We start from the raw sequence: 279,281 nt of genomic DNA, 5'->3' as shown, positions 1-279,281 counted from the left end.
CACATTCCAATTCATATCCCCCATTTGCTAACATGGCGCGCATGCTCCATTACTGGGAATTACTCATTACCTAAACCAAATAAGGTTTTTGTTGATAACCTTGGATAGTTAGATAACCAAGGTTATCAACAATAATCTTGAACCAAACGCACCCTAAAAGCCTAGAGAAACTACCCCACAGATCCCTCTTTGTCAAACCATAGTCCCTTCCATAAAACATCCAGAAGTCCAAACTTCCATCCCCTTATCCTTTTCAACCCCAAACTTTTTGTTCATGACTACATCTAAAAAGCATATGATTCAAGCTATCCACCTTCTCGCCACAATTAAAACAACAATATATAGGACAACCAACCTAACAATCGGAACCTTATCCCCAGCAAACTTTCAGTCTATAAATTCAATCTATAACAATAGTGGAACATGCAATCTATAAATTCAAAGTTTCAACTATGAATCAGTAAAAGCTAAAAATAATCAATCAATTATATCGTAGTCCGCCCACAAGGAAATACAAGAAAAAAGATTAGGCAATGATACTTCAAACAACATACACTGTGTGTGCACGTGTGGAAAATATTCACAAAATATTGTAATGCCCAAGATTATTTAGCTATTAAAGCTAATGGTTGGACAACAGCCTGATGGATTTTAATAATTAATAGCAGAGGACTTAGAGCAGACAACCAAAAATCATCAAAAGAGGATGTTCACGTAATCAGAATTGAACATACCAAATTCATCTTCTACTGCTTCCTTCTCAATTGTAGAGGGTGCAGAAACAGATTTATCCATGGCAGGCACGTGGTCTTTTTTCCTTGGCATCAAAATGTACGTTGGTTTGTCTTTAAGTCCTCCTTTTTTCATGCTATCCCTTAGCACATACTGCAAAGATTATAAAAGACATGAGAAATGATTAAATAGAAAATGATCATAGGCTTCAGGAGGATGAATGGAAGGGAGTGCCAGATTAAGGATATTGATGAATGTTCAGAAGCATTTTTTGCAACTATAAAAATAAATGCAAAACAAAAAGAAAGAAGACCACCAAACAAGAAATAAAGAAAAATGTTCATGTTGCAGAAAGAGAGCATTAGGTATAAAGCAGACATTAAAACATACACTGATGCAGTACCATCACGTGCTGAATGGTCAAGTATGGTAGAATTCTTAAGTTGCATAATCAAAAGCAACAGAATGACATATGGTTACTTTACAAAAACGTTCAAGAAGCCAGACTATGACATGTCTTATTTGTCTAACAATGACTTTCAAATGATGCAGGAGAAAGAAATATTGCCAACCAGGTCAGCATTAACCCACTAGAGTACCTATTCATCACCGAGGATCACATCAAATATGATGAGATAAATTATCGCCACACATCTATTTGAAGAGCTTCTCTAAAAAGGGCATCCAAATGTATAGGGGAAAAATATTGACCTTCTCCTCCATTCAACACACTCTCTTCAAAGATGACACAAAAAAAAAAAACACACAATCCAACCATTCAGTCGATCTTCACAGCCTGTTACCAGGTCCAGCCAATCTTGAAGACCTAGATCATGCCTAGGAAGCTAAGTAGGTACCTCAGGTCTACTTTTTCTCTTAAATAGCAATTTTTTCAGATAATATTGGTGCTTCTATAAATGTTGGTCCTTTCACCAAACTCCGTATAGGCCATGACCAACCATACCAAGGGACTTGATAATTTGGGTACAAGTGTAATATGCTAATGACATCAAGGACCAGGTTCCTGTACTGAACGGGCAAAGTAACCAGAAACAAAATGCCTCACAATCATGCCCAAGAACTTGAAGGACATAAAATCAAGTTCAAACTGAAAAAGAAGACACAAATAAAGAATGCATACAGTTGAAGTTGCAGCTTTACGCCTCTCAGAACCTCTTTTTGCAGAGGAATTTGAAGTGCTAGCAGAACCTCCTGAAGTTCGTTTACTAACTTTACCGCTACCAGATAATTTCTGCAGAAATAAAAATAAGCAGCAAAAAAAAGTGTAGTCAGTTTGAAATCCAAACAATTATATGTATCCAAATAACAGAACTATAAGAGTGTGTATGAAATGAAATCTAATTCAATATTTATTGAAAAGCATCTTAAAAGTAATAGAATAGATATGCAGCATCAGGATTTATTGAAGTGGGCAAAGTGATTTCTTGATCAATTTGTTAATAAATAAGCATAATAAATAGATTCCTTTGATATCTTTCATAATAGAAATCATTGTTATATTCACATTCATAAAATAATAATCCCCATCAACCATAGAGAACCCAACCGTCAAACTTAAGCCACTCAGAAAGCACCCTCACGAAGTGTCTAAATGGCTAGTCAGCCTCACAATACAAATACCCAGTCATCTTGCCAAGGGTAATAGGCAGCCCCAGAATCTAAAAAGGTTGCCATTGACAAGAATTCTGAAGTTTACCTGATGAGTTTAAATGACAATGACAGATGGCTACATTAAACACCATAAACTTGATACAACATAAATTAGTGACTTTGGAGATAATATGATACCTGAGAACCATTTTTAGCTGCTCTTTTACGTCGAACAAAATCCATTAATGGCGTTACTATGGGTCCGTCCTTTGTAGCACCTATGTAAAAGAAATGGATGGAATATAAAAAAAAAAAGATTTTCACTTAGTTAAGCAACATGATTTGGACAACTACTTTCTCAGCAGTATCTAACTAAGATGGTAGTGATTGCAGCTACATTTAGCCACTGACCCGCTCTTTCAGCTTCTTTCCTCTCTAACTGAATTTCTGCACTAGGAAGATGTTCTACTGGCTTTGATACAAGTTCAAGAAACTCAATGTATTCAGGATCTGGAAATTCACAGGAAAACAGCTAATTAGTAAGAATGGCAAGGTGGCCAGCACAAATCTAATAAAGTATGACAATATGCACCAAAGTTGAAAATAGATTACCCTTAGATATAGTCCCTTCACGGCCATCTTTCTTTAACCATAGCTTTGGAATTTGTTGAGATGGTGCATACTCTACAAGAGCCTTATACTGAGCACCTGGCATGAAATATTTCAAGAGCACATCATGCAAAAACACACCTTGAAAGTAATCGAGTTTTAATGGTTTGTTGCAACCAAATAGACATAATTATACAGAGGAAATCTTACAAGTTAATCATTAGGGAAGATGTAACAACAGAGTAGGTCAAACAGAGAAAAGCAGAGAGAATGAAATGAAGTGAAATACCCTTCTCATTGACAAATATGTGCCCATCAAAATACTCAGCAAATTCAGCCACATCTTCTGGTTTTCTAAAGTTAATGTATGCCCGAGAATGTCTTTGGTCCTTTTGGCTGCAGAAATTCAGTAAATTTGGATATTAAAGCTAAATCCACAAACTAAAAGTAGGATCTTCCACAAACTTAAAGTAGGAACTTATCAAACAAAAGAGACAGAAAGTTAGTTTATCATGGTAATATTCACAAGAATAAAACATGACCATAAAAAGGATAATTTCATAATTTATATTTAAAAAATACATATTAGTATATTCTTCAACTAAGTGCTACAAAGTATAAATGAATCGACTTTGGCCTAAAAATAGTCCAAGTGAGCGAAAGAGAAAGAGAGGGGACATCAAAAGATTTAAGGAAAAAGGAATTCACAGACACCAACAATCAACATTGACAAGAGATGTACAGAATTGTTCATATATTGAGATATAAACAATTTTCCTCCAAATGATAGGTGAAAAACCATGAACATGTCATAAAAATTACAGTCGCACGAAAGGCTTGGAATCAGGTAAAAAATGACTTAAAAATAAATAATGGAAAAGGATATTACCATAATATAAAAATATCAGGTATTTTTAAAGAAAAAAATTCACAATATTTGTAAAAGTAAAACAAGCTTATTTTTAACTTTATGCTAATTTTATTTTGGATTGCAAATACAGAAAAAAATGTTTTACATACAATCTTAGTTGTAGGGGTGTCAAAAATGGACCCGGCCCACCAACTTGACCCGACCCAACCTGAAAAAATCAGATTAGGGTTGAGGGTTTTCGGGTTCGGGTCGGGTTCGGGTTGGGAGCTTTGGATTCGATTAAATTCAGGTCGGGTTCGGTTTGGGTTGACCCAGCTTGACCTAGATTTAGGTTTAGGGGATTTTTAGGGGTTAAATCAAATTTTATTTTGAAAATTAAGATGTTTTATGTAATATTAGTATGATAATGAAAAATATTGAGATAAAAATGAAGAATTATCAGGAAAAATAGCAAAAAAAAAAGTTTTTTCCCGGGTTGGTCAGGTTATACGGGTTCAGGTTCAGATTTAGGGTTTCAGGTTGAAGTCGGATTTGAGTTGGGATTTTTTAATAATATTTTATTTCAATCTAACCCAAACCCATCCAATCCACCAAAACTGACACCCCTACTTAGTTGTGATAATTTTGCTAATTTGTATAACAATTAAACATTTCATAATATTATTTGCCTAGAGTTTTAAAGTATGTCAGCTATACAATTTTTTTATAAATTCAATAGGTGGATGAATTATTTGATCATTTCAATAATTTAAAAAAATAGCCTTCTTCAGTTTTAATGCATTTGTATGTTGTGTTTATGTATCTAAGATTTTCCTATAGGTAGATGAAATATCTCATTATTTCCATTAGTAAAACAGTTGTATATTGCTTTTATGTATCTAAGATTTACATTCATGAAGATGTCATAAATTGAAAATCATGGAAGAACAATCCTTCCAATCATCACCATCTCATAATCATCATCAAGCCATTTTTGTCCCAACACTCAGCTACAATTTCAATGACTAGACAGAAGCCTTGTCAGGCCAGGTGGGCCTTTTATGTGCTGGAAAGAAACAAACACTAGTTAAGTTTATTTGATAATCAAAACTTAGCAATGACTTTTGTGATGATTTCTTTCCACTAGAAAAGACTAATTCTTGTAATTGTTAAAATCTAAACTAAGTTTTAATGTGGTAGAACACCTTGTAACTGTTAAACATTTGTTTTAAAATGATAAACATTTTAGATATCAATTATATGTATGTTATGGTATATATGACATTCTACATTGCCAAATTATGTGTTTTTATGCATATTTGCTCCTATGTGCAATTATGAATTGGCCACAACAATGGATAAAAATGACCAACATATATCCCACAGTATGCCCTTGCCTAGCTCATATGCACTATGCAGTGAATCAACTGCCTGAAAATGTCTTTCAAACCCTCAATCAAGACATCCAGTCCCATTTTTGGAAAAATTGGTTGGGAGTTGAGACAAATTGTATTCCAACAAATTGGCATTTAACAACAAAGGCAGAGATGGTTAAGTTCCAACTCTCCTTTCACCATTGCAATTTCAAAATACACATTCAAGTTTATCAAACATGGATAGAATAAAATATTACAACCAGCTGAGAACATAAGAGCTGATTAATACATCCTCATGAAGCTGGATAAGATTTTCAACATTCTCCGTCGAACATATTTATCACCTGTCTAGGCATGGTTTTACAGATTTTATTTGTCACAGACTAATACTCACAAAATCAGGAAAGATCGTCTCAGTGTTGATCATATCCAACTCAGCCCATTTCAGTGGATTGGCTGGGTTCACAAACTATTGTCCAAGCACTAAATAACAAGAAAATATTTCCTAGCTTGGCTGAGTTCACAAATTATAATGCAAACTCTCTCTCTCTCTCTCTCTCTCTCTCTCTCTCTCAACTAAATTTGCAAATTATGATCAAATAGCAGCTCTGCCATTGGGGTGACGAAATGTCAAATGAGTAACAACTATCAACTTCTCAAACTACTACTTTTGTCCAATTTTTCATCGTTGTGTGGCTCCGATTAAAAATGTTGATCATATCCCTACAAGAATACAAACTTGCCAGTTGGAGCATTGCCGCCACTGGCAGTGATTGAAGCATGTTCATGCAAGGGAGGGCTTCGGATTAAATGCTAACCATTCAACTGATTTGATTTGTTTTTTTACCTCATTTCATTCAGATCTCCCTCAATTTCAATTTTCAGATAATATTATCATTGCATTGCACATAGCAGGCCTTGATGGATAAGCAACATGGATGGAGCCTATTCAAGATGGCCTCAACCATTTCAAGTAGTGATATATTAGGATGCTAATAAGAATTTGAGACTAGAGAGAGATTGTACTTGGTGATGAGATTTTGAAACATGATGTACGCCATTTAGCACCAACTGAAAAAACACAATGTGCTTGAACAATCTATTTTTTTATATGATTAATAAATTTTACCTAACCATTTATCATGAGTTAAATCAGATCAGCCACTAAATTTTGAACCCAAAAAATTGTAAACAGTAGTTTTATAGGTCAATTAAGTGAAAAATACAGAAACCGGTTTATTGCAAAAACATTAACATTATCCTACTGAAATTTTAATAGAAAAAATAAAAAAATTTAGTACATTAACTAAATTAATTCAGCTGTATCAATGAAAAGGAAAGAGAAGAATAAATTTAAGCAACAAAATACTTCAAATTTGCAAATTCAAACAACAAAAGTTAGAAGGCAATTGAATTCTTACGAAAAAAAGATACAGACATGAAGATCAAAACCAATTTGTTCCAGTGCGACTAGATCTAGATCCGTATATAACTTGAACATAGTGCCAAAACAATGGCCACGAAATTAAGCCTAAATGAATTCCTCCGTGTCACACAGTGCAACCCGATGCCGCCTGCAACCTAACCACGATCCCCACGTTGGATTATGGCGTTAAATGGTCCCTACAAAACCCTATCGAACTCACGGCTTTCATAACACCAAAGACCAACCCAACTTCGTCCAACAGGGACACAAAAAAGACGTTTTAATTTTTTTTTTTTTTAAAAAAAGGCATGATAAGTTCCCTTACCTGTTCTTCCCAGGGCGAAAGCAGAACCAATCGTAGCGACCCGCGAACCTGCCGTCGATCTGCTCCACCAGCGTCGTCTGCGACATGGACGGCGGCAAGCGCCGAACCACGACCTTCGTCCTGTCCGTAGGATCCTTCATGTGCTCGATCCTAGAAAACCCTCCAATTCGACTGAAAATTGACACTCCCGCTCCAAGATCTCGCTGTTCCCGCTGCGGTAACCCTCCCAAGGGATCGATTGGGACGCCAGGAAGCCCTTGGATCACTGCTAGGGTTTTTCCCCAAAATCGGGTTCCAATCCGACGAAAGCCGAAAGGAATCGAACACGAATCGGTATTAAGGTCGCCAGCGACTACTCGTCAGGGAGACAGATGTTTTATATGTTCCCTACAAATATTGAATTTTAGTAAATTACGTATTTAGCCAGTGCAAAACGGGCCGCCTCGCGGGCCGGGCCTGAATCGGGCTCTGCCTGGTCCGGCATGGTCCTTTTATTTATAAATTAATAATAATATTTAAAAATTTTAAAATAATTTTTAATAGAAATATCAAAACAACTTTCATATAATTGAAATTTAAATATTTTCGAATTATTAAAATCATTTTTCATAAAAAAGAGAGAATTAACACGCAAGAATAATTAGCTCTGTGATGAATTCAAGTTTAAGTTTGGAGTGTTATAAACCTTAATTTAAAAAATGATAAATCCCAGTCAGTCTCATAGACTCAATCCCTGAGGGTGATCAGTTCGGTCCCACGAAAATTTCCCATCGACCACCAGGATAAATCAGGTTATAAACCTTAATTTATGTTCATATATTGAGTATCTTACTAGCATGACCACAACGTAATGTATTTGTCTAAAAAGTAAAATACTTTTCCTAAGCAATCAAGATTCAAAACATTTATACTAGTAAGAGGCTTAACGATCCATCGAAAATACCTCTCGAGCCAAAAATCTAATAAATAAGAGGCTTAATGATCCACACCTTGACACAGCAAGCAAAACAAGTAACATAACTTGGTGTTCGATCGATCAAAACAAATGCCAGAGGCAATGAACAGAAAGACTTGAAAGAAATTAATGATGCAGCAGGAATATACAGTAGAAACGAGCTGCAGCTTAGCACAAAACCCTTCTCGAGTGATTAATGATGCTTATCATCACCCAGCGTGCAAGTTGAAACGTATGAACTGCAGCTTAACCCAAATTCCTTCAGTAGTAATGCAAGTTCAAGTACCAGATTTGTAAACAGAACTGGTTTGAATAGGCAAGATGTCAAAGCACGGGCAAGCGTGAAGCAATCTTGCACTGCACGAACTTCACTTTCCAAGCAACAAAGAGAGTCAAAAGCCCCCAATCGCAGACAGTCTTGCGACCCCCTAACTATATTAGCTTCATTAACACAGATGCCTAATAATGAACTCAAGTAGTGGATCAATGCATTATTTCTTAAAGTTCAACAAACCTAAACCTCGAACTATTGCTAGTAAAAAACCAGTGACGGATGTATCATTTAACCTGTAAAGCAGGTGTCTCAGCATTGAATCTTAATGGTAAAAGGTAACAACGTTTAGTTTGTCTTTTTGTTGCCTCCAGACACTTCATCATCCTGAGCAGTCGCAGCGCCAGTAGAAGTTAAGCTCTGGGTTTCGTCTTCACCACCAAAGCCAAATTCATTAAGGCGTTTCTTATCCACAGGGTACATCCATCTCTGATACAGGTAAATGAGGAAAATAATATCTGCAAAGCCACCACAAAAGAGCTCAATGAAAAAATAAATAAATAAATAAAAGTACGATGGTAGCAGTAGCTGAACCAAATCACAGTAATGGCAAATATCATAGGAAAGTTCCAAGGAGAACACACCATCTCGGAAAACAGATAGACGATGCAGCATTGGCATTTTGATGACGAATGCAAAAAGATCATCAATGATAGTATTGAGGAATTTGTAGGTCATTTGACGCCAAGGGAGATGAGCCACAGATTGGAGCTTATAGTTAATAAAAAGCTGTGGGCACATCATAATAAACCCTGAAAGCAGAAAATCTTAATTAAAAAAATAGTATAAAAAAACTATAATCAACTATATCATCACAAAAATAGTATCATTATGTAGCCTACAAGTTCCCAAGAGAACAGTCTATTAATGTGAGCCAGAAAAAAAAAACTGTATAGAAAGTTACAAACAATGATCACGCCAGACTGAACAAAAGACCATCATATATCTCAGCTGGCAATCAGATAAGAAATTCCTTCTAATGTTACATTTGATACAGTCGAATGGAGCTAAAATTAAATTGTCACCCCTGCTTTAATTTAACTCCTGTTGGTTGAACTAATCTAGTCTGAAGGTTAGTCTGAATGGTAGAAAATTTTGGTCTCTGAGATCAAACCTCGGGGATGAGCATTCCACGTTGCATCTTAAGAGGTTCCTTATACTATCAGATCACATATGGCAACGACTTGGTGCTTCTGTAGAATCTAGGTGATGCAAAGATTAAAAAAAAAGACTACCCTAAGGAATAAACTCTTCACCAAGCGGTCAAAGATCCTGCTTCAAAACAATTTCCTAGTAGCAACTTACCACCACTTGGGCCTCTCTTCAAGAGTAATGCAAAAAATGCATTGCTCCCTCCTTCCCATCAAGTGTTATCCACCATAAAAAAACCTAGAAACCAAAGAGAAACAAATACTTTATTTTCAAGAGGACAATCCTATCCAGAGAAAGTGTGACGTATTCTGGACAAATGTCGCAACCTTGTGACTTTTTGTGCTCTGACTCATTCTTCAATATTCCATTTTCTACCAAGTCAACAGTTCTCCTTCAGTTTCTCAGTATTTTTTTTCCCTTCTCTTTTTGTCTATATGACTAAATTTTAACTACAAAACATCATATCTAACAAATCAGGCCATCTGATATAGTCACAAAAGATAACGAAGCAGAAAAGCCAGGCAATTTATCAGTCAAGATGGAGTTGGTGACCAGTAGACTACCAATAGAAATAATGTTTTTTTGAATCATAAGACTTATTTCATGTGGATTCCCCACATTACCACTTTTCTATAAAAAAAATGCTATACAATTTTGCCATTTACTTGGTCACACTAGTGAGGAATCATATTACCTTGAGTTTCAGTAATTTATCAGAACGATACATTTCAACCGTGCCACCGGCATGATACAAGATTTCAAACCATGGGTATTATAATGATTAGAAGTTTATGTTTGGGTTAAGTTCATTTATACAAGTTTAAGGGATATACAACACCGGCATGATACAAGATTTCAAACCATGGGTATTCTAATGATTAGAAGTTTATGTTTGGGTTAAGTTCATTTATACAAGTTTAAGGGATAATCTTTGTTAATAACGTTGACATAGAGGCAATACTTAGGCTATGACTCGGCCTGACATGGGACTTGCATAGCCTGATAAAATTTGGATCATGTCGAGCCCAAATTGGTCCATAGTTGGACCTGGTGAAGGCAGCTTAGCCCACGGGCAAGGTTGGGCACAACCCACAAGCTAAACCCAACCTAATTACTTATAATATTAAAAAATTTAAAAATATAACAATATTTTTATTTTATAAAAAAATTTCTATTATTTGTTCTATTCTTATTTTATATATTTTCATTATTTTATTTTTTTAAAAAAATCAAACAGGCGTCAACCCAGTTTAACAAGACACTTGGACACAAGCTTGTCAGCCCATTTTGACACCTCTAGGTTGACACTTCGGATTGTCATTAAATTTAATATGTGCACTTTATGGTCTTCTGGCAATATCATCAAATGAATGGTGAAGAAAGTTATTCCAAATAATGAAATTAATTTACACACATGCATCATAATGAAAGTGGAAGTCTGAAACAATGTGTAATCAATCTGTGGGAACAATCTATAAAGATCCAAAGGCATGTGTTACAAAGTACACATGGGTAAAAATGAAGTCATAGAACCTGTACAAAATTAATGTGAAGATGCTAACTATATTAAAAGAAATAAAGAAGAAAATTAACTATATGAGAGTGAAAGTAATTGCAATGTTAGATAAACACTATAAGAGCATGAGAAAAATGCATCATGTTTAGTTTCTAACTGAAAATGGAACAGTAGACTTACCAAACATGTATACACAACTAGTGAGAGAAGAAAGTATCCAAGAATACCAGCTTTTATGTTGCTCGTACATGAGTGAATATATGGAGAAGCAAATTGTAAGGAAGAAAAGAATATATGAGAGATACTTCATGGCAAGATCATCATACTCCTTTGTTTTGTTCTTAACATACGACTCACGGTCTCGAAGCTTCAACATGGGTATCCTGCCACTTCTGTCAATCTGTTCATTTCATTAAAAAAAATATGTGATGGATTTGACTAGATGCTAACACGATAAAGTTCAACTATTTGCTCATTTTGTATTGCCCTATTTGATCATCAATATGGTAAATAGTCACCAATTTTGTTGATCTACTACAGACTGTTTCAGATTCACATATGCTCATGCTAAATGAAGGTAATAAGCAAAGATCAAATAATAGCATTGATAACTAAATTATAAAATTGACCATGAGATCTTGGATAAGTTGGAATCTCTGCTATATAAAGTAACATCACAAAACAATAATGCATCTATATACCACATGCAAATATGTTGAATGATGGATGAAATTTTACGGTTCGGCCTTTGGATGAGATAGATGATAACACAATAAAGTTCAACTATTTGCCAATTTTTTATTGCCCTGTTTGATCATCAATATGGTAAATAATTAGTCACCGATTTTGTTGATCTACTACAGACTGTTTCAAATTCACATATGTTCATGCTAAATGCAGGTAATAAACAAAGATTGAATAATAACATTGATGACTAAATTAAAAAATTGACCATGAGACTTCTAAGAACTGGAATCACTACTCTATAAAGTAAGAGCACAAGCCAATTATGCAGCTATATAAGGAACCACATGCAAATATGTTGAATGACAGATGCAATTTTTTCTATTGATTGCTTAGGTTGTTAATTTGATATATTAAGGATTGATTGTTGCAAAACTACACAAGTTTTGACGTGATGTTAGATTGTCTATATACTATTACCAAAAGAAACAAGAGTGAAAAACAGAGTGTACCTCAATGTGCATGGCTTTCCCGATTTTCCAAAACTCGATGCAGCACCCAATGCCAGAGCTAGCAAGTATCATCCATGAAGTTTCATTGTCAAAGAGGTAAAGGAAAACAATAAGTTGGCAAATGAAATTCAATATGACTGATTTTGCAGACAATCCTTCCATGGACTTGTTCTTATTCCAAAACTGAATATCTGAAAGATAAACAGAGATATATAATTTTGCAGTACTCATGAATCTTTATCTTCACACTAGTAGAAAAATGGGAAGCATGATTTTACATGTCTCTGAGTTGTAATTTTGACATACCATTCTTGAAGGCCAAGATATCAAACAAAGAATGTAGAACCGATACAATCATTGTTAATGCCAATAGATATGGGTTCCCTTCCAAGAATACTCGCTGTAAGAAACATAAATTTAAGCACCATCAGCAAGTCATTACTCGAGTAGATATACCAAAGTTCAAAAAAAACTAGAGTTAATGTAGGAATAGAGAAACATACCTAACTAGATATTTCTTCCGTTATGTTAGTGTCAGATTTTTATGTAAATGTATGTATGGGTTTATAATGATTTTCATTTAACAACTATGATATAGTTTTCTCTCAATGTGATAGCACAGGACGATCTCTTCTAGGCTCAAGACTTGTCTTCTTTTCAATCTTTTTAGTGTGAGGCAGCATATCTGAAGTGGTGCAACCTCCATCCTCTAGTTGATATGCAATAAACGTGCAACCTCTCCCCGCACAATTATGTTAATCCCCTCTTATAATCAACCACATTGTCCATCCCCCCCCCCCCCCCCCCCCCCCTCTTCTCTAAGCTGAAAACACCCTCTCTCTCTCAAGGTTTAAAATATTAACCTGTATCGAGGTTTTGGTACCAAACCGGAAAGATACAATTTCAATATCATATCATGTCATGACGATATAGTTTCGTTATTTTTTTAAATATAAAATTTATTAGCTAAAAATAAAAAAAATTAATCTAAATATTTAAAAATAAAAATAAAATAATTTTTTTAAAAAAATATATAGGATAATTTTATTAGGCTTTAATTAAGCATATCTAAATTATCTCAATTATAGCTACGACTTGATTAAAATTATTAACTAAAGTTATGTAATTAAATCTAAATTAAAAACCTTCACTCCCACCTCCTGTTCTGTGTGAAGTGTTTGCGGTGGCCTCCACACCAGCGCGATGTGTCACCGAGCGAGCACAACATATCCGAACACATCACCAGGCTCACTCAAAGTGTCCGCTCGGCCTCGAAGTGTGCCAATACCGGAGGCGTGCTTGTGCCATGTCGCTCGGCCTGCATGACGCATCCATTGGGCCTCAGAGCGCGCCGCCACCGGAGGCATGCCTGTGTCGTGTCATTAGGCCTGCATGACACGTCCGAGGGGCCTCGGGGCGCGCTGGCACCAAAGGGGTGCTAGTTCGCGGACGAAACGAAATATTTTACCTATATCAGGTGAAATAGCATGAGATTTTAAACCTTGCCCTCTCATCTTCTCGTCACCCTCCACATGTGTGTATGATTGAAACCACCACCACTCAGAATGCAAGATGTCTTGTTACAAAACACTATGATCGTCATCAGAACAATATTTTAAACGCTGCCTAAGACTTCATATAATGAGGATTTAAATATGTTTCTAACAGCGCATCTAACTGAATAACAATGGCAATATCAACTAGATTAAAATATTTAGTTGTAGATTTTTAATTAAAAGAGAGTAAAGAGAGTTGATCCACTATAGACTAACGATTAGGAATGATTCACTTTATAGGAAGTGGCTCAAATAAGGAGTCTTTGTAGATCAAGTTAATAAGAGCTAACCAAGTCTATAGAGGTTAAAGAATAATAATCTATAAAACCCATATGTGAGTGTGTAATGTTTTTATAAAACTAAGCAAGTAAGTTCAATCCCAAAGTCCAAACACAATGATTCTCCTTTGTCCTCTTCCGAGAAGATCTGGCCTTTGTTTTCTCAATGAACTCACCCATGGAGCGTATGGATTCTCTCTTCCACCAATGATCGCTGGTTATCCTCACCCATAGTAACTAATCAAGTGCATTGACCACTACAGTTGTTTTCCAATGACTTGAAACAATGCTAGAGTTTCAAGTTGCAAAAGTAGAAGCGATATCTTGTCTAAATTTTCACATGAAAGATGAAAGACAGAAAATACCAATATGGTCTATCAGTAATACAAAGTGCCGTGTAAGTGCAGATTGAATCTGTCTAAAGGCAAAATAGGAGGGGGGAAAGTGGCCTAAGAAGATAAGTCTGCATGTTTTGATCAATTAAGCAGGTTCCAAACGCTTACTAAAGTTAACATGTAACCCAATTGGAATCGAGATATTGAAAATCCCCCTCAATTGATGACTGCATTTGCCCAACGCCATATATTCATTCTGTTGAATCTAATGAATCAGCTGCTACTTGCTTCCTGATCAATTCTCCTTGTGATTTTGACTGTGTTGGATTGAAGTGATTTGAATAATGTACCTACTGTTTCTCCAGATATCCTCAATTTGCTTTGACGGATAGGTTCATTAGTTTGTAGATAATAAAAATTCATTTATGGCCAGGTTTCAATTTGTGTAAAGAAATTGGTTATGGTATAACCCTTGGATGGTATTTTGGAAAATATCTCAGCAGTTCATTTCTTCATTCCACAAGATAAATTTTACATAATTGAAAAATATCATTCATGCCAATTCAACAATGAGCATATAGCTTATTCAGAGTTCGACCATGACAGTAACATATTAGACATTTGTTATTTCTTGTGAAAAATGATAGGAACAATAGAAATATTGTTACAATTCCACCTGTAATATCAGATAAAGAATTTTCCATATTATGTATCCTGCTACTTGTGCACGTCATATTGTTCCCTAACCCAGTAAAGGTTTTGATTAGCCATGAACCTATAAGGACTACAAACAGTGATATGATGATTCAATAAATCAGGGAACGGGTAGAACCAAACATGCTAATATGAAAACTTGTATTCAAAACCAATCAAACCATAGTAATTTCATGTAATCCACTAATATAGTAGCAATTCAATACATATAACCAAATGGATAATCAAATACAAGGAGAAAGAATGAACAAACTATGCTGGATGGTAAATTATAATTGCCTGTCTACATTTAAAAACCCAAAAGTATTAAGGCAGAACGGTTATAATACAGTTAATGTACCTTAACTTCATCAGACTCGCCTTCAAGCATGCTACCATAACTACGCTGAACCTGAAATGCCTGCTCAATTTGCAAAAAGAATTGCCACTTAGTCAAGCTGATGACTGCCAGTTCCAAATTAAGTGGCACTTCTATCACAGTGTCATTTAGCGGGATCAGTTTATCCCTCAATAGCCAAAATTCATTGAAGAAAATAGTGGGATAGTAATTCCCTGTGGTTGGCTCGACATTTATATCTGAAATTTAAAGTCAAGGAACAATATAAACCTATTTAACAGGGCATACAGAGCATGTTTATGAATTTACAAACACACAAATAGAAATCAAGGGGGTAGTGTTTCAGTTATTTAGCAACAAAGAACTTGTTTGCGGCTAATCACACAGTCAAGGAGTAAATTTTAGGTCCTATTCTCTTGACATCAAACAACTTCATGCAATGTGAGAACAAGATCAAGGATGAGAGTTGATGCATGAAGAATGCCGAGAGATAAGCATAGAAAAGCAGCTATTTAAGACAGTTATGTTAAGGAAATTCAGTTAGTGTAAGCATTTCAAGTATACAACTCGATAACAACGTGATTTCTATGATATGCGCATGAACTAATTTAACTCATAATATGTTCAGGAAAAATATGAAGCTGACATGTTCCTGATGCATGTTTCTTATGCAAAATTGCACTATTATGACAATGGGCAGGTACCCTGCACTGCTAAGAAAATTGGATTTCAAAAGGTATGTCACCTATTATTGAATTAAGTGGTCTCACAATCAAAGTGAGAGGAAGATAGAGAAAACATATAATGCCCAATGATTAGAATGCTGAACTTATCAGTAAGTGGTTTGTCAAGAATCATAATTAATAAGAGAACCGATTATAAAAGGAATTTGACTGCATAGCAAAGAAAGGCCAACAAGTGATTTTCTTGGAAAAAACAAACACTGGGTTGTAACAAGGATTGCCAATGGTTAATAAGTGTTCTGTACGCTCCAATTATCTACCTATATCCAGCAAGATTCACAGCCAAGTTTGTATCTTTTGGAATATACTAGATAAGGAGAAAGATAATACATCTATTTCAAATTTCACATTTAATTCAATAAAACAGAAACAAATGAGAAGAAAAGAGAACCCTTGACTAAAATATGTGGTACATATAAAAGAGCATTATGGGATGCAATGTGATCTGTGATCTCTCACTGCATAAACCTATGCAGTCACATAATTGAGATTATGGATTTAAAACAATGTGTACAAACTTTTTAGATTTTTGCTAACCAGAAAGAAGCACACTGGACTTCTGTAATAAGTAGTGTATGATTGTCTTTTTTCATACCTCCAAAATGTTATGTTCTTTCTGTGACGGCACCATATGTCCTCTCAATTAAAATAAAAAGAAATGCACAATTGCAAAAGCAAAAATTCATAATATTAGTTTATGGATAACTCTGAACAAAACAATTCATAAACCTTATGAACCCCTTTGAGTAGTACTTCTGAATGTTTTCTAATGAATACATTTACTCTGATAGTTGGATTAGATATATTTTAAGAACCAAGTAAAAGGTAAGTGGGAATGCAAAATAATTCTCAGAGCCCAATCAGTTCATACGTAATTTCACAAGGAAATCCAGATTTCATAAACACAAGTTACTAACAAAGGTAATAATTGCAGTGCCACATATAATACTCAGAATATACAACAATGCATCACTTAAAGTTGGCAAGAAACATCTCTTGTATCTAGGAAATCAAACGTCAGAAAACTGTTTGGATACAGCCAGCAATATGTGGTGGGATCTGGTTATGTGAGTATCTGCACAGTTGACAAAAAAATGACAAGGAAATTAGAACACCAGAATGGGTGACAATAAAATAATGGAGGGACCAAAATAAGTTTAATCACTGTCCACAGAAGATATCTAGGGACTAATAGTCTGAAACTATTTTGTTAGGTTTTGAGGAACAGTGTACAATAACTGCAAAATGATAAAGTCTTGTCACAAAATCAATCTTCAATACATAAGTTCGAAAGAACTATTTAAACCAGTGTCATAAATATTTTAAAGCAAAGGTTGTTGGGATCTACAGAAAAATGATTCTAGCGGATGGCATGTAAAGAACAGTGGAAAAAATAACTTATTTGCACAATAGCCTGAACTAGATGCGTCATGTGATTGATTCTTCTGGCTTGACAAGTTATCCATGAAGATGTCATTAGAGAAGTAAATACTTATGAATAGCAATCCTTTGTGGTGATAAGTGTTAATAAACAAAGATTAGAAGTAACTTATTTTGGGTAAAGCCAACATATCTGCAAAGATGCATCAGAAAAAAACTGCAAACTAATTCATGATTGCCAATTTTAATTGGAAGAGAATGATCTGAAATAAAATTTAAATAACGGTAATCCAATAGGAAGAGAGAAGCCTATAAGTTAATATTCCCATAATATATTGTACTATGAGTATATAAATTGAAAATATACATATAATATATAATCTATAAATTTCAGTGCTGGAACATGATCTGACAAAACAAATTGCAAAGTTTATTATGGAACCATAATCCATACTTTGATCTGAGTTATTAACACTCCAAAAAACCTGAGAGATGCAAAACTTATCTAGTTTATATACCCAATGCATCCTACTATAACAAAATTGAATTTTTGAGAAATGCATGAAAGTCACTAGACAATGTATGTTAAAGTCTAAGAATAAATAAGAAAATAATAGTAATATTCAGAAAAAGCCCATCACATATAAAATTCAGCATTCAAACATTGAAAACTCATTTAATGTTAGTTCACTTGGTTTGAGAACAAGATTCTATGCCTATTTTTAATTGAAAAAAGTATACATCCACAATATGAGGCAAGCACATAGTTGTCAATCAGTTGCCTTTTGATAGGGGGTGTTACCTTGTGAAATCATCAACAAGATCAATGGTGACATTTGGTTTCCAATATGAAATCCATTCATCATGACTCTCATCATTTATTTCATCTTGCTTGTCATCCTTTGCCTGAGATAATAATAAGAAAGTTCTGGTAAAAAAGCAAGAAGTATGAAAAGAAATAGGCATGCAAGGAATCTAATAAAATATATACCAGGAAGACAAGAAAAGGAATAAGATCAGAATAAAATGAACTGAGGCATTTAACAAGACAAATTGGTAGCAGAACAATAGTGATAACTTATATGAAAGGGCATGAGAAGCAATGAAATAGATTAGTAGAACCTGAAATGCTGATTCTTCCTCTTCGGAACCCTTGGAACTTCCAAGCAAACTCTTCTTTTTACCAGATTTTGGCTTGGGCAAGAAGGTAGCAATGGCTAATAAAAAAAAAGAATGCACAATTCAGAGCAATATTATACAAGCAACCTGAAAAAATGTAAAAACTGCAATACTCACCATGGGTTCTTCCAAAGGTAGATAGTGGTTCATACTCAGGATCATTAGGATCTGGAGGGTAACCCGAACGAGCAAAGAAAACATGAGCATACAGGCTTCCATTGTTCTTTACAACCTAAGATAAACAAGTCAATGTTACATAATTCAATAGCAGCAAAGTTTAACCGTAAACTAGAAACTCAAGCTTATATCTTCAAAAACCATGTGGCACCACCTCTGATGGGTAATACTTCAAAGATAAGGATCTGAAACTACTTGGTCCCCAAACTGCGTAAGGTATATTTGTCTCATGCCAAACTAGGGCATCCTCTTTGCCAAAGTCCTTAAACTTCTCATTCTCAGAGAGATAGACCCACATGTCCTGGATGAGGGGAAAAAATGAGAGAGAACAACTATGCATCACATACAAATATAGAAGACTTTTATTGTGCATTTAGAGAAAAAAGAAGTGCAGCTGTTGCTCATAGTTCCTAAATAGGATGAAAATGGTGCAATAGTATAAATCAGATTGACCATCAGCTAGCTTGTGAGTGATAAAAAACAGAGCAATCCATGATGAAGGCTTATATTTCTATCTTTATCATGTGAAGAGAGTGGTGGCCCAACCAAGAATTTGCAATTCTCATAAAAGTTACAAATATCTGTCTATAACTAATTCAACAGACTTCTTAGGCTGCATAAGAAATTTTGCATATTTAACCTATGGACTCATTCCCTGATGTAGATCCAAAAGGCATATATTGTGCCTTAAAACGGAACAAGACATTTACATCCAATCATGAATTGTCCTGAGTTTCCATTGACATAGTAACAATCAAGCATAAAGTTTGCAAAAGTGAAGTTGACTGATATTTCGAGTATAATTAACTTGTAGTGGAGCAAATCATTCACAAATTAAGCCATGTCCTTCTTAGAGGCATTCTTTTATTTGCAGATGAAAACAATTAGACAAATATAAATCAGAGTAAAATTTTAAATAAGTCGAACATGCTGGCTTGATGAAATAAAATTTGAAGTAAGATATCAATGGGAGTAGCTGGTTAAGCTAACAATCAATCTTTCAAAAATGAAATCGGTTTGAGGAACATCCCCGGTTAAAATTCCAACCCCAGATCATAAATTGATATAGCTACTCCATCCGCATGCTTTCGAGCAACTATAGATTCTTCAAAGAAAACATATTTAATTCGCGTGGATCGAACACCGCAAAAAACTTTTTGCCGTTCTAGAGATCCTACGGAAAGCTTCTAAAAGCGCTAGGGTACGAAGGAGAAAGATGGCACGGACCAATGGTTCTCCCCTAGTGAACATATTTGACATGAGCTGAGAGGGCTCTGCGGGCTTCTTGGGGCCGAAAAACTTCATGGCGAAGTACCAGAACACGGCCATCCGCACGATCCCCGCCACCGTTTGGCCGAACCCTTGCTGCTGCTGTTGGCCAGGCCGCCCCTGCCTCGTCGCTTCTCCCGCCACCACCGGCCGCCCTTCTGGTTGCGCCATCTCCGGCCGCCAAAGAATCCCGATCTGCCGACGAAGCGCAATAGAGAAGCAGTAGGGTACGGAGTTTTACAACAGTTAAAAAACTTTAATACCCTTCCGTATCACTCCATACTATTGAACTGCTGTGTGGGTCCCCCTGTATCGTTTTCATCTAGCGCCAGTCAAAAGGCAGGTACGACAAGCGCAAACCAGTAGCAGAAGGATTCGTGTCACCTCACTGGGCAACAACAGAAGTACCGCCGCTTTCATTTACTAATGGCATTTTTCTTTTAAATCAAAACATGGGGATAACACCGGACTCAGCCCTAGTGCGGTCAAACGCATCAAATGGATAAATTAATTCATCAAAAATTCATCCATCTCATTATTTTAATAGATTAAAAAAATTTTAATTTTTGGAATTCACCGCCCTTGTAGTTTCATACCGTCAGTCTCACAATCATAGAAGGTAAATCGACAAGGATACGTTTGGTTGGGGGTCATCCGTGATTACTTTGATGATCCATCCAAAGTTATCAATCAAAAATTTGTTTAGTTTAGGTAATCGACGATTCCCAAATAATATTTCATGTCCAACATATTAACATACGTAGCAAAAGAGGCATCTAGCCCAGAATTGAAAATTTTAGTTTTTCTTGATTCCGGAATTAAGCTAATTTTCTTTACAAAATTACCCTTGCCTATGACGAAATCCTCCGCAAGCGAAACCCGACTCCCGTCCGTCGTGATGTCGCCCTCATCTACCTCTCCCTCGGCCTCCTCATCTCCGCCTCCAACCTCATGTACTCCTATGCCCTCCTCTACCTCCCCATCTCCACCTTCTCCCCCCTCTGCGCCTCCCAACTGGCCTTCAACGTCGTCTTCTCCTACTTCCTCAACGCCCATAGGTTCACCTCGCCCGTCCTCAACTCTGTTGCGCTGCTCACCTTTTACGCTCGTTGATTACCCTCTTCTGCAACTTTGTTTCGTCATAACTAACTCAGCTATGTCATGAGGATAAAAAAATAAAATAAAATAAAAAATTTCTAATTCAATCTAACTCATAAGCTAGATTAAACAAGTCAATTGAACTTATTAAAAATAAAATATATATATATATGTGATTAAATTTTTATATTTGAATTCCAAATTAGGTTAGTTAAATTCATGCGTTGATAAAAAATAATATATATATATATATAATATTAAAAATTTTAAAATTGATTGAGTATTAGATGGATTAAGCTTATCAACCTATTAAAATTTTTATTTTATTTTTAAATTTTAAAAGAAAAAAAAATTGCTAATCAATCCAAATCTATTAGAGGTCAACTCGTGCTAGTTATAACCTCAGGTAGTCCAACCCATCTAGACCCATAGATTAATAAAAATATCAATCTAATTTATTTAAATTAATTGATGAGATAAATATCAATAGTCTAATCTAAATTAACGATTTAGCTTGATCGTTCATATTATTAAACTAATATAATTTTCTAAAATTAAAAATAATTTATTTTTTTCTATAATACTTTTTAATTTTAAATAGTCGAGTCAAACTCAATATGCTTGGCTCACCATAATCTAGAATAGAGTTCTATTTGAGTTAATCATATTTCACTAAGTATGACTCTATGAACCATCCAAAATTATGTAGAAAATTTAATTTGTGGTAAAAATCTAATTTCAAAATTGGACTTTCTCTTCACGTGGAAAATAAAGTTATCAAAAACAAATATATATATATATATATATATATATATATAATAAATTAAAATTATAAAAAATAATTATAAATATTTGTTTATTTATCCTGACTTTTTCGTTTTATTTTTTTAAAAAATAAAAGGGGACAATTTCCCTACCCAGGAGGCTATTTCGAACCGATCGGCACTCGTCTTGAGGCGTAAACCCTAGCTTGTTGCTTCGCAGGATCGAGAGTACGACGAGGCGACGCAGGGAGCAGGAAGGCGTGGCAGTGCTCCCTTTTCCGCCTTTCAGGCTTGGTTGTTCCTCTATCCGGAATAACCTGGAAACGAGGAACCTTCACTTCGAACTTTTTTGATCTCTGGCACAGCCGGACGTCTAAGATTTCCGGTTGAAGCAATCTGGCACCGACTTGATCGTGGCAAAGATTGGATTTTTATATATCTTCATGGCGGTTATCCTGATGATACTTGAGGTTTCTCGCTTGTTCTGAATATCCGGTATGAAGCTTTTTCGAGTACGAATTATTAGTGCGCTCATGCAGTGAATTCATAAGTTTTTTTTTTTTTTTGCATTTGTATATAAAACAGGAGGAAGACCGTGCTGTAAATCCATTCGTGACATTGCTATCAGTACAAAGATCGTTTTTTTCCTAGCTAAATAACAATAAAGATCAACCTCGATCCTCTTTGCTTTCGGCATACGTGGTTATGCAATGATTCGAAGAAGGTTTCTTTCCAGTGCATCCATTGATAAAGTTGGATCATACCCCGATTGGGTTTTCTCCGTCTTTCAAAAGCGCTGGATGGCGACGAACCGAAGGGTGCAGGATAGGAGCACGTTGAAGAAAATGCATGACCTTGAGTATGCCACAGAACGCTGGAAGGCCGTTTCAAAAATTTTAACCGTAATGGAAGCGCTGAAGAAAGAACCGGAGCAAGTAATTTCACTAAGACATTTGGAGAAGTATCGACAGCAAATCAATCTGAGCAAGCAGCATAAGCTCGAGGACTTCATCCGCAAGTCTCCTAAGCTGTTTGAGCTCTACAAGGACAAGAAAGGAGTGGTCTGGTGCGGATTCACAGAAAAAGCTGAGTATCTCCTTGAGAAACAGGCTAGGATTCTGGAACAGCATTCACAGAAGGCTGCCGAGTACGTCACGAGGCTTCTCATGATGTCTGTGGATAAAAGACTTCCTGTGGATAAGGTAATACACTTTAGAAGAGATATGGGTCTTCCTGATGATTTTAGGCGAAGGTGGATTCATATGTTTCCTGAACATTTCAAAGTTGTGAGAGTAGAAGATGATGAATACTTGCAATTGGTGTCATGGAACCCTTCATGGGCAGTTACAGAGTTAGAGAAGAAAGCTTTGGCTACAGGAGTTATCTCAGAGCTCCAACCTGAACCTGGAGTTCTTTCCCTTCCTTTTCCAATGAAATTTCCACGAGACTATAAGGTTTATAGACATGGTGGGCGGATCGAGCATTTTCAGAAGAGGAGTTATTTGTCCCCTTACGCTGATGCAAGAGGATTAATGCCTGGCTCACAGGAGTTTGATAAAAGGGCAGTGGCTATTATGCACGAGCTATTGAGTTTCACCACAGAAAAGAGACTTCTTGCCGATCATCTCACACACTTCAGGCGCGAATTCGTCATGCCTCAAAAACTAATGCGACTTTTGCTGAAGCATTTTGCGATATTTTATGTTTCAGAAAGGGGTAAGCGGTTTAGCGTCTTTCTGACAGAAGCTTATGATCGTATGGAATTGATAGACAAATGCCCTTTAGTGCTCTGGAAGGAGAAGATTCACAAACTTTCTGGATATAGAGGGAGAAGAAAAAGAATCAAGAATTACAACGAGTTGTCTGAATTTGACGATGATTTGATCGATACAAGTCATGAGAAGGAAATTTCATTGGTGGAAGTTGAAGACGACGAAACTCTTAGCGCAGATGAAGATGGTTCCATAGTGGATGATTCTGAAATGGACATTAGAGGAGTGAATGATGCATATGAAGATTGAACCTTTGAGGTATAATTTTCATGCTAAATTGTAGTTAGGAATTTTAGCTGTGAGCTTCATAAAACCATCATGGGTGGTTATGATGGTTTACATTGTTAATTGTGAGCTTCTATAACTTATTCATCTTCAACCACTGAAAGTTTTTAAACCACTGTTTTGAGTGGTTTTCTCAAGCTAAGGTTGGATCTCTATAGCCTTTGTAGTTCTCAATCTAAAAAAGGATATAATATATGACTTAATATTCCTTTGTCATTCCATCTAAATTGCTAAATGAAATATTTTGAAGGATTGGATCTGTTTTAGATTGTTTGCTTTTATTGAATGTCTGATCTAGCACAATCCTTAATCTGCCATAGTTTTTACCACAAATGTATTGTCAAACATGATCGAATACTAGAGTTAAATTTTCATCCACTGCCATAAGTAGCAGCCAAATAAGCAAGGGATCCAACAAGAGGAGCATTGATATAGGTGGCCGGCTCACACCGGCTGTAGTCACCCCTGTCATCGGAGAAGGCATCACTTTGGTCCGGTCCCCCAACGACGGCACCGGTCAAGATGTTAGGGTTCGGGCTGCTCGACGAGTAGTACTGGAACCCCGCTTGGCAACCAATGCGGCTAGGGTGAGTAGCCATGGAAGGCAACGAGGAGCCCCTGTGGTGGATCCTCCGGGGGAACCTCGCTCCAAAGCCGACCATGTAGGACAGATTTAGGGGGTTCTGCCCGAGAATGTAGTCGACCTGCCTCTTCGCAAGGGACCTGAGGGTGCTCGATTTCACCATGACTTCATTTCCACATGTGAAAGTGTGTTTTGAAGGAGCGATATACTTGGCGTAGGTGAAGAGCAAGAAAGAAATGGAGGTGACATATTGGAGATTGGCAGAGCTCTGCTTGAACATCAAACCCCCTGTTTGGAATTACAAATTGTAAGAGACTGATACAAGGAACTATGATCGTGAATTGTCTTGGTTAAAACCTGGAGTGTATTGGGTGGAGGAGGAAGAAGAACTGGGGAGTATTCTGCAGATGAAATCCTCAGCTTGATGCTGGAAATGTGCGAAAGAGCTGTCTTTGTCCACAAATGCTCTCTGCACAAGAAACATGAGTCAGACGACGACGATGAAGACGACGACGACTAACTGCTAGGTATTTTACCCTAGAAAGAAGCACCCTTGCTCCAGCAAACTTGTTGTCCCAGCTAAAGATATCAGTGTTGTCATTTGCAGCTAAAGATCTTGTGTAGTTTAGGTACAATGCATCGTTTGTTGCTCTGAAAAGCCATGCAGCACCCCACAGCAGTTCGTCCTGCGATCGAAAGAAGTCTCATCGTGAAATTTAGAGATCGGTAATTAAAGAATTGAACGTTTGCAATTTGTGTACTTCGAATCCGGAGTAGGAGCAGTAGAATGGGCACATCACTCCTCCAAGCGAGTCGCTGTAGCGCCCTTGGTGTTGCATCGCGAGCGCCATCACCGTCCTCGCCGCCGCCCGCAGCCGCCTCGAGTAGCTCCGGTCGGCCGCGCGGAAGACCACTGAGGCGGCCGCCAGCGCCGCTGCCGTCTCCCCCGCCACGTCCGACCCCGGGCTGCTCTGCGACACCCAGTACACCGTCCGGGGCGTGTCCATGTCCTCCGGCCGCTCCCAGCAGCGGTGGTCGGCGCTGGGGTCTCCGACTCCGACGTAGAGCCGGCCGGGGGACTGAGCGGCGCACTTGAGGAGGTAGTCTGCGGCCCAGCGGACGGCGGCGCGGGCGTTGCCGAGCTGCGGGCCCATGCGCTTGCCGTACTCGATCACGCTCCACGAGAGCATGGTCGCGGTGAAGGCCATTGGGAAGCCGAACTTAACGTTGTCACCGGCGTCGTAGTAGCCGCCGGTGAGGTCGACCTATACATCCATGAATGCGTAAAGATTTTCCTTCAAAAACCTCAAAAAATGCAATTCATTGTCAACCAACAATCAAAAATTCCAACTAAAATGCAATTACGTTTGCTGCAGAGCCATCGGAGAGCCCGGAGTTGGACCTCCAAGTGATCCTTTGGTCCGCGGGGAGTCTACCGGACCGTTGGCCCTGGAAAAACAAGATGGATTTGGCCAAAGCGTCGGCGTAATCTGGGTGTGCATGGACTTGCAGCCCTTGCAAGAAGCAACCGCCGGCGAAGAGGAAGAGGTAGAGCAGCAGCTTCCTCGACGCCATTTTTCTAGCCAAGTTCGTGTTGTTGCTGCAAAATTGCAATATTAATAGAGGCAAGAAGCATTGTCCTCTGTGAATTCTGCATCGGGATCTGCTGCTTAACTTCGTTTCTCGCGATTAAACAACAAAAACAGTAGTTTAAATCTTCTGAAGATTTGAACAGAGACGACGTCCACATGAACGGACCACCACCATTCTCCCTGCGTCTTCTTTAGGCATTGCACTAAACAACTTCTGCTCGAATCGAGATCAAGATCATATCAACCAGCATTCAATGAACAGTTTCCTTTACGTACTTATTACTCCCAGATTCGAATAATCTATTCGTTTTTGATGAATTATTCGCCTGTTTTTGATAAATTCCTTTACAAGTACCAACTGTTTTCAGATCTTAGCGCAGCTTTTGAGGCTTCCAAACTTTGGATTAAGTTCATGAGCTCCTTTAGGTATTTAGATATTGCAAAGTGGATAATGGTGATCGATCCAAAAAATATACGATGGCATTTAAATTGAGAGAAGAAATCTCTCCTTTGACTAGATATTTATTTTTATATTGACATGAAGTCGCCTTTCCGCTGGAACAACGTAGCATCTTTTTCTTCTTTATGAACTTCAATAATACAAACAATGTATAAGTAGTTACAGAGACATGTATTATGACTGAGATTAGTGAATTATCCAAGAAGAAGTGCATTAAGAAGGCTGTCGATGGTACAAAACTTTAGCCGAAAAACGATGTATTAGTAGTTGTCTGATAGGATGTGAAATTGAACAAGTCCAATGGATACAGATCCATCCCTAAAAGTAAACTTCAGTTGTTCAGGATGTGGTTTCCTTGAGGTAGGCAATCAGATCTGCACGCTCCTGGGGATTCTTCATACCAGGGAATTTCGCCTTTAGAGGAATGTACTGCAGCAAGGAAGAAGAAATTATCATATAGAATACTATCAGTGTTGATAAACTGGATATCGAACAGGGTGCCCTACAATCCAGACCCAGCTTTGAAGAAAGATTGTTTTAAGCTTCAACCTTCCTAAACATATTTCTTCTATTACCTAATCCCACCTGTGTTTGAGTGCAACTAAAAGATGTACCTTAATTATGCGATTTACTGAAACTAAACCATTTTTGTGTAGATATGAATTTATTGGCTCAATCAAGATCGCAATCTTTACCTCCTTTGGATTTAGCAAATAGTCGTATAAAGTTTTTTCTTCCCAGACAACATCTTTGTTCTTGCTTGCAGCAGAATAAGAAAAGCCAGGGGTGGTGCCATATTGCTTTCCGAAAAGGCCATGCAAATTTGGACCTATAATTGAGAAAACAAAAGGAGCAAGAGCAAAGTATAAATATGCTGTTTGAAATACTGCTACTTTCATTTGTGTAAAGGACAAGCTGAAACAAGAATTACAGGTTGGAAGTGTGGTTGTTAAGAAGAAAATAAGAGACCGCTAAAAGTATTGTTTAAATATCATAATTTCGATGAAAAAACTACATTTTCAACACATCAAAGCAACTTAATGACCCAATATTCTGTGTTGCATGATCTTTCCACAAGGAAAAGCAAGGTAAGCTAAATGATTTTCAAGGTGTAAATGTGCTTACAATTGAACTCTAAGTTAATTAATAACCATTTACTTGCCAATGCTTCATGAACAGAGCACCATTACACCATAAAACAGCAAGTAATCCAATTATGAAAAACAATCAGGTTTTAGGAATTCTGATAATCCAGTAGAACATGTTATCATTTGAAAGAATTTGGTATACATTCTGATTCTAATCAACAGTTTGTCTATAATAACCCAATGAGAAGTGGTTCATCTATCAATCATTATTTAAACATTTCATAAAAAGGCCTCCTATAATGCCATTCCTTCTAACCTAAGATTCTCTGTAAAAATTTCTAGATTAAAAGTTAATTTTGGTTGGTTCCTTGCTAATTCATTTGGCTTTAAAAAAAAATAAAATACAATAAAAATAATCAATTTTGACAACCAAAAATTGATACAGGTAACAACAATGAACATAGCAACTTATTTAATGAATGCAACTATTGGAGATCAACTACATTCTACATACACCTTGGCTCAATGTGAATTCTTTCCTTTTTCTTTTCCCTTTTGAAGGGGAGGAAAGAAACCTACCAATTTAATAAGGATAAAACATAGGCATATAAGAAAGCATATGAAAGTATAAGAAAATAACAACATAAAAAAGAGTAAAGAGCTGGACTTGGATGCTATCTGAGGAGATAGCCTGATATGCAAAGCTATCCATTGGAATCACAAACAAACATCCATCAAAAGCCAAAGAAACTGCGGCACCAATTTCGGTCACACATCAAAGAGAGGTTTAATTGGATTCAATGTAAAGGAGGCCTAAAAGAAACCCATTAGGATGGCCAAAAAGAACAACTTCCACAACGTAAGGGAGGGACACATACAAGAAATCAATTAATAGTGGATGCATGTCGATGGAGACTAAACCTTGAAGAAGCCATGGTTTGTGTTCAGAGGGGGTTCTGTGCATCAAGGCAACAAAGTGGCAAAGAACAAGATCTAGGCCCACAAAAGGTGACAGACCTTCAAGGAGTGGGGCAATTCTACAGGTCAGGTCAGAGTTAGTCCACTACGGAGAACATTTTGATCTCTTCTTACAACTACCAATAACCAATACTGGAGGGCCGAAAGAGTATCGACACTCTATATAAACAAGACTCGACTATAATCTGTTAAAGGCAAAAACTTTAGGGCGAAATCACATAATATAAGTGAAAGAAAAACTCATCAATCAGTAAAGGGCAGGGAAAATCGATGAGAGCGGCACGGTTCGGGAACAGGATCTACCATGCTTATGGCCGGCTCCTTTCTCAAGGGTGTGGCAGTGAGCGCACTTGGCCCTGAAGATCTTCTCCCCCGCCCTTGCATTCCCAGGAGGCACCTCCCCGAAGGTCGCCATCTCGCAAGCAAACACTCGACGAAAACGATGGTGTGTAGTTAGGGCCAGTCGCTTCTTCAGTTACTCGAGCAGAGGCGCGTGCACGAGAAGAAAGGAAGGAGGGAGGAAGGGAGGGAGAGAAGAGCTGTGTGCTCCATTTTGCACCAACCTTTCCCTGCCTTCTCGCCCACGGTCCACGGAGAAGAAGCGGCGGCGCCCGCAGGAAGGAGAAGACCGGAGGCACACAGAAGTGCAGCGCCCATCGGAAATTATACCCATCGGAAATTATAAAATAAAATTCAACATTCTTTAGAAAAATAGGAATCGTAATTAGTTAGACGTTATTTTTTAAAATAATTATGTATAATGTATATGATCATTCTCTTAATGAGATGGAAATATACGATTTATTTGAAAATTAAATTAATACGATTTATTTGGCTAAGACATGATTGAGTTAGTCAATAGAAAATGAATTTAATAGAGTGAATAAGGATCAAATCTTATTTTAATTAAAGTCAAATGCACACCTCTTTAATGATTTTATTCTTAATAATATTTTTTAATCCAATATTATTATAGCAGCAATCATTAATTATTATAACATATTAAACCTATCCAGAAGTTATTACAATATGTTTAAAATAAATTTAAATTTTAAATTTTATAATATGTATAAACTACCAAGTAGTTGTTATAATTTGTGTAATTACTATCATGTATTTAGGATGAGTTTAGAATTTATGATTTATAACATGTAAAAGTTATACATTACTTATTATAACGTATAGAAATTATTTAATAACTACTACAGTGAATTTATGATTTAAGATTTAGATTGTCTGAATACTATTATATTAAATTATTAATTATTAACTTGATTAAAATTATTTAAACTTCATCAAAATCATGAAGCTATTATGTAGTTGTTACAATCCTAAATTCTAAATATCCTAAATAATTATTGAATAATTTTTACATATTATAATAAATACTTAATAGTTTTTGTCTAATATAAATCATAAATTTTAAATTCATCTCAAATAAATTATAATAACTATTAAATAATGTATACAATTATAAATAGTTATCAACTATAATTTTTTGATTTACCTCCTCACATATAATCGTGGAATCGATCATTGGAGCCGTTAAAATGACGGATTTCATATTTTACAAAAAAAAAAAAATTTTGAAAAACCCAATGTCCTTTTGCATGTAAGCCCACGTCGAGGTGTTAAAAAGATGCATGATGCCATGCCCTAAGCCTTCGGCCATGGTACAAGTAACACAATCTCACTCTCAGCTGACCTCATGCCTGTCTACTCCATTATTATTATTATTATTTTATTATATTTATTATTATTTATTATTTACGACATGTCCCAAATTAAAGTCAGCGGTTCTTCTCATTGGATCCAAGAAGGATCCGGTCCTAGGCATGTGAAGTAGGCCCCGCCATTCCAAAACTGCTTCTTCTTCTTCTTCTTCTTCTTCTGCTGCTGCTGCTACGCCTCACTGCAATTCTGAACTCATTGCGTTGCTCATGATGAGCCCTCCTCCTCCTTTCAGCGACATGAACTCATTGCCACTTGCAGTTACTCTCCTCTGCCCATGCAATGCAATGCGATCCAACTTCTTTGCGAGATAAGATTCTCCTCTAAATCTACCAGATTTTCACCATGCAAATCTCCCCCTCCCGTTCCGAGCTGTCCAGCCAAATCTAGAGAAGCCTCCTCTCCAGCAGGCCATTGCCATCATGGTGGCCGGCGAATACTCGGTGTGCCTTTTGGCCTGCGCCACTCGAGTGCCATTCATTATTTGCTCTCTCTCGGAGCCAATGCCATGCGATCGACCACGAGAGTAAATAAAACTTGGGGTCAGGTCAGAGGCCCTCTGTTTCGGCCATTTACTCCTCTCCATCATGCTGCTCGAGACTTAAGCAGCATCACCATTATTGAACCCCCTCCCTCCACTTGTTTTTTTTTTCTTTTCTTTTCTTCCCCATCTTTTCATGTACTGCTCGTTAAAGCATTCATTTAATGAGATTAGCATTTAAGCATCCATATATCAGAAGGAAACGCTAGCTAGCTGTTATGATGATGAGGGAGGGCTCATGCACGTTTGGCACCCTCATTGCCTCACAGATCACAAGATGCTGAAGAGATCCAACTGCAAGGAGGGGCGAGGTGCATGTCGGAAACGGCTATGTGGAGCGAGAGCCTCGCGTTTTCCTCCAGTGGCAGTTGGTTGGGGTTAAAATTGGTGCCTGAAGGAGAAATCAGGTTTGCCTTTTTGCCTGCAAGAAGCCAAGAACTAATGATAGGGTTGCTTTGCCTGCTTCTCTGTCTGTCTCTAGGCGAGAAAGCCAAGCTTAAATGAGCTGAAACGAGATGATTATGCAGATTAAATGAAGGGCGAGATGATAATGCGGTGAGAAGAGGATCGAGAGGAGGAGGAGGAGGAGGAGGAAGGTCATCATTGCGAATCTTTGGGCCGACCACCTCACCATCATCGTCATCATGTGGAAGTGGCTCCCTTGAATTGAAATCGCACGCCATCATCACGTTGACGCCACCATCTCCTCTTCCTCCTCCTCCTCTTCCCTCCTCCGGCCGTCTCCTTCCGCTCTTTGCTCGTCTCTGCTCACGTCCCACATGCATGACTCCTGTACCTGCCACTCCCTGTCACACTCTCTCTCTGTTCTTAAACCATAGATTTTAAAAACAGAGCGAGAGAGAACAGAACAGAACAGAGCCCACCTCCACATCCACCATTCTATAAATACCCTCACACCCCAAGCAAAGCATCGCCACCGAGGTCATCTCCTGCTCTCCCTCCCTCCCTCTTGTTCCTCTCCACCAATTCTCTTCTTTCAAGGTAGCTCTACTCTGTCTTTTAAGCAAGCTGGTATCTGACTGAAATTGCATTTCAGAGTTCATGCATGCTTCTTTTTGCCGCCTGTCGTGTCTTTTTGTTGTCTACTAGATTTTGTTTTTGTTTTTGTTCTCTTCTTTTGGGGAAAAGCAACCACACATCTGGTTGAAAACATCAAAATCTCCCACTCATCATTTCAGACAATAGTTAATCCATCGTGATCACCTGGTCGCAGTGACTGTTAGTTGATGGAGAGGTTCAACACCAAGCTCTACCTGCAGAACTGCTACATCATGAAAGAGAACGAGAGGCTGAGGAAGAAGGCGCAGCTGCTGAACCAGGAGAACCAGGCGCTGCTGTCCGAGCTGAAGCAGAAGCAGAAGCAGAAGCAGAAGCTGGCCAGCATCCCTGACCTCAACACTCCACCTCCAGCCACCAATGCAGGCAGCAAGTACTCATCTCAGTAGCTAGAAGATGCATCAATTCACTCTTAATTCTTGTTTTGGATGTTCGATCTCATAGAAATTATGGATCCTTTATATATCTGATCTAAATATGTAGCAATTGGATCGGTTTGGCTTGCAGCTGTAGGGTAATCAGTCATCTGTATCATCTCTTCTAAAGCTTAGCATGAACATGAAGCCTCAGTCTCCTTGCCTGAATTTATGCCTTCAGATACGTATCATGGACTTTGAAACCATTTAATGTTTGGGGGGAGGGAAAAATAATATTATTCTGAAATTTAAAAATCATAAAATTAACTAAAATTTTATAAAAAAGATACAAATGTTAATTAATATTAATGTTATCCTTGTTGATTGGAGTTGTGGTTCAACTTTCTTCCTTTCTGAGGTGTAACTTACAATTTAAAGTTTGTTTGGATATCTTGGTACTGAAGGACTTAGATCGGACACCTTTTTACTGGCAATTTTATATTTATAATTCCTGTTTCGAAATTGAATTAATGGAATTAAATTAAAGCCAGATCCTTATCGCAAAAGATACTGCAATAAAAGTAACCATCAAAAAGCTTTTTTAAATATATATATTATTTATTTAAAATAACATTTTTCATATTCAAAAAATTGAAGGTCCCACCGAGATTTGAACTCGGGTTATTGGATTCAGAGTCCAATGTCCTAACCACTAGACCATGGGACCAATTTGAAAATAATCTACTAAAATAAATATTAATTTAATTAAAACAATTATTTCTATACGGGAAACTAGGGATGAACTACTTCAATGGAGAAAGTCATAAGATTGACCCATGTGAAATGCAATAATTTATGTAGTTTTTTCACTTCACTTTTTGTTCTTTGATAGACTGATGGTTATGGACGTCCAATATAGATATACAAACTTTTTTGATATGAATCAATTATAAATCAACCTTACTCTCAGGGACAACGGTACAGCGACAGGATGAATTAATAGATAATTGATCTAAGAATATTGGATTGATGGATTGCTAGTTACAAACACTCCCTGATTTACTTTGTTGATGGAGTCTCCATTTCAGTAAATTAACAAATAAATTTTTTTAATATGTAATAATTAATTTTAAAAATAAAATTAATTAATAAATTATTAATTATTAAAAATTATTAATTATCTAAAAATGTTTAATAAATATTTTAATAATTTTTATTTTTTATAATTAATAAAATTATTAAATAATTATTAATAAAAATTATTAATTTTATTAATAATAAAAATTAATAATTAATAATTAATAATTATTAATTATTAATAAAATAATTTATTTTAAAGAACTGATGAATTATCTATTATGAGTACTTTTTAATTTATTCTATTAGGTGATGAAAAATTTATATAGACTGATTATCTTTAAAATTAATTAGCATAAATTGGATACGAGAGTCAACTAAAAAAACTTATAAATCAAACTCGCTAATCATTACTTTCAACTATCTCCATTTAATTTATAATTTTTTTATTAAATTACAAACGACATGGAAACCCAATTAAACTATGCTTGCATCGAGTTCACTTTCTGTACTATACCTCACATTTTCTTGCTACAATGTGAAATCCATCGTTCTAACGATTTCATACGGTCAATCTCACAACCTAAAGAGTAGATCGAGAAGCAAGCTATAGTTGAGCCTTCTGATTTATACACAAAATTTCCTTATTTCATCGTCCTTTTGATTGGAGAACTTGAAAACTACTTGAAGAGAAAATTTCTGCATGAACGATTAGGCAGACACATTTTTAATTATAAAAAATTACTATCAAAATACAACCTTGATGCAGATTGAGTGCTGTAACTCTCGGTTAGTACCACCCAACCTTGTGTCCAAAAGGTTAGAGCACTTGGTGAGGAGAACCAAAAGCTAATTAACAATAATAATAATATAATAATAAACCTTTATTCAACTTTCTGTTGAGTCATCTCAACTGAAAGACATGAAATTTCACGTTTCAATAGATGGGCCTTGTAAATGATTATGCAGAAGCCTTCACATCGTTAGTATTCAGCTGTAACCAGTAGGAATGTGATGCTGAGGATGCAGCTTTTATCCATTTTGTAAGGAAATCATCTCTAACAAAAAGAGATTACACTTATCACTGTATACAATTCAGTCTTACTAGCTGTTTAGTTGCATTCGTCCTTTGATCTCTGTGTAAAAACAAAATATTGTGATGATATAAGACATTTTTGTTTTTTGTTCTGGCCCTGTAATATTATGTTGAAATTGATGATATATGAAATATAGCAGAATGGCTGAAATATCTAAAAGTATAAAAGAAGTCTCAGTTTAAAATCGTCCTGGCATGGACAAGAAGCATACAGTATACCTGAAGATATTGATGAAGGCTACAAGAAGCATGGACATGCCCAGTGCTCAAATATGCCTGAGCATATTCGTCAATCTTATCCAACCTAGAAATTTGCATATGCCCACCACTTGAATAAGTGTGAAGCCACAAATATAAAGGAAGTTAAGATCTATTAAAAGTGTCTTACTTGTATACATAATTCACCATGATACCTCCACTTTGTTCAATGCCTTTGATGGATTGATCAGCCATCCAGTTTATCCTCTCAATCATCTGGAACAACAATCAATAGCCATGGAGTTTTATAAACTTCGCTATTTGTAATAGTGAAGTAGTTTAGATAGACGTGTTATATTCTCTAGTGGAGTCGTGGTAGCTGTTCTTCAAATGCCTAGGGATTTTTTTTTGTAGCAATTAGACGATCATGCTATAAGAATATCAAGTACTTGATTTGAGTCTAAGGAATGAACAGGAAATACAGTGGATCGGCAATGTCAAACTATATTTAAAGGATGGAAATATGAATGATCAATATTAACTATGTAAACCATGGAAAAAAGCCCAGTATGACTTAGCTTACCGATCCATTTTGTAGATGGAAGTTTGCTACTGCATCAAGAGCTCTCCCACGCTTTTTCTCTTGAAGGAGGTACCTACGAATATCAAAAAGGATAAGTGATATTGAAGGAAAACCACATAATCAAGTTCATCATTTCTCCAATCTCCAAAAGCAACTAAGTACTACATTTTCACATTAGTTGAAAAATAATCATTCTTGTCCAATCCACAAACTTTATTTTACCTTTAATTTATTAAAACAATAATTAATTAATTTGTTCTGACCATATTAGAGTTATTATAGTTACTGGGTTATTAGAGTTGTCAGTTATGTGTTATAAGTCTCGTCCCACAGTGGACATATAGTTATAGGTGTTATGTTAAAACCAATATGCATCACATAATAATTCTATTATTTATAATAATATAATGTTTCATTCTTTCTCAATGAGGTTTTTTCTTTTTCAATCCTCTTAAGGGGATGTCATGAATTCAATATGGTGTGGTTTCCCCTACCATCATGGCCAACAAAATCCTAATCTTTCTTCTACTTCCCCACCATATTGTCATAAACCTTAATTTTCATCCCATCACCATACTCTTGCCATCAAGTTTACCACTTCGGATCCATTCATTGTCCATTGTGAATCTATTATCCATCTAAAGGTATGTTATCATTCTTCTCTACTAATTCATCATATCCTCCCTCAACAGTCTTTGCTGATCCAATGATCAACACCACCATTTGTCATGCCTCAAGTGGTTTCCATTGCCATTGTTATGGCATGAAACCCATGATTGTGTGTCATTCACTTCATCACTTGTTAAGCTGCATGCAGCCATATAACAATGATATGAATCACAAGAAATATTTTAATGTTAATAACCACATTCAGTAACACTACATAAAATCTATAAGTAAAAAAAAATCAATCTGAATATAAATATCTATTATCAAGTTCTTACATTATCTAAAGCATTAGTGAAACATGAGTGTATCAAAATACACATATATTTCCATTGCAGAATCCAACATCAACCCACCGGAGATCTAATCACCCTCTTCTTGTGACCCAAGAGGGACAATTGAGAGGGCAAACAGCATACATGAAATTAACAAAGGTAAAGTGTAGATAAGACTACACCTCGCACATAGTCAAATTTTTACACCTTATCCTAACAATGGGTGAGTTTAGTCAAATTTTTACACCTTATCTTCAAATCTTAAGCTTGCTTATTTTTCCATGCACGTTCCTAGATAAGAATACAATTATTCCTTAACAAACCTTGCACATAGGCGAAGCAAAGCAGGTTTTAATGCTTCACTCAAACAAACAGATCCATTCCAATTCTTTGATGTCAGTACTTCATACATTATTTCAATTCCACTTTTCCCAGATATGTTTTCCCTGCACCCAAAGTGTCAAAAATGAATATGGCTTAGTCAAAACTAATGCTCAAAGTAAAAAATGAAGTTTGGCATTTTAGGAATCTTATGACAGATTTGCAGGAAACTTGGTTTTTCAATTCCTAGCTAGATAGTAATATTTATGCTACATTAAGGTATATTAATCATTCTTACGTGCAACACCATTACTTGAAGTTCAATATCTTATTGTTCTTCAATACAATTTCTTTATCATAGTTTATTCTGTAGAATGAGGATCAGCAACTATTAATGGTATTTCTACTATTTCCAACAATTTGGTACAATATCAAAACATTGCAATTTATGTCAAGTTTTTTCCCCCTTAAGGCGTCAATAACAAGGTCAAAATAAGTTGTTGAATTGGGGAAAGTTATTGGGTTAATCCCTAAGTTGGTTCCCATTATATATTAAGATCGATATATCATTGGTAAATTGTAATCTATTTGCAATTAGGTATTCAACACTCCCCTGGAAGCTAGTTTAAAAATATATTTAAAAAAATTTGTTACAAATGTACTCAATTCTAGAACCTCTTGATGACTTAGAAAACAAATCTAATTTGGAATAAGTTGCACTTTCTACCTGATAAAGTGGCAAACAACCTCTATATTTTGTCCTTACATGAAATATTGGATTGGAAGCAATGTGCATAACAGCTAGAGTAGCACAATATAATTTTGTTGGCCAATGAGAGTATTACTCAATAATTGTTTGAAACATTTAAAACAGATAAGTGGATGCGGCTAGAGCCATAGCCCTAGACAACCTTTACACTCAACCTAATGACAATTGTTTGCATTTTCTCTCCCAAATTTTCACACTGCCTCTTCAATAAACATAGTTTTCCAACATAGATTGTGGAAGTGCTTTGCATTAATATTATCTCACAAGCTTAAGAGGGACATGAACATGATATAAGAGAATTTTCCTGGGGCAATTTTTGTGTCAAAAATTTTTGGGATTCTCCCAACGATTGTGACATGGGGCTTCAAGAAATTAACTAATCACACTTGTAACAAATTAGAATTCAGGTCTACTGACTATAAGGTAGCTCATCTTTCCAATCTTTTGTACTAACTTAGATCAGATAAAAAATTTCCATGTTCCAGTACCAATATTATATAGCAGGATCCATCGGAATGTCAACTAGGTTTGTGATGCAAATTTAGAGTTTGGTTTTAAGGTTTTTACACTCTACAAAACTTTATTGGTAGATCCTTTTTGTTTAGGAGAATAATTTAATTACAAGAGTTTTTCATTTGGCAATTGTCATATTTTAGAGAATAGGGGATCTATTACATGCTTGGGTGAGTCATTTAGATATAAGATTACTTCTTTCCAAGAATAAGTTTTTCCAATTTTGTGTTGGTTGAAACTTCGAAAGAAACCTTAATTTCTTCATGTTAACCATCATATCTATATAATAAAATTCAATTTTACAGAGTTAGGTTCTGGTGTTGTGCCATTGTGCTCCTAATGTACAATCCTCATGAAGCATATCAAGCACATACTTTCATTGAGATATGAAGATCTCCCCCATTATCTCCCCATAGAGGGTCGATCTTTGTTTTAACAAAGTACTTCACCTAGATCCTTACTTTGAAAATGTTGATAACAATATGCTTTCAGTTTTATGTACATAGTCACCACCAATAATGATGATATCATCGGCATAAACAACAAGAATTAAGATGAAGCACTCATGAAGGAGATGGTTTGCTGGAGAACTCACGATTAAGCTATGAAGCCATGTTGAATTGAAGAACATTATTAAGGTTAATCCCTAAGAACCTAAGACAGTCTCTTCTACCTTTACATATTGCTCTTATTGTTACTTTACGCAACTCCATAAGTCTCATATATTTATATATAAGCCCTAATCTATTAACAATTAAGTCCATAACAAAAATAATTATGATTCATCCACACTCAGTTTTTTGTACAGGATATGGAATCCAACAACTAAATGATAATTTCTTGCGAAATTATCTTCTGAGATTAGGCAGAAGGACCAAAAATGGATAATGTTTCTACACAAGATTTTTTGAACAGAACAAGATGCAATTTTTAGAAAATTCCTACAGAAATTATACAGTCAATGCCCAACTACACTTAATGAAAGGTAAAAACATATCAGCAACTTCAAGAATAAAGAAAAAGCTTTTCAACTGAAATCAATCAAAAGAATAGCATCAAAAAAATGACCACACAAAACATTGCATTGGCCATTAATTCGTTGTCATGGAGAGCTGGATGTACATAATTATTGAGCTATAAGGAAAAATGTAGATGAAATACCTAGTTTATTCTTTTTAAAAGAAGTTCTCATCCAGAGAAAGTCGAGATAGATTTATCTGCAAATACCTTCCTTCTGTGTGCTCAATTTCAGAAGCTGTATTTGAGTTACACCAATTCATGTAACCACTGAGAATCATCTCCTCTTCTTCTGGAAGAAGGATATCCTCCTTGAAATTTGACCCACAACCTTTCTCTGAAATGTGCTTTATATCCTCAGACTCTGATTGAGCATGTTTTAGTTGAGAAGCCAACTTTGAAATAAGCCATTGAATGTATCCAGGGATTGGGCTAAGTGTGGCAAATATCTTCACATACAATAAACAATGTTTATTTTAGCAAGTGAAAACAATTATCTACTAAGTTTTAATACAAAGATGGATTCTGATTTTTTTATTCAAAATTCTTGGAGTGTGGCATATCAGAGAGTTAATGCCCCTTGTAATAAATTCCATGAGTTTCATTAAAAAATATATAAATATGAATATATGTTTTCACTTTAGTATGAGTGAAAGATTGCAATATTCAAAAATTTTACTATCGATATGAAATGGTTGGACTTACTTGAGCAATTATTCTATGGAGCTTAATGGGAGGATCTAATTCAATTGGAACTTGAAATACTAAGTTCTTGTGAACGGGTTGTATTTAGAAAAATTATGGATGAAGAACCTGTTGATTTGTGTCCTAAAGATTGCAAAAAGGAGAGGGAAACATCTTAGCTTGATTTCTTACAAGTGGTGGCAATTGATGCTTGGATTAACCAATCTGTTAATCCCAAAGGTGGTAAACCTTCTCCAATGTTAATGCTTGTCAAGAAGCTAAGAAGTGTTAATGCTGATATTATGGATTACAGGAAAGAGATTGGAGGAGGATGCTACAATTCTACTGATGAGAGTGAAGCCTCACTCTAATTCAGGGAGAGAATCAGACAAGACCAGGCTATGCAAGTCTACAGGAAAATGATGCCACCATTAAATTCAAGCTCAGATTGCTGCCTGAAAGGAGGAATCTGAATTAAGCTAAATCCAGGAAGCACCGGGAGAACTTTGCAGGATCTAATACCAAATTCTTCTAAAATGTAATCATATGTACAAGGACTTATAATTCAGTTGTCTCCATAATTGATATGGATGGTAACTTCATTACCGGTGATGGGGTTGCAGAATGAACTGTGAAGTTTTTAGATTATCTACTGACCTAGTTACACCGACATAAGCCAGATGACTTGGGAAAACAGACTCAACTAATTGAGCAAAGTCAGGTGGACCACACAAACCTGGCAGGCTGGACCAGGTCACGTAGGCTGGTCAGGCTAGGCAAGCCTAATGCACTGTGCAAGATAGGTGGGCTAGCTGGATGTGCATTGAGATAATCCAGGTAGATAAAGCGATTCAAATTGGCTGAAAGAATTTGGTAAGCTAGACAAGATAAAATAGAATAAAATCATTCAATTTGTTATACCATTCCATTAATACAACCAAGCAAGAAAGTGAAATGATCATTACATTCCATTTCATCTCATTTCTTTTCATCCCATTTCCCCCTTATCAAGCACACACTAGTATTGATGGGTTTAACGGAGATTTCAAAGTTTCATGGAATACGATCAAGTAGGATGCTGCAATCCAGGAGTTTTCTCAACTAAGCTGCAAAAGGAAGTGTAATTATCGCTAGGTTACACACTTGTGTCTGTGAAGGTAAAACCCAAACATTTGCATGTTTTTCATATTGTGTCAAGTACATTACTCTATTGCTTTAAAATTAAACTCTTAGCGAGAACCAGAGGGTCATTGATATCTGATAATAAATGAAAATTAATATGTTTCAGTAAAAGGAAATGTGTTGAAACAAGGTTGCTTTCATGTGGTGGTTCATGGCATTAATATATTAAGAGGATGCCCTCCCAATTGATTAGTCATTTAGAGATTGAATAGGTTGTGCACCATTTTCAACATAGTATAAAGCTACCCTTATGCCTCTAAATCATGATGCATATGAAGGAGCATGTTGAAGCTAGAATGCTTCACGTTTACATTCCCACATCAATGTGTGTCTGAAGTTAGAATGCTTCACACTTATATTCTCAGCATTTGAGGTGAGGGTAAGAATTTCGTAATATAATTCAAAAATTGCTAGCAACTTACAGAAAATCATGCAATACTTTGTTTGCTAACTGTTGAATGAATGAATCCCTCTATGTGTAAAAGTAAATTACCAAGAAGAGATGCATGCATCTAAATATCCCTAGGCTCAGTTTCCTTGCCAGCATAGCATGTATCAGAAGCCAAGATACTCAGCCATAATAACAATAATTGGCCAGATTAAGGAGAAATTAGCTATCTAAGTGAATGTGTGATCCAATAAAACAAGGCATAAGATAAATGTCAGAAGTTCCAAATTTGAAAAGGAACAAGAGCACCTACAGTGATATGAGGCATATCTCTTCTTAGAAGATAGACCACTCGTTTGATAAGAAACTTTCCTAGATTGATTCCTGATAATCCTGGCTGTGAAAAAATAAAATATTCAACTATAAAATGTGGACGACAACATAGCAACTAATAATAGGAGATACTATGATTATGTAATATCTAAATGCTCAAGAATAAGTGGCCTATCCAAAATAAACGAATTTATATGAACCAAGCAAAATGTCAAGTACAAGTGGAGAATAGAAACAGGTTACCTTAATGTAGTCTATTTTAAACCAATTTACAATGCATTGAATTTATTGATTAAGTCATCATTTGAATTCATGATTTTCTATTTCCACCTACATAGTACCTCATGAATGATATCAGCATGTATAGAAGAATATTTTGTTGTAAGAGAACGAGCTATTATTACATATGACCCTTATTGTTTAGTTTGAGTTATCAATTGATCAGGTCAATTTTGATAGGGAAAATCATACAAATTTGAGGAATTTGGTTTTACAAGCTTCATCAATTGCATGTGCATTGCATGTGCTTGTATTAATGTTTAAAAGAGAAAATTCAAGAGCTTCCATGACCAAAATGCAATATTTAGAACCTGTGTTGATATGCTTTATGGTTTGGATGTGTACGTATTAAGGTTTATAAGAGAAGATTCAAGAGCGTCCATGTCCCAAATGCCATATTTAGGAACCAACATCAGTCTAAGTAGTGGTGATTCATGATTATTTGATGAAGGATCTGATCTTTACAATCTCATAACAATGAGCCAGGAAGCAGATATCTACTCAAAACCTACGACCAATGACATTAAGATTTCAAGGAATTAAAATATTCTATTCAAAAGGAATCAAATAGAACATCATATAAAGGGCAGCCCGGTGCACGAAGCTCCCGCCATGCGGGGTCCGGGGAAAGGATCCATTGTACGCAGCCTTACCTTGCCTTTAGCAAGAGACTGTTTCCAGGATTTGAACCCGTGACCTCTAGGTCACATGGCAGCAACCTTACCGTTGCGCCAAGGCTCCCCTTCAAATAGAACATCATATACAGTACTAAAATGAAACTCCAAATCTACCTGTGTTGCTGATATTGAGTAGAACAGAGCACATTTGGCTTCAACTTCAGGAACAGGAGGGCTATCCCATAATACCTCCTATTTCCCATGACAAACAAGAAACAGGATTATTAAAGGGACAATGTGAGAAGAAAATATTCATGATTTCACATATGCTGCCATTTAGACTTGGTGGCAAACAAAATGACCTGTATAGATGAAGCAACGTCCTTCAGAAGTGCAACCTCAATAAAAATAAGTGGTTCACCTGATGAAGAAATATAAGGAAGCAATCAAATTCATATCAGAATTTAAGTTTGAAACACAGATTTCTAAGCTATTGTGAATTCAGTACCTAACTATATAACTAAGGCAGCGTTTGGTTTGAGCGTTTTCCATTTTCCTTTTCCAAGGAAAATGGAAAACGCTGAATGGTTTGTGGTTTCCTTTCCATTTTCTGGAGAATGAAAATCCGTTTTCCAGAAAAACAGAAAACGCTAAATCATCGTTTTCTAAAATCTCAGTTGGGAATGGAAAATGTGAAAACGCGGCGTTTTCCCTTCGATTCCACGACGAGCACAGCGAGCGAGCACATCTCTTCCGGGTTTTTTTTCCTTCGATTCCGCATTTTTTCCGGGTTTTCTTCTGCGGATTTCTTCCCCGAGCCGACGCCCTGATCCTCTTCTCCTCCCGCTGTGCGTCGTGGCTGGATTGGAATCGCTGGAAAAGCTTCAAATCCGGCGATGTCTGGGCCGGCGACGCCATCGGAGGCGCCGCTCGGGCCCGGCGACGCCACCGGAGGCGCCGCCCGAGCCCGAGCCCGGCGACGCCACCGGAGGCGCCGCGCAGGCCCGGCGAAGCCTTCCGGGCACGGCCCTCGCGACTTCGATCCGCCCTTCAGCCGCCTGCCGCCTGCCTGCGCTCAAGACGCCGCCCACCAACGCCGGAGTCGCCGCCGCCTGTCGACGCCTCCTCTGCCGTCGGTCCAAGCTACGCGAGAAGTTGCCGATGAAATCGGTAAAGGAAACTTTACCGATTAGTTTTAATTAATTGAGTTAATTAATTATTAGATTAATTAGTTAATTAAATCATTAGTTAGTTAATTAGTTTAATAACTATTAGATTGTTAATTAATTGAGGATTAATATGTGTAATTAGGTAATTTGATAAAAGATTAATTGATGAATTGGATTAAGGTTAGTTAATTAATTAAAACTCGTGGGATTAGACAAAGGCTGTTGGATTAATTAAGATAATTAATTAAAACTCTAGATTTTTATTTTAATAAAAAAATAAAAAATATAGAAAATAGTTATCAAACCAAACGCGTTTTCCAGTTTTCTATTCTAGAAAATAGAAAACAGCATATCATACCAAACATATTTTCTGTTTTCTGAAAACTAGACCAGAAAATAGAAAACTAGAAATAGAAAATGGAAAACAGAAAATGGAAAATATTTTCCAAACCAAACGCCCCCTAAGCTTGCCTATATTGTAGGATAATTTCACTTTAAATAACATTGATCAAATTGACTTTGTTTATAGTAGAGGATCGAGCCCAATGGTCTAAGAGGATCCATATAGTCAACCCTACTTAGAGCATCCCCAATGCTCTGTTAATGGGGTGTTAATAACACTCCTTGGGTGTTAATGAACAATGTGGAGGGGTGTTATAACACTCTTCCACATGAACGCGTTCAATGTTTTGAATGCGTTCATGTGGCAGTGGGGTGAGCTAGCCAGGGGCTGGCCCACCCCACATGCAATTTTTTTATTTTTTTTATTTTTTATTTTTTAATTATTAACATTAGGGTGTTATAACGAGGAAGCATTGCGGATGCTCTTAGTGGGATAAAGGCTTGGTTGTTATTATTGTTGTTGTATTCTATATAAAGGTTGGGTCCCCTCTTCCCTCTCAATAGTTGTGAACGTCATCTTCAAAAGAGAGAAGTGAATGATCAAGCCCTTCTAAAGGAGGAAACTAAGACAAAATCAAGGCATGGAGAATAAAATATTTAATTTTACAATTTTCGATAATCATTTTCTAAGTCGCACGTGGTGATCTTAGGTAGAGAATTTTCTCCTACAACGTTAAGTATTTTAGACTATTTTCCAGAAACACTAAAGTACTAAACAATTGACTGGAATCTAATTATGTTTTCTTTGTTACATTTAAAATGTTGACCAATTGATCAATAAACATCTTAAAAAGGGAGAAGAGAGGAAGCTAACGTATTTAACTTCCCACAATAAGCAAGTTATCTGACCTGGTATTGCTGGATGAAAGTAACCAAAGCAGCGACGACCTTTACTCAGTCTTCTCTTCAGGTCTAGCAAATTTCTGATTGGGTGGACAGCCTAACATTTTAGCAATTTTACTTGACAACTATAATTGTTTCACTAACCATTACCGAATTCATAAAGATTTTGGTAAAAGCCATTAAAAGTATCCCTTACCTCATATGCTACAATCTTCTCCAGCAAGGATGCAGAATCATCCCATGTTATCTGCTGAAGCTCCAGAGTCGCTGGACTGAGCCACGTGATAAGCTTTTCCTTCAGGTATGCCTCTAAAGCACGCAAAGAAGGCACATTTTCCTTCCTAATGCAAATGTAGAAGAAAATAAAGAATAGTGGAATGGGTTATTCATTTAGAAAAACTTGTTACTCTGATACTATAACTTATTTATCAACTTGCAAAAGAAGTTCAACTGTCCGAAAACAATGTATCAGCTCTCCTATATTAGCTAATTGAAAGTTAAAGACAAATAAATACACCTTTACTACCTTTCCAAGACCTTGAACAGGAGATCAAGTTGAGGCATGATTTCGTGCTAAGGAACAAAATCAAAGCGAATTATTTTGGTAAATTATCAAAATTTGATACCAACCAGCATGGATATCCCCTTATGCCTCCTATGTTGATAGGGGAATGAGTATTGTTTGTGCCAACATTTAGCATGTGTGCCACGTCTTGACACACTACAACCCATGTCGAGATGAATTCAAGTAATATTTATTGTGTTTTAAACCTCATTTTTTTAAAATTTTAATTCAATTATTTATCTAATTCAATAGTTTAATTTTTATAAATAATAATTTAAGCGGACGAACTGCAAACAGCAAGTTAAGATGAATTCTAATTATAATTTGATTAAGGATGTTAAAAGATTAAAGATGTAAATTAAAATCTATGTAAACATCCTCTTCTATGATGTGCATCCTTCAAACTCTTGAATTACCAAATAATTCATACAACAAAAAGTTTTTTGTTTATTATTCAGAAGACTACAGGAGTTAATCAGTTTGCACATAAGGAGTTCTACATTACAACATGACTTCTATAAAAATATTGTGGTCAAGGCTTCAATATTATTTTTCAGAATTCTTCAACAAGTATTAAAGAGGTAGCAGAATGTATGTTGGAGTGCCATTACAACATGACTTCTAAAAAATATTGTGGTCAAGGCTTCAATATTATTTTTCAGAATTCTTCAACAAGTATTGAGGTAGCAGAATATTTGGAGTGCCACAATACAACCATGATTAATTTGTATATTTTGAGATGTTAGCAGTTTTTTAGAAAAAAAATCATCAGAAGGTATTTAATAATCATATGAACAAAAAAAAAATGAACTGTGGGAATTTAGAAGTTTTTTTTTTAATGTTACAAGGCTAATATTGCATTTGCATACAGAAGACATGCTAAGTGGGATTGAAACCTGATATCAGCTGGAAAACAACAAGATGCACTAACTAAAGGTAAAGTGGCAGTAAGAATGATTTGCAATTTAATAGGTTAGTCAATTGCAAGGGAAGAAATGGGTTTCCTTTCTAGCTAAAAATGGATCCAGAAGTAGAATTTATATTCAAGTTAAACAACAAGCCTTGCTGCACGGCTGGAGGTAAAACCTAACAACCATATTATGAAGGCCACAAGAAAGAGCCAGAAGATAATAATGCTGCATATTAAAATTTTGATGTCCTACCTATTTGAGATATAGGAACTGCAAGCAAACGGAATTCTTACGGTGGTACAGAAAGAAGATCAGCACGGATGGAGGTCAATAGCTTCAGTCCACTAGGATGTGCATTGAGCCTCTCAAAGAAAGCCGCGTATAGGGGATTGAGAGCATCCCGAAGATTACGCTCCATCCTGTAATACATAGCAAGCATGCCCCCATCTTCAATCAAACCAGCCTGTTGCTCCCCAGGTGCTAATAGACCATGGAAAGAATTCAGAAAAAATGGATTTTTGAAGTAAAAGTTTAAATGTGATAACATGCCTACCTTCATTTTGGGTGTCATGAGGAAGCTCGACGCTAAGATACTTCCGCATGAGTTCACGGACTCGAGTTCTATTGACATCGTAATCCCTGGACAGGACGAGGAGCAGCTCTCTGCGCCCTTCTAGGGACAAACCCAAATAGCCCTTCAATAAATAATAACAGACAGCAATAAGCTATTTACGAATTAAATTGGCGATTAAGAAAATAAAAATCTCCAACCTGTGAGAAATTCTCGAGGTTTACATCGACTAGCTCGATTTTTTCATCAGAGATGGAAATGGACGCTTGCATCCATTCTTTGACGTCCTTCAAAGAAACCCTGAGGAGCAAGAAATAAATTTGAAAGCTAAACTACGAATAAATATCAGAAAGAGCACGAGTAGGAAAAATGAAAAATTCCACCTTGGGGCATTGGTACTTATGCTTCCATCATTGATCTCGCTTGCGCGTGAAGCGTCCTGGAAGATGCACATCAGAGTGATTGAAATTAAATCCGAACAAGGGTTCGCTATCACGAAAAGAAACGAAAGAAGATTCGATGACAAACAAAGTGAGGTTCCAAGGCAGGGAAGGGATCCAATTTGAGATCGAGAAAAAAGGCTCCACAAATGTAGGAAAACGGGGAACGGGCGAGAAGGTAAGAGTCGGTTACCTGAGGAAGCGCAAGGGGATCCGATCGGAGAAGCTGACTGGTGGGAATCGCCATGCGACTTCGCATCAAGATAGCCAAGCTCTTCTTCTTCATCGGCGGTGGAGTGGCGGGGTCGGTAAATAAGACGAGGGCTAAGATTCGTCTGCTCCGGTTGGCGAGCCGAGCCGAGAAACGGATATAAATAAAACGGCCGTAAATAAAATCTAAATTAAAAGGTCTGTTAATATATAAATTTAAAAAAACATAAAAAAAAAAATATATATATATATATATATATATATATATATATATTTTAAAAAAAGTAGAATATAAATAAAAAAATTGAGAATTTTAATCAAAACAGGCATGTAGTTTTGACCTTTTATAATTATTTTTGAATAAAAATGAAATAAATGTTAAATGGGTGCCCATTTAACTTGAACTATCTAAATAAAATATCTTTATATTATCTATGGTATAAAAACTAAATGTTAATTTTTATATTTTTATATTATCTAATCATTCAATCATGTAGAAGCTAACAATTAACTCTTATAATTATAGATGTTAATTTCTATAATGTGTAGAAGTGAATTGTTAATTTCTATAACAGTGATTTTATATAATTTTAATTTTATTTTTTAAATAATAATTTAATTAAAATATTGTTTTAATGAGTAATACAAATGATTAAGATTTTATAATATTTATTATATTTGAAATCATGTAAAAATTAGTGTATAAATTCTATAAGTAGAAAGTAATTGTTAATTTTTATAATTGTGATTTTATATCAATTTGATTTGTTTTTATAATTTAATAAAAATAATATTTTAATAAGTAAAATAAATAATGAAAATTTTATAATATTTATTATATTTTAAATAAATATAATTCCTGATCAAATAAGTAAATAATTAACATGTAATTTTTACAATGCAGTAACAACTATCTTTTATAATGTCAATAAGTTATCAGCTAACTTTTATAATAAAAAAAAAAGATAAAAATAATCAGACACTTATAGGGTGGCTATTTGACATGTTAGATAGGACGGCTATTTGATTTTACTTGAAAATAATTTTAAAAAACTGATTTTAAATAAAAAAAATAAGATGCCATCCTAATTTTTGTCAATTATTTTTACGTGAAGTTCGAAAATATAAAAAATAAGAGGCAGAAAAGAAAAAAATAAAAAATTATAAAAAAAAAAAAACATTGTGGAGTACTGCAGTGTGAAAAGGACAAGGATAGAGAGGATAAGCATGGCCCCGCTTCCATTAAAACAAAAGTCTCAGGACGATCCCCTGTAGCAGTCGGAAGCAGCACAACATGGTGGATTGCCCCCTTCCTCTCTCTGTCCTCCTCTCCTTCTTCGCCACATTTTCACGTCAAAGATCGGTTCTCGACTCTAGAAAGCGCGTAGCGATCTATATATAATGGTCGTGTGAGTGCCGGAGGAAGGGCGGCGTCGTAGGTGGCGGAGATGGTCGGCGACAGCAATGGCTACGGCCGTAGAAGAGCCAGCAAGCTGCTGGAGATGCTGAACGTGAGGATGGTGGGCAACGGGGAGCGGGTGGTTGTGCTGTCGCATGGCTTCGGCACCGACCAGTCGGCGTGGAACCGCGTGCTTCCCTACTTCCTCCGCGACTACCGCATCGTCCTCTACGACCTCGCCTGCGCCGGCAGCGTCAACCCCGACCACTTCGAGTTCAGCCGCTATACTACCCTCGACGCGTACGTCGACGACCTGCTGGCCATCCTCGACGCCCTCGGCGTCGAGCGCTGCTTCTTCGTCGGCCACTCCTTCTCCACCATGATCGGCATCCTCGCCGCCATCCGCCGGCCCGAGCTCTTCCTCAAGCTCATCCTCATCGGCGCATCCCCCAGGTTTCCCCTTCACAGATCCCGATTAAAAACTCGATCGAGGCTTCCTTCCTTCCCGCTCAGCTTTTGCTGGTCAGGTTTTTGAACGACGAGGACTACCACGGCGGGTTCGAGCGGGAGGAATTCGACGAGGTGTTCGCGGCGATGGAGGCGAACTACGAGGCCTGGGTGCACGGGTTCGCGCCGCTGGCGGTGGGCGCGGACGTCCCCGCGGCGGTGCGGGAGTTCAGCCGGACGCTGTTCAACATGCGGCCGGACATCTCGCTGTTCGTGTCGCGGACCGTCTTCAACAGCGACCTCCGCGGCGTGCTGGGCTTCGTCACGGCTCCCTGCGTCATCATCCAGACCGCCAAGGACGTCTCCGTCCCCCTCTCCGTGGCCTTCTACCTCAAGCGCCACCTCGGCGGCCAGGCCACCGTCGAGCTGCTCCCGGTGGAGGGCCACCTCCCGCACCTCAGCGCCCCCGCCGCCCTCATCCACGTCCTCCGCCGCGCCCTCGCCGCGTCCGACGAATAAAGTCTTCTCCTTTTTTCCGTTTTTGGCCACAGAAGGTGGAGAATAAAGTCGATTGGTGGTCACTTTCCGCTCCACAACATCAATCCACAAGATAAAACCGACGAAATCGCCAGTCAACGAGGCGGAGCAGGGCAATCCCCTCCCTCCCTCCGATCTTCCTCCTTCTTGCGCATGCATTAAAAAAACCTATAATCGATTTAGCGTCGATTGAACTTGCAAAAAACGGAGAAATGAATGATGAGCTGAGTCGGCTGCGACGCCGACAGACTGAACTTATCTCTTGGTCTTTTCCGTCGCTCAGAGAAGAAAAAAAAAAGGACGAATGAATCATTAGATCAGTTCGCGCACTGGCGCTCGATGGATAAGGCTCAATTTAATTTAAGATGGCGCGTCCCATCGGTCAGTAAATACAAGGCAAAGCGATTGGTGTGTAGGTTGAGAACGTGGCCTTCTGCTCACGAATAAATTTTAAATTATTTAATTATATATGAATTTCAAAGGTTTTTTTGTATTTTTTATTTTAACTTTTAATTTTCTCTTGACTTGAGTTGGGTGTGGGTCTGACCCTAAATCTTTAAACATTAGGCTCTTAATAGTATTTTTGATTAATTTATACCTTTCATGATTTTTTTATTTAATCTAGTATTTTATGTAGGTGTCTTTTTATTTTGTTTTGAATGAGATTCTTTCATTTGATTAATGTATTTGGTATTTGTATAAAAACAAATTATTAGATTGAGAGTGACATGACATCCTAGTGCTACAGTGTGTTGGGCTAGCGATTGTGGGCTTTGCTTGGTTGAGCTATGCTAAGCAAGTAAAATAAACAAAAAGGGAAAAATATAATTATATTAATATATATATATATATATATTATATTTTTATATCAAATAAAATATTTTTTATTTTTCAAAAGATTAAGTAAATCTATTATTTTACCTTATTTTTTATATTTGAGTATCGAGGTTAAGTAAATCTGTTAATCATCCAAGATACCATATACAAGTTAGTGAATTCGTTAATTTCATTTCAGTAAAAAGGTAAAATTCGTCATTCAACCAAGATACTATACATAAGTTAGTGAATTCGTTAATTTCATTTCAGTAAAAGGGTAAAATTTGTCATTCAACGATTTCACGACCATCTGTAAAGAAGTAAATCGATAAGTTACAGTTGACTACGACAAGAGAAGATATTATCTCAATTTCGTCAAAATTCAATCTTTGCCCATTTCAACAAGTATATTTAGTCATAACCTAAACAAGTAAAATAAACAAAAGGGAGAAAAATATAATCATATTATAATATATATATATATATATATTACATTTTTATATCAAATAAAATATTTTTATTTTTCAAAAGATTAAGTAAATCTATTATTTTACCTTATTTTTTATATTTGAGTATCGAGGTTAAATAAATCTGTTAATCGTCCAAGATACTATACACAAGTTAGTGAATTCGTTAATTTCATTTCAGTAAAAAAGTAAAATTTGTCATTCAATGATTTTACGACCATCTGTAAAGAAGTAAATCGAGAAGTTACAGTTGACCACAACAAGAGAAGATATTATTTCAATTTCGTCAAAATTCAATCTTTGCCCATTTCAATAAGTATATTTCGTCATAACCAACTCTTCTGTAAAAAAAAATCTATCACTCCAACGGCTCTATACAATCGGTCTCACGATCATGAAGAAGTAAATTGAAAAATTATAATCAATCGTAACGTCAAAACCAACTCAATTATGCTTCTAGAAGTATAATTAATTTTAAAAACTATACTTAAAATTTATTAAAGATATTGAGACGAATAATTTGAAGGCCGACGGGCCCACTCGACACGGCGGCATGGTACCTCGCTCAGCGCCTCAGCGGATCTGGTCCCCTCCCAGATTCCGTCTTCCATTCTAAACGAAACATTTGACGCCCAAAATATTAGCAAAATGAATTATCTTTAATTCTCCAAAAACCGATAAATTAAAATTATCATTAATGGTTAATGACGAGAACTTTTTTTACAGATTACACACAACCAGCCAGTCGGGGAAAAAAAAAGAAGCAAATCATGCCATCATTCTCCATCAAACCACCCAAACGATCCCACTTTTTCTGGATTTATTTTTTAACCATATCGAAATGAAAAGGAAAAAAAAGAAAAGAAAAAAAAAATAGCAAAAAGGTTTCTTCTCCATCGCTTGAGGAGATGTACACGATATTTACAACGGCTTCCCACGCGTCTGATTTCGCCACGTGTCGACTAACGGTGTGAGTCGCTGGCCGCCCTGGGTTGCCTCAGTAACTCTATCAACTCCTCCGCCTGTTTTTTTTAATTAATTAATTAGGAAAATAATTTGAATTAATTGGTTTCAGGAGAGAGAAAAATAAATTTTTTTTAAAAATGTGAATTTTAATGAAGGGCTGACGTCGGCAACGTCGCCGTGAGAGAAGGGTGGGAGCACCGCCTCACCGCCGGTGAGATTACCTTCTCTTTCGCCTTTTTGGTGCCGAATTGGGAGAGGGCGACGAGGGGCGGGATGGCGCCCTCGTTGACGGCCATCTTCCGGTGGATGGCGCTCTCCTTGCAGATCTCGAGGAGGGATCGGACGGCGATCTCCTTCTGCCGCGGGGTGCCGGTCTCCACCATCTCTACCAGCACTGGCACGCCGTACTCCTCCACAGCCGCCGCCCGGCCCTCCGGTATCTCGATGACCGCGTGCAGCACGTAGGCTGCCTTGTCCACCATGCCGGAGTCCGGGTCGGCCATCAGGTCCAGAAGCGGCCTCACGATTCCGGCCTCGACGGCACGGATCTTGTTCTCGCGGGAGGCGAGCAGAGCGAAGAGGGCGGTGGCGGCGTCCTTCTTCGCGCGGGGCCCGCCCGACTCCAGCAGGGAGACGAGGGGCGGGATCGCGCCGGAGCGGCCGATGGCGACGCGGAGCTCGTCGAGCTGCGCGAGGCGGAGGAGGGCGCACGCGGCGTTCTCCCGGGCGGTGGCCGTGCCACTGCAGAGGGCGCGGACGAGGGGGCGGATAGCGCCAGCCGCCGCGATCGGGGCCTTGTTCTCCTCGCAAAGCGATAGGTTGAGGATCGCGGTCACGCCGTGCTCCTGCAACAAGGGATCCGGGTGGGACAGCAGCGCGACGAGCGGTCCAACTGCGCCGGCGGCGGCGATGCGTAGCCGGTTCTCCGGGCTGTGCTTGGCGAGGAGGCGAAGCTCCATGGCGGCGCGGCGCTGCGACTCGACAGGGGCGGAGGGGGACTCGAGATCAGAGATGAGGCCGCGGACCACCTCCTCGGAGTAGTCGGCGGCGCAGGCGAGGAGAATCCTCTGAAGTCCGCCGGAGGAAGGGGGAGAAGAGGAGGTAGGCGATCCAAAGTAAGGGATCTCGCCGGAGCAATCGCTGTTGCACTCACTGAAAGCGCCGGAGGACTCTCCTCCGTCGCTGTAGCTCCGCCCCATGTACCGAAAGGTCGACGGGCTCTCCATCTGCATCTCGAACTCCTTCGATTCGATTCAATTCGATCTGTTCTCTTCTTCTCTTCTCCTTGCAGCTCTGGCTCGCCGGGGAAAGGCAACGGATGCTCTGCCGTTCGAGAGGTCATGGACGCGAGCAAGCCGAGTCATTAATGAAAAGGCAGCGCACGTGGCATGCACATGACCAACGTGGGCCTGGCCGTACGCCGGCGAGCAGGGCGTTGGTGCCTGGGTCACGTGGGGAGATGACCGACGCGTGCGCGTGGAGTTGGTTTGCGGTTGCCGATGGAGTCAGGAGACAGCAACCGTGCAACCGTGCAACCGGCAATCCTTTGGTACGCCATCATCATCAACCTCCTATTTTACTCCTCCCTGTTCCTTACCATCTACTCTAAGGTTTATAAAAATTTAAATTTTCAGTCATTTTGGATTCTCTTGCATGTTTCTTATTGCTCCATTACTTCTTCTTTCCATAACTTAAAAATTGTTGTTTTTTCCTTCCAATTTTTTGATAGCGAAGGTCAAATTCTCTCTGTTTGTTGCCCCTTTGTGTTCTCTTTATGTTGCAACAAAGTTATCAAAAAGCAAAGAGCCGACTAGCACCAAAGTTTCCTCGTCGTCCAGGCCTTTAATAATGCACGTAGCCTTTTCCCTACGAATAATATTAACGTGTCCCCTGTACGTCAAGCACGGGGAAGCAGAGGGCAAGCATTATAGTTTGCAGCGACAAAAGTTTGCAGCATGTCATATGCACTGCACATGCCCATCTGATTAGCTTGTGTACTATAGTTGTACTTACTCACTGCAGTATTTCTTAGCTCAATCCCACCTCCATGATCATGGTCTCCGACCTTGTTTACAAGGAACTGCAACACCTTGATACATACATAAACTTTGAAAGTGGTGTTTGTCAACTTTGGCCTTTTGTTCTATAGTAGACATTAGATATCTGGCTCTGCAAGTATTTTGCTGTTTCATTGCACAAATCAAAACCTTGGTCCTCATGCCTTCGAGCATAGAGATTGCTGTAGATGAAGTGCATCTGAGAAGACAAGTAGATGAGAACACTTTCTTGTTTCCATTCTGGAGCTGAAAGTTCAATAACTTCTACTGCGTTTACACATGATATTCTGTCGGGGACCATTTGCAATCTCACTAAGCGATATAAAACTAAATTTGCCGGCCAGACCATAATTTAAATAGATTCTCCCAATTTAAAACTTGTAGCTGAGATATGATGTTTCTAAATTGGCATAAATTATTGTTGAGCTTTCAGTTTGATTATTAAAGAAAGAGTGATTTAGATCGTGATCTGGTGGTTCTTTTCCTAACCCTTCGGGAGAACAAGTTGGTGGCTGGTTATTGGATTGTTGTTTATGCTGTAAAGATAACTTTGGCTTATGATGTAGAATTATTGAATACTCTAAATTCTTTAGAGAATGAAACAGAGTAAAATAGAACAGAAATTCTGGCTGAGAAGGAATACAGAAATACTTAATTCTATAAAAAAAATCTATTCTTATGAACTAAATGCAATGAAAATGATTGAAATGATGGCTGATGCCGTTTAGATTGGGGATCAGATATCCTCCACAGACCTTGAACTTTCCAGATGGTTTGCTGTTTAGTTGCCTTCCGACCAATTCATTTACCCTCACCGTCATGGTCAAGGTTGTGGGGCTTGCTCACTCTTTCTTCCCTCTTCCTCTTCCTCCTACTCCTAGTTCCTGTCCTTATAAAAACTTACTGTTTCTTCCACCTGCTGAAACATAGATGATTAAAGCACCAAGTCAAAGAAAATGGATTTGATATCTGCAGATATTTAATTATTGCATATCAATCCCCATCAAAATCAGACTCATCACTCTGTTCGTGGTAAATCTCAGTGAAGCCGAGTGACTGTCATGATGCTCATGGATAGTCATCGTCTTCCTTGGGAGTGCATAAAAATAGTTAATTTGGTTATCAAATTAATCCAGGGTTAAGTATCAATGCATTACACCCTGTCACTGTCCTCTAATTCATGCTCAAGTACTTATTATTGTTGTTCCTGATGACTTCAATATGCTTTTACATTTATATATGCATAGTAGTTTGAAGAGCTGATCTTCTTACCTGTCATCTAAATTATTGTTGCTAAATTTGTGTACCTAAATGGAACTATCAAGCAATAAATAGATAGCTCAGGTTCTTCAATCAGTCTTATTATGTCTGATTCAGCACACGTGCTATCAGCTCCAACACACTAGATCAACCAAAGAGATCAGATATTTATTGAAGAAGATATTGAGACTTATTCAGTCATTTTCAATAATATCTTCTGAATCAGAGAAAGAATGAGAAAGGACAAAAATATTTGACTTCTTTGGTCCTCTCAAAATTAAATTTATCAATTGTATTATCTAACATTTCTCAATCTTAAATTTTAATTATCTTCAATTTATCTTTTATCTTTCACACCAAGTTGGATCTTGAATTTGTTGAAAAGATTAACTCTCAGTGGTTTAGTAATATATCGATGACTTGTTCATCAGTCATCACATATACTAGCTCCATGTTTTTGTATTTTGTATGCTTCAAATTTGAATGAAAGTGCACATTAATAAACTTGCTTCTTTGATAGAGAAGAAAAGGGGTCTACTTTCCTTTGCTCCACAATCACCATCCTTTAATTGTGGTGAGATTTTGTTCATCTTGAGATTTCTCATAAACATGTTGACATCTAAGTAAAGCTTTTAGTTGAATGCTTCAATTCTCACAGATGTTGGCGAGCGAGGGATAAAAAATACAATTGTGATCATTCAAGCTCTTATACAACTATACTAGAAATGATAGAGAATGGAAGAGTAGTGGATACTCACAATTAGATTAGTAAAACAATACTATTACTCAAATATTTCTTCCAACACATTCTACTAGTCTCTACTCTAATACCTGTACATAAGGTTATGCTTTTATTCCCTAGGAACATTAATTTTCTGTTTGAAAATTCTACTCATCTCCTTAAAATTAATCATCCTTGAAAATTTTACTATTTAATTTAACTCTGATAGTAGCTTTTGTAGAGATTTATAAACACCAACAGAGCTAGCATGTCTACTTCCCAATCCATGAAAAACTAAATTATTTTTATTTAATGCTGCAAGATATTAATTCAAAGACAACAGAGCTATCATCTCCACCTTTTTTTTTAAACCCACATTTATGTGTTTGTTTTTTTAGGTCTCGTGTTTCTGGCTCTGGGAAGGAAGAAAGACGTGAAACATGATGTGATACAAATGATATTGATGGCAATTGGGCCATGAGATAGGAATATGACCGGTGCAATATGTGGAAGAGCAAGATGTATGACTTTGATTTCTTGTCGGCAACATTTCAGATTCTTGCTTCTGGATTACCGAATATTTAATGCATATGCATGCCAATGTTTTGACTTCATTCTGATCAGGTCAATATTCACATTTTTCTTCAGCTTTTGTGCCTGCAGAACGATACTGATGATCTTCTCTTTCTCTCGTCAAATATGGAGACGAGTCTGCAGCAGATACCTCACCAATAACAAGGGAAGTGATCTAGTCTCCAAAAAAGTTGCACTATTAGATCTTATGAAATTTAAGCCTAATGTTGCTGCAACAGCTCTATAATCTATTTGAGAATCAAACTCCTGCAATGGACTTGAAGATCTCAATATTGCGACAATTCTAGATCGAGAAAGATATTGGCATACATATGTGACAATGATGGAAGGAAGAAGACCTCATTGCTCGTGTGGCAATAGCTCGAGAACAAAGACCAATATGATAAATTTAAGTTTCGAGTTGCTTTCAGAGGTGGATTTAGTGTAATTAATTTTAAGTTTCCTTTTAGGCGTGCATCATGTGTTATCCGTCCTTTTTATTTGTTTTTCAATCTTTTGATCTCGCTTCAACCATGTGTCGGCCCATCATATTGCATGGTGTGTAAGGTTACAGTAGCTTTGGGACATAATTGAGTTGGTTATGACGGAGCAGAGTTGTTGAAATGGGCAAGAGTCAAATTTCAACAAAGCCGAGGTAATGTCCTTTTCCGTCATGGCCAATTGCAGTTTCCTGATTTACCTCATCACAGATGATCGTGAGACCGATCATATGGAGTCGCTGGAGTGACGGATTTTAATTTTTGCTGAAGTAGGGCTACAATAGGTGTGATAGATAAGATAGGTGCAAGATTTGCTTGGAGGGCAGTGTTGGAAAAACGTGAATGGAAAAAAGAGTGGATGGAAGGAGATTTCATTGTGAAGGTGAGTTAAGTCTCTTATTCAAAATTAAGTGGCATTAAGATTGATTTATATCACAACTATAGAAGTTATGACAGATCAGTTGAGGCAAATTTGCCTAAAACGGATTGGTTAATATTTTATCACATGGATCAATTTTTTCTTGCTTGTTCATATGTGTACCGAATATATTACTGTATTGAATCAGATGTTAATGGCTAATCGGTAACCACTCAGACAATAATGATTGACCATGGATACCTAACGGCTGTCATTATATCTCGGACATTGAATGGTAATTACTCGATCATTCAATGTAGCTAAGGGTCGAAACTTCTATATAAAGAGGTTGTTACAGGGATAATATATGGGGACCCCTGGTTCTACGTGAATCTGATCCTGGTCTCACCCAAAGGTCCGTCGGCGGCATCTTTAGGCTTGATTGATCAAGTGCTCTCTCTCTATTCGTTCGAGGAAGCCATTAGACGACATCCCATTCGGACATGACTCCGTTCGGCCATATCCCCATTCGGCCATGTCCCCATTCGGCCATGACTCCATTCGGCCATGACCGCATTCGGCCATGTCCACATTCGGCCATGTCTTCATTCGGCCATATCTCCATTCGGCCATGTCTCCATTCGGCCATGACTCCATTCGGTCATATCTCCATTCGACCATGTCTCTATTCGGCCATGTCCCCATTCGGCCATGTCTCCATTCGGTCATATTCTCATTCGGCCATGTCTCCATTCGGTCATGTCTCCATTCGATTACACCTCCATTCGGCTATACCGTCAATTGAGTCACTTAGTGGTCGGATCGTCAGCCGGCCACCACCCTTGCCCTTCGAACCTCTCTTTAAGTCGAATCGCTGGATCGCCCTACAGTGCCCTGGCATATCCTATCATGACTTCTGACAAGCCCACACCCCCATTTATTACCGCCATCCCTTTGACACCAGCATGGGCTGCGACAAGATAGATGGCGCCAGTGATGGGACAGGGGACTCGATTGTCCCTGACACCTCATTAATATTGATGGGATATTCCTTAAATGATGACGTGATAGGTATACACGCTCATCTCTCCTTAAAACGACACTACTGTTCAGGTCATGCCTTGTCCTTCTGCTTTCATTCCTCATGCTCGTTTTTTCTTTTATCGTGTACCCCACTCAATATCTCTTCCCGTGATAATGTTTAGGTACATGCTCAATTCGCCACGAACAACCTATATTAGGTTGGGATAGTGGTTTTGCCATTATATTTTGGAAAACAGACGTTCAATGTTACCTTATAGTACCATTGGAGAGGATAAATCTATTTTAAGAAAATTATGCCGAACAATGATCTTGGCTTCTCTCCTTTCTGACTCGGTATCGCTTTCTCGACTTGGCACTTAGCGATCCACTTGGGCTCGAACGACACTTGGCAGTTGGATAACTCGGCCAACTTGGTACTCAACATCTTGACTCGGCATTAGGTCACTCTCTTGGACAACACTCTGATTTCTCACACGGGCTTGGGAAGCACTCAGATAACTCGGATCTCACAACACTCGGGAACACTCGGTATTCATTCAGTGATGTCCCATTTGGACTTGAAAAGCCAACTCAAAAAGCTTAATAGTCGGCGACTCGGCCCTGGGCAACCGGCTACTCGGCCAACTCAACGATGGTGCTCTTCCAGCAGCGGCCCTGACCAACCTTCCCAAGCGAGAGTTCAGCACACCAGGCCATCGACAGAATTCGACTCTTTATGATCAGTGGTCAAAGGTTCTTGAGGGGTGTTGAGTGATTGACCCCCTGCAACTGCACCCCCTTCCAGTTCTTGTTCTGTTGCGATGTTTGTGGTAAATAATCCTCTTTCTTTCACATCCAATCCAAACTTGTGCATCACGAGAACACATCAATTATTTTTATAAGGGAAAAAGAAAACCTATTTGTCGAAATCACAATCTGATTCAATCCCTCAAGTTATATCGAGAGAGACTGTGGCCTTGTTCTTCCTCTCCCACCACATAAACCCTGCAGATTGCGTGAGGCTCAGGAATTGCGACTGTGACGCCAAAAACACACAACAAAATGAAGCCAAACGTATCGATCCATACAAACAATTAAGCTTTCTAACACGGAAATGGAAAAAGAAAAAGAAAAAGAAAAGAAAAGAAAATTATCAATCAAGATGCCATTTTGATGTCTTCTCTTCTTCCTCTTCCCTTTGATCTGTCGTTGATGAAATCCCTGATGTGTGTCAACATCTCGCTGGTCCGCGCTTGTGACAGAGGGTAATTATGGAGGATTTGGAAGGCATGCCCGACTCCGGCCATCGTTACCTGGTCGACTCTGACGCCGGCGCTGCTCATCGCCTTGCAGAACTCTCCGCTCCGGTCCCTCAGAATGTCCAACTCCGAGTCGCACACCAGCAGAGCAGGAAGCCTCGAGGCCTCCTCCGCCGGCATCTTCGCCGCGAGGGGGTTGCACCACCGGTGGTCCCGGTCCGCCCCCGCCGGCAGGGCCATCCGCCAGTAGCAATCCGACGTCGCCAGGCTCAGCGCCGACTTCGAGGATTGCGGCAGGTTCGTCTCCGACCATGTCCGCGCCGCGCCGCCGAAGAACGGCTGGATTAGAATCACTCCCCGGAGAGGCGCTGCCGCCTCGGACTTGGCATCGCTGGATCAAAAATGTTAAAAAAATTGTATCTTGAGAGAATTTACTTCCGAAAATTTTGATTTTTTTGTTTTTTTGCTTCTTTTTCTGAAGATTTGCTTACTTTTTTAGTGCCGCGTGGTAGGCGATGGCGGCGCCGGCGCTGTCACCGGCGAGGAACACGCGGCTGAAATCGCAGAGGCGGCGCCACCGCGCGAGCTCGCCGGAAGCGCAATGGATCACCCACCGCAACACGGCGAGGCCGTCCTCGTACGCCGCGGGGAGTGGATGCTCCGGCGCGAGGCGGTAGTCGGCGGACAGCACCGCGCAGTTGGCGCGCGCGGCCAAGCGGGCGGCGAACTCGTGGTAGCATCTCCAGGCGGCGGAGCCGACGCAGAAGCCGCCGCCGTGGAAGTAGACGAGCAGGGGCAGGGCTTGGAGCTTGGGGAGGAGGTAGAGACGGGCGGTGAGACCTCCGGCGACGATCAATTCCTCACAGACGACGTCGGGGTCGGGAGTCGAGGCGGAAGGGACGCTAGCGACGGCGGGGAGGCGCTCCACGTGGCCGTCCCTGTAGAGCCTGATGAGTCCACGGACCTCTTCCGTGGCAGGGCCATGGTCGTCGCCGGTGACTGGTTGGTGTTGTGGGTTGATGTCGTCGTCACGCAGCTGTGCACGACGAGAAGCCCCCATCAACTGCTGATTCCGGCACTCGGCGGCGGCGGCGGCGGCGGCGGCGGAATGGCAATGCATCTTTGAACGATTTTTTGTGTCTAATTTTATAGTGAAAAGGAGTTGCAATTCGCGTCTAATTTTATACTAAAATAAAATCAAAATGCTTTTATATTCATTTTTTTTTAAAAAAAAATTGTTTGTGAAATTTAATTTTCACCTCAGGATTTAATCCTTTTAAATAGAATTTAAAAAATCATATCATTTTAATTTAATATATTAATAATTAAGGGCAGAAATTTAATTTATTGAGGTATTTTAACAAATTTAAAAATCGACTATCAATAAATCATAAAACACATGGGCAAAATAATATTGTCTTAAATATAATTATTAATCTAAAAAAAGTACGACTAATTTAAAAATATATATCGCACTAATTAGCAAGTAATCTCTATCATCGGACTAATAATCTTACTTTATTAAAGAGTCTACACACAAAGACAAATGAAAAAATTTCATGTGAAACGGATATTTTTCTAGTTAGAAGATTGCTATTAGTATTATTTAAAATTAAAATTATTTTTAAATAATAGTAACAAAATTAATTTTTTATTCTTAAAATTTTAAATCGATCTAAAATCATAAACGTTTTTTAAACAATTTAAACTGTAAAATTTTTTAAATAGTTAGAAATATATAACATATTTTAATTGCATTTATGTTTAATAAATAATGGGCAATTTAAAGTTAAAGAATAGTGTGTGATTTCTTAAATATATGTGTCATAATTGATGTCGAAATTAAACTTTAAAATGTATTACTATTGGGTAATTAATTAATTGTATGTATTAAATTAACTCGTACTGAATATTTAATTGTAAATATTTCTCATATAATTTAAAGTTACAATTATCATAAATAGTGGATGGAATTAATTATATTAATAAAAAGTAGATAAAAATAAGGATAAAATAATTTATCAAATGAAAGAACTTTTAGAAAATATACATTAAATATTATAAATTCGGCAATATTAAATTAACTAATTTCCGAATGTTGCATGAATTCTTAATAGATTAATAATAGTAATCAATAAAAATCATTTAGTTAGATCTCGGGAGATGATATTGTCAAATTAGTAGCTATTATTACTATTATTTTAAAATGCTTATAATCGATCGTTTAGTTTGAAAATTAAATAATTTAATCATAAATATTATAGATAAATAACTTTTAACAAATAAGAAAAATAAAAGACATCGTAAGGATAAGGATAGATTTAATTGGTGAGCAATTCTGAATTCATCATAATTTGATATGACAACTAAGAGAAGTCGGTGATTTTTTAAAATTATAAATAAGTTAAAATTATTATAGAGTCAAGAAAACATATTTTTATTGATATGACAACAACGTTTCCTATGCATCTTATCAAGTAAATGTTGATATATACATAGATATAAACAAAAAATGTTGATATTTTAATTTATTCAAATCTATACCTTTTGTTTATTATATTAAATGGTGTGAAGATCATACTTAAGAAAAGAGAGAGAACAATAAATTGCACGAATGATTTAAATTTCATGAGATGCATAATTAGATTAATGAATATGATATATGATGGATAATAGTAAGGAGTAAATAAAAAAGAGTTGTTTTCTTGTAGCCATGTGGCTTGTTTTTGATTGATGTTAATCTACTAATAAACCAACGTGGGACATATGGCCCTATCAATAAGGGTCAAATCCTTCAATTGGGATTTAAATTATTTTTTATTGAATGTTCAACCACCTCGATGAGTTGGATTGAACTAAGTTTTAACTATAGTCAAATCGTGTCTCCAATTAAATGGAGATGAGTTAAATCTTTTTTTCTCTTCAAATCATCGAAAATGTTCCACTTTAATTTTTTATCCAAAAAAAAAACATCTCACTCCACCATATTTAAATTACTTAATTACCTTTCAGTATGGTTTAATATTTAATTTCTGAATTGATCGGATGCAAAATAATAATTATAAAATCATAACTGTAACAATATGAATAATAATGATAGAAATTTATGTTGTAATAGCTATAAAATCGTAACTGCTACAACATAAACAAGAATGATAAAAATTTATATTATAATAGTTATGAAATCATAATTAATATAACACATTAGACCAACTCAAAATTTAGGTAGAAAATAACAATACTAAATAACATTCGAGAACAATTGAATAATTATATATGATTGAACAGTAGGATGAAACATTCTTTTGATAAAAAAATCAAAATAAAAAATTTAAATTATAATAATTACAAAATCATACTATTTAATAGTACTAAATAATATTGAACATTACTCAAAAACAACTAAATAATTATAGATAACTGAACAGTAGAATTAAGACACCCTTTTGATATTTTGAAACATTCTTTTGATGATTTGAAAAAAATGAGTTGGGAGTTTTTTTTATAGGGGTCAAATGTTTCTTCTTCCTTGTTACCAAACAAACATCAGTTTACTCATTGATTCTGAATATTAACAAACAAGTTTAACCAATGAGCTTGCTTAATGAATTGAGGCTAGAGAGGAATTAAACATGAAGATCCATTAAGTTTAAGCCACAAATACAAACTGAGCAGCTACAATTCAACCAAGTTTGCCCCCCAGACATTCACATATAAGATTGGTGTGGAGGCTGATAGCCGATGCCAGAATAGCTCCCATAGCTGGATGAGGGAGGTTGTTGTTGTGGTAGTGGTGGTGGTGGTCGTGGTGGTTCAGTGCCCATATAATTTGCATAGCTGTTTGGAGCAGCACGAAATCCTGTGTTTGGGTAGCTCCCGTAGCTCGACGAAATGCTGCCATGCGCTGCCGAGGGAATTCCTCCATCGGCGTGCAATCCAGAGGTCGAGTAGCTTCGGAAGCTCGACGAGATGCTGCCATATGCTGCAGTTGGGGCTCTTTGATCCGGATAGTGATATGACCTTGGCGAACGCACTTGCTGCCCATATGCACTGAGCACGGGTGCTTCATAGGCTGGTGAAACATCGTATGGGCGCCTTGTGGCCATGCCTCCTGCATAAGCTCCCCTGTGGTCGGCGGCAGCCAGTGGTGGTGGTGGCCGCTGCCAGACATCGGCTGTGGGAGGATACCTGCGAGGTGCGCGATAACTTCCACCGCGACGATACTTTTTTGATTGAAACTTTGCGGCTGCATTGCTGGTTCGCTTCTTGTTGGCTCTCACCTTTTCAAGCTGAGCAACTTGCTTCTGTAGAGGCTCACGGGGATACTCATCATGAAGTTTGTACTCCTCGATACATTTAATTACGGCCCGGAGGGCGCCTAGCTCCTTTGCGACGGGGTCATTGCATAAAAGAATTGCATTTCAGAAGACTAATTGAAAAAATGATACCATTTCAAGCGATTGAAAAAGGTAATTATCAAAGAGTATAACACTGATAGCACAATTTTCATATTTTCACAATGGTATTCGAAGACATGAATACCTGAGTGACAGCAGCTTTCTCCCCATTACTTTTGTCGGCATCTTTGGAATGCGCCAAATATGCCTTCAATAAAGGCACAGGAGGGAACCTATCGGTTAGCTCGAATGACTGTATCAAGCGAACTGCATCAATCTGCCTACCCTTTTGAACCAGCTCTTCGACCAGGTCTGCATTCCCAAAACAGAGGATAAAACGGCAGATTGCATATAAAAGAAAGAACTAACTCTAAGAATTTTCAGCAGTCATTAATGGGTCACCCTGATTGTTTTTAGCCATGCATCTCCAATATGGAGCATCGTAAGGCAATCTTACAAGCATAAAGTGACCGAGTAACTAGTACTCTTGAGGGCAGTACTCAAGATACCAACCTGGTACTTTATGTGCCAATCCAAGAGAACGGCAAAACTCAGGCGCACGCCTGCAACTAGAGACAGCTACAATAAGCTTGCAAAGCTCGTCCTCATCATTTTCTGGTGCAATGCTAAAAGTAGCAAGCAGTTGTAGGTATGCTTGTGCTTCCAATGAACTAGAAGCATCTAAGTTTAAACTGGCCAACTTCGGCTTCCATTTATTGGCAATTTCTGTGGCCTTCTGTTTAATTTCAGAGCTCAAGAGGTAGTTAACACCTGGCTCTGTTGAAGGAAATAGAAGGGAAGCAGATTCCATCAATAAGAGACAGCTTCTGCGCATACCCTGAAGGGTATTATCCTGATTCCCTTGTGAACTAGGTTGGTCAAGAGGATAGAAGACCTCTAAAGATTCCAGCACTAAAGAGGCTGGTTCAGTTGCATATTTCAATGCTAACGGAAGTTCCTCACGTAGGCTGGTGAATCTGGTGCGGTTCTTCGTATCTATGATATACTTCAAAAGACCCTTTGCATCCATCTTTTCGCAAAGTTCCTTCAACCGAGGCTGAACCTCACCTGATGCTTCATCAGGATTTTTCCCCTTTGAAGCAAGAGATGGGGCATTTTTATCATCAAAAGAGGTGCCTACCTTTTGCCCTTTGCTTACCTTGGTATCAATTGGCTCAGGAGATTCCACCTTGTACTTATGCCGCGCATCTGCTATGGCTGAAACAGCCGAGTCCCTGAGCTCTTGTAGTCGGGCCAATGAAGCAAGTTCTTTTGCAGAAACAATAGCCTCCTTTTCAGCAATCAAAGCACGAGCTACTGCTTGCTTTTCCTCCAATACCTTCTCCTTTGCCTTTACTTCATCCAATTTATCCTTCAATGAAATTTCAAGACTATGAAAATATTCTTTGATCTCATCCCACTTAACCTTGTCTTGTATAGATGAGTTTATGTGAGACTCCAGGTCAGAAAATGCCTTAGCAAGTTCTTCCAGCATCATTGTTGCTGATTCAATGCCTTTAAACACTTCAGTATCAGTCATCCTGTTGGGCCTGTTACAATGATAACTTGAGGACAGTTGCACACTGTAAGGGTTCACATTGTGCTAGAAGAGACAGCATCTACCAAATTGACTTAGACACAAAAACAAGAATTTATAGGTTTAACAAACACGCGTTCACAGTCACATACTAAAGCAATACTACTATATTTTAGGCTAGCATTTCTTGATGATTTCCATTATATATAACTTGTTCGACATATTTTGATGATAAGAGGGAGAGGGCAGAAGCTTGATGGTAGAACTTCATTTTCATAGTATGGATAAACATGAGTAGAAGTTCAAAGCCTTCACATATCAATTACTTCTACAGATGCACAATACATATATGTTTAAGAAAATAAACGAAACCAGCCCAAACTAGATAACCAGTTACATGCAAAGATTGCAAGTGATAACGCAATAATGTTGTCGGAAACCATTCACTGGTCAGCTTACAAGACCCTTAAAATGTTGCGAATGATCTTTTCTACTCCCCATATACTAGGAACCCATGCCACAAAGGGCTTTTGGGGGAAGGAACAGATAGGAAAGGAACGGGAGAGAGAACACTTTCGGAGGGGAAAGACGAAAGATAACTTCTTTCACGTGTTTGCTAAGCTCATTTTAAGACAGGAATGGAAAGACTATCTTGCACTATGCGCATCCTCAATCAAACCAGCACTGAATTTCTCACTCGACGATGATCAGCGAACCTTATAGGCTAAATTAAACAATAAGATAAAGTTACACACGACGACACTCTTATAGCCAACTCAAAATCGAACAAATCCGAGCAAAGGCGCATATGATCCGCACTATGAAATCCTACTACCAAAAACTCAGCAGACCGAGCAGATAATCTTCAAAGAACCCTAAAACAGGGGGGAAATGGTTAGAGAAAGGGCAATTCACCTTCTGCGGATCGGAAAGCCAAACAGCGCAGGCACGGAGGAAATGGAAGGACCCAGGCGACCAGCGGATGAGATCGCAAAACCCTAAATAAACGGGAAAGGCACCGCCTGGGGACGACGAGGAGGAACGAAGATAGCCGTCGATCATTCCCACGGCTGAGATCGCTCGGCTTTCAACAGGCCAACATTGGGCCTAATTTTAACTGGGCTTCGGCCCAATTTCTGCTAAAGAACGATGATTTAGGCTCACGTGACTCAATTATATCCTCTTTAACAAAGATAAAACACAAAATATTATATCATTTATACAAATTAAAATTGTGAATATATAATTTTATTAATGCAATCTTTTTTATTCATTTTTTATTGCAATATAATTGTGTAACCAAACTAAATTCACATAATGCATTTTGAAGCATACTTTTTTTTTAAATGCATTTTGTAAATTATATAATTTATTGTTGACCAATGAAATATTTGAATCTATTCATGCACCCCATTACATCAAATCACCTACATTTTAATATTAAAAAAATATGAATTATACACAATTTTATTTTGATATAATGAATATGTTCTACATACAATTTCCTTGCCCATTGACTTTTTTATTTTCCTTCTTGAGTTCTTTCATCTCCCTCCCTTCTTTCCTCCTCTCATGCATGAGCTAGCTCTCTTCATCTTTTCTCATTAGATGGAAGTCAATTAAACAAGATCATCAAGAATAAAGGTAGAGTTTCTTTCTTGATCTAATTATTATTATTTTTTAAAATTTCTTGAGTTGATTTATATTTCACATATTGAGTTTGTTTGTTTGTTTGTTCTTGGATATTTTTCTCATGATCAATAATAGAATAATTAGTATTTTGTGGATTTGGTTTTTAAAACTATTTAATAATCATAAAACTTTTGAACTATAGCAAATTTTCATAATTTTCATGGCATTAGATCGATTTTATTATTTAATCTCTTATAAATATAAATTTTATTTTTATCCTGATTTTTAAATTTCCTATTAATTAATTTTGAAAAATGTCATAAAATTTGGCAGTAATAACTGTTACTCCAAAGTGCACTCTTTTGCTCGGCGATCACACAAAACCGAAAACCTTTTTTTTGTCGATTCTCTTCCTGATGGATGAACTCGCCGTTCGCCCGCGAGCGTCGTGCGATCGTAATGCTCCCGACGCAAATCTGTAGCTCGCATTAGACAGATCTTTGCTACTTCTCTTTGAAGCAGGCAGATCTTTCATGATGAAAAACGGTCGCGTTGCGAGCGATGGTCGGGTAACGTTCGAAGAAGATTTGGGTTGCATCGACTACCATCTTCTTTTGTTTTCTGTTCCGAGTGTTTGCTTTGGTTGGTAGCACAATCTCCATAGAATCTTCTTCGTCGATGGGAGGCAGGATGGAGTCCTCCTTCTTCACTTTCTGGTGAGGATTTCACCTAATGGTACGGCCTTTTCTGGGTCATGATTTACTTTCAGCATGAAGGTGCCTCTTTTCTCGCGATTGGGATCGGCTTGATTCTTGTTCGACTCTGTTTGGGGTCGAATGATGGATCTGCCTGTGGTAGACTTCACTATGGGTGTTTTTTTTTTCACTTGAAAATCTGATCTTGGTGCGTTTCTGAAGATTAGGGCAGTTTCTCATTTTGACGGATCAAGATTGTTGAATGTTTTTGCATGCTAGAAGTTGCCTAGAACTGCGATCTTCATTTCCTGAGGTTTCCTTAGGTTACTTTCCCTGTCTCTTCCGGGTTTCAGTATATACACAAAGTTAATTTGTTCTTATTCCATTTATAGGATTTGTGTTTGTTGATAGTAAATAATTAAAATTAGCCTCTGAGAGATCTCTTATCAATCAGTTTAAAATGAAAAGAAGAACTATCCTTGAAACTAACATAGTTCAGCTATTGATTATTTTTATTTTTCTGATTTCCACTGAAAGCAATGACTTAATGGGTCTCAAGAGATCAGAAACGAGTTCTTGTTAGAGTTGCTCCATCTTTTCTATTCCGTTTCTTTCTACAAAGAAGGTCTTTTTTTTTTCCTTATAGGTTTTTTTTTACCATATCTAGAGTTTATCTTCTGCATCAACAATGTATATCTAGAGTTTATCTTCTGCATCAACAATGTAGATGGAACACTCAAACTGTGTGATTGTTCAATGCAATGACATATTGAATGCTGTCATTGACCAACTGCATTGATCCAGTTGGTATTGATCTGGCAATATATAATAAGTTAATAATGTTTCAATCCTGTGTATGCCAACAAATTATACTGCTCATGTGGCATACGGCTATGCTTATCTAAATTTCACCTTTTCACCATAGTCTCATTGCAAGATTATCTCACTTTCCCTCTTATGTAAACTTTCTTGTGCAGGTCCTGATTGTAACCTCCTCATGATCAATGGCACAAAAGGAAGTCAATATCCAGGAAATAACAGTGAAGAGTGGCACAGAAAGATGTACCAGGAAATGCTCAACTGACATTGTAATTGCTAATGATTCTTCAGTTTCTTCCATCAGAAGTGAAAAGCCTCTACCTCATTATCTAAGAGATTCTACAGGTTCTTGCCATGATATCTGTAAGTATGGGAGGAAACATGATTCTGTAACCAAGTCTAAGCTTCCCCAAAAGCCCCTACCTCGTTATCAAAGAGCTTCTACTGGCTCCTGCCATGATATGTGCAAGTATGGACAGAAGCATGAATCTGAGATTGTGTCTAAACGACGCCCCTTTCTCTCCAAATCAGGTGGCAAGTTGAGATTGAGAGATGAATCGCTTCTAGCAAGCAACCTAAATGTGGACGTTGGTAAGAATAGGGTTACAATCAAGAAGAAATACTCATCCCAGAAAGATGAGCTTTCTAAGAAATCTGCTGATAGTAATCTGAAGGCTGGATTAAAACTCAAGGATGATGGAACTTCAGAGGAATATATAGATATCAAGCTTGAAGCTGTGTCATCGTGCTCCAAAAGCAGTGTTACTGGTGATCAGAAAGTTCTTCGAACATCAGAATGTAAAGAGGCTGGTTCAAAGCTCAAGGAAGATGGAACTGCTGAGGAATATGTAGATATTAAGTTTCAATCTGTGTTGTCGTTCCAGGAAAGCAGTGTTTTTGCTGATCAGGAAATTCTCCGAACATCAGAAACTCAGGTCGAAGGAATTAATTTAAAGGATGAAACTAAGAAACAAGTCATCAAACTGAAGACTCTGAACAAGTCAGATTCATTCTGTTACAAGAGTAAAATTGGCAAGCAGAAAAATTCACCTTCTGCAAAAGAAATTGGCACATTTCAAAGGTCAGGTGCTATCACAAATAAAAACTCAACTTTCCTGGAACCCACTGCATCTTCTAAAGCTAAGCTTGTTAGGCAGAGATCTTTAACTACGCATGACAAACATTCGGATCTGAATCATAATTCATCAGTGTCTCAGGTAAATGGAAAGTATGCAGCATCTAAGAAAAATGGGTTAACCAAGGAGAAGGAAAAAACTGGTAATGCTAGTGAGATAACAAAAACAACAGAAAAGAATATACTGAGACCATCTACAGCTTCTCCATCTCTCAAGCATGTTAGTGATGGCATTTTGAGTTTGAGGCAAAGAACGGACAAGATTGTGAAAGAAGCTACTCTAACAGAGAATCAAGTTTCAAAAGCTGAGCATGATACTGAGTTCAGTGTTGAGAAAACATTGTTGGTTGTCAATAACTCCTTGGGAAAGGTTGATTTAGATTCCTCAGAGCAGAAAGTCTTGGAAGTGGAGAATGTTCTATCTGAACTGCAAAAACAAACACTCGTGAAGCATGAAAGTAATGAAGAGAAGACATTTCAAGCCGTTGATGAGATACCCAAGAAGGTCAATTTGGATTCTTTGGAGGAGAAATTAATAGAAGAGGAGAATGTTGACACACATTTCCTCGTTGAAGAATTGTTGGGACTGGAGAATGTTAACTTGAATACAGATCAGGAATCACCTGAAGCAAACCATGTCAATGCAGATCTTGCAGAGCAGAAAGCACTTGACCCAGAGAATATTGATAGTGGTAGTGTAGCATTGAACTCTGATGACTTGAAATTCATTGAACCAGAAAATAATGACATCAAATTCCCAGAGAAAAATTTCTTGAAGCCAGAGGAAATTGATTATGAATCCTTAGAAATGGAACCTACCCAGTTGAAATTGCTCAAGGCAGAGAATGGGTTAACAATGCAAAAGATTCTGAAACCAGATGATATGGTTCTTACTTCCCTAGCTCTGAAACATCATGACAACAAATTGTATGAACAAGTCAATACTGATAATTCCTCGGAGCAAAATTTAGTGAGCCCAGATACCATGGATATTAGTTCTCCAGTATTGAAATCTGATTGCGACCAATTGGCTACAGATGATGAAGAAAAGGTTGAGGTATCTGAGTACTCATATTCCGAGCAATCTGAAGTGGAGCCTGAGCATGAAGTGGAAAAGGACAAAAGCAATTGTGAACCCTCAAAAAGCAAAGAGAGGAGGTCGAAAAGAAACACAATCATCCATCCAGAAGATACAAATCCTACATCACATAAATTAAAATTCAGGAGAGGCAAGACAATTGAGCTCCAACCTGAAAGCTGTGGTCCAAGAAGGCTGAGGTTTAGGAGAAGAAGAACAATGGATGGGAGCGCTGAAGACATTCAAACAGAAAGGAAGAACTTCAGAAAGAGTGAGATAACTGAACCAGCAAATGCTTCTAGTGCAGAAGCTCAAGGCATTATGTTGAAGCATCAAGATATGCAGGAGAAAAATGATGAACGAGTATTGTTCAACAATGTGATTGAAGAAACTGCAAGCAAGCTTGTGGAGACCAGGAAGAGCAAGGTGAAAGCATTGGTTGGCGCCTTTGAAACTGTGATCTCTCTTCAAGATAAAAAACTAGAATCTACAACCTAAACCATTAGCTTGTTCATTTATTTTGTTGTGATAATTAATTGAATCTTTGTCAAAGAATTTCCAATAAATCTATTTGTGTGAGAGAATAGTGAAAAGGGGAATCTGTAAATAACATTGTGTGCAGGCATAGAGGTATATGAAGTTTGTTTTTCTTTTATTGAAAAAGAAGGTACGTATGAAGTTTGTTATAGGAAGAGTTATCTGATTATAAGTTGCTTGGTAGGAGAATGTTAATTTGCTGGTTATATATTTGATGCCTTGTCTGGTAGATTCTTTTGATGGTGAGACTGTGAGAGAGATGTCATATATTACTCATTATGTATTTGTTTTCAGATTTGTGCACATTTTGGTTTTGAGAGAATAATGAATGTGATATAATCTTTTTACATCAATTTTTTCATTATAACATCTTCACTGGAAATTTGGCCTCATAATTTTGATGGGTTTAGCCTTATTTTGAAATGCAAAGGAGCCCATATGCTTCTTCTTAAGCGCACTGATCATGTTAGGGCTTTGCACGATTACAGTGATCTTGAGCTTGGTTCATAGCTATAACATTTGCCCACATATTTTCATTTGCAGATGTAGGAATCTGTTGTTTTCTTGGAACATGATTGAGTTTTTTTTTTTAAATCTTTTTTTGAAACTGAAGAAGTATGCGAGAAGCAACTAACTAACCCTTGTTCTTTCTCTACCAAGGACGACCTACAAAGACAAGATCAAGAAAAAATTTGTATCAATTGTTACCTCAAAGAAGTAAAAAACATCCCAAACCAAAACCATGCCCATGGTCTCTCATCTTCCAGCAACAACTCTTAAACAAAGCACAAAAAACCACTTCTCTGCAACAAAACAGCCATTTGTTTCATCAACCATAGAAACAAAAACATAATGAAACAATCCCCCTTCCACAGTTAGCTGATGCTGACCTTCTTCCAACTCTTGTAATTGGAGGAAGAATCTCACACAGTTCTTGCTTTGGACCCATTCATATGCCTTCCATGTTTGCTTAGTCCTTAAGGTTCAACAACTTTTGCCTTCCAGGAAGAATCAAAGTCTCACTTGTGTTATTCCTCCACTGCTTCTGCACGCATTGCATGTTTGATTCACATCCATCCATCCGTCTCTGATGGAAAGCATCTAAAGAAAATTCTCTCTCTTTACATTGCTCATGCTTCATCTTTTAAGCTTTGGTAGGTCAGTTGATATTCCTTTTTGTTGCTGGTTTAAACAAATTGGATAGGAACGAATAAGCTTTTGGAATAAACTATGCTCAAGGCCTAATAATTATGGGAATGAAGCAACACCAACAAAGAAAACACAGAGTTTTGGATTGTCTTCTTTTCTCGTTTCCTACTTCACGTTTTGTTGTTCTTGATCAACAGAAACATACAAACTGTAGGTTGGTAAAAGCGATAAGAAAGTCGAATGAAAACACTGGAGCTCTAGATGATGCACCTTTTGAACACATCAATTCGCTAATAATTTGCCTTAGACACTCTTTTGTTCAACTAGAAGACACCGATTTCATGGCTTTCTTAAAGAAATATTCCCTCTGCCATGGCATCCCAATAATATGAAGAAAGAGCTCCAATGTGAGAATCCCATCACCTCTGAAATCTTCCTTTTCCTTCTATTTAAACCTGCTCTACCACTGCTAAATGTTCAGTCGGATCGATAGCTTTCTATGCTTCTCCCGGTTCCTCCAAGCTCAAGCCCTCTCCTCCCCTGCTCCTTGTATCCCAATTTTGAGGCATGGATTCGGTTAAGAAGGAGAAGCTCGAAGCCATGGAGAGGTACAGGAACGGCTCCCAGTTCCTGCGAGTGCTCATGCAATTCGTGCTGCGCGTGGTTCTGCTCGGCCTCTTCATGTCGAGCCCCAACTGGCTCCCCTGCTTCTTCTCCTCCGTTAAGTTCTTCTTTCTCGTTCGCGTGCCAGAAATTTGCGCCATGGCCGCTGGGCCAAGGTTCATATTCATGATCTCCAATGTTATAATCGTCATTCTCGTGGGCGGCTCGAGGGCTCCGAAGAATCCCGCAGAGAGAGTGGGGCTCTACGAGGAGTATGTCATGAAGATCCCAAGCGTGCAGAGCTTGGCCATGGCGGAGGTGAAGGAGAAGGAAGCTTTTTCAGATCAAATAGTTAAAGCAGAGGCTTCAAGTGAAGAGAAATATGAGGAAAGTGAGGTGGACGATGTGATGGAGGAAGAAGAAGAAGAAGGAGAAGAAGAAGAAGGAGAAGAAGAAGAAGAAGAAGGATGGTTGCCTGCAGAGGAACTCAACAAAAGAGTTGAAGACTTCATCGCCATGGTTAATATGCAGAGGAAGCTCGAAGCCAGGATGCTCATCTGTTGCGAGTGAAAAGTGGGAAGATTTGACTACTCTCAAATAATCTTTAACAAGTAATAAAATGAAAGAAAAACGAGCATGTTCATCTTCATGATCGTGCCACGGAAAGCACAGAACCAGTTGTTCTTGCAAAAACAACATTTGCTGAGATCTTGTTGATCTCATGCACGGACTCGATGTCTCTTAGCACAATTATGTTGTCGTCTTCCGGGAGATCATGAAGATCATCCACAAAATGCAGGTTTTGCTGGATCATCCAAGAGCTTGTCCCTGCTTAAACTTTTTCTACAATTTCATATAAAAGATCGATCTTTAAATATACTTCATTCATTATATATCAGAATTGTTAAGGATCACCACACTTATGATCAATTGCCTTTGGCTTTGTGCACGCCATTCCCTCACCCTCATCAGCAGACCGGGGAACAAGAAATTCTGACACGAGAGCCAATCCTTCATCTTCTCCCAACACACCATGATTGTTCCATGTCAACACAAATCTTTATTTACGCTGACACCTTCTAGTTATAATTATATGTGCCTCCTCTTCCTCTCCTAACGGTAATCATGAGCAACTGTGCTCATTCGGCCTGATGGCATGTAAATAAATAAGTTAACCTCGTTGGTTTTAATCGAGTTGGATCCTCGTTTGCTAGATTCTCTGAGAATCTTAATAGATATGGCGTTGGTCTGTTAGATTTGCTCGGCGCGTTTAGATAACATAGATACATAAATAGATCGTTCATGTTGAACGTTGCTCCTGATTTGCCATCAATACAATTAAGCTTACATCAACTCAAAATTTGAATAAAGGTAATTAAATAAAATGAGTGAATCAGTAGGACTAGCTAATTGGTTGGAGGATCGGGTTGGTTAAACTGAGCTAGCTAATTGGGTTAGGAAGACCGTTTAGGGTCAACGAAGTTGGGTGATTAACTCGGCAAATTAGGTCTATTTGGATCATTCTTGACTAGCCAAATTGGTTATCTAAGATATTTATATTATTACTTTGTAATTTTGAGAATTACAAAACCTCTCAAAAATTCAAAGATCATTAAACTATTCTTTTCCCCTAAAAATGCATGATAGGTCGCCATTGATACTTCCAAAATCGACCATAAGACCATCATTAAAGTGATCTAAAATCTTAAAAGACCTCTTTGGTGAGTACAAAAGCATGTTTGTTTTGGATGTCTAAGCATTTGAACGAGCATAATCATAAAATCTACTGTTGGTAAATTGTAAAATTCTCCTAAAGCTCATGTGCTATCTTTGTACTTGAAACCATAACAATCTATTTTCGGATCTACAAGGCAATCTAGCTATATATCCAAGAGATACAAAGCATGCCGTCCATCTATCTCCTTTACAAAGGAGAAAAAGAGAAGAGAGAGAGAGAGAGAGTTGAGGTATTGGGAAACACCGCGAGCGACGTAGTACAATTTTGTTCTCTTCTTTTGGCTTCTTCTCCGTGGTCTGCTGCTCTTTTTCTTCTCCTCGTTCGGGAACTGGGAATATCACATTTATTTATATATCCTATTTAACTAATTGCCTTTTTCCTCACGAATGAAATTAATTTATAAAATACTAAACAGAGAGAGAGAGAGAGAGAGACGAGAGATCAGGGGGACGAGACAAGAGCTGGCATGAAGAAGCCTGCATGCGTCGAGAAGCGTGCGCATGCAAAGGAATTCGCTTTAAAATTCGGGCCGCGGCGAGCGAGCAGCCCTGCTCCCGCCCACGTGCCGCGTTCGTCGCCGACACCATCATCCCGCCTGCTTCCCACGTGCTCGCGCACTGATACGACCCTGTCTCCGCCGTTGACCTACTTGACCCATGGGCCAGTCCCCCAGTTGACCGGCCCCGTTTCGATCGCCTTGTGTAAGCAGTCGATTAACTCGAAATTTTCCAAATTAAGTGTTTTTTAAAATTGTCTGCTGCATAAATCTGACGACGAGAGAGCGTGAAAAATGACAAAACAGAAACTTAACGGCTATGTCTATGACGTACGTAGTGGCCCACCCGACAAGAAGGACATGAAGAGCCGCATTTGCCCGACATGTCCATTTCCTTCTGCTAAAGCCTCCACTCCTCCCCTACGTACTCTATTCTATTCTACTACACACTTTAAATTCTTTATGTTTATGAATTATTTCATCGCTGTTGTTTATCTGATAATTCTCCTATAAATACTCGGCTCCATGCACACACAAGCAAAGCGTCAGTCTTCAACTAAATCTCCTTCTTCAGGCGAGCAGTGAGGTTTAATTTAATTGGCCAGGATGCAGTACCAGGCGGCGGTGGCGGCGGAGGCGTGGGGGTACATGGCGGCGGCGATGGAGGGGCTGAACCGGGTGGAGCGGCTGGCGTCGGAGAGCGCGGTGGTGGTGTTCAGCGTCAGCACCTGCTGCATGTGCCACGCGGTGAAGCGGCTCTTCTGCGGCATGGGCGTCAGCCCCGCCGTGGTGGAGCTCGACCACGAGCCCCACGGCGACGACATGGCCCGCGCCCTCGCGCGCCTCTTGGGCTGCCACGGTCCCTCCGCCGTCGTCCCCGTCGTCTTCATCGGCGGCAAGCTCGTCGGGGCCATGGACCGCGTCATGGCCGCCCACATCAACGGATCCCTCGTCCCCCTCCTCAAGCAAGCCGGCGCTCTCTGGCTCTAGTTCTTAATATATCGTATACATCAACGATCGATTAATTTGTTAATTATGATTAATGCTGTTAATTAGCTAGCAAGTGTGTGAGCTCAATTTAATATAATCTACTACGTACTACATAGTCATTTGACAGAGAGATTGAGAGGAGAGGACGGAGTGGGTTTTTAATCGGGTCCTCTATTTTGGGTACGTGTGCATCATGCATCCATGCATGCATGCAAGCTTTTCTTTATCTTGTGACAGTGTAACGCTTTGGTTGCCAATATATATCATCCTCATTTTTATACAAAGATCTTCCAATCTGCTAAAATTAAAAGGAATTGTAAAAAAAAAAAGAGCAAGAGAGAGAGAGAGAGAGAGAGTGTCGATGTGCCAATGGGATTGTCGTCCATTGCCACCAGTGGCAGGCCTCCACGCGTCCCGATGCCGCCAGTTCAACGCACGCGTGATCCCATGGCGCGAGTCTCGGCGACGATCGATGCCTGAGAAGTCGAACCATTGTTCGTTTATATACAGCTGATATTTAAAACTTGTTTCGACTGGTCTATTGTAACCCTTAGATGAGATGCAAATCATGTTTTCACAGCAAATACGAATGAACTTTTTGAACTACACATCATGCATCACACAGGAGACGTACACATGCAAATGCAATCATGATGGTAAAGTTCGCTTACAAGGGTACCCACCTGATTTCCTCGCAAGAAGCTAAGAATGGAGCTGATACTGCAAACAAAGATCAAACATCAGCAGTATCAGCTCGGGCTGCAGCAGCTTTTTGCCTGCCGTTGCACAAGCAAACCTACACAGAGGCTATTGATCCTCTACAGGGTAGCGAAACTACCGTGCGGTGCCTTCTTGCACGCCTGATCGCGTGAAGGGCCTCTACTCCTTTCGCATGAACATTAGCGATAGCTGTTTGTGTTAGCACGATCACACGAATAGAGAACGGTAACGTTTACATCAGAGACGACATCTCACTGTCCTTGAATCTCTGCCTCTTGTAGTTTCTCTGTCCTTGGCTTCTTTCAGCCTGTCAAATACCTCCTTGAGCATTTAAGGGGTATTTTAAAAAGGTAGTTATTTATTTTAGAGCATTTATTTTTTTTTTTTTTAAATCTTTCTGATACTCATAACTTCGACCGCTTAGATCACTTTATGATTCGTGTAGGACACGACGGCGGATTGTTTTGGGCTGGACCACGGCACGGCTCGGCCCGCAACGAATCGGGACGGTCCAGTATACCACGGGGAGTGGCAGCGGTCGGTAAATAACTTCTATAAAAAGGTTAGTTTCATATTTGCAATCCGCAACAGTCCTTTAGTGCGTCCGATTCAATGATCACGAAACCGCAGTTTCCTCTCTCTCTCTCTATCTCTCTCTCTCTGTGGTTGCCCAGTTCCAGTCGGATTCAGCCAATTGGCCATTCTTGATAGGAAACAGTGGGGACCAGTTTTGCTAAGGAAACTAAATGGTGGAAATGGTGAATTGTGCTCTATTTGTAACAGGCAATCTTCCACCTGATAGAGTCGCTAGTGCTCGCTGGCTGTCCCACTCCTGCTTCTGTTGCTGGTTTCTACTTCTTCATCTCTTCCGAATGCTTCCGCCGCCTTCGGCACAACTTTCCTCCGATCCTCCCTCTTCTTCTTCTTCTTCCTCCTCCTCCTCCTCGTCTCGTTCGGAGTGGGTGGAGTTCTTCCTATGGAAAACTGCTTCTCGGAAGACGGACACGACACCGGTCATCGCACCGCCGTTGGCGCCGGGATGAATAGCTCCGACAGATATTCCAAGACTCTAGGCTGTCGTATTCCTTTCATCCAGATCGAGGTTGGTTCTCCTGCCTAGATCTCTCAGCTTGCAACCCTAGATATTTACCTCTGTCTTTTTTTTTTGTTTTTGTTTTTCTGTTGTTTCGTATCTCTGTGGATTTCGGATCGTTTAGATTTGATAGGGAGGGGAAATAAATGTCTCAGATAAGTAGTTTGCCCCATTTTTGTTCCTAAAGTAGTAGTGTATCCTATAGCGATTAGATGCTTTTCTCGTTAAGTTTTATCGGTAGATCTCGAGTCTGTAGTAGGCGGTTCATTCTCGATAGGATGTTAACTGTTTTTGAGTTGAGACTATAGTGAAATGAAATATTTGTATATAATTATGCCAATATCATCTATAATCGGGGTGGGAAACATGAAACCAACTGTGGATGAAAGTGAGTTGCAACAAGTTGGAATATGAAATCAGATGGCAAGCTGATTTGCATGATAAGGAACTATTCTTCCTTGAGACAAGGAAAGAAAAAACTGGTGAACTTAAATTATTTCTTCACCTTGTCCTTAATTCTGAGTATGAAGTTGGAATTCAAATTCAAACCATATTTCGCTGATTGCCTAGCTGAGAACCAGTAATTGATTAATATAATCATCACCAAATCGTGTTAATCCCAACTTTGGGGTTTGACTATTATGGATGTTATTCTCCTTCCATTAAACTCTATGCAAGTTGAAAAACAGAAAACGACAGATGCATTTTACCATGGAACCTGAAATCCAATAGGAAAATGGTTAAATGCACATATAGAACATACCACCAAAAGATTGCAAAATATGAGTTAAAAGTGACTTTTTTAAAGAAATATTACTTTCCAATGGTGCAAAGAGTTTAACAGCCTATTGAGATCTGACAACGAACCCGTGCTGTTTGTGTACTTCCAAACGCAACATGAAAGTGATCTTATTCTCTGTGCAAGAAGACTCAGAGCAAGTGAAGGAAAAACTAGGGTTTTCTTTTTATTTCTTGATGTCAAAAAGAAAATGAACTAGGAAACCCTTTTATTGTTAAGAAAATCTGGTTGAAAGGTTGTGGTAAGGAATTTAACTCTTAAAAAATTGGTTCGAGAAAGGTTGTGACCCTTTTAAAATATTTGGTTAATTTAGAAAATTAGATTTAGGCAAAAGAAATCCCTTCCCTCAGCAGGACTAAAAAAATTCAAGAAACACTAAGAATTAGTTGAAATCTCTTTTAAATATTAACACACTAAGTTCCAGTTATTGATCAGTATGGAAGAATCAATTTACAAAGCAACTACATAACAACTATCTCTCAAGCTAAATACTCTCTGTAGTGGTGGAGAAATTACCTCGTGTTTAAATCACTCTTGTGCTCTTCACTTCTGAAGTTCCCCCTACTTGCTTAACAATTTTGCTTCTTACATTCACGCCCTTCCTGCTAGCTTGGTCTCATTTCTTTCTTACATTCTTAGGACTACTTGTTCTCTTGCTCTCACCAATGTATACTACTTGTTCTCTTCTTCACTGTGCTTCAATCTATCATTCACCTTGTATGGTGGGTATTAGATTTTGAGGTCAGATCTCCTTAATCTTTTACTCGATAATGTTCAAATAGAAATAAATCAACCAATCACAACACACATAATAAGAAAAGCTTTTCCATAATAAAAAGTGAGTGAGTTCACATTTTATACAAATTTATTTTCTTGTTATAAATAGTTTTAAGTATGATGATGCTTTTTATCTACACAGATGGGTAAGGCTACACAGATGAGTGAGGTCATTACCCTTTTGATTTGACAAAACACATGGGTAAGGCTCCATCCAATGTGAAGATGTTTTATGAATGTTATACCAGGGAGAAATAATGACAAGCATTAAGGTGAAAGTGCAAATAAAATAAACTAAGTTTTCATTTAATCATCTATGAACTTTGAATTAAATATGGCCTTCTTTATTTTTTTATAGGAAAAAAATAGCTCAAGTACATACAAATCTAGCTGGAGGAGTTTCAGATGAGGTGAATATCAATGAAACCTCCTCAAAAGTCATGCAAAAATATTATAAGTAGTTAATCATTGACCAAGAGCCTCGTGATTGAAGTTTGCTTTGTTGCAACTTCACCAAATCAGATGAAAAAATTTGATCAAATTTGGTGTGTTGTATATATTTCCTCTAAATACTTAAGCATTTCTAATATTATCAATTGGATGATGAATTGATGTATTTTTAAATGTACTTTGATCAATTTTGAATCCTTTATCAAACTTTTATTAAACGTGTGGTGAATTAAATTACAATATTTTGTGTAAATTTTAATAGGAAATTTATAATTGATATGGATATTAATTGAAATAATATTAATATAAAATTAAGTTCAATGTTTGAGGTAGGATTATAGAAAATACATTTGTTAAGGCAAGCCAGGATGTTATGAGACAATAAGATTTATGTTTAGGATAACATTTTGTGACAAGAATGTTTTGTCACTAAAAGTGAAGCTTTTATTGATAATATGCCTTATGGAGACAAGGATACATGCCCCTAGAAGAAGAATTCTAGTCAAATTTGCCTAAGTAATATTGCCGTGAAGTTACATGATATGACAACTTTGCCTTATGAAAGACAATTTTAGTGACACTACTAGGACAAATTTAATCCCATCTCTAAAAATAATTTTGTCTCAAAAAATAGTTTTAGGAGAGAAATCAATCTACCATTCTGCCTCTAGAAATTATTTTTGTTGTTCTGATAACTGAATTGCAACACAAAAAAATGATTGAATTAATCCTCAAATTTTTCCCTAGGCAATGATTTCAAAATGGGAGGACACATTGATCAAAGTACATGTTGGGTCAAAAACTCACTATATACTCGCAAAAACAAAGAAGAGAATGACCTATGCATTTTTTGTTGCTAATGTTGGTAAAAAAAAGGGAGGAGCAAAATAGAGAAAAAACGCAATGGAGGGCTTGTGAAAAAGAATTAAGAAAGGGTTGGGGGGACCAGAGAGGAAGAAGACAAAGAGATAGGATTGATTTGATCTGTTAGAAGAGGTCGAATGACTTTTTCTCTTATGCGGTGGGTGATTAGGATGAGAGGTTATGGACTCCTCTCCCTTCCCATGACATACTTTCTCAAAAATAATCGAACCAAACTGATTTACCAATGAACCCAACCAAACCCTTAATCAAATTAGATGTGTCCTGTTCAAACTCAAATTAAATTCAAATAAACCCTTAATCAACCTAGGCTAAAAATCCACATCATGGAGAGTCACTAACTCTAAATTAATACCCTAATAATGCTCAAAAGAGCATAGAACATAATAACTTGCGTTCATCTCCAAGGCGAGCTATTATAATGGTTTATGAAAATAAAAATAAATTAGTAATTAAGAAACATCTAGAATCTACATGGATAACACAACTCAATATTTTTCTCCATTTCTAGCTAGTGAATGGCAGGTAAGAAAAAAGACAAGATCAAGGAAATTGAGTAGAAGCAAAAAAAAAAAAAAAGGAAGAAGATCTATAAGTGGCAAATCTACATATTAGATCTAAGGGAAGATAAAGCTAAGAAGATCAGAGATATGTGTATTGGATATCATGAGAACAAGACAAATAAAATAAAAACAAACAACAAAGTGATCTAGATAAGCTATCGCAAGGAGAAGTCATATGAGATCTATATGAACTGATATGGTGGTATCAACAATATATATCTTAGGAAGAGTTGTGAAGCTTTGCACGAACAAATGTAACTTGAGGCCAGTGAAAATTTATATTGGGACATTGAATTCCTCTCTTATGATTAGATTTAACCATGCTGTTTTGATATTTTGGCGATGTGATTAAGTCATTTATATGTGATCTTTTGCATCAAGAGTGCATGATTTATCTAGACAATTGGAGTTTGATGTAATCAAGCTTATATGATAGAATTCATAGATTGAGTACAGATCTTTGAGAAGCTTCAAACTAATGGATAATCAACAAGCTTGATGATGTTGTAACATTGGATTTGCTTTGGGATGTAGTTTGATTATATTAATATTGTGATAGCTAGGTACCTAGAGCTTGGTTCTGTTGAAGTGTTCTGGGATGTTCTCAAGTCATGTGTTTGTGGATGATTCATCCCAAAACGTAGGGTAATTTACAGGGCGACTAAAAACACTAGTAGTCAACTAGAGGCTATTTTCTAGGCGACAGAAGTTGCTATTTGAGCTCCAATTGGTTGGAATGATTGTTAATCATTTGAAATTCTTTTTATTTGACTGGAGATGTTACCATTAGAACCAACATTTAGTGTATCTAATCGATTGGACTAGGGCTGACAATTTTTAACTTTTTGGAAGTGAATGTTGAAGCATAGTATAAGGCCTTTTGGAGATGCTTTGAGCATTGATCTACACTATTTTCGAGAGGTTTCACTGTGGTTCATTACTATTAAGTGTTTAAAGCACATCTAAGATTTTGAATAAGTTTCAAGGCTACAACTTATGCATTCAAGCACTTTGATAATCTTTTCTTTTCCTTGTTTTTTTTTTAATTTTCTCTCTTGGGGAGAATGCATGAAAAAGTTTTTAATAAGATCTTTATCTTCTTGCAAGTTCATTGTTTTGTTCAAACTTTCTTGCTTGTAGAAATTCTTTTGATTTGTGTCAAGGTTTCATATTTATTTCTTTCTTCTTTCCCTGTGCTCAATTAAATATATCCTTAGAAATTAAGGTAGAAAGGGACTCTATTAAAGAGATGGTTCTGATACCAAGTTAGTTCTTTATTTCTTTCTTCTTTCCCTCCGCTCAAGTAAATATGCCTTTTTAAATAAAAGCAGAAAGGAACTCTATTCTACCACCATATTAAATTTAGAAAAACGAAAATGTTACATCTGTTTAGGGCTCGAATAATAAAATTTTAAACATAAAGTGTCATTATAAAACTAAACGCATTGAATCAACAATCTTAATTAATTAGCCTAATATCTCTAATACACGCATATCATTGTCCTCACCTTTCTTGCGTGTTTGGTTCTTGAATTCTTCTCTTTTGACCTCACAACCAATTCAAAACTTTCCTTCTCAACCACTATCTTGAAATCTTCTCGTTGACATAAAACCTAATAATTAAATCTCGATTCAATTCATGCCATGGGACACATCAAATTAAATCCACTGTTTTTGTTTGATTATGACAATTTGTGCATGAACAGACCACAAAAGTCACCACCAATCCCTTTAAGTCTGCCTTAATGACAGCCATAAACATGTTTCTTGATCGTGGTCTCAAGTATAACACATGCATGCTTTATTTTGAACTTTTCAATGATACAAAGAGAACTTTGACTTGCAACTAATTAATTCATTTGAAACTCCCTCTTAAAAAATTTCTTTGGATCTTGTGCCAACTTTAGGTGTAATGAGATGGAAGGCAACTTATTTCTAATCTGTTGACTAGGACTGGTTAGATTTATGTGGCTTGCTTCTTCTTCCTTCCTTACAACCAACTCATTTGCTTTGTTAGGTATGTGGAGCAAGGACCACAGCTAATTTTGGCATTTTACTCAATTATGGGTCTCACCTAAGTGAGCCATGATATCTTGGCTCAGTAGGCCTTAGCTTGCCACAAATGGTATTCTTGTTTCGGTATCGATCGCTATATCCAGAGTTGGGTAACAATTGTAGGTGGGATGAAAATTGAATTAGGTGAGTCTAGCTGATCAATCTTAAGATGGTATCTCTTTGTGTGGTATCATTATCATCTTAAGATGAGATAGATATATCTATAGTACAAACCTCTAGATTTGCAGCACAAAAAGATATGTCCCTGAGATAGATATGAAACAAGATGCTTCCTTTCTCAAGGAGCAAAGCCACATATATAGTTCTTGCATTTAATTATTACCTAAAAGGAGGAAAAGAACATTAAGAAGCTAAAAATATTCCAGCCAAGTGTCTTAGTGAGTGAATTGCATAAGCAAGTCAATTAACACAGCCAAGCGAACCAAGCTAACTCAGATATATACTCCAACACATAGTCCAGTTGACATTAAATATAATCCCAGTAGATTGTTCCAAGGTCTGAGATTTTAGTTTGGCAAAAGTCCAAGTACACATTTTTTTCTAAGGTTGAGTAAAGATGAACCCTAGCTTAGAAACCGACTTACAAGAAAAACCTAGTCCTAGGCATACTTGTCATAGAATCATTAACTTATACGTATCAACTAGCATATTAAATAAACAAACTTAGTTGTATCTTAATGATGTGATATTGGATAATCGTCCTCTATTTGTGTTCGAACCTTGTTACTTCTGTTTCAAATAATGAAAAATAATCTGTGGAATATCTCCTGCTAAAATATAAAAATGAAATTGGCTTGACATTATCCATTATATTTGTTCTCAGAAATCCAACAGATATATAAGGTCCAAATGATCCAAAGGCAGAACTAGAATGGTCAAATGGAGCGTTGTGTGACCCGAAAGCCGAAGCCATAGGGACGTATTTGCATGGACCTCGAAGGACCGCGCCAAAAAAACCATGCAAGGGCAAGTGTACGTAGGACACACGTGTCGCGCAAGTAGACAAGCATTATTTTATTTTTCTAAATAGTATAAAATATAGTATAAAATAAATTGTTTGTACATATTAAAGCTGTGAAATAGAAGGCATACACGGCACGAGTCTACTTAATTAGCCATAGTGTGGAGGGCATTTAAAGCACAGCAGATGCGACCGATACACAACAAACTAATAGGGTATAATCTTTGAATTCGATTAAGTAAATCTTGAGGGTTAAAATGAAAATATTTCCTATTTAAATAATGAGAATAGGAGTGGAAAATTGTATATGAAATGGATTAAATTAAAATCCCTTCTCCTTCTTCTCCATCTACCTAAAATTATACACGACCGCCTGTGCTTAATCTTATATATCGCGACCCATTTCATCCTTCGCTTCCGCTGCTTCTGTTGCTGTGGTTCTGTTAATATTTATATTTCATCCTCTGCATTGAAAGGAGAGCTGTTGAAGGTGGATCGGCGGCATGGGAAGAGGCCTCTTCCTCCCGACGACCAACCAGAGGAGGGAGAGGCGAAGGCCGAGGAAGGAGGGGGCGAGCGGCGCGTCGCCTTCTCGTCGGCGCGCGCCGACGAGGACGCCTTCGCCATGGTCTCGGCCCTCTCACGCGTGATCAGCTCCGGCGTCGGCGAGGAAGGAGGCGAGCCGTCGGCGGCGGGCGGGTCGGCGCCACGGGCGGTGGAGAGTTCCTCCTCTGCGGTCGAAGCAGCGCCCCACCCAGCCCAAGAAGAAGGTATTTTATTAGTTTCTGATTTTTTTTTTTGAGCTAATTAATTTAATTAAATTAAGCATCTAAATTGCACCTTGATCGAGTTAATTCAGGACAAACTTATAGAACTGATAGTTATTTCATTTGTAGTTGAAATTTAATCGTTTTATTTTTTGATGCACATAAATATTATATTAGCATTTTAATAAATATAATAATTTTATTAACAGACCATATTATTTATAAGTTTTGATGTATAATAATAATAATAAATGTTACTAAATTTAAATAAATTTGTTTAAAAATCAAATCAATATAATAATAAAAAATAAATAAATAAATAATAGGCGACATGAAACCGCCCAGTGTTAACACTGCTCGATGTTAACAGGGAGCCGGAGGCGGCACTACAGGGGAGTGCGGCAGCGGCCGTGGGGGAAGTGGGCGGCGGAGATACGCGACCCGAAGAAGGCGGCGCGGGTGTGGCTCGGCACCTTCGACACCGCCGAGGGCGCCGCCATCGCCTACGACGAGGCCGCGCTCCGCTTCAAGGGCACCAAGGCCAAGCTCAACTTCCCCGAGCGCGTCCAGGGCCGCATCGCTCACCTCCTCGCCGCCCAGCGCCCTCCTCCGGCGCCACCTCCAATCCCTCCTCTCCCTCCTCCTCCTCCGCCGCCGGCATCCTACCCGGACCTCCTGCAGTACGCCCAGCTGCTGCAGAGCAGCACAGCGGAAGAGCAAGCGGCGGCGGCGGCCGCCGCCGCGGGGCTAACGTACGCCGTCGGCAGTTCGTTCTCCTCGAGCGGGCCTTCGATCGAGCCTTACTTGCAAGAACAGTTCTTGAGCTTCTCCTCTCAGCCTCATCCTCAATTCACCAGTTTTTACTCATCACCATCAGCTTCTTCCTCCTCCTCCTCCACTTCTTCTTCTTCCTCCTCTTCTTCTTCTTCTCATTATAGTAGTTACATGAGTTCTTTCTCTTCGTCGTCGTCCTCCTCCTCTTCCAGTACGAGTTCATGGGCGCATGGCGAGCGAAAGGACAAAGATAGCAGACAGCGTCGATGAATAATTCGGCGAGTGATCGATCGAAGCTACGATTTCATTGAGTTGCTGAAGTTAATGTGTTTGATTTATTGGTTCAGTGGACTGTGCTAGTTTGTTTGATGGATTCGTAAGTACAGAATATCTTAGCATTTTTTTTCTTTCCATTGTTATTTGCTACATATAATATCTGAATAATAAACCTTTGTTCTAGAAATCTTAGCATTTTTGCTGAAGAAGAATGATCGATCAACGAAGGAATAATATTTAAAATATATAGGGCGCAGAATGAAAATTTTTTTAAAAAAATATGGTGCAAAATGAAATTTTTACAGAAACGTATGCAAAAAGGAAAACTACAGTCAAAATATTAATTATGCTGATTAAGTCGTGGACCAATGAAACTAGTCTAGTCAAACTACCTCTTAATTAATTTATGAAATCGTAATATTAATTTAACAGAACAACTAATTAAAAAAATCAATTATAATCCCATTTCCACGTATACAAGGTAGTTTAATTAGTCACGTAGACACATTTTACTGCTTCATTAATTTAGTATTAACTCCATTTCTGGAAAGTTCTACGAATAATTAATTTCCCGGGTTTGAAGCATATTTAAACCGCACAAGTGGACTCGTGACCCACCAAGTCGACCCAAATACTAATTAATAAAATGATTGGACTATATTTAAATTAGGTCTAACTCAAGTTAGATGATATAATTTTATTTGGATAAATTGAAGTAATTGGCTCAAGAGACTATAATACGCAAATGGATTAATAATTTATCGTTCGAGCAATCATGTGTCTATGGAATAATCGAGAGCTCAAACATCACTAAAATCTACATAGTTCCAAAGAAAACAACAGTTATGTATAGTCAAGCTTCAAATAATTGGCACTAACATGATCGATGATTGATAACGACAACCAATATGAAGAAATAAAACACATTTTCCATATTATAATCTTCTAGGGATACAAAACCTATCAAATCAAATCTATTCCCCCAAAAAAAAGGCAATAAAAAGGAAAAACACTGTGCCAGTAACCTACTCAAAAGTTTTTTGAGGATGAACTCAGTGCTTTCAAGTTCCAGTCCACATCAAGAAAATCTCTTTCCCCAAACACTGATACTGCACGCCAAGTAATGTGCCAAATCCCTATCATCGAGTGTTCGGTGGCCTGCCACCCAAAAAACTTGACTCTGGAGAGGGCGACCATGCTAAACACACATAAACCTACAGGAATCCATCAGGCAGAGAATGCTGACTTAGTTTGGTGGTGAGAAACACGTTTGTGTTTGTTTTATCATGATGTTCACACTGCAGGATAGAAAACAACTGCATGGAGAGGAAGAAGAAGAAGAAGAAGAATGGATGAGAAAGGAGACCACAGAACTCTGCATTCTGTTCAGTGCCAGAATGAGTGCTGTGAATGCGTTGCCCTCCATTTTGTTTTCTTGTTCAGAGAATATGCCTGGTCTATGATGACTCTGCAGTAAAGTTAGACTTCAGCAAAACAAGAGAGGAAGATTACAAAGCAGAGGTCAGCAGGAATCATCATCCACTACTGAATTGTGTAAATCGAGGCATTCAGATCTTCAACATTTGGATGAACAGGACCTGCCTTGGTCTGCTAAATTTACAGAGTAACCTGTTACAGATAGCGAGTTCCTATTCTAGATCATTAATAATATATATATCTATTTTACATATCCATGATTAAATTCAATTGTTGAGATGGCCGAGTTGGTCTAAGGCGCCAGATTAAGGTTCTGGTCCGAAAGGGCGCGGGTTCAAATCCCACTCTCAACATCATTTTATCATTCTTTTTACATGGGCTCATTTTGTTAAAGGATTGCGGCCCAATTAAAGTTGGTTCAAATCCTCTCGTGAACCTGAGTTCGGCCCAACCAAGGCAGGCGGCCCAATTAAAGTTGATAAAAACCAGATAATTGAAATAAAAATAATTTTTAATATTCATCTTATTGTTTTGTTTTTCCTTCTGAAAGTCTATTCATTTTTATTAAATAAAATAAATTTATTTTAAAAAAATCGTTTTTAAATAAACTGTAGTTGCGTGATAGATTAATTGTTTTTAAAAGCAACGTGTTAAATGTATTGAAAGCCATAAAATGGGACATGGATTTAATAATCGTACACGATAAACTCATTCTAAATTCTATTTTAAAAAATGCTTCTACCATTTTTATCATCAAAATGCTTATTAAAGTGGGTACATTTTGCATTTCACTGTTTGGATTTAGTGAAAATTACAAATATGGACTTCGTGGTGAACTGCACGATCCAAAAGCGCGTTAAATTTCAAGCAAGAAAACGCGTTGAATTTTGTGGATAAATTCGAAAATAACCCAAGTATCGAGTAGGATCATTCATCTGTGGCACGGGACAAACGCCGGAAGGTGGAGGAGGAGAGACGGAGAAGAGGGCGATCGGAACAGCGCTTGTTCTTTGCTTGCTGATATTGTCGCCATATCGATCGGGGTTCGTCTTCGAGTTTGTGGTTCGTTCGTCTTCCTCATCCTCATGGTTCCTTCGTTTCTGCCTCTCTCAATTTCTGTCGATTGTGGGGATCTCGTAGTTTTCCAGTTTGAGCATCCATGTTCGCTCCCTTCTCCGGTTCGTGGAGAATATTTTTGATATCCTGGATGAATAGTTTGTTCCGGAGGATGCTTATTTGTAATGTTATGGGTCATGGAGCTAAAGCAGATCGGAGGTATAAGATTCGTGTAGCTAACTTCAAATAGTTGGGACAGACAAGGGTTGTTGATAATGATGATCTTATTATTATTATTATTTACGCTGATGGATAAGCAAAATGAGCAAGTTTTGAATCTGTCCTCTTCTTTGTTTGATTGGGTGGGTAGCAGGGTTGATGGATCTTGATTATCATAACGACATACTAAAGTGATGTATCCAACTCTAGCCTCCCAATTGCACAAACAAAATCCGTGTTCTTATATTCTGATCAAATTTTAAGTCATCCACCCTCCCGCTAATCCATTCGGTGATATTCAACCAGATCAAAATGATGGAACAAACGCCATTAAGTTCAACTCGATTTTCTATCCATCTAGCCCATTCATCCGTAAACAAAGACCCTGATCAAATTTTTAAGTCATCCACCTGCCCACCAGGAAGGGGAGCCTTGGCGCAACGGTAAGGTTGCTGCCATGTGACCTAGAGGTCACGGGTTCAAATCCTGATCTTGCCAAAGGCAAGGTAAGGCTGCGTACAATGGATCCTTTCCCCGGATCCCGCATGGTGGTCGTGCACCGGGCTGCCCACCTGCCCACCAATTCATTCACCGAATTATCTACCCAAATAAGTTGACCTTAGAGCTAGAAGTCCCTTTGAAGCAGCACAAGAAGATGATGTAATTGTTAGAAGATATGTGGGGTAGGAATATGAAACTTAGTTTAAAAAGTATTAGAGGAAGGTAGTAACTTAGGCATCATACCTGAAGAATCCTAAGTGTAACATTGTAGGCAGATTGTATCACACAATTTTGAAAAGTGGTTTGTTGATATATAAGTAGGCTCAAAAGAGTGGAAACATAATGATCTTGGTTCAATAGATCTTGTTTGTGCCCTTACCAACAAAAGTGAAGTTTATTCGCTCTTAGTAAATGTTAAACAAGTAATGAGATGCATTTTCTGTAGTTTGACAACTTATAAATTATGTCTAAAAGGATATTTAGAAAATTAAAATGGCTTTGTCTAATCTGATCCTTTAATTCTAGTTTTCCAATCAACAATTAAAGACTGCTAGCATTTTGGAAAAGTTATTTGGTTATATGATATCTGCTTGCTGAAAATTCTAGGGACTTGATCATTTTAACAAGAAGTCAACAACTAAGCTTGTTTGTGCACTTACCAACAAAGGAGAGGTTTGTTAGCCCTTAGTTAAGGTTAGACAAGCAACGAGATGTATTTTTTGTAGTTTGGCGACTTATAAATTAGGTCTAAAAGGATATTTAGAAAATTAAACTAGTATTGACTAATCTGATTCAGTAATTCTTCTTTTATAATTAACAATAAAAGGTTGCTAGTACTTTGTGAAGTTATTTGGAAGTTACATCATAATGTTTTCTAAAATTCTAGGGACTTGATCATTTTTATAACATGTCAACAACAAAGCTTGTTTGTGCGCTTACCAACAAAAGAGAAGTTTGTTGGCCCTTGGTGAAATTATACAAGTAACAATATGTATTTTCTGTAGTTTGGCAATTTATAAATTAGGTCTAAAAGAATATTTAGAGAATTAAACTGATGTTGACTAATCTGATCTAGTAATCCTTGTTTTCTAATCAACAATAAAAGATTGCTACCACTTTGTAAAAGTCATTTGGAAGTTATATCATAACTCTGTTTTTTTAAGCAGTCATTTTAACAAACATGAACATGTTGTTCCATTTTATATTTTGACTTCATTTCATTTCTCATCTGTATGGTGAGTTTTCCTGACCTGTTCATAGGAAAAAGAAAAAAAATTATAAAAGTTATATCGTATCTGTTTTCTAATCAACAATAAAAGATTGCTACCACTTTGTAAAAGTCATTTGGAAATTATATCATATCTGTTTTCTCAAAATTCTGGTTACTTTATCATTTTTACATGTCAACAGCAAGGCTTCAGCCCCAGCCAGCTACCTGGCAATTAAATTACTGAAGAAATTATGTACCATAGAACTCTCTTTTTTTAAGCAGTCATTTTAACAAACATGAATATGTTGTTCCATTTTATATTTTGACTTCATTTCATTTCTCATCTGTATGGTGAATTCTCCTGACCTGTTCATAGGAAAAAGGAAAAAAATATGAACAGATTGTATATTTTCCATTTTTTCATCATATTATCTCATGGTCTATGTTTTAAAGGTGCTTGTTTCATACTGAAACCATTTTATTCTCCAGGTGCATATGGCACGTATATATCAGAATGAAGCTGGCCCTTCAACAAATATATTAAACAGTTATGAGAATGACACCAAGGATGATAGGACGATTGCACTCATTCTCTCAGAAGAATATGCCAACTTAGACAATGCTATTGCTAGACGCCTTTCCAATTTGTCTTCAGTGCCTGTATGATGTTGTTTCTTGCTTTTTGGGTACTATGTTAATTAGTGGATGTTTGATTGTGGTTATGAATACTTTTATGTATAGAAACATTATGGAAGCAGATGAAGTTGCATGTATGTTTGATATTTGTCTTTTTTGTTTCAACTAGTTTTTCCTAAGTAACTTTAAACTTCTAACATTTGATATTCTGGCAGCATGTGCCACGAGTAAATACATTCTTCCCAAGCTTTAGTGATGCCAGTCTAGATCACCAGCGACTTTTTCAGAGGTTCTTTTCCTTTCTTGGAAATTTTTAATTGGCTACACACAGATGCTTATAGTTGTGATGCTTGTATTGCATGCTTTTCTAATTTCCTCCAGTTAAAACCTCTTATAAGCTCTACTATAATGTTGTTTTCTTTTCCATGATATATGCTACCCACTTTAAATTATAAGGAGGGGAGACAACCTAGAGAGTAAGAGAGAAAAGTAGATAGAAAGAAAGGAAAAGGGGCAGCATCACTAAGGGAGATGAGAAAAAGAGAGAGGGTTAGAGGAGAGAAGCAAGGCAGAGAAAAACAAGGACAATGGTCATTGCTTCCTAGGAAGAAAGTGAGAAGAGATGGATGGAGGAAGATTTGTGGGAAAGAAAGAAACTTTGGGTGAAGAGGGAGAGTTGAAGAGAGAAGCAAGGAGAGAGGTAGATAGGAGGGAAGGAAAGAAACTTTGCCCTCTTAAAGTAATAATATATTTTTAAATTAAAAATGTTTGATTGGATGACAAAGTCAGCTTTATGTTTGCATTTATTAAATTATTTTGACAGACAAGCCCAATTGAAAATTTATATAAGTTCATATATGTGATTAACACCCAAAAAATATGTGTAATTATAGGATAAGTTGTAATTCTTTCTTGTTTTATTAGATTTAACGCTGACAATTATATTCTATGCTAGGTTAAATGTTTATGGCCTATATGAAGTTAAGGTCTCCGGGGATGGCAATTGTCAGGTATCTACTTGGTGCTTCATTTTTTCAGTGATTACATATGATCTAGGAAGACTCAATTCCTACTGATGTCCTCTTCATATGGAAGTTTCGTGCACTCTCAGATCAGCTATACAGGTCTGCAGAATATCACAAGCATGTTCGTAAAGAGATAGTGAAGCAGGTTTGACTAAGTTTATTCTGTTTATATAGTATTTGGTTTATTGCTTTATTATCATTATGGATTATTGTGGCATTTCTATAACTTTGAGTAGCTCATGCCATTCTATTATTCATGGAAGAGTACCTACTTTTCTACTTTAAAGCCTTTTTTATTAGAAAATATTATATTTGATAGAAAATTCTGATTGATATCTAATTATCCAAATTGTTAGGTTATCTTAATTTTGTTGTATTTCAAAGGAACAACAAAGGGGTTTATGATTTCTTACATTCTTTTTTTAATCATTTTATAATGCAGCTTAAGGAGTTCCGCTCTTACTATGAAGGATATGTACCCATGAAGTACAAGCGTTATTATAAGAAAATGGCCAAGTAAGTCATTTACACTAATTTACATTTTTGATTCAGTGTTTTATTGATTTAGAGGTTAGGAAGTGCTGGCTTAACCATGTCAAAAATGAACCAGGCTAAAGGCTGCCCACATCTTGTTCTCACTATGCCTTGTGGTGTCTGCCTAGTGGCTAGCTGCTTGCTTTTAAAAAATATTTTTAAAAATGAAAAATTCTCTCTGTATTTCTTTATGGATGAGCTACTAGTATAGGTCATTGACGTAATACTATTATACAGATCTGGTGAATGGGGAGATCATGTTACCTTACAAGCTGCAGCTGATAAGGTAAATAGATTTTGGTTCATTTGAATGTATACTGATTCTGCACCAATGTTTACTATGTTCTGATACATTCTTGTTCTTGCTGATCTTGTTATTTTTCAAGCATTAGCACCTGCCATATTCTGACAAGATGTTTATTGATTGAAAGATGAATTGACACATTCTTCTATGAGGAACCTTAATTTTGAGTCAGCAATGCTTAGAAATTCAAATCTTATCCTCTTTCTTGGAACAGTCCAGGAATTTAGCTGCTCAAATGACTCTTTTCAAGTTTTAACTACTCTGAACTTATCAGAGCCTGCTTATATTATGATGTACTGGCAAATTTTCATTTTTTTATCCTTATATGGATGGTTGATATTTTCTATCTTTGATACGGATGGCTTCTCATGAAGTGAACTTTTTGCCCCTTTGACATGTGCCAATTGATAGTGCTGCTAACAGAAATAACAATAACTGTTAGGAGTTCTTTGTAGCAAAGGTGAAATCCACCACCCAGCGGCCCCACACGATCAGTTCCACGACCATCTGTGAACTATTAAGAGTTCATGGATGACTATTTGAATTTCACATGTGGTAATGTGATTGTCACTAGTTCATCCATCCCTATTTTGTACTCTCTGGTTTTGTTCCAAACAATTATGACCACACCACTGTTCCTTTTGTTCCCTGTGTGACAAGAATGACTGAATGAGTGAGATCAATGTGGAATTATGTTTATGCACACTTAAGATTGACACTCTTTATCATAGTTCTGGCAATAAGACCACCTACATACTGTTTCTTTTTATATTTGGCTGATTTTGTATTCTAATTGATTTGAGAATTTGTTTTTGACCAAAATATTTCTTAGAAGATCTAGTTGAAATATGAGCAATTTCTGTAAGTTATTCTAGATTCTTTGTGCATTAATCCATATTGATAAAAAATAATTTTGTTTATTTATGTGCAGTTTCAAGCAAAAATATGCCTTTTAACTTCATTTAGAGATACGTCTTTTATTGTGATTATGCCACAAAATCAGGCACCTCAAAGAGGTAATTCTGCATACTTCTATTAGCAGTGTTGCTTCTTTTTTGCACTATTCTTTCCAGTACACTAACTATGATAAATTAATTAGAAAAATGTGAAGTTTGTTTTCTGTTGCTAAGCCTGCAAAAGTGTTTTTTTTTATCACATTATTTTGCGCTACTAATCGAGCTTTGTTAGAAAAATAATAGTTCCTGAATTAATATGCTATCTAATGACCCTATGAGCCGGAGTAATGGGCTTCACAGACTTATGTGACAGTATCTACCGTGCTCATCCAGACTCTGATTCTTCAGAGCTAAAGTAAATTGATAGTCATGTTTTGCTGATCAAAAAGTAATCATGACAGCCAATCATACAAAGTTGTTCAATGAGTATCCATGTTTGTTTAAGACGGGCCTAATCTTACACTCAACCATCTTATCTGCCTTGGAACTTTTAACATTAGAACTCCTACCATAAGGGAACAGGTACAGAACTCCATTCTTGGTGTCCTCTTCTTTCCCAGTTGTAGGCATTCATTGAGAAGGCGTCTCAGGAACCTGCAAAGCAAAGACAGCTCAGTCATCGACTCTTATACCATATTGCCATCAATTGGTGTTGATGCAGGAAGGTCTTCTTCGGGATTGAGACATGGACTCAGGGAAATGGAACAGATTAGGATTTAAAGAAAAATATGAAAAGATATCTAGGAAGTAGGTGGATTAGAAAGCTCATTTTCAAAAGTTTGTCCAGTTTTCTTTTTCCTCAGAATGCCACAAATATTGCCTTAATTTCTTTGTGCATAATGTTTTATTTATTTGTTTATTTTATATTCCAGAGCTATGGCTGAGTTTCTGGTCCGAGGTGCACTATAATTCCATCTACGAACTACGAGGTTATCGATCAATCAATCAACCATTTTGAGATTGTATTTTACATTCCTGCCGTCTACTAACAACATTCGCATTCAATTGTTTCTACAGATCTTACTATGCAACCCAAGCCTAGAAAGAAGTATTGGCTATTCTAAGGTCTTCTATGTTGGGAGTGATGGAGAACCATTTGGATGGCTATGCACATAAAAAATCCACTGATTTTGATTTTTCATATAATTTGCTTCTCGTTTTATTACTTATTCACAGATTGTATTCTTTACTTGTACTATGACACTGGTACTCTTAATGCCATTCTTTGTATTATTTTGTATCTCTGTTAGCAAAAGTAGTCCCACAATTTCTGACATTCCAAAATAAAGCATAGCAAATTCAGCTCAAGCTTCAATTAAAGCGTCTCAAGGACATAGCTGAGTTGATGATGATGAAGCAGAGTTGTAGAAGAGGACAAGGATTTGAATCTCAGGCGAAGTCGAGACAATACCCTTCTTCGTCGTGGCCAACTGCAGTTTCTCGATTTACCTCTTCATATATCGTCGTGGGACCAACCGTGTGGCACCGCTGGTGTGACATGATTAAATATAATTTCTCGATTTACTTCTTCACAGATGGTCGTTGAACCGATCGTGTGTGACCGTTGGGGTGACATGATCAATTATAATTTTTTGATTTACCGTTGGGGTGACATGACCAATTACAGTTTTTCGATTTACTTCTTTACAGATGGTTGTATGACCGATCATATGAGACCGTTAAAGTAACGAATTTCACCTTCTTGCATAAAGAAAAAAAAAATATGCTGTAGACTCACGTTAACAAATATTGTGATAAAAACAGCTTACACCTAATTAATGAAAATATTTAAAAAAAATAGTTCTCGCAGTCAAAAAATATATTTCAATATAAATAATTTGTTAAACTTATCCTACCTAATCAACTTCACTATCTAATTTATTTTATTTAATTCGGCCAAACACGGATCGGTTTATTCCTACCGGGTTTCGGGCATTTTAGCCCGATGATCGCGTTGCCACTTTCGTCATTTTCACTGACGTCCAGTGCTAATTTAGTAATTAGGTCGTCGTCGTCAGCCATTTATATGCGCTTCTTCACCCTATCCCTTCTCTTCGAAGCCAAGTTGCGGCGTCGGCGGCCTCGTCTCTGCTCGATCGCAGGCTACATCGCAAAGGTGACGAATTTTCTTGGTTTCCGTTGCTAAATCCATTACTTTTTGATGTGTTTTTTTTAATCTGCGCGTTTAGGGGTTTCTCACTTATTAAGGCTTCTGGTTTTTATCGATTTTGCAAATGTTGAAGAGCAAGATCTGGTTTCTGTATGCTGTGCTTCTTGCCTATAGGTTTGTCTTTTTGTTGTCAGATCCATCCTGATCTTTGTCTTCTCATGTTTTCCGTTAGCCATGTCTTTGGTAATATGCTCTACTTTTGCCTGTGAATCGAGTACCTTTTAGGCTTTTTGGATAACCATTTTATGGTTTTTGAGTTTATTTTCCTATTCCGAAGTCGCTCCTGCCTTTCTCTTCTTTATGGTTTCCACGCTTGGACGAGTGTATCACCTGTGTAACTCTTCCATGTGGTCAATTTATGGACAATGGAGATATGTGCTTTTATTGCCTTCTCCTGCAAACTTATTTCTAAGTAATTGTATTAGGCAGTAATTGTATATGAGGGGATTATTGATTTTACGTAGTTATATTGTATGAATAATCTAGTTCGGTGATTAGGGGAGTTTGATGGGCTTCCAAAACTTATTGTGCTACTAGCTATGTATGTTCATCTTTTGATCATCTATAGCATTTGTAAATGGATTTAATTGTTTATGGTCGACATATTGGTTGCTAACTTCTTTTTTTTTTTTTTATTAATCCTCCGTTGGAGAGCTTTAAGCCTTCACCATTTGGTGGATGGGTGACTTAGGCTTATTTTTTCACCTACTACTTACTAATATTTAGAATGAAAAATAAAACATAGTGGCTTATTGGTCTATACTTAAATATGTATAATGAGGATTATTGTTTTTGTTTGAATTTTAAAATCTTTGATCAAAGAGGAGTTAGTAATCAGGACATTCTGGAAAGAACATTATGTTCTTGCCACTAAGTTAGTGTTTACCAGCTGTAAGAATTGAAGGCTTTTGCTCATAGACAATATTCTAGCTTGACAAGGCACCATGTGATTCTGAAGTGACAAAATGTTCCAATTCTGTGCAGATGGATGTGGAGAAGCTTAGGAGGATGGCTGGTGTCGTTCGCACTGGCGGAAAAGGAAGTGTACGGAGGTAAATTTTGTTTTGTTGCCACATTTGGAACAAATTTACACTGTCTATTTGCTTATCATTGATTATAGCCCAATTCTAGAAGTCTTGCTCATGTGCAATTTGGTTAATAGCTTATGGTGGTTGGTTGAACATATTATTTGGGGCTTATTTTTCCTTGTCCCTTTTATCAGAAAGAAGAAGGTGGTTCACAAAGCTACAACAACAGACGACAAGAGGCTTCAAAGCACTTTGAAAAGAATAGGCGTAAATTCCATCCCTGCTATAGAAGAAGTCAACATTTTTAAGGATGATCATGTCATTCAATTTATTAATCCTAAAGGTAAACACATCATAAGCATAAAAAAAACATTGATTAATTGTTGATGTACACTCTGGTTTCCTTTTGTTTACTCAGTACAAGCATCAATTGCTGCAAACACATGGGTTGTCAGTGGGTCTTCTCAGACAAAGAGTAAGTTATCTGATTAATATCAAACATAAGAGTCATTAGTCTAATATAAGAGTCTGATATACATTAACTATAGTTTGTATATCTTCTTTCAAAATTCATCATTGTTTTTGAGAATCACTAATTCAAAATTTTCTTGACAGAACTTCAAGACCTGCTGCCCGGGATCATTAACCAACTTGGTATTTTTATCTCTACTTCTCTTTGGTTGTTCAGCACTATCTAATTTGATGACTGTTCTTAACTGTCATTTGTTAGTCTTCAATTCTATTTTCACTGATTTATAGTTGTCTGACCCATAACATAATGTTCATAGCTCAACAGAATAATTGTCACTTGAAACAGGTTTTTGGTTTTTAAGCTATACCCTTAGGTTATGTTCACTTTTATCATAACTAACTTTTAGGATGGTTGTAATAAATATAAACTGGACTGATTAATAAAACCGGTTTAACCAGTTTGATCAGTGAACCAGTAACTTCGAGCTTGGTTCAAATTTTGGTTTTGCTTTTACAATTATGCTCCTAAGTGTGCACTATTGTGTTCCTGCTGCCTTCCAGGCCCTGATAACTTAGAGAACCTGAAGAGGCTTGCGGAGCACCTACAGAAGTATGCGCCTGCTGCTAATACCAAGCAGGATGATCATGACGACGACGACGATGTCCCTGAGCTGGTGCCTGGTGAGACATTTGAAGCTGCTGCAGATGAAAATCAAGCTTCTTAGAGAAATTATACTTTCAGATAATTTATTTAAAACATTTCATGGGCTTGTTAAGCCTTAGCATTCAAGAGTTCAAATCTTTTTCTTCTTTCCTTTTCATTAGAATGGTTTAGAGTAACTAGTACTGTATTTGGTGTCCGAGTTCCACCTGAATCTCTCAAGTTGATGGATTTCCCAAATGGCAATGTATTAACAAATTATTTTCTCAAACAATCAAAGTTACGGTTCATTTTCATGTGTTCCATTGATTATGAATTATGAAGCTTGCATTGTGCATGCGATTGACAAATAATAAAGGCTATGATGTGATTGGTTCTTGCAGGAAAGGGATTCAAGCTTGCTATTTCTTTTCTAACTAAGCCTAATTAAACGTTTAAGTTCTCTGTAACTTCCTCTTACAATCAAAGAGGTCGTCCATCTCGCAATTTTAATTCTTTGTTTGTGCTTTAAGCGGTTGAAATCAGTGCAATAAGAAAGCCACTGTTGGAATCGTTTGCTAATCTAACAAGAAACCATTATTCCTAGAGATCGTTTGGGCTCGTGTAAGTTTCTCAGAGCCTGTGAGTAGAGCAAATCACAAAGACTGAAAATATTGCATCTTGAATTGGTATATCATAACTGACAAAGCGATTGTCCAAACTAACCTAAAACATGTCCAAACAAAAAACCAAGGTGCCATTAAAATCACTTAGCAATACCACAAACATCAACTAAAGCAGGCATGGTACGCATTAATATGAAATACAAGCACAATCACTCTTCAAATTGTCAAGAGTCCATTGCAGTCCTGTGTTTTCCCATTGAATTTTATCCAATAGAGATCCAAAGGTAAGAGGATAACATCCAAAATCACTCTTCAAGCAACGTAGCATCAGTATCTCCTCCTAGGGGGGCTCCTTGAACGATGAGCTCGTGGGGATCTGGGGAAAAGGCAATTTCAGACTTCTAACATACTATCAAAAGGATTGAATAAAGCAGGAAAATATATCAAATAACATTTGCAACATAGATGAGATAAATAAACCACGATTGAGATTGCAGAAATGGAAATTTATTCATAGTTCAATTCTTGAAAAATAGATACGAGGTAGCAAAAAATCACATCTTATTAAGAAATTACCTTCTCCTAGTGTTTCTCCGCTTAACTGGACCTTTGCTGAAGGCCCAATCAACAAAAATTGTCTGTGTAAGGAGCTCAGTTCCATTAAGTGTTGTAATTGCAGCTTGTGCTTCCTCATAGTTCTCATATTCAATTAGAGCATAACCCTAAACAAGCAAGAAGTACACACCAAAACTTTAATGCAAAAAAAGAGGAAATGTTAGAAAAACAAGATAGACATGAAGTCTAGTCTTACCATGTTGAAGTTTTGACACAAGTTTTAAAAGATCTAGCATCAATAATGTGATTAATTTTGTTTGCTTTCCTCCAGATGTCATTCTCAAGGAGTATTTAAAAGCAACTATTTTGTAAGATATATTTGTAACAGACGAGATACCCATTCTTGAACCCAAGACCCCTTGTTGCCGCCCCTAAACTACACTCACCCATATTTGAGGATTAATCATTAGCTTGATTGGCATTCAATCCTAGTTGACAGACAGGATGGTGACATTGTGATCTAAACATATGGCATCGCTAATATGAACCACGGCTTCATGTTTCTATTTAATATTTACAAAAGATAAATACTGTTGTAGATAATGGAAAAAAGACCAAAGTGATGCACAAAGCAAGCAACATAAACCAGGCTACATTGACTACACAGTTACAAAACCATGGTAGATGTGAGAGAATTCTCAAGGTACAACCTAATAAAATTTATTGATTCGAATGCCTTCATCTGTTAGTGTTTCAAATTGTTCATCCAAAATAGCTATGACATGGTAGAATGAGACCACTACGTCATTCAAAAGAAACTAGCTAACTAAAGCCGATCAGTTCAGTGCAAAATGAATTCTATAATGCATAATTCTTTGTACAACAAAATGGGCAATTATTCAGCAACATCTTCTTTCCAGTACTTGAAAGCATGGATAATTTTACCAAGTTTAAAAATATTATTATAACTACCTTCACAAAACCAGTGCGGCGGTCCAGATTTAAATGCAAATTTTTGACTTGACCAAATTCACGAAAGGCATTATGAAGATCATCTTCCTGTGCTTCTTCATGAACTCCAGATACTAACACAATCCATCCCTCAATAGCTGCAAGCAGAAATTTGTATTAGTCATAAGCAATTCCATAAATGGCATGACTAAGCCAAAATTTGGGACTTCTTCACCACAAAAAAAATGAAACAAAACAATAACCTTCTAAGAACCAAAAACAAGTACAAGAACAGAATCCTAAACAACATGAAAGAAACAAATATCTTATAATAAAGATCTGTTTCATATACAATAAGAGAATCCTAAACACATTGAAAGAAATAAATATCCTGCAATAAAGATTTGTTTCATTGTTCATGCTTCAAGTCATCAATTGTCATTAGAAATTGAAATATGAGAAGACTCAGAAACAGCTTGTACCATATATCTTGCCCATTGCCAATACATTACCAACACATAAAAATTTGAAATCTTGATCACATTACTGCAAATGTAAATTCCCTAATATTAAAAAATAAATAAAATCTGTAGAATATGCTAGACAAAATTCACCATCTCAAGCATTTAACTTGATTTGAAACTTGCACTTAAAAAATATAAATCTCTATAGGAAAGATGAATATCTTGTTTTGTACAAATTTTTAAAAATCTACAAAGAAAAGAATTGCCATCATTTTTCACAAATCATAAAGCCTAAAACACTACAACCGAGTTTGAAGCCTAGGTAAATCAAGCCGGTGTTGGATATGCTAACTTTTAGAGGGTTTCCTCATTCATTTCAGATATATGCTTCTCATTTGCTGCAAAGGTAAGTAGATAAACATCCGTGCATACAATGATACACCATAACTCAAGGGATACACACAGCATGACGAGGAAAAGGAACAGAAAGAATCCATGCTTTTTACCATACAATTGAGCAAGCAGGGTATGATTCGCAAGGAAAGATATGGATTTCCTTTGTTGGGATTAGACTATACCAGATACAAGAATCCATGCTTTTGACGTGTATCATGTTCTCATGTTGACAGTCACGACAACCATAAATTCTGCTCGGATAACTTGAATGAGGCATTACAAAACTACGACAATGAATTCAAAGGATACAGTGTTCAGATGTTTATTTTAAAAAAAAAAATAGATGCAGGGAATCATATCTCAAACAACAAGTGGAATCACACCGATCAGCTAAAAGGATTCGACTGAATCTCATAGACGATCATAAATGACAACATCCTACATTGTTGCACATTTTCCCCGTTATCCTTTCACTTGTTTCTATAAAAAAAAAAAAAATTTACTAAAGAAAATTAAGAGATCAATGAACGTTGTCATGATACGGTAAATTAAGATGAACATGCAAAATAGAGTAATATGCTCACCAAGAACGAAAAAAAAAAACGAAAAGACATAAAAAGGACGCATCGCGTTAGAATTAGGGTTTCCCGACTTACATCGCTGTGGCCCCGGACCTCCATCTGAATCGAGGGAATCGAAATCCCTGGCTGACAGATGGCTGCCGCGATCCGGACCCGCCTCCTCGCGGAAGCCCCGGCCTTTGGTCTTCCTGGGTATTAATCCGGAGGAGCCGACGCCAGCGATGGTGGATCGGAGCTTAGGAGCAGGCGATGGGTCGGCCTCCGCGGCGCCAACCTCCTCGTCCATGAGATCGTCCTCATCGGGCTCAAAATCCACCACCTCAACGTCACCGACGGCGGCCGCCATGGTCTTCACCTCCCTCCCTCTCTCTCTCTCTCTCTCTCTCCCGCTCTGTATGGCTTAGGAAATCTTAAGCCATCGCTATTTAAAGATAAGTAATAATGCTTAATAAACATTTAAAAATGATTACTTTTTAACGTTTTTAAATTTAGTAAAATTGAACAATGCAATAAATATTTTATTTTAAAATTTTAATAACTTTATTTTTGTTTAAATTCTAGAACCAATTCCTAACATTTAATGAAAGGTATTAATCCCACTCCAGAATTTTCCCATCCGTCCAAATCAACCCCGCCGACTCTCATCTGACCGTTCAAAATTTCCTGAAACCGTGCCCAATTCTCGCGACAGTTACGGATGAACCAGCTAAACGCTTCAGTGTTCCGCAAGTACGCTGTACCGCTCTCTATTAATCGCTGTCGTGCGCGAGACACACAGTTTCAAAAGTCGCCAAAGGATTGGGTTTCCAGAGGATGAATCTATCCTTATTTGTAAACGTGGCTTTATTCTGTGGATTCATGTAAGAAATCCTGATTGGTGTCTGGCCGTGTTGCATCTTCATTTAGATAAATCTCCGGCTTCCTTCCCGATCCGTGTCGTCGTACGCCTCTTGTTGTCTCGTCGCCGAGCCCTCTTTGCGGTCGGCTCCGGAATCGGTGAGCGAAAGGAGGGGGATCGGAGTGGGATCACGAGGTAAGGCGACGATGCACGCGCTTAATGCGATGGTGGCGGCGAGGATGCTGACGACGATGGCCTCGTCGGCGGGGAATGACGGGGCGGTGATGCTGAAGGGAGAGGACATCCCCTTCGGGTCGTTTATGTGGTACGCGTACGCAGGTATCTCGTGCTTTCTCGTTCTATTTGCGGGGATCATGTCCGGCCTTACCCTGGGGTTGATGTCGCTCGGCCTCGTCGAGCTCGAGATCCTGCAGCGCAGTGGTACTCCCGTCGAGAAGAAGCAGGCAGGTAGGTTCTTCGATGCTTTTAGACTACTCTTCTAATTCCTTTTGCTGGGATGGATGATTTCGTTTCCTGTTTTTTTTTTTTTTTTTAGTTTAGTTGATTTTTCCACTCGGCCTATTTATTTTCATTCCAACAGTTTGTATGTCAAGATGTTTGGATTTTTTTTTTAACGCAATGGGAGGCGGATTGCCTACTAGATAATATATTTTCCATATATGTTTTGCTGAAATGTGATGTATGTAGATCAGTCAGTGGATTACTTAAAAAAGTATGGAATCTTACAGTATGTCACTTGAACGGACTAGATTGCACTTAATGATGCTACATTCCACAATATGGGGCATCTTAGATTGCAGTATGTCACTTGATCTATGAATAAAGCTTGCTGACCGCTATTGGACTTGCTTCCTGCACATGGGTGTCTTTGTATATTTTGGAGTTACTCCTAGCTAATCCACTGTACCTGATCACATTCGTAAGATAGGAGGATTAAAATTTACTTCCACTGCCAATTACGTTGTTCGAAGCTTCTTAAGGAAAAATAGCAATCTGTGGAGTTATTTGTACTGTTAAAGAATGAGAGATAAGATGATTAGTTCTTTCACTTCTTTGGCATGCTCACTATGTTGACCTGAACATTATAGCAGATTATATGTTAGGAATTGTATTTCACCCTCACACATTACCCAAGTTTTGTGTTATGTACTGATTTTTTTTTGCATATTATCTGTATCTTCTTGTATTTTTTTCTGTTGATTGTTTTGCACTTCCATTGCAGCTACAATTCTACCTGTTGTTCAAAAGCAACACCAGCTTCTTGTAACTTTGCTTTTGTGTAATGCTGCTGCCATGGAGGTGTGCATTTAATTGTTTCTGTCTGAATAATTGATTTTTTCTAGATTCTTCTAGTTTCTTAAGTGCCTTAGCTGCAGTAATTATGGTATGAAAGTCAGAAACTCATAATGCATTAAGTGCCACAAATAAATGTCTGTTGCACTTTGTTGGATCTTGACAAAAAAGCTACATTACAATTTTCAGTAGCTAGTATTTTATCTTCATAAGTTTTCAGATCATGCCATCACTTATTTCCTAATTCAAAGATTAGCTAGTAAGATGATTAATGACTTTTGATCTCTTGCCTTCCATTATACTTTTAAAACTACAAGACTCCTGCAATATACTTAAACCATATTCCTTGTTTCGATTAGTTTAGGGATTGATAGTTGCATGCCATCTATTGTCAATCGATACTGTTATATAAGAAACACGTGAAAGCCAAATCACTTTGCAAACTATGGAAATAAAAATGACCTACAAACATGTGATTTTATGGTAGATGCCAGAGTGAATTCATTGTGTCAATGAACAAACAGCATATGCCATCAGTTTCTATTTGTTAACTTTCTGTCTTTGCCTCTTTCTAAAGCAACAAGGAATTAGAACTTGAAAAATAGTGACACAACCTCAAGCAGATATAAATAGGTTAGATTTTCTGTTTAGGCTCGGCTTGAATGGTCAACTCTTGAAGTGATATGCAAAAATCTACTACAGTAGCATAGTCAGGATGAATACATATTTTAACTTTTGGGAGCCCTAGTCTCCTGAAGGCTTAAAGTTAGTTAGCTATAGAGTTGTCACCCCAAAGATTACTTTTCAAAATTTGTGCACTTTCAGTAAGTTCACTACTAGACTTACTACGATGGAGACATTCTTCTATATGCTCATGAAAGTTGACAATCAGAATTCTGTGTATTTATATAATCATCCCAATTAGTAAGATAATTTCATGATGATTAACTGTAATTATGTTTTAAGAAAAAGGGAAAGGGTATGCCACCACTACATGCCCGTAAATGATCTTTTTAATGTATTGTATAATTTTGTAGTTTAGCATTTCACTTGTTTATCTTTTGATACTTAATTCTTTGAAATGGTACTACAATTAATGAAGCTAAAATATTTGTTTATTGCAGGCTCTTCCTCTCTATCTTGATAGAATATTCAATCCATTTGTTGCTATTGTGTTGTCTGTGACCTTCGTCCTGGCTTTTGGGGAGGTAATTGTGCTTCGCTATTGATAGATTATAGCTTGATTGTTCTCTCTTTAAAACTTATTATGTTGTATTTTGTCCAGGTTATTCCTCAAGCCATATGCACAAGATATGGGTTAGCAGTGGGAGCTAACTTGGTCTGGCTAGTGCGAATATTAATGATCATGTGCTATCCAATAGCTTATCCTGTTGGCAAGGTAATTTTTTGTTTGTGCGATTGTAATTAATGTTGACAATTAATTTATAGCCATCCAACAAGAAACAACATAATTTGATGATGCAAGTAGTACTCTCCAATTCTGCAAATTTGGAGACTTCATTCCTTTTTTTCTTCTTAGAAATTCTTTTGACTGTTGAGTTATAAGCGATTGAATAAGAGCTCATGTTAAGCATCTTCTTGTTAGCCTACTTTCTTCCAGTGCCTATTTCAAAATTATTCTAGAAAAAATTTCACACCAGTATGAGGTTTGCAATGCAGCTTTGTGTCTTGAATACTGGCCATGCACATTACAAGCAGCAATGCTATTATGGTGCCAATTCTGACCATCAAATAATTGCTGATGTTTATAAATCTGTGTGTAGAGATTTCAGAATGTCCTTTCTAATGCCTTCTAAGATCTTTTACTCGTGTTTAGAATAGGCCATTTTAATTTTGTCGGTTGGCATTGATTTCATTTATAGATTATCTAAAAGGGGTCAAATCATGCACTGAAATGAAATTAACTTTAGAGCTATCCTCCTTGGATTTGGGTATGAGTATCCACATGTGTGTGGATATAGGTGTCCAACATAGCTGCTTTGAAATTATTTTACATATGAACAATAAGGGTATCAAGTGTCCATTCAAATGGTTTCTTTATATTTTCTTATAGATCATATGCACTTATATACATAACACTAGAGGCTCAGATACACATTGCCTCTTATAAACTGGCCTGCTTCCAAAGTAATTTGGGGAAGCAGAACCCCAACTTGAAAATGCAAGAACAGTTTTATATCTTCTAAAAATTGATATTTTCTTGCTTTTGTCCAATTGCTTACCTTGTTGTAGCCATTGGGTGATGCCAACCTAGACAATAGAGATTGTGTTGGATTTAGTAATTTGTTGTCTTTTCCATTTTGTTATTTTAAGCTTGTAGCTCTATGGTTTTCTTAGAGTTGTCCAGGTTATTAGTAGTGTATAGTGTATTGTACAACATAACGTTAAAGTTTCAAACACATTCTTTGTTTACCTAAGATCGATTTTTTTCCCAATTGTAATTGTGGATTCAGATTCTAGATTGTGCACTTGGACATAATGAGTCTGCACTTTTTAGACGTGCTCAGTTAAAAGCTCTGGTCTCTATCCATGGCAAAGAGGTATAATTATTTACATTCTTACTATATCTGAAATTGCAATTTGTGGTGCTTACACTTGCTCTCAACCATTTTAGGCAGGAAAAGGTGGAGAGCTTACACACGATGAAACCACAATAATAAGTGGGGCACTTGATTTGACTGAAAAGGTATATTTTACTAAGTTTGTTCCAGTTGTGTGTCATAATGCTCAAAACAAGATTTCATATCTTGGATTTTTTTCATGTTGCACAAGAAATAAGTTATACACAGTTTGAACTGACCCAAGGAGTTAGACTATTCAGACTCTTGGTGTGAATCATGTGAGTATGCTAGCTAAATTGACGAGTGAGTCAAAAGGACTAGGTGGGGTGAACGGACTGATCAGTTAAAATCTCAATGTATCAAATTGATCTGAAAGGAAAAGCAAGCTAGATAGACTGCACAAATCAGATAGACTTGATATGCAGAATGATCATGATTGATCAGATTTGCCAGATGCTAGACCAGCCAAACAGGTCCGACAAAAAAACAAAAGCTAATTGGATCAGGTGTGTCCTACTAGCTAGGGTATTGGAGGGTATTAGGGATTTGTCGTTCCACACTGGCTGAAGAGTTGAGTGGGCTGGACCAATCTGTGGGACTAACCAAGTAGAACAAGCTGTAAAAGCCCATTGAATTAGCTAAGTCGAACAAGACGGATGAATTACATAAACCAAACAAATTGAACTAGCTGACAGTGTTGATGGGCTGAATTCTCCAGACAGACAAAACAGGTTAAACAAACTGAATGCTCTAGGATTAAACAGACTGGACGAATTAAAGGATTTGATAGATCAAACTTATCACCCTTCATTTGTTCACAAATATTTCTTATTACATTTCTCCTCTGAGTTGATGAACTTTTATTTTGTCCCTCTTGATATCTTCTTCTTTCTCACTGCAAAATGTTCACAAACTTAGACTCCTGTCTGCTCTTGGAGTAGTTGTCAAAATTCTAATCTAATCTCCTTGTCCTTCTGTTTCTCTTGATTAGTACTAGTAAATATAGATTAATCAGTCCCCTGTGCATCCTTTCTCTTCCATTATCCTCTTATCTTTTATCTTTCTTTCTCTTGTGGTTGGTACTTGTAAACATAGACTAATTAATCTCTCATTCCATTATCATCTCCCTTCCATTATCCTTTCTCTTAACTAAGTCAAAACATATTTTCTTTGCCCCTCAAGAATGATACAGGACTTTACGCCATTATCCTCTTTCTTAACTATGTCAAAACATCTTCTGTTTGCCTTTCAATGTATTCCATCTTCCTGTCTGATGAGAACTATTAATTTAATCAGTAATTTTGAATACGTGGATCATGCATGCCTAGTTGTCTAGGTTATAATTAGAACATAATTTTTACTTGATTAAGCAAGAAAGTTAAGTGTTATAAATAATATTACTCTGTGTTTCTGTAATGGATCTATGTTTTGCCTTGTCTAGAATGTTGTAAATTTAGGTCTTTGAATTTCTAATGATATGATCATATGTACAGACAGCTGAGGCTGCTATGACACCCATTGAGTCTACGTTCTCCTTAGACGTCAATTCAAAATTAGACTGGTGAGACTCTGTTCATATAATAAATCTTTTCTTTCCTGTGATACCAGTATTCTGTTTCCAAGAGAGACATTCTAAGAATAGTACTTTGTAAATTGTGATCTATTATTCCTTGCTACTTGCGACTGTTTCAAAACTATTCAGGTATATGCAGAACTCCCATTCTTTAAGCAAGAGATCAAATTGATGCAAGATTGGCTTGTTTTTGCATCAGAATCTGAAATAACAGAGATGGTGGGCCATCTTGGCTTACTGCATTTCAAACTTCTGGTTTCTCTAGATTTACTACATGGTATAGTTGAAGGACAATATTCACACATTAGGGATGCAGGAAAATAATACAATGGAGACTGGTTCAAGGAGTTTGATTCAATTCTTTGAATTTTGCAGATGTCAAAGACTCCTTGACAGGTGGTTTTTTTGGTGAACCAGTTTCACCAATTTTTATTTAGTTTCCTTCTAATACTGGAAATTAACTTGAATAACAGTATGTGTGAAAATTCTTTGAACATATTAAATGAAGGAGCACTGTTTCAAGCCTGCTTATAGCTCAATTGCAGTTTAAATTAAATAACCAGCATAAGCTATCCTTCTTCCATTAGAATTGCTGTATCGCCTTAGTCATGAACCTCAGAGTAATTATTGAATTTCGGAGATGAGGAGGTTTATAGTAACCTATTTAAACTAGTTGTGTTACGTTCTTGTGCTTTTGTAACTAATGCCTGTGATTAATAAAATTATTATGATAGGGAGGCTATTGGCAAGATTCTTGCTCGGGGCCACAGTCGTGTCCCTGTTTATTCAGGGAACCCAAAGAATATTATAGGCCTTTTGTTGGTGGGTTTTATTATCATTTCCATTTTTTTCTTTTTCATATCACAAACTCCTGGTAATTTTGTACTGGTTCTTTTGCAACAATATCAGGTGAAAAGTCTTCTTACAGTCCGACCTGAGACTGAAACACCTGTCAGTGCTATATCAATTAGAAGAATCCCCAGGTATTTACCTTGTCGTATACACTTATTGCATCATTGAACTGATGTCCTCATATTTGGAATGTTCAGGGTGCCTGCCGATATGCCTCTGTATGACATACTAAATGAATTTCAGAAAGGAAGCAGTCATATGGCTGCTGTTGTCAAGTCTAAAGGGAAACCTAAGAGCATGACACTGACTGATGGTGAAAAATCTGGAGAAAATAAAGAACCAAATATTGAATCCAATACCACAACCCCTTTATTGTCTAAGACAAAGGAAAATTTGGACAGTGTTGTTGTCGACATTAATAGGTATGAAAATAAACTTACTAGTGAAGATAAACCCACAACTTTGCAACAGAATGATGCAGAAGCAAAGGTAGTTTCTCGATTGTCAGAAGATACTGAAGAAGGAGAAGTTATTGGGATCATCACACTTGAGGATGTTTTTGAAGAACTCTTACAGGTAAAGTTAAAAAATCATCACACTTTGTCACAACATTGGGTTTGGTCATTCAATGCTGCTAAATTGCTTTGTCTTGGGGTAGATACTGCTATACGGTCAATGTATCAAGGTGTTGGATGTTAAACTTGGCACACATTATTGAATTTTGAAACAAGATTTCGAATTTTTACTTCCTTACAACTTACAAACCTAACAGTTAAAATTATTTTAAACTACTTACTAGTAAAATGTAGTAGATCTCATTATTGTAGTATGCTGACCATGTACAAAATGTTCCACATGCAGGAGGAGATAGTTGATGAGACGGACGAATATGTTGATGTTCATAAAAGGTGTTGAGTAATTCCATTTTTTGGCATTTGATGTTTCCTCCCTTTTAAACCTTTAAGTTTACAGAAGGATCTTTTTTCAGGATACGTGTGGCTGCTGCCGCAGCTGCTTCTTCAGTCGCACGAGCTCCATCTTACAGGCGGTTGACTAAACAAAAATCAGCGGTTAGAATCTTTATAACTCCAATGGTTTCTCTGTTTTCATCTTTGAGCTTACAGTTTATCAAATTCTCACTATTATCATTAAACAATGATCTGTGTTTGGAAGAGTCAAGGTTTGTTCATATAAAAAATTGAAATATCTTTCTATATATATTAGTTCAGTTCAATTTTCACACACAAAAACCTGTTTTTGATTTAATTTCAAATTTTCTATATCAAATTTTAGTTTAGTTCTGGTGTCGCATAGTATTCCTAAAACTGAGCCAAGCTAATATTTGAAGCATTCCAAATTTGTTCGACTCAATTTCAAAAAATGATTATTCAATTCAGTTTAGTTTGTAAAATTCAGATTATTTGGTTCGGTGCAATCCAAACCTAACCTCACTCACTTCTGTGTTCACCTAATATTTGTAGTCCACGATGTAGTTTTCAAATTTAGCAGTGAATCATTCCTTTTTTACTCATCCAGGGAGCTCTAAATCGGCAAGGACAACAGCCCGCCGGCATCCTAAAGAAACCCACTGAAGGAGACTTGCACACGCCACGGCATCAAGTGAACCTGGTGGAACCACTATTGGGAACCAAAAGATAACAACCCTAAAATTTTGCCCCAGAAGGAATCTCCTTGTGTAAAAGCTTTGTGATGCATGCATGTGTAAGAGCTATTTATCGCTGGTAATGGATGTAATTAGCGATTGCAAGTAAAATAAGGACGGACGATATGGTTGGAGGGAGGATGTGAAACCTATTTGGACTCGGAAATTTGTATGGTTAATCTGGATCCCCATGGTTGGGATATAATTTTGCTGAATAAAGATGAGTTATTTGGTGTAGGTTTGATGCCGTACGATCTATGAAGCTAGTCAAATGTATGTAGGAAATTATAGTTTAAAACTATATTATTATTATTTATTATTATTTTTCAGTAAATCTGTGAGACTGAATTCTGAATTGTATTTTTTTATTATTTCTATTGAATATTTATGAAAATATGTAACAGTCGTTATCTTGAGGTGGGTCTACTACTCTACTATTTGTCTATTGTGTGCATCCTGAATGATTTCACACCATCGATCGCATGATCATTAAAAAAAAAATTGAAAAAAAGATAAATCGAGAAATTATAATTAACACAGATGAGGATATTTTATCTTGGATTCATCTTTTTCTACAAAACAAATAAATTAGTAAAAAAAACTAAAATAATTCATCCTTTTCTACCAAACAAATAGGGAAAAATTTTCCACTATGGAAACTTTCCACACTTTTTATTTCCGTCTTTCCAAGTAAAGAGAGTCTAAAGGTTTGGGTATTTTCCGTTTCAAAATGCCTTTGTGAAGCCACGACATAAAGAAGTACAAGGATAAGCTGAAATTTCATTCCAATCAAAGCAGAAAGATAACTACCAAGCACAAATCATCTCCAGAGTCAATTTCTTATACTTATCAAACCCAAAGCAATAAAGAATCACTGCTGGAAACATAAGAGAAGCTTCTCAGGGAAAAATCATTTCAAGGCTCTTAATGTGTGAATCAAACTTATGAACTACTTCAAAGCATCTCAAAGACAGGAAGAATAGCCACCGTAACCAATATAAATGTCGATGCCCCGATGGAACAGTTGTGAAGCAGATGCAACAGATTACAAGAAACCAAGTTTGGACTCAGACACCATATAGTATCACTTTAAATAGATAGCAATTTAGCCCAAAAATAAATTTCAGCCTCTTTTGGGTTCACCATTCCTAGGATGACAAGCGAACCACAATCCGGAAGGAATAAGAAAGGCAGGGGAGGGCAGCAATTAAGCATGGCATCATGAGTGAATGTATTTATTTGGGAACACTAGTTATAGTGAGCTAACTCACTTTGGAAGGCCGCTTGATGGACTTATCAGAGATTGGCTCTGGTTGAGTAACTTTGGTCCACTTCCAAGCTTGGTACAGATAAAATAGCTAATTTGGCCAGCGAATTTTTGACATGGAGATCCATCCTTATTTAGAAAAGGTGGCGGAAGGGCTTCGATATCACTCATAGACGGCACACCAGCTTCATCAAGAATTGATTTATCTCCTATCACATAACTGAAAAAGTAGATGTGTGACTATACTGATTTTAGAGTTTTGCTAAACGTGTGAAATTTAGTTACCTAGATAGTTCAGTGTCTGGCGGTGGAGGGAAGCAGAACAGTAGCTGCCGAAGCAGAAGCGCTGCGGTGTTTCTGTTTTGTGAAATCAAGACAGCATTTGGTCCCGCATCAAAGGTATAGGCTACCTGAAAAAAATTCAAATCACATCAAGATTCAGCAGTTTCATCTTTGTAGCTGATTGTATGATAAAAATATTTCACGATATCAAAATCCTCCTGTCAAACTAAAAGATAGCTGTTAATCTCTTACCAAATTAAAAGATACCATGCTTTCTACACCTAAAAGAGGTCAAGTACCAAAATCAATTATAATTTCAAAATTTTAAAGCAATGTCTCTTCCTAGTTTACATCAACTTGAGCTGCTCAAACCCCTATATAGTTGAATTGAACTGAGTGCAATTGAGATTTTGGAATATTAGCAATAGGGTCATTGTTGAGGGAGTATTTCTCTGCTCATGTTTTAGTCTTTGAGATTTCCTTTTTTTTTGTCTGACCTTGTTTTCCCTTTGAATTTGTACGCTCCATATAATGATACTTTGGCTTCATCATGATCTTGAAAAAAACAGAACATCCAAATGATATTTGCTTTCCATTGGGACAGCAATCTCTAGACAATCCTGTTATGTTTATTCTATGAGACTAAATGTTCTAAAGAACATTAGGTCAATAATATCTGAATTCCTGATGATCAGGATAATTACATACAAACAATTTTGCAACATTAGTTGAAGCATTCATAACCAAAACCAGATAATCCAGAGAACTATGAAGGAATTGATTAGATTGAATGTTCACAACCATGCGGCGATCTAGTTATCAGCATCTACATTTCCTATGTGACTCAAGTTTAACAACATTCATCCAGTCAAGATGGAGCTTTTTCTAACTAGGAAAAAAATAGGTCTTTTTGGTCAATCCAGGAAATCACTTTGAGTTGGATGATCCATGACATCACAAGACCTGTGAATTCCTACAAACATCATGAAATAATATAAATGAGTTATAATTTTCTTCCCCTGAAAATATCCAACTTAATGATTGAGAATCTGAACATAAAAAGTTTACTCATAAACCTAAGGCACCTTTCAGTCAAGTTCAATATACATTTTTTCCACCCGACAATGGATACTAGTTATTTCTTTTTGGCATTCGAAGCTTGAGTGAAGTTGTTCTTCCTTAAGTTTCACCTTCTATAGTTTTATACTTGTGCATATGCTTTCCTCTAAAAATTGGCTTACATGTTCCATCGAGTAGTTCATGTACATATGTCCATATTAGACCAATGTTTAATTTTGGGATGCAACTTGCATCTGTCCACGCTTATGAATGTGCATGAAAAAAAATCTGGAAAATAATAGATTTAGATATCTTGAATTTATAGCACATCAAGGAGATAATAGATTTGGATAGAGCTTCTAAAATATTGTGTGATAATTGTGAATCCTTTAGGCCAAAAGAGAAATAAACTATATGGATCAAATTGTTTGCCTATGATGCATAGAAAAATAATGATAATATAGCAAATTAAGATGTTAAGATGGATGTGAGGTCATTAGAGAAACAAACCAAAGTACTACTACCTGTGAGCAATCAGAAGTAGCCCAAATGATGACAAAATGAGAGAAAATAGATCAAGATAATATGGATATGTTTGAAAATGAGCAATAGGATCTGCACTTGGCTGAGTTGAAACAATTAGAGTCAAAGCTTTAAGAAGCAAAGGAAGATCTGCTTCCTATAATTAAAAGTGGAATTATCATTTTGCACTTTCACTAACATGTTCTTTGATCTCCAATATCTTTTCAGCTTATGAGTAGCATGGCCTTTTTGACACCAGTGCTTCTGGAACTAGTAAACTATCAGTAATTGCTACAGGAATAAAAATGTTTCTAGGGCATTCAATTTTAAAAAACAGAAAATTTCAAGATCTTATATAAAGCATACATGTAGAGGAGTTAAGTAACTTGAGAGCAGTCAATCAAGCAAAAATAAGAAACCAGGTCTTATATGGATAACCCAAACAGAACAAAGACCATTGATCCCTTCAAATAAAATCCAGAAAATAAGCTCTCCATATATCTGCACATACAAACCTGTGGACTTCCTTCAGCTTTGTTCCATCTCTCAACAAGATTGATTATCCTGAAATATTTGACATGATAGTCATTGACATTAGATGCCAAGAAAAAGCATGGCTTATATTGCATATAGCAATATACCTATTAATGGTTATGAGAAAATCAATCAAGTAAAAAATGATTAATATGTAAAGTATATGATATCGTGCCTGTGTGATGTATCATTCATGTAGAATATAGGAGGGCGAGTATCCAAGCAAACAGCATGAAATTGATTGCTATCTGAGCAAGTCAACATAGCAAAGGATGCAAAATCACGATTTCTAATGGCTTCTTCCATTTGCTGAACTCGATGAGGGACAACAGTCTGAGGTTGAGAACAAGAGAACAAAAGAAATAATTACAAAAAAGAGAAAAAAAAAAAGAAAGCAAGTTGGTGTCACTTCTTGAAGATAATTGAATGTAATAAGATCTCAAGGTATTTCGAAGTAAAAAGCATCCAAGCATAAAAAGATTATTTCCCAAAACTCACAGAATACAAGCTGCAAGTTTTAAGAACTTCGAACAGAAAATAATTAATTTTCATCAGTTGGAAAAGAAAAGATAAATCCAAAGAAAAAGATGCAAACAGTTGGGGCATAACAAACCTGTGCCCTATGCTGCAAAAGGGGGCTTGTCTCAACACTATCACGCATCCCACTAGTGCTACTAATTTCCTTTTGCTTTGAGCTAACCTGTATTTTTTTTTTTTTGGTTAATTAAAATCGTGAAACCACTTAGATGCCCAAATTTGAGAAAAATACAAGAATACATTAACAAGGGAACGTTGATCACAAACAGAAATCTGTAGCTAGACTTGCTATTGAAGTTACAAATTACAAGCAACAATGCCATGAAAGGTGAGAAGTGAGTTGGCAAACAATTCATCTCTAAAAAGGTTAGAAAATTTCACACATGTAACTCCTGTCATTCAATATAGCTGTCAAAGAAATGTTGGATTTCATAAGTAACAAATGATGTAGAGCAAGAAAGTAACCACAACCTATCAAACTCTGAAGAAACTTGAGAATATAGGGGAGTTCTATTTTACTATGGTACTTGTATTAGATTTCTGATCATTTGGACTTGTAAAATTCAATTTGATGGCAGGATATAACTACTTTTCAAATGATTCTGTACTATTTATCAGGAAAATTGATATATATCTATATGTGTGTGCGTGTATCACAAATGGATGTAACATTTGGCTACATAATGGTGAATTTGGCCCCAGTGCTTAAACTAAAAAAGTTGGCAAATTCTAATCAGATGACTTGTATATCTTATAAGCAAGATTGCATCTCTGGGAAATCCTAAAAATCCCAGACCATGAACTAGATCTCCATCAACTCTAATACAAACACCAAGTCTGGATATGTAATGACAACATACCACAGCAATGATAATAACAAGATCATTCCAATGGTATTCTGGGGCAAGTGGAACTGCGATGCTATCACTTCCGTTAGCATCCTGAAAAATAGCACTATCAAGTCATCAACTGATAAAATTTGATCATATCATCACCTGAAACATCCTGACTAGTCATTTTTAACTTACATTGCCCATCGTCCATTTAACAAAACCACCATACAGACTGCGGCATGCACTACCTGACCCCTGCCTACACAACAATGTCACACAAATTTGCACCATGTATTACATGGCTACTGTAATTGGCATTTCACCATATTACCAAGCCTCGGATTCTTTTACAAAATATAGCAGTAGAGAATAAATCTACAGCAGATGCCAATGAACAAACATTTACACTATGAGCACCACAGGTAAATGAGATCATTGACAACTGTAAATTCATAGTAGGAACACAAACCTCGCTATAGATGAAAGTTTTCCGTGATCCTGGTCTACGTTCATTAGCTTTGCCAGGGTGAAAACTATCAGAAATACATTTCATCAGAGGCATTTTCGAAGCAATAATCATACACTACAGGGAAGACAAGTTCTAACCGAGGCAAGCAAAGCCAGCAGCTGAAGAAGCCAACCCTGCAGCAGTGGGGAAGTTATTATAAGAAGCAATGTGCAAATGCAATTTCTGCCAATCTTCCTTCCGGATCAGGACGCCTTTGTCCACATCCTCCACATCTCTCGCGAGCTTCCTGATTTCCCTCAAACAATTCTGGAACCTGTCCCCGGAAACCGAAATCTCCTACAAAAATCAGGAAAAGTTGCTAGATTTAATCCCATCAAAATCATCAACTCGCCCAGACTGAGAGACACAGACCAAGATTCAAGAGGGGAGAGTTTACCTGGCCATTAAGCCACATCCGGTCGCGATCGAAGGTAGGGCTAACGGCTACGGTGGTGGTGGCAGAGAGGTGGTCGGGATCGAGGGTGACGCTGATGCTATCGTTCACGGGGAGGATGAGGGCCTCGTCGCGCTTCCCCCAGTACTTGATCACTGCTATGTTGGTGGGAGCTCGTCCCGTCGCCGTCAGGATCCAGCCCTCCGCCTCGGCCGCCATCGGCTCAAACTTCGATCTGGAAAAATCGAAGAAATTTGGTGGAAGGCGGTTGAATGTTGAGGACTAATGGCCGTCTTATATAGAACTAAATCATGGGAGATTAATTGCATTTTACCCCTTAAGCAAATCCTTTTTGCAAAACGCCGTCAATATTTTGATTCAAAAAGTTAATAAGATTTTTTTTTTGAAAAAAAATTGGGATTATATAAATAAAATCATGAGAGATTAATTGCATTTTACCACTTGAGAAAATTATTTTTGCAAAACGCCATCAATATTTTAATGATTCTTAAAACTTTCAAAAATTTATTGTTATTGGGTGATTCCTTGCTAGTATTTGCACGAATTTTTCTCTAAATGAAGAGCGCAATCAAAAGATGTTGGACGTCTGGGCTGGTCGCCGTATGCACTTTCCGATTTACCCTGATGACCGGTGGGAAATTTCCGGCCAAACCGATCACCCTAGAGATAGTTAATGGACTAAATAAGATTTATCATTTTTTATAAAATATATTTTTCAATTTTAAAGAGGTATATTTTAATAATAAATTAAAACATTAGAAGATGTTAACATTAATAAAAAAAATTGAAGAATATAACAATAAAATGTTAAATCAAGAGATTGGATAAACAAGAAATTATTAATATTAAATTATAAAATATTACCATACCTTTTAGATGATATTGGATATTTCTAATTTAATATTAAATAAAACGAGTAATATTTGTAGATGGTTGTAATGAATCAAGCATATCTAATTAAGTCTTTTTAATGAATAGATGGTAAAAAATAGGTTGGGAATTATTCCACTTAGGTGCATATTAATTACACCATCTAGTTTCTATAATTTCTACGAACATTAAGCTTTATTCTCTATTAAGAAATTTTTATTTTTATTTTATAAATTATTCAAGAAAGAATATAAATTTTCAAATTACTAGGAGTCAAATGAATAAATTAATTAAATATTTCCTAAAAAAGAAAATTACGCATGGACACATCAATTTGTCTTCTGCTTAGGTTACTCAGCTACCCAATTATACCCGTACCTCAGCCTTTCATGTTAGTCGCCGAAGTCCACCGCAGCAGGTGGGGCTTTGGTCCTTGGGCGGGCCCCGCTCACTTCCAATCATTCGGTAGGGTGCAAAACGTGTGGCTGGGTGGCTTGCTACCCCTCTCCATTAAATACACCTCACCGCCCCTTGCCGTTTTGCTGCTTCCCCAATTTCCTTCTCTCTTCCTCGCGGTCGCAGATTCATTCTCGGTCGCCTCCGAAACCCTAGTTCGGTTCCGCCACGATCGGCTTCGATCTCGCGCTTCTCGGATGGGTGGCGGCAGGGTCTGCAGGGGTGGCCCCTCCGCCCGGGCTTCCTTGTCCGCTTCGTCCTCGCCGGCGCTCCCCGCGGCGCCTCCGACGGAGACGGCTTCGACGTCCGTCACTGACACCTTGAACGGCTCGCACCACTTCAAGATCTCCGGATTCTCGCTGCTTAAGGGGATTGGAATCGGCAAATACACGACGTCGGACACGTTCGCCGTGGGGGGTTACGACTGGGCTGTCTACTTTTACCCCGACGGGAAGAGCACGGAGGATGCTGCGGCGTATGTGTCTCTGTTCATTGCGCTGGCCAGCGAGGGGGCCGATGTCAGGGCGCTGTTCGAGCTGACGCTTTTGGATCAGAGTGGGAGGGAGCGGCACAAAGTCCACAGCCACTTCGGAAGGAGGCTTGAGAGTGGACCCTACACCCTCAAGTACCGAGGCAGCATGTGGTGAGTGGTTGATCACAAGGATCGAATTGCTTCATTTTTTGTTTGTTCGCTTGTAAATGTTATATCTTGAATACTGTTAAATTACATTGGTATCATAGACTTAGTTTTACTTAGCATCTTCACTTTTCATCCGGTCCAAATTGCTTCTTTCTGTTATTTTGGAGGTCATGGTAGTTGTAAAAGGATACAAAATTACTAATATCTGAGAACAAATAGGTATACCTCCAACAGAGATAAAATGAGAAAATAGGTTGAAATGAGACATATTCAAAGGCCATGGGTAGAGCTTGAATAGTTAAATCGATTAGAGTGGAAGGTGTAAGGGATAGAGTGCGACCAAAGAAAGCATTTATCAATATGTTAAGGAATGATTTAATTGATTTGAATAATGCAAGGGACATGGCCTTGAATAGAGCTCACTGGGGTGAATGCCAACCCCAAACAGTTGAGAATAACACAGGTTGATAATGGCGATGATGGTAGTTGTAAAAGTTCAAACTTCCAATTAAACAATGCAGTGATTTGAAGGAACAATATAATTGGTGAAGTGGGTAATGAAATGGATTCAGTTGATAGTAAAGGTAACATATTATCTCCTTTGATACTATGTTCATTTTTTTTGCATGCTGAGTATTTACATTTATTTAAAATAAGGTACTTTGCGGTAATGCACACTACAGATGACTAATTGCATGGATGTGCTTTTCTTTGAATGATGCAGGGGCTATAAACGCTTTTTTAAAAGAACTGCGTTAGAGACATCAGATTACCTTAAAGATGACTGTCTCTTAGTTAACTGTACTGTTGGTGTTGTTAGATCACATACTGAGGCACCCAAGATCTACACCATATCAGTACCACCTTCGAATATAGCCCAGCATTTTGGCCAGTTTCTACAAAGTGGAGAGGGAACTGATGTGTGTTTTGAGGTAGATGGTGAGATGTTCAATGCTCACAAATTGGTACTTGCAGCTCGGTCACCTGTGTTCAGGGCCCAGCTTTTTGGTCCAATGAAAGACAGGAACTTGCATTGCCTAAAGGTTGAAGACATGGAAGCTCCAGTTTTTAAGGTAGTCTTGTTACATCTACTTTCTACTTGCTACTTTGTTTGTTGGCATCTTTAACCATTTAACTTGCACAACATTGGCTTATGTTATTCCCTTGTGTAGTTTTTTCACTTTCTCTCTTTTTTAACATTAACCTCTTTCTAAGACATCATAGCTCCTAACTTTCTTGCACTGTAATGACTGTTTATAGCAAACTTATCCTATCTGTGCTATTATTATATATTATGTATTTAATATTTAATTTAAACTAATTTTGATCTGTCACTGCTATACAATTGCCACAGTTCACTGAATGTGTATTTGTCACAAAGATCAATACTCGTGTTTTCACTTATGCAATGATGTATGGAAGATGCAACCTGTTATGATAAAAGCCTTGTGTGATTGCATCAATCAGGAATCTATTAGTTTTATATTACATAATTGTGTGATTATTGATTTATTACACCTTTTGTTCTTGTACTAAGCCTTGTGTTTTCTCAAGAATAAAAATGTGCATAATGTGCCTTTATTAAAATCTGTAGATTTTTTAGATTAGTGATTAACCAATTAACTTTACCATGGTATAATAGCAAGATGTTCTGCATCCAAATCTTACTAGTGTCTGTGATATACAAAACACATACCGCACTGGATGAGAAGTCTACATAGCTTCAGCTAGTCTACTCACAGTTTTTCACACATGAAATGGTGTTAATAATTCAATTCATAGAATCCCCCTTTTCCAACTTCTGGGAAGTCGTTAGTCTGGTAACTTTTATTCAGTTGTACCATGTGCGGTAGATGCTAAGACCTTAATTGTTTTAGATTTTTTTTTTTGAAAATTTTTCTCGTTACTTAGAAAATAGAATTTAAAAGTTGAAAAGAAAAATAGAATAAATACTTACAATTGTTTTTTTTTTGACATATTTGAAGCTATTAGAGGTGAATGATGTGGTAAATATTTTTAAATGGCCTTATTTTTTGAAAATTACAAACTAAAAACAGATTTTTTTTTTCAGTTGCCAAACAAGGCATAATGTTACATTTGCCATTATAAATATTAAATTTGGTGGATGTCATAGTTATGGTTAGTGCGAACATGCTACTTTTGCTTGTTGGTCCTTTGCATAGATTTGATTGGGATATTTAATGATTTTTTCGTATGCTCTTATCTTTCTTCTTTTACCACTTGGCTTCTGCTGAAGTTCTCATTGTGATTCATCAGAAAAATAGTACCTAATTTCTTTCACGCTTATGAAGTGACCATTTTGTGTGAGCCAATCTATTCCCCTGATCCCATTCATCCAGTAAGGCACGTGTATATGTGCATGTTGGGGGAAGGAGGTACATATAACTTATATGTTAACTTAGATTCTTCATTATATATGAAGCTCACAATTTGGAGATATAGGTAGATAAATTTGAGCCATATTTATACGTGCTTTCCATATTGTACAAAGTATGTGGAAGTTTGTTTCCCTGACTAGTCTCCTAAAAGCAGCTGGAAATCAACATTGTGTTTATGAAATGAATGTCTGTTCACTCATATGAGCTAGATGCATCACTCCATTATTTAGTCAGTGTATTTCATCATTCTTAAATCTCTAGTTCATAGTCTGGAAGTGGATCAAATACACAAGATATGGGTGAATTGTGTGATAAAGGGTAAGCATGAGGAAAACTTTTCATACAGTGCGCTTTCAGTTTTCACAACTTGATGACTTTACAACAAGTGCTAGATGAAATAACTCAACTTGTATCATAACCTTAAAATAATGCTTGTCTCACAACCAATCTATTCAAGAGATAGTTTGCCAATTAACCAGTATATTAATGTGAGTGCCAAATAAATTATATTACTAGAATAATAGTTTATTGAATTCTGAAATTACACAATTAGCAAATTCACTTAAACATGGAAGTACAAAACAAGTCAATTCACAATGTTTACAAGGAGATTTTCAGAAGGATTATTCAATTGAGGCAATCCTCATTTATGTTGTTTCTTTTGAGAGAAAATAGAAGGGAAAGAAGGTAAAAGGAAAGAAGAGGAAGACTAAAATCAAATGCTTATTATGACGGAAGGACGATTGAATTGAGAGGAAAAGATTCCATTTCCCTGATGTGTGTTTTCTCTCAAATTAAGAGGAAAATCATTTATGCTACAAACTTTCAATACTAGCCTTCAGCTTACTATATTATTTTTGCTACCTCCAAATCCTCATAGCTGGAGCTCTTGCACATGACTACAGATGAACATGTGGGCATGGAAGCATTAATGCTCTTATATGAGCAACATAACTCTTGTGAGCTGATATAGCACAGCCCTTGTGCATTATAACACAAATACCTTATTCAATGTTGAAGATGTAGTGGAAAACTAACAATGGATGTTTCAACTTAAAAAATAAGGGTATTGCTGTCTTTTATGTTTGCCTCCTTATATCTCTTTCTCTTTAAGGATCCACACAAACTCATTTTTTTTTCTTCTCTTTATTTTCTTTCCCCGCCTTTCATTCTTTCTCTCCCATTTTCTCTCTCTAAAGATTCACAACATTAACTATCTCGTTTCTAGAATTTCTAGGTCCAAATCATTTATGATTAATAGTTTTATATTACAATTAAATGAGAATCCTATTCTTATGTGTGTAGGGATTCCTTGCTCACACCTTAGTTAGTGTATCACTCCTACTGCCAAAACTAATTCTTCCTAAAGGTTTCATAAAAAAGAAGAAAATCTCAGCCTTTAAAGTTTGTTAACCCGCAATAAAGTGTCAATGGTGCTTACTTAAAATAGTCACAAACTTGCAACTAAGCTTAAACTTTCAAAATTGTTGCCAATCTCAAAGTTGCTTGCAACTAAGCACTCAAATTCAGCAAGAAAGCAAAAAGAATTAACAAAGTGAAAAAACATTATGCTTTCTATGATAAAAAAGATCATCTTTATGCCATTTTGAACTTTTGGATGCTTCTTGATGTCTTGGACATCAGATGGCTCCACTTAGAGATGAGTGGTTTCTCGGCTAAGTCAAAGTCCCACTTGAATGCAAAGAATGTACTCTTTATGCCTCAATATTTCCTAATATCATTAAGAAGGGTTTGATGGCTGATATGAGGTATTTATAGAGTTTAAATATTGTTAGCAAATAAATGTTTTGACGGTGAATAAGTCCAAACAGAACATTTTACAACAACTTGTTTTTGTCAATTGCTTGATCCATAGAAGAGTTTGTTAGATTTCCAATATCAAAGACAGTTTTTTGCTATCTGCTTGTCATGTTTGGCACGATTTTGTCAATATAGACTCTGATGTAGCTTGCTGATGAAAGAATTTCAATAAGATTAGAGATTATATCAAACACTTGTACATCAAATCTTACCAAACAAGTAGATTGATACTTGCAAGTTCTGTTCTTAATGCTTCTGTGTTGAATTGTTCCATCACATTCCTTTGAATATTTCTTCATCTTATGTTTGCTTGTATTTGGTTGTTCTATCTTGGTCATTTGAGGTACTTCGATGAGTTAAACCTTATCCACACGCTCTAGATATCATCAAATCATATGGTTTATTATCTTCAAAACTTGGATTGTTTTGGTGACCTAGGTATTGAAACTTTAGGCCTACACGTTTGTTCTGCAGTTGTATTGTATTGTTTAAGTTCTATATTAACAGATACCTCATATGAAGCATTTAGTATAGTCTGCACCATCCTGAAACGTAGAAGCCTCAAATTCATCATTTTTTTTTTGCATGCATGAGTATGCACAAGTGCCATTTACTTGTGAAGGAGAATGCCGTATAATCCAGCATAACTTGATTTTGTCACTAGTACTTGCACCTTTTATTATGGTAATCTTTGATCCTTGAATTGAATTTTCATAACTTGGTATTTTTGTTGTCAGGCTCTACTCCATTACATCTATTGGGACTCTTTACCTGATATGGAAGACCTTGCTGGTCTAAATACAAAATGTGCTTCCACTCTAATGGCTCAACACATGCTTGCTGCTGCCGATCGCTATGCATTGGATAGACTTAAACTACTATGTGAAGCAAAGCTGTGTGACGATGTTGCCATAAACACTGTGGCCACTACTCTAGCACTTGCCGAGCAGCACCACTGCTTTCAGCTTAAATCAGTTTGCCTCAAGTTTGTTGCATCACCTGAGAACTTGCGAGGTGAAATTCATATTCGACCTTACCGCCACATTTTCATATCATGAATACACAAAATCAAAACTCTTATCATCTTCTCTTCTGGTGAATTTTGCAGCTGTGATGCAAACTGAGGGATTCGAATACTTGAAGCTCAGTTGCCCATCTATTCTATCCGAGCTTCTGGAATACGTCGTCAGGATCGGAGAAAACTCTGTAGTCTACACAAAAGATGCCCTCGATGGCAGCGATGCAAATGGAAGGCGTGTGAAACCTCGACTATAATGTTGCGGCATGTATGAATCAGGACTATCAAAGGCTCACTATTTGTAAAGATCTTAATTTTTTGTTCTCCTAAATATCCTGGTTAAATGACACTCCTGTTCCTTGTACTGCTACTTTATTAACCCCTACCTCGGGAGAGCCAAACTGAACTTGTCAAAAGTCCAGTTTGATTTCTAAGTGTAACCTAAGAAAACCGTCGCTATTGAAATTGCTAGTCTGGTTCTAATCCTTCAAGGCTGTATCTCCTTTGCCCATTCGTCGTCTTTACTTCAATTATTGGCGATATCGTTGGCTGAAATCAGCAGGTTTTCTAATTGAAGTTTTGTTTAAAATCAGTGAAATTCGGAAATCTAAAAGAAATTAAAATGGATATTTGTTAATGTTTTTCAGACATCTTTGAACGATAAAATTTTCCTTCTTATTAATAAATATTTGTTAAAAATTACAAATAACTTTTATAGAAAAGAGTAAAATAAAAATAAAAATAATAAACACATTACAAAGCTTTTAATTTTTGAACCACAACAGACGACTTGTCGCTCGCCCACACATGGACTGTTGGTCCACACTGATACCATCTCATTCATCATGTCAAGCCGCCATGGTCCCCCTGCTCCGTCGCTGTTCCTCTTCTTGATGTGATCGAGCCTTCCGCTGCCCTCGATCGCTCGCTTTCCGGCTTCTCCGACCACCGCCGACAACTTAGTTCCGAGACATGGGCTGCGTGCAGGGCACGAACCGCTGTCGCTGTCGCTGCCGCTATTGCTGCTGCTGCCGCTACCATCCCCCCTCCATCTCCACCGACGGCGCCGTCGAAGGCGCCGACCCCCTCAGGATCCATGAGATCGGATCGCCGCGCTGCCTTCTCCGCGCGTTCTCGAATCGTGCTGGCCCGGGCGGCACCGTACCCGTCCCCTCCGCTGGCGTCTGCCTCCGTTTCGCCTCCCTCACCCAGCGAGGGCACTACCCGGACTCCTTGGACCGTGTGAACCAGGACAGCTTCTGCGTCCGGACCAGCTTCCAGACCAACCCCGACCTCCACTTCTTCGGCGTCTTTGATGGGCACGGCCAGTTCGGCGCTCAGTGCGCCGAGTTCGTCCGCGATAAGCTCACGGAATTATTGACCTCCGACGCTCGCCTTCCGGATGACCCTGTGATGGCCTTCCTTTCTGCTTTCGTCGCCACCAATTCCGCGCTCCACGGTAGCGAGATCGACGATTCGATGAGCGGCACGACTGCGATCACGGTTCTCGTCAGCGGCGACACTCTCTATGTTGCGAATGTGGGGGATTCGAGAGCGGTGGCCGGAGTTTGGAGTGGGGGTTGCGTGGTGGCCCAGGAGTTGTCCAGTGACCAGACGCCATATCGGAAGGATGAGTATCAGAGGGTGAAGCAGTGCGGTGCAAGAGTGTTGTGTGTTGATCAAGTGGAAGGGATGATGGATCCTGATATCCAGAGCTGGGGCGATGAAGAGGATGGGAATGGGGATCCTCCAAGGCTGTGGGTGCAGAACGGCATGTATCCGGGCACTGCGTTCACCAGGAGCATTGGAGATATGACGGCTGAGAGCATCGGCGTGATCGCCGTTCCAGAGGTCAAGACTGTAAAGATTACGCCAAACCATCTCTTCTTTGTTATAGCAAGTGATGGCATTTTTGAGTTCCTATCAAGTCAGATGGTGGTTGATATGGTAATAATCTTGCTTGATTAACTCTTATTTGCTTCATGCTTTCGTTGTCATTAGACTCCTCTCCTTACTGCTATTTACTAATTGACAGACTGCTATGCAAGTTCCAATTCCCAGCTAAAATTGAGAGCTAGTTTATCAGGTGAAGTTGTGAATATAAAAACTAACAAACCCACATTTCGTCACTATGATTAGTATACTTGAACTTCACATTAGACCTTCATTGCTATTCCTCACAACATTGTCAACTTCTCCAATTCAATAGATCACAAACTATTCTATTTTGTTCCCAATTATGTTTTGCATTAAATTACTCTGAGTAGCTCATTTAAAAATGGAAAGGTGAACAGGGACTTCCTAAAAGCAATAATTGCCTAATGTCTGAGGTATTAAAGGAGTGGGGTTGCTAGATTATCTTTCATATGTATTTATATCTCAGATGTTCGGCTTCCTTCTATTTTAGATTTTTCTACGAATATAATATAGTAACTATAACTACTAGCCTACAAGACTATTTTAATGCTTATGTTCTTTAATGTCATCAACATATGTACCTTTTTCTACCTAAAGGTACATGTGCTGGATGTAAGAAATACTAATAGAAAGTCGTTCATCAGTTGGAGTAATTTGGGCAAATAGAAAAAGTTTAAATTTTAGTGGCATAGTAATTATCTTCCTCATCATTAGTATGTTTTCTTGTGGTAATTGTGATGATTGCACCTTCAATGCACTGTATATCATCTGGAATAATATAAGCATAAGACATGTAATTACTCTGTGCTCAACTAGTGATTATTCCATGGAAACCAGTAGCAAAGATACAAATAGTCACTAAAAAAATACATGCTAAAACATCAGTGACTAATTCTTTAACACACATCAAACTTCTTTAGCTACATCTGTAAGGGACATAATGTTCTTTCTGGAGAAAATCCAAACACCTCTTCTTTCTTGAGCCAATAAGGCTACCCTAAATGTTTGTTATTTCCATTCAATCATTTTCTTCCTCCTGCTTATCATTTCAATTTTGTACCAGATTATGCCAATATGAGGCTTGGCCTTATTATTGGCTACATTAAGTTCAACTGTTGTGATAATGAACTGAAATTATTTTAGATTATTAAGCTACAATGTTTCCTCATATTATATACCCTTTGGTTAATGCTTGTTGAAAAAGAAATCCAAACTTTAGGCATTGTTTTCCATGTCTAGAGAAATGTAGAATGTAATTGATGATCGCCTTGAATCGTCAATTTCAAATTTTTTGTGGTATGGAAGAAGTTGAACTTGTATTTTAAAAAAAAAAAGGCCGTGCAAGTTTGTTTGCCCATTTGGATTTCTCTTTTTCTTACAGAACTTGCTTATGCACTCAGTTACTACATAGGCCAAGTGTCCAACTATTTAGCAACTGGTGTCAACCAACTTATATCTCTCCATAGACTATTGAGACACATTGTATTTCTTCCAGTAGAAAACTAAAAATTCTCACATGTCAGAAAAGATACACATCTAGACATTTCAGACTAACTGATTCCGATACTATAGCTTACGATCTTCTTTTACCGTACCTATGGACATTGCTACAACTTCTATTGAAAGATTCAGTTAATTGCTATTTATAGTTTCAGTTCTTCCATATTGGAGTCATCTTTTCCTTTAGGTGTCTAGATTTCCGGATCCTCGAGATGCCTGTTCAGCAATTACTGCTGAATCTTACAAGCTGTGGTTAGGACATGAAAACCGGACAGACGATATAACAGTTATTATTGTGCATATCAAAGATATGGTAGATGTAAGTTCAACTTTTTTTTCATCTGATGTTCGTTGGACTTTATCTTTGGTTCCCATGTTAAATTTTTAATTCAACCTTCCACCAGAGTTATCAGTCAGATTCTTTAGCAACTCTGAAAACCATTCAAACCAGCAACAATGCTTCCGTAAGTTCCGAGACAGTAAAATTTGAAAGGCAAACAATCAGTGAACCCAGTAACAATGTAGGAAAAGGCAGCTCGGACTCCAATTCATGCTCTCTTGGATCGACAGTAAATCCATGTCATGAACGTATTGCAACTTCACCCACTATTCGCTCGGTCAATTTAAATGGTATGGCTTCTACTTCAATCCTGCCTTCATTATTTCTTTTATTTTCTCTAAATTTTCAGTTTGATCATTTTTTCTACTATCACAGTGATTAATCCAGACTGACTGAAGCTACAGCATGCATGTTTGATTCCTCTGATCTCTCATCTGCTTGTATCAGTATCCCAAATGAAATATGTTTTACTCTTGTCATGCATATGGATCAAGTTTCAATCTGCTAGCTCCTTCCTATCGCTATAATTGATATGAAAAAGAGCAATGATATGCAGCATGAAACCAACATGACATATTCAATTGCATGGCTATGGGTCCCATTGCATGGATGTGGGATCCACTGCATGGAGTATATCATGTTGAGTTTCATGTTATATTTTTCATGTAATGTATCATTGCTCTATTGTCTACACACGAACTTTGTGATGACTTCCACCACGCAAGCGAAGGAGGCAGAGACACTAACGACCGAAGATGTTCCGACTGACCTGGCCGGCTAAGTCTCACAACTCTTCGATGGTCGTAAGCTGAGTCAGGTAACCAAATCGAGTGGAACTTGCAGAATTAAATGGGTATGTTATGTATTTCCAAACTTGCTGCAACAGATAGTATTTAGGCTGGTTGTACTAGAATTCTATAGTTTTTTTGAGATTAACGTGCTGCTAAGTGTTAACAACTAACATAATGGAGTGCTGTTTGCTCATGAAATTTGTGTAGATTTATAATTTGGGTGGATCTTTTCTCACAACTACTTTGATCCCCTCTTTATTTATTTATCTCTCTGCAAACTTATTTTATTATCTCCAATGATGATGATGATTACGAATATTTCGCTTCGTAGTCATAAAAATTTACTAAAGTTTTCACTTATCTTTCAGAGTTGAAAAAAAAATATTAATGAAGAAAATTTCAAAACATCGAAGTTAAAGAAAAATGTTAATTAGACCTTTGAAAATCTTAAATGTACCTCATTTTCTCTCTCATTTTCTTCTGTATCGTAAGTAAACTTAGTATTATGTTAAAATTGAATTGAATTAATCAAAATTAATAAATTAATTTTTTAAAAATTAATTAAATTTTTAAATAAAAATTAAATAAATTGAATCGATAAAATATTAATTAATTTGATTAAAATCAAAATAATTAAATTTTTTAAAATTATAAAAAATTTATTGATTAATTAGAGATTTATAAGTTTACCTATTTAAAATTTTATTGATTATTGATTATTTTGATTTATTTAGTTTAGTAGAATAAATAATTTTAAAATTAAATTGAATTGAATTAATCGATATAATTAAATTTTTTTAAAATTAAGATTTTTAAATAATCGAATCTTATTTTTAAATTCAATTGATTTCATAGATTTCTTCAGTTTAATTAAACTTTTAGTCACCCTTAATTATAGGATGTAAATTTAAAAATTGATAACCTATAGGGGTTAAAGTGAAATTTTCCCCACTAATATCTTTTCAAACTTAAAAAAAACAAAGTAAACAGTATTCTAATTTCTAAAATTTGCTTATATCGGATAATAATAAAAGAGATTTTTCCAATGGAATTATTTGATTTTTTTGGTGCTTTACTTACTGATTATCATTGGATAATAAAAATAAAATTTGGATTTGTGATAAGCGGGGAAAAAGTGGATGTGTGATAAAGATGATCAGGTAGATTACTTTGTCTCAACATGGATAAGATCCTGATAGTGATTAGTTTTCATTAGTAATGGTTGATTGTGGCCGGTGCTGGTGAAGTTTAGTATCGCCGGCGGTCAGTGAAGGCGGCGGCGATAGGTGAAGTTGATGATGAGGAGGGGAAAAGGTAGGAATGGATTGCTCCCGAGCTCCCTTCGGATCATATCTTCCTGCCTCAAGACCGTGTCATCCAACGCCGGGGCCGTCGCGAGCACCGTCTGCTCCGCCGGGGCGTCGATGGCAGCGTCGATGGCCTCCGCGCCCGACGATGAGAAGGAGCAGGTAACTTCTTCCTTTTAGCCAAAGTCGGTGCCTTGGCTGCCGGTCCGTGAGGGAGCTTGGATGCATGATTTGGGTTTGGCTTTTCTGTCGACGAGAATTAGTCCGATGCTCAAGGGTTTCCATAAGAGTTTTGTGTATTTCTGATTGATTCGGAGGGATTATTTCCGTTGTCTTCTTTTTGCAGAGCTTAGATTCTTGCTCCATGATTTTGGTATAGGAATTCTGAGTGCAATTGATCATTAAGAAATCTCATGCCATTTTTCAGAAAAGGGGGTTTGGTTCATCCTCGTAGTTGTCTGCTGATGCTAATTAGTATTCTCTTTCCTAGTGTGAAAGAATGAATCTTTGCGGTGTATGTTTATGCCTTCGATATCGATCTGGGATCAGAGTGCTTCCTCTAGGAACCAAAACAAAGAAACACTGAGGAGATTTAAGGGTTAATTACATTTGAGTGAGGCTCTGCCATTCTGCCTTTAGCTCCCTAATTCTGCTATGCTTTCATTGAAAAAATCATGCAGAAACCTAGTTATTAATTGAACAAATGAGAATTAGTAGATATTACCCGCGGAGTTAAATAATAGGATCAGAGGGGCATCAACTCCGTTTGGACATTCTTAAATTATTCAGTATATAATACGAATTCTTACTTTTTTTTTCTCCTTCTGTTTGGGCATTTTGCCATTGTGGAATATAACAATGAAGTGTCTGCCTAAATCCTGTCATTACCCACACTTGTTCATGTGATTTTGGAGTAATGGAGTTCCCATGAAGTGGATGGAAAACAGGATTTATTTTGTTAGATAAAAGCCACATGTATTAAGCATGTTCAAAATTTAATCCTTGATTTTTAGTTGCTTTGTTACTTAAATATTGATAAGTGAGTTAGATTTCAATGGTTAACTATCCGTATGCAGGTTTTGCTGATAAATGTATTGCCTCTAACAGGTTCTATGGGCTGGATTTGATAAGCTAGACACTGGGTCTTTTTCCTTCAAGCATGTTCTCTTACTAGGTTATTCAAATGGATTTCAAGTTCTTGATGTCGAAGATGCCTCTCATGTCTCTGAGCTGGTTTCCAAGCGTGATGGCCCAGTCACATTTTTACAGATGCAGCCCTTGCCTATTAAGTCTGGAACCATCGAAGGATTCAGAGCATTACATCCATTGTTGTTGGTTGTTGCTGGTGATGAAACTCATGGCTCAGGTGTGGTGCAAGGTGGCCGTCTGAGTGCATTGATCAGAGAGAACAGTGATAACCATCAATCAGGAAGTTGTGTGTCCACTTCTACAGTTGTTCGATTTTATTCACTAAAGTCTCACAGTTATGTTCATGTTCTGAGATTTCGTTCAGCTGTATATATTGTTCGATGCAGCCCTCGAATAGTTGCTGTGGCACTGGCAGCACAAGTGAGCAGGATATCTTTGTCATGCGGATTTGAATTTAAAAATTTATGCAAATATTTTTTCTATTGTGTTTTACACATTTTGTCTTTGCAGATATACTGTTTTGATGCTGTTACTCTAGAGAACAAGTTCAGTGTTCTGACATATCCATTACAAGGCATAGCTGGTGTTAGTATTGGCTGCGGTCCAATGGCTGTTGGTCCTAGGTGGTTAGCTTATGCTTGCAATAGCCCTCTTGTACCAGTTACCAGTCGTCTTAGCCCACAAAGTCATACTCCTTCTCCAGGTGTAAGCCCATCATCCTCCCCAAGCAGAGGAAATTTAGTTGCTCGCTACGCAATGGAATCCGGCAAAACATTGGCTGCTGGAATCCTCAATCTTGGAGACAAGGGTTGCAAAACTCTATCAAGATATTATCAAGAGCTACTTCCTGATGGTTCTAGTTCTCCATTGTCAACACATTCCAATGAACCTGATTTTGCAGGCATGGTATGTATGCTATCCATATTGGAAAGTTGCTCTTAGGGATGGTATGCAAGAACTTACTCCCACTTTAACAAAGATATATTATTCAAGGTTTTCATATTTGAATTCCTAGGTTTATTTTCTAGGTAGAATGATGTCTTTTATTTTGTTCTGTAGGTTGTTATTAAAGATCTGGCATCAAAGGAGGTCATCTCACAATTTAGAGCTCATACCAGTCCGATATCTGCCCTGTGTTTTGACCCTAGTGGTACCCTTCTGGTTACAGCTTCAATACATGGGCACAATTTAAACATTTTTAGGATTATGCCGACCCGTGAAAAAAATGATTCTAACCTAGGAAGTTATGATTGGACATCATCACATTTTCATCTTTACAAACTTTCTCGTGGACTAACATCAGCTGTATGGATTCTCATCACCATAATTTTTTAACTAGAGTTGCATGACCTTTTAAACATGTTTGATCTTTCTTTTGAAACCAGGTCATACAGGATATATCCTTTAGTCATTTTAGTCAGTGGATATCAGTCGTGTCATCAAGGAACACTTGTCACATATATCTGATATCACCATTTGGTGGTGATGCTACTCTCCGAGCACAAGAAACTCCTGGTGAAAGACCTGTTGTTGTTCCTAGTCTCACGTTACCATGGTGGACATCTTCATGTTGTCTAATGCATCACCAGTCAAAAGCACCACCACCTCCAAATCCAATTACATGTTCGGTAGTTAGTAGGGTTAAAAGAAATTCAAGTTGGCTAAGCATTGTCAACAATGTTGCTACATCTGCAGCTGGAAAGGTACCTCCATCATCAGGTGCTATTGCTGCTGTGTTCCATAACTCACAATGCTGTAAAACCCTAAAGGTGCCTTCTAAAGAAGACTCATTGGAAAGCCTTCTTATATTCTCTCCTTCTGGTTATGTGATACAACATGAACTACTTCCATCATCACTTTTCAAGCTTTGTGATAGCGGCTCAAAAGCTGCACCTGCTTCTTTGCTCCAAATGCAAGACGAAGAGTTATGCCCTGAGCCGGTCCTGTGGTGGGATGTATGCAGAAGACAAAATTGGGCTGGAAAAGAGGAAGATATTTCTAGAGTTATCTTTAATAATCTTCCAAATAGTGAGAAATTCATGGATTCTTCTGAAGATAATGGAACATATTCTATGCCAAGGACCAACACTGTATCTGGAACAGAGTTGGGGAGAAGCAAAAGTGCTCAACGACACATTTCAAATGCGGAAGTGCAGATTAGAACAGGGAAGATTCCTATATGGCAGAAATCAATGGTATCCATGTTGCATATTTCTGATAAATTATGGAGAATGATCAATTCTTCAATTTTCTGCTTAACTTTTATATTCTAATTTTTTGTTAGATTTCTTTCTGCGAGTTGAGTCCATCAAGGATTTATAAAGATCTTGCTAGAGATATAACTGGTGGAGAGATTGAAATGGAAAAATTCGCCTTTAATGAGGTGGAAATAAGGCAAAAGGATTTGCTTCCAGTTCTTGGGCAATTTGATCATTCTCAGTCACACAGGAATGTTAGGTAATGTTTCACAAAGGAAACTGTTCTTATATTCAAGTATATGATTTGGTCAAGTTTTTGTTGGTAGTATCATAAATTTTTAGGGTGATCTTAGTCCTGCACTAAAATTATCCCTTTGTGATATTTGCAGTAAACTAAAATGAAATGGATGTAGGCAAGACGAGGATAAACAATGAACACTATCACTAATACACAATTCATGTTACATTTACATCATTGCAGGGTTGGAGATACCTATAGGACTTTATCGTCAGGAACTTTTCAAGCTAAAAATGAGCTGAATTATAATACAATCAAAGGTAATTTTAACCCGTCATCTTTTTGTTATGATCCTTATTTGATAAGGAAAATACAGTTTAGTGAAATGTCTATAATCTAAGATTTTGTAGTAAAAACTTCGATGGTCTCTGTCTATCTAGGGTCAAGAACTGCACAAATGTTATCTGATCTTCATGAAGCAGGGCCTCATCAATCTGTAGGATTGCATTCAGTGAAGTTAAATCTTAATGAATTTACTGATGTTCCATCTTCGGTGTCAGGACTTCATTCAGGACACCTTGGTAGTCTCCCTGTCATGGATGACTCTCTTACTAATGGTGCATTACGAATGACAAGTAACTTGCCACGAAATGGTGGACTTGTAGATGACTATACATCTACCTTCAGTGAGAGTGTTAAGGATCCGAAGACATGCCGTACTGACATTGGATGGGAAGAAGATAAACTTCACAACTCACATGATTGCAGTATGCCAACTGAAGCTGTTACAGATGCAAACAGCAAAAACAGCCATTGCGAAAGCACTGAGGAAGATATGGATAGTGATGCCATGATGGGAGGCATGTTCTTTAGTGAAGGTATGAATCGTCATTTACCCTTATAGTTTTGATCTACTAGAGAAATATCCCATTCTCCTAGGGCACAAGCTAATTTATACCCTATAAATTTAAGATTTGTCATATTTTTGGAGTCACAAGCTCAGCTTATGACTTGCATTAAAATTAGAAAATGTTTAATCTGTTTTAAAAATTAGCTTGGGGCTAGTTCCAAGTTCTAGGAGGCAAGGTATTAATCAGCTTGCACTCTATAAATTTAAATTTTTTAACACTTTTCAGTCACAAATCTATGATTTGCAAATTCACGATCTCTCAAAACTTGACTGCAAGTTGATTTGCAAATTAGCATGCAGCTAATATCTGAGAGTGTGATTTTTTTTTTAGATTTGTAACTTTAACACAAGTCTTAATGTTGGTTTCGGACTCTAAAAATGTCAAAATTTTAAAATTTTATGTTGTGCAAGATGATTTTCTGATGAAATTCTCTTCTTTTTATCGCATCAATGTGCTTCCTATCAAAAACTGACTAGTAGTTAGTACTAACTCATCTCAAACATGTTGTGAACTAGATTGATGGTGCTCGAACCAAGCGGTGAATCACTGTAAAAATTGGCGGTTTGACGTGCAATTCGGTTAGTAAATTCCTGTTTCTTCATCCAGTTCTACTTCCGAATTACAAACTTGAATCAGCAAAATGTACTTGTGAGACTCTGACCATCTATTTGAAATGCAGTTTATATGATGAAAGGAGACATCAAAGAAAGGCCAAGAATCGAGTACCTAAGTTAAATGGAAACTATAAGGATCCCGCCTACCAATCCACGTTTGTTTGTTCCTTTTATTACAAAAAGTCTCTCTACAATCTGTATATTTGGAGTTTTGTTTCACGCAATTGGAGGTCATGCTTCTTTTCGTGGAGATGGATTCTCCTTTTCTGTACATAAACATATATTATTAATCAGCTTCCTGTGTGATTAATGGCGTTTGTCTTTTCTTTTTTATTTTTCCTTTTTTGAGATTGATGAATGGATGCATTCCTTCTAGTTGAGTTGGTTAGCATGGATAGATTTATTGAAGTAGACAAAGGTTAAATCTTGACGAAGTTAAGATAATATTTTTCACTGTAATAGTTAATTGTAATTTTTCGATTTATCTCCTCATAGATAGTCGTGGAATTGATCGTGTAGGATCGTTAGAGTGATGGATCTCATTTTTATTGAAGCTATGCATTTATTGATAGTTGAATGTTGTATTCTATTATGTTTTTCAATTTATCAGAAATTTTTATAAGAAATTTCTATTCAGTTATTTAATTTATTAAATTATTCTTCCTAATAATTTTTTTAATCAAATTAAATAAACTTATCTTTAAAAAATTAAACTATCACTTTTAAAATAATAAAGAACTCTAAATTATTGTATTTTTAATAAAATAATCTTTTTCTTACTATTTAAAAAATATAAATTTTCAGCAATAAGTTTATTTCCCGTCATTTTATCTTCATATAAATAAGACATTCCTGCTCCCTGTTTTGCTTCTGGAGAGCGAGCGAGGAGGAGGAGGAGGAGAAGAAGAGGGGGAAGAGAGAGAGATGGCGGATTACCACTTCGTGTACAAGGACGTGGAGGGGGCAAGCACGCAGTGGGACGACATCCAGCGGCGTCTTGGCAACCTCCCTCCGAAGCCCGAGCCCTTCAAGCCGCCGCCCTTCGTCCCTGCCGACGACCCTGATCTCGCCCCCAAATCGAAGGCCTGGCTCGACGACCGCACACCGGCAGAGCTCGAAGACCTCGAGGATGACCTCGACCTGGACGATGACCGCTTCCTCGAGGAGTACAGGTTAGGGTTCTCGCGCCCTCAGGTTCTCCCTTTATCTCTATACTATGTATTTGTAGACGATGATTGATTTGGGTATCCTTCCGGCGGAAACCTAGAAAACGGAGGCTGGAGGAGATGCGGGAGGCAGCAAAGGTTGCCCGATTTGGATCGGTGACGCAGATCTCTGGATCGGATTTTGTCCGGGAGGTGTCGCAAGCGCTGGAAGATGTCTGGGTCGTTGTGTTACTCTTCAAGGAAGGGTATGTTCCTTGTTCTAAATTTTGTTTTTTTTATGACACCGCCTTTCATTTTTCTCGATTGCTTGCGTGGTTTGCGTTCTTTCCAGACTACGAGGATATCGTGCGTAGATCCAATTGCTTGGGGTATCGTCCTACCCTTTGTATAATGATCGAAAGTTCTACATATGCGTTGCATTCTTGACTCCCCTTTATTTTAGTTCATAGTTTCATTGGTATCCATCTCCTATCTGAACATATTAGTTATTGTTTGTCTATAAACAACTGGAGCTAGCCACCGTTATTCGTCGCATACTGTAATGCAAGTAACATTGTTGTACGAGAGCAGGTTGTTGGGAGTGTTCATATCCTCTAACACTAAATAGTACATGGTCGCGTGCTCATTAAGTCTTCACTCATTGTTTGTGACCATTCTAAAATCTCATTTTCACTGTTTATTGGGTTGTTTGTGACAGCATACAAGACTGCGCCCTACTTTTACAGTGCCTGGAAGAGCTTGCTACCAAGTACCCAGCTACTAAGTTTGTCAAGATAATCTCAACTGAGTGCATTCCAAATTATCCAGATAGGAACCTTCCTACCATTTTGGTGTATAACAATGGTGCAGTCAAAGGAACTTATGTGGGGTTACATCACTTTGGCTCTCGGAGATGTACACCTGAAGGTAATATGGTTCATCTTTATTATATACATGTTTTTATAAAATTAACCTGAAGCTATTATTATTTTCTTCTTCTACTTGTTGCCCAACTACGGTTTGAGGTTTCATGCACCTCATGCTCCTAGTTACAACCCAATCTTACCATAGTGTGCTCATAAAGCCGAAAGATTTAATCAAATATCAATGGACAAAGGCTTTAAAGGGAGGCTAAAGGTCATCACAGATGTACGGCCTAGGGCTTAATATGCCAGGTTCTTAAGTTAAGGAGATCTATATACTTATATGCTTGAATTAGTAGAAAAATATTATGAATCCTATGAAATTATCTACATTTCAATTTTCAGGTGAAAAATAAATTGTGGTTGTACAAGATAATGAGAATCAAAGGAAGTTTCATGACTGACTGATCAATATAGATAGAGATGTGTGAATTTAAAGATTTTCTTTAAATGAAGATTCAATATCAAATTTGTTTTTTTTATGTAAACTGAGAGTTAATCTATTAAAAGATGGAAGTTAATTATTTTGCATTGTCAATCTAAGATTAAGATTTGTACAACTTTAGTAACAGAAATAGCAGAAAGTAAGGTTAGAATCTTTGGTTTAAAGTGTCCACATAAGTTGCTTATGGAGCTGCTTAGGCTTATGCACTGAAAGACTGCATTCCATCATTGTACATCTTCATAAGAATTATGCCAGCTGAATCTATCCCTGGCTTGGTAGTCTAAATCATGTTCAAGTTCACGTTCATTTGATTAAATTAGTTTTATTAGATAGACAAAGAAAAGCATATTCTATGTTTAGATAGACAAATAAAAAGCACATTCTATGTATTGCTTAGCTTAACATGGAAATTCTCTTTTAAATGGATTGCCTTGGTTGGTGTACATTCATTGTTATATATTGTGTATTTTGTGTTATATTTATTGTCATGCAAAATATTTTACATGGAGTTACAAATTACTTTGATTGTTAAATGATACATGTAATCACTTCAGTAGATTTAATTTAATATAACTATGCTATCTTTTGAGGATACCAACTAGCTCAGTTGGCAAGGGCCTTGGGAGTTGTTGCCAAGGGCTTGGGCTTGAAAGTCACCTTCATCCAAGTGGAGTGCTCAAGGGCTCTCATAGCTATCTTCTAAAAAAACAGTTTTACATTTTAAAAAATATGGACTGCAATTATGTTTTCATGTCACAAATGCATTATGTAATGTTTCATATGCATTCAACATGCATACACTTTTTAAAATGTTCAAGACTATGCATTCTTAAAATTGCAAATAGGTACTAATAAACAGTTAAATTGGAGACCGGTATCCAGTTTGAGCAGCATATCTTATCCTGAAAATTTTAGCTAGTTGAAAAAGGTTTAGTATTCTAGGGTTGCTCCTCTATTGACTCATGAACAAGAAGATATACATGATGATGATCAAGTTGGATGAAGTTCTATTGTTGGAGTAAGAAGTTCCATGTTCTAACTAATTTTTACAGGTGTATTAAAGGCATACCACAATAACTCCAATTACAAACTATCTCAAGAAAGTAGAATTCCATGTGGCTAAAGTTTTCCACCATAACTTCGATTAAAGTTTATCATTAAGGATCTAGATCTTTCTACTTTTGAGACTGCTTTTGATATGAGGGGAAACTTATTGCTCTAGTTACAAATTCAATGGCTATACAACATTACTCAAAGTGATAATTATGAGTTTTACATCTTTATTAAAGAGACATAGGCATTATTGCATGATGAGTTTCTCTTTCGCTTTGACATCAATGAACTAAGTTTCATCCAGTCTTGAAGAATTTGAGTGACAAACATATAAAGTGGGAGATTTCCTCCAAGAATATGTTTTTGTCCTGAAACATTTGTCTTCAAGATAAAAAAAAACCTGCTGAAGCACTTATTAAAATTGTCACCAAGTATCATTTGACCCAATTTGTTATTGTCTTGACGTTGAATGATATTTAAGAAGCGTGAGATGGAAACCATCAAAATTCAAAAGAAATATATGATTAATTAAGGGCACAAAAATTTGCATTCGTTGGATATCTCTTATGTTGTTTATGTGAAGGGAGGAAAAAGAAGGAACTTTAGTAGTTCAAATGAATAGAAAAAGAAAAAAAAATAAATTATGTTGCCTAATTCCATCCTATTCTTTTCATCTGGGTTCTTTAATGGAATCAAAGGGGAAAACAATACATATTTGTATATGTATTGATTAGTTGCTTTAATTGCCTTTATTCAGAACTTAATCATTTCTGCTTTTATGTCATAGGCATGCACAGTTCTCCTTAATTCTACTTCAGAGGCCTTTGCCATCAACTCCTAGAAAAATGAGGAACCTTTTTGTTCTTGGCTGTTAAAGAAATAAAACAAATTTAATTACCCTTGTGCACTAATATCTGCTATTTTTTTTGTTCAGCTGTCGCCTTAACCCTTTGCCAGTCCGGACCAGTCTTAAATGATGGACATAGTGGAGACGGTCCATCAAGGCAGGGCATCTTAAAAGGAGTCCAGAAGAGGTTTATCGAGAAGGTTGTAGCTGATCACGAAAATAAGGATGTTGACGATGAGGACAGTGACTAGTTTGATTTAATTCCTCAGATTACTCAGAAAATTCTTGTTATGTATGGTTTGCAACAAGAAACCTTTTTTTTTAATTCCTCAGATTAATCTCAACTTTGGGTTTTATTAAATTGAAATCTATTTCTTAGTTTCCCGTGATTCTTCACCAACTCTGATTTGTTGATAACCTTCTGATTTGACTAACTCTACATGTTAGTGCAATTTCTAGTTGTGTTTAACTTTGTGTGCCAGACAGCATTGACAAGGGTGCAGTTTCAGAAGAGTTACTGATCTTGTTCAAGATATAATTTTGTCGCATGAGTATCAGTTAGCTTTTATTTTCATATAAAAGTATCTGTGGGGCACTTCTAATGAAATTTCTATGTATATTTTAGTACAATAATTATGTTGTTCATAATTATCTCCTGCTAATTATTACGTTCTTGATTTACTATTCCTTACAACCATATGTAGTTGGTGAACATCATTTGTTTCTTGTGAAATAAGAAAAGTAGCATCATATTAATTAATAAATTAGATTTAATTCACATATATATATATATATAATAATGAACAGTACCATTGTTGTTAAACATTTGGGAATAAGAAAAATCCTATCCAAATTTGATTTTTTAAAAATAATTATCCAACCTGATCACATAATATCCATTTTATCGGATTTTTTAAAAATAATGTCATCATACAACTATCTGTAACGAGCTTTATGATCAAAAAATTATAATTCACCATAACGAAAGGTTATTATTTTAACTTTATCGAAATTTGAACATTTGTTCTCTTCTTTTTCTTATAACCAATTCAGTTACATCACATTTGTTACCATCGCATCAAGAAAGGTATTATCTCAGCTTTATCGAGATTCAAACTTTTATCATGTTCTATAATTTTATTTCATTAATCAACTCAGTTATATTCCAGAGGCATCACATCTATTACCATCTCACCTTAATATTGGAGCTCATCTTACATTTTCAATAATCACATTTTCTCATTATTGAAAGATAGAAGAAAAAAAATGTTATAAGCTTTCATTTCCTCCAACAAGACTAGTGGAAACTTTCATAATGTACCATCATCCATGCCACCAATCTCACGCTTTCCAACTAAAACTAAATAGATTGGGTGAAATTTATCTACACATGGGAAGTTTAATTTTCCGGGTCCCACTATAATTATGCACGCAATTAAACAAAAATTAAAATGGCCACTCATACTTATTACATGCTTCTCTAATTCACCCACTTTCACGTGGGCATCACGTGAGAGGAGGCAGCAAAAGTATGCTACAGTAACAGTTAACAGGTTGCGTGTAAAAGTTGACCGTTGCCTCCCTGGCTCCCGTATAATTAATTATGCGACTCATCTTTCGTTGCCAAACGACAGCCATCATGTGACTCAAGCGGCGCGGACAGATACGACGTGGCGGTTTGGTGGCGGCCGACGTGGCGTTGCCTGCCACCTTGCTGCCGAGCCACATGCCTCGGACTGCCGTTTGTTAGTCCGAACCAAAAGCCCCTCGTATAATAGGCATGAAAAAAAAAGGAGGAACAAAAAACAAAAAGAATTGGTAAAACGAGAACGGAGAAGAGAGCAGAGATCATTGAGAGCCGACGTCGATTTCCGCCATTATCACAAGGAGAAGATGAAAAAGAAGCCATGAGTTAAGCTTCTTCCCCACGTCTTCTTCCTCTTCTCTGTTCTCACACTCTCTCTCTCTTTACAGTTCCGCCATTAAAGCGCTCACGCCCTTCCCCACGAGAAAGCGGCCGAGCAAGGCTGTCTTCCCTGCCCGCACCTTTCACGTACATCGACACTTCCATCGCCTTCTTTATTACCCGATTCCTGCCTCCAAGAAGGCAGAGCAACCGTAGAAACTAGCTCAGCCGGTGAGGGCGATGGGGTGGCGGCGCTTCATGACGGCGGCGGTGATGGTGGTGTGCTTGAGGGCTGCGGCGGCGATTCTGGACCCGGTGGACTTCTTGGCTTTGCAGGCCGTCCGCAAGGGGCTGGAGGACATGCCTGGATCCGATTTCTTCTCGTCCTGGGACTTCACCGCTGACCCCTGCTCCTTCACCGGAGTGTTCTGCGCCGGGGAGCGCGTGGTGACTCTCGCCCTTGGAGATCCCCGCGCTGGGGCGCCGGGGCTAGTGGGACGACTCGACCCCGCGCTCGGTCGCCTTAACGCGCTCGCCGAGCTCTCCCTCGTTCCAGGCCGCGTTTCGGGTCCCGTTCCTGATTCTCTGTCCGATTGCTCTGACCTCCGCTTCGTTGCTCTGAGTAAGAATTTGTTCTCCGGCGCCGTCCCCGCCGGCCTCGGAGGCCTCCCCCGCCTCCGCACCCTTGATCTCAGCTATAACCTGCTTTCCAGTTCCGTCCCGGCGTCCCTCGCCTCCGCGCCGGCGCTGTCCAACCTCATCCTCTGCCACAACCAGCTCTCCGGCTCCCTCCCGCCCTTCCCGGCCTCCTCCCCGCTCCTCCGCCTCGACCTCAAGCACAACCAGCTCTCCGGTCCCCTTTCGCCGCTGCCGCCCTCGCTACAGTACCTCGCCCTCGGCTCTAACTCGCTCACCGGCCGAGTCGACTCAGTTCTCCCTTCCCTCACCCAGCTCAATTTCCTCGACCTCAGCTCGAATTCGCTCGAAGGCCCAATCCCCAGCGCCGTGTTCGCGCTCCAACTCGCCGCTCTCCAACTGCAGCGCAACGCCTTCTCCGGGCCGGTGACGCCGCCGCAAGACGACGTGGTCATCCCTGTGGTGGACCTGAGCTACAACCGGCTGTGGGGGGCCGTCCCGCCGCAGCTGGCCGCGGTGGGCCGCCTCTACCTCAACAACAACCGGTTCTCCGGCGAGGTGCCGAGCCGCCTGGTGCAGGGGCTCAGCAACGGCATGCAGCTGCTCTACCTGCAGCACAACTTCTTGACAGGGATCGAGATTGGTCCGGCGGCCGTCGCCCTCCCCGCCGGCGCATCGCTCTGCCTGCAGTACAACTGCATGGTGCCGCCCTTCGACACACCATGCCCGCTCAAGGCCGGCTCGCAGAGGATGCGCCCCCTCGACCAATGCCCCGAGTGGCGAGGCTAAGAATCCACCATTTCCATCGAAATCAAAGGTAATGACAAAAAAAGAACTCGAAAAAATCATCATTATATACATCGTTGAGATGATTCTTTGATTGGTTTTGGTTTATCGAAAGCTAAAAACTCACTTGTGAATATATTATATATATTGTGGTGGCTTCTCCTGCTAAATTAAGCTTTCATGTTTAGTTCAAACGCAGGATTCCTTGTCAATGCCAATATAAATCTATTGTTTTTCTATGTTTATATATTTCATAATGTATGAAATTAAAATGTTATTTAGAAGAGAATCTAAAGTTTGGTTGGAATTCATTACTACTGTGAAGAAATCTTGTGATATTCTTGGAACAAACTGTAAAATCTCAAGACTGTTGGCAGTAAAAAGTCTTCAATGGCATTTCTGAAACTTGCTGCTGAAAACAAGAAGATAACAAGAACTAGCTGAAGCTGGAAAGAGGAGGAAGATCAAAAGCACTCTCTTTTGATTTCTACCTCTCCACCACTTAGACGATCTATTAGAGACTGAGATGCTGAAATCTCCTTCTCACCTTCACGGATAACAAGAACACTCATGCATGTTGTTCTGGATTTCCTTGATGGCCACTGGGATTTCCATGGCTTCCATCTTCTTCTTCTTCTCCTTGTCCTCCTTGAACTTTCCCCAGAGAACCGAGTAGAGGCCCACAACAATAAGCACTGCGCCAATCACACTGCAAGAGAAAACAGTGAAAATCTGATTGATCATCAAGCATATGAAGATTTGATGAAGGAGTTTTATGAAGATCTCACCCTCCCAAATATATCTTCTCTGAAAGAATGAAAGAGCCCATTATGGCCACTATAATCATCATCAATGGGCTGAAGGCAGATGCAAAGACTGGCCCTTTCTCCTTGATCACCAAAGCTTGCACATAATAGGCCATGCTGGATGTCACTATCCCCTGCACACCAAAAGTTCTCTTGATCATGAGTTCTTGATGGCATCGCATGCATACTCGAAGTTTCATAAAGAGAAGAAGAAGAAGAAGAAGAAGAAGAAGAAGAAGAAGAGAGACAGACTAACAGCATAGGCAGAAGCAAGGAGGTTCATGTCCCAGCCAATGCTCCACACAGAAAGGTTGCGCTCCATGACAAAGGTGACAACAATGGCTTGCAGAGTGCCCATGAAGCACATCAATGTGGTGAGGGAGTAGGGAGCGTCGTACCTCTTTAACGTTGCAGTCTGTTGAAGCAGAGCAAGTTCAGTCAACATGGAACAGTATGCAAGTCAGCATATAGAATCACATTACAGATTACCTGAAGGACGAAGAGAGAAGCCCATGCAAGAGTTGCAATGATGACGAAGATGCAGCCCATGAGCCAGTTCTTGCCGGAGGAGCCATCGTCTGCCGACTCAGATTCATGGGGACGAGCATGCATGAACTTGGTCCAGAAAAGCTCCATTACAGGACCTTTGTAGAGGGTCATCAGCATGGCTCCAACTACCGTCACCAGGGTTCCAATCAACTTGGCTTGACATCGCACTTGCTTCAGCTCCAGTTTCTCCATCCTATCGATTGAATTTAATTTCTTAGATTAATTTTTCTTTAAAATGTGCTGAAGAAATCTTGCAATTCTCTACTTGATTACCTGAATATAACGGCCAACAGAAAGGTCATAGCAGGCAACGTGTTGCTCAGGGCGCAAGAGAAGGTTGGCGAGGTGAACTTGAGGCCGGCGTAGTAGAAGTTTTGGTCGACGACCGGCCTTTAAAATTTACACAAGAAACTATTACGAACTATTCGATCGATCGATGCTGATCAATATTGCGTTGGTGCAAGCATATATATACTAACCCAAGCAGTCCTAGCAGAAATATTTGCAGGAAGATTGTCCATGTGATCCTCGGACGTGGGTTCCTGTTCATGATCAGCGTTGAGAATTCGAGCACAAGAACAAAAGAGTGCTAGGCATGCTAGCTAGATCGATCTCGATCTACCTCTCGAGAATGAGCGCGAAAGGGGCGATGGAGAGCGTGGCAAAGGCATGGCGATACACCACCAGGACGTAGTGGCTCATGCCGTTGTTGAGGGAGAACTTGGTGAGGATGTTCATCCCTGCATAGCCAAACTGGAGCGAGATCATCGCAAGGTAAGGCTTGCAGACCGCAAAGCACTTGCTCCATCTTCCTTGGCTACTCTTCATGGTGCTTGATTGTTGCACAACAATCACACCTGTAATGAAGATGCGAGTAACCGTCTGGTATCTATATATATATTGATAGAGAACGAGTGATCCTCCGGTGCCATGGTGTGAGATTGGCTCCATGTTTAAGTTGATGTCGACGGGAATTTGGGCTGTGTCAGGGATGCACTTGCTCAGTAACTGAGTGGTGCATGATGGGAGATGCAATGAGGCGTTGGAGCAACTAGTGTTAATTTGTTCTTAATTAAATGATGCGAGGATCCGACACAGATCTTGATGGAGTTGGTAAGCTAAGCATTGCTGTTCCCAATTGGGTGGCCTTTCTTGCACCTTCACAGAGCTTGAACTGTAGCGAAAGCATGCATCAGAATGTTGATTCTGCCTATTAAACTTGAGAACTGCTCCTTGGAGAACAGTTTCTTGGGTTGCAGCATTCGCTAAAGTTTAAGTAATAGAAAAAAGAATGGTGGGTGAATGCAAGTGTTTTCAGTGACCTATTTTGTTGTATAGAGATACATAAAATCCTGAAAAGGACTTGCATCACAAACTCCCAATCAGACATTGTTGCCAGTTCTTTAGATGTTTGTGCAGATTATTTATAACACCCATTGTGGAATTACAGTCAAGAAAAGCAATGGGGTTCATCATGCTTGGCTCATGCATATGACTTCAACAAAGAACAGAAAGAATATCAATAATTCCAATGCAAACATAATAGTATCTCTCACAACTTCTCTTTTCCAGTGATTTCATGAACTAGAAATCAGCTAAACCATTGAGGAAAGCCTTAAAAACTCTCCATTATAGCACAATCTTACAATCTGCTACACTGCTTTATTCTTTGCTAGATCCACTTTGTGTGTGTAAATTTAGCCACTAATTTTGCAAGCCATTGGATGAGTGATACGTGTATATTGAGAAGATGGGAGACTTTAAGTGTTATATATATCTTTGGAAGGATTGGAATATGTAGATTGCACAATATAAAAGTTGTAGAAGCAAGTTATAAACATATCATAGTTTGTTTTGTCGTAAACTTTGCAATAAGACCGCGTCTTTTCCCGAGATTCTACATTAATTTGGCAAGAGAGTTTCGTGTATTAGATTATCCTTTATTTGGATCAAGGAGAAATATCATAACACCCTTTGGAGAAAATGCATTTGATCTTTAAAGAAAAGCTTTGTCTTGAAGAACTATTAATAGGAGACACTAAGAATTTGACAAAAGTTGGGTGATGTTTTGTATAATGTGAGCCTAGAAGTTGGAGTTTGGTGTCCGAGAACACTTAAGAGGAGGGGAAAATGTTGTTCAAGTTTGGCATCGGTTATAGTAGAAGGTTTTAGAGTATATTTTTTCTCCGATCAAACCGTATGCTAATTTAACTCGATCATGTAAGAGATGTGAATCCAAAGAGGCTATGCCAAGTTAAAAAGCTCTAGATCAACCCTTGTTGGAATAGTTAAGCTAAGCAACAAGCAAGGTTGAGGCTGTGAAAACAAAGAATGCTCACAAACGAACAATGGTTTTAAACCAAAAGAAAAACTTAAATAGAGAGACTTTTGCTATATAGAGAGAGAGTGTGTGTGTCCATGAGAAAGAAGAGAGTAAATGGAGTGTGAGTTTTGGTTGATAAAGATAAAAGCTATCTTCCATCAATGATTAGGAAAGATCAAGTATAGTTGATGTTTATACACTTCACACATAAACTCTAAGAGCACAATTCGGCTAAGCTAAATTGACCCTCTTCTCAATTAATCATCTCTTGAGCATAATACCACTTCAAATGAAGCTATAGAGACACCATGGCCAAAGATTTATCTGTACAGAATACTTTGGGATTTAGATAAAGTAGGTTCAATCAAGCAACCACTATGTGTATTGTACTTGCTCCTTTTTCTTTACTTTTAAAGAAGAGAAAAGGGTGAATAATTTGGTTGTCATTGTGTTGATCATGACTCAGAGCTTGTGGTTTAACCTCACCATACGACAGTGAATTTCTATACTTTATTCCAAGCAACCAACAGGATTGCCAACACCAGAACGCAATACATTTAATCTTTCTCACTATCTTTATAATCAATCAATTGAGGGCCTAATGTTGCTTTCAGAGACAAGGCCAAAAATGTTTGCAGCTAAAAAGGCTATTTGATGAGGAACTAAAAGTTATGGCACTTTCCTTGAGTTCTACCTTTAATGGACTGCTGAAGAAGATGTTCCAGATTGTGGCAGAGCACCATTTGATGAAGCTATCTTTTTGCCAAACTAATCCAGTGAGATTATACTAATCCTTGAGATTGTTCTGCTTCTTCATTGACCCAGGAAAACCAACACTGGTTATAAGAAGTCTTAATTGATGCGACTTGGTCGATCAGTTGAAAAGAGCAAAAAAAAAAAAAAAAGATGATTTCCATTTGTATATAGAGAAGTTGAAAGAACAACAAACTCTGTATGGAAGTTGTTTTCTTAAAAAGAAAAATAAAAATAGCAAAACAATGGAGGTGCGGGGAATCGAACCCCGTGCCTCTCGCATGCAAAGCGAGCGCTCTACCATATGAGCTACACCCCTTGATGTTCATTTTTGTCAGAAAGTTAATTAGAGTTTCTATTTAGCTATTATGTAAATTCTAACATTTCCTTTATGGCTACTTCGTAAGTTCTATATATTCCACACAAAGCCAAGTTAGACTAGCACCAGGAGTCCCAATAGACCACTCCGAAGTCGAGTTAGAGTTATATCTCATGTTCCAAAGTGAGAAGAAGAAAGTGAAAAGAAAAAAAATGAAAAAACATAGAGGGGGTTTTGTTAAGTACCCATGTGAAAAGTCTCATTTTCCCTTCTCACATGTAGGATTTATATATATAGTTGTTAGAAAAGAGTCTCCATGTTGGCCATTACCTTCTTCATCATCATTGATGCGAGTTAATAGGGGATTAGATTCAATAACCATTAGTGGTCTTTCCATTAGCCGAGCGCTAAGTATCTGATGGATGATATCAAGGGACCAGACTGACAACTACAGAACTGCTTCATCATTCATATGGTGTCCCACGTTTTGGAATATTTATAATCGTTGTCTGCACGTGTTCTCAATGGGTTTCATAGAGTCTCAATTCGGCCCGAAGAGGTATAAGCAAGTGAGGTGGATGTTGAGTGGCTTTCAAAATAGCCAGTGTCGACAACTAGAGTCGAGACAATGAGGATGTCAAGATCTAAGGCTGAGACATGACGGTGCTGAGATCCGAGGTCGAAACATGATGGTGTCGAGATCTAAGGCCGAGAGATGATGGTGCTAAGATTTGAGGTCATGACACGAGGTTGTCACGAGATTTGAGGTCGAGACATGTGGTGTCGAGATTTGAGGTCAAGACATGATGGTGTGTGAGACCGAGGTCCGAGACTTGATGGTGTCGAGATCCAAAGCCGAGACACGATGGATGTTGAAATCCGAGGGCGAGACATGATAGTGCTTTGATCCGAGGGGAAAGACATAATGGTGCCGAGATCTTATGAGAACGTAAAGACATATGCACATACAATGGGCTCTGCATATTCAAGAGGAGTTGTTCAAACTCAAAAACAATCATAATAGATTGGGCAATAACTTGCATATTAAGATTAATGATGTTAAAGATGAAGTTACCAGAGTAAGAATCTTTATTGTTTTGGCAACTGTAAACAATGCTTCATATTCATCAGCCTGATGACAAGTATTAGTTTGTAAGAGACTAACTTAGATAGTCAGAAGACCATTTTTCCTTTCTTTTTTCTTTTTATCTTCCAATTGAAATCGGATCGGATCTTTTTATTTTAAAAAATCCGAATCGATCCGAACCCGTACCCGCCCCCGACAGTCGTGCGGTGATTGCTAGCCCTCGCTATTTATTGGACCCCGTTCTTTTCTTTTCTCCACGCGTAGCAGAGAAAGCGAAGACCTCTCTCGTCCTCGTCTCCTCCATTCTGCCCTTTTCCTCCGGACTACGTGCCCGGATTCCCAGGTGATCCTGATCTCTCCTTTTCTTCTTGATCTCCGTCGTTTTAGATCGCGACGTGCTCGATCTGCTTCTTCCGGCTTCATAATCAGATTGATCTATCTTTTCCTGCAAAGACTCTTTTAATCGGAATCGTATCCGTTCAGGTCTTGTATTTTCGAAGCCTTTCCTCGCCTTGATCTTGAATTTTTTTATTCGTTTTGTATTTGAGTTCGACGCCATGTCTGATTCCGCTTCAGATCTGTAGCTTCGGTTGTTGGATCTTCGATCGGTGTGTTGTGGTTTGATTTTATGATTTATTTATTATTTTATGGTTCGCGTATGATAGGTGAGACGCAATGGGGCTCACTTTCGCAAAGCTGTTTAGCCGCCTGTTTGCGAAGAAGGAGATGAGAATCCTGATGGTCGGGCTTGATGCTGCTGGTAAGACGACCATCCTGTACAAGCTCAAGCTTGGAGAGATTGTAACCACCATTCCAACAATCGGTGAGCATTATTCCTCTTCGCTTGCAGTTGTCTTCTTTTTTGTTAACTTGTTGATGATTGATTCTGATGTTAATTGAGTTCCAACTAAACAGGATGTTTTGATAGTCAATACATGTGCAATTAAGTGTTGTCATCTGAACATAATTATTTCTATGTACTGCTTAGTATAAATTATCTAAAGGGTTTTCTTTGTTTGAGCACTTCGAATGTGTGCTCTATAACATTTTGCATAGTTTAACTAAATTGATGGTTGACAATCCAGGATTCAATGTGGAGACTGTCGAGTACAAGAACATCAGTTTCACTGTATGGGATGTTGGTGGTCAGGACAAGGTACTGCCCCATGTGTGCTAGAGAATTTCATATCAAAACGACTGCTTCACTTTTGATGAGTTATCTTTTGGTGGCAACTGTTTTATGAAAGCTTTCTTATGTCAACTAGAATAATCAGGCAAAATTAGGGTATTCTATATCTAAGGTGGTGTCACACTGAGCATGCATAGGTAGCTTGCCTGATTTTTTTTTACTATGAGTAATCTGTTAATGGTTACTTGTTTCACTCTTCCTAGATACTTATATTGTGAACATCAACAGATTAGACCTCTGTGGAGGCACTATTTCCAGAACACACAAGGACTTATTTTTGTTGTTGATAGCAATGACCGGGATCGTGTTGTTGAGGCAAGAGATGAACTACACAGGATGCTTAATGAGGTAGATCTTTTTAGTAACTATCCACTCTCGTGGTTTACAATATTAATTATGTCTGCATAATATATTTTGAAAAAGTATATTTCTTCATGCATCTGTCTTTATGCCCATGAGATCATTCACTTTGCACTTTTCTTCATTTGTATTGATCTGCCAGTTTTTTCTAATAAAAATATGGAGAAACCTTACTCCAGTTAAAACACAGTGAGTTTTCTTGACTTAAATGGTTGTTTGAATAGTTTGTTTAAAGTGGAAAGCTACTTAGTTGTATTCATTGCTAATCAAACCTGCAAAGTCTCTTTTGTAGGAACTATTTTATCTGATTTGTTTGTGATTCTGTACTGATAGGATGAATTAAGGGATGCTGTCTTGCTCGTGTTTGCAAACAAACAAGACCTTCCAAATGCAATGAATGCTGCCGAAATCACTGATAAACTTGGCCTTCATTCTCTCCGTCAGCGACACTGGTAAAGTGTTCTTGTTGAGCTATTTTTTTATAATTAGTTATCTGCTACAACAACAGTAAATTACTTTCAATCTCTTACCAATTACTTTGTAGCCATGTGACTTGGGGATCTTCATTTTCCCTTACCATTATTGACACTTCAAATCGAACGCTGATATCCACACACATACAATTTTTTAGAAAATCTGGTTCCAAACACCTAGGCCCATATGTATGTTGGTACTTGTAATCAAGTCCAAGTAACCTAGGTTGTGTGCTGAATTGTTTAAGTGTTGATTTATTGAATCATTTAGGCCCATTGCTTTTGTGCTGAATTGTTGGAGTTTATTGAACAATAATCTGCTTTTGGCAATCTTGATTAGATGGTCACGTTGCATATGCCTCATGCTAGATTGTACTTTTGTGTTCTCTCTTGTTGGTGTACCACTTGCATCAATTCCCTGTTTAAGGTTAAATCATGTTGGATTATTGTCTGTTCAATGTTAAGAAGGTTTGGCATTCACTTTCCTGGAAACCCAGATTGGTAATTTCTTAGAGTATTATAGGTTATAATTGGTACGTGCCATATCTTCTCTTGAATAGATATTGATCCATGTCGCAGATAGCAAAGAAACAAAGAGGAAGCACATCTTGTATCATGTGTTTGATTCATATGACCTACTGAAATTTGCTGGATATTGTTAGATATCTGGAATGGGGGGACCATCTGTTGGTAGTTTGTTAATCAATGTGCAGTCCTTACTATGTCATTGCATAAGATGGAAGCAAATTGAGAGGGAAAATCAATCTGAATTATTAGGACAGTCTGATGTGAGCTAGATTAGCATAGATTGATCATTGAGTGCCTCTCTGAAATCAAATAATCTCCAAGTGGCCTGTTGCTTATTCTCGTCTACAGACCTTGCAGGAACAGGTAAGCCAATTCCCCAGCTTGGGTTCCTTTGCATTTTAGCCCCATAAAGATCAACCAAATTAGTTGACCAGGCTGAGTTAGGCTAGTCTGAATGCACAGACTTGGCTTCCCTCCTTTTTATTTGTATCAATATCTTTCTTGTGGATTGGAGGCAACAGCCCAGCCTACATTACTTGTGAAATTAATTTGATTAAATTTGGTTTGATATTCTTCAGAAACCTATGTCCTTGATCTTTACAGATGGGTTAATTTATTTGTTCCTGTTTCGGTCGTAGCTCACAATTTTGGTTAATCCATACGATCCATTTGACTCCATAGTATCTTAGGCATATATCCAGTGTTTATCCACTCTGGAATCCATGCGTGGAGCATTCGATCTTTTGCCATATGACTTGGGGAATGGCATGTAACATATTATTTTCGACATGCTATTTAGGAAATCATGGTAAGATTACCTGATTTTATGAGATGAAATTATGCAACCTTGAGCATCAACTTTTTCTTAGCAAAGCTTCTTCAAGTTCCTTGTCTTATGATTGTTGAACTATATTCTTTTATGCTTGTGTCTTTGTACTCTTCATCCACCTCCTCTATAGCTGTATTGGATATCAACACTTTGGACACTGACACTTCCCGTGGACATCCAGTATCTCTATACGGTCATGTGTCAAACTGTTTTAGAAATGTGTCAAACACTTTGGTTTCTGAAAAAAAGACCTGTGCTAGATACTTTGCAGAAAGATTGATTGAAGATAATGAGGTCGCTAATTCGTTTGTGCACTTTTTCGCAGGTACATACAAAGCACTTGTGCAACATCCGGTGAGGGGCTGTATGAAGGGCTTGATTGGCTCTCCAGCAACATTGCGAGCAAGGTATCAACATTGTGGTTTCTTTTTCGTTCTTTTTTTTTTTTGTGCATAACCTTCATAATACAAAATCACTGTATTTATTTCACTATTAAAAGGGTAGCCTTAATTTTTTAATGTGTGCTTACAAGAAACTGTTTGCTTACAGTGATCAAAGCCTCTTTCGAAGGTTCTTGCCTCGACATCAGCGATGCTCTACTTTGATGCTTTTGTAACAGCAGAAGCAAGAAGACTATTTATCGTTCGGCTTGGAACATTTTTTGCCCCCTTTCCCTTCTGCGTTTAAAAACCTTGTCTGTAAAACAAATATGTGCCTGATATTGTATTTGTTATTTTGCTCATCTAGTGTGCTGCCTCTTGAGGTACTTGCCGTGTCCTTGGACACGATTTTAGTACAGATGAGTGGCTTAGAACACAACCTGCTCTTTTAAAATAGCATGCAGCTTGGTCCCCTGATTCTGTACCGTGTGAGGTATCCTTTCATGAACATAAACCAGAAACATACAGTACTCCAAGCGTACGTGCACGGTCGATTTATAACACACTTGTAAATTGATCAAACATATATTCACGTATCATTTTACTAATACAACTCAATAAAGAAATGAAATAGGACAATATGTTTATCTTTGCATTCTATTTCATGTTCATTCTTATTCTATTCCATTCAAGTAACTTAAATTTAAGATTATTTCAATAAAAAATGGAATTCGTCACTTTAGTGATTTTATAATGTGGTCTCACGGTGAGGAAGTAATTGGCCACTAGAAGGAGAGTATTAGCTTAGCTTTATTGATATTTGACATTTATCCATTTCAATAAGTTTGTTCTGTAATCAACTCAATCATGCTATGTATTATGTTAATATTGCATTTTAATTTTTCATGTATTTTTGTTTTGAAAATCTAAGTGAAACTATTTAAGTTTTTCGTTTCAAAGCTACATTTTTTTATAAATAAAATGAAGGAACAAGACCTCATTAGCCAACCAATTAGATCAAACAAACAAACTATAAAAAATATATATACAAAGTAAAATATTTAACTAGTTATGGGAAAATAATCTCTTATAAAATATAAAAAGAAGATGCATATAATAGATTTAATATGGTAGAAATTTGTGCACGGGATTGTTGTTTATGTCATTATGTCAATATGATTAAATTATTATAATCCAACAAAAGAAATAGAATAGGTTATAGCTTATTTCAATTCAATTTCGTTCCATTCACAGATTAAATATGGTAATTTTTATAAAAATAAGAGATTTTCTTTCCATTTTTTGAATAAAATAATCCATTTTCTGCTTGATTCAAACACAATTAGGCGAACCAATTAAAAAAGTGGGTTCGATGGGTAGGGAAGTGAAGTCTCCGTGTGTGTTGCCTTCGAATACGATTAGGTCAAATCCTTCTCGCTCCGAATTCGGAACCTGTCATCTGATCTCCGATTCCTCCCTCCGTCTCTTTCCTTTCTTTTTTTCATCAATTCGTTCCAAATTTTGGTTTTTTCCTCCGTCCCAGATGTCAACGCCTCGTGTAATGGTGTTAATTTGATCGAATCTGAGAGGGACTGGAATTGGGTGGGCATTGGGCGGCGGCCAGGCGATGGAGGGCGGAGCTGGCGGCGGGGGCGACGTGGAGTTGGTGTCCAAGACGCTGCAGTTCGAGCACAAGCTCTTTTACTTCGATCTGAAGGAGAACCCAAGGGGAAGGTACCTGAAGATTTCTGAGAAGACATCCGCCACGAGGTCGACCATCATCGTCCCTGTCGACGGCATCGTTTGGTTCCTCGAGTTATTTGGATACTACATCGGCACTGACGAGCAGGACGCCTTCAGCAAGGAGCTCAAGCTCGATTCCAAGGTTTTGTCTTTCCCCTTTACTGTTGGTTTCAAAGGTAGGGTTTTTGGATCCTCTAACCGATGGCTATCTCCTTGTTCCTGGGAAAGGCGTTTTTTTTCGACATTGGCGAAAATAAAAGAGGCCGCTTTTTGAAGGTACGTTTTTGCCACAAAATTTCTGATTTTATTTCAACATCTATGTATCAAGTTTATCAAAGAAGACCGAGTGAGTAATTTGATTACCTTTGTTGGCCAATTTGTTTCTTTTTATGATCAGCGATGAGTAATTAAGTTTTGTTTACTCTAAATTTGGTGCTGAATTTGGTTAGATATTTTCATAAGTGACAAGTTTGAGCCAATAGATGGCCGAGTATTAGGTCCAATAGTCATTCAAGTTAACACAGAGGAACAATTTGAATGGAGAGTTAGGTTGGGATTTTTTAAACAGGAATTGGATAATAAAAAATTAATAAGAATCAATTCTTTGAAAGAAGAAGATGTGGCTGGGAGATATTTTGTTGCTATGAAATTGATTGTGTTAGCTTCTGTGTTTTATAAAATTAAGACAGGGATGGAAGCAAATAGTAAATTTTCTTGTATCAATTTTGGTAGTATTTTACAAACTAATGATACTACTTGTTCAATGGCAATCAGTGAGAAATTAACAATTTACACATTAAAAGTTTCCAACGGATTTTCTTGTTATAACAATGCGGTGAACCGTGAAAAACTAAGAAAATCTTTATATCTATACTTGTGCGGTCGATAGATGTAAACAATTGGACATTGTTATTGTGATCCATGCAAATGACCTCTGGATGACTTGAACCAGCCTTTAGCCTTTATTTACAATTGTGTGGTTATCGACTTTATTAGACTGTTCAAGATAATGACCTAAGTTTTTTGCCCTTTAAAATTATGTTAATTCTGTTGTTGAGATTATTCTGATAGATGATATGGAGCAGCAATTTAAATGAATCTGAGAAACATAAGTATTGGGGGTGTAGTTTTGTTGAATCAGTGGAACTTGAAGTGTGATTCAGTAAAAGAAATCAAAAATGGTTTTAAAAAGGAGTCACTGAAAATTTTACTTGTGAGATTAGATTGCGTTAATTAGATTTAGAGGATGCCTTAATGACAAAACAATTACTTGTTTTTGGATAATTAAGGTAATAACTCTTGATTAACTTGTGACTGCTCAACAGTGTTCAGTTGTACCCTAATTAACTGGAATGGACATGACACGGTTTGCATGATTAATGTGATTATAGTTAAGAAAGATAACTAACACTGTTTCCTTTGTCTCTATCCAGAGTAATATCTAACAGAGTTCCTTCACTAGTTGAACATCAATGTTTCTTGTCAAAATGTCATCACTTGTATTGTAAAAGAAAAAAAAAATCTATTGTTGAACAAGGATATTAAATTCTATTTACTTTCTCCATGAAGTTAATTCTGCCATTTGGGTGTTTTTGTGTAGTTTAATTTATTGAAGACTGGTACATACACATTATTGAGTCTTTTGGCTTTTAAACTTCCTTATAAGCTTACTGGAGTGAAAGACTATTTTCTGATAACTATATTGATATCTGAAGTATTAAATGCTAAGTAAGGTTTAAAGTACAGTAGCATTTCATTGAAATTACATCTGTTTGTTATGCCTAAAAGATAACACTCATCCTCAATATCATTTCTAGTTATATGTCATAAGTAGCTCTTATTAGCCCTTTTACTTTTAGGAAATAAACACATGATTTACTCATGGTCAACTAGGAAACATCACAAACCTTAATTATCATCTGCAATTTTAGTGTAAGTTTATATTTTCAATGTTTGATTTAAATGACGGAATTATTTTCTATGTAGATATCCGAGTCATCTGTCAATAGGAACCGGAGTACAATCATTGTTCCTGCTGGAAGTTCAGGCGAAGAAGGATGGGCCGCATTTAGGAATGTGTTACAAGAGATACATGAAGAGATCTCACAACTTTTCATGGTAGCAAACCAGGTAAAAGTTTGATCTACTACTATTCGTAGCTTCGGCCATAATATCCTTGAGCATGCTAGTAACTTTTTCACATACTTTTTCATTGCAACACGACAGCAGCAACATATGGAACCTGCTGAGAGACTCTCAGGCCTTTCAGATGATGTTGGTGCTGGATTTATATCAGGCAACAGTGCTCGCGCAGCATCTGGTTCCGAATCAAATGTTGAACGTCTGGTAGATATGCATGCACATGATGATATTGGAGGTACGGGAATGTCGAAAGTAATCAGGGTCGATCAGAAGAGGTTCTTCTTTGATTTGGGCAGCAACAGTAGAGGTCATTTCTTGAGGATATCTGAGGTGTGTGTTGAACAAAGTTACACTAGTTAAATTTTTCTCCACATACAGAAACCTAACTTCTTCCTCATTGCAGGTTTCTGGGGCTGATCGCTCATCGATCATCCTCCCTCTGTCTGGTCTGAAGCAGTTCCACGAAATGGTTGGCCATTTCGTTGAGATAACAAAAGACAGACTTGAAGGGATAACCGGTGCAAATGTCCGGACGCTGGAGCCTGCACAGAGATGATCATGCTCAATTTGGAGTATGGATCTCCGGCGAACTTAGCTCTCGCGGTTCTTGTATTTGATAGGTTTTATCATTGTTTTGTGAGGAACAATAATCTCATTCAATGATCCAAACGAAGGGTAGAAGTGTTCGAAAGCTTTCTCGAGCTGAAGAATAATGTAGGTCAAGATCATAGCATATCCGGCCGCGGCAAAATTGCTGTTTGCTTGTCTTTAGCCAATAATCTCAACCATAATTGGTGCTATTCCTGCAAAACTCTTGCACCACCTCTGTTCTAGATCATGAGCCTTCTCTGTAGAATAGCAAGTCTAAAATATGTTTTATGTTTTGAGATCACTAATCTTAACTTTTATTATTATTTTTCTGTTAGTTCTTCTGAATGTGCATTGTTTTGGCAGCATGGATCATTGAGTAATATTTTTTTTGGTAATTGATGTATCTCGTTTTTAATTTATATGATCCGATTAATCTTGAACATAATCAGTTTGGTTCTATAGAAATTTTTTTATCAAAAATGCAAATGAACCTCATAAATTTACTGTAGCCCGGGGACAATACCTAATGATCATAGACAACATTAAAAAAATGTTTAAACTACATTATTAATTGTACTTATTTGTCCATTAATCTCACCAAAGCCATCACACGTGCTTTATTCGAGCTATAGTTTATGTAGAATCCATATTTAAAAATTGAGCAAAAATTGCACTCCACATTTCATGAATCATCAAATGTATTTTTATTTTTATTTTTTAAGATAATCAAATGAACATTTTATCATATATTGTATCTCGAATTTTTTTTTACTATGTAACCGCTACAATTAATTATTATAACATAATAAAATATAATATTTTATTTTAATTAAAATTATTATATGTAGAATATTATTATATCAAAATATTTTTTAATAACCTTATGAAAATTATTTAAACTCCATCAAAATTATTTTAATTTAAAGTGATCAAAATTATTTTAAAATAATTAATCAAAATTATTATATTAATTATTATAATAGTTGTAACGACTATTTATATATTGTTATAATATTATAATAGTATTGTATTAACGGTTACAATATTAAAATGATTAACAAATAACTTTTATACAAATTTTAAAGTGGTTTTAACCAAGTTAAAATAATTGTAATGGAGTTTTAAGTAATTTTGATGTAATAACGTTCTATTCATAGTAATTTTAATTGGAATGAAATTTTAAATTTTATCATAAGTTATAGAACTGGTGCTACAACCATACTAAAAGTAAAAATATTCTTGGAATAAAATATATGATAAGTGCCCATTTAATGATTTTTACAAAATAGATATCTATTTGCTTCGTTAGATGTGGAAGGCTCTTAAAAATTAGAATGGACATCAAATCTATATTATCAAGTCATCAATTTGACCAATCGAATTGATTAAATGTGTTAATCAGAAATATATATATATATATATATATATATATTAAAAATAATAAGTAATAAATTAAGGTAATATACGAGACTATTTTAACAATGTTGAAATTCAAGAGAATATTAATTACTATTAAAATTAGGTAGAATTCAATGGGATTTGCAAGCAACAATTTCATGTATAGAAATTAGTACAGAATTAATCATTATACATCTGTACAAAGTAAGATCTTATATATTAATCTAGTCAAGTCTGACATTTAAATTATTTTTTTTAAAAAAAACCATGCATATCATATGTCTGATTAACTTATAGCATGAGCCCTTGGAACCAAGTCACCTCTACATCCACGTGTTACCCCACCCCATGGCCCCACCTCCAGAAGACGAAGAAGACGATGGATCCCAGTAGTCCTCGAACCTCATCGCCGACGCGGTGACCGCGCCGCCGTCGATGTTCATGCCAGTGTCTTGCGAGCTGGGGCACCCCACGAAGACCTGCTCCATCCTGCAGTGCCTCCTAATTGCATCATGATGGTGGTGCAACTGCAAGCAGTCCAGGCCGTGAGCTTGAGCTTGAGGTGCGCTCGAGCTCATCAGATATGGCTGTTCTTCCATGCCCATGCCTTCCACAGGGCTTCTCTTTGCTCCTGTGTTCTTATGGAAGACCCTGCAAACAACCCATTCGTCCTGCAATAAAAAAAAAATCAGATTATTTTCTTCTTTAAAGAAGGGAAAAAAAAAAGGAGTAGTATTGCCTTTGGTGCAGATGATCTTTGAACAGAAGTGTCGAGCCTGAACTCATGCATCACCCAGTTAGTCTTCTGGCCTCTGGGGGCTCTGCCTTGGTAGAAGACTAGCGTCTTCTTCATGCCCACGAGCACTCCTCTCCCCTTGTAGATCTCCTTGTCCTTGCCGGTCGCCTTCCAGTAGCCGGCCTCGGTGGCCCTGTTGGTCCTCACCCCCGTAGGGTACTTCCTGTCCCTCTGGCAGAAGAAGTACCATTTCTTCTCTTCCATCTTCGCCTTGCCTGAAATTAAAAAGAGTACGTACGTAGCTGTTCAAGACTAATTGCAAAGGCGATCGATCTATACTACTGCATAATTCTCTTACTTGGAAGCTCCCATGGCTCGCACTTGTAGAGGTCCACCTCTCCCACGGCCCTCGCGGAGAACGAAGTGTCGATGGCCTTTGGCGTGAGGTAGTGGGTGATGATCTCTTCGTCCGTGGGGTGGAACCTGAAGCCCGGAGGCAACTCCATGCACTCTTCTGCTTAAGGTGGATTTCAGAAATTAAAGAAGAAAATGGAGGGCAGGGAAGCATTAAGTTTTTGAAGAAGAAGAAGAAGAAGAAGAGTGTTTGTCCAAGGAAAAGGTCCGTATCCTTGAAGTCACTTCAGTCTTCAAGGACAAGCCTGCCCCCTCGCCATTGTTTTCATACTGACGAACTTAATTTTGGCTTTATTGTATTATTTATTTCTCCCATTTAATTCATCTTGGAGGAGGAAATAAAGTGTGCTAGTTGATTCAAGTGTTCATACTCGTAGCTGAGCTATATGTTTGACTGTGGGGGTTTAGATTTCCATTGTCAAATGCTAATTAAGCACATGCATGATCTAACTATCCAAACATTTATATATGTAACACTTCAAAGAGACGACAAAACAAAACGACACCAGTAGTCTTTGAAAAATCCTGAAAATGTTATTATCCATGCAAGAAGTCAGACCAACATTTTTTGATAGTTAAGTTTACATTTCTTTTTTGTATTTGTCGTGTTCGTCGTATTTCAAAATTTTTAGTGTTTTCTTTTTAACTTATTTATCTTATACAGTGAAAATACATTTAATTAAGATCCTCAAGTGGTGGTTGACTAATTCTACGACTACTGGATCACAACGAGACAGACAGCCGTGTCAGGCTCTGCCAGTGAAGCGTGCGTGCATGCGTGCGTGTGAAAGCTACCCGGAAAAAGCTGCCATACCCAATGAATTTAATTCATTAATTAGTTAATTAATTGTTAGGCGAGAAAGTACAAGGCCGGTGGTGAACCACTTTGCTGCGTTAATAAAACGACGAGCTTTCAACTTTTGGGAACATCTAACTTTTTCACGTATATGAAATGTCAAAGAAAGTATATATAAATATCGAGCCGGCTTCCCATGCACGTTTACAACATGCTTAAATTGGGATGGGACTTGAGAGGCGTTCTAAAACGTGATCTATTTAAAATAAATCGATGCGGTGCAATCTGTTCTTCATGGTCTGCATGTGTCGGTTAACAGGGTATATTTAATTATCACATGGAAAGTGTGACTCAATCGCGTCGTGTTTCTTTGGATTGTGAAGTCAAGGTAAACGAAAGTAGGCAGGCAGGCACGAGGTTGCTTAAACACCCCTATATTTAATTATTTATTTATTATTATTATTTTAATTGGCACAAAGTATATCGTTTATACTTGTTGAGTTCTGATATTCTGCGTGACACAATCTGTGCAATCCTGTGTGCGACACCGCCAACCCCTATCGCTTTTGCCCGCCCTCGCCACGCCATCCGGCCACCGGCCGCCCGCCGGACCGGGACCGGGCGATCGACGCGCCACTCGCCGGTGCGTCATCCGGCGTCGGATTCCGACCAAATTGTGATCGAAATCCGACAAATTCGGTCGAAAATCGCCAAATCCAGCGCGCGACCATTGGCTACCAAATCGCGGCCGATTTCTGGCTGCGATTTAGCCGAAATCCGACGCGGCCACTGCCAGGCGTGATTCCGACCAAATTGCACCAGATTCCGACCACAATCCGACCGAAATCCGATGTCGGCCGACGCGCCGACGAGTAGCACGTCGATCGGGCCCAATCCGACGATCGACGGTGGTCGAACGACGCGACGAGAGCTGCAGCAACGACGAGGGATCGAGGGTGGAGCACTGTACATTCCCAATTTTAGACGGTCAGATGCGGCGCGTGATCGGTGATGAACGGTGGATTCGATATCGCGCACGGGCGCGCAGGAAACAGGCGTGCAGAATATCATTTTCGTATACTTGTTATAACGTCCAACCTTCTTTTTTCCATTTAATTTGGGAGCGTGTAAATGGATCAACTTATCATGTGACCCAAGGCCTTATATTGGGCCTCTGCCTATATTGGGCCTGTGTGAAAAGTGTTTTTAGGACTGGACCAGCCCAATCGCTCCCCGGTCCCCACCCATGTGATGGCGTCGCTGCTGCATCCGCTGCGCCGTGCCCATCAAGGGCCCGACTCCTTCGGCCTTGGCCGCGAAAGATACTTACACTGCACGCAACCAGACGCCGCCTCATCAACCGTCCGATAATTATGTGTCTTCTACTCCACCATCCCCATCAAACGAGCCACAATGTTTGTTACTGCCGCTGCTATTACTCCTGCTGCTACCTTCCTCAATCATTCTCTCCGATTCCGCATCCATGGCGTCCGCCGCCGACGACGACGACTACGACTTCGACTTCCCCGAGTACAACCCCCACCCGTACCGCGGCGGCTACGACATCGCCCTCACCTACGGCGCCGCCCTCCCGCCTTCCTCCGCCATCTGCTACCCGATCTCCACCTCCCAAGTCTCCCCGCCCTCTCCTCCTCGCCCCTCGCACCTTGAAGGATCTCCCGGTCCCCACTACGCGGAGCCCTTCCCCTCGCCCGACCTCTTCCGGAGCTGGCTCTTCACTGACTGGGACAACCGCCAGGCCCACGCCGTCCCCGAGGGCGGCGAAGGCTGGAACGGGTGGAGGCGCGCGCTGGATTACCTCTTCGGCCACGCGGAAGGGTACGGGGAGAGGAGGATCGGGGTCGACGGCTATGGGATCCCCATCTACGCCAACAAGAAGCTCCATGGCGCGGAATCCGTTCTGGTTGAGGTCCAGCAGGCGCCTGTTGAGAGGGTGGAGTACCACGATACCCGCCCTGAGGATCACCATCATGTGAGTTGGAAACCTTCCTTCCCGATCACAATCTAGCCTGTCCGTGAAATTGCATGAAATCCTTACTTTTTGGTAGATCTGGAACTTCTCGATTGCCAACATGCATTTGGGGCTGTAGAACAGATATTGAATCCCTAATTTGAAAGTGGAATCGAATGTATTACCGAGATATCTTCGTTATTTGGATGGATGGTTGTAATCCCAATTTTTCTTGTTTGTGTAGTGGTCATCATGCTACGGTGGTACAGCAGAGAAGCTTGGCTATGGAAATCCTGTTCTTGCTTATGATAGACACTACTCCGAGAAGGCCCTTCGTGTGGAGATCGATCCCAATGAGTCCGTGTGGCATCAGAAATTGAACTATCATGAGGGTTATCAAATGCAATCACATTATAACTCGGTTAGCAGTGCACCTTGACTCTGAATTATTAGCTTCTTGTGGTGCTTGTTGCTTTGCGAATGGTAGTGATTTTGTTCCTCCTCATGCAGGAACTCAACGACAGTGATTATGTTGATGCATTCTTTGGAAGCCCTTCCATTGCTTACAGTAGTTACCACTATGAGCAGCCACTGCATCTTCAAGTTGAGCAAGTTCAAACAGATTGGTATCAGCAGTCGAGTTACTCTGAGGCTCATCAGGAGTTTGAGTGGGTGAGTAGAGGTTTAATCTTCCAAACTCATCTGACATTACCTTTAACAACTGACTTTCAACTATTTTCCAGAGTTCCTCGCACAACGATACTCAAAGGGAAGACAGCGATTTCTTTCACAGTTCGGGCTCTTCCTACCAGAGGTACTCCTGGGAACAGCCTGATAATGTTGAGCTCCGCCCTTATGAGCCCTCATGGTCTTATAATCAAGATCACTACGATGGCTACGAGGAAGAAACTCCAAAACTGAATTGGGTAAGTACTAATCTTGAACCTGGATTCCATGGGCCTATTCTTTTCACAAGATAGTTTGAATTTCTTATCTCCATCGAATTTACTTGATTAATAATCATGGTTATGCTATTGCCCTCTGCATTCAGCATTATTCATCCGTTGGTGGTCAAGCTGAAAAGTCTACCAATTCAGAAGATACTTACTACTACACCCAACAAGAGTATTACCAGCAAGCTGAACCTATTCAGGTTGAACCCTACAAGTCATCCTGGTCACAATATGCAAGTTATTATGAAGCACCAAATGAACAGGTTTCTCAAATAGAAGAGCCTGTGAGTATACATCATCGTACCTTCGTTTTACAGATGCCAGCTCTGAGTAATGCAACTGCTTAGGCATATTTCTCATATCTTAGCATGTTAATCAGTGGATTGTATACTCGTTTAGTTGTAGGTGCTTTTATCAGGACTCTGGTTCTGACACTAGTTTTGGGGACTTGCAGGAAGGTGATTCTCCCTACTACACATTCAATAAGTTGTTCGACTACAACTGACAATGTCAAATGATGTCGGCCATCAGCCATCAATGTATTAAATCTAAATGTACATTAGGAGGATATTTGCTAAATAAGCTTTGAGCCTATAGAATTAGTTGTTTCAAAAAATTTTTTCATTTCTTTTTCATTTATTTTATTCTTAAACAACTTAATCAAGTACTGAAAATTAAATTGCACGAAATAAAGAGTCATTACATACCAAAAGGTAACACAATGCAACAATTGATCGAATGCTGCTGACAAAACTAAGCTGACAAATGAGAATAATAGAGAGAGAAACATTGAGTTACCCCCATAGGAACATTCTTAAGAAGCTTCAGCAACAGTGGACTGTAAGAATGCTCTTCCAGGTTGACGTTTGGAAAGTGGCCCATGGCAACCAAGTAACTGCACAATCGAAAAAAATATATATTTTTTAAATTTTCATGACAACCATCTTGCAAGTTGTTCTTGCATGACATTTTTCTGTAATAGAAGATACCTTGGCATTGACTCCATCTGGTGCAATTCTGTTCTCGCTCTTCCACTTCACATAGTCATTGCGGCTAAACTTAGTGAAACCCCTGACAATTTGTAAGCAATGTCGACTTAGAGTTGACTAGCTCAGGTGTAAAGAACTAGGATTTCAGTCATCATAACTAAAACATGGATGTTATATTCAACTTAAAGAAATTGATGTGTTTAATTTTTAGAACTCTATCACTCACCATTTCCCACTGACAATTATCTTCTGCCTGCCGGGGAACTTGAACTTGGCACGGCGCAGTGCTTCTTGGGCATTTTGGCTATTGTTGTCCTTGCAACGAACCGAGAGAAGCACCTGACCAATGCTTACCCTAGCACACGTCCCTTGTGGCTTACCGAAGGCACCCCTCATACCAGTCTGGAGTCTATCAGCTCCAGCACAAGAAAGCATCTTGTTGATTCGCAGGACATGGAATGGGTGGACTCTCACTCGTAGGTGGAAAGCATCCTTCCCCGCAAACTTCGTCATGTACTTGTTACATGCGATGCGGGCAGCCTCCAGAGCTTCACTTGAAACATTTTCCTTTTCCCAACTCACCAGATGAACACAGAAGGGAAACTCATCGACCCCTTTCTTCTTCATTCCGACGTCATAGATCCTAATCTTGGGATCAGGAACGCCACGGCAATAGCGTGATTTAGGATACGGCTTGTTCTTGATCTGACGATAGCAACGTGCAGGTCCTGGGTGAAGAAAAACCATTCTAATTGTCATGCAAATTCAAACGATTAAAAAGATAATAACAGTAGATTATATAGTAAACTTGGGGATATTCAGAGACGCCTAACGGGAATGAAAATGGAGATCTACAAGATCTTCACGACAACATTCGATTTTGCCTTCAAATATGCAACAACGATTTAGAAAGTCAGGTATTTTAAGGGCATTTATCCTTCAAAATCGTGAATAGACTTGCAATTAGGGTTGCTGACAACAAAGGCACAAACATTTGATCAATACAACATGTAATCGTTCAACTTATTCTAATAAATATAACAGAAAACTAACGAAATAGAAGAAGAGCCCAATGGACACACCTGAGCAGTAACAAAATTGAACTTGGATCCACTTGATGCCATAAAAAATCTCACACAAAAATGGGGAAATCAAATCGAACCCGCCACTAAAGGAGATCATAAATGAACTTACGAATCTAAACCAAGTGAAGAAGACTAAGGCATCGATCGAATGACCATAATCTAAACCAATCGAAGAAAATTACGCATCGATCGTATGACCATGACAAGCAGGAGCATACACAAGGCATCTGGAAATGAGAAGAAAACCGAGAGACTTACGTCTGCCCATCGCTGCAGCGAAGACAAAGCGAGAGATCGACGCCGAAAACCAGCAAGGGGAGTTTACGGCTCATTGTGTTTATATATATAAGGGAGAGAAAGAGGGGAAACCCTAAGGAGCGGCAAGCAAACCAATCGGATTAATTTGGGCCGTGGGCCGTGGTCCGTTGGCCGTGGGCAGCCACAAATCAAGGAATTCACTTAATGGCCGGCCCGCCAACCAAAGACTTCCATGTCCTAATCATTCGTTTTAATAAATAAATATATATATATTTCAAATTTTGAGTTTTGAGAATTTATGTTTAAAATTTGGAAAACGCATCCAATGATTCGCTAAATTACTCCAAATTTAACAGACTTAAAGAAGATTGTAAAACTTCTCTAACTTGTTATTATACATCACTCTTTGAAGTTTGAAGATCTCGTCGTTATTTAGTGTAGTTTCTTGATTTACTTTTTTATACATGATCGGAGAATCCATTGTGTAGGATACGAATTTCATCTTTTACACATATAAAAGAAAAAGTTTGAAGATCTACTTGTTATTATACATTTGGTCCCGTGGCGGCGGACCTTTGCGTGCCTGAACCAGCCTCGCGCTCCGTTGAAAGATGCGCGCCCTCCGATCGTAATCATCCGGCTCCCTTCCGTCGTCGCGTCCCGGCGTGATCGCCGCCTCTTCCATCTCCATCAGCTCCTCCTCCTCTTCCTCCACTTCTACTTCTTCATCTCTGTGATCCTCTCCTGGCTTCCAAACCGACTCTTGCAGCTCCGCCCTCAGCTGTCGCCGTCGTTGCAGCTGCTTCCCGTACCGCAACGGCGAGATCATCATCTCCGGCGGAGCACAAGACACTGAGCTGGTGTTAGAAGAGCTCAGTTTCATTTCGTTGCTAGGACATGTCCAACCAGCTCGGCCTCTTACAAAGCTAACGGAAGAAGATAGAAAGACACTACCAGACGCCATACGATCATGCATAACGCACATCGATTCATCTATAAATAAATATACATGCAGAATACTGAAACGCGTTAATGCCTCCATTTTTTATCTTTATCTTTTCTCCTGCGAAGCAGTGATGAGCCCTGTTTCTGCAGCCACGTGCCAACGTCGCGAGACACGCGTAAAGGAGGTGGAATTCGCACACACTCACCGCCCTCGCCAAGACGCCAACTCTTTGATGAGACAGAGAGCCCCATGAAGAGTAATCTTCTGTGTTTGTAGTAAAGAAGAATTTCCTTCCAGTTTATTGAGTGAACTGGGTGACATAATTAAACTCCATTGTTGGCTGTAGCTATAGTAAATTGCCTCGTCTCTCTTGTATTCGATGAACTTGTGAAGCTTTCCATGAGGTCAGATCCATCGCGCAAGGCCATGTTGCTGTTGCTTCATCATCTAAGCTCTCATAATGGAGTTCTCGGCCCTCCACGGCCGATCGAGTAGCGTCGCCAAGCTAAGTGGTGCTCAAGAGCGTGAAGACTTGGCTGTTCGATATCCGTCTTCAGCTGGTCCACCTCTGCAATTAGTTCGGACAGTTTCTTCTGCTTCAGCATCCTCGATCGCCTTGTTGATTCGCGATTCGATATCTCTAGCACTGCCTGCTGATCTTCTTCGGAACCCGGATCATGGAACAGAGAGGACCCAGATGAAGCACCTTTAGGAGAGCCATCACAAATTGGTGTTTTATGGCAAACAAGATCCTTTCAGTTGTATATATACTTTGGCGGAACTACAGCGGAATTTTGTAGATTATTATTGCAGTGGAAAACTACGGGCTCCAGCAATCAGTTCTTAGCACAAATTAAACATCTTGGAGAACATAGAACCCGTGCAGGAAGACCACAGAGAAAGATTGTGAGATTGGTCATGCATGCGCTGTAGAATATATGTCACCATGAACCTTCATCAAAAGATGAACTTGATGAACTTCCCTGGTTTGAGCTTAGGTTCTTTGGAGTAATCAATGTGGTGTTAGGTTTATAGTCAATTTAAGTGCCCATTCCATTAGGACATCTAAACCTCGACAGTGCCATGGTGCTTGGTTGCCTATGGACCATTTGGCAACGAAAGGGCCGGGGGTCTCTTTACATTTGACTGATGTTTGAAGTGTTAGAGTTGTAGGTTTAGTTAATTAATAAATTATACATGAATAAGGATCTAATAAAGTGGTCGATTAAATTAAAATTTTAAAATATTATATAATAGTATAGCTTTTCTTTAATAGATTATATTTTATGATGGACTAAAGATAAATACATTACTGTAACTAAAGATATATATATATGTTAATAGGATTATGGTACATAAAACATCTTACTTTTTAAAATAAAATTTAATTTAATAAAAAAAACTCCTAAATCCTATAGATAGGTCATTTCGGGTCAATCCGAATCCAACTCGAACTCAATCCAATCCAACCCCCCTACTCAAATCCGAAAACATCTAATCCTAACTCGATATTTTTCGTGTCAACTCAAATCAAGTTGGCGGATTGGGCCATTGAATTAGCGGATAATTATCAATTCCATTGATTCATACATGAATATTGGAAGCGATTTTTTAAATCTTGTGATTAGAAGCATTCTTCATAAGCATCTCTACATTAACCCCTCTTTAATTTCATCATATTCTTCATGAGCTGAAACATGTGATCCTCTGTGACAGTTTTAGTCCTCCGAGCTTTTCTAGCTTCTATGCATGTTTCATATAAAGAATCAATCAGCATGTGCATCCTTGATTGAATGATCAAACCGTCCCATTTTGAGCAACAGTTTACATAAATAGAATTTGTTGGTCCAGTCCAGGAATAGCTGAAGGCCCTTTTTTATGCTTCTTTTTTGCATGTTTATGAGCATATTCAACAACAGTAAAACCAAAAGTATCAAATTGTCACTTCCATAAATTAGTTAAGAAGTCTTTTTCGAGAAATCAACAATCAAATGGGGAAAAAAGTGTTGGATTCTCTTCTCTTGTTTTTTTTTCGTTTGTGGCCTGTATGGTAGAAAGCAAACAAATATGAGAGATGTTTTCTTGTTCACATGCTGTTCACGTTGGATTTTAATATAGTTTTTGTTTTCTTTCGAGCTGTTTAAGTCTTTGATTGACTCACTGTTGACAGATACATGAAAACGATTGCTGAAGAATGCTTCAATTGCAATGTCTACTGCTACTGAAAGATCCATCGCCCAATTCTTGAGGTGCAACTCAAGTTTCACAGTGCATTAGCCATGCTCACCTCAAACCTCTCTATCATCCTTAAAGTGCTGCGACCATTGATTTGATGGATTTCATTAAGTTATAGCTTAACTGAGATTTGTTAATGGAAGAGCAAGTAGTCCCCCAACTGCTACGTCGTAATGGAAAGTGTGATCTCCACCTGCAGCTGCCCCCTTCCCCTTCCTCATAAACCAACCACTCGAATTAATCAATTAGTTACGTGATCATCCCGCTCCATGTTGTTGCAGCTGAGAGGAACTGTATTAAAGATGATGATTTCACATTGATATTTGCTTGCCAACAACTCTCGTAGAACTATTTGCGTTCGCCATTACATCCCAACTGAAGCGAGGACCATCCATTTGTCCTCTTTTTGCATTAATAATTGCTTGATTATCGAGAAGGAAATCGTTCGAGGTTTATAAAAGGTTTGCTGTGTAATTTGCGCTCAGGCGAGGCGTTGAATTCTGCTTCAGTTGCCGGAGATGAGCGGGGAATCGAGACTGGTAAAGCGGGAGAATTCGATGAATCATGGTTCCTCCAGGTCAGTTTACTACGGGGTGGCCGCCGTCGCCGTGCCCTTCTTGTGGGAGTCGGTGCCCGGGACGCCGAAGAAGACTGCCGGCGACGCCGCGCTGCTGCCGCCGCTGTTGCTCAGCCCGCCGCCGGGCTCCCACTGCCTCTCCAGCCCCGGGAGGAGCGAGAGAAAGTCTCCCAAGCGCTTCTTGCACTGCGTGGCGCTGAAGCTCCTCCGGGGCAGCAAGTTGTCTTCTTGGCTGCCGATTGTGTTCCCGATGGCCTCGTCGCCGCTGAACGCCGCCGGGGATGTCTCTCTGCCGTCGCCGTTGTGCTTCAGAGTGAGACGGGGGACGAATGATAAGATCAAGGACGCCACGCGGTAGGGAACCGGATGATCAATATTGGTAGTCATCTACTGTTTTCAGTTCACTTCAGTTTGCAGTTATTTACAGAAGATTGCTCTGCAAATGCTGTATAAATTGGGATTCATACTCGAGTAACATAAGAACTTTGCATAATCTCACACCTCCAAGTGTTCCTTAAGTAGTAAATTGATCATTAATCATGATGAAGGCCTCTTCAATCTTCATGATAGTTTTGTTTCTAAAAGGAGACCAAAAACATTGGAGGATCTTCTATAGTTACTCACAACTTAAAGGCTACCACTAGGGTTACCTTAGGAGTTTACCAAGTTCATCTGAGTCCAAACTCAAATCTATTTTGATCCTTCTTCAATCAACTTTTCTATAGTGACTCATAGAGACCTTGTGCAAGGGCAATTACCAAGAGACAATTTGCCATTGTTGGAGGTTTATTGGGTCTACTTCAATGGACCCATTCCTACTTTGTTGGGTGAGGTTCACCTCGACCGAACTCCCTCCGCGTCAACCTAGCTCAGTCAGCAAGGTGCATCTATCTACTTGTTGTAACCTACTACAAGCTACTAAACAACAGACATAGCTAACACAATACCTAAAAGTGCACCTTGAAATTATTTGCTGGAAGAAGCACAACAAATGGAAGGTTTAGGTTTGCCTGATCTTATGAATGACTTTGTGGTTGTATGATTAGTTTGCATCCCTTCAGCCTCTTGCAACAAGCCTTGCTCATTTGCGTCCGGCGCAGAACTAATGGATTCTCCATACCACCAAATGATGCTATTGAGCTTGGACTTCTTCCCATCAAAGAAGAATCTGATGAGTTTCTGCATTGATATGTTCATTGAGTCTGCAATACAAAGTCATCCTGTTGTGGTTAGAAAGCAACCTCTAAGCAATTGGGTTGTTTTTCACCATGTCTATAACAGAAAAAAAACACAGAAAAAACCAGAAAATCTGCGAAACCAACCAATGAAAATCTATCTTTGACTTGCTTTGGTTCAAAGGTCCTCCATTTCTTATTGCTTGAGTCGTTGGCATTTGTTCCAGTCAACTCATGGTTTGTCAGTGGTTCAGTCCGCCATGGCTGCTGGAGACTGTGGTTTAGGACTTCATATCCTTGGCCTCAAGTCACTTCATTCAATTGATGTTCAATTAGAAAAAATAAAGTAGATTTATAATTTTGTTCCTTTGTATGCATCACCAACGGCAAGCTCATGGCATCACCAACGACAAGAAAACAAAAAATGAAAATAATACATGATCCAGAATTCATGAAGATTGCATCTTGCCTGGAAGAGGAGAAAAATTTTAAATAATGGGCTCCTTACTCAACCTAGATAAATCCCACTAGTTAGGAGTCTCCAAATTATCAAACATTACTCAATCCTATTCATAACTGAATACTTGGAAATAAGATTAGAACACTTTAAGATGGTCTATCTTAGCTTGAGCACAACATTATAGCAATTAGATCATATGTAAGCACAGCATTATAGTAACTAGATAACTTGTTAGTGGATTGATAGACGATGGCAATCATTTAACAAAAAAAAAAGTACTTCAACTTGCAGAAGGATTCAATGCTGATGCAGAGCAAAAGGCAATAATTTTGGGTTGGGATGACCAGTTCACTCGTATAATATGTGTTTTATACAACAATATGGAAGTAGAGTAGATGAATCAAAAAAAACATCACAAAAGCAATATGTTAAAATTATAAGAGAGATAAAAAAAATGGATGGATGACTCTATTCGTAGATCTAATTTCATACAAAGTAGCTGTGTGGAATTTTCTATTACCTCTGATCAAAAGTTCTGTACAGACAAAATCTCATGGTTCCATAATCAATCTCTAGGACAAGAGCACTGCACGTGATGTATAATTGCTTTGCCTGAATGAAACTCTAATTGAGTACAAAAGAGGCAAAATCTTTGGCCTTCATCTTCAATCTCACACAAGTCATAGCCAACATCATCGGCGGCCACCTTGACATCCCCACAATAATCACAAAACCATCCAGGAAAAAGTGATATGAGCATGTTGTCAACTTGCTTATTGTACCACTTCCTACTTTCATTCCAAAACATTAAAGGCCCAATAACAATTGCCAAGCCACCTCCAAACCCCAAACCTATGGCAATGCATTGCCAGTTTAGATTCATCAACGAAGCTGAGGATGATAAACTAGAGTCTGAACGAGGCACTTCATTGCATTGTTTTGGCAATGGTTCTCCACATAGCTCATTTCCTTCAAACATAGTTTCTGTAAACGTGAGAAATTGGTTTCCCTGTGGAATCCGTCCGACCAGATTATTGTATGAGACATTCAGAAAGGAGAGAAAGGTCAAAGAAGTTAGCTCCAAAGGGATCTCTCCAGAGAGTTGGTTCATGGAGAGGTCCAATGACTCCAGTTGTGCCATGGTTCCAAGCTGAGGAGGGATCCCACCTGTCAGGAGATTGCATGAAAAGTTTAGAACACAAAGTGCAGTTAGGTCACCAATGGTCTCCGGGATGCTGCCACTTAGCTTGTTGTTTGAGAAGTCGATCGCTGTGAAAATTGTCAAGACTTTCGATAGTGTCAATATCTGCCCTTTGCTTGTGATTGTAACAATATTTTGATAATAAGATGATTTACTGTATAGCAAGAATCTGTAACCAACTGTCTGGCGGCCAATATCTGAATTAAACATCATGGCATTGAGATTTCTAAAGAAATTTTGGGGCAAGTTACCAGAAAAATTGTTGAATGACAAATCGAAAATTTGCAGCTTTGAGAAGGTATGATTGCTTTCTATGAATCCCGGAGGATTTACAAGGGTTCCATAAAATGCATTGGCCTTCAGAACAAGAACCTGCAGCTCAGAAAGGTTCCCCAGCCAATATGGAAATAAGTCTTCTATATGATTGTTGCCAATATCAAGGACCTCCAACGATGAACAATTTGCCAAAGACATAGGCAACTTCCCATCAAGTTGGTTATGGTTGAGATTTATTGTCCGAAGAGCACATCCTTCAACAATGTCCTCTGGAAATTGTCCATATAATTCATTTCCCATCAGATTTAGGACTCGCAAATCATTACTTCCTTCCAAGAGACATGATGGGATGGAACCCCTCAAGTTGTTGTTTGAGAGATCAAGAACTTGAAGAAAGCTAGCATTGCAAATTGAGAGTGGAATTTCACCTGTGAGACTGTTGTTAGAAAGTGATAGGAAAACTGTGTAATTCAGGTAGAAGGTCAGGACATTTGGAATGAAAGACGAAAAATTGTTGCTTGAGAAGTCCAGAACAATAGTGTACAGTGGAAGGAGTGGAACAGGCCCCTGAAGCCTGTTGCTATGGAGATCCAGGATCATCGGAGATGGCATACTGAGATTTCCTGGTGGTCCTTCCACAGACGTAAATAAGTTGTACGAGAGATTCAAGTAACCAAGATTTCCATCGCCAATGCTCCATATCCATTCTGGTATTGCATCTGGAATGCTGTTGTTTGAGAGGTCAAGGTAACTGATCCCACCTTGATTTTGCAAGAATGCTGGAATCTTTTCTAAATTGCAGGAAACCAACTTCAATGTGCTAATCTTCGGGAAAGAACTATTAGATAAACCATTAACTCTCTCTGTTATCTTCAACAAGTTGTTTGACAGATCAAGATTAGAGAGATTTCTCAATTTCCAGAACTGATCAATGTCTAGCAAACCATCAAAGTTGTTTGATGCAAGTGAAAGAACTTTTAATCCTGAGAGATTGAACAAGGATTCTGGAACTGGTCCTTCCAGACTATTATCGCTCAGGTCAACAGTCGTCAAGGACGGAGAAGCATTCTGAAAATTATTGAGCAGACCTGAAAGTTTATTCTGGCTAAGAGACAGAACCTGTAAAGAGGGTAGAGCAAACAGCGAAACAGGAATCGGTCCAGAGAGTGAATTGTTCCTCATATCAATTTTTCTGAGGTCGCGAAACCCATCCTTACTCAAGAAAGAAGGGATTTTTCCTGTCAGGTTATTATGTGAAAGGTTTATGTCGGCAATCTTCGACCATTGATCAGTTGGAGGAATAACACCGCTGAAACTATTCAGAGAAAGGTCCAAACGAACCATTTGCGTGAGATTTGCCATCGAAGGTGGTATTGAACCAGAAAAGCTACAATTGGAAAGCTGCAATTTTGACAAAGCTTTGAGGTTACCAGTTGATTCCGGTAGAGCACCAGAAAAGTTAGTCGCGGAGAGCACCAAAATTTCCAAAGCGCTAGCCACGGGGAATTCCGGCAAGTGTCCAGAAAGCATTGGGTTGTTGGAAACATCAAGAACTGTCAGATTTCTGAGTCGAAATAAGCTTTCAGGAAGGAATCCCTGAAGCCCGCAAGAATCGAGTTCAAGCACACTCAAAGATGAAAAATTACTAAGGAAACGGGGAACGCTGGACCTCAAGGAATTCCCGGATAGGCGAAGCGTCGAGAGCAATGAGAGGTTGGAGAGGGAATAATGAACGGGACCGGTGAGGGAACAGCTCGACAAGCTCAGCACTTGCAGTCCCGGGGTTGAAGCTGACACTGCCCCGCACCATTCGTACCCATCGGCCGAGATGTTGACACCATCCAAGACAAGTTCTCTCAGATTGCTAAGGTCGCGAACCAGGGTTCCGAAGTTGGGATCCTGGAGCTTAATCGAAATGTTAACGGGTTCTGCAAAAGAGGAGGTGGAGATGTCCAGAGACACCAAATTCCGGAGGCGACCTATGTCGGCCGGGATTTGACCGACAAATCCAGAGTAAGAGAGGTTGAGGCTGGTGAGGTTAACAAGCCTCGAGAAGGGCAAATCCAGTAAGGGAATCCCATCAAACAGGTTGTGCGCGAGGTTGAGCGATGTGAGGTGGGTAAGGTTGAAGAGGGCAGGGTCGAGCTTGCCGGACAGCGAGAAACTGCTGAGGTTGAGGGAGACGACTCGACCGGTGGAGCTGTCGCAGGACACGCCCTCCCAACTGCAGCAGTCGGAACCGGGCCGCCAAGATGCGAGCTTTGAGGCGTCGGAGAAGCCGTCCTTGAGCTGGAGGAGCGCGGAGCTGTCCTCGGAGACGCAGACATCGGCGGCAATCAGGTCAAAGAAGAAGGCCGCCGACAAGAAGAGGAGGAGGAGGTGGTGGTGGTGATGGAAGCTCATGGTGCGGGAGGGGCTGCGGCAGGAAGTTGTCGATGGACGAGTAATAAAAGGCGGCGATTGGGGGAGACGCATTTACCGTCTGCGCCGTTTTTTGAATTTTATATTGAAAAGTTTACAGTTTACCTCTATAACTTACTTACTCTTTCATTTTATCCCTGTAATTTAAAATATTATAGTTTTACTCTTGTAATTTACAAAATAAGACTAAATGGAAAAAAAAAAATTGGACAATATTAAGATCAAAAGGTTCTCACTTCAATTTTTTATCAAATAAAAAAGGAACCTCATTTATGTACAACTACCCTGGATTATATTGTCATCATTGTTATCTCTCTTTTATATTTTCGATCTAAATTTTAAATCGGAAACGTATATTATAGCAACTATAAAATCATAACTACTATATAATTATAATAATTATGATTTCATAATTACTATAATTAAATTGTCATATAGTTGTAACAGTTACGATTTCGTAGTTACTAAAACTATGAATATTAAGTAAGTTTTAAAAAGTCATAATTTTTATTTCGAATTGAATCCTGAAATATATAATATATTGAATCAAAGCTCGTTCAGATATTTACATTTGTTATCGATTGTAACACAAAACGGTTTAATTTTAAACTAAAAAATATTATTTAAAGGCTTTTTGAAAACTTAAAAAAAATTAATCTTTTTTATTTAAGATATTTTTTATATTGTAATAAATACGATTTCATATTTATTATAATTATATTTAAGATATTGTAGTTATTATTATACATATTTAAATGAGATAATAATAAAAAATAATATTGATAGATAATCATACTATTTTACATATGCTAGAATAATTTTAAATAAAAAAAAATAAAGTGGGGTGTTTGACACGTCTTCTTATTTTTGCACAATTTTTATTTATGACACGCATCGTAAGAACGTAGATATCTGGAAAACGCGTTTGACTATGAATGTGCATAATCACAAAATTCTTTGGAAAGATAATTGATTTTATTATTATTTAAATTCGGAAATTAATCTCATATTTTTATATTGTGAAGTCTTCTCGTGGTCCAAAAAGAAAAATTACGGCCATTGATTGCCAAATTAGGCATATACTGTGGACGTTGACTTGGGATTTGAGAGGGTGCATTCAAAGTCAACAAATGGACATCGACTTTACGACTAATCTCAGACAGACGAATCATGCACTTAGACTTTTGGACGCATCTCAACACTCGAACAAATTAATATTTCAACAATCGATAATGGATTGAATTCGAAGGGGGGAGATCTTTTTTCACCATGTTTTTATCGAAGCTATATTTTCTGTTCTTCATTCCCATTTACAGTTTTTGAAGACTTTGATAGGTTTTGTTTGGCAAGATCATTATTAATTGTCTAAGAGATTATTGTGATTCAGCATTAGTTGCGTAAATTGACCATGCACGCTTTCTTTTGATCTTCTTTTTAGCAAGATCATTAGTTGGTTTATTAAAAGGTCATTTATAGAGTAGTCAATTTGAGTTGGGATGTCGGATTGAATTTAGTTCGTCTTGTTAAATAATTTAAATAGATTGAATTAAAATTTTATCAATTCATTATCTGACGAATCTATGGGTTGTAGGTTCAGATAGGACCGATTCGTGATGGGCTCGAGTTGACCCGTGAGTTGAAAAGAAACAAAATTTAAATTTTAAAATTAAAATGAAAAATTCACTAGTTTGATAGACTAGTTTGTTTAATTTGAAATCCAAATTTAAAAATTTTTAATTTTTTTATTTTTTGATGGACTTATGAGTTAATCACTTTTACGGAGATAATCTGAAAACCCTTATATTAGGTTGACGAGCTGCCAAGACAATTTGTTATAATCAAATACTCACTTTTGATTGAATTAAGTTAGATTAGATCGATTTTGGTCACTAATTGAAGAGGTTTTTTTTTTTAAGTGACATGTATTTTTAATCGTGAATTGGGTTCCTGAGTATTGAGTTGGTCCCAATTGAAGCAAAAGGATGTCTCCGAGATAGTAAATGAGATTAAACCCTTGAAAATATAATGAAGTCAAATTCAAATTTAAAATAGATTAAATCGTTGAGATAACTTGATATTTTTTTGTGATTTGATTCATTTAAATATATCGAATTTTCAATTCAACTTATTTAATTGTTTAATATTTATTTATCGTATTAATAAAATTTTTATGAATGAATATATTTTATAATTTTTATAATATTATATTGCTCAATGACTCATTTTAAATTTATTAATATAATTGATATATATTGAATCAATAGAATAAATAATCTCATCTAATATATATTTTTTAAAAAAAAGATTCTTTTGTCCAAGTATTAAATCATAAATTTTAAATTTTAAACTATAAATCCTAAAATTTAAACCTTAACACGCGACCGCCGGACCTCCCCGCGTTCATCGCCGCCGTTCGTCGCCGTCCGGTCACCGCCGGCCACCATCCCGGGCTCGTTGGAAGCGCAACTCGACGGCGCACACATCGGCATCGGATTCCGGCCGAAACAGAGCAGACGCGCTGGTGGCCGATTTCGCCGGAATCCGACCGGATTCCGGCCGAATCGGGGCCGGACTCTGGTCGCGGTTGACGCGCCCGGCGCCGACGCGTCGACCGCGGCCGGATTCTGGCCCCGATTCGGCCGGAATCCGGTCGGATTCTGGCCGAAATCGGCCGCCAGCGTCCGGCCCCGATTCGGCCGGAATCCGACCGGATTCCGGCCGAAATGGGCCAACAGTGTCTGTTGGCCGATTTCGGCCGGAATTCGGCCGGATTCCGGCCGGAATTCGGCCGGATTCCGGCCGAATCGGGGCCGGACTCCGGCACCCGCCGGACCGCCTATGAGTTGCGGTTCCAACGGGTCCGGTCCGGCGGCAATCGGTGGTCGGACGACGATGAACGGACGTCGGGAAGCGGCGAAGGTCCGAGAAGAAACACTGTGCAATCGCGATTTTTGGACGGTGTGGGTTGATCGCGATCGGGCGTGGACGGCGTGGATTGATCGCGCACGAGTCGCGTAGGAATCCGTCGCGCAGTACATCATTTCTATATATATATATATATAAGCGCTAGTATAATTTTTTTTTAATTTTCATTTCCTTTATCTTCAAACTTAAAACTCTAAATATTAAATCCTAAATCTTAAATCAATAAAAAAATTAAATCTTAAATCTCAAACCAATAAAAAAATTATACTAATGTTCACAGGTGTATATGTATTTGCCATAGAGGTGATTCTTCATTTAGAAATGGTTATTATCAATGCAAAAAAAATTAGTCTACTAAGTTGAAAGATATTCTTCAATGATCTCACACGATTGACCTTATTTGTAAGAAGGTAAATCGAGAAACTATAATTAACTACTATGGGAAGGATATTATCTCGACTTCAATGAAATTCGATCCTTATCTACTTCAGTAAGTAACTTAAATTTGAAGTTTAAGCATACTCTTGGTTTATTTAAAGTGGTCTCATAGATTTGTTGCAACTCTGGGCAGAATGTGGGTAAAAAACATAATAGAAGATTAAAAAAAATCTATCAGACTAATGTTGTATTGTAATTATAATTGTGCAAAATCAATTGTATAGAGGAACAACTCCAAGAGTTGATGACCATCCCTCATAAATTTAATGTTTAATGTTGGCAAATACAAACACGGAGGTAAAATAGTGGATAATTGGATTGCAAGACATAGGCGTCAGTGCACATGATAAGAGAGTTGAACATTCCAGGATGAAGAATTTCGCATCTTCTATCTCTTCTATTTCATTTTGTCTTCCTTACCATCAAACTTTACAAACTCAAATCCAAATTACTTTGCTGACATTTGTGTCTGAGAAACTTGCTCTTAATTCTGTGACATGCAGGCTATCCAATGTCTTGGCGGCAATGGGTACGTAAATGAGTACCCGAAAGGTCGCCTCCTGAGAGATGCAAAACTATTCGAGATCGGTGCTGGAACTAGTGAGATCAGGAGAGTGATCATTTGTCGTGAACTCTTCAAACAAGACTAACTACCAAATCAACTTTCATACGATCAGCTGCAACCGCTTACAAGAAATTCCTGCTCAGAATATACAGAATGGAATTGGTCCAAATTCTGACCAGAATGGCATCCAGCTCTGTTTGTATCTGCCTCCTTTCCTCTACAATGAGACGAGTACTTGATGTAATAAACCAACGTGTTTTATCACTTCTTTTAGATTATTTTGAGCTTCTGTTCTTAATTTTACGGATCAGAAATCATTCAACCAATTTCCTGTTTCACAACCTTGCAATCCTAGTCATCAAGAAAAGTCCTGACTAATTAGATAAATGCCAAGAAAAATATCTGATTAAGTTACGGTGAGATATAATAGGCTGCCAGCAAATTCTTTGTACCAGGTTGCATCTGTGAGTGATTTTCAATTACTCTTTCCCTATATGAACTATGTTGGAAGCCAAGCAAGATATGATAGTGCTAATTTTTATAACCAAACACGAAGGACTTGTGCTAAGCCATATAGTGTTTTACGAGGTGATAAATTTGTTAAGGAAGATGAGCAATTTTATGGGAGATAACATATACACTTCTTTAATATCTCTATTCTAAAAGTAATATCTAGTTGGTGGTCATAATCACTATTAGTCGAGCTTTAAGCTGATTAATGATGCATCTTCTTTGGTTTAATTTTCAAAATCTATTTAGCTTAAATGCTAGTTTTTTTGTGTGTGTGTGTGGATGTAGCTCCAATGGATCTCAAGTGGAATTGCTCTTTAAGGCCTCCAATTTCTCACTAATTAAACACGGTAAGTATAATGCTCTGAAACTATGTTTCCTTAATGATTATAGATCCTAATTCTGTAACTTGTAACGAGAGCCTTTTTTTCGGAGCAATGGGCACTTTAACACAGAAGGTACATTTGGAGAAAAATGAAACTTCAGCATAAAGTTTATTCACCAAGTAAACGTTCGTTCGATCATGCAAGTGGCCAATTTATATCTGTGCCAGTTAAAGAATGCAACAAATTTTCTTGCCTAAAAAATAACAAGGCACAGTTGAATACATTGTCAAAGTTCATATTCGGCAAAAGGATCTCAAGCATGTATGTCATTTGGAGAACGAGGAAAATCCCAGGTGATGCAAACTGAAAAGGTCAAGTCATTCTTCTTCTATTTTACGATGTCAATAAGTTAAGATGACAAATTGGCTCATAAAACACGTGTTTTACGCAAAAATATGGAAGTAGAGCAGATAAATCAAAAATTATATTGTAAAAGCAAAAGGTTAAAATGATAAGAAATATAAAAAATGGATGGATGATTCTATTCATAAATCAAACTTCATAGAGAATAGCTGCGTGCAATTTTCTATTACCTCTGATAAAAAAAACTCTATACATAAAAATCTCATGGTTCCACAATCAATCTCTATGACAAGAGCACAGAAGAGGCAAAATCTTTGAGCTTCATCTTCAATCTCATAAAAGTCGTAGCCAACATCATCAGTAGCAACCTTGATTGTTCCTACAGTAATCACAAAACCATCCAGGACAAAAAAGTGCCCTGAGCATGTTATCAACATGAGTATTGCACCATTTCCTGCAATTATTCCAAAAGATTAAAGGCCCGATAACAATTGCCAAGCCACCTCCAAACCCCAAAACCATGGCAATCCACAGCCAGATTACATTCTTCGTCGAAGCTGAGGATGACAAACTAGTGTCTGAAGGAGGCACTTCATTGCATTGTTTTAGCAATGGTTCTCCACATAGTTCATTTCCTTCAAACGAAGCTTCTGAAAACGTGAGAAATTGGTTTTCCTGTGGAATCCGTCCAACCAGATTATTGTATGAGACATTCAGAAAGGAGAGAAAGGTCAAAGAAGTTAGCTCCCAAATCTCTCCATTAGAGGTCCAGAAGTTGCGCCACGGTTCCAAGATCCCACCTGTCAGGAGTGGAAAAAAAGATAAAGGGAAAAACCAACTTATCATTGATACCAAAAACAAGCCTATATATAGGCTTTTACAATAGACCATTTCAACGTGAATAATTAAAAAATAAAAGACTTGGTTAACTAAAAACCCGAACAAATCAAAATAAGATATATTATCTAAATCTTTAACACCCTCCCTTAAACTGAAGTCGGCAGAAATCAGTTTAAGAGAAAACAACAGCAGCACGTGAATAAACTCCAAGTAGACCACGTAACCTCACAAATGTAGCTAACTTGAGAGGCTTGGTCTGTATATCTGCAACTTGATCTTCACTTCGACAATAAACCAGTCTGATTGTTCCATCATTGCTGAGATCTCTTAAAAAATAATACTTCACATCGATATGTTTGCTTCTGCCGTGTAGCACAGGATTTTTAGAGAGTTTGATTGCTGAACTGTTATCACAAAAAATTGTAGTTGCTTCAACTTGTTTGAACTGAAGCTCTCCAAGAATTTTTCTCAACCAGATAGCTTGACAAGCACAAGCAGTTGCAGCAATAAATTCAGCTTCTGTAGTTGATAAGGAGACAATTGGTTGCTTCTTGGAAGACCATGATACAGCCCCTGTGCCCAACATAAATACATAACCTGAAGTGCTCTTTCTATCATCTAGATCTCCTGCATAATCACTATCAGTAAACCCGAACAACTCTGATTTTTCACCCTTCTTGTAGAATAATCCAAAATCTTTAGTTCCTTGTAAGTAGCGAAGGATTCTCTTGGCAGCTAACAAATGTATTTCTGTTGGATTTTCCATATATCTACTTATTAAACTCACTGGATACATTATTTCTGGCCTTGTTGCAGTTAAATACATCAAGCTGCCAACAATTTGCTTATAAATTGTATTGTCCACCTTCTTCCCTTCATGATCCTTGTTTAGCTTCAAGCCGAACTCAATTGGAGTGCTTACAGGATTGCAATCCTTCATTTGAAATCTGTTCAAAATTTCTTGCACATACTTCTTTTGAGAAATAAAGATTCCATTAGTTGATTGCACTACTTCCATGCCAAGGAAGTAATGCATCATTCCAAGATCAGACATTTCAAATTCAACCATCATAGATTTCTTGAATTCCTGAAACAAGATATCATCAGTCCCAGTAAATATGAGATCGTCTACATATAAGCAGACGATGAGCAATTTTCCCTTATCTCCAACTTTAATAAAGAGTGTATGTTCATATGGACATTTGTGAAAGCCTTCTTTGAAGAAATAGGACTCAATGCGACTATACCAAGCTCGTGGGGCTTGTTTTAATCCATAGAGAGCCTTCTTTAATTTATATACTTTATGCTCATTTCCGATCTTAATATAACCAAGAGGTTGTTCTACAAATACCTGTTCTTCCAAATTTCCATGCAAGAATGCTGATTTGACATCTAGTTGGTAAATAGGCCACGAGTTTTGTGCCGCCAATGCAACCACCAATCTGATTGTGTCATGTCTTGCAACAGGAGCAAAAACTTCTGTATAATCAATTCCATACTCTTGCTTATATCCCTTAGCTACTAGACGCGCCTTATACTTGTCAACTTCACCATTTTCTTTTATCTTTGTTTTGAAGACCCACTTTACACCAATGGTTTTGTGTCCTTTCGGAAGATCAATTAGCTCCCAAGTATCATTTCTTTCAATGGCTTCAATTTCATCATCCATCGCCTTACGCCATTTTGCATCTTTGACGGCACTTTCAAAGGTTGTAGGGTCACAATCTGAAAATAAAGCAAAATGTATAAGCGGATCATCACCTTGATCAATTCCAGTCACCTCATAATTAGACATCCATGCAGGTCTTCTTCGAACACGTTGTGGCCTTTGCGATTCTACTTCCATTGAACTTTGATCTGTTATAGGAGTATTTTGAGAGACTTCCTCATGTTGCTTATCCTCCATAGGTTGTTGTACATTCTCATCATCATCAAGATCTACTGGGATTTGTTGCTTATCCTCCATAGATTGTTGTACTTTCTCATCATGATCAAGATCCGCTGAGATATTTCTTTTAACACCATTTTGATTCCATGGCCAAGTGTCTTTTTCATCAAAAATAACATCACGACTTATAATGATTTTCTTAGTGCAAGGATTATATAATCTATAAGCTTTTGATGTATTACTTATACCAAGGAAAATGCATTTTTCACCTTTGTCGTCTAGCTTCTTTCTTCTTTCATCTAGAATATGAGCATAAGCGATACATCCGAAAATTCGAAAATGATCAACTGTTGGTTTTCTTCCACTCCAAGCTTCCTCTGGTGTCATATTTTGAACAGATAATGTGGGACTTCTATTCAATATATGGATACTCCAATTAACTGCTTCTGGCCAAAAATTTTTAGGAATACCACTTGTCGTCAGAAGGCTTCGCACCATATTCATAATAGTGCGGTTCTTCCTTTCACATATACCATTCTGTTGGGGTGTGTAAGCAGTTGTAAGTTGTCTTCTGATTCCATGATTCTCACAAAAATTTACAAATTCATGTGAGTTATATTCTCCACCACGATCTGTACGCAGGACTTTAATTGAATTGCCACTTTCTTTCTCGACAAGTACTTTATAATTTTTGAAAGCAGTAAAGGCTTCAGATTTTTCTTGCAAAAAATAAATCCATATTTTGCGACTATAATCATCAATAAAGGTAATTATGTATCTTTTACCTCCATTAGAATGTGGTGTTATTGGGCCGCAAATATCTGAATGGACAAGCTCCAATGCTGCCCTTGCTCTCCAAGATTTTCCCTGGGGGAATTGATTACGGTGTTGTTTGCTAACAACACATTCTTCACAAATTTGAGAAGGATTTGTAATTTGAGGAAGACCGATCACCATATTCTTTTGTTTTAATGTTTTTAATCCACTAAAATTTAGATGTCCATAACGAAAGTGCCATAACCATGCCTCATCATCAACTTTTGCTGAAAAACATGAATGAGATGTTGTTTGAAGATAAAGTGGAAACATACGATTGGCTGTCATGTTAACTTGCGCAATTAAACCCAACTTTGCATCTTGAATGCGACAAACTCCTTCTTTAATAGCAATTTCATATCCTTTTTCTTGTAGTTGACCCACACTAAGCAAATTAGTCTTTAAATCTGGCACAAAAAGAACATTAGAGATAGTATGGGTAGTATTTCCTTTTGCTTGTATGGTTACCTTTCCCTTTCCCATAACAGAAATTGTAGAATTGTCGCCAAATTTGACAGAACTGCGAAAGGTTTCATCTAAGTCAGAAAATGTATCCTTCTCCCCACACATGTGGTTGCTGCAACCTGTATCTAAATACCATACATGTCGTTGAGTTTTCTCTTTCTCATGACATACCATCAAAAGAGACACTTCGTCTTCTTCTTCTTCTGCAAAGTTAGTCTGATCTCCATTTTGTTTATTCAAATTTGTGTAACATTCTGATCTATAATGGCCATACCGATGACATCGGTAACATTCAACATTGGATTTGTCTGCTGACTTTGTTCTATCAGTTGTTGAATAATAACCTCCACGTCCTCTTCTTTGAAAATAATTCTCTTGATGTTGATTTTGTTGTTGGTTTCCTTGATTGTTGTTGTATCTTCCTCCTCTTCCTCGACCTCTACTTCTTCCTCGTCCTCTATCACTTCTATAATTTGTAGAGTGATTTTCTGATAAAGCCTTCAATGCTTGCTCCTCTTTTTCATATTGATTGATTTTCTGCTCATGAACCAATAATGAACCTTGTAATTCATCAATTGAAAGTGTACTTACATCATTTGCTTCTTCAATGGCGCAGACAACAAAATTAAATTTTGGTGTCATAGATCGAAGGATTTTTTCGATGATGAGAACATCCTCTGTCTTGTCACCAAGGATCCGCATTTTGTTGACGATTGTCATCGTTCTTGAAAAATATTCTGAAACTGATTCTCCTGATTTCATTCGTAGCATTTCGAACTCTGAACGAAGTGCTTGAAGCTGCTGCCTCTTAGCTCTTGTCGTACCTTGGTACTTCTTTTTCATAGAATCCCAAATATCTTTTGCAGTATCCTTGCAGAGAATGGTTTCTAAGATTGAGCGATCAATAGCTTGGAAAAGATAATTCTTTGCTTTAAGATCTTTTAATTGCTCTTCTGTTAGCTCAGCATCTTCTTTTAATTTTGTTACTCCAGAAATCACGACCGTCCAATATTCTTTGGACCTTAAGAAATTCTCCATGAGCATGCTCCAATGATCATAGTGACCGTCAAAGCGTGGAATTGCAGATTGCACAAAATTACTTTCGGATGCCATTGAAGGAGATAATTTATCACACAAGATAGGAGCAATTTAACAAAACGTCACCCAAAAGGATCACCGCAAGTCTCCAAGTTCTTATTTTGATAATCCCGACTTCTTCTTCTCTCTTACCGGTTCACAACAAGAAATCCTTTCTCTTACCGGTTCACAATAAGAAATCCTTTGGTTCAAGGCAGCAGCAAAGATGCTTTGGCTCAGGGCAGCAGCAAGAAAAAGGTGGCCCACGTGGTGGTGAAATCCTTCTTCCTCTAGTATCTTTATCTCCTTTCGGTCTTTTCTTTTATTTTCTTTCCTTGTTATTTTCTTTCCTTTGGCTCAGGGCAAAAATTAGTGGAACTTGGCCTTCACGTTGTTAATGGTGTTGGAGCCCTCCACCTCGTCCTTCGTGCAGATCTTTGTCAAAACGAACCTTGACTGGCAAGACGTATTCCTTTTGAATGTTGTAATCGGCCAGGGTGCGGCCGTCGTCGAGCTGCTGCAAACAGACGATTAGGGCTGTGGGCGGCGTTCCTCTGCTCCGCGCGGACTCACCAGCCTTGTGAGAACGCCGACCAACCACCAGAGAAGCTGAGGCGGGGTTTGCACTGTGCTTCTTCCCCGCGGCAAGGAGAACTGCGGCGTTTCTCCGCCTGGCCAAGGCTGCGTGTAATCGCGATGGCTTTCCGGGCGTTTCTACAACGAGATCAAGGGCTTGAAGGTGAGGGATCGATTAATGAGAAAGAAATCCCTGTCACAAAGCTGGGAAGGAAAGGAAAAAACGCTGTGCCGTCTGCTTCTTCTCAAGACGGCGCGAGAAAAAACCCTAGACGGCTCTGATACCACTGATACAAAATTAGAGGAGAAAAAGATAAAGGGAAAAACCAACTTATCATTGATACCAAAAACAAGCCTATATATAGGCTTTTACAATAGACCATTTCAACGTGAATAATTAAAAAATAAAAGACTTGGTTAACTAAAAACCCGAACAAATCAAAATAAGATATATTATCTAAATTGGCTTATGGAGGTTCCGCCGACCAATTGGACGAGTACCTGTGGATGGGTGAAACAACTGCCTTTGAATGCTTGTCAAACTTTTGTCAATGTGTGATGCAAATATATGGAGGTGAGTTTTTAAGAAAACCCAATGCAACTGACATCACTCGTTTGCCTGAAATGCATGAACAAAGGCACGGTTTTCCTGGGATGTTAAGAAGTCTTGATTGTATGTATTGGGCCTGGCAAAATTGTCTAGTTGCGTGGAGGACATAGTACACACGAGGTGATCATGGTTAACCAACAATTATGTTAGAAACGGTCGCATTTGTCGATTTGTGGATATGACATACCTTTTTTGGAGTTGCTGGGTCTCGTAATGATATTAATGTGCTTAATAAATCATCTATTTTTAATGACGTCTTGAAAGAAAATGCATCGGCGGTTAATTTTATTGTGAATGGTACACAATATACAAAATGGTACTACCTAACAGATGGTATATATTCGGAATGAACTATTTTCGTCAAGAGTTTTTCTTGCCCCTAAGATCCGAAAAGAATGAAATTTAAGGAAAGACAAGAAGCTGCAAGAAAAGATGTTGAGCGGGCATTTGGGGTGCTCCAAGCTCGTTGGACAATTATAAGAGGTCCAAGGCGACATTGGTTCATGGATAAATGCAAAGAAATCATGTATACATGCATTATTTTATACAACATGATTGTGGAAGACGAAGGTCATGCAATATTGAGTTGGGATCGCGAAGAACAAGATACTATCACAGCGAATCAAGGTTCAACCACCGAATTTGCTGAATACATTCGAAGAAATTCTGAGTTACGTAATATTCATGTGCATCATCAGCTTCATCACGATTTCGTTGAACACACCTGGGAAACATATAGCCGTGATGAGTGAAGGACTAATTATCATCTATAAAATATTTAGTTACTTCAATTTCAAATTTATGAAATATTTGTATTTGTATGTTGTACTATTTCTTATAAACTTTATACATTCTATATTATATTGTTTCTAGTTAAATAAAATAATATTATTATATTAATTTTATTTAATATTAAATTAAAAACTTAGAAATTATAAGTAATTTTATTTAAATATAAATTAATAAAATGACATTGGAATTTATAAATATTTAATTATTGAGATATTTAATTATGATATTTGTATGTGAGATATTTGATAGGTGAGACTCATAAATATTTGATTTGTGGTATATTTCATTGTGAAAACTGAGATATTTGAGGAAAGTGATATTTGATTAATGATATGGATATAGAGACTATAAATATTTGGATGAAATATTCGGTAGCGTTGTGGATGTCCTTAAATAATCAAAGGTCAAAATTTATATATCACATGCATAAAGCAGTTGAATACTGAATTTATTTAGTTTATTATAAATAAAAAAGTGATAAAAGAGAATAAATAAAAAAATAAGATTTAAATTTCAATAGACATGAATATTTTAAAAGTCGACTAATGAATATATAAAAAATTATACTCTGAATTTGAGAATCAAAGAAATAAAATCTTGGTCCTTTGGGATTCATTCGGACACGTGAATTCTTAAAAATAATTTAAAAAAAAAACGAAAAAGAAAATTCCTGAGAGGCGAAGTAAATAAATTCTCTCGATCAATTATATCCCCTGATATTTCCAGGTAGATTCCTTCTCTTCCATCCTCCACAAATCTTTGTCGTAGCCACGTTTTCTTCCAGAAAAATTACGACTTGTAATGAATCGATTAGACACGCCAATAACACTAACCACGTGTAAGACTAATGGCAACAATAAAATTATTAAAAATGTGTATTTACTAACATCTACAAAATGCGACGAAGTATAAGCATAAAATGAAGTAATCAAAGTGCAATATAATTGGAAAATTTCACATACTTTTAAGACCACACCATACGACTGTTGAAAAGTATGCTGTGCGTCCGAGCATTGAAGAGATGGTTAGATTCATTAATAAATTAGCTATTTAAAATTTAAAATTTAATTATGATAAATTTATAAAGATTTTCTCATAGATAACAAAGTCAAAAAAGCTTATATTTACCTTCGGGACATAGTTTGAATTAGGTACGATGGAACAGAATTACTGAAGTACACAAAGATTGAATCTCGACGAAGTTGAGATAATGTCTTTCTCCGTCATAACTAACTGTAACTCCTCGATTTACTTCTTCATAAATAATCATGGAATCGACAGTGTGAAATCGAGAATTCCAATTAAAAAAAGAATATTTATATTTATTAATTTATTTGGATGATCGATTAAAAATTTACGTAAAATAGATCGACAAGCGAATCGGTCGGAAAGGTCTGATATTGGCAAAGAAGGTGTTTTGTCATCTCTGGACGGTTTATCAATTCATGTGGATTTTTTCGGAAACCAAAACCACACACGGACAAAATCGGCTTGATAAATAATAGCAGTCAGTGGCGTGGAATTGGAAAGCAGCAGTATTACGCCATGGATGGCTTCGTGTTCCTCCTCCTCACCCTCTCCCTTGGCCTCGCCGCCAGGTTTCTGCTCTCCTTCCTATCGCCGAGCAAGCGGCGGAAGCAGACGAACCAGAGCTGCGGCGGCGCAGCCCTCAGCTTCCCTCCCGGCCCTCCCTATATCCCTCTCCTCACGCCCATCCTATGGCTCCGCCGCTCCGCGTTCGAAGTCGAGCCCTATCTCCGCCGCCTCCGCCGCAATCACGGCCCCGTCTTCGCGCTCCGAATCACCTCCCTACCGGCCGTCTTCGTCGCCGACCGACGCCTGGCCTACGAGGTGCTCGTCCGCCAGGGCGCCGTCTTCGCTGGCCGCCTATCGACGAACCCGGCCGACCGACTGCTCTCCAGCAACCATCACACTATCAGCTCGGCCTCCTATGGCCCGACGTGGCGCCTCCTCCGCCGAAATCTGACCTCCGGGGTCCTCCATTCCGCCCGCATCCGGCGCTTCGGAGAGTCCCGCAGGTGGGTGCTAGGGATACTCCTGAGGCGGCTGAGATCCCGGGCGGACGCCGACGGTGGCGTCGTGGTGGTCATGGAGAGTTTCCAGCACGCCATGTTCTGCTTGCTCGTGCTCATGTGCTTCGGCGAGAAGTCAGATGAGAAGGCCATCGGAGACATCGAGAGCACGCAGAGGAATCTTTTAAAGTTATTCACCAAGCTTGGCGTCTTCTCCATATTTCCCCAAATCACCAAGATCGTATTCCGGAATCTGTGGAATAGAATGATCGGCATACGCCGTAGGCAAGAGGAGCTCTTCCTTCCTCTGATCCAAGCGCGGAGGGGGTGCAACCGCAGTGCCGGACAAAAAGAAGAAGAAGAAGAAGGGGCTTACTCGTATGTGGATTCGCTGTTGGGAGTTCGGCTCCCGGAGGATGGAGGAGAACGGGAGCTCAACGACAGCGAGATGGTATCCCTCTGCTCCGAGTTCTTGAACGGCGGCACCGACACGACCGTGACCGCGCTGCAGTGGATCATGGCGCAACTGGTGAGGGAGCCGCGGGTACAGCAGAAATCCGTGAGGTAACCGGGGAGAATCACGAGGTGAGCGAGGAGGACGTGCTGCAGAACCGGCTGCCGTACCTGAAGGCGGTGATCCTGGAGGGGCTGCGACGGCACCCGCCCGGCCACTTCGTGCTTCCGCACACCGTGCCGGAGGACGCGGTGTTGGAGGGGCTCCTGATACCTAAAGGCGCGGAGGTCAATTTCACGGTGGCGGAGATAGGGTGGGACGAAGAGGAGTGGACGGCGCCGATGGAGTTCCGGCCGGAGAGGTTCTTGGCCGGCGGGGAAGGCGAGGGGGTGGATCTGACGGGGAGTCGGGAGATCAAGATGATGCCGTTCGGGGCGGGGCGGAGGATATGCCCGGGGATGGCTCTTGCACTGCTACACCTTGAGTACTTCGTGGGGAATCTGGTGAAGCAGTTCGAGTGGAAAGCCGCGGTCGAAGGCGAGGAGGTAGACCTGACAGAGATGCTGGAATTCACCGTCATGATGAAGCATCCCTTGCGAGCTCGGATCACTCCAAGAAATAATATGCAGACGGTCCGTGTCTAGTGTAATTCACTGTGGACTAGTGCTTTGTTGTTTGTTGTTTGTTGTTTGTTGTTGATGATATGCTAATAATGCTGAAGTGCAACCAAATTAAATAGCTTGTAGTAATTATAATAGTTATGAATTAGATCTCCAGCTACAACGTATTTATAAGAATTTTTTTTTAAATGAAAAACGCAATCAAAGGATGTTGGGCATCTGGATTGACCGCCGTATGCGCTTCTCGATTTACCCCAATAGTAGGTAGGAAACTTCCGTGGGACCGAATCGGTCACCCTCAGAGATTGAGTTCATGAGACTGACTGGGATTTATCATTTTTTATAATAATTATAAATTATAATTATAATAATTATAATTTTAAATTATTTAAATAAATAATAATTAAATAATCTATTTCTTAATGATCAATCTATTGAAATAATCATCAAAAAAAAATTCATAGCAAAAGAGTTTGGCATAGAGATATATATCAAATGAGTATTATTATACTTTGATGTTTACGAGAGTTTTAGGTTTTTTAAAATATTTTTTTAATTAAAAGTATTTAACAATTTTTTAAAAATGAAGCGGGCTAAGAGGATAGAAGATACTTTAGAAAAATGCATACACTTTTTGTTAAAATGTCAAAGAAAGGAATTTACGATTTTGCCTAATTTAATTTGGTTAGTATGGTCTACTCAATCCTAGTAACAATAGAATAACATAGCTGAATTGATTACAGAAGAATTGTAAAAGAGAGCACGAGTTTGAATTTCGACGAAGTCGAGATAATATTTTTCTCCATCGTGATTAATTGTAATTTTTTAATTTAACTCCTCATAGATAAAGAAAACCTTTCAAAATAAAATTTTATGTAACACATGCATACCATATTTGAATAGCTAATAAAATTGAATCAGCATTTGGAATTTATTTAGTTTCTTATAAATCAAATTCAAATTTAATCCATGAATATTTTAAAAGTTGAATGAATATCCAAAAATTGTACTCTGAATTTGAGAATCCAAGAAAAAATATTGGTCCTTTGGGATTTATTCGGACACGTGAATTTTTAAAAATAATTTTAAAAAAAATGAAAAAGAAAATTCCTGAGACTCGAAAGTAAATAAATTCACTCGATCAATTATATCCCATGATAGATATTTCCAGGTAGATTCATCCTCCATAAATCTTTGTCGTAGCCACGCTTTCTTCCAGAAACGCCTTCGGCAATTACGACTTGTAATGAACGAATCAGACACGCCAATAACACTAACCACGTGTAAGACTAATGACAACAATAAAATTATTAAAAATATGTATTTACTAATATCTACAAAATGCGACGTAGTATAAGCATAAAATGAAGTAATCAAAGTGCAATATAATTGGAAATTTTCACATACGGTCGTTGAAAATTATTTTGTAAGAGATTTAAGAATGATTTCACATTTTATAATCATCTTTAAAAAATAAATAAATAAATTATAATTAATCATTACATAGAAGATATTATCTTTATTGAGTCTATTTTCATAAATTTATCTGTAATTATGCCAAGAACTCTACTATCTTTTTCTTTTTCTGCAAAAGATGGATCCGTCACCTTAGTGGTCCCACACGATCGGCTTCACGACCATCTATGAGAAGGTAAATCGAGAAACTATAGTTGGTCACGACGCAGGAGAGTTTAGGGTATTGCCTGATTTCGTCAGGATTCAAATTTTTGCCTTCTTCTACACGTCTGTTACATCGTAATCAACTCAGCTGTGCTCCGGAACAAAGAACTCTACTATCTAATGCTATAGAAGGTATTTTGTCACCTCTGAACGGTATATCAATTGATGTGGATTTTTTCGGAAACCGTAACCATACACTGACAAGATTAGCTTGATAAATAATTGCAGTCAGTGGCGTGGAATGGAATCAAGCAGCGCCCCGCCAATGGATGACTTCGTGTTCCTCCTCCTCACCCTCTCCCTTTGCCTCGCCGCCAGGTTTCTGCTCTCCTTCCTATCGCCGAGCAAGCGGGGGAAACAGAGCGCTGGCGGCGCCGCCCTCAGCCTCCCTCCCGGCCCTCCCTATATCCCCCTCCTCACACCCATCCTGTGGCTCCGCCGCTCCGCGTTCGAAGTCGAGCCCTATCTCCGCCGCCTCCGCCACAATCACGGCCCCGTCTTCGCGATCCGAATCACCTCCCGACTGGCCGTCTTCGTCGCCGACCGACGCCTGGCCTACGAGGTGCTCATCCGCCAGGGCGCCGCCTTTGCTGACCGCCCATTGGCGAACCCAGCCAGCAGCGTGATCACCAGCAACCATCATAATATCAGCTCGGCCTCCTATGGCCCGAAGTGGCGCCTCCTCCGCCGAAACCTGACCTCCGGGGTCCTCCATTCCGCCCGCATCCGGCGCTTCGGAGAGTCCCGCAGGTGGGTGCTAGGGATACTCCTGCGGCGGCTGAGAGCCCAGGCTGACGCCGATGGTGGCGTCGTGGTGGTCATGGAGAGTTTCCAGCACGCCATGTTCTGCTTGCTCGTGCTCATGTGCTTCGGCGAGAAGTTAGACGAGAAGGCCATCGGAGATATCGAGAGCACGCAGAGGAATCTTTTAAAGATAGTCCCCAAGCTTAGCGTCTTCGCCATATTTCCCCAAATCACCAAGATCGTATTCCGGAATCTGTGGAATAGACTGATCGGCATACGCCGTAGGCAAGAGGAGCTCTTCCTTCCTCTGATCCAAGCGCGGAGGGGGTGCAACCGCAGTGCCGGACAAAAAGAAGAAGAAGGGGCTTACTCGTATGTGGATTCGCTGTTGGGAGTTCGGCTCCCGGAGGATGGAGGAGAACGGGAGCTCAACGACGGCGAGATGGTATCCCTCTGCTCCGAGTTCATGAGCGGCGGCACCGACACGACCGCGACCGCGCTGCAGTGGATCATGGCGCACCTGGTGAGGGAGCCGCGGGTACAGCAGAAACTATTCGACGAAATCCGTGAGGTAACTGGGGAGAATCACGAGGTGAGCGAGGAGGACGTGCAGCAGAACCGGCTGCCGTACCTGAAGGCGGTGATCCTGGAGGGGCTGCGACGGCACCCGCCCGGCCACTTCGTGCTTCCGCACACCGCGCCGGAGGACGCGGTGTTGGAGGGGCACCTGATACCTAAAGGCGCGGCGGTCAATTTCACGGTGGCGGAGATAGGGTGGGACGAAGAGGAGTGGACTGCGCCGATGGAGTTCCGGCCGGAGAGGTTCTTGGCCGGCGGTGAAGGCGAGGGGGTGGATCTGACGGGGAGTCGGGAGATCAAGATGATGCCGTTCGGGGCGGGGCGGAGGATATGCCCGGGGATGGCCCTCGCACTGCTCCACCTCGAGTACTTCGTGGGGAATCTGGTGAAGCAGTTCGAGTGGAAAGCCGCGGTCGAAGGCGAGGAGGTAGATCTGACAGAGATGCTCGAATTGACGGTCATGATGAAGCATCCCTTGCGAGCTCGGATCACTCCCCGAAACAATACGCTTCCCCGTGGGCCAGTGCTTTCTGGTTGATGATGCTAATAATGTTACGAAGCACAATAAAATTAAACAGCTTTAGTAATTATAATAATTATGAATTATAACTATTATTATAATTATATTTTTAAATTGCTGTTTTAAATAAATAATAATTAAATAATCTATTTCTTAATTACCATTCAATTGAAATAATCATCAAAAAAAATTCATAGCAAAAGAGTTTGGCATAAAGATATATATCAAATGAGTATTATTACACTTTGATGTTTACTAGAGTTTTAGGTTTTTTAAATATTTTTTTAATTAAAAGTATTTAGCAATTTTTAAAAATGAAGCGGGCTAAGAGGATAGAAGATACTTTAGAAAAATGCATACACTTTTTGTTAAAATGTCAAAGAAACGAATTTATGATTTTGACTAGTTTAATTTGGTTAGTATGGTCTACTCAATCCTAGTAACAATAGAATAACATAGCTGAGTTGATTAGAGCAGAATTGTAAAAGAGAACATGAGTTTGAATTTCAATGAAGCTGAGATAATATTCTTTTCCGTTGTAGTTAATTATAATTTTTAAATTTAACTCCTCATATATGAGAAAATATTTCAGAATAAAATTTTATGTAACACATGCATACCATATTTGAATAGCTAATAAAATTGAAACCGCATTCTGAATTTATTTAGTTTCTTATAAATCAAAAAGTGATAAAAGAGAATAAATTAAAAAAAGATTTAAATTTTAATCCATGAATATTTTAAAAGTTGAATGAATATACAAAAATTGTACTCTGAATTTGAGAATCAAAGAAAAAATCTTGGTCCTTTGGGATTTATTCGGACACGTGAATTTTTAAAAATAATTTTTAAAAAAATGAAAAAGAAAATTCCTGAGACTCGAAAGTAAATAAATTCACTCGATCAATTATATCCCATGATAGATATTTCCAGGTAGATTCCTTCTGTTCCATCCTCCACAAATCTTTGTCGTAGCCACGCTTTCTTCCAGAAACGCCTTCGGCAATTACGACTTGTACATGGATTAGACACACTAACAACACTAACCACGTGTAAGACTAATGACAACAATAAAATTATTAAAAATATGTATTTACTAAAAATAATAATAAATTTCAATTAGTCCCATTGACTATTTCTAGAGTGATCAATCATACGAAATTTTCTCCCATCGGCGGAAAGTAGCTCAGTATCCTTTGATTGCACTTTCCATTTGGAGGAAAATTCATATAAATACGTCGTAGCTGGAGATCAAGGGGTGTTTGGTTTAAGATTCCCCAGATGTAAATGTTCAGTTGAGTTCTCAAAATTTGTGCAATGGATATCATATGAGTGTTTGAGTTTAGATGGTGAATGAACATATGGGGTTGGGGTAATGAAAAATTGGGGGTTGGCTAACCTGAAAATTCAAATTACACATCTACACATGTAAAAAATATATAAATTTTTTTTCAAATTTTTAGTAAGGGTAAATAAATAAATATATAGGTGCAGATGACAACCTGGATGTCCTAACGCGACATCATATAATTAATTATTACCGAGAAGATATTATCTTTATTGAGTCTATTTTCATAAATTTATCTGTAATTATGCCAAGAACTCTAATATCTTTTGTAAAAAGATCTGGAATCCGTCACCTTTGCGGCCCCACACGGTATATGCGAGAAGGTAAATCGAGAAACTACAGTTGGTAAATCGTAGAAAGTACATTGTTTAACTTCACCAGGATAAATTCTTATCCTTTTTTACAAGTCTACTGCCGTAACTAATTCAACTATACTTGGGACTAAGAACTCTATCTTCTGTAATTCTGTTAAGTTATAACCTAACTCATTTATGTCCCACGGAGCTTAAAGAACTCTAATATCTGATGCTATAGAAGGTATTTTGTCACCTCTGAACGGTATATCAATTGATGTGGATTTTTTCGGAAACCGTAACCATACACTGACAAGATTAGCTTGATAAATAATTGCAGTCAGTGGCGTGGAATCAAGCAGCGCCCCGCCAATGGATGACTTCGTGTTCCTCCTCCTCACCCTCTCCCTTTGCCTCGCCGCCAGGTTTCTGCTCTCCTTCCTATCGCCGAGCAAGCGGGGGAAACACAGAGCGCTGGCGGCGCCGCCCTCAGCCTCCCTCCCGGCCCTCCCTATATCCCCCTCCTCACACCCATCCTGTGGCTCCGCCGCTCCGCGTTCGAAGTCGAGCCCTATCTCCGCCGCCTCCGCCACAATCACGGCCCCATCTTCGCGATCCGAATCACCTCCCGACCGGCCGTCTTCGTCGCCGACCGACGCCTGGCCTACGAGGTGCTCATCCGCCAGGGCGCCGCCTTTGCTGACCGCCCATTGGCGAACCCAGCCAGCAGCGTGATCAACAGCAACCGTCATAATATCAGCTCGGCCTCCTATGGCCCGAAGTGGCGCCTCCTCCGCCGAAACCTGACCTCCGGGGTCCTCCATTCCGCCCGCATCCGGCGCTTCGGAGAGTCCCGCAGGTGGGTGCTAGGGATACTCCTGCGGCGGCTGAGAGCCCGGGCTGACGCCGACGGTGGCGTCGTGGTGGTCATGGAGAGTTTCCAGCACGCCATGTTCTGCTTGCTCGTGCTCATGTGCTTCGGCGAGAAGTTAGACGAGAAGGCCATCGGAGACATCGAGAGCACGCAGAGGAATCTTTTAAAGATAGTCCCCAAGCTTAACGTCTTCTCCATATTTCCCCAAATCACCAAGATCGTATTCCGGAATCTGTGGAATAGACTGATCGGCATACGCCGTAGGCAAGAGGAGCTCTTCCTTCCTCTGATCCAAGCGCGGAGGGGATGCAACCGCAGTGCCGGACAAAAAGAAGAAGAAGAAGAAGAAGGGGGGCTTACTCGTATGTGGATTCGCTGTTGGGAGTTCGGCTCCCGGAGGATGGAGGAGAACGGGAGCTCAGCGACAGCGAGATGGTATCCCTCTGCTCCGAGTTCATGACCGCCGGCACCGACACGACCGCGACCGCGCTGCAGTGGATCATGGCGCACCTGGTGAGGGAGCCGCGGGTACAGCAGAAACTATTCGACGAAATCCGTGAGGTAACTGGGGAGAATCACGAGGTGAGCGAGGAGGACGTGCAGCAGAACCGGCTGCCGTACCTGAAGGCGGTGATCCTGGAGGGGCTGCGGCGGCACCCGCCCGGCCACTTCGTGCTTCCGCACACCGCGCCGGAGGACGCGGTGTTGGAGGGGCACCTGATACCTAAAGGCGCGGCGGTCAATTTCACGGTGGCGGAGATAGGGTGGGACGAAAAGGAGTGGACGGCGCCGATGGAGTTCCGGCCGGAGAGGTTCTTGGCCGGCGGGGAAGGCGAGGGGGTGGATCTGACGGGGAGTCGGGAGATCAAGATGATGCCGTTCGGGGCGGGGCGGAGGATATGCCCGGGGATGGCTCTCGCACTGCTCCACCTCGAGTACTTCGTGGGGAATCTGGTGAAGCAGTTCGAGTGGAAAGCCGCGGTCGAAGGCGAGGAGGTAGACCTGACAGAGATGCTGGAATTCACCGTCATCATGAAGCATCCCTTGCGAGCTCGGATCACTCCAAGAAACAATATGCAGACTGTCCGTGTCTAGTGGAGTTCACCGTGGGCTTGTGCTTTGTTGTTGGTGGGCTAATAATGTTATAAAGCGTTAAATTAAATAGCTTGTAGTAATTATAATAAATGCCCTTTCGGCCAACAACATTTATCTTGTAGATTTATCTTGTGATAGATGATCGATTATGTATAATTGTTAGAGTGATAAATTTCACCTTATACTATAATTATAATAGTAGTTATGAATTATAATTATATTTTTTTGCTATTTTTAATGTTAATGCTATGATCTTCAATTGCTATTTTAAAAGTATTAATTATAGTATTTGTAGCATTTTTATTTTATATAATTAAAGATGTCATGATTTGTAATTGTTTTATTATGAGTTAGTTCAATTTCTATAATTAATTGTCTAAAGAATTAAAAATACTACACTAAAATTCAACTATGAAGTAATTTAAATTAAATTCACAAATTGTTGTTTATACATTGAGAATTTATAAAAGCAAATCATAAGATATAAATAATTATTATAAAATTCAATGACAGAAAAATTGTCAAACATATATTACAAAAACTAGAATATAGCAAATTTGTTTTTTTAAATTAGGACTATAATTAAAAATCTGAAATAAAATATATTATAAAAAAGAATAATTTTGGAGATTTTTATGTATAAAATAAATAAACCATATTTGATTTAAATAACTTACTTAAGTTTATTACGAAATTTAAAAAATAAAATAAAATTTGTAGTGTTTGATTTAAATTAAGATTTTACAAACATTTATTGCAAAATAAGTATGGACTTCACATTTTTAAAATGGTGCACCTTTTAAAATAATTTTAATGATATAAAAAAGGGAGGTGGTGCCACCTGGACATCTTCAACAACAGCTACGTTAAGAAGGCTAAACGAAGTTTGAGAAAAAAGGTGAAATTAGCAACATCATAAAATGAGGATAGAACAATTTACTGCAAGGCAACCTTGTCCATTTTACTTGTATTACTAGGTCTTCAAAATTCAAATACAAGAAAAACATAATTGACCAGTTCTAGGTAAATGCTAACAACAGAGAGCAGAAAGATTAAAAGAACTGGGTTTGAATCAGCTCAGCATGAACTGATAATAATATAGTTTACCTTCCATGGTCACCCAGCAATTCAAACTGATCGAAGCCATTGGGCAATGGCAGAATTAGTATCTACGGAACTCTTTTGGCGGCTTGAAGTTGATAGGATGGGTTTCTGGAGTTGCACTTGTATCTTCTTTCCACATCTTAATAGTTTTGTCAGCTTCACACGTAACAAGTCTTGACCCACTTATATCATAAGAAAGAGCATAAATGCATGCTTCACTGTCCAGGGAACCTGAAGGAAACAAGGAAAATCGTCAGGAAACTAATGAACATCCGAAGTAAACGAAAGTTCGCAAGTGAAGATTAATCAAACCAACCTGGCTGGACAATGGTCTGAGCCTGCTGGAAGTTGTGGCCACTTTTCCAATCCCAGAACCAAAGGCTTCCGTTGTCGCCTTCAGAAAAGAGGAGACAAGTTAGTTTCAAAATGTTGATTATATTAAGATTCTCAACAGTAAGTGCAAGACCCGTAAGGAACACAACTAACATACCTGCAGTGGCCAGAATACCATCTTCGTTAACTGCCATCGAATTTATTATTGTTTTCTGCTGGGACCTGGATAAAACATGTTTCATAAAAAGCCATTTTAGAGGTGAATCTAATGCTACTCTTTGTAATTTTTACCGAAACGAGTAAAATCATACAAAGTGCAAGATGTTTCTCACGGCTTCATAGATTAAGCCAAACCAAAATGGACAAGGTTTCATAAATAATATTGTTTTAGGGCTTTGTTTTCAGATATATTGCAACCACTGATTCATCACTAAAATGGAAGATTGAAGAGAAAATACTAACAGCATATTGTGAAGAAATTCGCCTTTTGGAAGGTTAAACTTTTTTATATTGTCTGCTGAAGCAGATGCAAAACTTCTCCTGGATTAAGGAAAGCAAGTTATTTAGCTGATTTAAAATCGCAGTTGCAACATAAATGTGGTTAACAGAGCCACAATTAACAAAGCCTTACTCTTTTGGATGTAATGCCATCGCACGAACAGATTTCTTGTGGTGGGTCAGTGTTGTCATTGTTTTTCCTGCAATTGGAAAATTTCCTTTTGAGAACCAATAGATAGCTCAAGGGACTTAAGACTTGAGCAAAGACTATTACCAGCTACAAGATCCCAGAACTTAATAGTACTATCATGGGAACCAGTTACAACTTGCGGATCCTGAAACATAAAAATGTCCAAAGCATCCAAATGAGTAGATTCAACTCTAGAAAAATAGTTGAAAAACAAAACCCATACCATTATTAAATAGGAAACAGGAATAGGAAATTCAAGTATCATTTGAAGCCTTAAAAGTCTAAAACGATCTCTATCAGTCTTTTTCAACACAAAATTTACCCCTCTGAATCAAAACTTAAGCATTAACAAACCTCAAAATCATATAAGACAATTACCATTATTTTAAATGGAGAATTTCTATTTTACCCTTCAAAATTTGTCCCTTTGTTAAGCCAAATGCCCCCTCATGTTTTTTTGTCAAAATGTCATCTAGTCTTTCACCTTTGTTTTCAGGAAGCACCCTTAGTGACTAAGTATTGCCAAGGTATCAAACACTTCATTAAACATAATCAATTCCCCCCACCCTTATTAGTGTTTTTGTAAAGTAGGGATGAAGTGATTAGGGATTGTAAAATACGGCGTAAGTTGACAATATTCAAATTTTGGGAAGTTTGGCAACAAAAATACCAGAGGAGAATTTGAAACAATTTGATTATAGAATTCTGAGAGACATTTTTTGCAAAGAAAAAGAGTTGGCCAAAGTAAAGGACACATAGATCTCTTACCAAAAAACTGTAGTTAATGAATCCTTTCTTAACAATCAAGATTTAAAAAACTTATTATCGACACATTTACCAATCAAAGACTTACATACCGTTGGCCGAGCAAAAACTGAACAAACAGTGTTATCATGACCAGAGAGAGCCATAACCATTGCCTTCGAACGAATGTCCCAAACCTAATAAAATGAAATACAGATCTCAAATATGTCGTTGAAATAAGAAAACCTTCAACTGAAATGAAACCAACTTATGAACCACCAAATAAATTCACATGTCTTAGAGTCATTCTTGTCATACCCGGCAAACAGAATCCCGTCCACCTGTTAGCAGCACATCAATAGTTGGATGAAGAGCTAAGCAATATACACCACTCAAATGTCCATGATAAGACCTGATAACCTTTTGCAAAATTAAAGGTAGAAAACATATTAGAGACTTCCAGCAGATTAGAATCCCACATAAACAAAGCACAAGCAAAAAAGCAAAACCTTATTTTGTTCAAGATCCCAACATTTAACTTGCTTGTCATCACCAGCAGAGAATAAATAAGTGTGCTTTTGACTGACAGCAAGTCCTAGTCACCCAAGGAGATTAACATCAACACCATGCAACTTGTAGACAAATAATCACAACAAAATAAATAATAAAAGGCACACAAAAACAAAAATATATCAATCAACTACCGCGAATTTGTTCGATATGTCCAGTTAGAGTTAACTTCAATCTCCCAGATGCAACATCCCATATCTTAAAAAAGGCAAACAAATCAAATATACAAATGAGAATTTGTTTTTAAATCAGATATAAAACTATGACATGGAAAAAAATATTGAAAGACAGCGAAGAGAAGACTTTCACAAGTGATAAAATGACTTATTCCGAGGGACTAAAAGAAATTGTAAATGCAGATATTCTCAGAGTACTTTAGTTTAAAACTGGGATATAGCACTCAACATAGTGCTATATTGTGACTAATGTGTGTGTGTGTGACTAATGTATTTTAATTCACATTTAATTGTGTTAGATACAGTTTTATTATATATATAAAATTCGGAGTCTTAATTACACTAGAAGTCTCTTTTAGCTAGCACAGAGTTTTGCAGTGAGAACTGAATTTGGAATCGTCTACCAGTCCCAGGTAGGATTTTCTTTGAAAATAAGAATTTTCAAAAAGGATTATAATGCAGTGTCAATGTAGGTAAAGTCTAGATAGTGAGCCCAAAAAATAAATGAGAAATCTAATCAATGTAATCAACTAAAAATATATGAGATACAAGCTAAGGACAACAACAAATGGAAAGGAACCTTTATCGTCCTATCAGCGGAACCAGTACAGAACCATGTGTTGCTGGGATCAAATGCAATGGAACGAACCCATCCCAAGTGGCCACTGATGACCTGAACCAATTGATCAACAAAATTAAATTCAAGAAAAGATCAGACTTGTTCTGCTGACAAAAAAGCGCACCCTATAATTCTTCCAAGGAGGATGCCATGAGGGACGAGGCCACCTACTTGGAATCCTTTCCATCAGAGCAGATGTAGAGTGATATCTGAAAGAAAATGTGTGGAATATGAAATACAATTTACAGAACAGGAGCTCCATGCATTTGTTTGAAATAACTAACTTTTAGTTTTGACCATCATGCTTCATAAAAATGCCTAATTTAATGAATAAAATCTTATCTTTTAGTATAAAGGCAACTTGAGTTTCAAGGTTTGTCAATATTATTTTTGTGCAGAAAAACAAAACGTGCACAGGTTAGCATTTTGGTGTGCACTCGGCTTGGTTTGCCAAACGTTAAGCAGCAAAAAGGAAATGCAGGAAGAAGTGATCACAATCTGTTGAGAAAATTGCAGCAGGAAAGGATATTCCTAGACTCTAATTGGAAAGTTCTACAAAATTGTGATGCAAATGCATAGGGCAAAGGTAGCAATAAGAGAAATATTATCATTTACTTCATCCTATGTGCTCCTAAAAGTAAGATAAAATGTTAATTGAAGTATAATTGAACTAATTTATTTATATATATATATATATATATATATATATATCAATACTACTTTTAGAAATTATAGACTTAAATCATCATGTCTTTCTTAAGAGAACTGTCAAGTTTGTGTGACTGTCTGCTGGTGAGAAAGCTAGTAGCACAACATGAACTTCCTGCTTTATTTGAGACAGCTACCGTGAATGCGCTGAGACAGCAAATAAAGCATGCATACCAGTGAAGAAAGATAACAAGAGCCGAATGGAGCAAGGCACATTTGCACATGCAACGTGTTCATTGATAACAAAAAAATCTTAAATGGGGTATTTGTCATGCCAAAACTAGCCAAACAACACAAGCAATGGATCAAGCATCTAGGACATCTCGATTGCACTGGGCAAGCATTGGTCCACTAGCTTTTTGCCTAAAATGGTGCAATCAAGAACTAGGTTGACAGCTTGAGATGGCATTGTGCACTGCTTAAGTTACAGCAGCACAATCTATCAAGGGAAAAGTGAACTAGACTTGAGTGAAATCTCAGTAAGATCTCAGTTGATTCTGTAAGAAATTGGCCATATCACCTATCTCTCCATATATTGACCTACTGTGATGGTTTTTGCTAGAATCAATGTTATTCTAGTGTACCTAAGAGACCTACCTTTAGGTCATTGACTTCTTTACAATATCGAGTCGGTATATATCAATTTTGATCCAACTTGGTCGATGTTAGATTGGTCAATTTTGATAACCATGGTTCATCTACCTATGCCAGACATAACTCAAGTTAGGTAAGGAACAAACTTGATTAGTTTTTGACAAGTTAAACAGGATCAAGTTGGCTTGAAAAGAGTTACTTCAAGTTGAACACAGCCAAGACATCTGAACTTCAAAGGCACATGCATGTCTATTTTGTATCTGCTTTAGCTGTATCAGCGTGTTTGATTAGCCGAAATACAAATTAGATAAATTTTGTAAATTGTGTCTTTATTGCAATTGAAAGAAGAATATAACCTGTCCGTAGTTGAAACTAAAACCCCTGTATTTCTGCTTGCAGTACCAATCTCACTGTAGAGAGAAAACAAATGCAGATACCTAGTTAGCTATTACCAAATGTCCCAGACACAAAATTAATCAATGAGCAATAAGAGATAGTAAGATGGCAAACTTACGGTCCTTTTGGTATCATGGTAGGTGCAGGAATAACAGCACCTTGGTTCCCATCATTTCGAGAAGCCTTGACTTCTTGGCCTCCTGTAAGAATCAACATTAGAGTTATCATAAATTGTCTCCTGTGAGAATCAACATTTGAATTATCATAAAGGAAAACAAAACATAGAGCATTCTGCATCAAAACATTGCACAAATATCAAGAAAACGTGGAGCATAAATGTTTTTGAGTCAATTGCATAATAAAGAACACCCAAAGGGAACAAAACTTGATTGTAGTGAACGTACAAGAAAGACGCACATAATCTTTATGCAATTATAAAAAAAACACACTTGGTTCTAAACAACAACAGGATGTCGGAGAGAAATTAACACTTCAATGATGGGCTAAAATATGATGATTCCCATCAGAACATTGCACAAAAATCAAGAAAACATGAAGAGAATAAATGCTAGGGAACGTCTGATAGAAATGGAAGTTACTTGAGATAAACATGTAAAACCAAGAAGGAACATTCTATTGTATATGTGATATCAGAGAACGGAATTAAGTATTTGCTTCTTAAAGTTTGTCACAAGAGAATAATAGGTAAATCTACACTTAGTTACTCAACCAATTAACCAAGATCTAATAGTAAGACTGGCCAACTCTAGAGTGCTAAGGTGTAAATCTGATTATGGAATCTTGCGGTCAAAAAAATTCATGATCTAGCTGACATCAAGGATTTTTAATGCCTTGGGATGTGTACGTGGATAAGAACCATAACTGACTTTTGAGGTAGGGACGAAGATGACTAGTACAAACAAGGAACCAAATACACAAGGAAGAACAGCAGTCTCATTTTCTTTGGAAAAGAAGATGGAACAGAGCAGGGTCGAGCGATGGATATGAAAACAGCTCAATATGGTGATCCTACCAAAAATTGGTTGGCAGCTTTTACCCAGTACCAAACATTATGTCATCTTGTTTGGTAAAAAAGAACACAGAATAGATAATGATTAGGTCACTGTTAGAAAAAAAAAAAAAAAAAAAAAAAGAAGCTCAATACTGTTTCCCTACCGAAATTGGTCGACAATTCTTAGTATCAAAAATAAAATTTCCACAAATAGGTTGCCTGAACTAATTCATAATCCATGACTTCCAAGTTCAACTGGTAGTGTCTAACAGTACAATGAAAATATCTGAGAATTTAATGCCTACTGAAAATAACAAATAAAGAGCATTAAGAAAGATAATACAACAACAACAACCAAATCTTATCTCATTACGTGGAGTCGGCTATATGAATCCTTCTACGTCATTGGATTATATTCCCTAATATATCATAATTTATATTTAAATAAATTTTATCTTGTTTTATTATTGCTAACTAAGTTTTTTTGTCTTTCTCTTCCTCGTTTGATGTGCACATTTATCATAATTTCACATCGTCTAATTGGAGCATCTATTGGTCGTCTACGTACATGTCTATATCATCTTAAACGTATTTCCTTGAATTTTCCCTCAATAGGTACAACTCTAACTTTCTCTAATATTTTCATTTCTTACCTTATCCATTTTTGTATATCTACAAATTCACCTTAACATCTCCATCTCTATAACTTTCATCTTCTGCTTCTGTGTTTGTGTCATAGTCCAACATTCAACTTTTAGTCCAACATTCAACTCCATATAATATTGCTGGTCTAATCGTCGTTTTGTAAAATTTTCCTTTAAGTTTTAAAAATATTTTATGATCATAAAGAACACCTGACGCTCTCTTCCAATTCAATCATCCCGCTTGTATTCTATGTAAGACATCTCTCTCAATCCCTCTATCCTTTTATAAAAATGATCTTAAATACTTAAACTCTCCATTACAAATAACTCATTGTCTCCTATCTTAACAATTGTCTCATTACGTCCAATATTACTAAATTTAAATTTTATATATTTTGTCTTTACTCTACTAAGCTTAAAATCTTTCACTTCTAGCATTTCCTGCCAAAATTCGAGTTTAGCATTTACTCGTTCACGTGTTTCATCTACCAAAACAATATCATCTGCAAATAACATGCAGTGTGATACTATATCTTGAATGTGTCCAGTAAATTCATCCATGATTAATGTAAAAAGATAAAGACTTAAAATTAATATTTGATATAATCCTATCTTTATAGATTACGTTTCGATTAATTCGCCTGAAGTCTTCACTTATATCATTACATTCTCATACATATTCTTAATTAATTCAATATACGTTATGTTAGCACCTCTCTTTTTAGAATTCTCCATATATTTTCCCTTGGGACTTTATCATAAATTTTTTCTAAGTCGACAAATACGATATGTAAGTGTTGCTTCTGTTTAAATTAATTGTCTGAGAAGATGTATAACTTCTATTGTTGACCTTCTTGACATAAATCCAAAATGATTTTCAATCCCCGTAGTCTCCTTTTTTTAATTTTTTTCTATTACTCTTTGTTAAAATTTCATGGTATGACTCATTAGTTTAATACACATATAGTTTGCACACTTTTGTATATCTCCTTTATTTTTATAAAAGGGAATTAGTATACTTACCCTCCACTGATCGAATATTTTTTTAATTTTTAATATCAAATTTAATAACTTTGTAAATCATTCAATCCCTTGTTTCCCTTTGACACTTTCATACCTCTATTAGAACATCTGGTCCAACTGTTTTTCTATTTTGCATCTTATTTGAAGCTTATTCTACTTTTAGAGTTTGAATTCTACAATAACAATTTAAATTTCTAAACTCATTTGACCTAATTAAATTACCTAAGTTAAATTGGTCACCTAAACTTTTGTTAAAAAAATTGATGAAAATACATCTTCCATCACTATTTTATTTCTTTATCATTTATTAGTATTCTATTGCATTCATCTTTAATATATCTCATTTGACTAAGATCTCTTATATTCCTCTATCTCTCTCGCTTTAACTACATTGTAAATGTCTCTTTCCCCTTCTTTTATATCTAATTTTCGATATAAATGTTCAAAAGTTTCATTCTTAACTTCATTCGTTACTTTCTTGATCTCTTTCTTGACTACTGTATATTTTTAAAAATTTTCCTAGTTATTACAAGTATATAATACCTTATAAGCTCTTCATTTTTCTTACACTTTCTCTTATACTTTCTCATTCCATCACCAAGATTTTTTACTTGATGGTGCATATCCTTTTAACTCACCAAGTACACTTTTAGCTACTATTTTCAACTTTGATATCATTTTATCTCATATCGTATTTAAATCGTCATATATTTCTCTTAATACTTATACTCCTATCCTTTTCTTAAATATGTTTTGTTTCCCATCCTTTAACTTCCACCACTTAATTCTAAAAGTCATGTATATTTTTCTTTTATTGATACTATACTTGAGTATATATCCAACACCACTAATCTATGTTGAATAACTAAGTTTTCTTCAGGGATGACATAATCTTTACAAATCTTTCTATTCGTCTTTCTAACCATAAGAAAGTTAATTTGTGATTTATTATTTCCACTTTTGAATGTGACCAAGTATTTTTCTCTTTTCTTAAAAAATGTATTAGCTAGTATAAGTTCATATAATATCACAAAATCTAATATAGTTTTTCCTTCTTCATTTCTATTCCAAACTCATAACCTTCATGCACTCTATCATATTCCTCATTTTTCACTCATACATGTTCATTTAGATCTCCTCCTATTAAAACCATTTCGATTGCCAATTCATCTAGGTCATTCCAAAATATAGATTTGGTGTGTTCATCTAATTTTACTTGAAGTGCATATATATTAATTACATTAATAATTTCTTTCGTCACCACTATCTTGAGAGTTATAATCATATCCCTTTTCTAACTACTTCATCCTTTAGTAAATTATCAACAACAATACTTACACCATTTTCGAATTTTCTATCATCTTTGTCTTCTCTATCTATTTTGTCTCTTGCACACACAAAATATTAATTATTCTCCTAATCATCGTATCTATTACTTCCATTGTTTTACCAGTGAGTATTCTTAGATTTCATGTTATAAATCTTAGACAATTAGATTTTCTATAATATTTTATTGTTACCCAACCTATGGTGCAAGAATTCTTATATATTTAACACTACATCCGAATTCTCATGAAGTGTAGCGATCCTTGCCAAAAAGTTACAGTCGAACCCTGCAACACGTTCCTTACGGGGAACATCCTAGCATTAGCATAATAGTTTGATGAATCCATTCATTGAATATTTACTTGTAAGTCCATGTTGACTGACATCCTAACGCGTAACCCTTGCACTAAGAAAGATAATAACGAATAATAATAAAGACACAGATAATCTGGCATACAAATTGATAGCTAAAAACAAAATATTCAAAAAGGTACCTAGGGGAACTAATGCAGTCGACATTGAACCTTGATCCCCTTTTTCCTGTGCCTTGTTCTGCTTTCCAGCTTGCTGGCCAGACAAGTTTGCTACTGATCCATATTCAGCTTGCAGCTTGGGGTTCCAAAAGTATGTAACATCATGGATAAGATAGGAATTAATCACAAAACTTCTCTCTAGATGGAAAAAATAATCCAAAAATGTCTCTTTCTCAGTTTGTCCACATGTATCACTGTGTTATTTTTCCTTTTAAGATAGCAGAATTGGAACTGGAAATCAAAATACTTGTAGCTTTCGGATCAGAAATACAGATATAAATGAAGATGTAGACACCAACCTTGTAGCTAACACGAATCCTCTTGCTGCAATGTGAAGGGGAAGAGGATACAATCAAATCAAGCAAAAAAAGTACAAAAAAACAGAGTAGTTAACAATGGAATTAGTATAACAAACTCAAGGAAACAGAATCAGAATAAGGGAATTAAGGTTACAGTTGAGGTTAGGATTTACCTCTCTAGATCAGAGGGAGGAGGATGGCCATGCATTGGGGAGAAGAGGTCCAGAGCACGCTTCAGAGACTTGAAGCTAAGCTTCTTAAGAGACTGTGGCTCCACCGGGAGGTCCATTACTGCTACTGAATCGGTAACTGCCATCACACTCAACAGGGCTACCTGTCCTCAACTTCCTTTCAACAACTGGGTTAATCAGCATACAACCCAATTAGTATATAATACCCATAGTAATAAATCAGTAAAAGAGAAGAACAATAAAGTAAATCAGTAACTCAAGTACTATCCAAATATGACATCAAATCAAACATAGCTGATCGCATACCATGATCGACCAAAGTTAACCGCATGACCACCTTATGTCAATAGAAAACCTTTTATCTATCCCCTTGTCTCCACCATGGTAATAAAATTTGAGATATGGCTTCTCTCAAACACACATTATCCATTGAAGAATGTCAGCACCATTATTATCACTAGTTGGTATTGGCTGGTTTCTTTAAGTGGGACTATTCATTGCAAGACTACAATAATTGCCAATTGATATTAAAGCTCAGAAGACCTGCCAGTTAACAGCAGCTATGAATTTTGCTCACTTGTATGAGAATATTTTGTGAATGTCTAGACCAGAGAATTATCACTTGACATACTTCTCCTAGGGATCAAATGTGAATTAAATGGTTTACCTCCTAGGGGATGGCAGAACAGCAAATGAAAGGGCTTTGTTTGCTTGTGATGATATTTATTCTGAAGGCAATTGGTGTAAGAGATCACTTTGGTTAAGAATAATTGGTGATGAAACCCAAAAAAAAACAGATCATGCGGTGATGCTTGAGATTTCATTAAAAATCAGTGGTTTAAAGCAATCACAAATCATGCAACTTTCAGTGAAAATTAGTGAAATTCAAGCTCAAATTTTGATTGGTTCCAAAAGCATACATTACTTAATGAATGTTGCGATTATTGCTCAGTTACAGATTCCAATTCAAGCAGCAGTGTGTTTGTCACTGTGGCAAATGGAGAACTTATCTCCTGAATTGGTGTCTGAAATGGGGTACAAGTTATGCTGAGAAGGGAAGATACCTGTGCTGATTTATATCATTAGATTCAATATGCTTACTGATTTCAACAGCATACTTGTGTGCATTGGCTCTTCACTCTTGGTCCCATCAGATGGGATTTTATGATTCAAGGGTGCAAGCTCAGATTCAAGGGTGTTCAGTCAAAGTGTTACTGCTCCACCATGCAGATTACATTCAATTTCAAAAAGTTCTAATCTTGAAGAAGACTTAACAAACCTGCTTGAATTGTTTTTCTTTGCTATTTGAGGAACCACAAGGTTTGTGACCACTATATAGCCATAAACATTACATATTGCTGGGATCTAATACAGGTTCTCCAGCCATTTGGTCATACAGATATCCATACTTGCATAACAGATAAAATTGAAAACAGTGTGAACCAGTGTATAAAAGATAACAACCTACCACTTCTCCCTTCTCTTCTCCTGTTTTATTAGCTATAAAGCAACACAAATCATGAAGGTTTTGTGTCAACTCTCATGCTTTCAATGCCATTACCATTAAAGATAAATTTCCTATACCAGTTGTGGATGAGTTGATTGATGAATTGCATGGTGAAAATTCATATGTGGCTGAATGATATTGAGAATAGAGGTACACTAATCTCAACTATATTCTCCCTCAAGCAACCTCTAACCCGATTCAACCTTGCATCTTGACTCTCAAGATACAATGACAAGATTAGCCAATCTCACCACCTCACCAGCACACCAAACAATCTCGACCCTTACACCATACATTACCCAAATTCCTCAACTAAAACATCCATCCTCAATGCACTAACGACCATTCCCTACCAACCTCTTTCATCGAGTATTCATTGACTCAACCACTTCCAAGAAATACAAGGATTCCACTATATTCCCTTAAACCACTCAATGTGTTGGCTTTGAGTGCCGCTAACCCCATCATCTGTCGGATCAGTTGCCCAATTCTCTAATCCACCTCCGAAAACACTCCTGATTTCCTTGTGACATTTTTCTACAGCGTTTCAAAGAAAAGGAAGAGAAACATACCAACACATGAACTCTGCAGGAGTAAGTAAAAACTCCTTCGCTGCTGCACGACGATCCTCGCTCACTCGGGAGCCGCTGGAAATAAAAAACAGCAATAGAAACATCAAATTTTACCATTAAAAAACACTCAAAACTGCAATATTACACTAACGCATAAAGCTTACGCTATCAACAAAGCTGCGATGCGAGAATAAGAGAAAGTGGATCTAGGGTTATTGCTACGCACACACGAGAAGAGGGGGCAAGGGCTAGCGTTACCGCTAAAATGGTAAAGTAGAAATAGAAAGCGCGATGGAGGAGGTTTTCCGCTGCTCTGATGCTGCACACAGGGAAGAGGATTGGCCAGAGAGACGGCGGCTTCGAGCGGTTGTGAGCAACGAAGAACTATGGAGCGAGAGGGAAAAGTCTCTGTGGTTCCTACGACGGATCGGGCAGGAAGGAGGCAATACTCCGCCGCTGCTGGAGGGTGAGGGACGGCGGTGGTGGAGGCGGCGTGATGGAGGGGATCGCGAAGAAAACAACCAGATTCTCCAATCTGGTTGTTTAAATCTTGGCCGTTTACTTGTTAACGGTTGAGATTTACTAGAAACTGAATGTGCCGTCCACAGTTCATGAATATGAATATTTATTTATATTTATTTAAAGTGTGAACCAATTTGATGCGATTTGAAATTTATTTATATTTATTTAATACGATCAATAAATTTGAAAATCTTGAATATGAATATTTATTAATATTTAAAAATAATTTTTATAAATAATATTTAAAAATAACATTCAAGAACAATGTTTATAAATCATATTAATCAATAAAATTTTTATTATTATAATAAATAAATTTATATTATTAAATTTAATAATTAATCAAATAAATTTAAAATGTAAAAATTTTACCCATTCAAACAAGTTTAAATTTAAAATTTGATAATATTTAAACAAACTAAACTAAGTTCAAATCAAATTTAAATAAATTCAAATTTATAAAAAAAATAAATTAAATTTAAATAATCATTTCAATAATTTAATTTTATCTTATTAAATAAATTTAAACGTCATAAAACTTATTTAACTTAGTTACTTTAGGACGTTAAATATCCTTTTAACTAAAATGGCACTAAGGCAGTTAAAAGGAAACGGAAAAATCTATTCTGATTAGAGAAATAGCTAGAAAAAAAGATTAGGCTTACCGGAGAAGACGCGTGGAGCCATTTAGGGTTGGTGGAGAAGACACGCCGCAGAGTCGTTCAGGATTTTTGGAGAAGAGGCGTTGTGCGTATCGCCGTGCCTGCGTGTGTGTGTGTGTGTGTGTGTGTGTGTGTGTGTGTGTGTGTGTGTGTGTGTGTGTGTGAGCGTCGATCGATGGAAAAAAAAAAAACACCACCGTTTAGGGTAGCCAGATAAAAAGAAATAGGGGTGAGCAAAAAATTTAAACCGAATAAACCGATCAAACTGCACCGAATTAAGTTATTTTGGAAGTTCGATTATTTTTTTAAAAAAATCCGTTAATTCGGTTCGGTTTCGATTTTAAAATTTCTTATTCGATTAAACTGAATAAACCGAATTAATCAAATTAAAAAAAATAATTTATAAATTTTAAGTAAATAAATTTATAAATCCCTAATTCATTAGTAAAATTTTTATAATATTTAAAAAAATCGATTACTTCGGTTAATTCGGTCGAAAATCAAATTAACCAATAAAATATCAGTTCGATTTGTTCGATTTTTATTAGAAAATTTGGTCGGTTTGATTGGTTAAACAAATCAATTTATTCAATTTTCGATTAATTCGGTTCGATTTTAACCGAATACTCACCCCTAAAAAGAAACGAAGGGTTTTAAAGAAGCGAAGGATTTTAAAGAATTTATATACATAAAATTTTAATTATTTAATAAATTAATTTTCAAATTATATAATTTATTAACGGATTATTTTATATTTAAAAATATATTAATTCTGTATTCTATATTATTTTTGTTTATAATTTCATAGTAAATATTTTCATAACCACTTTATCTAATTATCTCTGATTTATATAAATTTAAAATAGATTTTATTTTCATTTACATAATTTATCACTAATTTATATAAATTTAAAATGAATTAAAAATAAATCAACAATTGATAGAGGATTAAAAATATCAAATAACAAATCAAAATAAATGTCAAATTGAGGTTATCACCACATGAGTTAGTCACGCACGTGGCCAAACCAACAATCAAGGTAGAGGATGAGCTATCGCGCGAGATTGTCTCAATAACATAATATGATTGCAGGCGACAGAGGAGAAAAAAAAAGATAGAGATTAGTTTAGAATCGGAAAGATATGCGAAAAGAAGATAACAGATTAATAGAGAATAGATTTTTAAATTTTTTTAATATTTATTTTTATTAACATAAAAATTATCTAATAAATCTCATTTTAATTTTTATAAATTTAAAACAATTTTTGTTTAAATTTTTTTTAAATAGATTTTTTGCAAATATAATTTTATTTTAGATATATTTTATTAAGTAAAACAAATTATTAATTTTATAATAATTTACTAAAATTTAAAATAGATTTTTATTTATAAAAACATTATATGTTGAAATTCATTTCAAATGTTACCTTTAATTTCTTTTCAAATATTATAATTTATTAAAAAAAGATTAGTAATTTCATAATAAAATATAAATCTAAAATAAATTTTATTTTTTCCAAAAATCTCTCTAATTTATATAAATTTAAAATATTTTCTATCTATCTCAAATTTTCATTAAATTTTAAATAGATTTTTTCAAAGCATACTATCTCAAAATTTCATCTTTTTTGTTTATAAAAATTTATATATAATTTTTATTTCAAATTTTATCTTAAATATTTTCTCAAATATTATAGTTTATTAAAATGAAACAGATTAATAATTTCATAGTAAATTTGTTTCTAATTTATATAAATCTGAAATTAATTTTTATTTTCATTCAAAAATATTTGTCACTAATTTATATAAATTTAGAATGGATTATTTTCTATCTTAATTTTTCATTAAATTTTAAATAAATTTTATGACAAAAATTATATGGGACCAATTCTGTTTATAAGTTGTATTTCTTTTTATTTATATAAATGTATTCATAATTCCATCTCAAATTCATTTCAAATTGTATCTCAATTTTTTTTAAATATTATATTTTATTAAAATGAAACAGATTAGTAATTCCATCTGTCTCTGATTTATATAAATGTGAAATAGATTTTATTTTAATTTAAAATAATTTATATAAATTTAAAATAGATTATTTTCTATCTCAATTTTTCATTAAAGTTTAAATGAATTTTGTGATAGAAATTATACGGTTTCAAATTTTGTTTGTAATCTGTATTTATTTTTGTTTATAAAAATTTGTTTGCAATTTTGTCTCAAATTTATTTCAAATTTCATCTCAATTTTTTTAAATATAATATTTTATTAAAGTGAAACGGATTAATAATGTTATCGCAAGTCTGTCACTAATTTATCTAAATCTGTAATAGATTTTATTTTAGTTTAAAATAATTTATATAAATTTGAAATAGATTATTTTCTGTTTCAATTTGTTATGAAATTTTAAATGAATTTTTGGATAAAAATTTTACTGGTTTCAAATTCTATTTATAATATGTATTTATTTTTGTTTATAAAAATTTATTTGCAATTTCATCTCAAATTTATTTCAAATTTTGTCTCAATTTTTTTTAAATATTATATTTTATTAAAGTGAAACTAATTAATAATTTTATAGCAAATCTATCACTAATTTATCTAAATCTGAAATAGATTTTATTTTATTTTAAAATAATTTATATAAATTTGAAACGGATTATTTTCTGTTTCAATTTGTTATACAATTTTAAACAAATTTTTGGACAAAAATTATATGGTTTCAAATTATATTTATAATCTGTATTTATTTTTGTTTATAAAAATTTATTTACAATTTCGTCTCAAATTCATTTTAGATTCCGTCTCAAATATTTTTTCAAATATCATATTTTATTAAAGTGAAACGAATTAGTAATTTTATAGCAAATCGTCACTAATTTATCTAAATCTAAAATATATTTTATTTTAGTTTAAAATATTTTATATAAATTTGAAATGAATTATTTTTTATCTTAATTTGTTATGAAATTTTAAACGAATTTTATGACAAAAATTATACGGTTTCAAATTCTGTTTATATTCTGTATTTATTTTTGTTTATATATATTTATTTATAATTTCATCTCAAATTCATTTTAAATTCCGTCTCAATTTTTTTTCAAATATTATATTTTATTAAAGTGGAACAGATTATAAATTTTATAACAAATCCGTCACTAATTTATTTAAATCTGAAATAAATTTTAATTTCTGTCTCAAAATTCTATTTCTGAAGCTCTATTTTCTTGTAGTGGAAGGGGGAGATGCATGCAAAGCAAACTCTCTGCAGTTCGATCCAAATCAGCAATCAATTTATAAACATTCAAACCAATGGAGACTTCATCACCCCAAAAAGGGCGAAAGATTCATTCTTTAACGTAGGCAGTCGAGTCTGATCACAACCGATCGTCGTAAACTTGCGTTATTGGGGTACTATCGAATGGCAACAAAGCCCACTCAGAGTGTGACTAGTCAGCTATATAATATGTCATCATCAGAGAGGACACAGTGTATAATACAAATAATATTGAATAGTAATAATAGAATTAACAAAACTCAGTATCATATAGAGATAAGCTATATAGAGAGCTTAGAAGATCATGGAGTTATTGTAAGAATTATAGATCATGCCCAGAGTTAAGCTTTATGTGTTTGAAATTTGAATGGAAAAAGGTTGATGGAAAGAGGAGATATTGTAGGATTTTAGTCTCACATTTGGAGTTTTTATGGTTAGATGTTTGGTTTATATTATTGCACAAGTATGTATGTTGTGAACAAATACATGGGAAGAGTCTTTTTCATGGGTGGGTGCGCAGAAGATGTCAATCCAAGGCCCGGATTACACTAAATCAAGTTGACTCATGTGCAAGCACGATCTGCGCATATCGAATGCCAGATTGATTAGTTTTAAGAACATTGTGTCATACGCAGTCCTCGACATTGCTTCTTCTCGATTTGGGCAGTCAAACGATCTCACTCTCAATTCAGCTGCGACATCCACTCAAGAATACTTCCCGAGCACTCGACATCTCCTCCCGAACACTTGGCACTCGGTTGATAGTAAGGAGTCAGGCATGTGTCTTCCCCGACTCGATAACATTCTCCATTGGCGCGGGAGCTCTGGGCATCTTAACCACCTCGAGAAACTTTCCAAGTACTCGACATTTGGCAATCCACTTAGGAATAGGTGGACTCTCTAAACTCGGTGATTCAACACTCAGAATACTCAACTGGCTCACCATTTGGGGGTACTCGCTTGGCTTCCCACTCAGACTCGAGAAACATCGGAATAGAAGTATTCCGGAGAGCTTGATTGCGACCAGAGAGGTCCCACTCATGTGCGGGCAATCTAGTAGCTCGCCCTAACCTTTAAAGTCGACAACTTGAGATTATCAGCTAAGGAGTTGTGTATAGCACGAAGAGAACGACTAAGAAGTTGTGCGAGCCCTGGATAAGAAGTACAAAACGGAAGATGTAGGGGTCAAAAGGTTCATCGTGGGTCGATTTCTATACTACAAGATAGTTGACTCTAAAACAATGGTCAGCCAAGTCTAGAAGCTTCAGGTGATCCTGTATGAAATTCACAAAAGACACGGTTCTAAGTGAAACCTTCCACATGGTTATGATCATTGAGAAGTTGTCTCTCGAATGGAAGGACTTCAATAACTACCCGAAACATAAGCAAAAGGAGATGAATGTGAAAGGACTCATTGTTAGATTTTGAATTGAGAAAGACAACAAGAGTTCAGAGAGAAAGATATTCTCTTAGACTACTGTAAAAGTTAACGTGGTTGAACATAGTCAAAACTCGAAATGGAATAATTTGAAGTCTTTTAAAATGAGACCCAAAGGAGGCATAAGCAAGAAGTTTTTTGAAAAGTGCTTCAATTGTGATCCAATCAGTCACAAATCCTCGAAGTGCAGAAAATGAAGAAGAAGCAAGAGATCAATCTGAACAAGAGATCAGAAATGGATGATCTCTTTCGTTTTTCTTGAAGGGCGCAATTGATTCTTATTTTACTCTTTTGGTAACAGTTAACATTTTCTCTTCTCTCTCCTTTGCATGCAACATTTCCTCTTTTTTTTTACATGCAACATCTTTTTTCTTAAATTAAATTAAACTTTAATAGATAACCCTCTAAATTTATTTAATTTTAAATTTAAACTTTAATAAATTTTTTAAAAATATAAAAAGAAGGAATTACAAATATTTTTTATTTTTTAATATCTTCTATTTTTTATTATCTAATTATAAAAGGAAAAAATTAAAATTAAAATTAATAATGAGCGTTAATTTTATTAATAAAAATTAAAAATAAATTTGTTGTTAATTTTTAAAAATCAATGTCATAATTTAAATACAACATCACTGTAGTATTGGTTTATGAAGACGAACACCACAATGGTGATAGCTTTAAGAAACTAGCACTACAGTATTGTTCTTCTCATACACTATGATGTTGATTTTCAAATATCAATACCATTGTGGTGTTGGTCTTTTAAAACCAGCATCATAGTGCTCTGAAAATTTCAAATTATTTTGAGTACTATTGGAAGGGCTTTTAAAATAGTAAATGAGGCTTATTCAAATTAAGGTTCACCTAATAACCCCACAGGAGTTGAAATGAGCCCGATCAAAATTTTCTAAGTCCATCAATGAGTTTTGACCGAAATCCATTGATGGACCCTGATGACTTAAATTTTTGAAATTTTGCAATGAGATGGAAGTGTAAAGTGTGTAGAAGATAAACATGATGAGAAATCCTGATTCTGAATCTCCTACGTGAAGTTATAGGTCTGTGCCAATTGATAAAAAATTTGAAACTTCCTGAACCTTTTGAGTAATATTGAGAATCTTTTATGATGATAACGGAAGATACATTTGGACTCCTGGGCACTGCATGAACCTACATGAGTTGGAATGAACCCAATCTGAATTCTCTAAGTCCATCAATAAGTTTTGACTAAAATCTATTAGTAGACCTGGGGTACTTGAATTTCTCAAAATTTACAATTAGATGAGAGAGGTTAGTGTGTAAAAGGAATATATAATACCCAATCATGATCCTATGACACGTAGGCGAAGTTATGGTCGTGTGCCAACTAACACAGACTGTAATGTTGATTTCTGAAAAACTAACATCATAGTGGTGATGATCTTCTAAAACCATCACTACAATGTTGATTATTCTCACACATTGTGGTGTTGATTTTTAAAATTTCAAACTTTAAAGTAATTGACACATACATATAAATTATCGTAGGGATGTCAGAATTAGAAATGGACACTGTATATAACTTCACTGCACTATCTTCTTCCATTACATGCCAACTTTTTAAAAATCTAAATTCCCTAATTCATCAATGAGTGTTGGTTAAAATGTATTCATGGACTTAGAGAGCTCTAATCAGACTCATTTAACTCTTGTGGATTTATTAGGTGAATTTGAGTTCAAATAAATCATTGTTTAATGTTTTAAAGCTCTCTCATCGGTGCTTGAAATGATCGAAACTTTAATGATATTGTGATGTTGATTTTCAAAGACCAACACTATAGTAGTGTTGATATTAAAAAACCAACACTACAATATATGAGAAGAACCAATGATGTGTTAGTTTCTGAAGACCAATATCATTGTAGAGCTGGTCTTCAAAAACCAACATCACAACAATATTATATTTAAGTCGTAGTGTTGGCTTTTAAAAATCAATACCAAAGTTATTTATTATTTTTATTAATAAATTAACTATTGTTATTTATTTTTTATTTATTTTTTTATAATTATATATTAAAAAAATAAAAAGATATTAAACTTTTTTAAAAAAATATTTTAAATACCTTATTAACCCTTTTTTATTTTTTTATTTTAAAAAATAAAAAATAAATAAATTTAGAGATTATCTATTAAAATTTAAAGTAAATTTTAATTTAATTTTAGAAGAAATAGAAGAGAAGAAAAATGAAAAAGAAGATAAAAAATGTTATATATAAAGGAGAGAAAAAAAAAGTTAGTTGATAGAGAGGGAAAATGAGAATCAGATGTGTCTTCTGGGAAATCATTCTTAAATTTTAGATGTATCTTTTGAAAATTTATCAATTTAATAGGTTCTGATGAGATTTGAAAGCTTGTTGCCTAAGGAGGCTCGGGACGACCCATAAAAGATTTATACTAGCCACTAGGGTAAATAAAAAAATATAGATGAGTTCCGACGAAAGGTTCGACATTATAAATTTTTAAAACTTCCTAAATGTAATGTGCCCTGTTTGAGATTTGAACCTTCATTGTCTGAGAAGTCCGTCCCACATCTTAATTACTATCACATCATAGCCCTGAGGGTGACATTATCCTTATTTTTTTTTTCTATGATTAAGTCTCTAATTTTTATGATTTAATTAATTTTGAAGATGATATATCCTGTTTCATAAAAGTTTCTCACTCACTACCAAAGTAAATCCGAAAACACACACAACTCTACACCCAACAACCAACGTCATAAAATTTTCATTCCACCCAAAAAAAATATAATACAATGTGTTATAATTAAAATTCGAAACATAGACACTTGAGTAAATCATCTAGCACTTTGCCATTTCACAGTTACCCGGAGGCGTGTCTTATAAATGAAGCTCTCGGGGTATAGCTTACCCCTATCTTTGTGTCTTACAAATGAAGTCATGGCGTTTATGAATTTTGCTTATGATAATAAACGTGTATCACATTAAAAGTTTGTTCATTTTTATTTATGATATTTTAAATATATATAGCCTTTGTTTTTTCTTTCTTAAAGCTTCTTGGATGGATCACATGGGATGTGGTTGGCCACAAATCCGGGTTCCCTTCTTCCGGTGCGTGGGTTATCTTCAAACCTCTTCCCTCTTACTGGGTATCCAAACCTTTCCTCCTCCACTCTCATCCCATGGTGCTCCTCGCCCTCTCCTTCTTAGCTCCGCCGCTTGCCGTCGGAGTTCGTTCGCCTCCTCCTCCTCTCCGTGCGTGGAAACGAGCGGGAGACCATGATCGTCCCCGCAAGTTCCCTTTCTGCCGCAGATCGATCCCCTCCCTCCCAAGAGCCGACGTCTTCGCTACGATGGTGTCCTCTGCTGCTCCTCGATCTCAATCTGAATCCCCTAGAACCCCCGTCGAGTCTCCTGTGATTACCTTTCAGCAGGCCATTCAGCGTCTCCAGGTCTGCCGTCTGTTTCTAAGTTTATCTGCATTTCTAGTCCAGTAGCCCACGACTTTTGAGTACATTGTCTAGTCGAGGCTATTGTTCTCACTGAGAAGGGACGGATCAGGAAATTGGACTACAATACCTAGAAGAAAGGATGCATCAGTAGATTGCAAGTAAAATGCACGATGCTAACAATTATAAACTTGGAACAGAGGTCTAATATGACAACTTAAGCATCAAAAGTAATACAACTTAAGCATCTATAGCTTTCACATCAGCCATCATCTACGTTCCTTTTATTTTGTGTTCGTTTTATTGGTCATTGTCCAGTTGACTCTATTGATTTTCCTGTGAGGTACGAGTCTAGAAATTTGAATCTGATGGCAAGAAGATAGGACGCATCTGTTAATTTATTGCCACTGGCAATTCATAGATCAAGGAGCCAATATGCTGATTGATAGCCCTTTATACACCAATCCTAAGCTCTTGGTATTCGGCTTAATATTTAGCATCCATTACTCTAGTTTAATTGGTAATCATATGCAATATTACATGTTTTGAGCTGTAAGATGGAGCCTCCAATCTGTGTACCATTTATGAATAGCTGTTAGTCGAAGGCCTCAGTTCGTATACAGTATACTATATTTATCGCTTTAATTTTATTAGAGATCCCTTATCATTTTCAGTAAAACTGTAGGACTATTGGGCTTCTGTGGGGTGTGCCATAATGCAATGCAGCAATACTGAGGTATTCTTTAAACTTTTTACAGTGATCTTTCTTAATAAACATCATCCTTAGATTGCAGGCATATACTTTTTCAAAAGCCATTATGAGTGTTTAGCCATTTTTGCGATACATATGTATCCCATGGAATATACTTTTTAGTTTAATGAATACATGTGGTGCATCAAGACAACCCCACGTTGAGTAACTTGTATAATCTTGCGATATTATAATATTCATACGCAGAGTTTGACAAGTGAAGTGTTCTGTGTTTGCTATCCCTATGATGATACCTAACTTTCCTTGAATTGTTGTTAATTGATCTATTAGGTTGGAGCTGGGACAATGAATCCATCAACATTCTTGAGGGTATTAGGTCCAGAACCATGGAATGTTGCGTAAGTGCACTTTTGAGTGATTATATCCTATTATTAACGCTTGCACCGTTCCTTTCCATGCTCCATTAATGTTTTGACAATGCCTTATTTTTTCGACATTATTAAGGAGGGAACAGACTTTGAAGGACTTATGCCGAACCATTCCTTATTCAAAAGTGGCACAATTTTTTCTTGTATATAAAAAAAAATGTGCCCAAAATTAGTATAGCTAATAGCATATGCCCTATATAAGATTTAAATGTTACTAACAATATAAGGTAGAGATCTTAAACGAGCAGAGCAGTTGAAATCAAGTTGTGCTAAATATGACATGAGATCAAGTAATTGCATGGCCTATGTAGTGGGTCGAGGATGGTCATGAGCCTAGTATGATCTGTAAGCTATCCTTTTAAATAGTTTTTCAATATAAAACTTTTCACATTAGCCTTTAATCCATATAATAATTAAAAAAAAATAGAGTGGTGTGGTCATAGGCTGCGCCTGACGCATTCCATCAGAATCCATGCTGGGACAACATGACTTTACCATAATATAGCAGATTTTTGTGCTTGGGCCAAATTCATCGACACCTTTATGCCATGGTGGTTAGTGCAAGGTCGTGAGATGCCTTTTTATAACAAGGGATAATATATACTAAATGCAGCAATACATGGGAACATATTTTATATTTCTTGAAACATTTTGCAAACATGAAACTCATGTTGTATACATTATACAAGTTTTCAAGTATGATAAAATCCAAGGATATGACATAATGGAACAACTATTCATTTTTACAGTTTACACTTTGCCTTGTGACAAGAAACATTATCATTCTTTTAGGAAGTCTGCAAGCAACTTAACCATTTCATAAACATTCACATACACCATCAGTATCTGCAACCCATTACAACTATTTTACATTTTTGCCAAACGTTATGCATTCTTGAAATGCAAAATACCTTAGTTACTTACAAATTGTGCTATTGATTTGTTGACATCTATGGTCATTCACATCTGCAAAATCTATTGACAATGACATTCAACAATATTGTTTTGTGTGTGTCCTCTCATCCCCATGGACAACAAAATCTTTATCCATCTCAATCAGATGTTAATTCTCCTCAATGTTGTTAGTTTGCCAAGGAGGCCACACTATGTTTTGAAGTTGACAATATCACCGTTGACTTTGTCGCTCCTACTTCTTCCTTTGGACTCAAGTTTGATGCACCTTGCGTCTTCCATTAATCCACCATTGCCTCTCCAACTGTTGCCTTTGCCTTGGTTGCTCCTAACTCTTTTGTAGTATATTGCATCTACCATGCAAATGCAACCTCATTGCCAGCCTACTTTTATTATTTTGCATAGAATGCAGTAACGCACAGTGTCTTCACTTTGTCGTCATCCTATCAAAATACTCTTAACCAATTTCTACAAAACATCCTCAAATTCACTAGTACATAACACATACTCGCTTCAGCCAGGGATATATACATATCCGTCTAAATATGTAATACCCATTTTTTAATTGTTCTTCTACCCATACCCATTGTAACATCCTTGTGAAGCAGCTGCCGATTGTTAAGCTCTCTTCAGCCAAGGATATACTCATTCTCGTCTAGATATCTAATATTCTCATTTCACTGCTCTTCTATCCATACCCTTGTAACTTCCTGATGAAGCAGCTGCCTATTGTCAAACTCCTGAAAACTACAAACTCCTGAAAACTAATCTTTGTCTATCGCAATTCTATCTAGAACTTTGACTGTTAGTGCCGGGTCACATAAATATGCTCCCATTTAATCATTTGGTCCTTACACTATTGGCATGGATCTCAATTATCCATGCTAATTTCTTAGTCTCTCTCTCTCTCTCTTATCTTACATCTCCTCCTTGCTCTTTGAAAGAGTGGACAATGGAAACATAATCTTCTGTTCTCATGACATTTTTTCCCCACCTTTACTCTCGATAAGAGAATATCAAAACATTTCTTTTTATCTCTCTTTAATCATTTTCTTCTCTTTTCTCCTCCTCTCAGGCATAGATGTTTGTTTCCTGTCGTGTTCACAGACTCCAATTCTCCTATGCCTTACATTTAAAATCAAAAGAGATTCTATCTTTACCTTGCCTGTTAAACATAATATGATATCCTTACCAAACCTCTCATTGATTTTTTTTCTATTTTGTCAAACTTGATTGATTAACTATGCTCCAACTTGAGGAGTGCATTGGAACAAATAGTCTTAATTCTTTTGGACTATTAGTTATCATGCCAGGGGCTTTTATATTTGGTGTAGCTACTCACTTGTCGAATGAGTTTAATTATTCTTTCCTTTTAAGTGTTACCACAAACATAGCCTTGGCACCAGTTTATTTGAACATAATCCTCTTAATTTGTTCCTTAAATGCTCTGATCTGTTATTGATGCCAAAATTTTGCTAAAGGTACGTGGAGCCTAGTGTACGACCAGATGATAGTCGATATGGTGACAATCCTAATAGGCTCCAACGTCACACTCAATTTCAGGTTTGATTTAATTTCTTGTCAACAGTCGCTTAAGATTGATATAACTTGCGAAGACATTTTTGTTCGATTAATCATCCAAGTTGTTTTTACTAATCTTTTGAAATTTATTTAAGTCTGCAGGTTATCCTGAAACCTGATCCTGGAAATTCACAAGAACTATTCATTTGTAGCCTTTTGGCACTAGGTGAAGCACATAATACTTGGTCTGAATTTTATTTTATCAAGATGTTTGTATTTTCCAATTTTCCAGTTCAATGCTACATCAATTATCATAAGTGATTTCTATTTGATTCTGAAACTAGAAGGCTAAGGCAACGACCATGCAACACAAATGAGAATGTTGATCGATCCATGTGTATCAACCATCAGTCACATGGTTTTGTTCCTCAGAAGAAGTGAGAATCTTAAAAATAGCAATTGAATGAGCGGATCTAGTTGATAGGCCTTATAACTAGGTATCCAAGACTTGGTCAAACATTTTACTGGGCTTGTGAGAACTTGGAAAATATTATTAACATAAGCTTTTATGTCTAAAAATTTAGGCTTGTGCAGATTTATCTTATCAGACCAATTTATATTGGAAAAAACTGAAAGTTCTAATAGTGTTCTGCATCATTGTCCTCCACTAATAATAAATCAAACTTGTTATGTGATCTTCATTTTTATTTTTATTTTCATTGGTTGTCCCTTCCAATAAATGAGAAAATACTGCAACCTACTACAAGTTCGACATTTTGTCTAACGTCCCACCTTGATCTTATTTTTCTGAACACTAGTGCTAAAGATGAGAATGTTGAGGATGATTGTGCTCCTTTTTTTTTTTACTTCCCCGAGTAAGCAAGACTTCATTATGTTCTACAACACTTGCATTGACATTTGTGGAGATTGTCTAGCCATTGTTCACGCCCCTATGCACTTTAGTGCTATTTTGCACCTTGATGTCATTAAGGTAATTAACTTATTGAGTAAAGATAATAGTCCTCTTTCAAGTTTGGCTATTGTAAAGCGATTGTTACGTCCTAGAGTAACTCATGTAGGTTAGGGGTAAAGGTGTGATCCAAGGAAGGGATGTAAGTGTGGGCATGAATTATCGAGTTCTAGAATGTTAAATATGAGAGAGGGACAAAATATTACATTCTTGACTTCAAAAGTGTCTTCAAGCATGCCCAGGCAATTTTTCTCCTCTACAACACATTGCCAGGATTACAGCCTTCGGGTAGTGTAATTCAGCAGTTACACTTCACAGAAAACACTCCTCTCCCTTGGGTTAGCTTATGCTTTCATGGCTCTCCCTCTAGTAGTTTTCACTTTATGACCCATTGAACAGCTGCCCTGCTCTTTTGACTTCACTATGTGTGTGGATTTTGACTCTGTTATGCACACGGTTGGTTCAGATTGCACTCCTCATGGGGCGGTGCTCCTTTATTGGCTATGGTCTGACCACTATGAACCTTAGGCTTTTGTTCCTAATTCTCTCCACTCCAAACTTTGTTATGCATGTGACCACCACTCTCCTTCATACCTTTCTCCTATATGATCACCACTCCCCTTTTGACTCTGCTTTGCACACAACCACTGCTCCCCTTTCAGCTCTAGCCATGAGCATGACACATGGAGAAAGGTTACTCTGCTTGATGGGAGCGATCTCAGACAGGCTTCCACATGGGTTTGTTCCTTCTTGTGTATGCAGAGCCACCTCCTTTGTAGCATTCACAAGCTCAAGGTCTCTGCTCTAGTCCACTATCACACAGTCCATTGCCTTGCCAAATATTGCAACATGGGTGAGGCTTGCCTCCTCTCCTCCATCACTGCTCTTTGTAAGCCCAAGTTGCCTGTCTTTCACACTGCCAAAGCAGCATGCCCAAAAGGATAATCCTCTTGATGGAGGTGATCTCGATAGATTCTCACAGGGGTGAGTTCTTACTCATGCTACATGGAGCTGTGGATCCTATGCCTACTCATTCTTCAACACGAGAAGCAGAAAGTCATTAAGATTGATGATGGCAAAATTAATAATACTTGGGCTGGGTGTCAGTCACAGTTAAAAAAGAAATAGGGGGTGGTGCATCCATTCAACCTCAAGTTGTATATTGGCTATAATGGGCTAGAGATCATGCCAGAGTTGAAGTCAAAAAATGCCATTTGATGTCATTGATGATGGTGACAATTACAACAACAAAAAAAGATGGTTAGTTGCAGCTCATTGTGCATTTCCTCTTGCTAGTTTATTTGAAGGCTGAAACAAGGATTACCATACCATGACAAGAGTGAGCACAATGAAATTTATGGATAACTTGCTAGTATCTTATAACTTGTACTTAACAGAGGGCAAATTAGTATCTTATGATACAAAGGTACAGAAGTTTTGTTCAGCGCAAATTTTATATTCAAATGTAAAAGGGTAGCCATTAATGGATAGAGTTGCTATATCATTTCTGTTTCTTTTGTCTCTTTTTAATATATAAGTTGTTTCTTAATTTTCTTCTGTTTCATTTCTCTGCGCAGGAATTGATGTAGATGAGCACGACATTCGTTTTGTGGAGGACAATTGGGAAAGCCCTGTAAAGATTATCATTTTTGATTTTTTTCCATTCTGGATTTTCTATTCTACATAGTGGTGGAATTATACCATAGAGATTGTATTGAGTTGTTGAATGATTGATAGGTTCTTGGTGCATGGGGATTGGGTTGGGAGATATGGATGGATGGGATGGAAATTACACAATTCACATACTTTCAGCAGGTATTTTGGTTCTGTAATCTCTAGGTAATATTGTTTGTTTTTCTAGGAGATTGATATTGTTACATTTCTCATCTTGTTCCTTTTTAATAACAAACTAGGATCACTCCTATCATTGTTAAGATAGTCTTACTCATAATTAGTTTCTTATACACTTTTGGATAAATGGAGGGTAAATACTATATAAGAATAAGGGAGACGTACAAAATTGTGCAATCTATAGGGGTATTAAATTAACGAGTCATACCATGAAACTTTGAGAAAGAGAAATAGAAAAAAGATTAAAGAAGGAGATTATGGTGACTGAAAATCAATTTGGGTTCATGTCTGGAAGGTTAACAATAGAAACTATACATATTCTTAGGTAACTAATTGAAAAGTATCGGGAGTAAAAGCAAGATCTACACATAATATTTATTGACTTAGAAAAAACTTATGATAGAGTCTCAAGAGAAATTATATGGAGAATTCTAGAAAAGAAAAGTGTTAGCGTAGTATATATTGAACTAAATAAGGATATGTATGAGGATATAACAACCGGAGTGAAAATTTCAGGCGGATTAACTGAAGCATTTCCAATAAGGATAGAGTTACATCAATGACCAGCTCTAAGTCTTTATCTTTTCACATTAATCATGGACGAACTCACTGAACATATTCAAGATACAGTACCGTGGTGCATGTTGTTTGCAGATGATATTATTTTGGTAGATGAGGGAGTAAATGCTAAACTAGAATTTTGACGGGAAACACTAGAAGTGAAAGATTTTAGGCTTACTAGCAATATTAGACTTAATGAGTTGTCTAGAACTGAGAGCTTTAAGTATTTAGGATAATTTTTGTATAATGGAAGGATTAGGACGAACTCACTGAACATATTCAAGATACAGTACCGTGGTGCATGTTGTTTGCAGATGATATTATTTTGGTAGACTAAACTAGAATTTTGATAGAAGTGAAATTTAAATTTATATGAAATTTAAATTTAGCAATATTAGACTTAATGAGACAATTGTTAAGATAGAAGATGTCAAGTTGTCTAGAACTGAGAGCTTTAAGTATTTAGGATAATTTTTGTAAGATAATAGAGGGATTAAGAGATATGCTTTGTATAGAATACAAGCAGAATGATTAAAATGGAGGAGAGTGTCAGGTGCTTTATGTGATCGTAAAGTATCTTTGAAACTTAAAAGAAAGTTTACAAAAGGGCGGGTTCATTTGCTATGTTATATGACGCTGAATGTTGGGCTATGATTCGAGCACATGAGCAGAAGTCAGAAGATGAGAGTTGCACATATGAGGATGTTAAGATGGATGTGTGGACATACGAGGATCGACAGAATAAGAAATGAGAGCATTAGAGAGAAAGTCAGAGTTGCATATATTGAGGGAAAATTTCGAGAGACACGTTTAAGATGGTACATATATGTACTTAGACGACCAATAAATATTCCAGTTAGGCGATGTGAAATTATGATAAATATGCACATCAAACGAGTAAGAGGAAGACGAAAAAAGACTTGGTTAGCAACAATAAAACAAGATAAAATTTATTTAAGTATAGATGATGATATAGTAGGGGATAGAGCCTAATGGCGTAGAAGGATCCATATAGCCGACCCCATCTAATGGGATAAGGCTTTGTTGTTGTTGTTGTGTATACTTTTGGACCAGCTCACATCATTTAATTTATTGCTGTTTATGTCATAATTTATTTTGTTATGTTGAAACTGTCTGTATCTTCCAATGCAATATAATATTGGCATCCTTTATCTCTCTTTTAATGTAATATTAGGCTTTGTCCTTATTACAGACCAATTTTTGTTTTTTTTCCTTTGGGTTTTCAGGCTGGCAGTCTTCCACTTTTGCCGATTTCAGTGGAAATAACTTATGGCCTTGAAAGAATCCTCATGCTTCTTCAGGTAAAGATTACCTGCTTCAGAATACCATATAATTAATTTCTTGTTTTATTATTCTTGAATGAGCATGTTTGACAGGGTGTCAATCATTTCAAGAAAATCCAGTACGCAGATGGAATTACTTACGGAGAACTGTTTCTGGAAAATGAGTAAATTTTACACCTATAATCAAACTTCTTGAGTATTTTTTTCACCTTAATTTTATCAGGTTTTCCAACTACTACTACTGAAGTGCTACTTCGTTTCTTATGAATGCTTGTTTCTGATCTCAGTACTAGAGTCATGTTTATCAGGTTGACATTGTTGTGCAATTGCTGAGTTGTAGTATTAGTGTCCGTGTATACCTAATCAACGACAATCCTTCGACGAGAGGCTTGTTAAGAGAATTTTTTCAGCAATCTTAGTCATCTATTAGCTTAGAATCTGACTGACCTTGATCCAATGCCATTTTCAAAATTTCTCATTATCCTATAATAAATTATCAACTATACTTTAGTAGTCACCTGTTTTACTTAATACTACAAAAATTTAGTAATTTAGTACAAGTCACCCTTCTAACTCACAAATCTTGCATCCGCCAGATCATTCGAGAGCAGATGTACACACAATACATGTTGTGTGGGTACAGGATAAGATGATCAACATTATCATTTTGGCTATCATCCTGAGTTTGATCTTTTTTCTCTTTCTTTTCAAGCCTTTACTCTTTCAATCCCTTTTCGACAGCCAATTTATGGGAAATTGTTGATAGCCTGGGGAGTAGGCAATGTAGTAAAATATGCTGGTTAATTTTGAGTGATATTTCCTTATCGTATTGACCTCATTTTTCTTTCCTCCTCTACCAATATCAACTCTCCACGAGCGACAACAATTGCTTACATATTGACCATGACTTGTGAGAGTATGCTGGTGGAAGAGTCCACCGAGGGAGATCCAACAGTGCCTCAACCATGTCAGGAGGTAAAGAACAGTCAATGTTGTCACCAACAGAGAGGTTGGTTGCTATTCAACTTAGAAACAACAATTTTTCTTTAAGAGATTGAAGTTTCTGGTTTGAAACTTCAGTCTTTGAGAATGGGTGGTGAGCTCAGACAATCCTTATCAAAGCACCTAAATGCACTAACATACCACTCCTAGCATGGATGACGGACCTTAGTGTGGGAAGAGGAGCAGTGCATTCTAAAGTAAGTACCAGTTGACCAAAGTTGCTCCAACATAGAGTAGTTGGAGCAACTTTGACCAAAGATACTCTAAGGAATTTTGATAACTACTCTATGTTGTAGCGATTTTGATCAAAACTGCTTCAATAGTATTTGACTAGTTTTAACCAAGTTAATTTTGGCCAAATTGGAGTAATTTTAACCAATATTTGAGCAGTTTTAACTAATGTAAAATAAGTTTTGATTATAATTACTTAGTAATTTTTAGTATGTCGGAACAACTTTGGCTAAAGCTGCTAAAACGATGCTGGAACCATGGTAATTTCGGGATATAGGGTCCTAGTTTGATATTTTTTCAAAATGGAGCACTCTTTTGATGATAATGCAAATAAAATGAGCCAAAATATGCAATGTTGATCTATGGTGGATATCTTTAAATTTGTTGGTGGTGGGTGTTGAAGGATGGTGTTGAAGGATGGATGACTTCCTTTTACTCTATCATTGTTCAGAAAGCTATCATGTTTGATTGATGTTGAGGATGAATTGGGATTGGTGGATATTGTGAAAACGGATTTTGTGAATTGTTGCTTTTTGATGGTCTATTAGTGGATATTTGATTTTATGGTTTTGTTGCATGTGAGACGATTATAAATGGAGTTCAACAAACTTTGAAGTGTTGCAGTCATAGATAATAGGTGCACTAGTAAGGTGTCAGGTCTGTCTTACTAAAAATATGCTGCAACAAACTTCCCCATATCCTGGATTCAATGACTTTGAGGTATAATCCCTTTAGTTGGTATGGCCGAAATATGCAATGTTGATCTATGGTGGATATCTTTAAATTTGTTGGTGGTGGGTGTTGAAGGATGGATGACTTCCTTTTACTCTATCATTGTTCAGAAAGCTATCAGGTTTGATTGATGTTGAGGATGAATTGGGATTGGTGGATATTGTGAAAACGGATTTTGTGAATTGTTGCTTTTTGATGGTCTATTAGTGGATATTTGATTTTATGGTTTTGTTATTAAGAAGTCATCATTGATGGTAGCATGGAGAGTGGCATGTGGGCGATATTTATAGATTTGATGAGTTGCAGCTGGTGATCTGGTGCCGGCGATCTTACGGTTGAGAGTGCCCTGTGGGTGATATTGATAATTTAGGCCAGTTGTAGTTGGTTATCAGATGATAAACTCGGGATCAATGATCTTCAGCACATGCTTATGATTGTTTACTCTAGTTGATTGGAAGTTGGTGATGTATTTCCTGTCGCTTTGTGAACGTCAATGGATGGATGATTGGGTTTTATTCTGGTGGAGTTGGCTCTATGTATTGTGCTAGATGGGGAGAGGGGGGGGGGGGGGGGGGGGGGGGTGGGGGGGGGTGAAATTATGGTACGTGTTTGATTAGTTGGTGGATTGAATTTTTCTTATGATAATTGAGTTTTACGTTTGAGCCGACAAAACCCAATGTGAATGTTGTGGCTATTGTTCCCATTTGAGAGTCAATAGTTTAATATAATCATTCAATCATGTTCAAGGAGTGAGATTTTGATGAAGTTGTATAGTATGTTAGCTTGATCTCAGTACATCTATGTTGACCAATCCTACTTGTTATAATTGGGGCTTGATTCAAATGTGTTTGTGTAGCTAGCTAATTGTGGTGAAAATCTAAACAGTTAGAGAATGTTGCTTTTACTCATGTTCCTATTCTCAGCTTGTTGCATTTATGTCATACTTGCTGTCAGGGATAGGAGTTAAGTGGTTATCAACATTTTAGGTATAATTTGAATCTATACTCAATGGAATATTTGCCACTGAAACTTGTTTAAATAACCCCTTAGGATTATAAAATGGCTATCTGAATCCAAGGGAAACCAATTTGAATGGGTAAAATGTGTTGGTAGTTGGTACCCCTGGGTACCCACAATTTTTTGTGAATCTAACCCAAACTGAGTATCATACATAATTAGGTACCTGAACCTGACTTAACTGAATGGATACCTGTGGATGTCTGATTATCTGGCACCCATTGCCATCCTTAAGTGCTATATTCCTTATTTGCCTTCCCCTCTGACTTTTTGTTGCCTCCAATTTCAGGTATGGTTGTCGAGGTTGTTGAGCTAGATCTTTCAGAAAATCTTTGTGATTGTCTTATCATGTGTACATTGAGATATGGTTCACTAGTAGTTTATAGAGTTACATTCAGAGGATATCTATAGCTAGGTAGATTGACCTTTAACTGAGCTTGAAATAAATGGAGAGGCCTTTATAATGTTCCACCATTGAGTTATTGTCTACTAGGAAAGGCAAGTCAAATGAAGGGTTGACAGCACGGATTCTCACCATATAAGTCATGATGGCTGTCATTTTGTATTAGGACATTGAAATTCAGAAGACAATAAGTCCTTTCTTACTAGCTACTATTCTAGTAAGTACCTACTGATCCAAGTTTATTATAACTTTCTGGATTATTTAATATCCAAAACTTAGTTATGTTCTATTTATATGCATAGTCAGTGAATTTAGACATCATAACATAAATTCCTAACATTCAAAAGGTCAAAATATTGGATGAGATTGGAGGTGGTGATGGTCGATTTGAAGGTCCTTCACTTTACTGTCTCAAATGGAAGGTTGGAATTTTAACTCACTATGATGCCAGTTTGGCCGATCATAAAAATCAGCCTTAGATAGGTAATTTAAACTCTTGCCTTCCATATGCAATGATGACATAAATTTTCTCAATGCTTTTCTTTGTCATCAATTTTAGTTACCTCCTTTGAAATTCTAAGGACAACTAAGTACTAGTAAGTACCTTTCCCTGTTTCATTAAACAAGTTTTTGGTTTCTGCAATTACTGATTCTATTGCTTAATGTTTTCTTTGAAGCTAACTTTTGTAATTTTGGATGCAAAGTCTTATACTTCTGATTTAAATTCTTTTTGTAGGTTTGAAATATACTTGGAAAGAAGGTTTTGTAATGTTTGACATTGTCATGGTTTAAACTCTAATGCATGATATGTAATATGACTGTGATTTGTTGGTCAACATCACACATTTATTATTAAATTGTAATATATTTTGTTGTCTGAGTTGTGTGAGGCATTTGGCTTTTGCTGTCATGATAACAGTGTTTAGTCTGTTTTAGGAGGGAAATGAGTGCATACTATTTGGAGCATGCAAATATTAGTCATATTCAACAATGCTTTGAGAATTTTGAAGACGAAGCCCTATCCCTCCTCGCTCTTGAACTTCCAATTCCTGCGTATGCCCAAGTGTTATTAACAGTAACTAATTTTCTCCATGAATTAGAATTGATTGTGACTTTTCTTGCTGCACTTAGGTATGATCAGCTTTTGAAGGCTTCTCATGCTTTTAATATATTAGATGCTAGAGGCTTTGTTGGTGTTACTGAACGTGCTAGATATTTTGCAAGAATGCGAAGGTAAGTCTGTTTTTCTTCTATTATTTTATGACTGCATATCTGCAATGGAGATTGACAACAAAATTATGAACATGTTAATTTGTATTAGTGCATTATGTACATAGCTCAACTTGGTAGTCTGTTCATATTGTTTATTGCTCAGCTGAAGTTTTGGCTATATTGTTGTTACTTTTAGTGATACTATCTGAAAAGACAACATTCTAGGTAACTTCTTCTACAATTTATAATGCCTCTATACATAAGATGTTTTTCTCCTTTTATAAGCCAAGGAGTTTGGATATAAAATCAACCAAATCTAAAGTTACCGAGTCCCAAAAGAGTAACATCTATTGAATTATCTATAATAACTGTAGCCTTCACTGATTTAATATGATGAGGTTGACTGAGACTGGGTTAAATTTGTTCTCCATAGTGGCTATTTTACCATTTGGATTAGCATAGTAGCTCATTGGTATTGATGACACATCCTTAGACGATCAATTCAACATATCATCAACTGTTCTGGTTGGTTGTACACTACAATGTGACAGCTCAACAAGTTAGAATACCTAGGTATGCTCCATCATGAAACTCTACTTATCATACCAAATCAGGCTCCACTGAATCAACAGTCTGAGAAATTAGTCTAATGTTTTTTGCTTCAGGTGATTACAATACAAATGGATACTCTCTATTTTGGACACCTTTGTGCATATGCGCCTTCAATTTGTTGAGAAAAATGTTGATACCAAGGTTGTTAGGGCAGTTAAGTGGGTTCAGATTATGGAAGACTTCTTCAATCATTCTTAGGTCTATTCTTTATGCAGAAACTCAGTAATGAGGAGGCAGACTTGGAGCCACTAGATTCACAAGTTATTTCATTGCGTTAAATTGATTGTACCTCATGACTATTATCTAAAGATATGTGTACTTAATTTTTAATCACAATTTATCTAAGCAAGTTGAGGAGATTTTTGTCTCTACAAGGTTTTAGGTCATGGTGTATGGTTAGCTTTTCTATTGTGCTTTGGGAGGAGGATGTGGACAAGAGACCATAAAAGCAATGTCTATCCACCCAATCCCCTAAATCAAGGTTATGAAGCATCTGACAACATCAATTACAATGGTTTTTCGGATGCAATATCATGAAGATAAAATACTTAAATGGATAACATAACTTAGCATTTAAGTGATTTTCTTATATGGAGTATCACATGCATACTTCTTAATATTTTTGTTAAATTAAAAATTTGAGTTGATGAATGACACTTTTTATCCACTAAAGTTTTCTTGAATTGTTAATCTTAAAAGATAAAGCTGCTATTAATCTATTTTTCAGTGCATATGTTTCTAAATGTGTTGCAGTCTTGCTCGGCAATGTGCTCAACTTTGGTTGAAGACACGGGAAGCTCTTGGGCACCCATTAGGATTTTCCAAGGAAAATGATCTCTTGTTTCAAAATCTTCCAAATTCCCAATTGCAGAAGGTTCATTCCTTTTCAAATTTTAGTCTTACTATGTTGCTTAATGGGCTATATTGGTCTTAGTTCTTGGTAAGTTGTAACACCTAAAGCAACAGCTGTCGATTGATAGGCCATTTCCATTAGTCATAAGCTCTGTAGGCCCTAAGGTGTGATGCCATAAACTGTCAAGTAAAAATCTCTTCCTTCCATATAGACATGTTTTAGTACCTGCACTTTTCTCTCTCGTTCCTTCCACCTTACACTCCTTTCCTACCCTCCCTTCCCCTTTCCCTCCTTCCTAGCAGACAGTGCTTTAAACAACTAGACTGGTTTGTCTGTTGAGTTGGAACTCTTTATGTTCTTTTGAATTAATTTAGAAGTCTTAAACTGTTTTGTCTTTTTTGCTCCAATGTTATTCATGAAATTGTGTTGGGTGTAAAATTAACAAAGGTTCATCATGTATAATTTTTTTTGGTCCCATTCTATTGCTTTACCACAAGGTATTGGAGCGTCCCGGAGCATTTGTTCTTGAGATTGGCACTGAAGAGATGCCTCCTCATGATGTAGTTGAAGCAAGTAACCAGGTATGTATTACACCTATAAAAAAGTAACTTCCTTATCTGGATAATGTGTTTCTCATAATTTATCCTGTAAAATGGGATGCTGTTTTGTGCTGTGTATCAAGCATTATATTTTGTGTTAGATATTACTAATTTAAATGATTATTTCACTGGATAATTATATCTTAGGGTCTTCCATTGGAGAATGTGTATCAAGCATTATATTTTGTGTTAGATATTACTAATTTAAGTGATTATTTTAGTGGATAGTTATATCTTAGGGTCTTCCATTGGAGTTTTCTCTTCCATTTTTTCCTCTTTGCAGCTTAGAAGTCTCACTGTGGAGTACCTGAAAAAAAGAAGACTGAGTTGTGGAGAAGTTTCATCATATGGTACACCACGCCGACTTGTGGTAACAACTTAAAGCTTGAAACTATCCTTTCAATATTTTTTACTATTTTTTTGAAGTGCAATTGCATCTTTTTTTGATTAAAACTATGATAGATGCTTTCTCTAACTTTGGTCCTGTTGGTATCTTAAGTTTCGATAATTGGATTTCTTTTCTTCTTTGATTGAGAAAAAAAAAAACTGATTGTGTCAGTTTAGTCACTCAAAAGTGATATCAGAACTTTTGATGCGTTTATTGTCTCTTGGAAGATGGCTTAAATTTTTGATCTGTTTATCTCTGTTGATGTAACAGGTTCTTATAGTAAACTTCAGACTGAAGATATCAATATCAGCCTATAGAAAACATTAGTAGTTTAACTAAGGAAAAATAATTATAATTGATTCAAGTATTATGGTGATATAATCTTGCATATAGGTCAATGGAGGGATAATATTCATAGTTTATGTGGCCAACCCTATTTTGTTTTTTTGTTTTTTGGTGTTTATGATAGACACATTTATGCAATATAATACATGTTTAAGATACAGACAATTACACACAGTTAATGCCCTTAATTTATCTTCTTTATTCAATATTAGGATTGGATTGAACTTCTTGATGATGATCCATATTATCCTGCTGCAAAAACTTAATATATTGGCAAAAAGTGAGATGAAATTTGGGAAAAAATTGAATTTGCTAGATGTAGAAGATAATAATTCTTAAAAATCATATTAAATGAAAAAATGAACATTGTGTTCTATTTAAAATCTTGATCACATGATATCACCATCATCATTAACTTAATATTGGCTGAGAAGATTCTATAAAAGGTGAAATGAAATTTGGAAAAAAACTGAATTTGTTAGATGTAGAAAATAACAATTTTAAAAATCATATTAAATGAAAAAAATGAACGTCATGTTTTATTTAAAATCTTGTTCAAGAAATCATGATCATCATTCTTTTCCATTTAAATATGACATTACTCACATAACATATTTCTTTGTACTCATCTAAAGAGGATTATTAACATCATCTTACCTCTGCCTTTCTTTCTCTTGTAACTACTAGTCTGTCTTCTAATGGAATGTCAAAAGTTTTCTGTTCCATTTTACCATACCTGTGAAACCTTGCAGGAATATACTCATCTTGGTGCCCCTTTGCTAGCAAAAGGTTTAAACTACATGATTTGTTTCTTCACTAGCTGATCAGTTGCTGTTACTCAATTCTATGAATGGAGTTGTTATATCATATATGTTTAAAACATAGTTCTGCTCATATCTTGGTATCGAATTACAATACCTCCAAGGTTTTGTTTATTGCTTTAGCTATTGATATACTAATTTCTGATATCGATAGACCATAAAGCAGTCACAAAATGACAATCAGTCAAACATATGCAATGTGTCTAACAAAAGTTTCAAAATTATATGTGGCATTTCACATTGCAGTTGCATGTGCTATTACAATATGCCGATCAATTGATATTCCAACAAACATGCTACAGTTGAGAATAAAGTGGTAAAGAATATTTGATCTAACTACTTTATGATATTCAAAGGAATATTTTTTGACCTGTTAGCAGCACATTGGACCTTTAAAGTTATTCTTGATCAAGCCCTTGAACATAGCCATTCTAAAATACTTAGGTTAATTATTAGTTTAAATTTGAAATAAAATGGATGAAGATTTGCCATTGTCATTTTCCAAATTTAAGCTGGTAATTGATATAATCTGCTTTGTGCTCAATTATTGTCTACAATGCTGCAATCAGTATACAACTATTAAACCATGTGGATCAATTCACAGATATTTGCTGAGAGTCTCAGTCATATGCAAGCAGAGAATGAGATTGAGATTCGAGGCCCTCCAGCAGCAAGAGCATTTGATCCCGAAGGAACTCCTACTCAGGTCTATCTTTGCTTCAGTTCCTACTAACTTATTTTAGTTAGCATGCCTCTTAAGAAGGACAATATGCTAAAATTTTCAAATTCATGTAACATCTGATGCTTCACCTTTTTTTAACTCAATATTTCTGTTTGGCAATTATGATGTCCTTTCAAGTAATCTAACTTAACTAATGTTTCTTTTATGGTGTATAAATGCTGTTTTGTGCACGTATATCTTAATGATTAATATTCAAATGAACATCATATATGCTAGTTTTGTGTGTATGAGTTGGATGATGAAAAGACTTCATTTAGGTATTAGATCTTTTGTGAAAGGGTTTTTGAAAGAAAACTGTTTTCCACTTTCCTAGAAATCTTCAATAATATATATTATAGTAATAGTAATTGACATTTCTTTTTTAGGAAGATAAAATACCCTGCTCATATAAAATTAATTTTCACTGCATCGAGAAGTAAAAAAAGGTGATTTTTTTCCTTCAAATTTTCTTTTTTTTCCTCTCAAAAACCTGGAAACAGAAAATTGTTAAACTGTTTATGTTAACAAACACATCCAATTACCTGACCTTTTCGAGGGCGGACAGCCAACTTTCATTGCTCAAATAAATTTTCTTGTTTATCATTTTCCTTTCTTTTCTTCAATGCAGAGCTTGTCGGTATTCATTATTATTGGATTAAAGTTTCTTCTTCTGTTGTCAGGCCGCCAAGGGATTCTGCCGCAAGAATGGCCTAACCATGGATGATCTATACAAGAAATTTGAAGGTCAGTCTCCCATGCATGCCATGCACTCACAGTTTGTGCATTAGTATTTCGATCTATCTATTGTACACTTTCTACTCCACCTTCACATCAAATATTTTTCTTCATTAAGGTCCCTTTTGTTTATTTGCCCAATGGAAAATAGGTGTCTTCATATTCTGTGATATCAACACTCCTCTGCAACTCTGATTATTTTCCGAAGTACTTTATTGATACTTGGTGCAACTTTTTGTTTGTGGTTCATAACAATCCTTGACTATAGGATCACCTCTTAACCACAAAAAGGAACCATTTCTAATCTCCCTTCCTGAATCTGGACCAAATAACAACATCCTATTCGAAATAACCTACTTATTTGCTCCAACCTACACTCATCTGAACATACCTTTAATCAACACTCCAACAACAGATCTGTTACCAAAATGATAGAGCAAACAATACAAGATCAGCACTTGACATCCTAAGGATATCAACTTAGTACTAGGAGTTGTAAAAGGAAGGCAGCTTACCTCAACTGCTGCTTCAGATCCATGCCAAAACTGTTGCCCACTCACTAAAATACAAGAAATAGGATCAATAAACCATAGTCAGCCCCCCAACATATCCATGTATGAACCACCTATATTAGAAGGTAAATAATGTATATGAACTGAAGGGCAATGTGTGTCATGAATCAAAGTGGGTAAAGTTACATTCTACCTCAATATCCATTGATTTGATTGAAGCCAGATCAACAGGTGTGACGAACATCATTCACAATCTTGGTGTTCGTGGACATTGACGCCTATTGACATTTCAGCAATCCGCATTGATGGGAAAAATCTTCTTCTTTACTGCCTTTCTTCACCATATTCCTCCTCTCGTTGATCAGTGCTGGCTGAGACCAGCTTGTATCTCAACACAGTATGTCAGTCAACAATGAAACTCTCCTTTCCATTTCAACCATCTAAATATTCTAGTAATTATATCTTCATTGTTATCTCTCTTTCTTTATATTAATTAATAGCTCCCTGATATCTCTCTTATAAGGGTTTCATGCCCATCCATCTTTAATACTCCCTTGCCTCTTTTCTTATTAGTGAAATTACATTTAAATTTTTTAATAGAATAATGCAAGTTTTGTAACCTACCTATTGGGAATGAAAGGTAAGAGGATGATAGAAAAAACCATTGTTATGATGATTACATTTTGAACTTTTGACAAATTCTTTGGGAGGAACTTACATCTTTCAAAGAGTGAGGAAATGGTGGAAAAACCCAGGTTATGGTGACTGCAACATGCAGAAGGAACTTGGTTTGGTGTCTCCTGTCAAATAAGTTTTATATGACTTTTATGAGACTCATGCAAGCTTAATTATGGAGTTTCTGTTTACAGAATCCTTTGAGGTTTTATTTTGTGATTCAAATTCAGATCTTATAAGTAGTGATTTCTTAAGATCGATAATGAATCATAAATGTTATTTGTTGTTACTCTTTTTCTTTTCGCAGGAAAGACTGAGTATGTATATGCTAGGGTCAAGGAATCAAAACAATCCACTTTTGAGGTTCATAGCTTTGTCTATAATGATTGAATTATATTGTTTTCTGAGACATTTGGACTTCTTTCTTCTGATTACATTTTATTATCAAACTTTTGAGATGTAGACTGTTTCCTTTGTTGCTTTTCTATGCAATTCTTCTGTCTTAAGTGTCATTCTTCTCAAGGGTTTTTTTTTGTATCCAATGACATTAGTCCATATATTCCAAAACTGGGAATCAATCAGTGGCATGATTCCATCTCTGATTGCATTATATGGAAGTCTTTGACCAATATGATATGTTGTTTCCTACAGGAGTCTATTTGGATATTGCTTTAATCTGCTTTTTGGCATTACTAGGTTCTAGCAGAAGGTCTACCAAGTATTTTGGCTATGATTTCTTTTCCAAAATCAATGAGATGGAATTCCCAGGTGAGAAATGTCACCTTTTAACATTCTGTTCAGCAATTTGGACTTAATAATTGCATCAGTTTATCTTGAAACGAATACATCAACGTGAAGTTTTTGCACAACATGCTTTCTTTACTGAATTTTTAGCATACTACTATCATATTTATTATTATGCTTCTTGGTTGTTGGGTTATGTACTGTGTATAATTATGCTTTGTGTGGCTGCCAAAATGTCTACAAGCTTTGATGCCTAGGTTTCTCTTATGCTGTGTTGATTATTTCATTTCCTTATTTGATTTGATCAGTGAAAAGTACATCGTAGTTATGGTTTGAGGTCTTACTTGTACTATTTTGCATTATGCTTCTAGGTATAATCAGGATTTGAAATTTCGAGCAGTATCGCGCGATACGGGTGAAATTTCGTTCCGTCGACGGACCGACATCGACATAGCATTGACGGTGGTTTCGGCTGGGAGACGCCTCCGGAGGCGTCGCGCGGCCCGGCGCCGCCACCGGAGGCGCTACCCGGGCCCGGCGACGCCACCGGAGGCGTCGCGCGGGCCTGACAACGCCTCCGCGCACGGGCCGCGTGCGACCAGGGGTGCTGTAGTTGCAATTTTGGTTTTTTTTGAGATTTTTTTACTTGGGTTTAATTGAGATTTTAATAATTAATTATTAGCTATAGTTGGGGATAATTTAAATAGACTTTATTAAAATTCATAAAATTATCTTATTATTTTTTAAAAATATTTTATTTTTTATTTTTAAATATTTAGATTAAATTTTTTATTTTAATTAATATATTTTATATTTTAAAAATATCGAAACTATACCGGGTATGATACGGTACCGAAACTGTATCGTTCCAGTCCGGGACCGAAACCTTAGCACAACTCGATATTTTAAACCTTGGGTATAATACTCACAATACTCTGTCTGGAGTTGAAGCATCTGAAACCTGCTACTAGTCATTATTGATCCAAACAAATGTGGTGCTACTCATCAGTCCTCATATGTCCGCTGTAAAACAATCCAATTTACTGGTAGATTAACATGATAGTTGAATGCATGGAAAAGAAAACATATAACCACAGATGATTATCACTCTTGGTTTGCCTTTAATGAAATTTTAGATCTAAATTAAGTTAAATCTAAAACAACCAAACCCTAATTAAAATTTAGCAGCTAGACTTAGGAGTAAATGTTATGTGATCATGGTTGATAGCATCTTGAATTGATCCTCTCACTGCTTCTCTCTATGCGTCTTGCATTGAAGGATTGCTGGTTGCCCTGCAAATTTGGAAATTAGCACTCAGCTCATCACATATACAGTGAAGATTAACATCAGGCTATCTCTTCCCCTGTCATTCTTGCTACCACCATCTTGCTTTATATTTCTGAGAGGCTGGAGAGCTATTATTCATACTCATGTTCCAATCTTGGAGCATCAGTGCAATTTGTTTCTTTAAGGATTCTTTATTTAGCTTAAATGTTTTCTTAGGAAATTTTAACCCAATTTCCAGTTATTCGATGGGATGGAAAATCATGCTCAATCAAAAACTTTATGTTAGTCAATGAAAGATGGTCGCCATTCTCCTTGCTTCCTCCCTCATGCAAGTTCCTGCCTCTCTCTTCAACAGCCATTCAGCCCCTTTGACAGCCTTCCGTGGACCACACTGCAACAATCAGCAGCCCTCCACACCTTTGACAGCCCCCTCATGAGTCCCCTCTGTCTCCTTTGCTGATTTTTTGCAAATCAAACCACTCCCTTTGGTATCCCTCTACCTCCTTTGCATGCACCTTTGCAAGCTACCATTGCCCAATCCAATAGCCTTATGTGAGCCTTTCGTGAACATTCCTTGAGCATTTGAGGAATCATCCGTGATCCTTCCTTGAGCCTCTGACAACCTTGGTGAACCTTCAGTGATTCCTCTGGCAGCCTTGCCCTTGCGGCACACAATCAACAGCAGCAAGGAGTGGCTTGTCAACAAGCATCTCTGCAATATTAGGTTCCACTCAGGCTTCAGGAAGGTTGCCTCAGCAATGGAAGAGGTGGCTTAATGATGTATTTTATTTGGCTCTATGCGCTTAACAAAAAATATTTTTTCCTATAAAATTTTGTAAAATTTTTCCATATTATGAATATGCCCATGGCTTCTTTTTGTGTTTCTTAATTCAAGAATAGTAATCGAATTTAAAAATCATCAAATAGTTAACTATTGATTCTTAATCACAATCAAGGGCTTCTTATATAGTTGAAAGTATTTTACACAAACAATGCATCTTATGAAAACAATAGACCTGAGTTAGAGAAATTATGACTAAGAATATGAATCTCATTTTTTGAGGCTTTATATTTTAATTCCTTTGAAATTTAACATACTTCGTAATGTAAAATATCCTCAAATATTTGTTTGGACTATTAATCAAGGAAAGTGAAGAGACTATATTATTAGATGCAAAGCAATAAGATCATAAGTTTATTGGCTAGAGATATAAGCTGAATTAAATTAATTTGCTTTTGATGTGAAATTTGTATGCAATTTCTGTAAGATAAATTTTCATCGAGGTTTAACCGTTTAAGGCTTGTAATAGAAAGTTATGTTAAGTCTACAAACACTATAAGTCGCTGAATGGTTATGGGAACTGGTATGAAAAATAAGAGAATGAAACCATTAAATTTCAATATTGTAATTTTTTCAGAGTAGACTTTACTAGAAAAGCACTTTGTAAGAGAGTTAAGTTTGTAATTGATCAAGAGCCAAAATATTATATAAAGAGCAATGTAAAAAAAAAAATGTTGTTGCAAAAGTCATATAGGTCAACACTGTGATAATAGTGTCAACACAACAACAGCTTATCCTAGATTTATATCACTGTATTTAGTCTTATCCACCTCTCTATTTGGTGCTACAGTTGTATACTAGCATAATCTTTCTAAGCTGAGCTCATAATAGACTACTTAAAATAGGATGGTTTTCTTACCAACAACACTTAAATTACGAATTATAATGGCCAGTACAGTAAAAAGATACCTGAATGTGATCAGCCATTCTGCAATATGATTTGTACTATTCCATATCTAAGCATAGTATACACTAAAACTAAAAATTTATTTGTTTTAATTGTTTTTTGATTTTTTTGTTTCTCGTAAGAGTGATATGTGATGGTGCTACTTTAAGCTCTTTACTGGTCCAACAATGAGATTTTCCAACCAAAAATTTAAATGCTTCTTACAATGCAGAGCCGTTAATGTCAAGTATACTGTGATAATACAACAGCAAGCTATGGGTATTATTTGTGGTTGAAAACATGAATTTGTTCTGCTACTGTAGTCTATATCATTGCTAGTTGATGACCTAGACTTATAACAGATACAGTTATGGTCCATGCTCAATGATCTTTGATATTCTTTTGTGCTGTCTGTCAGGGTCTAACATAGCCCTTAACAAAATTTATCTAGTGTTGGGGCTGAAATATATGGTACAGTTATGAAATTTCGTAAAAGTCTTGTTGTAAAGAGACTACTTCAATCTACACAAATGTTGGACTTTGATTTATTGGCTTGATGTGCTGATTAGATTGCATAGTATTTTGTTGTTCAAATTTCCACAATGTCTTGGAAATCTTTACTTGACATATTAGATATATTTATATCAAGTTGGAGGGAGCCATTCATTCAGGCCATCCAATACATATTTGTCATCTGATATTTCATGGATAAAATCTGCTTGCATATGTACGGTTAATTTTGGAATTCTAATTTTTACAATATTTTTTGTCTAAGTGCGTATATTCACAATCATGGATTATCTGATTTCTGTCTAGGCACTTCTTCTCAATCTTTTAATATTGTTTTTATGTTACCTGAAACCTTGTTTATACTCTATTTTCATGCCTTATGCCATATACTTTATTCTCCAATTAATTTTAAGATATTGACCTTTTTTCACATATAGGTCTTGTTTAGTAGGCCAATTCGCTGGATTTTAGCACTACATGGTGAAACAGTTTTACCTTTTTCTTTTGGAGGAGTTTCAAGGTTGGTAATTTTATGGTAGAGACAAAAACCTATCCATTTCTTTTCTCATTCCATTTGCTGTCCTTACGTGGTATTTTAGCTTCTATCTAGATAAAATAAAATAGTTTTGCCATTTTACTTTTGAGGAGTTCCGTTGTAGGTAATTTTTCATAGAAACAAATGCCTAACTGTTGTTTTCTCATTCTATTACTATGCTTAACCTGTATTTCAGCTTCTATTTTATCTTCATTTAGATATGTTCAGCATGTACTATTATGAGTTGGATGATTTTAATGATTTTGTTTAATCAATGAAAATTTCACTCATCGCTTTAACAACTATGCATTGGACATTGATTAACAGTTGTATCAAATTTCTCCTTGACCTTATACTAGGGGGCCATGAACTGAAATCTCAAGTCACATTGCTATTGAGATTTACTGTTCCATGTGATTACTAGAACATGGGATTAAGCAACTTGAGATTTCTATCTATGATTGAGAGTGATTTCACAAATTTAATGTGTGGTTTTATGGATATTTTGGTTGTAAAATTGGGCCATTTTCGTTGGAGAAGGTTTTTGTCTCATTGACTCGTGAAGGAATCATCATTAGCTCACAGAGGAATCAATTAGATGAACTTAGAGGAGGATGGAATTAGGTGATCATGTGCATGGTTTTAGCTCCTACTTGTGCCGATCTTGAGGCCATTGCCACTGATTTGAACACCAATGTCCAAATCACGAGTATGTGAAAGTCATTGACAACCTTCAGTGTTGTGAGTCTGCGGCAGTCGTGGATGGGCCTCAGTATCTAACTCATGAGTGCTAATAAACTATTATAATATACAACAAATAAATTACTTAATAAACTTGTTAATATATAAACTTTAACATAGTAAATAAATTTGGGTGTAATAAATTATATGTTAATTTATTTATTGTAAATTATTTAACAACTTAATTACTGTTAGTAATATGTAGGTATGCTAAGATAATTAGTAATTATGGTCAAGATAATTTACTGTTAAACAGTAATTGTGTAATTATTTTACTTGTATTATATTTTATAGCAAATATTTACTTGTAACTGTCACTAAATTATAATTATAAGTCGACTGTTAGCAAATAAAAAGTAAATAATCAATTATAACTATCAGTATATAATTATAATACAAGTAAATTATAGTAAGTAGTTAATCATAGTAAAATAGTTAATTAAAAGTTACAATGCACACTAAGTAAAGTTAATCATGTTATCATCGATAATTGGATTAATAAATATCAAAATGATATTAACACAACATGATATGGCACCCAAACTGTAGAAACTCTGGCAAGTTTAAGATTTGACTGTGTGAACCAATGTACAAGAATCTCGTACAATCTAGTTTAAGATTGGACCATCATGGTATTTTAAATTGTTCTGTCAATTGCTTGTCATTCTTTGCAATTCTTTCTAAATTCATTGCAACTGACTCCTTTTGACTGTACGAGTGTTGGAAAACAAATGTTTGTGTCTAGGTTGACTGAAAATAAACATTGTAATAGAGTCTCTCTTTGTATTATGAAATTGTAAAAGCTTTATCTCCTTTGCAGATTGGTTATAATTTGGTCTAATTGTTCTGTGTTGGCTATATAACTCTTTTGCTCTTAGAAACCTTGAACCAAATAATTTCATGTTTTTTTTGTTTGTTGATGTTGTTTTTAATTTTTTATTGTAGACCTTAGAATCATTGCTTTGTGGAAACCGACTTATTTTCCTTTTATTTTCCTATTGATAGTGGGAGGCAAACATGCGGGCTTCGGAGTTCGCACTCGGCCATACTTGAGGTAATGTTAATCTTTAAGATATCTAATTTCAAATACCTTTTATTTTAAAGGTTGTATTTTTTATTTAACTACCCATGGGGAACTCTTTGAGGAATGATTTGCTCTAGTGTGATTTATTGAATATTTGTTCCTCTTCTAACACAGTTTTATGTGTGCATTAGTAGCAGTTCGGCAATTGTGTTCTTGTTGTTTCCTGTCCTTCCTAGAGTCGTAATTTAAGCTTAGATGGTAAATCTGTAAAATTAAAAAAAAAATATCCTTGCTTGAGGTCTGATATTCATTTACCATCATCTTTATGTTGCTCTTACTGGTGAAGAGAAGGGACGGGCGAAACGAATGAATAACATGGTTCTTTTCTTTTTGTCTTATTCTGATCTAAGGCTAAGCTGATCTCGGTGTTATGAGCTGAATCCCTAGAAAGCCATTCACAAGTTTCAGCAAGGTGTTACTATCTTATTCATCCACTTTCTTTCTCTCTTCATACCACCTTTGTTTAGCTCGTTGTCGTGTAAAACTTTTACATGAATGTGCTCAAAAAATTGCAGAACCTTTTACTTGGTTCCTATCACAAAATGTTCTGTGTTTATAATTACGTATGGACCATTCTACTCTTCTTTCATAAAAATGCAACATCAGTTACTTGGAATGCTGATAGTCGCAATAATAGAATGTTCTGAATGATCAATGAAATAGTTTCTAGATATTTTATATTACAATGTAGCAAGATCTGATGCTTATCTGTGCACAATATAACATTTATAGCATTATGGCATCATTTAAAATTTCAAGCTGTCTTGCTTGATATTTGTAGAATTATTGCCAGTAGTTGCATTCCACTTATCTTAACGCAACATGGAAGAGGAACTTGGCATCTTTCAGGCATTTTCTCTGATGTCTTTTCTATGCTTCTCCAAAATGTTACCCTTCAATATTTGACCTCTTCCAATTCTCTTTGGGAGAAACAGATGATCTCAGAAGTTGAAGATTGCCATTTTTGTGCAGAAGTGACAGCGAAAGAGTTCAGGAGGATGCAGGATGTGAGGAAGAGAAAGTCATCACTTGAGAGTGGTGAGCTAGGGCTGTGGATTTAATGGTGAATACGATCAGAAAGTTGACATTTTTGTGCTTCAAATGGTGCTGAGCCGATGGGTGGAATATGATCACAGATTGTGAAGGGGTTTCTGAAATAGAAATAGAAATGATGAGCGGGATATGATCACAGCTTGTGAAGGGGTTACTGAAATAGAAATAGAATGACATCTTATGCCAAAACAAGATGAAACTTCTTCTTTTCCCCTTTCTTCAGCCTTTCCTCCTGTGTTGCTGCCATAGCTGCTTTAGGTTGGAAACTGACCTCTTTCTTCTTCTTGTATACTAGGTCATCACACTTTAATCAATTCTGACCCGTGGCATCTGTCATCACCTTCTAGCATTGGCACGATGTCATTGCTGGCAGGATTGAAGCTTGTTGTGGTAACCTTAATCAAGTGTCGTTTGTCTAATTGTTTTGTTGAACCAATTAAAATAGCTTTTGCCATTCTTGATTGGATTTTGGTCTCATCTGTTGTGTTTTCTGTACATTGTTCTTCAATGACTTCCTTTTTTTGGCCGACTTAACAAAGAGCTAACTTGAACGCTTTTCTTATCTCAGATAGAAAGTGCAGAGGCATACCTGCATAAGATGAGGGATGCTGGCATCTTGGTTAATATGAAGGTATATCTCAGTTGTTTATTTAGCTTGCTATATTATTGAGAAATATGGATCGAAATAAAAAATACAGTTACCAGGAAGCATGTACATCCTGGGCACTGTTCGGGTTACTGGCTTCATAGGTAGAACCAAACCCAAAATAAATGTTTTTTGGCTTGAAATTTGTTACCCAAGACCAAAACATTTTGGGCTGAAACCAAACCCAAGATTTTGGTTGGGTTCAGGTTTGATTTGTTTAAACTGAAAATTTTAATTAAAATGTATACAAACCAAGTACGCACTAACTACTAAACCATTTACAATATTTATTTAATTAATAACTAATGATCATTTTAGTGTTGCTAATCATCCTAAACACTGAAAAGAATATAGATAATAATCAAATAGATACTAAATATTAGGGTTAATGTGGTTCAAAGTGGATATTTATATGTATATAATTACTAATCACTAATCAGTTTGGTTTTGGCTTATCAGTTTCTCTAGGAAGTAAATTGAAACTGAACCCGAAAAAGTTGACTACTTTCCTACCCGACTGAACCAAAAAGCTGAATTTTTGGGTTATGTTCGGTGTACTGATTTGGGTCTAGATTTGCCCACTCCTAATGTATTGGATGTGATGCCTAGTAATTGGGGTGTCTAGGGTTATTAGAAAAGATTTGTTGGATGGAGTTGCATGATATGCATAGTTACAAGCAACCTCTGAGTAGGTATTATCACAGCACTATATACTGCACATATTGTATTTTTATTATTTTTGGTACAAGTTGGTGGATGTACAGTCCAACATACCAAAAATATACAGCAATGCAGAATTCTTACAAATGCATCCTGTATTTATAGTGTTAATTTGAGATATATGTGTGCTATTTGATTTGACTCAATTTTCTCACACTTCTATCTCTAAAGTCAATTAGTTGATAGATTATCCTTCATCATGCAGTGGGCCACTTGGCCAGGGCAAAGCCCCCGGTGATTTACATCCCTTCCAGATCGTTTGGGATAGTACTAGAGGGGCCCCTGGGATGAGGGTATCACCTTTTGCCACAATTAGTTGATAGATTATCAACAGACATATCGTGTTAGTCCCAAGTAGAATATTGTTCAACTTCAATCTGAAACTTCTGGTCATATAGTTGCTTGTGTTTTCCTCAACCTGTATCTAGACTATTCTATTATTAGATAGGCAAAATCTGCAGCCTATTAAGTAGATAAAGGACAACTATCGTTGTTTGGAGTGTCTTACAATAAATTAAGATGTTTATCATGTTCTGTTATGATTTTTAATTGCAGGAACGGAAAGAAAAAATTATATGTGATGTTGACTCATTAGCTGCAAGTGTTAACAGCAATGCAATAATGCAAGACAGTTTAGTCGAGGAGGTATCAATTGCCACTTTTATTTGGTCTCAAGAATTAATTTAGTATATTTGCAATATCTAAATATCTTCCCACCAGGTTGTAAACCTAGTGGAGGCTCCTCTTGCTATACTTGGTAGATTTGATGAATATTTCTTGGAGCTTCCAAAGGACATATTGATTATGGTAACCTGTGTTATTCTGCTTCCAGCATTTTACATTCTTCTCCTAATATAATTGTTTATTTGATGTTGATTGTCCAGCATGAAAGAATGACTTCTATCTTAATTTTTATGATTTTTTTAAATAATTTATGATTTTAAAGTTTCTTCTCAGAGACAAATATCTGTGACAATTCAAGAAATGAAAAACAAATATCACTGAAGTAATCACTACATAGCTTCTTGTATATGTAATAATCTTTAAAAATTCTGGCAGATAGGTTACCCATTACAGAGATGATAAAGGAAGACAAGCTGAGTTTGTTGATAATGTGGTCAGACTAATTAGAGGTACCAATTAGAAGGTCCCTTTGATTGCGGAAAATGTATTTCATTTATATTTTTCGTGTTTCCTGATGTTTGGGGCAATGGAAAACCATGACCAACAAAAAAAAAATGCTAATCAACTGAAAATGTCATTTTGAGAAAATTAACTTCTGCTCAAAACGAGTGGAAGTCATTTTCCCTCAGCTTAGTTTGATGTGGAACCTGAGTCAGTTTGAGCTGTGGGTGAGGGCCTTCGGGTGACTTTTAATGGGGCTAAGGTCATTGGCATTTTCGTTGCTTGGTGGTGTCAGGAGGCAGTGTTATATGGAGGCGCAACTAAAATGTTGCATAAATTGAGATGGGAGATGGACTGCCCCGGGATTTTCTAGTGGGCCTCTAGACATGGTTGATGGAGTCGTTCTTGAGGATCACCTAGGTGGCCTACATATTTAAACAACTGATTGCCATTCAAGGGGAAAGTAGTAGTTGCAGCCTGGCACCAGAAACCCTGGATGCCCTGGTGGGGGATGCAGAGCAGGCAGTCAGATTAGGTGAGCCACTATAGGAGAAGGAAGGAGGAGAATCAACATTTTCATCGTTATCCTAGAAATAGAGATGCTCAAGACCAGTGAAAACCATTTTGAGGTTGAAGTGTGTTTGTCACCATCCTAGAAATAGAGATGCTTGAGGCCAGCAACAACCATTTTGAGGCTGAATCTGTGGTGAGTTCCTTCGCTTCCTGCAGAGGGGTAGAAGTAGATGTACTATAAATTTTGGAGCCGAGGAAAATATATATTCCCTGTAAAAACTTTCCTTTGAAATCATATTACCCATATAAGTTAATTTCTGCAAAACAAATGGACTCATAGTATGATTTGTGAGATAGTGACATGTTGGCTACTTCCTTTTATATGCTGTATTTCCCTCTTGTTCAGTTCTGTATATTTCTTATATCAAAAGAGGAGTGTTTGAGAGTTGTTGCGCTCACCATGAGTTTTAGCATTGTTGTGCATGCAACAATGATGTACCATGTTAACCAGCAGGATAAACCAGTGTTTCTTACTCCATGGTCAATGCCCACTTGGTTTTTTCACTCTTCCTTGGCTCATTCCTCAATAGATCGTCTGTGTCAAATAACACCTTCATTCCTTCACCAAATCTTCCTCATCTTGTAAGAATGATGACCAAATGAATCTTTCAATTCTTCTGTCAATTGTGCAATAGAAGTCACATTTAGGAGGCACAAACCAACTTCTCTTAGCACTATTATTGAGAACAGCACTCTTGAGATGATCTGTGCATATATAAATGGTGGTATGCAATAACAGCAATTAATCATGCTGCAATAATAATTCCATGATCGAAAGCATACATCAAATACATGAATATTAGCAGCCGATGAGACTAACACTCTAAATCTCAAATATTCATGTGATATTCATATCAAAGAATGTATTCACAGAGGTTACTTGAAATCAAAAGTGTGTAATCAAACAGTCAACAGGAGCAAAAAGTACTGTGTTTTTGAATGACTACCCTTTGCTTTTAAAGCTAAATTATTGCCTTAGCCTTCATCAATTCTTGGATATGGATATTTACTAGCCCAAACTTGTTTTATATAATCCTGTTGGATCAACACCTGGAGTCATAACCTTTATTCACCCACTCACTTTCTCTTCTTTTTTCCTTCTGTTTCTGTTTACTGCTCACAATGGACTGCTTGGTGATCAAATCACTGCTAGGTCCATCAAGCTAGAGGCCTATCAGATTCTCTCACCTCTACTCAGTTCCTCACTGTCTCTAGCTTTAACAAAGTATTTATGAGGGTTGACAGAAAAGAAAAAACAACTCCAATGATTGAATCTTGATAGAAACAGAATATTACCTTGGAAACAAAGGAAAGGTCTCTGATCCTGGCTCTCTTGTTAGTTTTCCTATTTGGAGATGTTCAGACATTCTAAGAATCTTCCCCAACATTGCATTTGCACCTCTTTCTCCTCTCAGTTTAGAAATAAGGGTTCATGCTTCCATAGATACCCCCCTCAACCTTGTGAAAACACTGCTAGAACTTATGCCCTCATGCCCATAATAAATTCAAATATACTGAATAATGATTTTTTAAATTAGAAAAAATGCTGCAGATGAGATTAAAACATCAAAAAAGGGGATGCCTCATTTTTTTGTTTCTAGTCTTTGATAACAGTTGTGTCGCTAGTCATTTGGCAACATATTGCTATAAGTTGCTTACAAGTCAAAGTGGACCATCTGAATATGTTGGTTCACCTATGGGCCTCTGCATGGACTTTTAAAGTTTCAGTCAATACCTAAAGGTACAATATGGAATTTCAAACACTGATCATGTATGATATTTTGTGATTATGGTATTCTTTATCTTTTTCTCAGTTAAGGAATATGTTGAGCAAGAATATGTAAACTCTTGTATCAGGTAATTATCTATATTTTATCATGTAGGTCATGCAAAAGCACCAGAAGTATTTCCCCTTGATCAGCCAACATACAGGAACTTTAATGCCATACTTCATTGCTGTAAGCTTTCTTATTGATCCTCCAATAACCCCATTTAGTTCTGCATGCTGTATTGCTGTTGTTCTTCCCCTGTATCTTACACTTATTTATTCTTCTTATAGGTTGCAAATGGACTAATTGATGAACAAGTAGTTCGGAAAGGAAATGAAGCTGTACTAAGGTAAGCTTTGTCTTAGGACATTTCTTGAACTTGAACCAAATTAATCTGGCATCAAAGTAAATCAGATAACCTTGCAGCTTGGTTGACTTTTTTTCATCAATGAAAGTCTGTGGTAATGGCGTCCGATTGGTTGTTTTGTGGATCCTCTGTGAAATTTCTTCATCTTTTTATATTCTTACCTTAGAAAGTGCAATACAATTTACTGACTTATTCTGTTTCTCAAATTCTTCAGTCAGATTTAAGTGTTTCTTTTGAAGTTTCAGAATTTGTTGGTTAGATGGGATGCTATTTTTCAAATTTGAAAGAGATGAACATAAATTGAAACCCTGACACTCTTTTTCATTCAAAGAAAGGAAACAACTAATAAAGAAAGAGGGTAGGAAAAAAATCCCAGAAAAAGATTATGATTTTTTTTGTTTCCTTTGATGGAAGGAAAAAGAGTGGAAATTTTTTAAAAACTTTATTTGTTAAAAACTAAAAAAAACATAAATAAAAATAAATATGAAAATAAAATGTTCTTTTAAAATTTTTTAAGCTCCAATTTCAGCTGCATTGTGTGAAAGTGATCCCTCTAGTTTTTTCTCCTAAGAAGACTGAGCGAAAGTGGAGCTGGGAAAAATTTACGGTCATTCTATTTCCTTCTTGGTTTTCTCACCCCACAGGAGACACACCTTAACAGTTTTCCATTGTATCAAGCATTTGTAGCAATATACCTTGTTTTTTCCCTTTGTCTTGCAGCTTTCTTATTTTTTTTCCTCCCACTTCGTCTTTGGATCTTCCAGAGCAAAGTCAGTTGCCAGTGCCAGTTTATGCTTGCATAAAACTTTAGCAAATCAATGTGGAAAATCATTTCCTACTTTCACTGATCACTCGTTAACAGTGTGGCCCCAGTCTTGCTCATCCCATTGGTTTTTTTTCTGTTGAAGAAACAGTTATCTCATTACAAATCTAAATTGTACTTCTATTAATAAGTAATTAATAGGATTCCCTACTAAGTTTGCAGAATAGGAATGAATTTTGATATTTGTATCGGATGGCCAAAAAAAACGAAGCATGGCCGTATCGGTGGAATTAGTGAGATCAAAACAGTAGAAAAACTTTAATGAAAGTGAAAAGTAAAATTATTTAATAACTGAAATAAAAAATAGTGTTTTACAATGCATTTCTTTCCTAAACTTGAATTCAAAGACCTAATAATTTTGGATATTGCCATGAAATTGCTTCCATTAACTTTTTCTTTTTAACTATCAACATATGTATTTTAGCAACAATTAAAAATGTAGTTAATAAGTGATATTAGTGTAATATATTTTATTCTGTATTTATTCAACAGCTCACACTATTATGTCGTTAAGAAATAATACTAACAAAAAGTTAATATAATTGAGACGAGAATGTTGTGATGGATATGTGAAGTTACAAAAAGAAAAAAGATATTATTATTTGAGTGCAATTAGGTGTAGCTCTAGTGGATGATAAAATGAGAAAATAGATTGAGAAAGTATAAATATGTGCACAGATGACCAATAGATTCTATAGTCCAAACATGTTTAAAAACGACCAATAGATTTTGTTAATTTTTTTTTTTTTGAGTTGGGTTTAGTCCCTGGTTGAAATGAAACAGTTGCATGTCATTTCATCTCGTGCCAACAAATGGTGTTAGTCTCACCTTGGTGAGGAGCAGGAGGAGAAAGAAGAAGAAGAGGGGCACTTTACTAAAGGAGGTGTCGTGGTGTTAAGCGAATTGCAACATCGTGGTGTTAGGCAAATTGCAACAAGGACACAATATATGAAGGATGAGGTCGTAGCGATAGGGCTAGGGCTAGGACGTTTTCAGCTCGGTCGAACAATGGGCTCGGATGAGTAGACAAAGGATAGTCTCACTACTCGTTCACAGACAAATTTGTGAACAAAGGATAAACTTGTGGACGAACTCACAAATGACGATTGAACTAAGGCATGAATTCACAAATGGTGGATGAACTAATAGATGGCAAACACACTCATAGATGACGGATGATCGTGTGAACAATGGATAAACTCATAGATGAATGAAAGCTCACAAGTATCCCTTACGTACTAGGGATTTTGGAACCTCTTACGTGTCTATCAATGGGCAGAATGAAATTTTTTTCCGCCAGTTCTGATTGTCATGGAATGGAATTTTAAATGTTGGCCAACTAAAGTGAAAAGTATACGGATGATAAAACACTAGTCAATCTAATACAAACTTATTGAATTAATTTGAATAGTATTAGTAATATCGCATTGCATAGAGCTCAATAAAGATGTAGCTTATCCCAATGATTTTTACTAGTTGATAATTAAAATATGAACTATGATATGAGGAAGATTATTTGTCATGTCTGATGGTTCAAAGACCATCAATAACAGTTATATTCTCATAGAACTACTAACTTCGGTAATTGTAAAATAATTCGTATTGAGAACGTTGTTCTGATGCCTTAAAGTTTAGGCACTTCTTTCATACTTTTTTGTACAGGTGCTCTATCCAAATTATATATGAATATAAATCTTATATTTGCTTGAAAATATAATTTTTGATTTCTTCAGAGCGCGCTATGAGGATGCAAGTTTTTTCTATAAAATGGACACCCAAAAGAAATTTTCTGAATTTCGAGGCCTTCTAGGTGGAATTCTTTTTCATGTAAGTCATGAAGATTACTGGCACAATTTATTTACATGATATTTTAGCTCTAATTAAGTTATACAGGAAAAACTTGGAACAATGTTGGACAAAGTGGTTCGCATTCAAAAGATTGTTGGAAAGTTGTCACATTCTCTAGGAAACGAGAAAAGTGTGCATACGATTGTTGAAGATGCAGCAGCTCTTGCCATGTCTGATCTTGCAACTTCTATTGTCACTGAATTCACCTCTCTATCAGGAATAATGGCTCGCCATTATGCTCTAAGGGATGGGTATCCTGAGCAGGTGTGAGACAATTACATAGTGCATGTGATTTTCTTTTCTTGTCCTGCCCCATTAGTATCATTTATCCAGTTAGAGTGGTATTCTTATGCATAGGTTTATGTTTATGTTATATCTTTTAGTAATTTAATTGCCTAATTAAGTATGTCCTTATTTATAGTCCATCATGAAAAGCAGATATACATGGGCAACAAATTTATCAGTTGCTGAAGGTCAGCAAGACGATCATATAACCGTCCTCCATGATCCACAGCTTACCTTCTACCACCCTAAATACCCACTCCAAGTCTATTGCTTATATTAGCTTTAACTTCAAAGAAGACAACCTGCAGGCCAGCTGGCACCTGAACCCTTTAGTAGAGGTGGGAATTTGCTACTGGTTTCACATAATTTGTTAAAAAGGTTCCATGTTGCATGCTGCTCTGAATGCTGCAAACTGTCCTTTAAATTTTCACCAGACTGTTCTAGACAACTACTTTTGACCTGATGACTTGTAGGCAAACTGTTGGGATCTTATCTTATGGAACTATTGCCTTCTATATAGAGAAAATAAGGTTGAGTATACCACAAGAACAATATAACAATAGTAATTCAACAACTTCAAATAATAAAAGTTATTTTAACACTCATCCTCAACTAGAACATAGATATCAGTAATGCCCATCTTTTTACATAACTAAATGGGATGCGAGTCTCACTGGAAGTGAGTTTTTCAATCTTCTTCCAGAGTACTGCATCACAAATGAATTGATCACACCTCAATATATTGGTGTACTCTTGAAATACTAGAAACACATGTATTAGAGAAAGCTGTGGGGAAATGTAATCTTGTCTAATATAGTTGCCATTCTTAAAATTTGACTGCCGCTGATTTTAATGACATCTTCTAAGGCCTTATATTACGATCCAATTGGTAAATGACCTTCCATAGAGGTTTTTTTTACTTGCTTCTTTTGCCATCTTATTTACTTATTTATCTGGTGAAAACTTGTTTCTGTCAATTCTTTTATTGGCTTCTTTATACTAACCATTAAAATTTGTATGCCATTCTCTCCCTCATCTTCATCAGCACAGAAAATTACTCCTTAATCGATCACTTAAAAGTTTTTCTAGTATCTTTCTTTCCTATTTTATTTATTTATTTTTTCATTGTTGATTGAATGCTATATCACCAGTAATATTTAAATCAATTAAATTATTTTTTATTATACTGACTTATGTTCTCTTTCTCATTCTTGTAATATATAAATTTTTGAATTTTTACATAGCAAATCGCTATTGATTTGGTGCCTTAAATCTCACACATGTTTAATTTAAATTATTGTTGCATGGTGCTTCTACATAAGAGAATAGAATGCCAATATAAGACAATGTGAATGGCTTAGGAATTTCAACTAATGGGACACCATTCGCCATTGACCTTTGCTTGTAGCCTTGTACCTTCTCAAGAAGTTATCTAGACTCCAGTTTTTTTGGATTTTGAGCCTATCAATTTCTGTAATTGGACAAGAAGTAATGGGAAGCATGGGGAATGAAATGAGATTGTTGAGAGGATCAAGTTCACTAACACCAATCACACATATTTGTGTAATGAAAAGTGGTAATTGAGGTTGGCCTATCTTATTTTTATATTATAGATTTAATAGTGGGGAAATTAACTATCATATAGGAAGCCCAAAGAACACTCTAACGCCACATATATAACTAGGGACAAATAACTATCATGAGATTGGAGATACATTTTCCTAGGCCCTATAGATATAACTTGCAACAATGGAAGAATGATCTTTGAGTATTTTCTTTAATGCAATTGACCTATGACAAAAGAAGCTTTAGCAACTTTAGCCGTTAGCCACATCCTCTACCAATGTAGCTTTAGCAGTTAGTATCTTTTGGGAGGTAACAATAAAAGAAGCTATTATCTTCATCCCAACCATGCCATATTTGTTGGTATAATGAGTTCTTCATTGTGGTTAGGCTTAGCCATGTTTTGATGTGTGAGCGATACATCTTAAGTTACATCTTACATGTGTAGTTGATATGGTGCATGAAGCGTGCACTACTTAAATTTGTTGAAGTGGAAGATCATAGATTAACCTTGGGATGATAGACCTTGGATCAAGTGAGTCATGTGAAGCTTTAGACTCAAGATGATCATCGAACTTAGAGGAAGACACTTGAAGACGTGATATGTGTACTTGTTATTGCATGATGCGATTTTGGAGGGTTGCGTTAGATTTAGATGAATGTAATAATGGGTGATTGCCTAGGTATGATATAATCAACTAAAAGGGATCTAGTTGATTGGATTAAGAATAAAATGTTTCTATTCATTGGCTAATCCACTTGCCTCTTGGCAATCGACTATTCAGTAGTGTTGTTCTAGGATGGAGGGTATCCATCCCAAGTATTTGTTGATTTAGGGCAATCTAGATCACGATTTGTTGATTTAGGGCGATCTAGATTAAATGTTGTGTGCTGATCGTAGCCAAGGGTTAAATCAAGTGTTTCATAGTTTGTTGTTGCATTGAGTTCTAGCAACATCCTGTTGGGTCTAAAGAATGTCCACATCTCCACAATGACATGATATTGTCCACTTTGGGCCTAAGCCCTCATGGTTTTGTTCTTGGGCTCTCCCCAAAAGGCCTCATGCCAATGGAGATATTTTCCATCCTTTTAAACCCATGATCTTTCCCATGTGTTTTAGATGTGGGACTATGTTTGCACCCTTGCAACCCAACAATCCCCCCCTCAAACAAAGGACCACTGGAAGCTCCGCTACCGTTTCTCATGGTCCGGCTGCCATTTCTCATGGTCCGGCTGCCATGTCCCTCATGGTCCGAGCCTCCCCTACTTCCTTTATTTTTCCCGAGGGTCCCCATGTCACGACCCGGAGGTGTCGTTCCCGCCCGTCGGGAGGTACCTCACTCGGTGACATGATAATAAAGAATCCCAACTGAAAATCAGTACGTCAAGTCTCTGAGCAACTCTAAAGCACTGAACCAAGGTAGTATTAAATCTGTACCTGCAAAACTAGAAGCCAAAAGTGTAGATAGTTAGCCAAAGGCTAAGTGGGTAATCAGAATAGATGTGCATGAATGTAATCTTAATTAAGAAACAAGGAGTAGAGTGGATCATAAATTCATATTGTCACATTCAGTTCTTATACAGTTCTCCATTGGTACATAGTATAATATATATATATATATATATATATATATATCTTTATCATTCTATTCATTTATTGTTATCTGAAAATCAAGTAATATTACTGTTATTTATCATCACCAATAATCTCAATCTGATCAATATTATGTACAGTATCAACATTTATATACTTAATTAAAAAGTGCATATCACTGAGCCAATAACATCAGAGTATAGCAATAACTCATATATGTGTAGGCTAATAGCCTCCTCAGAATATACTGTCGCATACGTTATCAAACGTACGGGCTTTCTCTCTAGCCCTCACCGGTGGAAGACAAAGTAAACACTGACCGTGGCCTCTGCTCTACCACAATAATATGTGATCGGTCAGTGCTCTGGACCGAGGGCTACATCACGCCACCACTCCTCAGGTGTACGGTCCAGTACTCTGGTAAAACTCTGGTATAAAGCTAGGCTCTTAATTAACACCTCTTAATCTTTATTATTTTCTCTTATCTCATTTCTTGTTATATCTCTTTTTCATCGATTATTTTCAGTATTATATTCTCAGTAGGTGTATTCTTCATTTGGTCTAAACGACCACTCAAATTAACTTATCTATTATTTACTCATGTAAGTATCACAATCATGTTTACCAATAAGGGTGAATATCAACAGATAAAAGCTAAGTATCAATAGACTAAGGTATTAACAGCAAGAACTAAAATAGAGCAAGCAATGTAAAGATAGTTATCAACAGACAGAACAGGTCAGAGTATCTATTAAAATTTGAAAACACCCTTTCCCATTTTCATTACCCCCAGATGAAACCCATGTGTGAACAGGAAGTAAATTAATTATTTTTACCCTTTTATGATTTAATTTATTTAACCCTGTTTCGGTATTTTAATTATCAATTTAATCCCCTTTTTAAAATAGATGTATAAATGTACATGATCAATTTTTAATCTAGTTATTCATGCACAAAGATATATACAGATTCAAAGGACAGAAGGTACCCACATTAGTATCTACCATGCTTCGAGTGTCAGCAGGTCAGCGTGCTCCCCTCGAACTAGTATCTATACATAATATTACAATAACTCAAAATAATCAGAATATTACCCTATATGAATAATAACAACAAAATCTAAACCTATTTTAATAAGGGAACAATCGAACTTAAATCCCATTCCAAAATCCTAAATCGTGTGTACAGGGAACAATCTAAACCTATTCCGGTGTATGGTATCTTAAAGAAAAACCCTTACATCCCCAATCGAAATTCACAGAATTGATACCTCCTTCGCGTGACAGAATCTGTGAGGCCCATCGCACGTTGGTTTCCAGAGGTCGATGCGGTGCGAGGACGACGAGGGCCTCAAGGGACAGCAGAGGTCACCATCGGATGGACAAACAGGGAAAAAGAAAAGGGGAAACCGGATCAGGGGTTTTTCGTCGTGGCCCTCTCCATCGTCACGCGCGATCGCCGGCTCGAACAGGCAGGGCTCATCGCCGGCTGGAACGGATGGAGAAGGAGGAAAGGGGAGACGAATCTAGGGTCCTTCATCGCGACCCTCTCCCTCGCCACGCGTAATCTCCTTGGCGAAGCCGGTGTCACAGTGAAGGCAGGAGGCGTCGGGGTTGAAGGCGTCACAGCTTGCGGCGGTGCGTTAGGGCAGAGGCGGCGGCGTCACATTAGGGCAGAAGGGCGGCGTTGGCTGAGGAGAAGGCGGCTAGGGTTAGGGCGGAAGTGGCGTGCTAGGGAAGGTGCTCGGATGTGGGAGGAGGCGTCGGCAGAGAGGGAGGCGGCGTGGGTGTTGTGGGTGTTGTGCGCACGGAGAGGGAAATGAGTAGGAGAGAGAGAGGTTTATCAAAACAATACCCTAATTCCCTTTTTAACCGACCGAACCGGGTTTTTATTTATTTTATTTTATTTTATTTTATTTTATTTTATTATTATTTTTTTTTTTACCGATTCTAACATCCTCCCCCACTAAAAGAAATTTGGTCCTCCAAATTAAAGTACTTAAGGGAATTCAATACTTGAGGAAAACAAATGAGGATCCTTAGCTCGCATATTGTCCTCACGCTTCCGCTGCGCTACTTTAATTAGAGTGATAGATATGTGGTTTTATGATCAAATAGGCTTTTAGATTCGACTGATTTATTAGACTCACTTGGTATGTCCAACTCCAATAACTCGACCACAATTTAGCTGTTATGGTCGTAAAGAGTGTTGGGTCCAAAAAGGATGTCCGTATCTTCACAATGACATGATATTGTCCACTTTGGGCCTAAGCCCTCATGGCTTTGTTCTTGGGCTCTCCCCAAAAGGCCTCATGCCAATGGAGATACTTTCCATCCTTTTAATCCCATGATCTTTTCCATGTGCTTTAGATGTGGGACTATGTTTGCACCCTTGCAACCCAACAATCCCCCCTCAAACAAAGGACCACAGGCCCCCCTCAAACGGAAAGCCTCCGTTTGATGTCTGAATCCTCGATCCACCAGGACTTTTTCACCTAGCCGCAACTAGGACTTTTTGCCCCTCGGTCCACCCGACCTACTAGGACTTTCACCTAGTCGCAACTAGGACTTTTTGCCCCTCGGTCCACCCGACCTACTAGGACTTCTCACCTGGTGTCTGGTCCTCTTGATTCAGACACGGGAGCACCCACTTCCTTTGTTTAAGGTTCAAAGCACATGGTTAGATCTGGATCATGGCTCATCCGGCGGTTAGTCCGGTGAAGAGCGGTCTCGCTCTGATACCACTTGTTAGGTCCAAAAGGATGTCCGAATATCTCCACAATGGCATGATATTGTCCACTTTGGGCCTAAGCCCTCATGGTTTTGTTCTTGGGCTCTCCCCAAAAGGCCTCATGCCAATGGAGATACTTTCCATCCTTTTAACCCCATGATCTTTTCCATGTGCTTTAGATGTGGGACTATGTTTGCACCCTTGCAATCCAACAAAGAGTGGGGTTGAGCTTAGTCAAGTCCGAGGGTAGCTTATCGGACAAGACACAGCATGACTTACGGAGCCCGAAATCGAACCGAATCACCCAGAACGTTGACCCCCCCCCCCCCCCCCCCCGAGACGAGTCATGTGGGCCGAGTCGGAGGAGTCGAGTCAGTATCTCAAGGAAGCCCTCCGCAACGCGAGTTCGAATCCTTCCGCGTGGGTTCCCCTCCACTCTCGAATCGACCAAGCCGACTCGAATCCTCAACTCGGAATCATCCTCTTGAACAAAATCGAGTCAGCAGGGAACGGATCTCCCGAATCGATTCGGCTCTATCAGCTCTCAGCCGTCGGAGCTGAGTCAACCCCCTTCGATTCTTCTTGCCCTGTTCCTTGAAAGACCACTCCACCATCATACGGTTATGAATATCCCCTTTGCCACCTCTGCAACTAATCATGGTAGTGCCCTGACAGATGTACGTGACATGGTAGTGCCCTGACAGATGTACGTGACATGACCTGTCAGATATAAGTCAATAATGGGACATATATTCGGAATATACCATACCTTCTGACAAATTCATACCGATGATGGAACCGCAACCATACTGATGTGACATGACTCCCCAGACTTGTATATAAGGTTGGTTCTGTACTGGAGCGTTATATTTTTATATGGTAGTATATTTTAAAATATTTTAATATCAGTTATGATATAACTATTACAATAATACTGAAATATTAATATTTGATACAGGCGCAATATGTGATATTTGATACAGGCGCAATATGTGACGATGGGTGCGGTGTACGATGTGGTCTCCTCCTTTGGGACAAGTCACATACCAAGAGTCAAGTGATGGTTAATATTAGTGCTGACTTGACAAGGTGAGTCAACATGACCTTAGTGAAGATGACTCCACCCAAGTGAAGCTTGGGTAAGACCATGAGCCATCTCAACCTCAGAGTCCCTCTTGGTTTCAAAATTCATCTCGACTTCAAGTTTCATCTCGATCTCAAAGCTCATCGTGACCTCAGACTCTACTTGAGCTTCAGAGTGCATTTCGACTTCAAAGGTCATTTCAATCTCAGATCTCATCTCGATCTCAAATGATATTTCGATCTCATACTCTACCTCAGCCTCAGAGTTCATCTCGACCTCAAAGGTCATCTCAATCTCAAATCTCATTTCGAATTTTTATGACATCTCGGTCTCAGACTCTACCTTAGCCTTAGAGTCCATCTCAGCCTTACACTCTATCTCAGCCTCAAAGTCTATCTCGCCTCAAAGGTCATATCGGTCTCATATCTCATATCAACCTCGAGCCCTCAATTTCATATATAAGCATGGGTTTCCTACTTTTTGTGGGCCCATGGACCACGGGGGGGGGGGGGGGGGGGGGGGGGGGGGGGGGGGGGGGGGGGGGGGGGGGGGGGGGGGGCACAAATATTCTTGAGGACACGTGGTGGTATAAGGGTAAAAGAGTGGTTACAAGGTTGTCAATATGGTCTCCTTAGATATCCTATTTTGTATATAAAATGTAAAAAAGAAATGACTGTCAAATATGATCTCCTCGTATGCTTCCATAATAATACCATTCTATTCGATGTGGAAATGTTCTCCGGCGATTATAAAAATCCTAAGAATGGTTTATTCATCTCTCTCTTCATCTTCTTTTTTAAAATAAAACTTTTTTCCTTCTCCACTAGTCTCTAACTTGAGTATCAGATTTGTCAGAACTCTCCGATGCCATCTAACCTCCTGTTGAATTACGTTTTAGATCCTCTTCTCATTCTCCGACGAGATATTTTTAAGATCGCACATGTCAGATTATTTATCAATTGACAGTTTCACCTTCCATGGTGTTTGATCATAACAATATTCTTAAGATATAAATATACTAAGATATTATTTTAATGTTTTTAAAAGAATGGGTGCTTTATTAAGAAAATTATAATAAAGAAGCCCTTTAATTTTATTTTTCTAAAATAATACTAATACCTGTTTGAACAATATTAATTACATAAGCCCGTTTTAGGGTGCTAACTAATTAATTTTTTCAACTCCATTCTGTACATGAAAGAGAATGACACGTGGAGGCTTTCGGACCCTTTGATCGTTCTTGAATTATGATTTTTTTAATTACCATTAGATATCCTATCTTTCAACTAATTTTAGAATAACGGTTCGATTTTATAAAAATTTTTACTGACTATCAAGAAAAATTAAAAAACAATGATATGATCCAATCTAACAGTCAATGTTTTTTTTTATCAGCTATCTATTTGAAAAAAAATTCCATAAATTTATCATAATTAAATTTTAAATTTTGATAGATTTAACCATTTCACCGTTGCCCCGGGATACATTACGACTTTTGAGTGGACTTTATAATACAATGCGATGACGACTAGCTGGTTTCGAGCTAGCGACCCAAGTCAACGAGCAGTACCTCTCGTGATTTTAGATTCCTCCAGTCACTCTTTATGGCAAATTAATTGCGGGGGTCCACGCCTCTTATTCTCATGCCGTATATGCGCATTTATAGCAAAATTAAATTTTTTGGAAAATGCATATTTTTCGCCGCCAAATAATTTTTATTTGTAAAAAACAAATATCAACCAAAATAGCTTGAAGGAGTGTTCACATATTAAAGTTCGTTCGATTTAAATCACATCATCTAGTTTTATTTCGAACTACTAATCTTGTTTTATTTAACTTGTTCGTATAAACTCGATGAGTATTGATTGGGGAATGATCGTGCTTTAGAACTAACTCTTAAATTTTATTCCTTTTCACATCAGAGTCAGGGGCTGCCCTCTTGATTTTTTTTTAAAAATTTATATATTAAATAAATTTAAAATATAATTTTTATATATATTTCTAAAATATTTATTCATGATTCGATCTAATATTTTAAAGACTAAAGGGTCGCAGAGAAGATACGAGTGCAGAGATCGAGATCCTAGAGGTCGAGGGTACCCTACGCGCGGTAGGTAGGTAGGTAGGTAAGTGGGTGGCAGCAGCGCTGGTGTGTGCGGGCCCCCTGTGTCGTGGAGAGTGAAGGCATGCATGTAATGTAAGGTTAGTTGGGATGTTCGGTCACACATCGAGGAAGGGAAGGAAGGAAGGAAGGGACTGCAGCTAGCTGCTGCTTCTGCAGCCTGTCGGGGAGCAAAGGAAAGGACTAATTTGTCTCGCCATGGCAGCAGCGAACGCCAGCTAGCTGACTGTTATAGAATTCATTCATGCAACGAATTCAAGAAAAAAAAAATACTACAGCTCAGATTTAATTTTCACTGCTGCATTGCTACCAACGGAATGGGATGGAATATGGAATTTATGCATGGCATGCATGAGGCGACGACTGTGCATGCCTTCGATTGCCACTGTGACTCATCTGCTTTAGAGCATCCGCATGCTGTGTTAATCAGGGTTAATAACACTCTAAGAGCATCTGCAACGCTATGTGTTAATAACACTTAAAAAACAAAATGTGTGGGACCTACCTCTGTCTCATTAACGCGTTTAAGCTTTTGAACGCATTCAAACCTTTAATCCTCTATTACTCCTCCATGTCCACACTCTCTCCTCCACGTCATGTGGAAAGAGATTAAAAGAAGCGTTATTAACGCTCTTTTAACAAGCATTGTAGATGTTCTAAGAGAGAGAAAAAACTGATGTGGCAGATGAACGCGTTCAATGTTTTGAACATGTTCATCTGCAGTGAGGTGGGCCAGCCTCTGGCTGGCCCACCACATGTATTTTTTTAAATTTTTTATTGTTATAACACAGTAAACAAACGTTGCGGATGCTCTCAAAGTTCGGATGCATCATCCATCCCACACGAGACCTGCTGCGGCGGCGAAGGGTAGACTGCCAGCGATATCATTAGATCAGTCATTAAGTCAAATTGAGTTGTAAATGGAGATAGCTTAGAACAAGTTGGAACTGTGATAGCTAGGTCAATCAGAGCATTGAGATGTTGACGTGCTAAGTCAGGACATGCCACTAGTACGGTGAGACAAACTTACGAAGTAATCAACTCTTTCAGCTCTGTCACTCTTAACTCCTTTTGTTTGGTCACGTTCTATTCCTCTAGCTTGACTCATTTTTGATACATCTGAATGTGATCACTAAGCGATCACAAACCTTTCTTCTACTTTTTAAGTTTTTCTCTTTCTTTGTTCTAAAGACTTAACTTAAGAACCAGAGTAATTGAGCCCGTGCTCATCTTAATCTTTATTTTAACTCTCATTTTTGTAGAGATCCACAAGTCTATCCTTGACTCGATCACTGAAACTTGTCAGCTTCGAAGATAACTCATCGATGGTTCACTCATTCTGATCCCAGTGTGTGTACTTTCGAGATCAAATTGTGTGTTTTTCCTGCGTTTGTTCATGCAGATGAATAAATTTGGCTATTGAAACAATGAATTTGATTTACCTTAGTTAGAATTAGTGAAATATAAATCTAAATATTATAATTTGTAAATCAATATATTAAGCTATAATGCTATATCGTTTGATTTATGTAAACTACTAAATAAATCTTGATTTAAAGAGATTTTGACCTATCGGAATGGTTAAAACAAATTGAAACGGTTTAATTAAAATTATTAATTTAAAATATGTGTAGGAGTATTAATAAATATGCACGGTGTAAATACTTTCTTTTTATTTTATTTATATACAATTAAGAAATGTTCCATGATTTACCATCCAATACATTATAATTCCTATGGCCAATTGCTCTTTTTTTTTATATAAGAAAAATAAAAAATACTTTATATATTATATTATGATTAAAAATGAATTATATATCGGAAAATAAAAATAAATAATTAAAAAAACATATATCATTTTACCTAAAATATGATTACCTACAATTAACGGCGACCTTGCTCAACATTCTGCGGCTGGGATTAAATCCTACCGAAACGGACGGTCTGATGGTCTCCTTCACAGGCTCCTTGCAATTTGCCGAAATTGGGTTTCCCGCAGATTGTGGCGCGTGGGTCGTTTAATGAGAATAGCAAAAATCCCATAAAACCCTACTCAAAATTTCTGCGGGATCTGGTCCTTTCCCACCCACTAATGGCAAGGAGCGAGCACGAAAATGGCGGTTTTCAATGGATGCATTGAATTGAGGCGCCCCCCAAAAAATGGCGCCCTAATATTCGCGCGCGATCAAATTCCGAGCTGCACGAAAGGGCGCCTAATTTCCCCGCTCAAAATGCCCTCTCGGCCACGCCCCTTGTCATTGCGCGCTGCCTCTACGCCTTCCCCAGCCGTCAGGTTCCGTTCCTCCCGGCGGCCAAGTTGAGACTTGCTCGACGGCCGTCCCAGGTCCCCTCCGGGGAAGCGCTTGAGTCTGCTCTGAGGTTGTGCTCCTCGGAAGGTGATCGGAAGCGAGCTTTCTGTACCGCTCCATCCTTGTGCTCGGTCGTCTACGGGTCAGTAAGTTTATAGCAGATCCGAGCTCAAGTTGTTTCCCCCGCTTATTCAAGATGATCGCAACTATGTAAAACGTGGTTTGCTTTTGGAAAGGGCGAAATAGATCTTGTTCTAAGTAGTCGGTTAAATTGGCAGTGCGTCGTCTGCATGGGTTTTGATCGGGTTCTGCTTTCTATTGGGTGTTGTCTTGTGAACTAATGTTTTTTTTTCTTGTAGGATTCCAGATTCGTAGCAAGTCAACAACTTAGTATGGCGAGAAATCCAGGAGGTTCGAATTCTACAGGTTTGGTTCGGCAGCATCGCTGTTACGAGATTTTTCTTTTGTCGTGAATTTATGTAATCAACTATAAATTGAAAGTTATAGGTTGCAGATGGTCTTTATTCTCCAGTTGTCATGCGTGAAGCAGATAAATGATGTTTTGTCATTATGTTGCAAAATTTTGTTTTCAACACATTGATTTCGTGATTTTTTCCCCATTTGTTAAATGGGTAAAGTACATTTTGTTCACTGTTCCCCTATATTATGCAAAATTACACAATTATTCTTCAGCACTGGGTGCTTGAAATAGAACATGATTTTTCATGTCCGAGAATTAAACACATGTTTGTCAATCTCATTGGCAACTGTCTCAAACACAAGTATATCATCTTTTCTCATATCCACCTGCCCTGTCAATCTCATTGGAAATTGTCTTGAACATACCCAACAAATAACACTTGAAAGGGAAGAAGGCTGAAGTATCATGTTACACAGTAACACAGTTAAATTTCTTCAGCATCTGGAGTATGTGCACGAGTAACACAGTTAGTGGGGGCTTACAAACATTTACAAAAGCTTGATCATCTGGAGTATGTGCACGAGTAACACAGTTAAATTTCTTCAGCATCCATGCATTTAGATAATTTCACAATAGAATTAAGCTTCCTAGATGTTATATCTTTTAAACTACCAGTTGATAGATCTTTGATTGATTAAGTAAACATCGCTTGGTGTGGATAGTGTAAAAAACTTTTTGTGCTTGAGCATTTTATGCCAACACTCCCTAATTTATTGTGTTTAATTTTCACATTTTCCACTGTGAGTAAATTAGAAAAGAGAACAATTTGGAGCAATATTTGGTTTTCTTATGTTTGGTGAGTTTCAACATAACACAAGCAAATCTATACAATTCTTCTCTGGTAATATTGCAAACAGGATGTATATTCATTCTATCAAATTTGCTCCAACTGAGCTTTGACTTTTAGATCTGGAGTTCTTGGGATATGCTCTTGGATAAGTGTCCTCTTTTACCTTCTCCCTATTTGGACTGACTGCATCATGGAATATAATCAATCTCTTATGATTTTTATGCACAATAAATATTGATCATATTTCTAAATTGAGGCCTTTAAAATTGGAAATTAAATGAAGGCCATGCTATTTTTCATAAGCCTTCAAACTTATACCATGATTTGCAAATATTGGCATACAAATCCAATGAAGTGTGGTGCTAATTCAAGCAACATGAAATCAATTAAACATCCTAGTTACATTATATTACTTGGATATGAGCATCCAACACTAGTGTGGATCCAAGAGTCTTATAAGGTTATTGTAAAAATCATAGTTTGAAATCTCATATCATGCTAAGTGAAATGGTCGAAATGTATCATTTTGGTAAATTATCAAATTTGATACCATTTAGCACAAACATCTTCTTCCTCTTCTTCCCACTTCAACCTCCAATGTGTCATTAGTGTCGTGTATCAAAATATTGGCACGATATCGAAATAATATTGTTCTAGTAAAAAATTGAAAATTTGAACATTAGTAAAAATTATTACACATCTCAATATAGATATTGAATATTTGCTCAGAGGCTTGGTGTTTAAGTGTTGATATCCAACATGGATGCACAATGAGTGGTTTAAGAGTTCAAGCATCGGAAGTCAACTTATTATTCTATTTGCTAAAGTTGAAGGTTTCCTCAAATATAAAACTAAATTGAGTCTCTAATGCTTTATAGTGTCTATATCATAACAACTAGTGAATTACTTTTATTAATGTTATATCTAGTCTCTAACTAATTATTTTTAGGAGTTTGTGATTTATATGACTTTATTTGTCTCAACGGCAAACGCCTTTTATTTTTATTTTTAAAGAAAATGAATCAGAGCCCTTTTAAAAAAAATCCTACTGAAGTCTCATGAAAAATAATAATTTTACCATTTTAGGCATGGCTGTCTAAGACCTGTGTTTTTGCAAGCATTATGTTTAGGGAAAACTAAAATTTTGTTTTCATGGGATCCCAATAGGGAGTTAATTAGGTGGCCCTCTTAGGGGCTTAAAAATAGATATCAATCTTCCTAAGCATATAATGATGCTAACAAATAATGTCAGATCTAGCCATATATGTAGCATGCAACTAAGCTAGCATTTGTTAAAAGTTACCCAGCTTAAGACTTACATGTTACCATATTGAAATTTTAGTTTACAAAATTATTTCCTGAGACATGGACAAATATCATCCATGAAGAAAACATCATGAGAATCCTTATTATTTGAGGAGGGTAAGTGCTAGTATAAAAAAAAATCTATTTTTCCCCAATCTCTACATACTTAAAGTCATTTTCTATTAATTAAAGAACATTTTATCATCAATTCCTCTTCTACTACATTATATTTCTATAATCCAAATATAAAAAAGGAAAGGATCCATCTATCGGAACTAAGCAATATATATTCATATTTTATTCTATATCAGTTTCATTTCCTAGGAATAATTATTATGTTTCTTCTCGATTCCACTTTATAAATCAAATTCATAAAATTTGATATTTTCTTTCTTTAAATTTTATTATCTTTCCATAATTGTAATTTTGTGACATTATTATTTGTCTTGTTATAGAAATTATCATAACTACTTTATTCTTATTAAACCTCATTTCTTTATTTTATTAACCTTTAAAGTATATCTTCCTCATATTATTTTTTTCTTCAATGTATGTCATCATCACCAACTATATGTTTTTTTCCTACTTTGGGACTTCAAAATATTAATTTACCTTTTTTTTTCCTTTCTTTTTTTGTTTGTTATCAAAATTAACATGCTGTGGTCCAACCCTTCCTTGGAATTTCGCATTGGCGGGAGTTTCGTACACCAGATTCTTCTTTATCAAAGTTAATACTACATTGATATTATTACTCTTTATTTCAAATATTTTCTTTAATACTCTTTTTAGAAATTAAAGTATTATCTTTTAATATGCTACCATTTAATTCTAACAGAATCAAAATTTGTTTTTTTTTTTTTTGGTGTTGATCAACATTGGTGAAAATTATTGTTTTGCCTGCTTATGATACACAAAACATCTTCGATACTCTCCCCATAGAGAGATAGGGCTAGGCATCTGCAATAGACCTTTTGTTGGTGACTATAGAGAGCATTTGTGAGCAATTGCCAAGGTTTAGATTTTGCAAATGTGATGTTTAGGGGTTTGCAATTTTGTGATGAAGCTCCACAAATGTGAGGTCTAGGGCTTTGTTGTTTCATGATGAAGCTTTTTCGATGGGACTTTTGTGATGAGGTTAGGTGTGATTCTTGCCTTTTCCTCCTTTGAAGCTTCTTTGTCTTCTTCTCTTCCTCCTTTGTGTCTTTGGCACAACATTTCAGCCCAACACAGTCTAGAAATTGTTTTGGTTGAGGAATGAAACCTTACCTTCAATGAGATTTCAGATCTTGATTAGAACTAGAAGGAAAATTTTCTGTTTTGCAATTTTATGATTAATATCTAGCAAAATTAAATTTATTAATAAAAAGATTACTCTTCAAAAGGAATCAGATGCTATTATTTTTATTTGAGTATTGGGTATCAACAATCACAATCTTTAAATGTAGAAGAAAAATAAAAATCTTATTACCTTCTTTGTTTTGTTCCTTAGATTGTCCTCTATGTGCAAATTAGTATTTATCCAATATGCCCATTTAACAAATCGAACTTTAGCATGACAATTATATCCTCACCTATCTTAATTTCAGCAACGTTATCCTTAATTCTAAATGGCTCTTCCATTTTTTTTTTTTGTTCTACTTTTTAGTATACAAAGTTTGAAGCTTGGTACTGTCTCTTTAGCAAGTTCTCCGGCCCATTCGCTTCATGTGACCATAGTGTGTTATTTTTCTCCCAATCATCACATGTATTTTAGAAACTGCTTGTATGTTTGGGGCTGCTAATCTAGCTTATACTCAAGGATTAACTTCTAATCCTCACTGGCACAATAATGCAAGTTTTTTTTATTTTTTATTTTTATTTATTTATTTTTTGCATCACATCTTGGGCAAATGTAGTTTCAAAATTTACTCTCATAAAAAGGGTACTCATGGCTGATATTTATGAGCTGGTTGTTAAAATTGATATGTTTTCTCTTTCCATAACTATGTTTTCTTTTTAGGAATGACAAGGAATGGGAAACGAAGGTCATCAAAAAGGAAAGTACCTGATAATGCTGAATCTGCTACTGCAGTGGAGTGTGGAAAACATAGTAGCAATCTTGAAAATGATAATGAAGTAAATGCTTGCAAGAGGCCGAGGCGAGCTGCAGCATGCTCAAACTTTAAAGAGAGAAATATCAGAATATCTGACAAATCCTCAGTTCTCGAAACAAAGAAAATACAAGTGGAGGAGAATGAGGAAGTGGCTGTTGAACTGACTAGACTTGGTGCAGAAGATCTTCCCCCATGTAGAAAGCTTGTTGATTTCATCATTCATGATGCTGATGGAAATGCACAGCCATTTGAAATGTCAGAAATAGATGATTGTTTCATCACTGCACTCATTTTGCCTTTGGATGACGATCTGGGAAAAGATAGAGACAGGGGAATAAAATGTGAAGGATTTGGCCGGATAGAGTGTTGGTCAATTTCAGGTTATGATGAAGGCTCACCAGTTATTTGGGTCTCAACAGAAATTGCAGACTATGAGTGTGCGAAACCTGCAAGCAGTTACAAGAAGTTTTATGACTTTTTTTATGAGAAGGCATGCATATGCGTTCATGTTTTCCAAAAGTTAGCTAAAACTGTTAGTGGGAACTCAACTTTGAACCTTGAGGAGTTACTTGCTGCAGTAATCCGTTCTATGAGTGGAACCAAGAATTTTCCTGCTGGATTAAATTGTAGAGATTTTGTGATCTCTCTTGGAGAGTTCATTTACAACCAGCTAATAGGCCTTGATGAGTCTTCTACCAACAATGGTGTAAATTGGGCAACGATGCCAACTCTTATTGCTTTAAGAGATGAATGTAGAAGTAGGTCAGAATCAAACAACTTTGCATCAAGGGTATCAAATCAGAACTTGAGGATTAAGGAAGGAGAAGTTTTAGGTTCTACCGAAGATGAAGATGAGAAATTGGCAAGACTTTTGCAGGAAGAGGAAAATTGGAAGGCTATGAGGCAGCAAAAAAGTTGTAGAGCGGCTACAAACACTAAAAAGAACATCTACATAAAAATCAATGAGACAGAGATTGCTAATGACTATCCATTGCCTGCCTATTACCGGCCTTCCAACCACGAAATGGATGAATATTTATTTTTTGAGAGTGAGAACAATATGTCATATTCTGATCTTCCTAGAAGGATTCTTGACAATTGGGCTCTCTATAATTCTGACTCAAGGCTGATCTCTCTGGAGCTTCTGCCAATGAAGTCATGTGCAGAAATTGATGTGACTATTTTTGGATCTGGCCAAATGAGAGAGGATGATGGTAGTGGATTTGAATTGGATAATGACCTAGGTCTTTCTTCTTCAAGCAATTCTAACCATGCAGATATTGAAGGGGTTCCAATCTATCTTAGTGCTATTAAGGAGTGGATGATTGAATTTGGCGCTTCAATGATTTTCATCTCTATCCGAACAGATGTTGCCTGGTACTTCTAAATTAGCGTCATTAGCAATTACTGTTTGTTAAATTTCTTTCTATTACAGTATGCTCTTGGTTTGGTTAGCTAAATCTTGATCCTTATATGGAAATTTCCTCTATATATAAGATAGACTAATAGAAGAATAATGAAAGGTACTAAAAATCTCTACAGTTCAATATTTTATTGGTTAGCATTCTTATGATGCAAAAGATAAAATGCTTTTGGGAAATGGAGATATTGACATGCTGTGTTGTTTCTTAGCAACAGTGCTCCTGGAACTGATTTTGCTTTATGATTACAGGTACAGGTTAGGGAAACCTGCGAAACAATATGATCCTTGGCATCAACCAGTTCTGAAAACAGCCAAACTTGCTATTTCTATAATCACTTTGTTAAAAGAACAAAGCAGGGTTTCAAAACTTTCCTTTGCTGATGTAATTAAGAAAGTGTCAGAATTTAGCAAAACTCATCCTGCGTATATATCATCCAACTTGTCTTTGGTTGAGAGGTACATTGTGGTACACGGACAAATTATTCTTCAGCAGTTTGCTGAGTATCCTGATGAAACAATTAGGAAGTGTGCTTTCATAACTGGACTTTCTGACAATATGGAGCAAAGAAGCCATACAAAACTCATAATGAAGAAAAAAGCTCTGTTAAAGAAGGAAGAAAACTTGAATCCTTGTGCAGCAATGGGACCTACTTTGTCCAGCAGAAAAGTAATGCGTGCTACAACAACAAGATTCATCAATAAAGTTTGGGGAGATTACTACTTGAATTTTTTCCCTGAGGACTCTACTAATGGGGATGCGCATGAGCCTGTAGAAATTGAAGGAGAGTTGGAGGACAATGAAGATGATGAAGTAGAAGAGGAGAATGCATTGGTGTTGGATCAACAACCTACAAAACCTCATTCAACCTCACACTCTTCTTCTAAGCTTCATAAGGAAATACAATGGGAGGGAAAACCTATTGGCAAAATGGATTCTGGGGAAACTCTTTATCGTTGTGCGATTGGTCGTGGACATGTTATAGAAATTGGTGGAGCAGTAGCTATGGAAGCTGATGTAAATGATGAGCCATCTTTATTGTTTGTGGAGTACATGTTTGAGAAACATAATGGTGTCAAAATGGCTCATGGAAGGGTGTTGCTCAAAGGTTCCCAGACTATCCTTGGAAATGCAGCTGATGAGAGAGAACTGTTCCTTTCAAATGATTGTATGGAAGTTGAACTACGAAATATTAAAGAATCCATAGTAGTTGATATCCGTTTACGGCCCTGGGGACACCAATACAGAAAGGATTATGCCAATGCTGATAAGAATGATAGAGCAAAAGCAGAGGAGAATAGACGGAAAGGACTGCCTATGGAGTTTTATTGCAAAGTCTTATATAGCCCTGAGAGGGGTGGTTTTTTTGTTCTTCCTCATCACAGTATGGGCCTTGGAAATGGTGTTTGTAACTCTTGCAAAGAAAAGGCCTTGCAGAAAGATGATTTCAAATTGAGTTCGAATTCTAGCTTTGTCTATAAGAGGATTGAATACAATGTTCAAGATTTTCTTTATGTCAGACCTCAGTTCTTTGACACAGAAGAACAGGAGGGTCTTGGGACTTTTAAATCTGGCAGAAATGTAGGACTAAAGGCCTATGTAGTGTGCCAAATTCTTGAAATTCAAGTGTCCAAGCAACATACATCAAAATCAGCACAGGTGAAAGTAAGAAGATTTTATAGACCAGAAGACATTTCATCAGAAAAAGCCTACAGTTCTGACATTAGAGAGGTACACTATCTTTGATCATGCTTGTCTTGAAAATGTTTAATGAAAATGCACAACTATCTTTAAATTAAAGATGCATTTATCATAATGCAATTTTATCCATGAGTATCTGTTTATGTAAAACTTGGACCATGTGTTTATAGCATGATACAAATTACTGGTTATTATTGTCCCAGCTCCAAATTCAGGGCTCTTTTTGTTCAAACAGATAGCCTACCCAAGCAATATGGTGATCACTCTATATCTTCATGGCTTTACATATTCCATTTACTCATCTTGTTAGGGGATAAAAATTGATCCTGGGGAGATCCTACACTGCCTTACGATCAGTTCAATGTCTTTTTTTGGATGCAGTCATATTATCCAATTTCTACATTCTTCTGAGCAGCCAAATTTAATTGCTATTCTTTCAAGAAGAAATATTCAGTTTCTAATTTTATTGGCTGCAAATTTGAATCTCAGGTGTACTATAGTGAAAATGTGGTCTCTGTGCCTGTTGACCAGATTGAAGGAAAATGTGAAGTTCGGAAGAAGATTGATGTTTTAAGTTTTGATCTACCTGTGCTTGATGACATATTCTTCTGTGAATATTGTTATGATCCTGTTAAAGGAACTCTCAAACAGGTACATTCTTTTTGTTTCACCTAAATTATTTTCATTCATACTTCTTCCTGTGCACTTTCCTGACTTAAAATGAATGTGACTTTAGTTACCTGCCAAGATAAAGTTATCGTCTTTGAAAATAAAGGAAGACCAAACTGCTTATCGAAAGAAAAAGGGCAAGGAGAAGTGTGGAGATGAATTTTCTGACAAATTGACTGATGTGTCTCGTAAAAATCATTTGGCAACTCTTGATATTTTTGCTGGCTGTGGTGGCTTGTCTGCAGGACTTCAGCTCTCTGGTTAACTCTTTTAATCAGTCAATGTTGCAGTTGGAAAGGTATCTAGAACAGCAAATTTGATAACATTTAAATTTGCAGGTGTTTCATATACAAAATGGGCCATTGAATATGAAGAACCAGCTGGCGAAGCATTTCGTTATAATCATCCTGAAGCCTTGATGTTTGTAGACAATTGCAATGTTATTCTCAGGCAAGCTACTGGATTTAGTTAAAGATTCAAATTTTGTCACAGGTTCACATATATTCTAAGACATTTTTGCAGGGCTATTATGGAGAAATATGGAGATGCAGATGATTGTATATCAACATCCGAGGCTGCTGACTTGGCTGCTTCACTTGATGAGGAGAAGCTTAAAAATCTACCAAAGCCGGGCGAAGTAGATTTCATCAATGGAGGGCCTCCATGTCAGGTTTAATTTGTTGTTTCATCAGTAAAGTAGGTTTGACCAATTGAGGTCCTCCACATCAGCCAGGAGAACTAGTTCACTATGAATTTGGTGTCATTTTTTAAAGTTTATTTATTTTTTTTGCCTCCAGGGATTTTCTGGGATGAACCGGTTTAATCAGAGCACGTGGAGTAAAGTTCAGTGTGAAATGATTTTGGCCTTCTTATCATTTGCAGAATATTTCAGGCCCAAGTTTTTTCTTCTAGAGAATGTTAGGAATTTTGTGTCTTTCAACAAAGGACAGACATTCAGACTGACTCTTGCTTCACTTTTAGCTATGGGTTATCAGGTATGTATCTTTTTGGTTTCTTAGCAGCAGTGAAGGTGGTCCTAGCCTCAAGTAGTGAATTCTTAATCTTTCATGGTTCTTGATCTTGAACTGGTTCTTATTTTTTATACTTTTATTCTCAAAACTATGGTCTACTTGTGTTCATTTTATTCTTGCTGGTTTAGGTAAGGTTTGGTATCCTGGAAGCAGGAGCCTATGGTGTCTCCCAATCAAGAAAGAGGGCGTTCATTTGGGCTGCTTCACCAGAAGAGACTCTTCCAGAATGGCCAGAACCTATGCATGTGTTTGCATCCCCAGAGCTGAAAATTTCTATGCCTGGGAATGGGTATTATACTGCCACCCGAAGCACAGCTGGAGGAGCTCCTTTTCGTTCTATTACTGTCAGGGATACAATTGGGGATCTTCCACCAGTTGCAAATGGAGCTGCCAAACTGACAATTGATGTACAACAATTCAGCTTCTAATATTGTTCCTATGCATCATTCATCTATTCTCACATCTTGCTTTTCCATATTAACAAGATTTTACTATCTTTTTCTATTTTTAGTACGGGAGTGAGCCCATATCATGGTTTCAAAAGAATATCAGAGGTGGCATGTTGGCTTTAAATGACCATATATCAAAGGAAATGAATGAACTCAATTTGATAAGATGCAAAGGCATACCAAAAAGGCCAGGTGCTGATTGGCGTGATCTACCAGATGAAAAGGTAATTTTGTTGGGTGGTTGTTGATTATTTAATCTGCTACTATGTGCTACTTATTTCCTAATATGCTATTGTGTATATTAGGTTAAACTGTCCACTGGACAAATGGTGGATTTGATACCGTGGTGCCTTCCGAACACAGCAAAGAGGCACAATCAATGGAAGGGGCTGTATGGTAGGTTGGACTGGGAAGGCAACTTTCCGACTTCCATCACAGATCCCCAACCAATGGGCAAGGTAGGGATGTGCTTCCACCCGGATCAAGATAGAATTCTCACTGTCCGTGAATGTGCAAGATCTCAAGTAAGTTCTCATTTTCGTAGTAACTCAAGTATTGCAATCTTTATATCAGCATGTTGTAGTTGGTATCTTGAAGAGTTCTTTTCATGCCTGCAGGGTTTCCCAGACAGTTATCAGTTTTCTGGTAACATCCAAAACAGGCACAAGCAAATTGGAAATGCTGTGCCACCTCCATTAGCCTATGCACTTGGAAGGAAACTTAAAGAAGCTATTGAAGGGAAGCAATCCCCATCAGCTTAAACATCCATGGAGCTTCTATTTCAGTACCAATTCTAACAAATTTCAAATGACCTCAGGCTTCAGAAATTTGTTAGTGTTGAGTTTTCAGAATGACAGTTGATGCTTTGAGGGTTGCAGAAATTGACTCTCCTCTCCTCTCCTTTTGATCAGTCCTTTGGTATGTCACTTATAAAATTTGAAGAAATTGTTTACCATTTTATTTTTTTAGTTAAAGAACCTGAGAAAATTGTCTACTGATGCATTAAAATGAAATAAAAGGAAAAAGTTTCATTAACCTACTGCTTCATAACCTGCTTTACCACTTGGTAAGTTACTTTCATGAAGTAAAAGATACAGGTTTGTAAACTTGATGCTCAAGCTCCATACCATGTGACATCCAGCCCATCCAACTCTTAAAGGCTACAAACCTGGACTTTCTCTCATTTCCAAGCATTCAAAGCCCTCAAATTTAGGGGATGTAGGAGTGACCACACCCTTGATCCTTTTACTTTGTCAAAGAGATTTCCTTCCATCCTTCCTTTTACAATTAATATAAACCAGGCCTCTGGCTCTCTCATTCAGAGCAGCACTTGTTCGCTTCTTTCTTTTCCATACCATGTCTTCTCTCCCGGCGCCGGCAGAGCTGCCTTATTCCCACTCCGGTGGATCCTTTGGGCCAGCACTGCTAGTGCTAGGCATCATTGCGATGCTTGCCATTGCTGCATGCGTCTTCGGGCGCCTCTGTGCTAGTCGTTTCAGCGAGCACAAAGTATGGCACGAGGAGCATCCGCCCCAGACTGGCACTTGCACTGATCACTTCAGAGTTCATGACGCGAAAACAAAGCGTTTTGAAACAAAGCCAGGCAGTGGCAATGGCAAGCTCCAAGCTCAAGCGAAGCTCGAAAGCAATGCGAAAGCAGAATTTCGCGTGTGAAAGAAACTTAAAAGTTCCATTTCTTGTTCAATGTTACCCTTTGTTTATTGACATGTAAACTCCCTTTGCATCACTAAAAGGCAGAAATGATCTGCTGGGTGACTCCTTCGTACGTGCCCATGAGTGCTGCCTAATCCATCGTCGATCACGTGATCATCATCCAAATGTGAGAATGTATAGTGTTTCATCTCCGATCCGTTGCTGCCGCCTTCGCCGCTCTGTTCGGCCGCTGTCGGCCGCTGGGCTGGGTGTGATCGATGTGCTGCTCGTCGGCGCATCGGCCGACGTCGGATTCCGACTGGATTGTGATCGGAATTCGATGCAATTTGGCTGGAAACTGCACGAGCCACTGCCGGCCGCGTTTCCAGCTAAATCCCAGTCGGATTCCGATCAAATCGTGGCCAGATTTGATCGGAATCGGGCACGCGCCACTGCCGATCGAGTTCTGGCCAAATTACACCGGATTTCGGCCACAATCCGATCGAAAAATTCAAAATCCGACGTTGGTCGACGCGCCTGGGCCGGCGACTAAATGGCGCGGTAAAGGCGGCAACGCGCCCGGGCCGGCGACGTCGGCCGACGAGCGACGCATCGATCGCGCCTGGGCCAACAGCGACAGCGGCGGTGGATCAGAGCGACGCTCACGGATGCGCACGAAGGAGTCGCTCAGCCGATCATTTCTGCACTAAAAGGTTGGAAAGTTCTTGTAGAGCAACAGCAATTTATGATCGACAACGAAAGATTGGCTTTTACTATCAACGTGATAATAAAAATTTATATTAAAAAAATCTTAGGCAACTAAAAATTCAAGAAGAGTGTTGAGTGCCATATTAGCAAATATATCCTTGAAGTTCTAATATTTCCAGTAGGAAAATACGGGTCAATCACCACATTGCAAGGGTTAAATGCGTCGCACGAGACAAGACGCCAGCGATGCTGCGTGCTCGCCCGATCCCTCACCTCCCCTCCCCCCGCCGATCTCGTTCGAGTCGAATCCGCCGCCATAGCTCCGATGAAGGCGGTCGCTCATCCGGTGAGGGCGGCGTTGCGGCGCGTCGGGTTTGGCGGCGGACCACTGACGGGAAGTCTGCGCTGGCGGCGCAGGCTCCTGCTCACCGCGCTCGTCGCGTCGGCGGCCGCCGCGGTGTTTCTCGCCTTGTCTTCGCGCCCTTTGGGCGCCCCCCTTTGGCTCTCCGACCCCTACAGCACCCCCTCCACTCGCATCGCTGAGTCACTCTCTTCCGCGAACTTCTCACCTACGTCACTTC

At 37.3% G+C, this 279,281-nt stretch overlaps 39 protein-coding genes, 1 long non-coding RNA gene, 3 other non-coding genes and 1 pseudogene across 52 annotated transcripts in view; 27 read left to right on the top strand and 17 right to left on the bottom strand.

Annotated features, from left to right (window-relative positions):
• LOC141831670 (regulator of nonsense transcripts UPF3-like) overlaps positions 1–7,265 on the bottom strand; it is a 10,728-nt gene extending 3,463 nt beyond the window's left edge. For both annotated transcript variants that reach the window (XM_074719080.1, XM_074719081.1), the window contains exons 1-7: positions 6,930–7,265; positions 3,242–3,348; positions 2,956–3,051; positions 2,755–2,853; positions 2,542–2,621; positions 1,874–1,984; positions 735–885 (exon numbers count right to left, since the gene is read on the bottom strand). In XM_074719080.1, the coding sequence (XP_074575181.1) occupies positions 735–885; positions 1,874–1,984; positions 2,542–2,621; positions 2,755–2,853; positions 2,956–3,051; positions 3,242–3,348; positions 6,930–7,069 (784 nt within the window). In that variant the 5' untranslated portion in view covers positions 7,070–7,265. The remainder of the gene's footprint in view (positions 1–734; positions 886–1,873; positions 1,985–2,541; positions 2,622–2,754; positions 2,854–2,955; positions 3,052–3,241; positions 3,349–6,929) is intronic.
• Positions 7,266–8,350: 1,085 nt separating this feature from the next.
• Positions 8,351–20,261, bottom strand: LOC141831544 (uncharacterized). The gene is made up of 12 exons (XM_074718925.1): positions 20,006–20,261; positions 18,933–19,079; positions 18,719–18,833; positions 18,545–18,639; positions 18,225–18,328; positions 17,080–17,117; positions 15,303–15,538; positions 12,386–12,479; positions 12,080–12,270; positions 11,064–11,283; positions 8,800–8,967; positions 8,351–8,673 (listed from the first exon to the last, which is right to left on the bottom strand). Exons 1-12 carry the CDS (start codon positions 20,216–20,218, stop codon positions 8,504–8,506), a joined length of 1,791 nt encoding a protein of 596 aa, XP_074575026.1. The 5' UTR covers positions 20,219–20,261; the 3' UTR covers positions 8,351–8,503.
• A 1,833-nt stretch (positions 20,262–22,094) lies between these two features.
• LOC141832114 (protein WHAT'S THIS FACTOR 1 homolog, chloroplastic-like) lies at positions 22,095–24,159 on the top strand. Its single transcript, XM_074719595.1, has 2 exons — positions 22,095–22,404; positions 22,495–24,159. The coding sequence occupies exon 2, from the start codon at positions 22,620–22,622 to the stop codon at positions 23,928–23,930; it is 1,311 nt and encodes a 436-aa protein (XP_074575696.1). The 5' UTR covers positions 22,095–22,404; positions 22,495–22,619; the 3' UTR covers positions 23,931–24,159.
• A 178-nt stretch (positions 24,160–24,337) lies between these two features.
• On the bottom strand, positions 24,338–26,070 carry LOC141831545 (endoglucanase 9-like). The gene is made up of 5 exons (XM_074718926.1): positions 25,915–26,070; positions 25,311–25,814; positions 25,086–25,235; positions 24,907–25,018; positions 24,338–24,837 (listed from the first exon to the last, which is right to left on the bottom strand). The coding sequence occupies exons 2-5, from the start codon at positions 25,755–25,757 to the stop codon at positions 24,338–24,340; spliced, it is 1,209 nt and encodes a 402-aa protein (XP_074575027.1). The 5' UTR covers positions 25,758–25,814; positions 25,915–26,070.
• A 712-nt stretch (positions 26,071–26,782) lies between these two features.
• On the bottom strand, positions 26,783–29,286 carry LOC141832074 (cytochrome c-like). The gene is made up of 3 exons (XM_074719551.1): positions 28,971–29,286; positions 27,297–27,430; positions 26,783–27,030 (listed from the first exon to the last, which is right to left on the bottom strand). The coding sequence occupies exons 1-3, from the start codon at positions 29,080–29,082 to the stop codon at positions 26,941–26,943; spliced, it is 336 nt and encodes a 111-aa protein (XP_074575652.1). The 5' UTR covers positions 29,083–29,286; the 3' UTR covers positions 26,783–26,940.
• Positions 29,287–32,186: 2,900 nt separating this feature from the next.
• On the top strand, positions 32,187–32,405 carry LOC141831386 (protein LITTLE ZIPPER 3-like). Its single transcript, XM_074718744.1, has one exon. The coding sequence runs from the start codon at positions 32,187–32,189 to the stop codon at positions 32,403–32,405; it is 219 nt and encodes a 72-aa protein (XP_074574845.1).
• Positions 32,406–33,027: 622 nt separating this feature from the next.
• Positions 33,028–33,099, bottom strand: TRNAQ-CUG (transfer RNA glutamine (anticodon CUG)). Its single transcript has one exon. It is a non-coding gene; the product is annotated as a tRNA-Gln (tRNA).
• A 1,068-nt stretch (positions 33,100–34,167) lies between these two features.
• Positions 34,168–47,597, bottom strand: LOC141831692 (uncharacterized). Of its 2 annotated transcripts, XM_074719106.1 has the most exons (17): positions 47,465–47,597; positions 47,215–47,270; positions 47,032–47,131; positions 46,814–46,955; positions 46,554–46,740; positions 44,981–45,125; positions 44,791–44,881; positions 42,733–42,791; positions 42,545–42,622; positions 41,455–41,538; positions 39,098–39,336; positions 36,591–36,713; positions 35,327–35,399; positions 34,934–35,019; positions 34,765–34,849; positions 34,555–34,585; positions 34,168–34,507 (listed from the first exon to the last, which is right to left on the bottom strand). In XM_074719106.1, the coding sequence occupies exons 1-16, from the start codon at positions 47,555–47,557 to the stop codon at positions 34,562–34,564; spliced, it is 1,665 nt and encodes a 554-aa protein (XP_074575207.1). In that variant the 5' UTR covers positions 47,558–47,597; the 3' UTR covers positions 34,168–34,507; positions 34,555–34,561. The 2 variants fall into 2 exon arrangements, with proteins under 2 accessions (XP_074575207.1, XP_074575206.1); XM_074719105.1 differs by having other exon boundaries at positions 34,168–34,585.
• A 1,150-nt stretch (positions 47,598–48,747) lies between these two features.
• LOC141831693 (putative strigolactone esterase DAD2) lies at positions 48,748–50,122 on the top strand. The gene is made up of 2 exons (XM_074719107.1): positions 48,748–49,333; positions 49,408–50,122. Exons 1-2 carry the CDS (start codon positions 48,930–48,932, stop codon positions 49,844–49,846), a joined length of 843 nt encoding a protein of 280 aa, XP_074575208.1. The 5' UTR covers positions 48,748–48,929; the 3' UTR covers positions 49,847–50,122.
• Positions 50,123–51,829: 1,707 nt separating this feature from the next.
• Positions 51,830–53,433, bottom strand: LOC141831681 (uncharacterized). Its single transcript, XM_074719094.1, has 2 exons — positions 52,335–53,433; positions 51,830–52,169 (listed from the first exon to the last, which is right to left on the bottom strand). The coding sequence occupies exons 1-2, from the start codon at positions 53,343–53,345 to the stop codon at positions 52,110–52,112; spliced, it is 1,071 nt and encodes a 356-aa protein (XP_074575195.1). The 5' UTR covers positions 53,346–53,433; the 3' UTR covers positions 51,830–52,109.
• A 6,178-nt stretch (positions 53,434–59,611) lies between these two features.
• On the bottom strand, positions 59,612–60,956 carry LOC141831748 (putative carboxylesterase 17). The gene is made up of 2 exons (XM_074719152.1): positions 60,356–60,956; positions 59,612–60,255 (listed from the first exon to the last, which is right to left on the bottom strand). Exons 1-2 carry the CDS (start codon positions 60,922–60,924, stop codon positions 59,763–59,765), a joined length of 1,062 nt encoding a protein of 353 aa, XP_074575253.1. The 5' UTR covers positions 60,925–60,956; the 3' UTR covers positions 59,612–59,762.
• A 2,437-nt stretch (positions 60,957–63,393) lies between these two features.
• Positions 63,394–66,801, bottom strand: LOC141831925 (FRIGIDA-like protein 4b). 2 transcript variants are annotated; one of them, XM_074719348.1, is made up of 4 exons: positions 66,714–66,801; positions 64,775–65,826; positions 64,407–64,573; positions 63,394–64,249 (listed from the first exon to the last, which is right to left on the bottom strand). In XM_074719348.1, the coding sequence occupies exons 2-4, from the start codon at positions 65,799–65,801 to the stop codon at positions 63,572–63,574; spliced, it is 1,872 nt and encodes a 623-aa protein (XP_074575449.1). In that variant the 5' UTR covers positions 65,802–65,826; positions 66,714–66,801; the 3' UTR covers positions 63,394–63,571. The 2 variants fall into 2 exon arrangements, with proteins under 2 accessions (XP_074575449.1, XP_074575448.1); XM_074719347.1 differs by having other exon boundaries at positions 64,775–65,811.
• A 2,328-nt stretch (positions 66,802–69,129) lies between these two features.
• Positions 69,130–71,655, top strand: LOC141831475 (uncharacterized). The gene has a single exon (XM_074718833.1). The coding sequence runs from the start codon at positions 69,130–69,132 to the stop codon at positions 71,653–71,655; it is 2,526 nt and encodes an 841-aa protein (XP_074574934.1).
• Positions 71,656–73,285: 1,630 nt separating this feature from the next.
• Positions 73,286–74,302, top strand: LOC141832374 (uncharacterized). The gene has a single exon (XM_074719874.1). The coding sequence runs from the start codon at positions 73,411–73,413 to the stop codon at positions 74,014–74,016; it is 606 nt and encodes a 201-aa protein (XP_074575975.1). The 5' UTR covers positions 73,286–73,410; the 3' UTR covers positions 74,017–74,302.
• A 1,984-nt stretch (positions 74,303–76,286) lies between these two features.
• LOC141832107 (glutaredoxin-C5-like) lies at positions 76,287–76,670 on the top strand. The gene has a single exon (XM_074719590.1). It carries the CDS (start codon positions 76,287–76,289, stop codon positions 76,668–76,670), a length of 384 nt encoding a protein of 127 aa, XP_074575691.1.
• A 1,604-nt stretch (positions 76,671–78,274) lies between these two features.
• Positions 78,275–80,663, top strand: LOC141831802 (uncharacterized). The gene is made up of 3 exons (XR_012602085.1): positions 78,275–78,492; positions 80,202–80,331; positions 80,418–80,663. It is a non-coding gene; the product is annotated as an uncharacterized LOC141831802 (long non-coding RNA).
• Positions 80,664–85,363: 4,700 nt separating this feature from the next.
• On the top strand, positions 85,364–86,938 carry LOC141831801 (uncharacterized). Its single transcript, XM_074719202.1, has 2 exons — positions 85,364–85,761; positions 86,129–86,938. Exons 1-2 carry the CDS (start codon positions 85,617–85,619, stop codon positions 86,800–86,802), a joined length of 819 nt encoding a protein of 272 aa, XP_074575303.1. The 5' UTR covers positions 85,364–85,616; the 3' UTR covers positions 86,803–86,938.
• A 1,579-nt stretch (positions 86,939–88,517) lies between these two features.
• TRNAL-AAG (transfer RNA leucine (anticodon AAG)) lies at positions 88,518–88,598 on the top strand. Its single transcript has one exon. It is a non-coding gene; the product is annotated as a tRNA-Leu (tRNA).
• A 594-nt stretch (positions 88,599–89,192) lies between these two features.
• On the top strand, positions 89,193–95,948 carry LOC141831800 (OVARIAN TUMOR DOMAIN-containing deubiquitinating enzyme 12-like). The gene is made up of 10 exons (XM_074719201.1): positions 89,193–89,307; positions 91,721–91,891; positions 92,083–92,156; positions 92,823–92,877; positions 92,963–93,037; positions 93,335–93,408; positions 93,664–93,712; positions 94,662–94,746; positions 95,559–95,615; positions 95,704–95,948. The coding sequence occupies exons 2-10, from the start codon at positions 91,727–91,729 to the stop codon at positions 95,748–95,750; spliced, it is 681 nt and encodes a 226-aa protein (XP_074575302.1). The 5' UTR covers positions 89,193–89,307; positions 91,721–91,726; the 3' UTR covers positions 95,751–95,948.
• Positions 95,949–96,721: 773 nt separating this feature from the next.
• Positions 96,722–99,312, top strand: LOC141831743 (nascent polypeptide-associated complex subunit beta-like). Of its 2 annotated transcripts, none has more exons than XM_074719145.1 (6): positions 96,722–96,802; positions 97,841–97,908; positions 98,079–98,227; positions 98,303–98,359; positions 98,500–98,538; positions 98,917–99,312. In XM_074719145.1, the coding sequence occupies exons 2-6, from the start codon at positions 97,841–97,843 to the stop codon at positions 99,078–99,080; spliced, it is 477 nt and encodes a 158-aa protein (XP_074575246.1). In that variant the 5' UTR covers positions 96,722–96,802; the 3' UTR covers positions 99,081–99,312. The 2 variants fall into 2 exon arrangements, with proteins under 2 accessions (XP_074575246.1, XP_074575247.1); XM_074719146.1 differs by having other exon boundaries at positions 96,732–96,818.
• A 357-nt stretch (positions 99,313–99,669) lies between these two features.
• On the bottom strand, positions 99,670–102,949 carry LOC141832025 (RNA-binding protein Y14A-like). The gene is made up of 4 exons (XM_074719484.1): positions 102,644–102,949; positions 101,149–101,285; positions 100,198–100,343; positions 99,670–99,997 (listed from the first exon to the last, which is right to left on the bottom strand). The coding sequence occupies exons 1-4, from the start codon at positions 102,912–102,914 to the stop codon at positions 99,949–99,951; spliced, it is 603 nt and encodes a 200-aa protein (XP_074575585.1). The 5' UTR covers positions 102,915–102,949; the 3' UTR covers positions 99,670–99,948.
• A 567-nt stretch (positions 102,950–103,516) lies between these two features.
• On the top strand, positions 103,517–111,627 carry LOC141831789 (DUF21 domain-containing protein At4g14240-like). The gene is made up of 13 exons (XM_074719192.1): positions 103,517–103,874; positions 104,650–104,726; positions 105,845–105,928; positions 106,006–106,119; positions 107,195–107,281; positions 107,356–107,427; positions 108,796–108,863; positions 109,610–109,697; positions 109,785–109,858; positions 109,925–110,303; positions 110,589–110,635; positions 110,716–110,797; positions 111,264–111,627. Exons 1-13 carry the CDS (start codon positions 103,613–103,615, stop codon positions 111,384–111,386), a joined length of 1,557 nt encoding a protein of 518 aa, XP_074575293.1. The 5' UTR covers positions 103,517–103,612; the 3' UTR covers positions 111,387–111,627.
• A 727-nt stretch (positions 111,628–112,354) lies between these two features.
• On the bottom strand, positions 112,355–117,577 carry LOC141831790 (diphosphomevalonate decarboxylase MVD2, peroxisomal-like). Its single transcript, XM_074719194.1, has 10 exons — positions 117,330–117,577; positions 117,031–117,229; positions 116,894–116,957; positions 116,620–116,683; positions 116,452–116,532; positions 115,668–115,754; positions 115,230–115,387; positions 115,036–115,084; positions 112,943–113,067; positions 112,355–112,877 (listed from the first exon to the last, which is right to left on the bottom strand). Exons 1-10 carry the CDS (start codon positions 117,543–117,545, stop codon positions 112,658–112,660), a joined length of 1,263 nt encoding a protein of 420 aa, XP_074575295.1. The 5' UTR covers positions 117,546–117,577; the 3' UTR covers positions 112,355–112,657.
• Positions 117,578–118,759: 1,182 nt separating this feature from the next.
• LOC141831791 (BTB/POZ and MATH domain-containing protein 1-like) lies at positions 118,760–125,042 on the top strand. Its single transcript, XM_074719195.1, has 4 exons — positions 118,760–119,316; positions 120,038–120,386; positions 124,271–124,547; positions 124,642–125,042. Exons 1-4 carry the CDS (start codon positions 118,871–118,873, stop codon positions 124,806–124,808), a joined length of 1,239 nt encoding a protein of 412 aa, XP_074575296.1. The 5' UTR covers positions 118,760–118,870; the 3' UTR covers positions 124,809–125,042.
• Positions 125,043–125,427: 385 nt separating this feature from the next.
• On the top strand, positions 125,428–128,810 carry LOC141832151 (putative protein phosphatase 2C 35). Its single transcript, XM_074719639.1, has 4 exons — positions 125,428–126,498; positions 128,156–128,287; positions 128,373–128,598; positions 128,684–128,810. Exons 1-4 carry the CDS (start codon positions 125,524–125,526, stop codon positions 128,698–128,700), a joined length of 1,350 nt encoding a protein of 449 aa, XP_074575740.1. The 5' UTR covers positions 125,428–125,523; the 3' UTR covers positions 128,701–128,810.
• A 1,541-nt stretch (positions 128,811–130,351) lies between these two features.
• Positions 130,352–135,820, top strand: LOC141832458 (autophagy-related protein 18g-like). 2 transcript variants are annotated; one of them, XM_074719966.1, is made up of 10 exons: positions 130,352–130,568; positions 131,514–131,975; positions 132,066–132,461; positions 132,615–132,860; positions 132,941–133,750; positions 133,840–134,012; positions 134,235–134,311; positions 134,552–134,869; positions 135,418–135,480; positions 135,582–135,820. In XM_074719966.1, the coding sequence occupies exons 1-9, from the start codon at positions 130,395–130,397 to the stop codon at positions 135,420–135,422; spliced, it is 2,661 nt and encodes an 886-aa protein (XP_074576067.1). In that variant the 5' UTR covers positions 130,352–130,394; the 3' UTR covers positions 135,423–135,480; positions 135,582–135,820. The 2 variants fall into 2 exon arrangements, with proteins under 2 accessions (XP_074576067.1, XP_074576066.1); XM_074719965.1 differs by having other exon boundaries at positions 134,432–134,869.
• A 580-nt stretch (positions 135,821–136,400) lies between these two features.
• On the top strand, positions 136,401–140,254 carry LOC141832205 (uncharacterized). The gene is made up of 4 exons (XM_074719692.1): positions 136,401–136,688; positions 136,784–136,927; positions 137,380–137,588; positions 140,017–140,254. Exons 1-4 carry the CDS (start codon positions 136,441–136,443, stop codon positions 140,178–140,180), a joined length of 765 nt encoding a protein of 254 aa, XP_074575793.1. The 5' UTR covers positions 136,401–136,440; the 3' UTR covers positions 140,181–140,254.
• Positions 140,255–142,075: 1,821 nt separating this feature from the next.
• Positions 142,076–143,298, top strand: LOC141832315 (uncharacterized). The gene has a single exon (XM_074719808.1). The coding sequence runs from the start codon at positions 142,076–142,078 to the stop codon at positions 143,258–143,260; it is 1,185 nt and encodes a 394-aa protein (XP_074575909.1). The 3' UTR covers positions 143,261–143,298.
• A 508-nt stretch (positions 143,299–143,806) lies between these two features.
• LOC141832572 (WAT1-related protein At5g07050-like) lies at positions 143,807–145,440 on the bottom strand. The gene is made up of 7 exons (XM_074720057.1): positions 145,235–145,440; positions 145,092–145,154; positions 144,886–145,002; positions 144,553–144,805; positions 144,320–144,478; positions 144,046–144,197; positions 143,807–143,966 (listed from the first exon to the last, which is right to left on the bottom strand). The coding sequence occupies exons 1-7, from the start codon at positions 145,438–145,440 to the stop codon at positions 143,807–143,809; spliced, it is 1,110 nt and encodes a 369-aa protein (XP_074576158.1).
• Positions 145,441–147,934: 2,494 nt separating this feature from the next.
• TRNAA-UGC (transfer RNA alanine (anticodon UGC)) lies at positions 147,935–148,007 on the bottom strand. Its single transcript has one exon. It is a non-coding gene; the product is annotated as a tRNA-Ala (tRNA).
• A 1,355-nt stretch (positions 148,008–149,362) lies between these two features.
• On the top strand, positions 149,363–153,215 carry LOC141831379 (ADP-ribosylation factor 1). The gene is made up of 7 exons (XM_074718735.1): positions 149,363–149,437; positions 149,760–149,917; positions 150,180–150,250; positions 150,512–150,631; positions 150,977–151,095; positions 152,799–152,880; positions 153,023–153,215. Exons 2-7 carry the CDS (start codon positions 149,770–149,772, stop codon positions 153,023–153,025), a joined length of 543 nt encoding a protein of 180 aa, XP_074574836.1. The 5' UTR covers positions 149,363–149,437; positions 149,760–149,769; the 3' UTR covers positions 153,026–153,215.
• Positions 153,216–153,751: 536 nt separating this feature from the next.
• Positions 153,752–157,663, top strand: LOC141831377 (transcription factor Pur-alpha 1-like). 3 transcript variants are annotated; one of them, XM_074718733.1, is made up of 6 exons: positions 153,753–154,275; positions 154,397–154,738; positions 154,825–154,872; positions 156,583–156,726; positions 156,823–157,068; positions 157,142–157,663. In XM_074718733.1, the coding sequence occupies exons 2-6, from the start codon at positions 154,481–154,483 to the stop codon at positions 157,292–157,294; spliced, it is 849 nt and encodes a 282-aa protein (XP_074574834.1). In that variant the 5' UTR covers positions 153,753–154,275; positions 154,397–154,480; the 3' UTR covers positions 157,295–157,663. The 3 variants fall into 3 exon arrangements, with proteins under 3 accessions (XP_074574835.1, XP_074574834.1, XP_074574833.1); XM_074718734.1 differs by having other exon boundaries at positions 153,752–154,738; positions 156,826–157,068; XM_074718732.1 differs by having other exon boundaries at positions 153,753–154,738.
• Positions 157,664–158,890: 1,227 nt separating this feature from the next.
• On the bottom strand, positions 158,891–159,986 carry LOC141831540 (NAC domain-containing protein 100-like). The gene is made up of 3 exons (XM_074718921.1): positions 159,822–159,986; positions 159,467–159,738; positions 158,891–159,398 (listed from the first exon to the last, which is right to left on the bottom strand). Exons 1-3 carry the CDS (start codon positions 159,967–159,969, stop codon positions 159,051–159,053), a joined length of 768 nt encoding a protein of 255 aa, XP_074575022.1. The 5' UTR covers positions 159,970–159,986; the 3' UTR covers positions 158,891–159,050.
• Positions 159,987–162,116: 2,130 nt separating this feature from the next.
• LOC141831539 (uncharacterized) lies at positions 162,117–164,197 on the top strand. Its single transcript, XM_074718920.1, has 6 exons — positions 162,117–162,666; positions 162,890–163,066; positions 163,156–163,317; positions 163,389–163,571; positions 163,697–163,882; positions 164,053–164,197. The coding sequence occupies exons 1-6, from the start codon at positions 162,157–162,159 to the stop codon at positions 164,101–164,103; spliced, it is 1,269 nt and encodes a 422-aa protein (XP_074575021.1). The 5' UTR covers positions 162,117–162,156; the 3' UTR covers positions 164,104–164,197.
• A 57-nt stretch (positions 164,198–164,254) lies between these two features.
• Positions 164,255–165,984, bottom strand: LOC141831541 (large ribosomal subunit protein uL16-like). The gene is made up of 4 exons (XM_074718922.1): positions 165,931–165,984; positions 164,814–165,315; positions 164,588–164,669; positions 164,255–164,493 (listed from the first exon to the last, which is right to left on the bottom strand). Exons 1-4 carry the CDS (start codon positions 165,938–165,940, stop codon positions 164,413–164,415), a joined length of 675 nt encoding a protein of 224 aa, XP_074575023.1. The 5' UTR covers positions 165,941–165,984; the 3' UTR covers positions 164,255–164,412.
• Positions 165,985–169,443: 3,459 nt separating this feature from the next.
• Positions 169,444–170,190, top strand: LOC141832468 (uncharacterized). Its single transcript, XM_074719976.1, has one exon. The coding sequence runs from the start codon at positions 169,630–169,632 to the stop codon at positions 170,044–170,046; it is 417 nt and encodes a 138-aa protein (XP_074576077.1). The 5' UTR covers positions 169,444–169,629; the 3' UTR covers positions 170,047–170,190.
• Positions 170,185–175,203, bottom strand: LOC141832467 (receptor-like protein 54). The gene is made up of 2 exons (XM_074719975.1): positions 171,011–175,203; positions 170,185–170,890 (listed from the first exon to the last, which is right to left on the bottom strand). Exon 1 carries the CDS (start codon positions 175,201–175,203, stop codon positions 171,889–171,891), a length of 3,315 nt encoding a protein of 1,104 aa, XP_074576076.1. The 3' UTR covers positions 170,185–170,890; positions 171,011–171,888.
• A 13,754-nt stretch (positions 175,204–188,957) lies between these two features.
• On the top strand, positions 188,958–190,583 carry LOC141832087 (cytochrome P450 89A2-like; annotated as a pseudogene).
• Positions 190,584–192,407: 1,824 nt separating this feature from the next.
• Positions 192,408–194,095, top strand: LOC141831363 (cytochrome P450 89A2-like). Its single transcript, XM_074718719.1, has one exon. The coding sequence runs from the start codon at positions 192,441–192,443 to the stop codon at positions 194,058–194,060; it is 1,620 nt and encodes a 539-aa protein (XP_074574820.1). The 5' UTR covers positions 192,408–192,440; the 3' UTR covers positions 194,061–194,095.
• A 1,918-nt stretch (positions 194,096–196,013) lies between these two features.
• On the top strand, positions 196,014–197,824 carry LOC141832178 (cytochrome P450 89A2-like). The gene is given in 3 exon segments (XM_074719667.1): positions 196,014–196,148; positions 196,151–196,907; positions 196,910–197,824. Coding segments are annotated over 3 exon segments (1,593 nt in total). The 5' UTR covers positions 196,014–196,055; the 3' UTR covers positions 197,653–197,824.
• Positions 197,825–198,587: 763 nt separating this feature from the next.
• On the bottom strand, positions 198,588–211,189 carry LOC141831632 (protein pleiotropic regulatory locus 1-like). 2 transcript variants are annotated; one of them, XM_074719027.1, is made up of 19 exons: positions 210,856–211,189; positions 210,692–210,766; positions 208,595–208,779; positions 208,422–208,446; positions 208,084–208,198; positions 203,703–203,784; positions 203,545–203,598; positions 202,011–202,095; positions 201,848–201,940; positions 201,226–201,289; positions 201,031–201,116; positions 200,840–200,941; positions 200,635–200,718; positions 199,862–199,922; positions 199,721–199,787; positions 199,552–199,629; positions 199,247–199,311; positions 199,073–199,150; positions 198,588–198,987 (listed from the first exon to the last, which is right to left on the bottom strand). In XM_074719027.1, exons 3-19 carry the CDS (start codon positions 208,735–208,737, stop codon positions 198,815–198,817), a joined length of 1,455 nt encoding a protein of 484 aa, XP_074575128.1. In that variant the 5' UTR covers positions 208,738–208,779; positions 210,692–210,766; positions 210,856–211,189; the 3' UTR covers positions 198,588–198,814. The 2 variants fall into 2 exon arrangements, with proteins under 2 accessions (XP_074575128.1, XP_074575129.1); XM_074719028.1 differs by having other exon boundaries at positions 210,950–211,189.
• Positions 211,190–219,766: 8,577 nt separating this feature from the next.
• Positions 219,767–254,982, top strand: LOC141831933 (glycine--tRNA ligase, chloroplastic/mitochondrial 2). Of its 2 annotated transcripts, none has more exons than XM_074719360.1 (27): positions 219,767–220,045; positions 220,728–220,778; positions 221,085–221,152; positions 223,576–223,657; positions 223,778–223,841; positions 226,163–226,218; positions 226,323–226,400; positions 228,245–228,319; positions 228,395–228,465; positions 232,623–232,739; positions 232,818–232,919; positions 234,264–234,384; positions 234,861–234,944; positions 235,246–235,332; positions 237,121–237,222; positions 237,918–237,981; positions 239,467–239,522; positions 239,856–239,927; positions 243,866–243,948; positions 245,710–245,758; positions 247,410–247,472; positions 248,763–248,852; positions 248,928–249,014; positions 251,789–251,863; positions 251,965–252,023; positions 254,598–254,691; positions 254,758–254,982. In XM_074719360.1, the coding sequence occupies exons 1-27, from the start codon at positions 219,776–219,778 to the stop codon at positions 254,980–254,982; spliced, it is 2,445 nt and encodes an 814-aa protein (XP_074575461.1). In that variant the 5' UTR covers positions 219,767–219,775. The 2 variants fall into 2 exon arrangements, with proteins under 2 accessions (XP_074575461.1, XP_074575462.1); XM_074719361.1 differs by having other exon boundaries at positions 254,786–254,913.
• Positions 254,983–266,372: 11,390 nt separating this feature from the next.
• LOC141831707 (DNA (cytosine-5)-methyltransferase 1B-like) lies at positions 266,373–277,311 on the top strand. Its single transcript, XM_074719114.1, has 13 exons — positions 266,373–266,541; positions 266,767–266,825; positions 270,975–272,445; positions 272,741–274,220; positions 274,680–274,841; positions 274,927–275,119; positions 275,198–275,309; positions 275,382–275,529; positions 275,657–275,854; positions 276,019–276,297; positions 276,402–276,563; positions 276,645–276,863; positions 276,957–277,311. The coding sequence occupies exons 2-13, from the start codon at positions 266,792–266,794 to the stop codon at positions 277,098–277,100; spliced, it is 4,602 nt and encodes a 1,533-aa protein (XP_074575215.1). The 5' UTR covers positions 266,373–266,541; positions 266,767–266,791; the 3' UTR covers positions 277,101–277,311.
• Positions 277,312–279,025: 1,714 nt separating this feature from the next.
• Positions 279,026–279,281, top strand: part of LOC141831579 (uncharacterized) — a 1,889-nt gene continuing 1,633 nt past the window's right edge. Inside the window, exon 1 of the mRNA XM_074718968.1 lies at positions 279,026–279,281. This exon is cut by the window's right edge and continues 161 nt beyond it. Within this exon, the coding sequence (XP_074575069.1) occupies positions 279,026–279,281 (256 nt within the window).

The sequence above is a fragment of the Curcuma longa genome, chromosome 7, assembly GCF_044706935.1.
Source record: "Curcuma longa cultivar G26 ecotype Majalengka, Jawa Barat chromosome 7, ITB_CL_G26_1.1, whole genome shotgun sequence".
Lineage (NCBI taxonomy): Eukaryota > Viridiplantae > Streptophyta > Magnoliopsida > Zingiberales > Zingiberaceae > Curcuma > Curcuma longa.
The sequence above is the reverse complement of the archived record's forward strand: the minus strand, read 5'-3'. Positions and strand labels throughout refer to the sequence as shown.

Coding starts and splice junctions, on each gene's coding strand:
- LOC141831363 (XM_074718719.1), top strand. CDS start 192,441: ATGGAATCAAGCAGCGCCCCGCCAATGGATGACTTCGTGTTCCTCCTC.
- LOC141831748 (XM_074719152.1), bottom strand. CDS start 60,924: ATGGGGGCTTCTCGTCGTGCACAGCTGCGTGACGACGACATCAACCCA. Junction 60,256..60,355: donor TACCACGCGGCACTAAAAAA/GTAAGCAAATCT, acceptor TTTTTGATCCAG/CGATGCCAAGTCCGAGGCGG.
- LOC141831743 (XM_074719145.1), top strand. CDS start 97,841: ATGGATGTGGAGAAGCTTAGGAGGATGGCTGGTGTCGTTCGCACTGGC. Junction 98,228..98,302: donor TCAATTTATTAATCCTAAAG/GTAAACACATCA, acceptor TTGTTTACTCAG/TACAAGCATCAATTGCTGCA. Junction 98,360..98,499: donor TGGGTCTTCTCAGACAAAGA/GTAAGTTATCTG, acceptor TTTTCTTGACAG/AACTTCAAGACCTGCTGCCC.
- LOC141831693 (XM_074719107.1), top strand. CDS start 48,930: ATGGTCGGCGACAGCAATGGCTACGGCCGTAGAAGAGCCAGCAAGCTG. Junction 49,334..49,407: donor CTCATCGGCGCATCCCCCAG/GTTTCCCCTTCA, acceptor TTTGCTGGTCAG/GTTTTTGAACGACGAGGACT.
- LOC141832114 (XM_074719595.1), top strand. CDS start 22,620: ATGATTCGAAGAAGGTTTCTTTCCAGTGCATCCATTGATAAAGTTGGA.
- LOC141832315 (XM_074719808.1), top strand. CDS start 142,076: ATGGGGTGGCGGCGCTTCATGACGGCGGCGGTGATGGTGGTGTGCTTG.
- LOC141832572 (XM_074720057.1), bottom strand. CDS start 145,440: ATGAAGAGTAGCCAAGGAAGATGGAGCAAGTGCTTTGCGGTCTGCAAG. Junction 145,155..145,234: donor TTCGCGCTCATTCTCGAGAG/GTAGATCGAGAT, acceptor GATCATGAACAG/GAACCCACGTCCGAGGATCA. Junction 144,198..144,319: donor TCCTTGCTTCTGCCTATGCT/GTTAGTCTGTCT, acceptor TTTGGTGTGCAG/GGGATAGTGACATCCAGCAT.
- LOC141831541 (XM_074718922.1), bottom strand. Junction 164,670..164,813: donor ATAATTGTCAGTGGGAAATG/GTGAGTGATAGA, acceptor ACAAATTGTCAG/GGGTTTCACTAAGTTTAGCC. Junction 164,494..164,587: donor CAGATGGAGTCAATGCCAAG/GTATCTTCTATT, acceptor TCGATTGTGCAG/TTACTTGGTTGCCATGGGCC.
- LOC141831707 (XM_074719114.1), top strand. CDS start 266,792: ATGGCGAGAAATCCAGGAGGTTCGAATTCTACAG. Junction 272,446..272,740: donor ATCCGAACAGATGTTGCCTG/GTACTTCTAAAT, acceptor TTATGATTACAG/GTACAGGTTAGGGAAACCTG. Junction 274,221..274,679: donor ACAGTTCTGACATTAGAGAG/GTACACTATCTT, acceptor TTTGAATCTCAG/GTGTACTATAGTGAAAATGT.
- LOC141831933 (XM_074719360.1), top strand. CDS start 219,776: ATGGTGCTCCTCGCCCTCTCCTTCTTAGCTCCGCCGCTTGCCGTCGGA. Junction 221,153..223,575: donor CCAGAACCATGGAATGTTGC/GTAAGTGCACTT, acceptor ATTTTGCTAAAG/GTACGTGGAGCCTAGTGTAC. Junction 232,920..234,263: donor TATTTTGCAAGAATGCGAAG/GTAAGTCTGTTT, acceptor AATGTGTTGCAG/TCTTGCTCGGCAATGTGCTC.
- LOC141832025 (XM_074719484.1), bottom strand. CDS start 102,914: ATGGCGGCCGCCGTCGGTGACGTTGAGGTGGTGGATTTTGAGCCCGAT. Junction 101,286..102,643: donor AGGTCCGGGGCCACAGCGAT/GTAAGTCGGGAA, acceptor TTCTGCTTGCAG/CTATTGAGGGATGGATTGTG. Junction 100,344..101,148: donor GCCGCACTGGTTTTGTGAAG/GTAGTTATAATA, acceptor TTGCTTGTTTAG/GGTTATGCTCTAATTGAATA.
- LOC141831791 (XM_074719195.1), top strand. CDS start 118,871: ATGGGTGGCGGCAGGGTCTGCAGGGGTGGCCCCTCCGCCCGGGCTTCC. Junction 120,387..124,270: donor TGGAAGCTCCAGTTTTTAAG/GTAGTCTTGTTA, acceptor TTTTGTTGTCAG/GCTCTACTCCATTACATCTA. Junction 124,548..124,641: donor ATCACCTGAGAACTTGCGAG/GTGAAATTCATA, acceptor TGAATTTTGCAG/CTGTGATGCAAACTGAGGGA.
- LOC141831632 (XM_074719027.1), bottom strand. CDS start 208,737: ATGGCAGTTACCGATTCAGTAGCAGTAATGGACCTCCCGGTGGAGCCA. Junction 199,923..200,634: donor CAGTTTTTGCTCGGCCAACG/GTATGTAAGTCT, acceptor TTTATGTTTCAG/GATCCGCAAGTTGTAACTGG. Junction 198,988..199,072: donor TCAGACCATTGTCCAGCCAG/GTTGGTTTGATT, acceptor TGTTTCCTTCAG/GTTCCCTGGACAGTGAAGCA.
- LOC141832074 (XM_074719551.1), bottom strand. CDS start 29,082: ATGGCGACCTTCGGGGAGGTGCCTCCTGGGAATGCAAGGGCGGGGGAG. Junction 27,431..28,970: donor AGGAGCCGGCCATAAGCATG/GTAGATCCTGTT, acceptor TCTCAATTATAG/GTCCAAATTTGCATGGCCTT. Junction 27,031..27,296: donor ATTTGCTAAATCCAAAGGAG/GTAAAGATTGCG, acceptor TCCTTGCTGCAG/TACATTCCTCTAAAGGCGAA.
- LOC141831386 (XM_074718744.1), top strand. CDS start 32,187: ATGGAGAGGTTCAACACCAAGCTCTACCTGCAGAACTGCTACATCATG.
- LOC141831545 (XM_074718926.1), bottom strand. CDS start 25,757: ATGGCCTTCACCGCGACCATGCTCTCGTGGAGCGTGATCGAGTACGGC. Junction 25,236..25,310: donor GCTCCTACTCCGGATTCGAA/GTACACAAATTG, acceptor TTTCGATCGCAG/GACGAACTGCTGTGGGGTGC. Junction 24,838..24,906: donor CTCCACCCAATACACTCCAG/GTTTTAACCAAG, acceptor AATTCCAAACAG/GGGGTTTGATGTTCAAGCAG.
- LOC141831925 (XM_074719348.1), bottom strand. CDS start 65,801: ATGACTGATACTGAAGTGTTTAAAGGCATTGAATCAGCAACAATGATG. Junction 64,574..64,774: donor ATTGGCACATAAAGTACCAG/GTTGGTATCTTG, acceptor TTGGGAATGCAG/ACCTGGTCGAAGAGCTGGTT. Junction 64,250..64,406: donor AGAAAGCTGCTGTCACTCAG/GTATTCATGTCT, acceptor CCCGTCGCAAAG/GAGCTAGGCGCCCTCCGGGC.
- LOC141831540 (XM_074718921.1), bottom strand. CDS start 159,969: ATGGAGTTGCCTCCGGGCTTCAGGTTCCACCCCACGGACGAAGAGATC. Junction 159,739..159,821: donor CGAGCCATGGGAGCTTCCAA/GTAAGAGAATTA, acceptor TTTTAATTTCAG/GCAAGGCGAAGATGGAAGAG. Junction 159,399..159,466: donor AAAGATCATCTGCACCAAAG/GCAATACTACTC, acceptor TTTTTATTGCAG/GACGAATGGGTTGTTTGCAG.
- LOC141831789 (XM_074719192.1), top strand. CDS start 103,613: ATGCACGCGCTTAATGCGATGGTGGCGGCGAGGATGCTGACGACGATG. Junction 108,864..109,609: donor GTCAATTCAAAATTAGACTG/GTGAGACTCTGT, acceptor TTATTATGATAG/GGAGGCTATTGGCAAGATTC. Junction 109,698..109,784: donor ATATTATAGGCCTTTTGTTG/GTGGGTTTTATT, acceptor CAACAATATCAG/GTGAAAAGTCTTCTTACAGT.
- LOC141831539 (XM_074718920.1), top strand. CDS start 162,157: ATGGCGTCCGCCGCCGACGACGACGACTACGACTTCGACTTCCCCGAG. Junction 162,667..162,889: donor GCCCTGAGGATCACCATCAT/GTGAGTTGGAAA, acceptor TTGTTTGTGTAG/TGGTCATCATGCTACGGTGG. Junction 163,572..163,696: donor AAACTCCAAAACTGAATTGG/GTAAGTACTAAT, acceptor CTCTGCATTCAG/CATTATTCATCCGTTGGTGG.
- LOC141831379 (XM_074718735.1), top strand. CDS start 149,770: ATGGGGCTCACTTTCGCAAAGCTGTTTAGCCGCCTGTTTGCGAAGAAG. Junction 150,251..150,511: donor ATGTTGGTGGTCAGGACAAG/GTACTGCCCCAT, acceptor GAACATCAACAG/ATTAGACCTCTGTGGAGGCA. Junction 150,632..150,976: donor TACACAGGATGCTTAATGAG/GTAGATCTTTTT, acceptor CTGTACTGATAG/GATGAATTAAGGGATGCTGT.
- LOC141831544 (XM_074718925.1), bottom strand. CDS start 20,218: ATGGCGCAACCAGAAGGGCGGCCGGTGGTGGCGGGAGAAGCGACGAGG. Junction 18,329..18,544: donor AGGAAGAATCAGCATTTCAG/GTTCTACTAATC, acceptor TTATTATCTCAG/GCAAAGGATGACAAGCAAGA. Junction 12,480..15,302: donor GCGAGTCTGATGAAGTTAAG/GTACATTAACTG, acceptor TGTTTCTTACAG/CGAGTATTCTTGGAAGGGAA.
- LOC141831801 (XM_074719202.1), top strand. CDS start 85,617: ATGGTCTCGGCCCTCTCACGCGTGATCAGCTCCGGCGTCGGCGAGGAA. Junction 85,762..86,128: donor CCACCCAGCCCAAGAAGAAG/GTATTTTATTAG, acceptor CGATGTTAACAG/GGAGCCGGAGGCGGCACTAC.
- LOC141831790 (XM_074719194.1), bottom strand. CDS start 117,545: ATGGCGGCCGAGGCGGAGGGCTGGATCCTGACGGCGACGGGACGAGCT. Junction 116,958..117,030: donor TGCTGGCTTTGCTTGCCTCG/GTTAGAACTTGT, acceptor TATTTCTGATAG/TTTTCACCCTGGCAAAGCTA. Junction 115,755..116,451: donor TTGTTATTATCATTGCTGTG/GTATGTTGTCAT, acceptor AAAAAAATACAG/GTTAGCTCAAAGCAAAAGGA.
- LOC141832151 (XM_074719639.1), top strand. CDS start 125,524: ATGGGCTGCGTGCAGGGCACGAACCGCTGTCGCTGTCGCTGCCGCTAT. Junction 126,499..128,155: donor GTCAGATGGTGGTTGATATG/GTAATAATCTTG, acceptor CTTTTCCTTTAG/GTGTCTAGATTTCCGGATCC. Junction 128,288..128,372: donor ATATCAAAGATATGGTAGAT/GTAAGTTCAACT, acceptor ACCTTCCACCAG/AGTTATCAGTCAGATTCTTT.
- LOC141832107 (XM_074719590.1), top strand. CDS start 76,287: ATGCAGTACCAGGCGGCGGTGGCGGCGGAGGCGTGGGGGTACATGGCG.
- LOC141831475 (XM_074718833.1), top strand. CDS start 69,130: ATGGCACAAAAGGAAGTCAATATCCAGGAAATAACAGTGAAGAGTGGC.
- LOC141832205 (XM_074719692.1), top strand. CDS start 136,441: ATGGCGGATTACCACTTCGTGTACAAGGACGTGGAGGGGGCAAGCACG. Junction 136,689..136,783: donor CGCTTCCTCGAGGAGTACAG/GTTAGGGTTCTC, acceptor GCGGAAACCTAG/AAAACGGAGGCTGGAGGAGA. Junction 137,589..140,016: donor TCGGAGATGTACACCTGAAG/GTAATATGGTTC, acceptor TTTTTTGTTCAG/CTGTCGCCTTAACCCTTTGC.
- LOC141832458 (XM_074719965.1), top strand. CDS start 130,395: ATGATGAGGAGGGGAAAAGGTAGGAATGGATTGCTCCCGAGCTCCCTT. Junction 133,751..133,839: donor CTATATGGCAGAAATCAATG/GTATCCATGTTG, acceptor ATTTTTTGTTAG/ATTTCTTTCTGCGAGTTGAG. Junction 134,013..134,234: donor CAGTCACACAGGAATGTTAG/GTAATGTTTCAC, acceptor ACATCATTGCAG/GGTTGGAGATACCTATAGGA.
- LOC141832468 (XM_074719976.1), top strand. CDS start 169,630: ATGAGCGGGGAATCGAGACTGGTAAAGCGGGAGAATTCGATGAATCAT.
- LOC141831681 (XM_074719094.1), bottom strand. CDS start 53,345: ATGCAGATGGAGAGCCCGTCGACCTTTCGGTACATGGGGCGGAGCTAC. Junction 52,170..52,334: donor CCAAAAAGGCGAAAGAGAAG/GTAATCTCACCG, acceptor TAAAAAAAACAG/GCGGAGGAGTTGATAGAGTT.
- LOC141831692 (XM_074719105.1), bottom strand. CDS start 47,557: ATGAAGAAGAAGAGCTTGGCTATCTTGATGCGAAGTCGCATGGCGATT. Junction 47,271..47,464: donor ATCCCCTTGCGCTTCCTCAG/GTAACCGACTCT, acceptor TGCATCTTCCAG/GACGCTTCACGCGCAAGCGA. Junction 42,792..44,790: donor CTTTCATCCAGCAATACCAG/GTCAGATAACTT, acceptor TTTCTTCATCAG/GTGAACCACTTATTTTTATT.
- LOC141832374 (XM_074719874.1), top strand. CDS start 73,411: ATGGATTCGGTTAAGAAGGAGAAGCTCGAAGCCATGGAGAGGTACAGG.
- LOC141832467 (XM_074719975.1), bottom strand. CDS start 175,203: ATGAGCTTCCATCACCACCACCACCTCCTCCTCCTCTTCTTGTCGGCG.
- LOC141831377 (XM_074718733.1), top strand. CDS start 154,481: ATGGAGGGCGGAGCTGGCGGCGGGGGCGACGTGGAGTTGGTGTCCAAG. Junction 154,873..156,582: donor AAAGAGGCCGCTTTTTGAAG/GTACGTTTTTGC, acceptor TTTTCTATGTAG/ATATCCGAGTCATCTGTCAA. Junction 156,727..156,822: donor TTTTCATGGTAGCAAACCAG/GTAAAAGTTTGA, acceptor GCAACACGACAG/CAGCAACATATGGAACCTGC.
- LOC141831800 (XM_074719201.1), top strand. CDS start 91,727: ATGGCACGTATATATCAGAATGAAGCTGGCCCTTCAACAAATATATTA. Junction 92,878..92,962: donor CCGGGGATGGCAATTGTCAG/GTATCTACTTGG, acceptor TTCATATGGAAG/TTTCGTGCACTCTCAGATCA. Junction 93,038..93,334: donor GTAAAGAGATAGTGAAGCAG/GTTTGACTAAGT, acceptor TTTATAATGCAG/CTTAAGGAGTTCCGCTCTTA.